The sequence below is a fragment of the Papio anubis genome, chromosome X, assembly GCF_008728515.1.
Source record: "Papio anubis isolate 15944 chromosome X, Panubis1.0, whole genome shotgun sequence".
Lineage (NCBI taxonomy): Eukaryota > Metazoa > Chordata > Mammalia > Primates > Cercopithecidae > Papio > Papio anubis.
The window spans coordinates 77,357,958-77,646,315 of NC_044996.1; the positions used below are offsets into that span (position 1 = coordinate 77,357,958).

Genomic DNA, 288,358 nt, shown 5'->3' on the forward strand with positions numbered 1-288,358 from the left:
GTTGTAGATGTATGGTATTATTTCTGAGGGCTCTGTTCTGTTCCATTGGTCTATATCTCTGTTTTGGTACCAGTACCATGCTGTTTTGCTACTGTAGCCTTGTGGTATAGTTTTGAAGTCAGGTAGCGTGGATGCCTCCAGCTTTGTTCTTTTGGTTTAGGACTGTTCTAAGTAATGTGGGCTCTTTTGTGGTTCCATATGAATTTTAAAATAGTTTTTTCCACTCCTGTGAACAAAGTCATTGGTGTACTTAATGGGGATGGCATTGAATCTATAAATTACCTTGGACAGTATGGCCATTTTCATGATATTGATTCTTCCTATCCATGAACCAACCCAAATGTCCATCAATGGCAGACTGGATTAAGAAAATGTGGCACATATACACTATGGAATACCATGCAGCCAGAAAGGATGAGTTCATGTCCTTTGTAGGGACATGGGATGCAGCTGGAAACCATCATTCTCAGCAAACTATCTAAAGAACAGAAAACCAAACACCACATGTTCTCACTCATGTAGAACTGGAACAATGAGAACAACTGGACACAGGAACATCACACACTGGGGTCTGCTAGGGGTGGGGGAGGGGAGGGATAGCATTAGGAGATATACCTAATGTAAATGATGAGTTAATGGGTGCAGCACACCAACATGGCATACGTATACATATGTAACAAACCTGAACATTGCGCACATGTACCCTAGAACTTAAAGTATAATAAAAAAGAAAAAAAGAAAAGAAAAGGGTAAAAAAAAGAATTTTATCCTTGTTCTCCCATACCCCAGGCTAGCATAGCTCAGTACAAAGAGTAATCACCTCAACCATAAGGTCTCCCAGAGGGGAAATGAGAGCAGGAGAACCTCAGCAGCCCTTGCCACCTGCAAGGACCTCTGCAGCATTCACTGCAAAGGACTCCTACAGTCTTTGCCAATGCAGACCCCACCATTCAGAGTTGCTTGGACTCCACACCCTGCACACTCCTAGAGCTGGAGCTGATGTGCACTCTTCTAGAGCCAGCAACACGACACCTGTCCCCAAGCCTTGGTTCCACTACATGCACCCACACCCACACCTCCGACCTGTTGCCTCTATACACTCCTGCACCTGGTACTCCTGCACACCCCCATAATTGATGTCCCCATGCAAACCCAGACCTGGTTCTGAATCTGGCACTGATATGCACCCTACCCAGCCAGTACCCTCATACCCACTTGCAGGAGAAAATCTTTCCCTATAGAATCTAGTCTGTAATGTCATGAAGAAGTGACTTCTTCAAATGTACAGATCACAATGCAAGGCTACAAGGAATATGAAAAATCAGAAAAACATGATCCTCCGCCACCAAAGGAACATAATACATTTCCAGTAAACAACTCAAAAGAAATGGAGATCTATGAAATGGCCAAAAATAATTCATAAAATACTCACTACAAATTCACAAAAGTCATAGAGTGGCTGAATGAATTTTAAAACTTAAGACCCAGTGACACGCTATATATGAGATTCACTTTAGTCTTAAGGACACATATAATGAAAGTAAAGGGATAGGAAAATATATTCCATGTAAATACTAACTAAAAGAAAGTAGGGGTAGCTACACTTAATCAGATAAAATAGGCTTTAATTCAAAAAACTTTCTGTCTAGAGTCAAAAAGGTCACTATAAAATGATGAGGATCAACTTGACATGAAGATATGGCAATTATAACTACAGCTGGACCTCTCTATCTATTAATCAAAAATATTCTTAAAAATAAAAGAATAACAGCAACAAAAATGATAGAAATTAAAAATACATTATAACTATTTACATTGTATTCGATATTGTAAGTACACTTACATTGTATTAGATATTATAAGTAATGTAGAGATGATTTAAAGTATACAGGACATGTGCATAGATTATATACAAATCCTATGCCATTTTATTTAAGAGATTTGAGCATCTGTGGATTTTGGTATCTGCAGGGGTCCTGGAACCAATGCCTTATAGATAATGAGAGATGACTGTATATACACACCCAACATCAGGACAACTAAATATATAAAGCAAATATTGACAGATTTGAAGGGAGAAATAGCAATATAATAATAGTAGGATATTTTTATACCTCACTTTCTTTTTTATTAATGTCATTTTTAATTGAAAAATCATAATTATATGCATTTATAGGGCAAAATGTGTTTGATATATGTATAAAATATGGAATGAGTATATTAAGCTAAGTAACATATCCATAACTTGCTTACTTATCCTTTTTGTGGTGAGACATTTCAAATTTACTCTCCTTACTTTAGTAATATTAAAATATACAATATTATTGACTATAGGCACCCTCCTATGCAATAGATCTCAAAACGTATTCCTTCTATCTGAAACTTTGTACCCTTTGACCAACAACTCCTCATTCTCCCCCCTTACTCCATTCTCCATCCCTGGAAGACTCTGGTAACCATCATTCTACTCTTTACTTCTATAATTCCAACTTTTTTAGATTACACATGTAAGTGAGGTCCTGTGGTATATGTCTTTCTGTGCCTGGCTTCTTTCACTTAGCTTAATGTCCTTCAGGTTTATCCACATTGTCACAAATGACAGAATTTCCTTCTTTTTAAAGGCTGAATAGTATTCCATTACATATATATATACCACATTTTCTTTAGCCATTCATTCACTGATGGACATCTAGGTTTATTCCTTATCATAGTTATTGTGCATAATGCTGCAATAAACATGGAAGTTCAAATATCCTCTCAAAATACTGATTAAAATTCCTTTAGATATATACTCAGAAGTGAAATACTCAACTTTCAATAATGGTTAGAATATCCAGACAGAAAATTGATAAAGACACAGCTGAGTTGAACAAAACGGTAGACCAGATGGACCTAACAGACATGTACAGAACTTTTCACCTAATAGCAAACAAACATTCTTCTCAAGTACACACAAAACCTTCTCCAGGATAGATCATGTTAGGCCAAAATACAAATCTTAACAAATTTAAGAAAAATAAAATCATTCCAAGTATCTTTTCTGACCACAATGAAATAAAACTAGAAATCAGTAACAGCAAGAAAATAGATAAATTCACAAATACGTGAAAACCAAACAACACACTCTTGAACAACCACTGGGTCAAGGAAGAAATTCAAAGAAAATTATTAAAATATCTCAAGGCAAAAGTGAAAACACAACATATCAAAACATGAGATGAAGCAAAAAATGTACTAAGAAGTAATAGCAACAAGTGGCCATATTAAAAAGTAAAATCTCAAACAATCTAACTTTACATATCAAAGAACCAAAAAAAGAACAGACTAAGCCCAAAGTTAGCAGAAGGAAGGAAACAATAAAGACTAGAGCAAAAATAAGTCAAATCAAAAATAGCTCCTCTTTCATTTATAATTTTATTTATTTTCATTTTTTCTTTTCACAAAAAAATAAGGATCATAAGAAAAAATTATATTCCAACAACTGGAAAACCTTCAAGAAATTAATAAATTTCAAGAAACACACAACCTACCACACCAAATTACAAAGAAATTTAAAAATCTCAACAGGCCAATAACAAGTAAGTAGATAAAATCAGTAATCAAAAATATCCCAACAAAAAATAACCCAGAACCACATGGCATCAATGGTGAATTCGACGAAACATTCAAAGAGAATTAGTGTCAATCCTTATCAAACTCTTCCATAAATTGAAGAGAAAGGAACATTTATAAACTCATTTCACAAAGCCAGTATTACCCTGATACCAAAACCAGATAAAGACATTATGAGAAAAGAAAATTACAGGGTAATATCCCTGAAGAACACAGATGAAATGATGCTCAACAATTCAACACCACATTAAAAAATTATACAACATGATTAAGTGAGATTTATCCCTGGAATGCAAGAATGGTTCATCATACATAAATCAATATGTGTGGTACACCACATGAATAGTTTAAGAATAAACACCATATAATCATCTCAATAGATGTAGGAAAACATTAGAAAAAAATTGACATCCATTCATGATAAAAACCCGTAACAAATTAGGTATAGAAGGAATGTACTTCAACATAATAAAGGCTATACATAAAAAACCTACAGCCAACATCATACTCAAGGGTGAAAAGCTGAAAGCTCTTTCTTTAATAGCAGGAACAAGACAAATATCCCACTCCTGCCACTTCTATTCAACACAGTATTAAAAGTTCTAATCAGAACAACTAGGGAAAAAAACAATAAATTACATCCAACTCAGAAAGGAAGAAGTAAAATTGTCTATTTGCAGACTACATGATCTTATATGTAGAAACCCCTGAAGACTGCAGTAAAACACTATTGAAAGTAACAAATGAATTCAGTAATGTTGCGGGACACAAAATCAACATCCAAAAATCAGTCACATGCCTATGCACTAAAAATGAACTATGATAAAAGAAATTAATAAAGGAATCCCATTTACAATAGCATCAAAAAAATAAATACTTAGGAAAAACCTAACCAAGGAGGGGAAAAATCATAAAATGAAAACTACAAAACAATGAAGAAATTAAAGCAGACACAAATAAATCACAAGATATTCCATATCCATGAAATGGAAGAATTAATACTGTTAAACTGTCCATACCACCTTAAGATATTTACAGATTCAATGTGATCCCTATTAAAATTTCAATGGCATTTTTCACAGAAAGAGAAAAACCAATCTTAGACTTCATATGAAACTACAAAAGACTCTGAATAGCCAAAATGATCTTGAAAAAGAATATCAAATCTGGCTTCACACTTGTTGAGTTCGAATTTCAAATTATATTACAAATCTATAGTAATAAAAACAGTATGATACTGCCATAAAAACAGACACAAAGAACAATGGGAAAACATAGGGAGCACAGAAATAAACCCATAAATACACAACCAACTGGTCTTCCACAAGATTGCCAAGAATACAAAATGTTCAAAGGATAGTCTCAATACACTGTGTTAGAAAAACTGAATATATTGCTTCTCAGTCTTTTGGCTAAGATCAAGTACAGGAAAACTACATTATCTACATGCAAAATAATTAGATTGAACACTTATCTTACACCATTCACCAAAACCAATTCAAGATGGATTAAAGACTTAAACATAACAAATGAAACCATAAAATTCTGGGGAAAGCTCCATGACATTGGTCTTCACAATAATTTCTTGGATAGGACACCAAAAGCAGTGAGAATAAAAAGTAAAATAAACAAGTGGGATTACATCAACCTAAAAAGCTTCTGCACTACAAAGGAAATAATACAATGAAAAGGCAACTTACAGAATGGGAGAAATTATTTGGAAACTATACATCTGGTAAAGGGTTAATATCCAAAATATATAGGGAACTCACACAACTCAAAAACAAATAAGGAAAACCAGATTAAAAATGGGCAAAGAACTTGAATAGACATTTTTCCAAAGAAGACACACAAATGGGCAACAGGTATATGAAAAGGTGGTCAACATCATCAGTCATAACATAAATGCAAATCAAATATTCATGAGATATCACCTCATACCTGTTACAATAAATATCACCAAAAAGTCAAAATATAATAAGTGTTGGTGAGGATATGGAAAAAATGAAACATTTATACATTGTTGATAAAAATGTAAATTGGTATAGCCATTACGGAAAACAGCATAGAGGCTCCTCAAATAAATAAAAATAGAACTATCATTTGACCCAGCAATCCCTCTTCTGGGTATATACTCAAAGGAAGTTAAATCAGCACCTCGAAGAGATATCTGCAATCCTATGCTCACTGCAACATTATTCACAACAGTCAAGATATGAAAACAATATACATGCCCATAACAGATGAATGGATTTAAAAAATGTAGGGTGTGTATGTGTGTTTGTGTGTGTGTGTATACATATATATGTATTGTGTGTGTGAGTATATGTGTGTATAGTAGAAATATGCTCAGCCTTATAAAGAAGAAAATCCTGCCATTTCCAACAACATGGATGAACCCGTACAACATGCTAAGTGAAATAAGCCAGGGTCAAAACAACAAATATTGCATAATCACTTATATGTTGAATCTAAAAATAGTCAAACTCATAGAAGCAAAAAGTAGAATGGTGATTTCCAGGGGACTTGGTGGGGTTGGGGCGGGGGTGGGGAGTAGCAGGCGTGCAGTGGGAAATGGGGAAATGGTCAAAGTGTACAAAGTTTTATTTATCTGAGATGAATAAGTTTTGGAGATCTAACGTACAGCATTGTTAACAATACTATACTGTATACTATTTTTTCATTCAAATTGAACTTTATTAAAATACATGCCAGTTTTCCTCTCTCCTAGTTCCACTGATGAGCTAGCCTAGAACTATATAACTTTGAGCCAAGTTTCCAAAGATAGTAAAGCTAAGAACAGCAAACTAATAAGGACAAATAGGCCACTTTTGGTAATGACTCACAAATTAAACTTTCAAAACATGTGCATAGCTTTATTTATCTACTTAGATCTAACCTTTTCATGGAGCTTCGGCAAAATTAGAGTGTGCAAAATGCATTTCTAAAACATAATGCAAGCAAAGCTTTCACATTTACACTAGCAGGAAATACACAGAGAAACTAACAAGTCACATTAGGGAGAATTCAGATCTTTTTTTAATGACAAGAATTGCACAGTTTATTATTTTGAGAAAATTGTTGTAGACATAAATATTTAAAATATTCTAAGCAAGGTGCTTTTAATAACAAAATTTTTAAAGTTAGACAGAGCTGATAACTTGTATCATAGCTCACAAAGAATTCCAAATTAAAGTGGACTCCATTTTCTCCCTACATTCTGCAAACAATGCTTTGTATAACACTTCTTTAAAACACTAAAGGAGGCAACAAACTGAAACTTTTTCCAAAGCACACAAGAAATGGTGTCATCACATTACTTGAAGAAGGTGCTGGGGGAAAAAGAAAAGGGAGTGAAGAATCCTTTTACTATTTCCCACTACAGAACAGCCACTAACAGACTAAGAACAAAAAATATACAACAAAAACAGTAAATCACTTCCCCAGCTTATAAAATAGTTCCAGTGTGACAAGATCTATAAATAGAGAACATCAGTTGGACAATGGAATGAGCATTTCATACTGCATAAAAATTAGTGAGGTGGTAAGAACCATCAACTATCTCAGGCATTACTACATGGCCTTTCAAAATTTTTTTTAATGTACGTGCAAGGCACATTGATACAAAAATAGCTCTCTGGCCAACAAATACATTAAATAAGAAAATTAAAATTTTGACTTTGCAATATTGGCAACATCAAAATATAACCAGATAGCTTGGACCCACACATCTTTCTCATATTCCTTCACTTCATTTAGTGTTTCCCATCCATTATTTTGGGTTCAATTACCTTCAAGTTTCGGTATGTGCTTGAGAAATGATTTTTCTTCTTATCATGTAGCATTCTTACTAAAGTTTTCCTTTGCTATATAAAAATATATAAGAGAAACAGAATAGTTGGAGTTATTTTTTCAATAATTTAATTTTTAAAATATTTTTATTATACTGTTAAGTTTGGGGATACATGTGCAGAATGTGCAGGTTTGTTACATAGGTATACATGCCATGGCGGTTTGTTGCACCCATCCAACCCATCATCTACATTAGATATTTCTCTAATGCTATCCCTCCTAGCCCCACCCCTTGACAGGCACTGGTGTGTGATGTTCCCCTCCCTGTGTCCATGTGTTCTCATTGTTCAACTCCCACTTATGAGTGAGAACATGCAGTGTTTGGTTTTCTGTTCTTGTGTTAGTTTGCTGAGAATGATGGTTTCCAGCTGCATCCATGTCCCTGCAAAAGAGATGAACTCATCTTTTTTATGGCTGCATAGTATTCCATGGTGTGTATGTGCCACATTTTTCTTTATCCAGTCTATCATTGTTGATGGACATTTGGGTTGTTCAAGTCTTTGCTACTGTGAGATAGTGCCACAATAAACATCGTGTGCATGTGTCTTTATAGTAGCATGATTGCATCAAGCACTTTGGGTATATACCCAGTAATGGGATTGCTGGGTCAAATGGTATTTCTGGTTCTAGATCCTTGAGGAATTGCCACACTGTCTTCCACAATGATTGAACTAATTTAAACTCCCACCAACGGTGTAAAAGTGTTCCTATTTCTCCACATTCTCTCAAGCATCTGATGTTTCCTGGCTTTTTAATAATCACCATTCTAACTGGCGTGAGATAGTATCTCATTGTGGTTTTGATTTGCATTTCTCTAATGACCAGTGATGATGAGCTTTTTTTCATATGTTTCTTGGCTGCATAAATGTCTTCTTTTGAGAAGTGTCTATTCTTTGTAGATCCTGAATATCAGCCTTTTGTCACATGGACAGATTACAAAATTTTCTTCCATTCTATAGGTTGCCTGTGCGCTCTGATGACAGTTTCTTTCACTGTGCAGAAGCTCTTTAATCAGATCCCATTTGTCAGCTTTGGCTTTAGTCATTGCTTTTGGTGTTTTAGTCATGAAGTCTTCGCCCATGGCTATGTCCTGAATGGTATTGCCTAGGTTTTCTTCTAGGGTTCTTATGGTTGTAGGTCATACATTTTAGTCTTTAATCCATCTTGAGTTAATTTTTGTAAAAGGTGTAAGGAAGAGGTCCAGTTTCAGTTTTCTGCATATGGCTAGCCAGTTTTCCCAAGACCATAGGGAATCATTTCCCCATTGCTTGTTTTTGTCAAGTCTGTCAAAGATCAGATGGTTGTAGATGTGTGGCATTATTTCTGAGGCCTCTCTTCTGTTCCATTGGTCTATATATCTGTTTTGGTAGCAGTACCATGATGTTTTGGTTACTGTAGCCTTGTAGTATAGTTTGAAGTCAGGTAGCGTGATGCCTCCAGCTTTGTTCTTCTTGCTTAGGATTGTCTTCGCTATACGGGCTCTTTTTTGGTTCCATATGAAATTTAAAGTAGTTGTGGTTTTTTTGGTTTTTTTTTGTTGTTGTTGTAATTCTGTGAAGAAAGTCAATGGTAGCTTGATGGGGATAGCACTGAACCTATAAATTACTTTGGACAGTATGGCCATTTTCATGATATTGATTCTTCCTATTCATGAGCATGGAATGTTTTTCCATTTGTTTGTGTCCTTTCTTGTTTATTTCCTTGATCAGTGGTTTGTAGTTCTCCTTGAGGAGGTCTTTCACATCCCTTGTAAGTTGTATTCCTAGGTATTTTATTGTCTTTGTAGCAATTGTGAATGGGAGCTCACTCATGATTTGGCTCTCCATTTGTCTGTTATTTGTGTATAGGAATGCTTGTGATTTTTGCACATTGATTTTGTATCCTGAGACTTTGCTGAAGTTGCTTATCAGTTTAAGGAGATTTGCAGTGAGACGATGGGGTTTTATAAATATATAGTCATGTCATCTTCAAACAGAGACTATCTGACTTCCTCTCTTCCTATTTGAATACCCTTCATTTCTTTGTCTTGTCTAATTGCCCTGGCCAGAACTTCTAATACTACGTTGAATAGGAGTGGTGAGAGAGGGCATTCTTGTCTTGTGCTGGTTTTCAAAGGGAATGCTTCCAGCTTTTGCCCATTCATTATGATATTGGCTGTGTGTTTGTCATAAATAGCTCTTTTTATTTTGAGACACATTCCATCAATATCGAATTTATTGAGAGTTTTTAGCATGAAGGGGTATTGAATGTTATGGAAGGCCTTTTCTGCATCTACTGAGATAATCTTGTGGTTTTTGTCATTGGTTCTGTTTACGTGATGGATTACATTTATGGATTTGCATATGTTGAACCAGCCTTGCATCCCAGACATGAAGCTGACTTGATTGTGGTGGATAAGCTTTTTGATGTGCTGCTGGATTCGGTTTGCCAGTATTTTATTGAAGAGTTTCACATTGATGTTCATCAAGGATACTGGCCTGAAATTTTCATTTTTGTTGTGTCTCTGCCAGGTTTTGATTGACGTGATTTATACTAAATGTGATTGGTTCAGGGCAGCATTATTTCTCCTCTATATACAAACAAAATATAAGTCCCCAGCATACATAGATTAATGTTTTCTAAAAGTTCAGCAACAAATCAATGACACTATGTCCTTTACGCCATTCTTCCCAACTCCCCTTGCTGAGGCAGAGAGAGGGAGTAATAGAAACAAAGCTAAGATTTAAACTATTTTCAGTAGTAGAAGACATTTAAGGCCAAAAAGTGTACTATTAACAGAATTCTTGTGTTTCTAAGTTATTGTCCTTCATAGGCCAATATCAGCTAATAATTAGTTAGTTGCACTGATTCCTTCCCAAAGAGAATTTATAATTCACTCACTCTTGTTAGTGGCTGTGCTACAGGAAAGGCATCAAAGCAAGCTATGGTATATGTATGGTATATAGTAATGTAAAAAGTGCATCACATTCTTGATTTTCAGTTTCTCATAGCAGCAGCAGGATTAATCTAAGACAGAAAACAGCTGTATTTTCATTCTTAAAATGCAACAATATCTAGTGAAATGTATTCCAGATCATGAAAGGATCCACCTCTATGAAGCATAAATGAAAACAGACTAATAATAATAGACAAACGGGTAAACTAAAGGCATTCATTCATATTTACATATTAAAACCCTTTTGTTAACATCAAATCTTTACATCTAGTAATAGAAGCACTTTAAGAATAAAGCAGACATTACTACAGCAGTATCCATTTTCAGAGCCTTTGATTAGCACCTGAGGAAAAAAGGGTATATGGAAAGCTATGTAATTTGCCTCAAGTTAGCTTGTTGGTCTGAAGAGTACAACTTTGATATGCACAGAAAGGAAAACTAAATCGGAAAATAAATGTTTGTACCTGTTTTAATACGGCTGTAGAAAAGGGATACTGGCCAGGTGCAGTGGCTTACATCTGTAATCCCAGCACTTTGGGAGGCTGAGGTATGTAGATTGCCAGAGGTCAGGAGTTCAGTAACAGTCTGGCCAACATGGTGAAACCCCATTTCTACTAAAAATACAAAAACATTAGCCCAGCGTGATGGTGTGTGCCTATAATCCCAGCTACTCAGGAGGCTGAGGCAGGAGAACTGCTTGAACCAGGGAGGTGGAGGTTGCAGTGAGCTGAGATTGTGCCACTGCACTCCAGCCTAGGTGACAGAGCAAGACTCCACCTCAAAAGAAAAAAAAGAAAAGGAAAACATGTTCACACAAAAGACGTACACACAATGTACATAGCCAAAAAGTAGAAACAACCCACATGTCTACCAACTACAACAAAATGTAGTATATCCATACAATTAAATATTATTCAGCCATGAAAAAGAATGAACTACATGGATAACCCTCACAAAACCCTGTCAGCCCCCACTTGGCTTTGCCCTTCCACCTGCCCTGGTAGTTTAACACAAAACACAGAACTTTTGGGAGCTCTATGGCCCTGCTCATTGCCTGAGACACCAGATTACCTTCCCTGAGTAATATAAGGCAGGCACAATTCCCACCGCTACCACTGCAGCTGGTGCTCTCTTACAAGCACCACATCCTGGCTGGAGGCCAACCAACATGGTTATGTAGCAACAAGCTGTGAACTTTTTTTTCCAAGAAGCAACACAGGAACTTAACAGGAAAACAGAAAGAAACCACAGATCCTTTGAAAGAAGCAGCGGGCTGCAGCCTACACCGTGAGCCAGGCAAAAAGCTGTTAAGTCCTCAGAGTGCAATAAGGGGAGGGGCTGCCTCCAGGATATACTCTCCACTAGGGAACCTGGCAAGCAGCCCACAGTGGAAGGCCTTAACCCTATCCAGTGCTGGAGCTGTGAGCGGTGAGAGTACATGAAGAGGAGCAGCAACAGCATGTACTTTGCATGTACTGCCAGACTCCAGCAAGAATGGAGGGAAGCCATTCCTGATCCTACCTCATAGGGGATCTTGTAGAAGTCAGCTGGATAACTCAGGTGGCAGTTCCAGGTTGATAGAAGCTCCCAATTGAGATTCATAATATAATCTCAAGTGGGGACAATCCTGCTTCACCAGAACCGAGGGGTAAGGAGGAAGAGTGCTGTAGCCACATGTGCAAGTGTGGAGTGGGTGGGCCCTAGCCTGAAAGCCATGGTTTCTGTCTTGAGGGAGAAGACTTATGGCCTGGGAGCAGTTTTGAGTTCTGAGTGTAGACTGCCTAGAATCTATCTTGCCGCTTCTAGTGGAACAGTGTGGTGTGTGAGACATGCCTTGCCAATTGTGTCGGAGCTGGGTGGGGCTTACTGCTGCCTGCTACTCCCTTCCCTAAATGCAGATTCTTCCATGCAGTGGAGGCAGCTGTACTCCTCCATGGAACATTACATCAGTGACCAGATAACTGTCATCTGATCCCCACTGGGGCTGCTGCTTACACCTGCACATGGGGAGTCAGAGTGCAGACTTGCCTGACTCACCCCCATGTGGCTTTGCCCTTCCATCTGCCCTGGTAGCTTAACACAAAACACAGAAACTTTTGGGAGCTCTATGACCCTGCTCATTGCCTGAGACACCAGATTACCTTCCGTGGGTAATATAAGGCAGGCACAATTCCCACCGCCACCACTGCAGCTGGTGCTCTCTTACAAGCACCACCTCCTGGCCAGAGGCCAATCAATATGGTCCAATACAGAATACTTAAGCAAAGTAACACGGTGCCCAGGAACAAGAAAACTTGTGCAAGACCTCAGCTATCACCATTGCCTGCAGCACCCTGGTTAACCAGGATGTCTTGAGTCTGTCCACATGACTAGTTCATTACTACTACAACTGACACTTGAGAAAGCCAACACACTAAGGCTATTTATAACCAAGGAAATCTAACTGATGGTGGTGGCAGGAGAGTGAGAGTTGGTGCTGATACCTGCTGCTAGGAGACTTGAGGAAATGTCACATCACTGGATCCCTTACAGACATGCCCCAGCACCATCCTGGAGTGTGGCAGTTCCACGAGGTGGCTGGGCCCAGAAGAGCAGCATGATTCACAGTAGGTTGTCCCTCAGGGACTCTTACTCCTAGGGGAGGGGAGAGTGTACCACATCAAGAAAGTACCCTGTGGGACAAAAGAATCCAGAGAGCAGGCTTTGAGTTCCAGAACTTTCTGCTTGTGAAAAGTTTCTTTTGTAGACATTCCTCAGCATCAGCCAAAAGTCAGGCAGCCCCGCTGGGTGTTTAGACCCAGGAGGGCAATCACAATTACTGCAGTCTGGCTCTCAGGAAGTCCTTTCCCAGGTGAAGGGGGAGAGTACCACATCAAAGATCACCCCATGGGACAAAAAAATCTGAACAGCATCCCTTGAGTTCCAGATTTTTCAACCAAAACAGTCTACCCAAATGAGAAGAGACCAGAAAAGTAATTCTGGTAATATGACAAAACCAGTTTCTATAACAACACCAAGAGATCACACTAGCTCTCCAGCAATGGATCCCAACCAAGGGAAAATAAAATCTGAATTGCCAAAGAATTCAGAAGGATGATTATTAAGCTACTCAAGAAGGCACTAGAGAAAAGTGAAAAACAACTTAAAGAAATTTTTTAAAAATACAGGATATGGATAAAAAAGCCTCCAGAGAAACGGCTATCATAAAGACAAGATAATCACAACTTCTGGAAATGAAAGACACACTTAGAGAAATGCAAAATACACTGAAAATGTTAAAAAATAGAATTAAACAAATAGAAGAAAGAACTTCACAGCTCAAATAAAAGGTGTCTGAATTAATCCAACCTATCAAAGACAAAGAAAAAAATTAAAAATGAATAAAACCTCCAAGAAATTTGGAATTATGTTAAATGATCAAACATAAGAACCACTGTTCTTCCTGAGAAAGAAAAGAAATCTAAAAGTTTGGAAAACTTATTTCAGGGAATAATCAAGGAAAACTTCCCTCGTTGTGCTAGAGATCTAGACATCCAAATATAAGAAGCCCAAAGAACACCTGGAAAATTTATTGCAAAAATATTATCACCTAGGAACATAGTCATCAGGTTATCTAAAGTCAAGATGAAGGAAAGCATATTAAGAGCAGTGAGACAAACGCATCAGGTAACCTATAAAAGAAAATCTGTCAGATTAACTACAGATTTGTCAGCAGAAACCCTAGAAGCCAGAAAGGATTGGGTCCTATCTCTAGCTTTCTTAAACAAAGTAATTATCAGCCAAGAATTCTGTATCCAGCAAAACTAAGTTTCATAAGTGAAGGTGGTATGGTTGGGCTCTGTGTCTCCACTCAAATCTCATGTTGAATTTTAATCCCCATATGTCAGGGGAGGGACCAGGTGGGAGGTTATTAAATCATGAAGGTAGATTTCCCCCATGCTGTTCTTGTGATAGTGGGTGAGTTCTCACAAGATCTGATGGTTTAAAAGTGTGGCACATCCCCGCCTCGTGCTCTCTCTCATTCTGTCACGTAATATACACGTTGCTTACCCCTTTACCTTATGCCATGATTGTTAACATTTCTGAGGCCTCCCCAGGCATGCAGAACTGTGAATCAATTAACAGTATTTTCTTTATAAATTACCCAGTCTCAGGTAGTTCATTATAGCAGTGTGAAAATTGACTGATACAGGAATTCTGTACCAGAAGAGTGGAGCACTGCTATAAAGATACATGAAAATGCGGAGGTGACTTGGTAACTGGGTAACAGGCAGAGGTTGAAACAGTTTGAAAAGTTCAGATGAATACAGGAAGATGTGGGAAAGTTTGGAACTTCCTAGAGACGTGTTGAATGGTTGTGACCAAAATACTGATAGTGATATAAACAATGAAATCCAGGCTGAGGTGGTCTCAGATAAAGATAAAAACTCACTGGAAATTTAAGCAAAGGTCGCTCTTGTTATGAAAAAAGACTGGTGGCATTGTGCCCCTTCCCCAAATATCTGTGGAACTTTGAACTTGAAAGAGGTTATTTAGAGTATCTGGAGTAAAAAATTTCTAAGCAACAAAGCATTCAAAATATTGCCCTGCTGCTCCTAACAGTGTACAGTCATATGCATTTACAAAGAGATGGTCTGAAATAGGAACTTACGTTTAAAAGGAAAGTAGAATGTAAAAGTTTAAAAATTTTCCAGCCTGACCTTGTGGTAGAAAAGAAAAACCCATTTTCTAGAAAGAAATTCCAGCCAGCTGCAGAAATTTGCATAAGTAAAGAGAAGCTGAATGTTAATAGCCAAGACAATGGGGAAAATGTCTCCAGGGTCAGTCGTTCAAGGCAGACCCTCCCATCACAGGCCACAGACCTGGAGATCTAGGAGGAAGAAATGGGTTAGTGGGCCAGGCCTAGTGTCCAGCTTCTATGGGCAGCCTTGGGACATGGTACCCTGCATCCTAGCAGCTCCAGCTCCAACTGTGACTAAAAGAGGCCAAAATACAGCTAGGGCCATCGCTTCAGGGGGTGCAAGATCATGGGAATGAATTTCCCCCATGCTGTTCTTTTGATAGTGAGTTCTCACACCGTCTGATGGTTTTAAAGTGTGGCACTTTCCCCATTTCCTTCTCTCTCCTGCCACCATGTAAGACATGCCTTGCTTCTGCTTCATCTTCTGCTGTAGTTGTAAGTTTCATAAGGATCCCATAGGCATGTGAAATTGTGAGTCAATTAAACCACTTTTCTTTATAAATTACCCCATCTCCAGTAGTCCTTTATAGCAGTGTGTAAACATACTAATACAGAAGAGAAAAAGTCTTTCTCAGACAAACAAATGTTTAGAGAATTTGCCACTACCAAGCCAGCACTACAAGAAATGCTAAACAGAGTTCTAAATCTTGAAACAAAACCTTGAAATACACCAAAACAGAACCTCCTTAAAGCATAAATCTCACAGGGCCTATAAACCACTACACAAGGAAAAAAAGATATTCAGGCAACAAGTAGCACGATAAATAGAATGGTACCTCACATCTCAATACTAATGTTAAATGTAAGTTGCCTGAATGCTTCGCTTAGAAGATAAAGAATGGCATAATGCATAAAATTTCACCAACTAAGTATCTGCTATCTTCAAGAATCTCACCTAACACATATGGCCTCACATAAACATAAGGTAAAGGGGTGGAAAGAGATATTCAATGCAAATGAAAACCAAAAGCAAGCAGGAGTAGCTATTCTTATAACAGACCAAGCCTCAACAGTTTAAAAAGACAAAGAGAGACATTATATAATGACAAAAGAATTAGCCAACAGGAAAATATCACAATATATATGCACCTAACACTGGAGCTCCCAAATTTATAAAATAATTTTAAAAAACAATAAAACAATTACTACTAGGCCTAAGAAATGAGACAGATGGCAACACAGTAATAGTGGGAAACATACTCCACTGACAGCACTAGACAGGTCATCAAGACAGAAAGTCAAATAAGAAACAATTGACTTAAACTATACCCTTAGAACAAATCAACTTAACAGATATTTACAGAACATTCTACCCAACAACTGCAGAATATATAATCTGTTTATCAGAACATGGAACATTTTCCAAGATAGACCATAGGATAGGCAACAAAAGGGAGGCTGAGGCAGGAGAATGCCGTAAACCCGGGAGGCGGAGCTTGCAGTGAGCTGAGATCCGGCCACTGCACTCCAGCCCGGGCGACAGAGCGAGACTCCGTCTCAAAAAAAAAAAAAAAAAAGTTTCAATAAATTTAAGAGTATCAAAATTATACCAGTACTCTTGCTGACCACAGTGGAAAAAAATTGGAAGCCAATACAAAAAGGAATACTCAAAACTATACAAATATGTGGAAATTAAATAATCTACTCCTGAATAATCTTTGGGTCAACAATAAAATCAAGATAGAAATTTAAAAATCCTTTGAATGGAATAATAGTGACACAACCTATCAAAATATCTGAGATACAGCAAAAGTGGTGCTAAGGGGAAACTTCATAGCATTAAACGCCTACATCAAAAACTCTGAAAGAGCCTGGCTTGGCTGCAGGGTAGGCCATAGCAGGGAAAATGGCAGATAGGAAGGTGGGAGAGGAGAAGGCTGAAAAGTTGCAGTGAGCTGGAGCCATTGGAAGACCTGAAGAAGAAGTGAAAAAACCTGTGAAAACTAAGGCTGTTTATTCCAGTAATGGAGGGAAAAGTTCTGGTCACAGCACTGAGAATCCGTCAGCTGAAAAAGAAGCTGCAGTCCTCCCAACAAAGCCTACAAAGATCAAGTTTAGATCTGCCACAGGTAGTCAGATGACAAAGAAAGCATCAGCCATATCCATCAAACTTGGACTAAGTAAGCCTAAAGAACCTGTTCCAACTCTTGCTTCAAAAATTCTTTTGGTAGCAGCAGGTTTTAATGAAAATGAAGGTAGTCAACCTGAGGCAATGCCTCCAGAAGCAAAGATGAGGATAAAATATATTGGAAGAAATACATTAACATCAGCTGGACCAAACTCCTTCAATAAAAGAAGCATGTGTTTTCTGTTAACCAGAAGCTATGGGAGCAAAATAGAAAACCTCATCTTGGTGTAATGCTCATGACCATGACTATTAAATATTCTGTTTTGAAACTGCAGTGTGGGGTGGGTATAAAGTTAAATGAAACAGTTTCCTTTTTAAAGAATGGTATAAGACTATCTTTGGAGCTGCTTTTCTTTTTCTTTTTCATTTTTTAAAAGATTCAGTGACACACTAATAAATCAGAGTTTGAAATTAGTGATAATTTATGTTTTCTATACGGATTTCAATAAATTTGCTAATATTGTAGTTTCATGTGATTAGTTTCCACAGGTTACAGATGACAACAAAATCAGAAATGATACCTTTTTAAGAATTGCATTTTTTAGACACAACTATCAGCACATTAAGAGAAAAGCAGAAAGTTACTGTCGATTTATAACTACAAGCAGTTACCCTCTTGACTACCTTATTACCTAAACTGTCTGGCTCCCAAGAACAGCCTTATAGAGACAGGGAGTATAGTACTGGGAGGAATAATGCTACTTAACTATTGACTGAAAGTAAATTTAGATAAAATAAAGCTTTTTTTCCTTATGGGTATTTGTTTTAAGTCATCATAAACTAGGTATTGCATTGCTGTCAGTGGATACAGATGCTTAGCTCTTAAAAACCTTTTTAAATATTTTTGTAAACTAGGGTTGGGCGTGGTGGGTCACACCTGTAATCCCAACACTTTGGGAGGCCAAGGTGGGCAGATCACTTGAGGTCAGGAGTTCCAGACCAGCCTGGCCAACGTGGAAACCTAGTCTACTAAAAATGTAAAAATTATCTGCGCATAGTGGTGCACACCTGTGGTCCAGCTACTCAGGAGGCTGAGCTGGAGAATCACTTGAACCCAGGAGGCAAAGGCTGCAGTAAGCTGAGATTGGGCCACTGCACTCCAGTGTGTGTGTGTTTATGTGTATGTGTGTCTGTGTGTATATATATTTATATATAATAAATATTTATATAAACTGTTGAATATTTGAAATAGCCCACTTCACCTTAATGGGTCTTGTCTATCTTCATTAGTATTCAAAGAACAACCATTTGCTATCAAAGTAAATCAGTATTTTGAATGTGCTTTTCTTAGTTTTAATTAGCTAGTTCCTGTAAGCATTTCTACCAGAAACTGAGGCAAATCCTAAGAAAACTATTTCTTTTAAAATACAAACCACCACCAAAAATTTAAATGTACATATTGCTTAAGTATTAGGATGTTTTTATTTTTTAAATGGTATAAACACCAAAAAAATTTAACATTGCATGAAGATGGAAAACAAGAAGATGCACTTTCTGTAACTTTGTCTAAGGATTTAAATTATTAACTTGTGAAATTCAGTTTCAATTAAACTTAACTACAGGCTTTCTTACTAGTAAAATTGTATGGTTTATTTTAAATGTACACATTTTGATGACTTCTAGAAGATAACTTCGGAAAAATTCTTCTAGACATTGGCCTATGCAGAGTTCATAACCAAGAACACAAAAGCAAGTGCAACAAAAACAAAAATAAATAGGTTGGACTTAAACTAAAAAGCTTCTTCACAGAAGAAATAATCAGTAGAGTAAACAGAAAACCCACAAAGTGGGAAAAAATACTTGTAAACTATGTATCTGACAAGGAACTAATATCCAGAATCTACAAGGAACTCAAACAAATAAGCAAGAAAAAACAAATAATCCCATCAAAAAGTGGGCTAAGGACATGAATAGATAATTCTCAAAAGAAGATATACAAATGGCCAACAAACATAAGAAAAAAAATGTTCAAAATCACTAATTATCAGAGAAATGCAAATCAAAAACACAATGAGATACCACCTCACTCTTGCAAGAATGACCATAATTTAAAAATTAAAAAAAAAAGATGCTGGCATGAATATGGTGAAAAGGGAAAACTTTTACGCTGCTGGTGGGAATGTAAACTACTACAACCACTATGGAAAACAATATGGAGATTTCTTAAAGAACAGAAAGTAGATCTACCATTTGATCCAGCAATCCCACTACTGGAGTATCTACCCAGAGAACAAGGAGTCATATGAAAAAAACACTTGCACACACATATTTATAGTAGCACAACTCACAGTTGCAAAATTATGAATCCAGCCTAAATGCCCATCAACCCACAAGTGGATAAAGAAAATGTGATAATATGTATATATATACACATATATACACCATAGAATACTTCTCAGCCCTAAGAAAATGAAATAATTGCATTCACAGCAACCTGGATAGAGTTAGAGACCATTATTCTGCATGAAGTAACTCAAGAATGGAAACCCAAACATTTTAAATTCTCACTTATAAGTGGGAGCTAAGCTATGAGGATACAAAAAGATAAGAATAATATATTGGACTCTGGGTACTCAAGGGGAAGGCTGGGAGGTGGGTGAAGAATAAAAGACTACACAATGGGTGCAGTGTACACTGCTTGGTGATGGGTACACCAAAATCTCAGAAATCACCACTAAAGAATATATGCATGTAAACAAACACCACCTGTTCCCCAAAAACTATTGAAATAAAAAATACTCTAAATAATCTTTAAAAAGTATAATATATAATTAAATGTTTCATTATATGCATTATCAAAACTAGGCTGGTCTATTTATAGAGAAATTGAGTATCTCACTAACTTACTATTTTGACTTGAAGATAGATGTTGGCAAACAACGAATTATTATTGTTATTGCCATTATTGTATAAATAATATAATGGCTCTATCATATGCTGAATGATCACTAAAATGGAAATAAAGAGCCAAATAAAGAAAAAAGAAAAAAGAAAGAAAAAGAAATACTGGCCAGGTGTGGTGGGTCACACCTATAATCCCAGCACTTTGGGAGGCCAAGGCAGGTGGGTCACCTGAGGTCAGAAGTTCAAGACCAGCCTGGCCAATATGACAAAACCCCATCTCTATTAAAAATACAAAAATTAGCTGGGCATGGTGGTGGGCACCTGTAATCCCAGCTACTCAGGAGGCTGAGGCAGGAGAATCGCTTGAACCCAGGAGGTGGAGGTTGCAGTGAGCCGAGATCATACCACTGCACTCCAGCCTGGCGACAGAGTGAGACTCCATCTTAAAAGAAAAAAAAAAAAGAAATCATAAACTGATGCTGTCTTCAAGACACACACCTAACATGTAAGGATTTTTATAGACTCAAGGTAAAGGGGTGGAAAATGATATTTCATGCAAAAGACAACCAAAAGTGAGCAGTAATTCCTATTATTATATCAGATAAAGCACATTTTAAAGCAGCAACAGTAATAATAATAATAAAAGAATCAATCCAACAAGAAAATATTACAATCCTAAATATGTATGCACCTACCTCTGGAGCTCCCAGATTCATAAAACTATTACTACTAGACTTGGGGAAATCAGTAGACAGCAACACAATAACAGCGAGTGACTTTAAGACTCCATTGACAGCACTAGACAGATCATCATGGCAGAAATTCAACAAAGAAACACTAAATTTAAACTGTACTCTAGAACAAACAAACTACACAGATATCTACAGAACATTCTATCAATAACTGCAGAATATACCTTCTTCTCATCAGCTCACAGAACATTCTCCAAGACTGAGCATACAACAGGACACAAAATAAGTCTCAACAAATTTTTAAAAATCAAAATCATTTAGAGTATCTTCTCAAACCACAGTGGAATAAAACTAGAAATCAATTACCAAGGGAACCCTGAAAACTATACAAATACATGAAAATTGAACAATCTGCTCCTGAATAATTTTGGGGGTAATAAAATCAAGATGTAAATTTTAAAATTCTTTGAAATTACTGATAACAGTGATGCAACTTATCACAACTCCTGAAATAAAGCAGAAGCCATGCTAAGAAAAAAGTTTACAGCACTAAATGCCTACATCGAAATGTCTGAAATCTCACAAATAGACAAACTAACAACACATCTCAAGGAACTAGAGAAAGAAGAACAAACCAAACCCAAAGCTAGCAGAAGAAAAAAAAAAATGACAAAGATCAGAGCAGAACTAAATGAATTAAAACTAAAAAATAAAAAACACAATACCAAAGATCAATGAAACAGAAAACTGTTTTTTCAAAAGACAACATCAATAGACTATTAGGTACATTAACCCAGAAACAAAGAGAACAGATTCAAATAAGCTTAATTGAAAATGAAAGTGAAGACTTACAACCAATAGCACAGAAGTATAAAAATCCATTTGAGATTACTATGAACACCTCTATGTACTCAAACTAGAATATCTAGAGAAAATCAATAGATTCCTGGAAACATACAACCCTCCTAGCTTGAATCAGAAATAGAAATCCTGAACACACCAATAGCAAGCAGTGGTGATATTGAATCAGTAATACAAAATTTGCCAAAAATAAGCCCAAAGCCAGATGGATTCACATGCAAATTCTACCCAACATTTGAAGAACTGGGTGTTACTGAAACTGTTTCAAAAGACTGAGAAAGAGCAAATATTCCCTAATTCATTCTATGAAGCCTGTATATCCCCAATACCAAAGCCAAGAAGGGACATGATAAGAAGAAGAAAACAACAAAACCCATATCCCTGACAAACACAGATGCAAAAATACTCAACAAAATACTAGCTAACCAAATTCCACATTAAAAAGTTAATTAACCGTGATCAAGTGAGTTTTGTCCCAGGGATGCAGGGATGGTTCAACACATGCAAGTCAATAGATTCAGAAAAAGCATTTGATAAATTCTATCATCCCTTTATGATAAAAACCCTCAACAAACTAGGCATAGAAGAGATGTACCTCAAGATAATAAAAGCCATATATAAAAATCCCACAGCCAGCACTATACTGAATGAGGAAAAATTGAAATAATTCCCTGACAACAGGAATGCGACAAGGATGCCCACATTCAACACTTTTATTCAACATAGTACTGGAAATACTAGCCAGAACAATCAGATAAGAGAAAGAAATAAAGGGCACCCAAATTGGAAAACAGGAAGTCAAACTATCTCTGTTTGCTGATACGATTGTGTACCAAGAAAATGATTGTATACCAAGAAAACCCCAAAGACTCCTCCAAAAAATCTCCTAGGTTTGATAAATGAATTCAGTAAAGTCTCAGGTTATAAAGTCAATATACATAAATCAGTAGCACTGCTATACACCAACGACGACTAAGCACAGAATCAAATCAATAACTCACTTCATTTTGCAACAGCTGGAAAAAAATAAAATGAAACACCTAGGAGTATTAACCAAGGAGGCGAAAAAAATAATAGATGACACAAACAAATGGAAATATATCCCATGCTTGTGTGGTGAAGAAGAAACAGTTACACACTGCTGGTAAGAATGTAAATTAGTAAAACTTTTCATGGAAAGGAGTATGTAGATTTTTGAAATAACTAAAAGTAGATCTACCATTTCATCCAGCAATTCCACTACTAGATATCTACCCAAAGGAAAAGAAGCCGTTATATCAAAAAGAAATCTGCACATGTATGTTTATTGCAGCAGAATTCATAATTGTGAAGACATGAAACCAACCTAAGTGCCCATCAACTGATGAGTGAATAATTAAAATGTTTTATATATATATATATATACACATACACACACATATATACACACACACACACACACACACACCAAGGAATACTACTCAACCATAAAAAAGAATGAAATAATGTAATCTTCAGCAACTTGGATGAAACTGGAGGTCATTATTCTAAGTGAAGTAACTCAGGAATGAAAAACCAAACACTGTATGTTCTCACTTATAAGTGGGAACTAAGCTATGGGTATGCAAGGACATACAGAATGGTTTAATGGACACTGGAAACCCAGAAGAGGGGAGAGTTGGAGGAGGATTAAGGACAAAAAATTACATATTGGGTACAATGCACAGTATTTGGGTGACAGGTGCACTAAAATCTCAGACTTCCTCACTATATAATTCGTCCATGTAACCCAAAATCACTTGTACCCCTATTGCTATTGAAAATTTTAAAAAGAACCAAAAAATAAAATTAAAAATTAAGAAAAATAAATAAACAATCTGAATAGGCCTATATCTATTAATGATATTGAATCAATAACTAATAACCTTCCAAAACAGACATCACCAGGCCCTGATGGGTTCGCTGGTGAATTCCACAAAACATTTAAGGAAGGAATTTTATCAATCCTGTATAATTTCTTTCAAATTATAGAAGCAGAGGAAATACTTCCTACCAAATTCTATCAGGCCAGCATCACCCTAATACCAAAAATCAGGCAAAGACACTAGAAGAGAAGAAAACTACAGATCAATATCTCTAATGAACATAGATGCAAAAATTCTCAACAAAATACTAGCAAATCAAACCCAATGTATAAAAATAAGTATACACCTCAATCAAGTGAGATTTATTCCAAGTATGCAAGGCCGGTACAACATTAGAATATCAATTAATGTAATCCATACCATCAACAGGTTACAGAAGAAAAATCACATGATCATATCATTAGATGCAAATAAAACATCTGACAAAATCCAACATCTATTCATAATTTTTTTTAAATCTTAGAAAACTAGGAAATGAGGGGAACTTCCTTAACTTAATAAGAATATCTATTTTAAAATCCCTGTAACTAACATCATGTTTAATGGTAAGAAAAGAGAATCTTTCCCATTAAAATCAGGAACAGGGCAAGGATGTCCGTGAGCAAGGATGACCCTCTTGGCATCCTTTTCAATATCATACTGGACATCCTAGCTAATGCAATGAGACAAGAAAATGAAACAAAAGGAATACTAATTGGGAAGGATGAAACAACATTGTTTTTGTTCATCGATTACATGATTGTTTATGCAGAAAATCTGAAAGAATCAATGAAAAAGCTGTAACTAATAAGCAATTATAGCAAAGTTGAAGGACACAAGGTTAATATACAAAAGTCAATCACTTTTCTATAAAGCAGCAATGAACAAGAGGAATTTGAAATTATTAACACAATCCCATTTACATTGGCATGAAATACTTAAGTAGAAATTCCATTTACATTAGCATGAAATACTTAAGTGGAAATCTAACAAAATATGTACAAGATTTATATGACGAAAACTACAAAATTCTGATGAAATCAACGAAGAACTACATAAATGGAAAGGTGTTCCATATTTATGGATAGGAAGACCCAATATTATCACGATGTCAGTTCTTCCCAATCTATAGATTCAATGCAATCCCAATCAAAATCCCAGCAAATTACTTTGTGGATATCAATAAACTCATTCTATAGTTTTTATGGAGAGGCAAAATATCCAGAACACCACAATATTAAAAAAGAACAATGTTGGAGGACTGACACTACCCAATTTCAAGACTTACTATAAAGCAACAATAATCAAGACACCGTGATATTGATGAAATAACAGACAAACAGATCAGTGGAAAAAATAGAAAACCCGGAAATAGGAACAGACCTACATAAATAAAATCTCCTGATCTTTGACAAAGGGGTAAATGCAATACAATGGAGAAAATATCTTGTTTTATTCCTTTTTTTTTTTTTAAAGACAGAGTCTTGCTCTATGGCCCAGGCTGGAATGCAGTGATGCAATATCGGCTCACTGCAACCTCCACCTCCTGGGTTCAAGTGATTCTCCTGCCTCAGCCTCCTGAGTAGCTGGCATTACAGGCGCATGCCATCATGCCCAGCTAATTTTTGTATTTTTAGTAGAGAGAGGGTTTCACCATGTTGGCCAGGCTTGTCTCAAACTCCTGACCTCAGGTGATCCAACGGCCTTGGCCTCCTAAAGTGCTAGGAAGGATCATCATTTTTACAAATGGTTCTGGAACAACTGGACATCCACACGCAAAAAAATAAATCTAGACACAGACCTTAAACTCTTCATAAAAATTAACTCAAAATGGATCACAGACCTAAATACAAAACACAAAACTCTATAACTCCCAGAATGTAACATATGTGAAAATTCAGATAAACTTGGGTTTGGTGATGGCTGATGGAACACCAAAGACACAATCCATGAAAGAAAGAATTAATAAGCTGGACTTCATTAAAATAAAAAATTGCTCTGCTAAAGACACTATCAAGAGAATAAACAGGCCACACACTGAAAGAAAATATTTGCAAAAGACACATGATAAAGAGCTGTAATCTAAAATACACAAAAATTCTTTAAAATTAAATAATAAGAAAGCAAGCGTCTCAAAAAAAGGGCTAAAGACCTGAATAGACACCTCACCAAAGAAGATATATAGATGGCAAATAAACATATGAAAAGATGCTCCACACTATATGTCATCAGGGATGTGCAAATTAAAACAATGAAATACCACTACAGACTTTTCCAATGGCCAAAATCCAGAACACTAACCTCACCAAATTCTAGCAAGGATATAGAGCAACAGCAACTCTCAGTCATTTCTGCTGGAAACACAAAATGGTACAGCTACTATTGAAGACACTTTGGCAGTTTCTTACAAAACTAAATATACTCTTACCACATGATCCAACAATTTCAGTCCTTGGTATTTACCCAAATGAGGTGAAAACCCATGTCCACACAAAAACTTGCACATGGATGTTTATAGCAGCTTTATTCATAACGACCAAAACTTGGAAGCAACCAAGATGTCTTTCAGTCGGTGAGTGTATAAATAAACTGTGGTACATCTAGAAAATGGAATATTATTCAACACTAATAAGAAATGAGTTATCAAGCCATGAAAAGACATGGAGGAATCTTAAATGCATATTACTAAGTGACAGAACCCAATCTGCAAAGGTTACATACTGTATCATTCCAACTATATGACATTCTGGAAGAGGCAAACTATGGAAACAGTAAAAAAAAATCAACAGTTTCCAAGAGTTGTGCAGAGGGAGAGATGAACAGGTAGAACACAGAGGAGTTTTAGGGCAGCAAAAATATTCTATATGATACTGTAATGGTGGATACAAGATATTATATGTTTGTCCAAACCCACAGACTATACAACACCAAGGGTGAATGCTAATAGAATCTATGGACTTTGGATGAAAAATATGTGTTGATGCTGATTCATAGATTGTAACAAATGTACCACTCTGGCGGGGGATGTTGATAATGGGGGCTATGCATGTGGTGGTAGGGGTTATATGGGAAATCTTTGAACCTTCCTTTCAATTTTGCTGTTAATCTAACATTGGTCTAACAAATAAAGTCTTTAAAAATAAATTTAAATAAATGTAGGCTTTGCATGCTATATGATCTATGTCACAACTACTCCAACTCAGCATTGTACAAAACAGCCATAGACTCTGGGTAAACAAATTGACATGAATGTGTTCCAATAAAACTTTATTCTGACTTTTAAAAAGCCAGTGGGCCATATTTGCCCCATAAGCATAATTTGCCAATCCTTGATATATACACTTGAACATGGTTTGTCTCTCTGGTTCTTGACCCTCCATGCTCCTTTGGGTATGAGCTATCCCTGTCATAAGCCCCCCACCCCAGACTATTTGATTAGTGATCAGGCTTAGAAGAGGAAGATTTAGGTAAAACTAATCATGTCAAAACATGAAAGTTATCAACTTCCCCCACAAAATCTGCTTTTCTCATAATAGACCCTATCATGGTGATTGGCAACATTGTTCATTCAGGCATTGAAGTTAGAAATCTGGTTGTTAGCTTTAACTTATCTCACTCTTCACCTGCCAACTGGTTGATAAATTCTGTTGATTTCCCCCAACACTATTACATCTTTCCCCTCCTTTCCTCCCCTCATAGCCTGGCTTAGGCCTAGGCTCTTACCATCTCTTGGTTAGACTACTGTAATATCTTCCAGCAAAAGCGCAGTCCCCCAAGTACGTTGTGCTGTTTCACATACGTTTGCCCTACATATTTCCTTTTGCTTGGAATCCCCTCCTCCTTTAAATCCTACTCCCATCTCTTATCTTCTTGGTGAACTCCTAGTCATTATTCAAAACCCAACTGGGACTTTCCCTTTCACACTTAATGATTGCCTCCTCAAGGCTACTTGGTTCAAACAGTATACCCTTGACAATCCCAAGATACATGTTCCACGAGCCCCAAATTAATGAATATTGGAAAATTTAAGTATACATGTCAGAACCTTAGGGCTCAAATAATTAACTGGGCTACTAAATATTGTAACTAAAATGAACTCTGCATTCCATTGCATCATGAATTTAGTAACATCAACCATAAAATCAGCTTAATCTGAAAAGAAACAATAAAGCTTTTATCACTTCAGGTAATTTACTGCATATACAACCATAAATAAAGAACAGAGAGAAACCTTGTAGAGACACTTGCTCCCACACAGTAGTCACACAGAATGTGAATCACACATGCATCTCACCAAAATCACAAATGTCTTCATGTAAAAGACCTTTGGAAAAAAACAGTGAGGGTCAAATCCATACATGCCAAGAGCCTGCTGTACTTCTATTATTGTACTTGTGTCAATGAACAACTACGGCCCCAAAGAGAACATGAGCTTCTTGGGGTCAGGCCACTATTTTGTCATTCTTTTTGTACCAAAGTTGATCTAACAGGAAGCAACCACTCCAAAAACATTTGTTGAATTAAATTATCTTCTAGTTGAGCTTCCTACTTCCAGGCCATCTTCCTTTCCAAAATCCTGCCAGTTATTTCACAAAAACATATTCCTGATGTCACTCCATTTTCCCCAAAACTTTGATGGCTCTTCATAATCTGCTTTACATGATTATGTCCCCAAGCCATGCTAGGACATATAAGAGCCTTCACACCACGGCCTCATATTCCCAGTCTCATTCGTAGCCTCTCTTCTTCACACACACTCTTCAAGCCACACTAGCTGCTCCTGGAACATTTTTGGACTTTCATTACTCTATGACTTTTAAATGCTGTTTTCTCTGTCTAAAAGGTCCTCCTCCTCTCATCTGCCTGGAAAACCTGAATTTATTAATATAGCTCAGCTTAAATATCACTACCTTTGTAGCTTTCCATGACCCCTCTCAGAATCACTGTCTCCCATGATCCCTCTCAGAATCACTATCTCCTTCATTTGTTTTTTCATACCAATGTGTTTGTTCTAAAAACATACTAAGCTGATTCTGCGGGTAGGGCAAAGGGAAGGAGGGAGCGCCCTGTCAAAGGACTTACCCAAGCAGCGACTGCGGCACTACGTGTTAAGCATATCGTTCAAGCAGCAGTGGGAGGATGGAGCTGGATGGCCTTCATGTTATGAGATGCTATGGCTCGCATCTTTCACACTGCGTGTGTGTGTGTGTGTGTGTGTGTGTAACTGTGTGGGGGGCAGCAGGAGGAGAGAAAGAAAACGAAGCGGGAGAGAGAGACAGAGACAGAAACAAAGAGGGCGGACGCAGTGCAGTAAGAGCAGATGGGCGGACCCAAATTTCTTCTGCTTCACGATTTTGCGGAGGTCCAGCCCTGCATCCAGCCTTGAAAAACGGGGTGGGGAGGAGGCGGAAAGGGGAGGGACTGCACTCCCTCTGAGCGTGCTAGCCCCGACTGCCTGACGGATCACCCTTCCGCTCCAACATCGCTAGTTCCTCAACGCCGTGACTCAAGCCTATTGTGCCAGGCGGGGCGCACTCAGCAGCGCAGCCCCACAGGTGGCGACGGCTCGGCGAGAGGGTTCCCGCCAGGCTAGGCAGTGGAGTGCCGCACAGCGCGCCTTCCCGCCTCGCAACCGCCACCCTAGCGGTTCCGACCCGGCGCCAGCAGGCCTGCTTGGTCGATCTTCGAGCCAAAGATGCGGCGAGGCTGGAAGATGGCTCTGTCTGGGGGGCTGCGGTGCTGCCGCCGGGTACTGTCCTGGGTGCCAGTGCTCGTTATTGTCCTCGTCGTGCTCTGGTCCTACTATGCCTACGTCTTTGAACTCTGCCTGGGTAAGTGGGGCTGGGCACCTAAGGTGGGGAAATTATGCTCCAGTATAATCGTTTGCCCTACGTTCACTCTGGTGTCCCTTGTGTTCTCAAGCCCTCTCTCTGCGGTTTTCCTTTCTCTCCCTGGAGAGCTCCTTGTCCCCAGCCTCTGGCTTCCCACAATATTTCCTGCGCGCTCCCACCAGGGTCGCACCGTGTCTCCATCGTCTCCCACCTAGGGTTTCTTATTTCTTTGCCCTACCCACAATAATGTCCTGGCTCTTCCCACGAGGGCCCCCTTTTCTCATACAGGGCAACCACCTGCACCTATACTCTCCTTCTGGGAGCCCCTACTCTACCAAGTTGAGGAAATAACATACCCCGTGTCTTCAAACTGTTTACTCACACTAGGAATCCCACCAATGCATCCAACTAGGAGCCCCACCATTTTCCCTCCTACTAGAATCCTACTAGGATTTCCTACTAGGGATTTCCTACTGAGAATCCCAGAATATTTCCTCTCTTACTAGCTCTCCTTTTTCACACACTGGAATCTGTCGTTTTCCCATGATCCTCTCACACTGGCTGAAGTGCTTCATATCTTTGTCCACTTGTGACCCCACAGTGCACCCTATTCTACTCCATTGAGATCTTCCCTTTTCACACAGTGGTAAGCCCACCGTTCTCTTTCCCTGTGGGCTCCCCCCATTTAATAATTTTCTGTAATGGGATTGGTATTCTATAATACATCCTCTCCTCTCACACTAGAGGCCCTGATTATATTATACTGGAGTTCCCTGCAGTCTCCTACCTTCTTGCTTTGAGGAGCATTCAACTCCTTCCCATTAGGAGCCCCACATTATTTTCTGACAGCTTACACTGGTGACCCTGCTATTGTCACATGATGATAGTGCCTTCTTCCGTGTCTTTTCCCACTAGAGTCACCTCTTTTACCCTCCCACAAGGGTTTCCGTAATTTATCTCCTATTCCGTCAAAGGGCCGCTACTTTTCTAACCATTATTCCTCCTTATCTTTTTTGGGAAACCCACTCCCCACCTCCCGCAGTGTTCTTTCACTTTTAGCCCCACATTCTGCCATCCTCTTCCTTTGGGGTTTCTTATTATTATTTCTTCTTACTTCTCATTGGATTCCATTTGTCCTATCTTCTCAAACTGGGGAAACCCCATTCTTTCTTACTGAGGTCTCTAATATTTTCGACTCCTCCCAATGGGCATATCATTTCTCATTCCCTCTCATTAGACTACCCCTTTTTAAATTCTATGATCTTTTTTTTACCCTGTCCTGTCACACTAAGGGGCACTCTATACCCTCCTTATTTGCAGAATGGTTCTCACACTATAGCTTGTGCATTCAAACTCAGAATTCTACAATATTTCCCGACACAAACCCCAAGTCTCTCCCCTGTATTATTCTCACTTTCCACTTTAATTCCCCCCGTTCCCCATTCTTATTATTATTGGCCTTGCAATGCTCTCATCAACTCACAGTGGCATTTTCATATTATATCCTGTGTTGTTACAATAGGGTCCCTGCTTTTCTCACAGTAAAATCTCCCCTTGTCCCTGTCTTCTCATGTTGAAGAATCCCTGTCTCCTCTCAAAAGAGATTCCACTAATACTTGTCACTCTTATCACTTTGACACTATAATTCCATCGCCAGCACCCTTAAACTTGTGGCCTACAATGTTCCCTATTCATCTAGTTTGGGGCTCCAATATGTTTATACTCCTCTCACAGTAGGACTCCTGCCCCATTGGACATCCCCTCACTCCCAAGTCCTTCTGAGACTTCTATATTTTTTCATACCAAACTCTTCTGTCACCTTAAAAATGATGGTAAGGATGCTGCTTTTTTGAACTCCGGGACCTGACTCCATTTGTAATTTTCTTCTATTACATATTTACAAAGCGATAGTCTACCCCAGGTAGACTGGGACAAACTAGGGAGGCAGGAGATGATCCTCTTTTGCAATATAGAACTTTCTATATTCTAATTCTATAACTTTCTATATTCTAATTCTAATTGCCTCTCTGAATCACAATTTGAATTTTTCTTACCTCTTTCTTAGAGATATTATGGAAAATGCAGAAAGAGCTCTTAAAAATAAATTTCTTTAGTTGCCTTCATAGATACAAGTTAGCCTAGTTTTCTTTTGTATCTCAATCCAGTATTGGGATGCATTAAGTAGACTATGCAATGACTGGGAAGCTTTTCTATTCTCAGACCTTACTACTTTGGCTTTTTGTATGATTGATTGAAGGGTCAAGAGTTCAGCAGCCTTTAACGAGTTGATGGGTGCAGCACACCAACATGGCACAAGTATGTATATGTAACAAACCTGCACGTTATGCACATGTACCCTAGAACTTAAAGTATAAAAAAAAAAAAAAAGAGTTCAGCACCCTTATTATGGTACGGACAATGCTCCTAGGATCAATGCCATATTGTAAGCAACTTATTTTGGAGATTTTCAGTATTGACTCATATGAGCTTCACCAAGATATATTTTAAAAATTCATGATGCTAATGACTAAGACTTATATAGTGCATACTCTGTGCCAGAAAATGTTCTAAGTTCTGTAGATAAACTATATATTAATTCATTTAATCATCACAATAACTATATGAGGCAGGTACCATTACTGTTTCCATTGTATAGATGTGTAAACTGAGGCACAGATGAGCAAACCAAAGTAAAGACCAAGTTACTGCAAATAATTGGCCTTCTATAAATTCTTCTTTAGTCATGTAATATTAACAGCTGAAAGGCAGTGTAGGACTTATTTGGTTTGTTTTAGTTAACATACTTGCACCACACTGCTACATGCCAAGTACTATTTCTAGGTGACTACACACACAGACACATAATCTTTGTAACAACTTTCCAATGTATATACTATCATTACTTATTTGTAAACTGGGGAACAGACAGAATAAATAGCTTACCTAAGGTCACAGAGCTAGTAAATGGCCTAACTTAAAACCCAGGCAATATGTTGCCACAGTCTCCTCTACTAATACAGAGGTAAAAACTTGTGACATACAAGCCAGATGTAGCCTTCAGATATATTTTGCCTGACCTGCACGGTGTTTTCTTAACATTTTGCATCAGTTCCCATTATTTAAAAGTCAGGAGAATAAGGCGGCTTTGAGTTTGAACTCTGGCTGAACCAGTCCACCCTGCCATCATCAATTTAACAATCTTGTAACAAATTAGCAACCTGGGTTTCAGAAAGGTTAAATCAAATTTTCCTAAGGCCACACATTTAGTAATAGTGGAGAGTTGGAAATCCAGGCTGCCTGATACCTAGGCCATACCTTTTCCAATACAAGCAAATTAACAAGTATGCATTTCAGTAAGACTCAAAAAGTAACATTAAGGACCTAACTTCTTTCCAGGGATAAAACCTGATGTCTTTCTCCCTAACATTACATTAGAGCTGAAACCAAAAGTGATATTTTTGTCCTATAATTCTTAGAGTTTGAATTCTGCCATTTACTAGCCAGGAGACCTGGGGCAAGTACCTTCACTCTCTCAACCTCAGTTGTCTCACGTGTACCTTGCTTCTACAGTTGTTCATCCATATGACAAATGGTTGCTTTGCACTCAATATATGCCAGGTATTACTGCTGTGAGGCTTAAATAACATGGTGCCTGAAAAGCATGCATCACAGTTCACAACACGTTATAAGAGCTCATTAGATAGTAACTTGTGATTACTAAAGATATAAAGGATTCTTCCTGACCCAGGAAAATAAGAAGCTTAGCTTTTTAGAGAGGAAGGAAAGTAACAGTATCCGTTTTATTGGGGTGAAATTTATATAACATAGAATTAACCATTTTTAAGTGTTCACCTCAGTGCCACTTAGCACTCACAATGTTGTGCAGCCATCACCTCTATGTAGTTCCAAATGTTTCTGTTATCCCATAAAGAAACCTCCTAGGCATTAAGCAGTCACTCCCTGTTCCCTCTTCTCCCAAGTCCTAGCCAATTATTAATCTGCATTCTGTCTCTATGGATTTACCTCTTATGGATATTCCATATAAATAGAATCATAAAATATGTGTTCTTTTGTGTCTGACTTCTTCCAATTAACAAAATGTTTTTGAAATTGATCCACATTGTATTATGTGACAGTAATTTATCCCTTTTAATGGCCGAATAATAGTCTATTGTGTGTATATATGTATATATATACCAGTTTGTTATCCATTCATTCATTAATGGACATGTGGGCTATTTCCACCTTTTTGTCTCTTCTGAATAGTGCTGTTACAAACATTCATGTACAAGTATTTGTTTGAATATCTGTCTTCAGTTCTTTTGAATGTATATACCAGGGAGATGGATGGGGATAATTGGACTGTATGGTAATTCTATGTTTAACTTTCTGAGGAACCTCCAAATTGTCTTCCACAGTGGCTGCACCATTTTACATTCCCATCACAGAATGATAGCACAGAAGGGTTCCAATTTGTCCACATTCTCACCAAGACTTGTTATTTTCAGTTTTATTTTTATTATAGCCATCTTACTGGGTATGAAGGGGTATCTCATTGTGGATTTGATTTGTATTTCCGTAATGACTAAAAGTATTGAGAATCTTTTCATGTACTTGTTTGCCATCCATATATCTTCTTTGGGAAAATGTCTATTCAAGCCATTGTCCATTTTTTATTGGGATTTTTAAATTGAGTTGTCTTTTTGTTGTTGAATTTTAATATTTTTTGCATGTTCTGAATACTTGATCCTTATTGGATAAATTATTTGCAAACATTTTCTCCCATACCTGATAGTATCATTTTATACACAAAGATTTTAATTCTAATAAAATTCAATTTATCTATTTTTTCTTTCGTTACCTATGCTTTTGATGTCATATTTAAGAATCCATTACCAAATGCAAGACCATAAAGATTTACCCCTGTGGGTTATTTTTTGTTTGTTTGTTTTCGTTTTTTGTTTGTTTGTTTGTTTGTTTGTTTTTCTTTTTATACGGGACCTCACTATGTTGCCTGGGCTGATCTCAAACTCCTGGGCTCAAGTGATCCTCCCACCTTAGCCTTTCAAATAGCTGGGACTATAGGCATGTGCTCTGTGTTTTCTTATAAGAATTTTATGGAACTAGAAGTACCATATGACCCAGCCATCCCATTACTGGGTATATACCCAAAGGATTATAAATCATACATGCACATGTATGTTCATTGTGGCACTGTTCACAGTAGCAAAGACTTGGAATCAACCCGAATGTCCATCAGTGACAGACTGGATTAAGAAAATGTGGCACATATACACCATGGAATACTATGCAGCCATAAAACAGGATGAGTTTGTGTCCTTTGTAGGGACATGGATGCAGCTGGAAACCATCATTCTCAGCAAACTGTCGCAAGAACAGAAAACCAAACACCGCATGTTCTCACTCATAGGTGGGAACTGAACAATGAGATCACTTGGACTCAGGAAGGGGAACATCACACACCGGGGCCTATCACGGGGAGCGGGGAGTGGGGAGGGATTGCACTGGGAGTTATACCTGATGTAAATGACGAGTTGATGGGTGCTGACGAGTTGATGGGTGCAGCACACCAACATGGCACAAGTATATATATGTAACAAACCTGCACGTTATGCACATGTACCCTAGAACTTAAAGTATAATAATAATAAATTTAAAAAAAGAAAAACTTAGATGTCATTAGGTAAAATACACTTACAGTTTTAAATAGCATGATGTGTCACATACTAATACCCTATAGAACTTGAACCTTCATTATGAGTAGTATTTAAAATAAATATAGAAATGATATGACAAGATTTTTCTCTCCAAAATAGGTGAATGTGTTGTGTGTGCATGTGTGTGTGTATGCCTACTATAAGTTATAACAAGTTCATTCAGGTTTTATAAATAAAGCAATAATGTGCATTAAAAAAAAAGAATTGTATGCTTTTAGCTCTCACTTTTAGGTATTTTAGCCATTCTGAGTCAAGTTTTTGTATCTGGTGTAAGATAGGAGTCCAGCTTTTTGTTGTTGTTGTTGAATGTGGATAACTAGTTATCCTAGCACTGCTTGTAGAAGAGGCTATTCTTTCCTCCACTGGTTATGATCATAAAAAAATCAATTGACTGTAGATTTATGCATCTAATTCTGGACTCTCAATTCTGTTTCATTGATTTATTTGTCTGGCCTTCTGCCAGCACCATATACTGTACCTTTGTAATAAATTTTGAAATCAAGAAGTGAGTTCTCCAGTTTTTTCTTTTTTTAATTATTTGTTAGCTGGGTGTGGTGGCTCAAGGCTGTAATCCCATAATTTTGGGAGGCCAAGGCAGGAGGATTACTTGAGCCCAGAAGTTTGAGACCAGCCTGGCCAACACAGTGACACTCCATCTCTACAAAAAATAAAAAATGTAGCCGTGCATGGTGCCATGTGCCTGTGGTCCCAGCTCCTCAAGAGGCTGAGGTGGGACGATTGCTTGAGCCCAGGAAGTCAAGGCTACAGTGAGCTGCAGTTGTGCCACTGCACTCCAGCCTCAGTGACCAAGCAAGACTCTATCTCAACAAATAAAATTGTTTTTTCTATTGAGGCTCCCTTGCAATTTTGTATGAATTTTTGGTTCAGCTTTTCCACTTAGGCAAGAATAGAAGTTGTTTTTTATTTTTATATAGGAATTGCACTGAATCTGTATATTGTTTTGGAGAGAATTGCCACCTTAACAATATCAAGTCTTCCAATCTATAAACATGGGATGCTTTTCCATTTATTTCAGTCTTTAATTACTTTTCAGTAGTGTTTTATGATTTTAAGTGTATTCGTCTTGAGACTCCTTTCTAAAATTTATTCTTAATTTTTTATTTCTTTTTTATGTTATTATAGATGGAATCGTTTTCTTAATTTCATCTTCTGATTGTTCATTGCTAGTGTTTAGAAATAAAACTGATTCGATGTGTTGATCTTGTATTTTGCAACTTTGCTGAATTTGTTCATTAGCACTAAGATTTTTTTGTGAATTCTTTAGAAGTATCTATACATAAGATTATGTAAACTACCAATAAAGATAATTTCATTTCTTCTTTCCATCTTGAATGCCTTGTATTTATTTTTCTTGCCTAACTGCACTGGTTTGAACTTCCAGTTCAATGTTGAGTGAAAGTGGTAAAATAGGAATCCTGGTCTTCTTCCTGATCTTAGGAGGGAAATTTTCAGTCTTTCACCATTGAGTATACTGTTAGCTATGGGTATTCCATAAATGCCTTTTATCAAGTTGAGGAAGTTCCCTTCTATTACTAATTTCTTGAGCATTTTTTAAATTCCAGTATGCAGAATATTGTCAAATGCTTTTCCAGCATCGATTGAGATAATCATATGGGTTTTTCCCCTCATTCTGTTAATATAACATGTCACATGATTGATTTTTGTATGGTGAACTGCCCTTACATTTCTTGGATAAATCCCACTTGATAGTGATGTATAATCCTGTAACATGTTGCCAAATTCCATTTTCTAGTATTTGCTTAGGACTTTTGCATTTATATTTATAAGCGATATTTGTATTTTCTTTTCTTTACTTTTGATGTCTTTATCCAGCTTGGCTATCAAAATAATGCTGGCCTCATAAAATGTGAGTTAGAAAGTGTTACCTTCTCTTAAATGTTTTGCAAGAGTTTGAGAAGGAGTAATGGTAATTATTTTTTTAATGTTTTATAGAGCTTACCAGTGAAGCTACCCGGTTTTGGCTTTTCTTTGTTGGGAGGTTGTTTTGTTTTGTTTTGTTTTGTTTTTTAACTGATTCAGTCTTTTTACTTGTTAAAGGTCTGTTCCAATTTATGTTTCAATTTATGTTACTTTCTTGAATACTATTATGATAAGAACACAATATAATATCTACCTTTTTTTTTTTTTTCTGAGATGGAATCTCCCTCTGTTGCCCAGACTGGAGTGCAGTGGCGTGATCTTGGCTCACTGCAACCTCTGCCTCTGAGGTTCAAGCGATTCTCCTGCCTCAGCCTCCTGAATAGCTGGGACTACAGACGCGTGCCACCATGCCCTGCTAATTTTTTTTTTTTTTTTTTTTTTTTGGTATTTTTTATAGAGATGGGGTTTCACTGTGTCAGCCAGGATAGTCTCCATCTCCTGACGTTGTGATCTGTCCACTTCGGCCTCCCAAAGTGCTGGGATTACAGGCATAAGCCATTGTGCCTGGCCTAATGTTTGGTAGAATTTACCAGTGAAACTACCCGATTTTGGCTTTTCTTTGCTGGGAGGTTTTTTATTACTGATTCAATCTTTTTACTTGTTAAAGGTCTGTTCCAATTTATGTTTCATTTTATTTTACTTTCTTGAATATTATTATGATAAGAACACAATATAATATCTACCTTAATGAAATTTTAAGTGCACGTTATTGTTAACTATAGATATAATGTTATACAGCAGACTGTTAGAGTTTGACCATCTTGCTTAACTGAAACTTTATGCCTATTGATTAGTAATGCCTCATTGCCCTCTCCCCCAAGCCTTTGGAAGCTTCTTGAGTCAGTTTGGATACTTTGTATATTTTTAGAAATTTGTCCATATCATCCAGGTTATCTAATTTTTGGCAGACAATTGTTCCTAGTATTCTATTATATTCCTTTCTATTTTAACAATTGTCCCTAGTATTCTATTATATTTCTTTCTATTTCAGCAAGTTCTGCCGTAATGTCTCTCCTTTAATTTCTGGTTTTGGTAATTTGAGTCCTCTCTCTCTCTCTCTCTTTTTTTTTTTTTTTTTTTTGTTTAGTCTAGTTAAAGATGTGTCAATTTTGTCGAACTTTTAAAACTTCTCCAACTCTTGGTTTCATTGATTCTATTGTTTTTGTGTTTACCATGTTCAGTTTTCTCCATTATAATCGTTATCATATCCTTTATTTTGCTAGTTTTGAATTTAGTTCTTCTGTTTTAGTTCATTAAGGTACAAAGTTAGGTCATTAATTTGCGATTATTGTTCTTTTTAAATGTAGGCATTTACAGCCATAAATATCACTCTTTCACTACATTCTATAAGACTTGGTGTGTTGTGTTTTTGTTTTCATTTATCTCAAAGTATTTTCTAATTAATTTCACTTGTAATTTATTCTTTGACCCATTGATTATTTAAGAGTGTATTGCTTTGTTCTCACTAAAGTAGGGGAAGGTGAATGAAGAGGTTAAATACAAAAATCAGTACAAAAATACAGTTGGATAGAAGAAATAAGACCTAGTGTTTGACAGATCAGTAGAATGATTCCAGTAGAGCATAATCTATCATATATTTCAAAATAGCCAATAAAGAATAATTTCAATGTTTCCTGCATGAAGCAAGATAGATGTTAAAATGATGAATATCCTCATTACCCTAATTTGAGTATTACATATTTTATGAATATATCAAAATATTACCGGTACACTGAGAATATGTACATCTATAATATGCCAGTTAAAAAGTATATATTGCTTAATTTTCCTATACATTTGAATTTTATAGTTTTCATTGTGCTACTGATTTCTAGTTTCATTCCACTGTGGTCAGAAAAATACTTTGTATGATTCCATTATTTTATGTTTATCAAAACTAGTTTTGTGGCCTAGCATATGATCTATACTGGATAATGTTCCGTGTGTACTTGAGAAGAATGTGTATTCTGCTGTTGTTGGGTTAAGTGTTCCACATATGTCTGTTAGGTCTAGTTGGTTTATAGTATTGCTTGAGTCCTCTCTTCACATTGATCTGTGTCTAGTTTTCCTATCCATAGTTGAGAGTGGGTATTGAAGTCTCCAACTATTAATGTAATACTGTCTACATCTCCTTTCAATTCTGTCAATGTTTACTTCCTATGTTTTGGGGTTCTGTTGTTAAGTGTATATATGTTTATAATTGTTACATCTTCCTGATAGATTAACCCCTTATCAATACATAATATTCTTTATTTCCTCTTTATTATCAATTTTTGTCTTAAAGTCTATTTTGTGTAAAAGTGGAGTAGCAACCCTAGCTCTCTTTTAGTTATTATTTGCATGGATGTATTTTTCTATCCATTCACTTTCAATCTATATATGTGTTTGCATCTAAGGTGATTCCATGGTAAATAGCATATAGTTTGGTCATTTTTTAAATCCATTCTGACAATTTCTCCCTTTTCCTGGAGAATTTAGCCCATTTACATTTAAAGTAATTAATGATAAAGGACTTCTGCCATGTTGGCAATTTTTTTTCTGTATGTCTTATACCTTATTTTATGTTTCTGTTCCTTCCTTACTGCCTTAAAATTTTTAATAGACTTTATATATAGAGCAATTTTAAGTTCACATCAACATTGAGCAGAAAGTAGAGTTTCCATAGAAATTTCCCCACCTCCTCTAACACCCCCCCACAGCCTCCCTGACTATCTATATTCTACATCAGAATGGTACACTTGTTATAATCTAGGAACCTCCATTGACACATCATTTTCACCCCAAATCCATAGTTTACATTAACATTCACTTTCGGTGTTCTACATTCTACAGGTTTTGACAAGCATATAATTATATATATCTACCATTATGGTATCATATAAAGTATTTTCATTACCTAAAAATCCTCCATGCTCTACCCATTCATTTCTTCCTTTCACCTAACTCCTGGAAACCATTGACATTTTTACTATCTCCATAGTTTTACCTTGTCCAGAATGTCATATATTTGGAAGCATATAGTATGTAGCCTTTGCAAATTGGCTTCTTTTACTTCATAATATGCATTTAAGATTCTTCCATTTCTTTTCATGGCTTGATAGCTCATTTCTTTTTAGTGCTAAATAATATTCCATTATGTGGATATATCATAGGTTATTTCTCCATTCACCTACTGAAGGACATCTTAGTTGTGTCCAAGTTTTGGAAATTATGAATAAAGCTGCTTTAAACATCTCTGTGTAAGTTTCTGTGTGAACATAAGTTTTCAGCTCCTTTGACTAAATACCAAGGAGTGTGATTGCTGAATTGTAGGGTAAGGGTATGTTTAATTTTATAAGAAACCACTAAAGTATCTTCCAAAGTAGCTGAACCATTTTACATTTCTGCCAGCAATGAACGAGAGTTCCTGTTGCTCTACATCCACGCCAGCATTTGGTGTGATTAGCATTCTGGAGTTTCACCATTCTAATAGGTGTGTGGTGGTATCTGATTGTTGTTTTACTGCCTTATATTTTAATTAATTTTTTATAGTGTACCCATTTTGATTTTCTCTCGTTTATTTTTCAGTATATTTTTTAGTTTTTTCCTAGTGGTTACCCTAGGTATTACAATTAACACATTAACTTTTGAATAATGAAGTCTGAATTAATACCAACTTAGGTTTCTTTTAACTTTTATTTTAGGTTTTGTGAAACATATGTAGGTTTATTATATAGGTAAACTCGTGTCATGGGGGTTGTTATATGGATTATTTTGTCACCCAGGTATTATGCCTAGTACCCAATAATTATTTTCTCTGCTCCTCTCCCTTTTCCTACCCTTCACCTTCAAATAGACCCCAGTGTCTGTTGTTTCCTTCTTTGTGTTGAAGAGTTCTCATCATTTGTAAGTGAGAACATGTAATATTTGGTTTTCTGTTCCTACATTAGTTTGCTAGAATAATGGCCTCCAGCTCCATCTATGTTCCCACAAAAGACAGAATCCCATTCTTTTCTATGGCTGCATAATATTCCGTGGTGTATATGTACCACATTTTCTTTAATGCATCAGCCACTGATGGGCATTTAGGTTGATTCCATGTCTTTGCTATTCTGAATACTGCTGCAGTGAACATTTGCCTGCATGTGTCTTTATGGTAAAATGATTTATATGCCTTTGGGTATATGCCCAATAATGGGATTGCTGGGTCAAATGGTATTTCCGTTTTTATGTCTTTGTGGAATCACCACACTGTCTTCCACAATTGTTGAACTAATTTACACTCCTACCAGCAGTGTACAAGTGTACCCTTTTCTCTACAACCTCACAAGCATCTGTTATTTTTTAACTTTCTAATAGCCATTTTGAGATAGTATCTTATTACGGTTTTGATTTGCATTTCTATAATGATCAGGGATATAGAGCTTTTATTCATATGCATGTTGGCCACATGTATGGCTTCTTTTGAAAAGTGTTCATGTCCTTTGCCCACATTTTAATGGGGTTGTTTGATGTTGTCTTATAAATTTGTTTAAGTTCCTTATAGCTGCTGGATATTAGACTTTTTTCAGGTGCATAGTTTGCAAAAATTTTCTTCCATTCTGTAGGTTGTCTCCCATTGTGTAGGTTGATAGTTTCTTTTGCTGTACAGAAGCTCTTAGGTTTAATTAGATACCATTCGTCAATTTTTGCTTTTGTTGTGATTGCTTTTGACATCTTTGTCATGAACTCTTTCGCCTGTTCCTTTGTGCAGCATGGTATTGCCTATGTTGTGTTCCATGGTTTTTATAGTTTTGGGTTTTACATTTAAGTCTTTAATCAATCTCGAGTTGATTTTTGTATATGGTGTAATGAAGGGGTCCAGTTTCAATCTTCTGCATATGGCTAGTCAGTTATCCCAGCAACATTTATTGACTAGAGAGTCCTTTCCCCATGGCTTGCTTTTGTCAGCTTTGTCAAAGATCAGATGGGCATAGGTGTGCAGCCTTATTTCTGGGTTCTCTATTCTGTTCCTTTGGTTTATATGTCTGTTTTTGTACCAATACCATGCTTTTTTGGTTACTGTAGCCCTGTAGTATAGTTTGAAGTCAGGTAACGTGATGCATCCAGCTTTGCCCTTTTTGCTTAGGATTGCCCTGGCTATTCAGGCTCTTTTTTGCTTCCATATGAATTTTAAAATAGTTTTTGTTTTGTAGTTCTATAAAGAATGTCATTGATAGTTTGACAGGAAGAGAATTGAATTTCTAAGTTGCTTTGGGAAATGTGGTCATTTTAATGATATTGATTCTTCCTGTCCATGAGTATGGGATGTTTTTCCATTTGTTTATGTGATCTCTGATTTCTCTGAGCAGTGTTTTGTAATTCTCTTTGTAGAGACCTTTCACTTCTTTGTTTAGCTGTATTCTTACGTATTTTATTCTTTATGTGGCAATTGTGAAGGGAATTACTTTCCTGATTTGGCTTTTGGCTTGTCTATTATTGAATACCAACTTTTTTAAAATTATACTTTAACTTTTAGGGTACATGTGCACAACGTGCAGGTTTGTTATGTATGTATACATGTGCCATGTTGGTGTGCTGCACCCATTTTTTTTTGAGACGGAGTCTGGCTCTGTTGCCCAGGCGGGAGTGCAGTGGCCGGATCTCAGCTCACTGCAAGCCCCGCCTCCCGGGTTCACGCCATTCTCCTGCCTCAGCCTCCTGAGTAGCTGGGACTACAGGCGCCCGCCACCTCGCCCGGCTAATTTTTTTTGTATTTTAGTAGAGACGGGGTTTCACCGTGTTAGCCAGGATGGTCTCGATCTCCTGAACTCGTGATCCGCCCGTCTCGGCCTCCCAAAGTGCTGGGATTACAGGCTTGAGCCACCGCGCCCGGCCATGCTGCACCCATTAACTCTTCATTTACCTTACGTATTTCTCCTAATGCTATCCCTCCCCCTCCCTCCACCCCATGACAGGCCCCAGTGTGTGATGTTCCCCACCCTGTGTCCAAGTGTTCTCATTGTTCAATTCCCACCAATGAGTGAGAACATGCAGTGTTAGGTTTTCTGTCCTTGTGATAGTTTGCTCAGAATGATGGTTTCCAGCTTCACCCATGTCCCTACAAAGGACATGAACGCATCCCTTTTTTTTTATGGCTGCATAGTATTCCATGGTGTATATGTGCCACATGTTCTTAATCCAGTCTGTCGTTGATGGACATTTGGGTTGGTTCCAAGTTTTTGCTATTGTGAATACTGCCACGATAAACATACATGTGCATGTGTCTTTATATTAACATGATTTATAATCCTTTGGGTATATACTCAGTAATGGGATTGCTGGATCAAATGGTATTTCTGGTTCTAGATCCTTGAGGAATCACCACACTATCTTCCACAATGGTTGAGCTAGTTTACACTCCCACCAACAGTTCCTATTTCTCCACATCCTTTCAGCATGGTTTTTCCTGACTTTTTAATGATCGCCATTCTAAATGGTGTGACATGGTATCTCATTGTGGTTTTGATTTGCATTTCTCTGATGGCCAGTGATGATGAGAATTTTTTCATGTGTCTGTTGGTTGCATAAATGTCTTCTTTGAGAAGTGTCTGTTCATATCCTTTGCTCACTTTTTGATGGGGTTGTTTGATTTTTTCCTGTAAATTTGTTTAAGTTATTTGTAGATTCTGGATATCAGCCCTTTGTCAGATTGGTAGATTGCAAACATTTTCTCCCATTCTGTAGGTTGCCTGTTCACTCTGATGGTAGTTTCTTTTGCTGCGCAGAAACTCTTTGGTTTAATTAGATCCTATTTGTCTGTTTTGGCTTTTGTTGCCATTGCTTTTGGTGTTTTAATCATGAACTCCTTGTCCATGACTATGTCCTGAATGGTATTGCCTAGGTTTTCTTCTAGGGTTTTTATGGTTTTAGGTCTAACATTTAAGTCTTTAATCCATCTTGAATTAATTTTTGTACAAGGTGTAAGGAAAGGATCCAGTTTCAGCTTTCTACATATGGCTAGCCAGTTTTCCCAGCACCATTTATTAAATAGGGAATCCTTTCCCCATTTCTTGTTTTTATCAGGTTTGCCAAAGATCAGATGGTTATAGATGTGTGGCCTCTGAGGCCTCTGTTCTGTTCCATTGGTCTATATCTCTGTTTTGGTACCAGTACCATGCTGTTTTGGTTACTGTAGCCTTGCAGTATAGTTTGAAGTCAGGTAGCATGATGCCTCCAGCTTTGTTCTTTTGTCTTAGGATTGTCTTGGCAATGTGGACTTTTTTTTTTGTTTCATATGAACTTTAAAGAAGTTTTTTTCCAATTATGTGAAGAAAGTCATTGGTAGCTTGATGGGGATGGCATTGAATCTATAAATTACCTTGGGCAGTATGGCCGTTTTCACAATATTGATTCTTCCTATCCATGAGCATGGGATGTTCTTCCATTGTTTTGTGTCCTCTTTTATTTGTTGAGCAGTGGTTTGTAATTGTCCTTGAAGAGGTCCTTCACATCCCTTGTAAGTTGGATTCCTAGGTATTTTATTCTCTTTGAAGCAATTGTGAATGGGAGTTCACTCATGATTTGGCTCTCTGTTTGTCTATTATTGGTGTATAGGAATGCTTGTGATTTTTGCACATTGATTTTGTATCCTGAGACTTTGCTGAAGTTGCTTATCAGCTTGAGGAGATTTTGGTCTGAGACGATGGGGTTTTCTAAATATACAATCATGTCATCTGCAAACAGGGATGATTTGACTTCTTCTTTTCCTAATTGAATACACTTTATTTCTTTCCCCTGCCTGATTGCCCTGGCCAGAACTTCCAACACTATGTCGAATAGGAGTGGTGAGAGAGGGCATCCCTGTCTTGTGCCAGTTTTCAAAGGGAATGCTTCCAGTTTTTGCCCATTCAGTAGGATATTGGCTGTGGGTTTGTTATAAATAGCTCTTATTATTTTGAGATGCTTTCCATCAATACCTAGTTTATTGAGAGTTTTTAGCATGAAGGGCTACTGAATTTTGTCAAAGGCCTTTTCTGCATCTATTGAGATAATCATGTGGTTTTTGTCTTTGGATCTGTTTATATGCTGGATTACATTTATTGTTTTGCATTTGTTGAACCATCCTTGCATCCGAGGGATGAAGCTAAGTCGATCTTGGTGGATAAGCTTTTTGATGTGCTGCTGGATTCGGTTTGCCAGTATTTTATTGAGGATTTTTGCATCGATGTTCATCAGGGATATTGGTCTAAAATTCTCTTTTTTTGTTGTGTCTCTGCCAGGCTTTGGTATCAGGATGATGCTGGCCTCATAAAATGAGTTAGGGACGATTCCCTCTTTTTCTATTGATTGGAATAGTTTCAGAAGGGATGGTACCAGCTCCTCTTTGTACCTTTGGTAGAATTCAGCTGTGAATCCATCTGGTCCTGGAGTTTTTTTAGTTGGTAGGCTATTAATTATTGCCTCAATTTCAGAGCCTGTTATTGGTCTATTCACGGATTCAACTTCTTCCTGGTTTAGTCTTGGGAGGGTGTATGTGTCCAGGAATTTATCCATTTCTTCTAGATTTTCTAGTTCATTTGCGTACAAGTGTTTATAGTATTCTCTGATGGTAATTCGTATTTCTGTGGGATCAGTGGTGATATCCCCTTTATCATTTTTTCATTGTGTCTATTTGATTCTTCTCTCTTTTCTTATTTGTTAGTGTTGCTGCCGCCTTGCAGTTAGATCTCGGACTGCTGTGCTAGTAGTGAGCAAGGCTCCATGGGCGTGGGACCCACTGAGCCAGGCACGGGATATAATCTCCTGGTGTTCCGTTTGTTAAGACCATTGGAAAAGCGCAGTATTACGGTGGGAGTGTCCCGATTTTCCAGATACCATCTGTCATGACTTTCTTTGGCTAGGAAAGGGAATTCCCGGACCCCTTGTGCTTCCTGGGTGAGGCAATGCCCTGCCCTGCTTTGGCTCACATTCCGTGGGCCGCACCCACTGTCCAACCAGTCCCAATGAGATGAACCCAGTACCTCAGTTGGAAGTGCAGAAGTCACCCGTCTTCTGCATTGCTCACGCTGAGATCTGTAGACTAGAGCTGTTTCTATTTGGCCATCTTGGAACAATCCTGTTGAATACCAACTTAATTTAATAGTATACAATACCCATCCCTTTACAGCTCTATTGCCCCCTTTATGCTGTTATTATCACAAATTACATCTTTATACATTGTATACTCCTTAACATAGATTGATCATTGTTGTTTTATGCATTTTTTCTGTTAAATTGGATAGTAAAAAGAGTTTAAAAAAAAACCTAAAACACATTTTTACTTGCTTTTGTAGCTACCTATGTAGTTACCTTTGCCAGTGTTCCCATTTTTTTGTATAGCTTGGGTTATAATGAGTGCCCTTTCAGTTTTTCTAGAGAATGCCCTTTGGTATTTCTTGAAGGGCAGTTCTACTAGTGATCAGCTCCCTCAGTTTTTGTTTATCTGGCAACGTCTTGTTTTTGCTTTCATTCTTTGGAGTAAAGTGTTGCTGGACATATAATTCTGGATATATGTTGACAGATGTTTTTCTTTTTCTTTCAGCAATTTAAATATGACATTTCACTGCCTTCTAGCCTCTGTGGGTTCTTAAGAGAAATCAGCTGTTCGTCTTATTGTTTTTTTGTATGTAAAAAGTCACTTTCCCTGCTTTCAAGGTTTCTCTTTGTTTTTTGGCAATTTGACTATAATATGTCTGATTGTGGATATCTTTTAGTTTATTCTATGTGGAGTTCATTGCACTTCTTGGATGTTTAGATTCATATTTTTTACCAAATGTATGAAGTTTTTTAGCCATCATTTTTTCAAATACTCTTTCTGTTTTTCCTCTCTTTCCTCTCACTTTGGAAGCCCCGTTATGTGTATATTAGTATGTTAGGATATAGGCTGTATATTAGAGTGTAGGCTCTATTATTGTGTATAGTAGAGTGTAGGCAGCTGTCCTCACAGCCTCTGCTGATCTGGGATGTGGAGGGTGGTAGGCAGCCAATTTAAAATGTCACAGTATCCTCTTACTATAAAGCATTGGTTCTTTTCTTCACCAAGTCTTCCTCTCTGGTTATTGTAACAATTTTACTAGATTCCAGAGTTCTGCAAAAGTTTATTCTAACAGTTTTTGCCAGCTCATTAGTTGCTTTTGAGGAGGGACATTAGTTGCTTTTGAGGAGAGTACTCCATAAGTCTGGAGTACTCTCAGTTTTGGTGCCCAACAGTATCCATTCTGAGATTAAAAAATGAAATATCTATAATAAAATTCTACTCAAAAGGTAGAAATTCTTCAAAGAGAGAAGAAATAGAAACTGATTAGGCAGAAAAAAAAACAGAAGAAACCATTTTCTAGAAACCAAGTTTCTATAGAAGTAAAAGTATCCATTCAAGCCTATAGGAATCATGAGTTTAGCACATCTAAAATAGTTTTATGTCATTCATATGACAAACAGTTAAATGTATCACACCTGACTAGTAACTTGTTGTAACAAACTCCTAATGTAACTCCAATGCTTTTAAAACCTAACTCAGGTTTTAAACCTGCTGAGGTTTTCAAATACAAATTTCTGCACCTCCACCCAAAGACTTGCTATGCTATGTGAAGAGAGCCCATCTATATTTTTATTATGCTTCCTAAGTAAGTATTACAATCATCCAGGTTTGAGAAGGACTGCCTTAAAAGTGAATGAGTGGCTGGTGTGAGTAACTTTTTCAAAGCAGTAAATAAAGACTAACTGATTAGCTTACTTTCAACAGAAAACACTCAGAAATGTGTCTCAGTTCCCTATTTCAAATTCTTCCCTCTCCTAACGTAGAATCTAAGAAACATCTAAGAGAAAAAGTGGGGGGAATCAAAGTTATTCATTTTGACACTGAATAAATTATTTTAAAACCATCATATATAACTCTGGGAACCATAACATTTTTAAAAAGTCAGACTTGTTTTGTCCTAAACTTATTGTAAAATGTAACTTGACTAAACAATTTATTTTTGTAGAAAAATGATAATAAATTGCTAACAATAATTAAGTACTTGTGTGCAAAGCACCCAAGTGCTTTACACGTATTTTATTACTTAATCCTTGTAACAATCTGATAACATAAACAATTTTATCTTTGTTTTACAGATGAGGAAACTGAGGCACACGTGATTAATTAACTTGACCAAGGTCACAGAATAAGTGTCAAGAGCCAAAATATGAATACATGCCAAAGTATATGCTGTACATCATTATAATAAACTCCCTTCCCAAACATGTCATTCATTAAAAAAGAACTTCATGTTTTAAGTGAGCACTCATCTCACTGGATATTTCCAAACTTCATACTCTCCTTTCACAAGTCCCTTTTGAACTCCACTAATTCTGTAGCCACTAGCCACATGCAGCTATTAAACACTTGAAATGTGTCATCTGGGTTCGGATGTTCTGGAAGCATAGAATATACACCAGCATTCCCAAACTTAGTGAAAAAAAGAATATAAACTATCACAATAATTTTTATGTGGATAACATGTTGAAATGAAAATATTTTGATATATCAGTAAAATACATTTTTTTAAATTAAGTTCACTTGGCATTCTTTAACTTTTTTAAAAAAATGTTCCTACTAGAAAATTTAAACTACCTGGCTCACATCATTTCTATTGGATGGCACTGCTATAGAGTTTCTTCAGTGTCCTTTCTACGAGTGTTGACCATTTCCATCTAGCCCCAAATTAGGCTTTTTCTACTTGTGTACTTTTGTGAACCCTACAATATGCATCTATTTAAAGGAAATTATAAACTATGCTTTGGTTTTAACACCAGTTGTCTGTGATGAAAAACTATTCCATATACACCCCTCTTCCTTAACTTTTTTCCATACCTACTTGCAAAGAATTAGTAAATAATGAAAGAAAAAAGGAGAGACAGTGCAAAAAGCTATTTGATGATAACTCCAATCATTTAACCCTTAGTAGTGAATGAAACTTAAAGAAACAGAGCAGGTGTGTAATTACATGTATCACCACATCACTCTAAAATCTGCATGCCTAGTTGCCCATAGAATGACTAAATGTACACTTACCCATGAGATTTGTGATAAAAGATTCATTTTGTAAAAGTTTGTTGTGACTCTTGTAACATTTTCATTTTAAATATGACTGAAATATTCTAGCCTTTTTCTTTAATAGTGCAAAAGGCATTATTAGAAAAATACAGGAAAGGCAGAAGTACCAAGATAAGTGCCACATCTTTTAGAATAGATGTCCTTTTGTCCTCAAAAGTTTGTAATTTCCGAAAGGGAAGTTAGCAAAACAATATATTTTTCCCTTAGACTTACTTCCTACACAATTTCAGAGGTAATAAAGACTTTACAAGTCAATTCCACTGCCAAACTAGTGTCTGAATGTCCTCTACAACATTTCCGAGTGTATGTAATGGGAAACACTTTTTCCCAAGGCTGCTAGCCATTGTCATTGTCATTATCGTTGTCATTATTTTTTCTAATACTGAGCTAAAATGTGTTAACCTGCAGCTTTAAACTATTGGTTCTATTTCTGCCCTCTGCTCTTGGATCATATAAACCAATCCCATTTGTACTTAAAAGTTCTGCAGTTATTTACAGAGAGCTGTTCCCCATCTGGAGAATTCACCATTGCCACTCCTTCTGTATACACATGTCTCATCTCACTATCTACAAGTACTAAGTAATCTTCCCTCACCCGCAGTACTTTAGTAAGTAGCCAACAAATGGGAGTTAGGACCTCCACTTCTTGTTTAGTGTTCAGCCAGGGATAGGAAACATACCAAACAGCAATTTATCAGCTACTCCTTATTAATATTGGTCTCCAAGCAACTCTGCTTTCTCTCTCACTTCATTTTAAAGTTTTTTAAAAAGAAATGTTACTAGCCTGATTCAGGGCCTAGTGGAACCAATGCAGTCATGCAGCATGTATGTACAAAATCATGAAGTCCCAGGTTGACTGATCAATGCTTCTTTTCCACTTCAGTTTGTATTGGGAAAGTAGAGTATGTGCCTCTTTAAAGCACTCTTAACCAGTATTGATTGTTTAACTGGAAAACAACAACAACAAGGAGTTGATATCAATCTTCAGGCGGACTCATTAGAAAAAAGAAAAACATTGTCTGGTCAGATTTTTAACACAGATTAAATGTAACCGTAGTAACAAATCCATTCAAATAATCATTAAAAGGAGATTTTTTAAGACTCAATAAAATAGACCTATATGTGAAGAAAAAAAGAAAGTATGACTAATGAAAGGCCTGAAGAAATAGCTCCTAGAATGTAGTCTCATTCTCTGTTTGGACTTTTTCCCTATTTTTCTGATCCTTAACTGTTGATCATTTTGTATGAAAACCATCTTTTGTTTGTTTAAAGAAATCATGTTTACATAGGCCTTTTATTGGTAGATCTCTACTTGGCTTATTAGAGCCCAATTGAGAAAGAAACGTTGAAAATCATCTTGATTAAACAGCTTCTCATGATTGAAAGCCTTGCTGAAGGTTTAAGACAAAGGAAGATAGCAAAGGATGGAATGTAATCACCCTTGCCTTCCCTCATCTTTAGCTAGTGGTTTCCTAAAGTACTATTATATAAATTACTCAAATGATGCTGTGGAAAATGAGTTAGACAAGACTTTTTAAATATAACTAATTTATCTCTCTCTCTCTCTGTCTCTCTCTCTCACCCATCTCTCTCTCTCTCTGTCTCTCTCTCTCTCTCTCTTTCTCTCTCTCTCCTCTGTCTTCACAGTGACTGTTTTGAGCCCAGCAGAAAAAGGTAAGAGGATGTTGTAAATTGTATTGATCAGGACCTGTGTCCTTATTTTCATCTGAAAGTAAATAACATAAAAGCCTATACACTGAGCAATTTTCCCAGGAATACACTTAGGTGAGGAGAAAGTTTAGAATGATGATTTTTCAGGAAGCTTACCCAGAGATAGAGAAGAACATTTTCGGTGTCCCTTTTGGCTGTAGGACAAAAATTGGAAATTATCAGGATTTATGACAGAGAAGGACACAGGTAAGCACTCTGACATAGTGACCCTAGGCTGTCTCTGTTCAACACTGTTGTCCTAGGTATGTTGCCTTTCTGCCCAATCCATCTCCTCTTTAAGGCATGGAGTAAAGGCCCCAGAAGAGACTTTAAAGGGTAACTCCTTCACCATCACAGTTCCAGTATATTTATTGTGCTCCTCTCTGCTCCTCACCACCATCTTGGCTTGACCTGCAAAATATACTACCTTTCTAAAGAGATTGTGGCATTTTCCATTTTAAAAGGTGTAAGCTAATCATTAGTCTTAATAAACCTTTAGCTTTACATTATTTTATCAGTAATAACTGTGAGTGTTTATGTAGCTACTTTATATAGCCAGTTTTAATTCTCACTTCAGGGGAATTAATTGTTATAATTCGTTAACCTACCTAGCATTCATATTATGCTGTTTTAAAGCTCCAATTTGCTGTTGTTCATCCAACAAAGGCATTGGCTACAGAGGCAAGAGAGCAGAGTGTTTGGAAGACAGTAGACCATAGTACACAAAAGTGTGAGTTCTGTAGCTAGACTGTCTGAATTCAAATCCTGGCTCTGCTATTTCCTAGTAAATTATTTTACCTCTTTGTGCTCATTTTATTCAATATAGAATAAAAATAATACTACCTATTACACAGAATTGTGAAAATATAATGAGTAAATGTATGTAGAGCACTTAGAACAGTGGTAAACAGAACATACTGGTGATTCAGTACATGTTTCCTACTATTATTACAACATTAGAGCAAGTCTTGAGTTGCCTCTTATTCTTATGCATGGCCCTTAAGGTCAGAGATCATCTTCTGAATAAAATATTTAATAATTATATACAAATATTTTCCACAATACATTTTCAAGACAAATTGAGTAGAGGCTTAGATGATACTGTACCATAATAGGAATAATGGCATAAGCCAGTGAGACTTGACCAGAAACAGATTCATAGTCTAATGACTATCTGGGGTCCCTTCTAACCCTGTGGATCTGTGACAGATCTGGGATGATCTGGAGCTTAGAGTCTAGGGATGGGGTGATGATTAAGAGATGAATTTAGGAATGAAATGAACATTAGGCATGATCCATCAGACGATTCACATATAATCAAGAATAATGCATTGCCCACAGTTGCTCATCTTGAAATTATATTTTCACAATTCTGTGTAATAGGTTTCAAATTATACTGCACTATTAAAGTAAAATACAATGCAGTATATGACTACTGGTAGCAACATTATTTGGCATTGGCAAAGAAAACAAAAAGCAGTGAAATTAAAGCCTCAAATAACATAACCTTTCAGTCTCCAAAGCTTGAGAAAACCATAGTCAAACATACTGCAAAAGTTTTCCCATTTCTTATCTACTTAATAATTCCTGTACTGGGTTGTAGAGTGTCTCACTAAAATTCACATCCACCTGGAACTTGTAAATGTGACCTTATTTGGAAAGAGGGTCTTTTCAGATGTAATCAAGTTAAGATAAGGCCATACTGGATTCAAGTGAGCCCTAATACAGTAATTGGTATCCTTATATGAAGAGGGAAATTTGCATATACAGACACATACAGAGAGAGGACAGCCATATGAAGATGGAGACAGAGGCTGGAGTTATAAATAACTATGGATTGCCAGCAACCTCCAGAAACTAGGAAGAGGCAAAGAAGGATACTCCCCTGGGCATTTCAGCAAGCGTATGGCCCTGCCTACACCTTGATTTCAGACTTCTAGCTTCCAGAACTCTGAGAGAATAAATTTCTGTTATTTTAAGCCACCCAGCTTGTGGTCATTTATTACCACAGCCCTAGGAAACTAATACAATTCCTGATAAATTTCACTCTCTAATGCACTGTTAAAAAGCATCGTATCAGTAGCAAATAACCAGACTTTGGTGTTAGATCTACCTCGGCTCAAGTATTGACTTTGCCACTTACTGTATATGTGATCTTGGGGAACTTCCCTAAATTTCACTTTCTTCCTCTGTGACCTTTCATGGTTATTTTGAGGTTATTTTGAGGACTAATGAGATTATGTGTGTAAATCTCTTGGTATAGTGCCTGACACATGATAAATACAAAATAATAGTTAATAGTATTATGATGATGATTATTATTGTTATTAACATTGGAGAGGATCTGGAAGATCTTCCTTCTAAGAAGCATAACATATTTCAGGATTATAATTCCTTATGACTACTTTTGTGAATAGATTGTCAAAATCCATACATTTGTATTTTATAGGGAGAACAATTGAGAACCAAAGAAGTAAAATATATTGACCTAGTTATGCTGATTCTCCTGCACAGAAAGAACTAAACTTCAGGTCATCTGAATCACAGTCCTGAATATTATTTTCGTGTGTGTGTGTGTACACACACATCTATATATATAATCTGCCTTGGTTTCGCAGGATTCAGATATTCTTTTTTCTTTTTTAATTTTTGTGGATAGATAGTAGGTGTATATATTTAGGGGGTACATGAGATTTTTTGATATGGGCATACAATGTGTAATAATCACACCAGGGTAAATGGGATATCCATCACTTCAAAGATTTATTATTTCTTTGTATTATAAATATTCCAGTTATACCATTTATTTTTAAATATATAATAAAATATTGTTGACTGTTGTCACCCTGTTGTGCCATCAAATACTAGATCTTTTTAAAATATGTGAGTTCATATGTTTTCCCATAGATCATACTTTTAAAAACATAATAATGTATTTATTTTGCTTTCATAAGTATATTGCATAGATGATTTCATTCAGCATCATACTATCCATATTTTGAAGATCATGACTGGGAAATCTTCCCTCCTCTACCCTTGAAGTAAAAATCTGGGATGATCTGGAGCTTAGGGATTTAGTAGAGTCCAGGGATGAGGTGATGATTAAGAGATAAATTTAGGAATGAGATGAACTTTAGGCATGATCCATCAGATGATGCACATACAATCAAGAGTAATGCATTGCCCACAGTTGCTCTTCTGTAAAAAGGTCCATTAATCATTTTAAACAAAAGTTCAACTCATCTAATAATTAATTTGCATTTTAAATGTTTTGCATACTAAATTTTCTGATTTCATTCATAAAATGGTTGTCATTATTTACCTTTTCAGAAATAGATGTAATTTCTAAATAACAGAACTGTTATGGGTCAACTTGTGTCCCCTCAAAATTCATCTGTTTAAGCCCTTACTTTTAGTACTTCAGAATGTGACTATTTGTATAAGGCCTTTAAAGAGGTAGTTAAGTTAAAATGAGGTCAACTAGGGTGGGCCATAATCCAGTCTGATGTCCTTATAGGGAAAGGAATTCTGGATACACATAGGTACAGAAGGAAGACCACGTGAAGACACAGGGAGAAGATGACTATCTATATGCCAAGAAGAGAGGCCTTCAAAGTGGCCAGTCCTGCTGACACTTTTATCTTGAACTTCTAGCCTCCAGAATTGTGAGACAATAAATTTCTGCCGTTTAGAGACCCAGTCTGTGTCCCTTTATTATGGCAGCCCTAGCAAACTGATATAAGAATATTAGGTTTCCATTTGAAAATCCAAAGTGTAGAAATATCGCTTCTAACAAAAGTAAAAATTGACAAATGAGATCTAATTAAACTGAAGAGCTTCTGCACAGCAAAAGAAACTATCGACAGAGTAAACAACCTACAGAATGGGAGACAACCTACAGAATGGAAGAAAATTTTTGCAAACTATTCACTTGAAAAAAGTCTAATATCCACCAGCTATAAAGAACTTAAATTTACAAGAGAACATCAAATAATCCCATTAAAAAGTGGGCAAAGGGCATGAACAGACAATTTCAAAAGAAGACATACATGTGGCCAACAAATGTGAATAAAAGCTCAATATCACTGATCATTACAGAAATACAAATCAAAACCACCATGAGATACCATCTCAGAATGGCTACTATTAAAAAGTCAAAAAATAATAGATGCTGGTGAGATGGTGGAGAAAAGGGAACACTTACACACTGTTGGTGGGAGTGTAAATTAGTTCAACAACTGTGGAAGACAGCGTGGTGATTCCTCAAAGACCTAAAAACAGAAATACCATTCAACCCAGCAATCCCATTACTGGGTGTATATTCCCCGAGTAATATAAATCATTTTACCATAAAGACACATGCAGGCAAGTGATCATTGCAGCATTATTCACAATAGCAAAGATGTGGAATCAGCCTAAATGCCCATCAGTGACAGATTGGATAAATAAAATCTGGTACATACACACCATGAAGTACTGTGCAGCCATAGAAAAGAGTGAGATCACGTCTTTCATGGCAGCATGGATGGGGCTGGAGGCTATTATCTTTACCAAACTAACACAGGAACAGAAAACCAAATACTGCATGTTCTGACTTATAACTGGGAGCTAAACGATGAGAGCTCATGAACCATGAAGAAGAGAACAACAGACACTGGGGTCTACTTGAGGATGGAGGGTGGCAGGAGGCAGAGGAACAGAAAAAAATAACTATTGGGTACTAAGATTAATAATACCTGGGTGACAAAATAATCTATACAACAAACCCCAGTGACACAAGTTTACCTATATAAGAAACCTTCACACGTGCCCCCGAACCTAAAATAAAAGTTTAAAAATAAAAGAAAGATCTGCTTTGTGTCAGATTCTCAATTATGCTAACCTTAATTTATTGGTAATATATTAAACATCAGGAAGGTGAGAGGGCACTGAGAGTAAAATGTCTGGGCTACAGTATGATCTTTTAGACTCACCTTCAGAATGTATAGGAAATCTTCAGGTTGGTTTTTATTACGTATCTCAGTGCTCTCAATAATATTTTATATTTATTATTGTAAAATTACTTTATAATTAAAGTTTAGAGGTCAGATAAAAGCCTCCCTTAGATGCTAATCCACTTCTAAAAGACGTTTAAATATTGATATTTTTGTTACAAAAATATTTATTGAAAAGTCAAACAATATAGAAATCTAGAAAATGAAAATTTCCAATTATCTTTACACTGCCTCCTCTATCACTATTCATAGACAACTGCTATATTTAATTTTATTTGTATTTGAGATCTTTTTCTTTGCATTCACATAGAAACATATAAGTATAAATGTGTATATTTATATAGACTTGGTTGTTTATTTTAATTGAGTGATACTGTGCCTATTTTTCCAAAACTATATTTTTTACTTAAGAATATATCATAAATGTATTTCCATGTTACTATATACAAATATATTTCATTTTTAAATGATCTCAGAGTATTTCATAGTATGGGTATACTAGATTTATTTAATCATATATTATTATTATTATTCCAGTAGTTTTGGGGGAACAGGTGGTGTTTGGTTACATAGATAAGTACTTTAGCTGTGATTTTTGAGATTTTGGTGCACCCATCACCCAAACTGTACACTGAACCCAGTGCGTAGCCTTTTATCCCTCACCCCACTCCCATCCTTCCCCTAAATCCCCAGAGTCCATTCTTAATGCATTTGCATCTTCATAACTTAGCTCCCACTTATAACTGAAAACATATGATGTTTGGTTTTCTATTTCTGAGACACTTCACTTAGAATAATGGTCTCCAACTCCATCCAGATTGCTCAAAATGCCATTCTTTTATTTTAATGGCTAAGTATTATTCCATGGTATGTATACACCACATTTTCTTTATCCACTCATTGGCTGATGAGCATTTAGGCTGGTTTCATATTTTTGCAATTGTGAATTGTGCTGCTGTAAACATACATGTGCAAGTGTCTTTCATATGACTTATTTTATTCTTTTATTTTAAACCAAAGATACATAGTAGTGGGATTGCTGAGTCAAATGGTAGATCTTTCAGTTCTTTAGGGAATCTCCGTAATGTTTTCCATAGTGGTTGTAATAGTTTACCTTCCCATTAGCAGTGTAAAAGTGTTCCCTTTTTACCACATTCATGCCAACATTTATTGTTTTTTGATTTTTGAATTATGGCCATTCTTGCAGGAATAAGGTGGTATCTCATTGTGTTTTGACTTCCATTTCCCTGATCATTAGTAATGTTGAGCATTTTTTCATGTTGGTTGGTCATTTGTATATCTTCCTTTTAAAATTGTCTATTCATGTCTTTAGCTCACTTTTTTTTTTTTTGAGACGGAGTCTCGCTCTGTTGCCCACACTGGAGTGCAGTGGCGCGATCTCGGCTCACTGCAAGCTCCGCCTCCCGGTTTCACGCCATTCTCCTGCCTCAGCCTCCCGAGTAGCTGGGACTACAGGCGCCCACCGCCTCCCCCGCTAGTTTTTTTGTATTTTTTAGTAGAGACGGGGTTTCACCGTGTTAGCCAGGATGGTCTTGATCTCCTGACCTCGTGATCCGCCCCTCTGGGCCTCCCAAAGTGCTGGGATTACAGGCTTGAGCCACCGCGCCCGGTCTTTAGCTCACTTTTTAATGGGATTATTTGTTTTTTCTTGCTGATTTGTTTGAGTTCCTTGTAGATTCTGGATATTAGTCCGTCATCAGATGCATAGTTTAAAAACGTTTTTCCCATTCTTTGGATTTTCTGTTTACTTCGCTGAATATTTATTTTGCTGTGCAAAAGATTTTTAGTTTAAGTCCAATCTATTTATCTTTATTTTTGTTGAGTTTGCTTTTGGGTTCTGGGTCATGAGCTCTTTGCCTAAATCAAAGTCTAGAAGAGTTTTTCCCATGTTGTTTTCTGGAATTTTTATGATTTCAGGTCTTAGTTTAAGTCTTTGATCCATCTTGAATTGATTTTTGTATACAGTGAGAGATGAGGCTTCACTTTCATTCTTCTACATGTGGCTTGCTAACTATCCCAGCACCATTTGTTTAATCGGGTGTCCTTTCCCCATTTTGTGTTTTGTTTTCTTGTCAAAGATCAGTTGGCTGTCAGTATTTGGCTTTATTTCTGGGTTCTCTATTCTGTTCCATTGGTTTGTGTGCCTGTTTTTATACAAGTGCCATGCTGTTTTGTTGACTGTAGCCTGGTAGTATACTTTGAAGTTGGGTAATGTGATACCTCCAGATTTCTTTTTTGCTTAGTCTTTCTTTGGCTATGCGGGCTCTTTTTTGGTTTCATACGAATTTCAGGATTTTTTTTCTAGCTCTGTGAAGAATAATGATGAGATTTTGATGGGAATTGCATTGAATCTGTAGATTGCTTTTGTCAGTATGGTCATTTTCACAATATTGATTCTACCCATCCGTGAGCATGGGATGTGTTTCTACTTGTTTGTGTCATCTATGACTTCTTTTTTATATGACTTCTTTCAGCAGTGTTATGTAGTTTTCCTTGTAGAGGTCTTTCACCTCCTTGGTTAGGTATATTCCTAACTTCTTGTTTTTTTCAGCTGTTGTAAAAGGAGTTGAGTTCTTGACTTGATTCTCAGCTTGGGCTTTGTTGGTGTATAGCAGTGCTACTGATTTATATAAATTGATTTTGTATGCAGACACTACTGCATTCATTGATCAGATCTGGAGCTTTTAGGATGAGTCTTTAGGGTTTTCTAGGTATACGATCATATCATCGGTGAACAGCAACAGTTTGAATTTCTCTATCGATTTGGATTTTTTATTTTCTCTTTACCTATTTCTTTCTCTTGTCTGATCGCTCTAGCTAGGACTTCCTATCCTATGTTGATTATAAGTGGTAAAAGTGGGCGGCCGGGCATGGTGGCTCACACCTGTAATCCCAACACTTTGGCAGGCCGAGGCTGCCAGATTACCTGAGGTCAGGAGTTTGAGACCAGCCTGACCAACATGGAGAAACCCTGTCTCTACAAAAAACACAAAATTATCCTGGCATGGTGGTGCATGCCTGTATTCGCAGCTACCTGGGAGGCTGAGGCAGGAGAATCACTTGAACCTGGGAGGCAGAGGTTGCAGTGAGCTGAGACCATGCCATTCTACTCCAGCCTGGGCAACAAGAGCAAAACACTGTCTCAAAAAAAAAAAAAAAAAAAGGTGGGCATCCTTGTCTTGTTCTAGTTCTCAGGAGGAATGCCTTCAGTTTTTCCCCATTCAGTATAATATTGGCTGTGGGTTTGTCATAGATGGCTTTCATTGCCATAATGTATGTCCCTTCTATACTGATTTTGCTGAGGGTTTTAATCATAAAGGGATGCTGGATTTCATCAAATGCTTTTTCTGTGTCTGTTGAGATAATCATATGATTCTTGTTTTTAATTCTATTTATATGGTGTATCACATTTATTGATTTGTGTATGTTAAACCAACCCTTCATCCCTGGTAGGAAACCACTTGATCATGGTGAATTATCTTTTTGATATGCTGTTGGATTCTGTTAGTATTTTGTTGAGGATTTTTGCATCTCTATTCATCAGGGATATTGGTTTGTAGTTTTCTTTTTTTGTTATATCCTTTCCTGGTTTTGGTATTAGGACAATACTGGCTTTATAGAATGATTTAGGGAGGATTCCCTCTGTCTCTGTCTTTTTGAATAGTTTCAGTAGGAGTGGTACCAATTCTTCTTTGAATGTCTGATAGAATTCAGCTGTGAATTTATCTGGTCCTGGATTTCTTTTTGTTAGCATTTTTTGTATTACTCTTTCTATCTTGCTACTTGTTATTGGTATGTTCAGAGATTCTATTTCTTCCTGGTTTAATCTAGGAAGCTTGAATATTTCTAGGAATTTATCCATCTTCTCTAGGTTTTCTAGTTTGTGGTCATGAAGGTATTCATAGTAGCCTTCAATGATCTTTTGTATTTCTGTGCTATCATTTGTGATATTTCCTATTTTGTTTCTAATTGAGCTTATTTGTACTTCTCTCTTTTTATATTGGTTAATCTCGCTAATGGTCTATTGATTTTATCTTTCAGATATCCAGCTTTTTGTTTCATTTCTCTTTTGTATTTTTTGTTTCAATTTTATTTAGTTCTGCTCTGATCTTTGTTACTTTTTTTTCTTCCACTTGGTTTGGTTTGGTTTGGTTTGTTCTTGTTTCTCTAGTTTCTTGAGGTGTGAGCTTAGATTGTTTGTTTGCACTCTTCGGACTTTTTGGTGTAGGTGCTTAATGTTACAAACTTTCCTCTTAGCACTGCTTTTGCTGTATCCCAGAAATTTCGATATGTTGTGTCACTATTATTATTCAGTCCAAAGAATTATTTCCTTTCCATCTTGATTTTATTGTTGATCCAAAGATCACTCAGGAGCAGATTATTTAATTTCCATGTATTTGTATAGTTTTGAAGGTTCCTTTTGGAGTTAAGTTCCAATTTGATTCCACTATTGTCTGTGAGAGTACTTGATATAATTTCAATTTTCTTAAATTTATTGAGACTTTTTTGTGTCCTATCATATGATCTATCTTGCAAAATGTTCCATGTGCTGATGAAAAGAATGTATATTCTGCAGTAGTTCAGTAGAATATTCTGTAAATATCTGTTAATTCCATTTGTTGTAGGGTATATAGTTTAAATCCATTGTTTCTTTGTTGACTTTCTGTCTTGGTGACCAGTCTAGTGCTGTCAGTTGAGTATTGAAGTCCCCCACTATTGCTGTGTTGCCATCTATCTTGTTTCTTAGGTCTAATAGTTATTGTTTCATAAATTTGGGAGCACAAGTGTTAGGTGCATATATATTTAGGATTGCTATATTTTCCTGTTGCCCTAAATATTTCACCATTATACAGTGTCTCTCTTTGTCTTTTTTAAACTGTTGCTCCTTTAAAGTCTGTTTTGTCTGATACAAGAATAGCTACTCTGGTTCACTTTTAGTTTCCATTTGCATTGAATGTCTTTTTCCATGCCTTTACCTGAAGTTTATGTGGGTCCCTATGTCTTAGGTGAGTCTCTTGAAAACAGGAGATACTTGGTTGGTAGATTTTTATCCATTCTGCCATTCTGTGTCTTCTAAATAGATTATTTAGGCCATTTACATTCAACTTTAGTATTGAGATGTGAAGTAATGTTCTATTCATTATACTAGTTGTTACCTGAATACCTTGTTTTTCTTTTTCATTACGTTTTTTTTTTTTTTAATATGTCCTGTAGGATTTATACTTTAAGGAAATTGTATTTTGGTGTATTTTGAGGTTTTGTTTCAAGATATAGAGCTCCTTTTAACATTTCTTGTAGAGCTGGCTTGGTAATGGCAAATTCTCTCAGCATTTGTTTTTGTGAAAAAGCCTTTATTTCTCCTTCATTTATGAAGCTTAGTTTTGCCAGATACAAAATTCTTGACAGACAATTATTTTGTTTAAGATGGCCAAGGATAGGACCCCAATCCCTTCTGGCTTGCAGGGTTTCTGCTGAGAAATCTGCTGTTAATCTGCTAGGTTTTTCTTTATAGGTTACCTGGTGCTCCTGCCTCACAGCTCTTAAGATTCTTTCCTTCATCTTGACTTTAGGTAACCTGATGACTGTATGCCTAGGTGATGATCTTTTTGCAATGAATTGCCCATGTGTTCTTGGCTTCTTGTATTCGGATGTCTAGATCAGTAGAAAGACCAGGGAAGTTTTTCTCGATTATTCTCTCAAATAAGTTGTCCAAACTTTTAGATTTTCTTTCCTCAGGAACAAAGTTATTCTTATGTTTGGACATTTGACATAACTCAAACTTTTTGAAGGCTTTATTCATTTTTTAATTTTTTTCTATGTCTTTGTCAGATTGGTTTAATTTGAAAACCTTCTCTTCGAGCTCTGAAGTTTTTTCTTCTCTTTGTTCAATTCTATTGTTGAAACTTTCCAGTGTATTTTGTAATTCTTTAAGTGTGTCCTTCATTTCGAGAAGTTGTGTTTGTCTTTTATGATCTCTATTTCACCCTGGACTTTTTCATCTATATTTTGTATTGTTTTTTAATTTCTTTAAGCTGGTTTTCACCTTTCTCTGGTGCCTCCTTGAGTAGCTTAATAATCAACCTTCTGAATTCTTTATGTGCAGTTCAGAGAGTTCTTCTTGGTTTGGATCAATTGCTGGAGAGCTAGTGTGATCTTTTGGTGATATTATAGAACCTAGTTTTGTCATATTACCAGAATTGTTTTTCTGGTTCCTTCTTATTTGGGTAGACTGTTTCAGTGGAAAGATTTGGAACTCAATGGCTGATCTTCAGATTCTTTTGTCCCACAGAGTGTTCCCTTGATGTGGTGCTCTCCTTCTTTCTCTGGGGATACAGCTTCCTGAGAATCAGACTGCAGTGATTCTTATTGTTCTTCCGAGTCTAGCCTCCCATTGGAGCTACCAGGCTCCAGGCTGTTTCTGGGGAATGTCTGCAAAGAGTCCTGTGACTTGATCCATCTTCAGGTCTCCCAGTCATGGATTCCAGCACCTGTTCCACTGGAGGTGGCAGGGGAGTGAAGTGGACTCTGTAGAAGTCCTTGCTTATAGTTTTGTTTAGTGTGCTGTTTTTTTCAAATGCTGGTTATGCTAGCAGTGAAGTTGTCACGTGGACAGACTCAGGACCTCTAGTTAGCCAGGGTGTTGTAGGACATGGAATTAGCTCTTGTTTTTTCCTCTTTGGAGCAGGGTTGTTCTGTTATAAGTTGCTGTAATGGTTTGAGTTGGCTGGCCTCCAGCAGGTGGTGCTTTGAAGAGAGTGCCTTCTGCTGTCGTAGAAGGGTATATAATCTTGCCCTACATTGACTAGGATGGGTACTCATGTTTTTCAGGTGATGGGTAGTGCCATTGGTTTCCCAGGAGTTTGTCTTTTGTCTTTGATGACCAGGGCAGTTAAAGAAAAACCATCATGTGAGGGCAAGGTTAAGTGAGTCTGAGCTCAAACTCTCCTTGGGTGGGGCTTGCTGCAGCCACTATGGGAGATGGTGGAGGGACGGTGATTCTCACCAATGGAGTTATGTTCCCAGGGGAATTATGGCTGTCTGCTGCATCAAACAAGTTGCCAGGGAAGTGGGGGAAAGCCGGCAGGGACAGGCCTCACCCAGCTTCCATGCAGCCAGCAAGGCCAATCTCATTCCTGCTTTGCCCCACCTCCCAACTGCACATCTATATCCAGGCAGCTGGTGAGCAGGGCTGAGATCTTGCCCCAGGCTACAAGCCAGCCTCCCCAGTGAGAAAACATGCAGGGCTCAGGTCTTACCCCTCCTTGCCTGCCTGCCCACCTGGTCAGCTATGGCTTCTGTGCTCATATCTGAGCTTCCTGATCACTCCCCCCTGCCAGGTTTCTGCTCAAGAAAATTCATGCTCAGTTGAAATTATTACAGAGTTCAGCTAGAAGTTTTTTCATTCTGTGGCCTCTCTACAATTCTTGCTGGTTGCCTTCCCTTCCCCAGGGACCTCTGTGAGATAAAGCCAGGAATGGCTTCCCTGGGCTGGAGCTGCGGACCATGAGTGCCTATAGGGCCCTTCCCACTGCTTCTTCTACTTTTATATTTTGCTTGGCTCCCTAAATCCATTTCAGCTCTAGGTAAGGTTAAATCCTTCTTTGGTGGTCTGGATTTTCAGGTTTCCCAGTGGGGATGTATGTTTGGAGGTTGACTTTTCTCTCTGTCATACTTTGGGAACTCAGTTTTTCAGCTGTCTCATGGCATTTGCAGCAGCAAACTGCTTCTTTCAAATGGTCTGTGATTTTTTTTTGTTTTCCTGGTATGTTCTTACTGTGGTTCTTGGAGCAAAAGTTTACAATGTGAGTCTCCAGATGCTGTTTTGTCTGTCCAAGTAGGAGCTGCACATTAGTTTTGTCTCCTATCTGCCAATTTTCTATTTAACCATTAATGATCAACTTAAAACTGAAGCTTATATTTTTTCTTGATTATGAAAGTACTTGAACTTCTTAAAATGCAAATAATACAGAAATTGATAACTTAGGGTAAGTTCTTAGTAGTCACTACAGAGTTACAGAAGGAGTGAGGTTTGGTAGCATCTATTGTATACATCACATTTTAATTTTTTAAGTGAATTTTCCCCTTTACTTTTTGACAAGTCACTTTTGATATAGCTACATCTAAATGTACCATTTCAAAGCTCTGCCTGTCCTATGCTTCAACAAGTCTCTCTCCAGTGGGCTGGGCTGGACCTCCCATCCTCCTTTGCCTTTCCCAACATGCCTTGCAGTCTCCATTTGTATCAGGTTACTGATGGGTGGAGCATATATTGAGCCAAAATGATTATATATATGTGTGTGTGTGTGTGTGTGTGTGTGTGTAAACATCAGCCACAGTGCAGCCAATGGTAGGTTTTAGAGTCATGATTTTGCTTCCCACCATAGCTGTGTACCTATCAACACGGCTTTCAATCCTATAGCCTGTAAGTCCTAACACATTTGAGTATGACTATTGAGGAAAATAAAAATATTAGACTGGGAAGTCAACTTAGATAAATATGTATCATCTTTTTTGCCAAATGTCAAAAAATCTAGGATGAAAAGACACCAAAGTTAAAGACCTATTTTTAGATCTTTGTTTTTGTCAGATTTATTGAGATATAATTTATATGCAGTATCACCCTTTTTGAGTATACAGGTTGATAAGTTTTGACAGTAGTAAACAGGAGTGTAAAAACCACCACTATGGCCGGGCACGGTGGCTCACGCCTGTAATCCCAGCACTTTGGGAGGTCAAGGCGGGAGGGGCCCGGGATCACGCGAGATCAGAGGTCCGAGACCATCCTGGCTAACGAGGTGAAACCCGTCTCTACTAAAAGACAAAAAACAATTAGCCAGGCGTGGTGGCGAGCCTGTAGTCCCAGCTACTCCAGGAGGCTGAGGCAGGAGAATAGTGAACCGAGGAGGCAGAGCTTGCATTGAGCTGAAGTTAGCCACTGCACTCCAGAAAGGCGTGGGCAACAGAATGAGACTCTGTCTCAAAAAAAAAAAAAAAAAAAAAAACCCCACTATACAGTTATAGATTATTTATATTACCCCAAATGATTCCCTTTACCCCATTTGCAAGAAATCCTCTCACTCTCCACCCCTGGCAACTGCTGGTGTTTTCTGTCCCTTTAGTTTTACCTTTTCCATAGTTATATAAATTGAATCATACAGTATGGAGCCTTTTGTATTAGGCTTTCTTCACTTAGCATCCTATATTTTTAAGATTCATCTGTCAGTGTATGTATGAAGTACCTTATTTTTATTGCTGAGTAGTATTTCATATTCATATAAGAATATATATGTACAAGCCTTTGTGGAGATACATGTTTTTGTTTCTCTTGAGTAAATACCTAGCTGTGAGATTCTTGGGTCATATGGTAAGTGGATGATTAACCTTATAAGAAACTGCCAAAGTATTTTCCAAAGCAGTTCTACCATTTTGCTTTCCTATAATTGATATATGAGAGTTCTCGTTATTCTACATCCTCGTTATCATTTAGTGTTGTAAGTTTGTTTTTGTTGGTGGTGGTGATAGTTTCTTATATTCTATTCCATAAGGTATGAAATGGAGTCTCCTTATCATTTTTAATTTGCACTTCTGTAATGACTAATCTTTTTATATGCTTGTTTGCCATCTGTATATCTTCTAATGTGAAGTGTCTGTTTAGTCTTTTGCCCTCTTTTATTGAGCTGTTTGTCTTATTATTGAGCTATAACAGATCTTTAAATGCCTGAGTATAAGTCTCTTTGTTTTTAAGCAAATCTGATTCCTCCCCGTGGAGCAAAATTACAATCAATAGGAGGGAGTTGTGAGGAGATATATTGATACTTGATATGAGGAAAATGTGTCTAACAATTGGAGTTTTCCAACAATAGAATAGGCCGTTCCAGGAGCTAAGTTCCTCCATTACTGCAGGTGTTCACAAAAGCTGAGTAAACAATTATTAGGGATAATGTAGAGCAGATTGATGCATCTTCTTAATACATTAGATCAAATAGTATCTAAGTTTTCTTCCAACTCTGAAAATGTATGAAATTAACATAAATTAAGTCAACATCATATTAATGAGATAGAGGAATTATTGGTTACATCAACAAAAGGTAATACATTCTGAGGGAACCACATTGTGATTGGTAGAATCCCTTCCACTTCCTTAGCCAGCAGAGAACTAGTTTACAATCCCTACCCACCATATAGGCAATAGAGAGTCTACTTTGTGTGTGTGTGTGTGTGTGTGTGTGTGTAGTCTTCTATGAATATCCCTGACAATTTCAATGCATTGGGCAGTACTTAATCCAAATTATACAGGCAGAATAATGATATTTCAACTACCCATTTTAAACCAGGAAAGAAGCCAAAGATTATTCCCCAAGACATATTGGCCTGTGTACTTTCTTATCCCCAAGATCAGTGAATCAATGGAACTTGTGGGTAGGCATTTTCAACAAGAGGACTAGAAATAAACTATTCTATTTTTTTAATTTAGTTTTTATTTTTTTAGAGACAGGGTCTCACTATATCACCCAGGCTGGAGTGCAGTGGTGCCATCATAGCTCACTGCAGCCTCAAATTTCTGGGCTCAAGTGATCTTCCCACCTCTCCCTCCCAAGTAACTGGAACTGCAAGCATGTGCCACCATGCCCAGGTTATTTTTTTGTAGTGATAAGGTCTTACTTTTCTGCCTGGGCCAATCCTCCCACGTCAGCCTTCCAAAGGGCTGGGATTACATGCATGAACCACCATGCCTGGCCCATTTTTTCTCTTGTTTAACAAAACCATGGTTCATCTGCCCCCAAAATCTGTGTAATTTTTATCACCATGTCTCAGAAAACAAATCACTAAGATTGAAGAGAAAGCGAGAGGAAGAAAACAGGTTTATTAAGTCCTTAGAGTATGTCAGATACTTTCACACATTTAAGCCAATTAATTACCACAACTTTGACAAGCAGGTATTTTATTCATATATATATATACACACACACACGTATACATACATGTGATCATATAGATACACATATGATTATTAGCAAGGTTAACCAGCTTCTCAAGGACATATAGTTACTAAGGGCAAATCCAGAGTTCAAAACCTAGTCATCTGATTCCAAACCTACTGGATTTTGCACAACACCTCAATGCCCAAAACAGACCCAAAAGGAGAGACCTCATCGCATGGAACAAACAAAATCTGAAAGGGACTATCATTAAAGTTTATAAACATAAGTTTGTGTATGTTGTTAGCTTGATGTCATTCACCAGATTCCAATACATGAGTGCTAGAAAGCTCTTTGAAACTTAACAATGCTGTTTAAGACAACTAATATGAAGCCCTGCTTTGCATAGTGGCTGGCAAACTTCTGAGACTCATTACTCCCAAAGAATTGGTATAGACTGATAATCTAACCAGCTTCATAGAAGGTTTATGTAAATTGATGAGTGGTAGATGCCTAATGGATAATTAGAAGAAATTAGGATGCCTGGAAGACAACCCTAACTTTTGAAGTGGATATCAATGAGGAAAACTAAGACCTTTCAAAACATAATATCATGTATTAGCACCAGAATTTGATCCCAGCATTAGAGATATTCCCAGTGGGCAGCCAACTAAACATTGGACACAACTCTTGAGAAAATCTTGAAATCTAGAGGGTAGCTAAATCATGGAAACAACTCTTTTTAAGAAATAATTTCACTTTTTTTTGTAGATTCAGGGGGTACATGTGCAGGTTTGTTAGCTGGGTATTTTGCATGATGGTGAAGTTTGGAGTACAATTGATCCCATCACCCAAATAGTAAGCATAGTACACAATAGGTAGTTTTTCAACCCTTGCTCCCCACCCCCAACACAGTAGTCTCCATCGTCTGTTGGGAACCAACTCTTGAGCAATTCTTGTACTGTCATGAAGAATGAGATCCTTGGGCACACCTTATGGGCCTCTTACACCATTATCTTCATTCCTTCAAATAGCTGAAAAACAAGGTCTAGCTTTTTGTTAAGAGTTTGTAAAGCAGAGAATGTAAAGTAAAGCAATGAACTCAAATATTAGAATTAACATTTTATTGCTAAGTGTTATGCTCAGAGAGAGATGTCACCGTCTGGCTGACAAACTTCCCCCTGATCTGCAGCATCTTAATAACCTTTATGGGTGGCTCTGATGCAAACTGAAATTTGAGAATCACTGCTCTAGGGAAAAGCACTCTGGACTGGGACTGAAGAAACTTGGATTCTGGTTCCATTGCTTCCATAACTTTGCTGGGTAATTCTGATTAAATCACTTGCACCTCTGGGCCTCAGTTACTTCTCTGCAAAATCAGTGTTGAACCAAATGATCTCTCTCTTACTCTAAAATATTGATATAGTTCCTATTTTACCAGTTTATACAATAACCTCAACTTAGTCATTTAACCTCAAAATCCTTCATTTTCTACCCATTTATTTAAAAGTACCCATAATTTCTGTGAAACCTTGTAATGTAGGAATGGGAGCGAGCTGTTTCCAAGTCCATGATTGAACTAGTTGGTGTGTAGTAGTACCTGGAACAAGTTAAAGTCCCATGCTTTCCATCTCAACCATTGGAATTAAAAATATAGTTAATGTGTTAAGATACTGCCAAGTGTAAGAATTTAGTTCTCAGTCACTCAGGTGATCCAAATTCGTTAACCACATTACCCTTGAAGTGTATCATGAGCGGGTAAACATGAAATTGTTTTCTCCTGATCTCTTTAAAAATCGAATATTTCACACTCCCATACTGAAGGAACATGAGTTGACATAACTTAGTCATGTAATTTTCCCCGTACAAACCTCATAAAATCCAAGAAACAAAACAGTTGCAAAAGATAACACATTTAAAAAAAAAAGAAAAAAACATTTAAAGGCATTGCCTAAGAGAAAAAAGTATGATAGCACTTCACAAAGGCTCGATTAGAGACACTCTCAGGGGTAGCCAGCTAAACACTGGACACAACTCTTGAAAAAATCTTAAAATCTAGAGGTCAATGAAAGAGGCACTCTCACTTATTGATGATGAGAATATAAATTAAATACAAATATTCTTAATGGCAATTAGGCAGTATCTACCAACAGACATCCCTTTTGACCTTGCAGTTTCACTTCATATAATTGATCCTATAGATATTTTTTGTGCCTGTGCTGATGACATATATAAAAATTATTCATTGAAGCATTATTTGTATTAGCAAGAGAAGGGGAAAAATAAATTTTCCTCAGAGACAGCCTGGTTAAATAAATTACGGTAATTTATAGTAAGTGAAAAATGAGTAAGGTACAAAACAGTGTGTATAGAATACTGCTACTTGTGGAAAAACACACTACTTGGGTGATTTTATATGTATAAAATCATAAAGGATACACAACAAAGTCATGGCTTTGTGATGTTGGTTGCTTCCAGCGAGGAGAACTGGGTGGCTGGGGGACAGGTATAGGAAGACTTTTCACTGTATACTCTTCTATACTTTCAGATTTTAAACCTTGTAAATATATTACCTTTAAAAAAAGATACAATTTACAATGTTAAAATATTACAAATCTTTCATGTTTCTGGTGTACATATATTTGTATAAACATATACAAATAAGAGGATCTGGAATGATACATACCAAACACCAAAGAGGTGTTGTGCCTTGGAATGGGGAGGTGAGAAGTTAGATGTGTATGTGGGGTGGACATTTACCTTTTACTTTATATTGCTTGAATTTTAAAATGAGATTTCATAATTACAAAAATCAAGCACATATAAAAGGTCCTGCCCTGTATGGCTGGGAGCACTGGGCCAGGAGAATAGGGTCTCTCTTTTTTGTTTTTTTTTTCAATTCAGTTATAAATGTATGAGAGGCTCAGTTCTATTAAGTTAGTCTTGAGTCACATTATTCCCTTGAATTTATCTGATGGGTTGAAGTATATACACATCTCCTAAGACCATACCATTTAAGGACTCAGAGTCTTGAAGTTTTTTGTTTTTTTTTTCTTTTCTAATGTCACTAAAGAATGTCTTCTTTTTATTTTTTATTTTTATTTTTATTTTTTATTATACTTTAAGTTCTAGGGTACATGTGCACAACGTGCAGGTTTGTTACATATGTATACTTGTGCCATGTTGGTGTGCTGCACCCATCAACTCGTCAGCACCCATCAACTCCTCATTTACACCAGGTATAACTCTCAATGCCATCCCTTCCCCCTCCCCACTCCCCATAATAGGCCCCTGTGTGTGAGTGTTCCCTTCCCCTGTCAAGTGATCTCGTTGTTCAATTCCCACCTATGGGTAGGGAACATGCGGTGTTTGGTTTTCTTTTCTTTTTTTTGTTTCTTAGTATCTTTGTTTTTTTTTTTTTTTTTTTTTTTTTGATTATTATACTTTAAGTTCTAGGATACATGTTGCACAATGTGCAGGTTTGATGCATTATGTATGCTTGTGCCATGCTGGTGTGCTGCACTCATCAGCTTCGTCACCACCATCAGCACAAGAGTCATTTTACATCAGGTATAACTCCCAATGCCATCCCACCCCCACCCCCACTCCCCATATGGGCCCGATTGTGTCATGTTCCCTTCGAGTCCAGGTGATCTGTTGTTCGAATTCCCACCAATGAGTGAGGGAACATCGCGGTGTTTGGTTTTCTGTTCTTGTGATAGTTTGCTAGAGCGATGGTTTCCCAGCTGCATCCATGTCCTACAAAGGACCTATGACTCATCGCTTTTTATGAAACATAGTATTCCATGGTGTATATGTGCCACATTTCCTTAATCCAATCTGTCACTGATGGACATTTGGGTTGATTCCAAGTCTTTGCTATTGTGAATAGTGCTGCAATAAACATACGTGTGCATGTGTCTTTATAGCAGCATGATTTATAATCCTTTGGGTATATACCCAGTAAACGGATGGCTGGGTCATATGGTATTTCTAGTTCTAGATCCTCGAGGAATCATCATACTGTATTCCACAATAGTTCAACTAGTTTACAATCCAACCAACAGTGTAAAAGTGTTCCTATTTCTCCACATCCTCTCCAGCACCTGTTTTTTCCTGCTTTTTTAATGATCGCCATTCTAACTGGTGTGAGATGGTATCTTATTGTGGTTTTGATTTGCATTTCTCTGATGGCCAGTGATGACGAGCATTTTTTCATGTGTCTGTTGGCTGTATGTATGTCTTCTTCAGAGAAATATCTGTTCATACTCTTTGCCCATTTTTTGATGGGGTTGTTTGTTTTTTTCTTGTAAATTTGTTTGAGTTCTTTCTAGGTTCTGGATATTAGCCCTGTGTCAGATAAGCAGACTGCAAAAATTTTCTCCCATTCTATAGGTTGCCTGTTCACTCTCATGGTAGTTTCTTTTGCTGTGCAGAAGCTCTTTAGTTTAATTAGATCCCATTTGTCAATTTTGGCTTTTGTTGCTGTTGCTTTTGGTGTTTTAGATATCAAGTCCTTGCTCACGCCTATGTCCTGAATGGTATTACCTAGATTTTCTTCTAGGATTTTTATGATATTAGGTCTAACGTTTAAGTCTCTAATCCATCTTGAATTAATTTTCGTATAAGGAGTAAGGAAAGGATCCAGTTTCAGCTTTCTATTTATGGCTAGCCAATTTTCCCATACCATTTATTAAATAGGGAATCCTTTCCCCATTTCTTGTTTTTCTCAGGTTTGTCAAAGATCAGATGGCTGTAGATGTGTGGTATTATTTCTAAGGACTCTGTTCTGTTCCATTGGTCTATATCTCTGTTTTGGTAAGTGGGCTTCATCCCTGGGATGCAAAGCTGGTTCAACATACACAAATCAATAAACGTAATCCAGCATATAAACAGAACCAAAGACAAAAACCACATGATTATCTCAATAGATGCAGAAAAGGCCTTTGACAAAATGCAACAGCCCTTCCTGCTAAAAACGCTCAATAAATTCGGTATTGATGGAACGTATCTCAAAATAATAAGAGCTATTTATGACAAACCCACAGCCAGTATCATAGTGAATAGGCAAAAACTTGAAGCATTCCCCTTGAAAACTGGCAGAAGACAGCGATGCCCTCTCTCACCACTCCTATTCAACATAGTGTTGGAAGTTCTGGCTAGGGCAATCAGGCAAGAGAAAGAAATAAAGGGTATTCAATTAGGAAAAGAAGAAGTCAAATTGTCCCTATTTGCAGATGATATGATTGTATATTTAGAAAACCCCATCATCTCAGACCAAAATCTCCTTAAGCTGTTAAGAAACCTCAGCAAAGTCTCAGGATACAAAATTAATGTGCAAAATCACAAGCATTCTTATACACCAGTGACAGTCAAACAGAGAGCCAATTCATGAATGAACTTCCATTCACAATTGCTTCAAAGAGAATAAAATACCTAGGAATCGAACTTACAAAGGATGTAAAGGACCTCTTCAAGGAGAACTACAAACCACTGCTCAGTGAAATAAAAGAGGACGCAAACAAATGGAAGAACATACCATGTTCATGGATAGGAAGAATCAATATCGTGAAAATGGCCATATTGCCCAAGGTAATTTATAGATTCAATGCCATCCCCATCAAGCTACCAATGACTTTCTTCACAGAATTGTAAAAAACTTCTTTAAAGTTCATATGGAACCAAAAGGAGACCGCGTTGCCAATAAAATCCTAAATCAAAATAACAAAGCTGGAGGCATCACGCTATCTGACTTCAAACTATACTACAAGGCTACAGTAACCAAAACAGCATGGTACCGGTGTTTGGTTTTCTGTTCTTGCGAGAGTTTGCTGAGAATGATGGTTTCCAGCTGCATCCATGTCCCTACAAAGGACACAAACTCATCCTTTTTTATGGCTGCATAGTATTCCATGGTGTATATGTGCCACATTTTCTTAATCCAGTCTGTCACTGATGGACATTTGGGTTGATTCCAAGTCTTTGCTATTGTGAATAGTGCCGCCATATACAACGTGCGCATGTGTCTTTATAGAAGCATGATTTATAATCCTCTGGGTATATACCCAGTAATGGGATAGCTGGGTCATATGGTATTTCTAGTTCTAGATCCTTGAGGAATCGTCATACTGTTTTCCACAATGGTTGAACTAGTTTACAATCCCACCAACAGTGTAAAAGTGTTCCTATTTCTCCACATCCTCTCCAGCACCTGTTGTTTCCTGACTTTTTAATGATTGCCATTCTAACTGGTGTGAGATGATATCTCATTGTGGTTTTGATTTGCATTTCTCTGATGGCCAGTGATGATGAGCATTTTTTCATGTGTCTGTTGGCTGTATGAATGTCTTCTTTTGAGAAATGTCTGTTCATATCCTTTGCCCACTTTTTGTTGGGGTAGTTTGCTTTTTTCTCATAAATTTCTTTGAATTATTTGTCGGTTCTGGATATTAGCCCTTTGTCAGATGAGTAGATTCCAAAACTTTTCTCCCATTCTGTAGGTTGCCTGTTCACTCTGATGGTAGTTTCTTTTGCTGTGCAGAAGCTCTTTAGTTTAATTAGATCCCATTTGTCAATTTTGGCTTTTGTTGCTGTTGCTTTTGGTGTGTTAGACATGAAGTCCTTGCCCATGCCTATGTCCTGAATGGTATTCCCTACGTTTTCTTCTAGGGTTTTTATGGTTTTAGGTCTAACATTTAAGTCTCTAGTCCATCTTGAATTAATTTTCATATAAGGAGTAAGGAAAGGATCCAGTTTCAGCTTTCTACTTATGGCTAGCCAATTTTCCCAGCACCATTTATTAAATAGGGAATCCTTTCCCCATTTCTTGTTTTTGTCAGGTTTGTCAGAGATCAGATGGCTGTAGATGTGTGGTATTATTTCTGAGGGCTCTGTTCTGTTCCATTGGCCTATATCTCTGTTTTGGTACCAGTACCATGCTGTTTTGGTTACTGTAGCCTTGTAGTATAGTTTGAAGTCAGGTCGCGTGATGCCTCCAGCTTTGTTATTTTGATTTAGGATTTTAATGGCAATGCGGTCTCTTTTTTGGTTCCATATGAACTTTAAAGAAGTTTTTTGCCAATTCTGTGAAGAAAGTCATTGGTAGCTTGATGGGGATGGCATTGAATCTATAAATTTCCTTGGGCAGTATGGCCATTTTTACAATATTGAGTCTTCCTATCCATGAGCATGGTATGTTCTTCCATTTGTTTGTGTCCTCTTTTATTTCACTGAGCAGTGGTTTGTAGTTCTCCTTGAAGAGGTCCTTTACATCCCTTGTCAGTTGGATTCCTAGGTATTTTATTCTCTTTGAAGCAATTGTGAATGGAAGTTCATTCATGAATTGGCTCTCTCTTTGTCTGTCACTGGTGTATAAGAATGCTTGTGATTTTTGCACATTAATTTTGTATCCTGAGACTTTGCTGAAGTTGCTTATCAGCTTAAGGAGATTTTGGTCTGAGATGATGGGGTTTTCTAAATATACAATCATGTCATGCAAACAGGGACAATTTGACTTCTTTTTTTCCTAATTGAATACCCTTTATTTCTTTCTCTTGCCTGATTGCCCTAGCCAAAACTTCCAACACTATGTAGAAAGTAGTGGTGAGAGAGGGCATCCCTGTCTTGTGCCAGTTTTCAAAGGGAATGCTTCCAGTTTTTGTCCATTCAGTATGATATTGGCTGTGGGTTTGTCATAAATAGCTCTTATTATTTTGAGATACATTGCATCAATACCGAATTTATTGAGAGTTTTTAGCAGGAAGGGCTGTTGCATTTGTCAAAGGCCTTTTTTGCATCTATTGAGATAATCCTGTGGTTTTTGTCTTTGGTTCTGTTTATATGCTGGATTGCATTTATTGATTTGTGTATGTTGAACCAGCCTTGCATCCCAGGGATGCAGCCCACTTGATCATGGTGGATAAGCTTTTGGATGTGCTGCTGGTTTCGGTTTGCCAGTATTTTATTGAGGATTTTGGCATCGATGTTCATCAGGGATATTGGTCTAAAATTCTCTTTTTTGTTGTGTCTCTGCCAGGCTTTGGTATCAGGATGATGTTGGCCTCATGAAATGAGTGAGGGAGGATTCCCTCTTTTTCTATTGATTGGAATAGTTTCAGAAGGAATGGTACCAGCTCCTCCTTTGACCTCTGATAGAACTCGGCTGTGAATCCATGTGGTCCTGGACTTCTTTTGTTTGGTAGACTATTAATTTTTGCCTCAATTTCAGAGCCTGCTATTGGTCTATTCAGGGATTCAATTTCTTCCTAGTTTAGTCTTGAGAGAGTTTAAGTGTCCAAGAAATCATCCATTTCTTCTAGGTTTTTTAGTTTATTTGTGTAGAAGTATTTATGGTATTCTCTAATGGTAGTTTGTATTTCTGTGGGGTCGGTGGTGATATCCCCTTTGTCGTTTTTTATTGCGTCAGTTTGATTCTTCTCTTTTTTCTTCTTTATTAGTCTTGCTAGCGGTCTATCAATTTTGTTGATCTTTTCAAAAAACCAGCTCCTGGATTGATTGATTTTTTGGAGGGTTTTTTGTGTCTCTATTTCCTTCAGTTCTGCTCTGATCTTAGTTATTTCTTGCCTTCTGCTAGCTTTTGAATGTGTTTGCTCTTACTTCTCTAGTTCTTTTAATTGTGATGTTAGGGTGTCAATTTTAGATCTTTCCAGCTTTCTCTTATGGGCATTTAGTGCTATAAATTTCCCTCTACACACTGCTTTAAATATGTCCCAGAGATTCTGGTATATTGTATCTTTGTTCTCATTGGTTTCAAAGAACATCTTTATTTCTGCCTTCATTACGTTATGTACCCAGTAGTCATTCAGGAGCAGGTTGTTCAGTTTCCATGTAGTTGAGCAGTTTTGATTGAGTTTCTTAGTCCTGAGTTCTAGTTTGATTGCACTGTGGTGTGAGAGACAGTTTGTTATAATTTCTGTTCTTTTCCATTTGCTGAGGAGTGCTTTACTTCCAACTATGTGGTCAATTTTGGAATAAGTGTGATGTGGTGCTGAGAAGAATATATATTATCTTGCTTTGGAGTGGAGAGTTCTGTAGATATCTATTAGGTCCACTTGGTGCAGAGTTGAGTTCAATTCCTGGATATCCTTGTTAACTTTCTGTCTCCTTGATCTGTCTAATGTTGACAGTGGGGTGTTGAAGCATCCCATTATTATTGTATGGGAGTCTAAGTCTCTTTGTAAGTCTCTAAGGATTTGCTTTATGAATCTGGGTGCTCCTGTATTGGGTGCATATATATTTAGGATAGTTAGCTCTTCCTGTTGAATTGATCCCTTTACCGTTATGTAATACCTTCTTTGTCTCTTTTGATCTTTGATGGTTTAAAGTCTGTTTTATCAGAGACTAGGATTGCAACCCCTGCTTTTTTTTGTTCTCCATTTGCTTGGTAAATCTTCCTCCATCCCTTTATTTTGAGCCTAGGTGTGTCTCTGCAGGTTAGATGGGTCTCCTGAATACAGCGAACTGATGTTTGTTGACTCTTTATCCAATTTGTCAGTCTGTGTCTTTTAATTGCACCATTTAGTGCATTTGCATTTAAGGTTAATATTGTTATGTGTGATCTTGATCCTGTCATTGTGATATTAACTGGTTATTTTGCTCGTTAGTTGATGCAATTTCTTCCCAGCATGGATGGTCTTTACATTTTGGCATGTTTTTGCAATGACTGGTACCGGTTGTTCCTTTCCATGTTTAGTGCTTCCTTCAGAATCTCTTGTAGGGCAGGCGGTGGTGACAAAATCTCTAAGCATTTGCTTGTCTGTAAAGGATTTTATTTCTCCTTCACTGATGAAACTTAGTTTGGCTTGATATGAAATTCTGGGTTAAAAATTCTTTTCTTTACGAATGTTTAATATAGGCCCTCACTCTCTTTCGGCTTGTAGAGTTTCTGCCGAGAGAGCTGCTGTGAGTCTGATGGGCTTCCCTTTGTGGGTAACCCGACCTTTCTCTCTGGCTGCCCTTAACATTTTTTCCTTCATTTCAACTTTGGTGAATCTGACAATTATGTGTCTTGAGTTGCTCTTCTCGAGGAGTATCTTTGTGGCATTCTTTGTATTTCCTGAATTTGAATGTTGGCCTGCCTTACTAGGCTGGGGAAGTTCTCCTGGATGATATCCTGAAGAGTGTTTTCCAACTTAGTTCCATTTTCCCCCTCACTTTCAGGCATACCAATCAGACGTAGATTTGGTCTTTTCACATAATCCCATATTTCTTGGAGGCTTTGTTCCTTTCTTTTTCCTTTTTTTTCTCTAGACTTCTCTTCTCACTTCATTTCATTCATTTGATCTTCAATCATTGATACTCTTTCTTCCAGTTGATCAAGTCGGTTATGGAAGCCTGTGTGTTTGTCACATATCTCTCATGTCATGGTTTTTATCTCTGTCTGTTCGTTTATGGCCTTCTCTGCGTTGATTATTCTAGTTATCCATTCTTCCATTATTTTTTCAAGATTTTTAGTTTTTTGCTCTCGGTACGTAGTTCCTCCTTTAGCTCTGAGAAGTTTGATGGACTGAAGCCTTCTCCTCTGAACTCGTCAAAGTCATTCTCCGTCCAGCTTTGATCCATTGCTGGCGATGAGCTGCGTTCCTTTGGAGGGGGAGTTGCGCTCTGATTTTTTGAATTTCCAGCTTTTCCGCCCTGCTTTTTCCCCATCTTTGTGGTTTTATCTGCCTTTGGTCTTTGATGCTGGTGACGTACTGATGGGGTTTTGGTGTGGGTGTCCTGTCTGTTTGTTAGTTTTCCTTCTAACAGTCAGGACCCTCAGCTGTAGGTCTGTTGGAGATTGCTTGAGGTCCACTCCAGACCCTGTTTGCCTGGGTATCAGCAGCAGAGGCTGCAGAAGATAGAATATTGCTGAACAGCGAGTGCTGCTGTCTGATTCTTGCTCTGGAAGCTTCGTCTCAGGGGTGTACCCTGCCATGTGAGGTGTGAGGTGTCGGTCTGCACCTAGTAGGGGATGTCTCGCAGTTAGGCTACTCAAGGGTCAGCGACTCGCTTGAGCAGGCAGTCTGTTCATTCTCAGATCTCAACCTCAGTGCTGGGAGATCCACTGTTCTCTTCAAAGCTGTCAGACTCCACCCAGAGGTGGAGTCTTCAGAGACAGGCAGGCCTCTTTGTGCTGTGGTGAGCTCCACCCAGTTCGAGCTTCCTGGAGGCTTTGTTTACCTACTTAAGCCTCAGCAATGGCGGGCACCCCTCCCCCAGCCACGCTGCTGCCTTGCCCTTAGATCTCAGACTGCTGTGCTAGTAATGAGGGAGGCTCCGTGGGTGTGGGACCCTCCAGGCCAGGTGTAGGATATAATCTCCTGGTGTGCCGTTTGCTAAGACCCTTGGTAAAGCACAATATTTGGGTGGGAGTTACCCGATTTTCCAGGTGTTGTGTGTCTCAGTTTCCCTTGACTAGGAAAAGGGATTCCCTTCCCCCTTGCGCTTCCCAGGTGTGGCAATGCCTTGCCCTGCTTCAGCTCTTGCTGGTCAGGCTGCACCAGCTGACCAGCACTGATTGTCCGGCACTCCCCAGTGAGATGAACCCAGTAACTTAGTTGAAAATGCAGAAATCACCCGTCTTCTGTGTCGCTCACGCTGAGAGCTGGAGGCTGGAGCTGTTCGTATTTGGCCATCTTGCTCCCGACCGTCTGTCTTGTAGTCTTATAACCACCTCTGTGGAGAATACCAGAATATCCCATATGAGAAGAGCTATCTAAAAGGCAAAGAGTGTGAAAAGAAAGGTAATAGAAAGCCACTTTTATAACTGTCTCAAAAGTACAACCCACACTTCAAAAGTATATAATCTTCAATGGAATACTATTCAGCCGTAAGAAAGAATGAAATCCTGTCTTTTGCAGCAAGATGGATGTAACTGGAGGCCATTATCTTAAGTGAAACAACTCAGAAACAGAAAGACAAATACCTCATGTTCTCACTCATAAGTGGAAGCTAAATAATGTGTACATATGGAAATAGGATGTGGAATGATAGAAAATAGAGACTGGTATGGGTGAGGGGGTGGGAGATGGGTGGATGATGAGAAACTACTTAGTAGGTACTATGTACATTATTCAGGTGATAGATACTCTTGAAAGCCCTAACTACACCACTGTGCAACCTATATCCATGTAACGAAATTTTACTTGTACTGTGTGAATTTATACAAAAATTTTTACAAGAAAAAAAGTGTTTAGTCTTTAACACCTGGCTACATTATAGACTACCTGTGTGACTTTGGTTAATCAACTGCCTCTGGTAGTTAATCGACTATCCCGATCTTATTACCTATCTTACAAATTTATTGAGAAAATAAAATGAAATAATATACGTGAAAGCATGTTGTAAACTCTAAAATGCTGTGTAAATTGTGTCATTATCACCTTTCAGTACTCAAAGTAGCAAAGATAATGACAATTGGCTGAAGTAGTTTTCCCTACATTGTCATAAAGGACATTCCCCCTTTACTTCAAGAATCACATGGCAACTTTTAAGGTATTCAACTTGCAGAAAGTCTTTGTTTCAAGTTTTTCATTATGGCTTGTTTCTGTCACTGTATGGGAAAATAGAATTAACCCATCATAATAATACCAGAGAATACATGTTAATAGGAAAACAAAATAAAAATTTGTGATGGAGCTTTGTGTTTTTGAACCTTTAGAAATGGATAAAAAGATAGTATAAACACTGATTTTTTTTATTTCAGTTATTTACCTCATATTCTACCATGCCATCTTTGTGTTCTTTACCTGGACCTACTGGAAGTCTATCTTTACACTCCCACAGCAGCCAAACCAGAAGGTAAGAATATTGGTTACTTCTTAAAGGATAAGAACAGAGAAAAGTAGAAATGACAATAAAGCAAGAAGAGACAAAAATCTTAAAGAACTCCTAGTGATAAAGGTGAATTGAGGGTAGGATAGGCTATTGAAGGAGTTTGTGAAATCACCTGCTCTGGATATCTTTAATACTAGGAAGCCAACTGGGTGCTGTGGCTCACACCTGTATTCCCAACATTTTGGGAGGCTGAGGCAGGAGAATCACTTAAAGCCAGGAGTTTGAGACCTCAGCAAAAAAGTGAGACCTTGTCAATACACAGAATTTTTTAATTAGCTGGGCATGGTGGAGCACACCTGTGTTCCCAGTTACTCAGGAGGCTGAGGCAGAGGATTACTTAAACCCAGGAGTTTGAGGCTGCAGTGACCTGTGATGGTGCCACTAGACTCCAGTCTGAGTGAGAGTAAGACCCTGTCTCAAATTTTAAAAAGAGTAGGAAACCACTACCTGCATTGGTGAGATAATTAGAAAACAAGGACCCACTTGGACTCTGAGGCCTCATCTAATTCAATTCTATGAAACTATTATTTTAGTGATTGTTTTATTTATTTAGTGCTGTTATTTCATTCCAGTGAGACTCTGAAATACAAATGAGAAAAAAGCACAATAGTTAAATCAATCATTTTCAGACTGTGTTACCTTAAATACAAGTGTTTCATGCAATATTTGTAAGTGTTCATGAAATAATTTGTGATTATGTTAGGTATTTGTAATGTGTAACTATTCTAAATTAAGGTAGGTTCCAAAGTAGAAAAAGAACAATAGGGGAAACTTTCCAGCCTCCAAACATTAGGAAAAATACTGTCTCCTTAATGAAACCAAAATGATGCACAAGAAAAATAAAGTTAACTACAGAGAAAAGCAATAATGTAGGAATTGAGGAATGTAAGAGATATGAGATATGAAGAAAATAAAGAGGAAAATGATAGAAGTTATTCATAATAAGTAACTGCTTGAAACATAAATGGATTAAACTATTCAATTAAAAGGTTGAGATTGACAGAATGGATAAAAAATTGTGATTTACCTTTATACTGTTTACAAAATCTAACTTTAGAACCAGAGACATAAATAGGTTGAAAATGTAAAGCTAGAAAAAGATATTCCTAGTAAATAGTAATCAAAACAGAGCAAGGGTGGTTATATTAATATCATACAACAAAGACTTTTTTAGTAAAAAAAAGGTTACAAGAGACAAAGAAGGACATTATATATTTACAAAAGAGTCAATTTATCAAGAATATGTGACAGTTATAAAATATATGCATGTAATAAGAGAGCCCCAAATTATAAGACGAAAAAACCAACAGAAGTAAAGAAAAAAAATACACAATAACAGTTACATAGTAATAGTTGGAGACTTCAGTACTCCACTTGCATTAATGGACAGAATAACTAAACAGAAGGTCAATAAGGAAATGGAGAATTTGAACACCACCACACGAGCTATGTATAACACACCTGTATAGATCACTCCACCCAAAAAGAGCAAAATGTACTTTCTTCCTAAGTGTACATGGAACATTTTCCAGTATAGACTATTTTAGGCCATAATACAAGACTCAATAAATATAAAAGACTGAAATCATACAAAATATCTTTCTCTGACTGTGATGGAATGAAACCAGAAATCAATAACACAAAGAAAGCTACAGTTTCATAAATATGTGGAAATTAAACACATGCTTAACAAATGAATCAAATAAGAAAGCATAAGGGAAATTAGAAAATATTTTGAGATGAATGAAAACAAGAAAAAAACTTACCAGAAATTAGGGGATGCAATAAAGCAGTACTCAGAGAAAAATTTATGGCTGTAAACACCTACATTTAAAAAGGATAAAACTTTCAAAATGGTCTGACTTTGCAACTTAAAAAAAATAAATAAATAGCAATCTAAAACCAAAGTAATCAGAAGGAAATAATAAAGATTAGAACAGAAGTAAACAAAATATGGAATAGAAAATAATATAGAGACCCAACAAAACCAGAAGTGAGACTCTAAAAAGGTTAACAAAATTGTCAAACCTTTATTTAGCTAGACTGAAAAGGAAAGGAGGGAAGAGAAGGGAAAAGAGGAGAGAAGGGAAGGAAGGGGAGGAAGAGGAGGAGAGGAGAAGAGAGGGAAGGGAGGAGAAAGGAAGATAAAAAGAGTACAGGCACAAATTACTTATATTAGACAGGAAGGGAGGGAGGGAAGAAAGGAAAGAAGGAACAAAGGAAGGGAAGGAGGGAGGAAAAAAAGAAGACATAAGTTACTAATATCAAAAGTGAAAGTGGAGGTGTTACTACCAACTTTAAATAAATTGAATTATAAGAAAATAATATGAAGAATTATGTGCCCCAAAATTTGATAACCTAGATGAAATGGAAAAACTTTTAGAAAGACACAAACTGCCAAAACTGACTCAAGAAGAAATAAAAAATCTGAATAGATTTTTAACAAGTAAAGATATAGAATTAATAATCAAAAACCTGCCACCAAAGAAAACCCAAGGACCAGAAGGCTTCACAGATGAATTCTATCAAATATTTGAGGAATAGTTAACATCAATCCTTCCCAAATTTCTTTAAAAAAAATAAGAAATGCTTCCTCTGGCCAGTGCAAGTAGGCAAGAAAATCAAATAAAAGGCATTGAAATTGAACAGGAAGAAGTAAAATTATCTCTGTTTGTAGGTGTGATCTTACATATAGAAAACTGTAAATATTCTACATGTAAAAAACTATTATAAATAATAAATGAATTCAGCAAAGTTGCAGGATACAAAATCACCACATCACACAAAACCAATTATGTTTTGATATGCTAACAATGAACAATCTGAAAGGAAACTAAAAAATCAATTTTATTTATAACAGCACCAAAAATAATAAAATACTTAGGAATAAACATAATCAAAAAGGTGAAAGACTTCTAAAGTGAAAACTAAAAAATGTCACTGAAGGAAATTAGACGTGAATAAAGGGAAAGGCATCCTGTATTCATGAATTGGAAGAGTTAATATTGTTAAAATGTAAACACTACCCAAATCATTCTATAGATTTAATGCAATTTATATCAAAATCCCAATTATTTTTTTGCAGAAATAAAATAATCATTTTCTAAAATTTATATGGAATATCAAGAGATCCCACATACTCAAAACAGTCTTGAAGAAGAACAAAGTTGTAGCTTCACACTTACTTATTTCAGAATTTACTACAAAAACTACAGTAATAAAAACTATGTGGTACAGGCATAAGGCCAGATATGTAGACCAGTGAAATAGGATAAAGAGCCCAACAACAAACACTCGCATATTTGGTCAGAAATCTTCAACAACCATGCTGAAAGCATTCTAATGGAGAATGCACAGTCTTCAACAAGTGGTGTTGGGATAACTGGATGTCCATATCCAAAAGAATTATATAGAACCCTTACCTCACACCATATACAAAAATTAACTCAAAATAGATCCAAGATCTAAACTTAAGAGCTAGGATTATAAAACTTAGAAAAAAAACCACAGAGGAATATTTTTATAACATTGGTTTGGCAATTTCTTGGATATGACACCAACACTGTAAAAAAGTAAACATACATAAATTGGACTACATCATAATTAAACATTTTCATATGTCAAAGGATACATTTAAAAGAGTGAAAAGGCAGCCTACAGAATAGCAGAAAATATGTCATATTTTAGATTAAGAGTTAATATACAGAATATTTAAAAACTACAACTAAACAAAAAACTCATTTTTTAAAATAAATTCAATGTTTATTTTAGTTTCAAGGGTTATATGTGCAGATCAGTTTTAAAATGGGTAAAGAACTTGACAGTTCTCCAAAGAAGATATCTCAATGATCAGGAATATTTTAGTCAGGGTTCTCTAGATGGACAGAACTAATAATATATAATATTATATATATAATACATATATAATATACATATATAAAGGGGATTATATATACACACACATATATGGGAGTATATAAAAGTATAATAGAAGTACATATATAAAGGGGAGTTTATTAAGTATTAATTCACACAATCACAAGATCCCACAATAAGCCATCAGCAAGCTGAGGAGCAAGGAAAGCCAGTCTGAGTCCCAAAACTGAAGAACTTGGAGTCCGATATTCGAGGGTATGAAATTCCAGCACAGGAGAAAGATGTAGGCTTGGAGGGTAGGCCAGTCTAGTCTTCACATTTTTCTGCCTGCTTTGTGTTTACTGGCAGCTGATTTGATGGTGCCCACCCAGATTAAGGGTGGGTCTGCCTTCCCAAGCCTGCTGACTCAAATGTTAATCTCCTATGGCAGCACCCTTACAGACACACCCAGGATCAATACTTTACATCCTTCAATCCAATCAAGTTGACACTCAGTATTAACCATTACAAGTCCACCCCTTGTCAAGTTGAAACCATACACATCTCCTGAGATCATACATAATCTTCAAATAAAGACAATAATAAGGTCACAATTATGCCTGACATGATACAACTATCCTTCATGCAACCCGAAATGCACCAATACCCAAACCAAATGCTATTACATAAAGCTAACAGTACTTAAATGCTGATATGAAGTCAATAAATCTTATGTCACATGGTAAAGGAAAAAGGAAATAGAAGGAAGATATTTTCTTAGTACAAGTGTATACATGCACAAATATGTTATTAAGAAAAGAAGGAGGAAATATGACAATTATAGTTCTTGTTTCTGCAACTGGTCATGTGGTTGTAGCTGGAATTGGTGACCATCTTCTTCTACTCCTGTATTACATGCACACTCTTTCTTACCTCTGTTGTGGAGTAGTAAACTGATTTCATCTTGATAGTCTGGGTCAGTCACCCCAGGGAACACTATAGCTCCATTCTTAGCTTGTTGATTTAAAAGTAAGAGGAGCCCAAAGTGTCCAGGCAATCTTAACTTCCAGTTTAATGGAGTCATTGTTGTGTCTCCTGGTGGCAGTGTTCCTCCATCTGGAGCAAAGACCTCTTGGCAAGCAGAACGTAATGTTGTGGGAACAGGAAGCAAAAATTTTGCTAGTGGATCACTAGGGGTGATAGTGAGTGGTGCCACTTCCACTTCCACCACTTGATTTCTGGACACATGAATCCTGCCTATGCAAGATAGAGTACCATATATTGGACGTTGATTCAAAGCATACATGGCCTTCTGGAGAACTGTGCCCCAGCTCTGCAAAGTATTGTCACCTAGTCGACGTTGTAATTGTGATTTCAAAAGGCCATTCCACCGTTCTATCAATCCGACTACTTCAGAATGATAGGGAACATGGGAATTCCATGAGCATGAGCCCACTGCCTCTTTAGCCGTAAAGTGAGTGTGTTGGTCAGAGACAGTGCTGTGTGGATTACCATGATGGTGGATAAGGAATTCCATGAGTCCATGGATTATAGTATTGACAGAAGCATTGTGTGCAGGATAGGCAAACCTATATTCAGAGTAAATATCTATTCCAGTGAGGAAAAACCTCTGCCTGTTCCTGACAAATGAAGTCCAATATAATCAACCTGCCACCAGGTAGCTGACTGATCACCCCGTGGAATGGTGCCAGTTTGAATGCTGAGTATTGGTCTCTGCTGCTGGCAAAATTGGGCACTCAGCAGTGGCCATAGCCAAGTCGACCTTGGTGAGTGGAGGTCCATGTCACTGAGCCCATGCATAACCTCCATCGTTGCCACCACAGCCACTTTTTTCATGGGCCCATTGGGCGATGACAGGGGTGGCTGGGGAAAGAGTCTGAGTGATGTCCACAGAACAGGTCACCCTATCCACTTGATTATTAAAATCCTCCTCTGCTGAAGTCACCCGTTGGTGACCACTCACATGGGATACAAATAGCTTCACAGTTTATGACCACTCAGAGAAATCCATCCACATACCTCTTCCTCAAATTTCTTTGTCACCAATTTTCCAATCATGCTTCTTCCAAATCCCTGACCATCCAGCCAAACCATTGGCTAGAGCCCATGAATCAGTATATAATTGCACATGTGGCCATTTCTTCCTCCATGCAAAGTACACAACCAGCTGTGCTGCTCAAAGTTCTGCCCCTTGGGAAGATTTCTTTACACTGCTGTCCTTCTGGGATGTCCTAGGAAGGGGCTGTAGTGCTGCAGCTGTCCACTTTTGGGAGGTGCCTGCATTTCATATAGAACCATCTGTGAACCAGGCCCTAGTAATCTCTTCCTCTGTCAACTGATCATAGTGAACCCCCCCCATGAGGCCATCAGTGCAGGCTGGGGGAGAGAAGGTAAGATGACAGGAGTGGAGACCATGGGCATTTGAGCTACCTTCTCATGTAACTTGTGCCTTCAGGACCTGCTCGAGCATGATCACATATATACCACTTCATTTGATGATAGAATACTGATGTGCACAACCCACTTTATGGCTAGATGGGTCACAGAGTGCCCAGTTCATGATAGACAGTTCGGGTCACATGGTGACTTTATCACCCATAGTCAATCGTTCAGTTTCCACCAAGGCCCAGTAACAGGCCAAGAGCTGTCTCTCAAAAGGAGAGTAGTTATTTGCAGAAGATGGCAGAGCCTTGCTCCAAAATCCTAGAGGCCTCTGCTGTGATTCACCTGTGGGAGCCCGCTAAAGGTTCCAAACAGCATCCCTGTCTGCCACTGACACTTCAAGCACCATTGGATCTGCTGGGTCATATAACCCAAGTGGCAGAGCAGCTTGCACAGCAGCCTGGACCTGTTGCAGAGCCTTTTCCTGTTCTGGACCCAACTCAAAACTGGCAGCCTTTTGGGTCACTGAATAAATGGGCCAAAGAAACACGCTCAAATGAGGAATGTGTTGCATCCAAAATCCAAATAGGCCCACTAGGCATTGTGCTGATTTCTTGGTTGTAGGAGGGGCGAAATGCAGCAACTTATCCTTCACCTCAGAAGGAATATTTTGACGGCCTCACACCACTGGACCTGTAGAAATTTTACTGAGGTAGAAGGTCCCTGAATTTTAGTCGGATTTATTTCCCATCCTCTGGCATGCAAATGTCTCAGCAATGAGTCCAGTGTATTTGCTACTTCTTGCGCACTGGATCCAATCAGCATAATATCATCAATGTAATGGACCAGTGTGATATCTTGCAGAAGCAAAAAATGATCAAGGTCTCTCTGAATAAGATAATGACACAAAGACAGAGTTGATATACTCCTAAGGTAGGACAATAAAGGTATGTTACTGACCTTGCCAGCTGAAGGCAAATTGCGTCTGGTGGGCCTTATGGACAGGAATGGAGAAAAAGGCATTTACCAAGTCAATGGCTACATACCAGGTACCAGGAGATGTGTTAATTTGCTCAAGCAATGAAACCACATCTGTTACAGCAGCTGCAATTGGAGTCACCACTCGGTGAAGCTTACGATAATCCACTGTAATTCTCCAAAATCCATCTGTCTTCTGTGCAGGCCAAATTGGAGAGTTGAACGAGGATGTAGTGGGAATCACTACCACTGCATCTTTCAAGTCCTTGATGGTGACACTAATCACAGTCCCTCCAGGGATGCAATATTGTTTTTGATTTACTATTTTTCTAGGTAGAGGCAACTCTAATGGCTTCCATTTGGCCTTCCCCACCATAATAACCCTCACCCTACCAATCAGGGAGCCATTGTGGGGGTTCTGCCAGCTGCTAAGTATGTCTATGTCAATTATGCATTCTGGCACTGGGGAAATGACCACAAGATGAGTCCAGGGACCCACTGGACACTGGACACTGTAAATCGGACCTGAGCTAAAACTCCATTAATTACCTGACCTCTATAAGCCCCTACTTTAACTGGAGGACCATAATGACATTTTTGCTTGCCTGGAATCATCAGCTCAGAGCCAGTGTCCAGTAGTCCCCAAAATGTCTGATCATTTCCCTTTCCCCAATGCAGCTACCCTGGTAAAAGGCCACATGTTTCTTTGGGGAAGGATGGGAGAAAGATTATGTGTTCCTTGGTTCTCCACATATGGTCAAAGGTATTATGTATAGTGTCACTAAACTCCTCGCCTCTCACAAGCCGTGAAACTTCAGGAGTTTGTTAAGTATTAACTCACACAATCACAAGGGCCCACAATAGGCCATCTGCAAGCTGAGGAGCAAGGAAAGCCAGTCCGAGTCCCAAAACTGAAGAACTTGGAGTCCGATGTTCGAGGGCAGGAAGGGTCCAGCATGGTAGAAAGATGTAGCCTTGGAGGCTAGGCAGTCTAGTCTTTTCACGTTTTTCTGCCTGCTTTATATTCGCTGGTAGCTGATTAGATGGTGCCCACTCAGATTAAGGGTGGGTCTGCCTTCCCCATCCCACTGAGTGAAATGTTAATCTCCTTTGGCAGCACCTTTGCAGACACACCCAGGATCCTTTGCATCCTTCAATCCAATCACATTGACACTCAGTATTAACCATCACAGGGAAGCACATGAAAAGATGCTGAATATCATTAATCATTAGATTAATGCAAATCAAAACAATGAGATACCACCTCACACCCTTTATTAAAACCTTTATTAAAACCTTTATTAAAAGGCTTACTATAAAAAAAAAAACACTGGAAAACAGCAAGTGTTGGTGAAGATGTAAAGAAATTGGAACATTTGAGGGCTGTTGGTGGGAATGGTAAAATGGTGTAACTACTATGGAAAACAGTATAATGGTTCCTCAAATAGTTAAAAATAGCACCACCACAGGGTCTAGCAATTCCACTTTTGGGTTTATACCCAAAAGAGTTGACAGCAAGGTCTCAAATAGATGGCTGTATACCTATGTTTATAGCACTATTCACAATAGCCAAAAGGTGGAAGCAACCCAAATGAATTGGTAAGTAAAGTCATGTATATACATACAATGGAATATTATTCAGCTTTTGAAAGAGAAGGGAATTCTGACACATACTGTTACATGGATGAAACTTCAGGACATCATGCTAAGTGAAATAAACCAGTAACAAAAGGCAAATATGTATGATTCTACTTGTATGAGGTACCTAAAGTAGTTGAATTCACAGAGAAAAAGTAGAATGGTCTTTGCTAGGACTGGGAGGAGAGGGAAATGTGGAGTTGTTTAATGAGTATAGAATTTCAGTTTGGGAAGATGAATAAAGTTCTGGAGATGGATGGTAGTGATGGTTGAACAATAATGTGAATGTACTTAATGCTACTGAACTATATACTTTAAAATGGTTAAATTTTTTGTTACGCATATGTATCACATTATTTTTAAAAGGACCAAATAATTAAATGTAAGACCTAAACTTACAAAACTCTTTGAATAAAACTTAGGGGAAACTCTTTATTATCTTGGATTTGGCAATGAATTATTTGATACCAAAAGCACAAGCAATAAAAGAAAAAATGGATAAATTTGACTTCATCAAAGTTAAAAAAAATCCTTTTGTACATCAAACAACACTATCAAGAAAGTGAGATGATCATCCAAAGAATGGGAGAAAATATTTGCAAGTCATGTATCTGATGTGTCAAGTGTTTAGAATATATCAAGAATTTCTACAAATAAACAACAAGAAAACAAACAACCCAATTTAAAACTGGTGAAAGGATTTGAATAGACATGTCTCCAAAGAATATATACAAATAGCCAAAAAGCACACGAAAAGATGCTTGACATCATTAGTTATTAGAGAAATGCAAACAAGACCGTGATAGATACCCACTAGGATAGCCAAATTAAATAAATGAATGAATGAAAAATAATAACTCTTGGTGAAGATGTGAAGAAATCAGAATCTTCATACATTGCTTCTAGGAATGTAAAATGGTATGACTGATGTGAAAACAGCTGTGCAAATTTTCATGAAGTTAAATATATAATTACCATGTGACCTAGAAATCCCACTCCTAGATATATACCCGAAATAATTGAAAACAAGTGTTCAAATAAGTACTTATACATGACTGTTCGTAGCAGCACTATTCACTATAGCCAAAAGGTAGAAACAGTCCAAATTTTCATCAGTGAATAAATGGATAATGAAGGTGTTGTGTGTCCATACACTGGCTGGAATTTTATTCAGCCATGAAAAGGAATGTAGTACTGATACTTGGTACAACACGGATGAACCTTGAAAACATTATGCCAGGGTTGAGCATGTGGCTCATCCTGTAATCCCAGCACTTTGGGAGGCCAAGGCAGGCAGATCACCTGAGGTAGGGAGTTCAAGACTAGCCTGACCAACATGGAGAAACCCCATCTCTACTAAAAGTACAAAATTAGCTGGGCATGGTGGTGCATGCCTGTCATCCCAGTTACTTGGGAGTCTGAGGCAGGAGAGTCGCTTGAACCCAGGAGGCAGAGGTTGCTCTGGCTGCCTGAATATTTTCTTTATTTCAACCTTGGAGAGTCTGATGATTATGTGCCTTGGAATTGATCTTCTCATGGAGTATCTTACTGGGGTTCTCTGCATTTCCTGAATTTGAATGTTGGCCTGTCTTGCTAGACTGGGGAAGTTTTCCTGGATGATATCCTGAAATATATTTTCCAACTTGGTTCCATTCACGCCATCTCTTTCAGGTACCCCAATCAGTTGTAGGTTTGCTCTCTTTACATGATTCCATATTTCTCAGATTTTATTCATTCATTTTACTCTTTATTCTCTATTCTTGTCTGTCTTGTTTCAGAAAGATAGTCTTCAAGCTCTGAGATTCCTTCCTCTGCTTTATTTATTCTGCTCTTCATACTTATGATTGCATTGTAAAGTTGTCATATTGTGTTTTCTAGCTCCATCAGGTCCGTTATATTCCTCCCTAAACTGGCTATTCTGGCTATCAGCTCCTGTATTGTTTTCTCATGATTCTTAGCCTCTTTGCATTGGGTTACAACATGCTGCTTCTAGTTCAGTGAAGTTTGTTATTACCCACCTTCTGAAGCCTACTTCTGTCAATTCAGCCATCTTAACCGCAACCCAGTTCTGTGCCCTTGCTCTAGAGGTGTTGCCTTCATTTGAGAGGGGTAGAGACACTCTGGCGTTTTGTTTTCAGCATTTTTGTGTTGATTATTTCTCATATTTGTGAGCTTATCTACCTTTGATCTTTGAGGTTGATGACCTTTGAATGAGTTTTTTGTGGGGTCTTTTCTGTTGATGTTGTTGTTTTCTGTTTGTTTTTCTTTTAACAGTCAGGCCACTCTCCTATAGGGCTGCTGTGGTTTGCTGCAGGTCTGCTCCAGACCCTACTTGCCTCATTTTTATTTTTATTTTTTTCATACCTGGATGTATCACCAGTGAAGACTGTGAAACAGCAAAGATGGCAGCCTTCTCCTTTCTCTGGAAGCTCCATCCCAGGCGGGTACTGACCTGTTTCTGGCCCAAATGCACCTATAGGAGGTATCTCGAGACCCCTGTTGGGAAGTTTCACCCAATCAGGAAGAATGAAATCAGGAACCCACTTAAAGAAGCAGTCTGGCTGCTTTTTGGCAGAGCAGGGTTGCTCTACTGGAGGGAATCCACTCTTGTCCAGAAAATTTGAAGTCTGCAAAGCCAGCAGACTGGAATGGCTGAATCAACTGCACCACAGAGATGACAGCCACCCCTCCCCATGGGAGCTCTATCCCAGGGAAAGTTCAGAACCCTGTCCCTATAACCCTAGGTGGAGTGGCTGAAGACCCCACAGGGAGGTCCTGCCCAGTGAGGAGAAATGGGTCGGAGTCCCACTTAAAGAAGCAGTGTGGCCAGGCACGGTGGCTCATGCCTGTAATCCCATCACTTTGTGAGGTCGAGGCGGGTGGATCACCTTAGGTCGGGAGTTCGAGACCAGCCTGACCAACATGGAGAAACTCCGTCTCTACTAAAAATACAAAATTAGCCAGGCATCGTGGCCCATGCCTGTAATCCCAGCTACTTGGAAGGCTGAGGCAGGAAAATCACTTGAACCTGGGAGGCAGAGGTTGCAGTGAGCCGAGATTGTGCCATTGCACTCCAGCCTGGGCAACAAGAGTGAAACTTCATCTCAAAAAAAAAAAAAAAAAAAAGAAAGAAAAACAAAACAAAACAACACAAAAAAAGAAGCAGTCTGGCCACAATCTGCCAAAGCAGCTGTCCTGCATTGTGTTGTATATATTTAGCATGAATAGATAAGTCCAAAATTTTCCAAACTGACCCTTCCTCATCAGGACAATTTTCACTCTCTAAAACCAGCAGGCTGAAATGGCTGAGTTCACTGAACTGCAGAGATGGTGGCTCCTCCACCTCCCAAGAGCTCTGTCCCAGGGAGAAATCAGAGCTCTCTCTGTATAACCTTGGCTGGAGTGGCTGAAGTCCCCACAGAGAGGCTTCACTCAGTGAGGAGGAATGGATTGGGATCCTGCGTAAGAAGCAGCCTGGCCACAACCTGGCAAAGTAGGTATGCTTCATTGTGGGGGGTCCTTACTCCTCCGGACCATTTGCACTCTCCAAAGCTGGCAGGCTGGAATGGCTGAGCCGACTGAACCACAGAGATGGCAGCCACCCCTCCCCATAGGAACTTTATCCCATCTCAGGCAGACTTCAGCCTGTTGCAGTTGGCTGGCTAGAATTACAAGCCAGTGTGTCTTAGATTGTATAGTGCCATGGAAGTGGGGCCTGCAGAACGACACTGCTTGGCTGCCTGGATTTAGCCCTCTTCTTAGGTATATGTACAAATGGATCTCCCACCTTGCTGGGGATACTGGGGCTGGAGTATGTAAAACTCCCGGGTCTCTGTGTGTGGCTGAGCAGCTGCTCTGCCATGACTCCACACAGCTTTGAGTATCGGACCCAAGGCCCTGGTGGCATGGGATCACCAGAGGATCTCCTTATCGGCGGGTTGCAGTGATCTGTGGGAGAAGCATGATTTCCTGAGCAGGGTGGCACAATCATTCACCAATTCCCTTGTCTCGGGGTGGGGCTTTTTGTTTGTTTGTTTGTTTGTTTTTTGGCTCTGTACCACTCCTGGGAGGGCTGTTTCCCCATCCTGCTTTTCTTCATTCTCTATGAGTCTAGTTGTTTGCCTAATCAGTCCCAATGCCCAAACCTGTATATTTTAGTTGAAGGTGCTGAACTCACTCACTACTTTCATTCCTCTCCGCGAGTGCCATGGACTGCTGCTTCTAATCAGCCATCTAGGCCCCTCCCATACTACCTACTGACCTTTGAATGGGAAAAATAGTTGTGTGAATTTGTTCAGTTCATTGGAGAATCTTTAGCACCCTAGGCTAAGGATTAATTGCCTATAATGCACCACATTCATTGTAATTGCCAAAAATGCCCCTACATATTTCCACATACCCCACGCAGGGTACTTAATTCTCACTCTACCTGAGAATGACAGTACCATAAAAATGCACCACTAGGTGTGGTTCTGAAAACAGAGTGTTTGATTTTATATGTTTCCAATTTTTTAAGTTAGATATATTTAAGTTATCTCAAATATTTTATTATTTGTTCTGCTATTTTATAGAAGTATAACATACAGACTCTACTACCAGAATTAAGTTTTAAAGAGAATAATTTGATGAATGTGTCCCCATATATTATACCTATGTAATCACTATCCAGGTTAAAATTTTAAACATTTCTAGTACCTCATAAATCTTCATGCCTCTTTTCAAATCAGCCTCCTCTCGGAGGTAACTACTACTCTAACTTCTATCACCGTAGATTGGTTTTGTCTGTTTTCGAAGTCCATAAAAATGGAATCATAGTTGGTACTATTCTATGTATACCTTTCACTCAACACAGTGTTTTTCAAATTTATCCATGTTGATGCAGTTTTTAGTAGATTCCTTTGATTGCTGTTAGTTATTCCCTTTTATCACACTTGATTTAACCATTCAGCCATTGAAGTATGCTTGTTTCCATTTTTGTGTGTTATGAATAAAGCTCCAGTGAACATTCTTCTACATGTCTTTTGGCCTATAAATATAGTTGTTCCTCAGTATCCACAGGGGATTGGTTTCAGGACCTCCCATAGATACAAAAATTGCAGATGCTCAGATTCCTTATATAAAATGCCATAGTATTTGCATATAACCCATTCACAGCCTCCTACATACTTTAAATCATCTCTAGATTACTTATACCTGAATGGTATTATCTAGGTTTTCTTCTAGGGTTTTTATAGTTTTCAGTATAACATTTAAGTCTCTAATCCATCTTGAATTAATTTTTGTATAAAGTGTAAGGAAGGGATCCAGTTTCAACTTTCTACATATGGCTAGCCAGTTTTCCCAGCACCATTTATTAAATAGGAAATACTTTTCCCATTTCTTGTTTTTGTCAGGTTTGTCAAAGATCAGATGGTTATAGATGTGTGGTGTTATTTCGGAGGCCCCTGTTCTGTTCCATTGGTCTATATCTCTGTTTTGGTACCAGTACCATGCTGTTTTGGTTACTGTAGCCTTATAGTATAGTTTGAAGTCAGGTAGCATGATGCCTCCAGCTTTGTTCTTCTGGTTTAGGATTGTCTTGGCAATGTGGGCTCTTTCTTGGTTCCATATGAACTTTAAGGTAGCTTTTTCCAATTCTGAGAAAGTCATTGGTAGCTTGTTGGGGGTGGCATTGAATCTATAAATTACTTGGGCAGTATGGCCGTTTTCATGATATTGATTCTTCCTATCCCTGAACATGGAATGTTCTTCCATTGGTTTGTGTCCTATTTTATTTTGTTGAGCAGTGATTTGCAGTTCTCCTTGAAGAGGTCCTTCACGTCCCATGTAAGTTATATTCCTAGGTATTTTTTGATTTTTATTTTTGTATTATTATACTTTAAGTTCTATGGTACATCTGCACAACGTGTAGATTTGTTATATTTATATATACATGTACCTTGTTGGTGTGCTGCACCCATTAACTCATCCCAAATCAAAACCACAAAGAGATACCATCTCACACCAGTTAGAATGGCAATCATAAAAAGTCAGGAAACAACAGGTACTGGAGAGGATGTGGAGAAATAGGAATACTTTTACACTGTTGGTGGGACTGTAAACTAGTTCAACCATTGTGGAAGACAGTGTGGCAATTCCTCAAGGATCTAGAACTAGAAATACCATTTGACCCAGCCATCCCATTACTGGGCATATACCTAAAAGATTATAAATCATGCTACTGTAAAGACATATGCACATGTATGTTTATTGCAGCACCATTCACAATAGCAAAGACTTGGAACCAACCCAAATGTCCATCAATGGTAGACTGGATTAAGATTCCTAGGTATTTTATTCTCTTTGTAGCAATTGTGAATGGGAGTTCACTCATGATTTGGCTCTCTGTTTGTCTGTTATTGGTGTATAAGGATGCTTGTGATTTGCACATTGATTTTGTATCCTGAGACTTTGCTGAAGTTGCTTATCAGCTTGAGGAGATTTTGGTCTGAGACGATGGGGTTTTCTAAATATACAATCATATCATCTGCAAACAGGGACAATTTGACTTCCTCTTTTCCTAATTGAATACCCTTTATTTCTTTCTCTTGCCTGATTGCCTTAGCCCGAACTTCCAATACGATGTTGAATAGCATTGGTGAGAGAGGGCATCCCTGTCTTGTGCCAGTTTTCAAAGGGATTGCTTCTAGTTTTTGCCCATTGAGTATGATACTGGCTGTGGGTTTGTCATAAATAGCTCTTATTATTTTGAGATATGTTCCATCAATACCTAGTTTATTGAGTGTTTTTAGCATGAAGGACTGTTGAATTTTGTCAAAGGCCTTTTCTGCATCTATTGAGATAATCATGTGGTTTTTGTCTTTGGTTCTGTTTATATGATGGATTATGTTTATTCATTTGCATTTGTTGAACCAGCCCTGCATCCCAGGAATGTAGCCAACTTGATCTTGGTGGATAAGCTTTTTGATGTGCTGCTGGATTCGGTTTGCCAGTATTTTATTGAGGATTTTTACATCGATGTTCATCAGGGATATTGGTCTAAAATTCTCTTTTTTTATTGTGTCACTGCCAGCCTTTGGTATCACAATGATGCTGGCCTCATAGAATGAGTTAGGGAGGATTCCCTCTTTTTCTATTGATTGGAATAGTTTCAGAAGGAATGGTATCAGCTCCCCTTTATACCTCTGGTAGAATTTGGCTGTGAATCTGTCTGGTCCTGGACTTTTTTTGGTTGGTAGGTTATTAATTATTGCCTCAATTTCAGAGCCTGTTATTGGTCTATTCAGAGATTCAGCTTCTTCCTGGTTTGGTCTTGGGAGGATGGATATGTCCAGGAATTTATCCATTTCTTCTAGATTTTCTAGTTTATTTTTGTAGAGGTGTTTATAGTATATTCTGATGGTAGTTTGTATTTCTGTGGGATCGGTGGTGATATCCCCTTTATCATTTTTTATTGTGTCTCTTTTCTTCTTTATTAGTCTTGCTAGCATTCTAGCAGTCTATCACTTTTGTTGATCTTTTCAAAAAAACCGTCTCCTGGATTCATTGATTTTTTGGAAGGGTTTTTTGTGTCTCTGTCTCCTTCAGTTCTGCTCTTATCTTAGTTATTTCTTGACTTCTGCTAGCTTTTGAATTTGTTTGCTCTTGTTTCTCTAGTTCTTTCAATTGTGATGTCAGGGTGTCGATTTTAGATCTTTCCTTCTTTCTCTTGTGGGCATTTAAGTGCTCTAAATTTCCCTATACACACTGCTTTAAATGTGTCCCAGAGATTCTGGTATGTTGTGTCTTTGTTCTCATTGGCTTCAAATAACATCTTTATTTCTGCCTTCATTTCGTTATTTACCCAGTAGTCATTCAGGAGTAGGTTGTTTAATTTCCATGCAGTTGTGCGGTTTTGAGTGAGTTTCTTAATCCTGAGTTCTAATATGATTGCACTGTGGTCGGAGAGACAGTTTGTTATGATTTCTGTTCTTTTACGTTTGAGGAGTGCTTTACTTCCAACCATGTGGTCAATTTTGGAATAAGTGCGATGTGGTGCTGAGAAGAGTGTATATTCTGTTGATTTGGGGTGGAGAGTTCTGTAGATGTCTATTAGGTCTGCTAGGTGCAGAGCTCAGTTCAAGTCCTGGATATCCTTGTTAACCTTCTGTCTCGTTGATCTTTCCAATGTTGACAGTGGGGTATTAAAGTCTCCCATTATTATTGTGTGGAGTCTTAGTCTCTTTTTAGGTCTCTCAGGACTTGCTTTATGAATCTGGGTGCTCCTGTATTGGGTGTATATATATATTTAGGATAGTTAGCTCTTTTTATTGAATTGATCCCTTTACCATTATGTAATGGGCTTCGTTGTCTCTTTTGATCTTTGTTGGTTAAAAAAAAAAAACAGATAAAGTCTGTTTTATCAGAGACTAGGATTGCAACCCCTCCTTTTATTGTTTTTGTTTTTGTTTTTGTTTTTTTTGGTTTTTTTTTTGTTGTTGTTGTTGTTTTTTGCTTTCCATGTGCTTGGTAGATCTTCCTCCATCCCTTTATTTTGAGCCTATATGTGTCTCTGCACGTGAGATGGGTCTCCTGAATACAGCACACTGATGGGTCTTGCCTTTTTATCCAGTTTGCCAGTCTTTGTCTTTTAATTGGGGCATTTAGCCCATTTATATTTAAGGTTAATATTGTTATGTGTGAATTTGATCCTGTCATTATGATGTTACTTGGTTATTTTGCCTATTAGTTGATGGAGTTTATAATTTGGCATGTTTTTGCAGTGGCTGGTACCAGTTGTTCCTTTCCATGTTTAGTGCTTCCTTCAGGAGCTCTTGTAAGGCAGGCCTAGTGGTGACAAAATCTCCAGCAGCAACCTCAAATATTTTTAAACAATTCAAAAATTAGACTTCTAAAGGAGATTTTTATTTACCTATTCTTATCCGGCACTTCTGCACCAATATTATGAAGTAGATATTATTTCTTCTATTTTACAGACGAAGAAACAGATTGAGAATGTCTGATTTTGCAAAGTGATTTTCTATTAAGTGATAGACATGAGACTTAAACCCAGAAATTTTGACCCCATATCCTTTTTTTCAACTCAGTCTACCCTTTGGCACAGATAGAATAAATGCTTTCAGGTTCGTATTACTTTTGAAGATCATTGGTATATATTTTGCAAGATTAGCAAAATATGGCACTATTGCAGCAACAAGCTCCATACCAGACTAAAAAAGTATTCAATAGTGAGAATATCTAAATTTCCACCTATTTACATGATTAGAATATGCAGACAATGTTACAAGCAGTCTCATCCAGCTTCTCCAAGGGTGTTATCAGTGTCATCTATGAAAACTCTTGCAACTTGATAAGCATGGTTAATTATCAACAGGGCCCTGGCAAAAATATGTTACACATCTGTATGCAACATCATATTATGAATCAATGGAAAGGGACAAGTATTGAAATCAGATGAATTGAGTTTGAAGTCCAACATTGCCACTTGTTAGTTGATTGAGTGCAACTTTAGGCAAGTTACTTAATCTCTCTGTTTTATTTTCTTTATAAAACAATACACATATCTCATGCTTTTGATGATTGAGATAAAAGCCAGATTATTGAAATAATTATCCAGAGAACATTTTAAGACAAAGTGGTACCTGAGCTTCAAGGGTAGGTAACAAATAATTTCATTAAAGTAGTTATTGTTGTTGGTTTTAATCTTTTCTATTAACCTTAGATAATAAAGTCTTACCTTTCACTCCTGCTTCCAGTTCCACTTGTCCTACACAGACAAGGAGCGCTATGAAAATGAAGAGAGACCTGAGGTCCAGAAGCAGATGCTTGTTGATATGGCCAAAAAGCTACCGGTTTACACAAGAACTGGAAGTGGAGGTCAGTTCATTCAAAGGCAGCTAGAGAGGCAGCTCAGCAAGTATCTCAGAAAGGCTAAGTCATATATGTTCTCAAACTAGCCCCTTTTTTATCCTCCCATCTTCTGAAAACCACTATGGAGATTTTTCTCTACATTTTATTTTTTTAAAATTTTAAACACATATCAAAGCTGGAAGAATTGTATAGTAAACACCTGTGTACCCCAAAGTGGATTCTACTGCTAACATTTTTCTGTGTTGCTTTATCACATATCTGTCCACATATGCATATCTCTATCTTTCGTCAAGCCATCTTATTTTTCTGATGCATTTCAAAGTAAATAGCTGACATCAGTAAGATATCTACCTAAATATTTTATTCTGTTTTGGTAAAATGTACATACAAACACATGCATAATCTTAAGTGTACAATTCCATGTGTTTTGAAAACTGTACACATCTGTGTAACTAAACCCCCAATAAAATTGCCATCACCTCAGAAATTTCCGTCATGCCTCATTTCCAGTCAATCCCACCCCACCCTACTCCCCACAGACAACCACTATTCTGATAGCTTTTCACTATAAATTAGTTTTGTCTGCTCTCAAATTTTATTTAATTGGAATCACAGAGTATATACTCTTGCATCTGGCTTCTTGTTATTCAACATAATGTTTGTAAGATTCATCCATCTTTTTTGTGTATTTTTTTATTGCTGAGTAGCGTTACATTGTATGAATGTATCAAAGTTTACCCATTCACTAGTTGATACATATTTGGGTTGTTTCTAGTGTTTAGTTATTATGAGTCAATCTGCTATGAATTTTACTGTATAAGGATCTGTGCAAAGACATATCTTCTTTTTTCTTTAGTAAATATCCAGTACAGAATTTTACTCTTAGGTTTCATCTGCATGACTAAAACAGTACTTGCTGAACTAATTCTCCACCTTTTAAATTTTGAAAACCTACAGAGTTATGGGGAATATGTTAAAAAGTTTGAAAACCATAGTTCTTCTGATATGTCATCCTAATGTTTCTAATAAGGATAATTTTATTTCACATTTCAAGGCTTTAGAAAGTTTACTCTCAGACACATATTCATTTGTTCATCATTTATTCAGCAAATATTTATTAAGATATATGGCAATTGGGGAAATTTTACTATGTTCTTGGTATTATATGATGATATTAAGGACTTGCTGTTAATTTTGTTAGACCAATAATATAGTGGTTATGATTTTTAAAAATCTTCATGCATATGGAAATATTTATGGTTTGAAGTGACACAGTGTTTGGGATTTGTTTAAAATGATCAAGTAAAAAGCCAGTTGAAGAGATAGGTGAAACAAAAATGACACAGTGTTGATAATTGTTGAATTTGGGTAATGGTACTTACCATGGTACCTTTGCTACTGACTATTCGCTGGAACCTTGAGGTATTTGCAGCTCCCGGGATAGGCAATAATAGGAAAGGCTTCTCTGAGGAAATACCATTTGAAGACTTAAATGATAAGGATTTAGCCATGTGTATTAGTCAGCGTTCTCCAGATAAATAGAGCCAATAGAATTATGTGTGTGTGTGTGTGTGTGTGTGTGTTGTGTGTGTGTGTCTATACATATATACAGAGAGAGAGAGAGAGAGATTATGAGGAATCAGCAAATGATTATGGAACCTGAGAAGTCCCATGGTTTGCCATCTGCAAGCTGGAGAATCAGGGAAGCTGGTAATGTAATTATAGTCTGAATTAAATGGTTTGAGAACCAGTAGTGCTGATGGTGTAAGCCCCAATCTCATGGCAGAAAACTGATGTCCCAGCTCATGCAGTCAGGCAAGAAGAGTAAATTCTCTTATCCTCTACATTTTTGTTCTGTTCAGGTCCTCAAAGGATTGGATGAGGCCCACCTGCATTGGAGAAGACAGTCTGCTTTGCACAGTCTAGATTTGAATGCTAATCTCACCCAGAAACACCTTCACAGAGACACCTAGAAATAATATTTAACCAAATATCTAGGTACCCCATGACCCAGTAAAGTTGACACACAAAATTAACTATCACAAGTCCAGCCCTTGTCAACTTGGCACCCATACACATCTCCTTAAACCATACTCTCCACTTAAAGACAATAACAAGGTTACAGTTTTACTTAACATGATACAAGTATCATGCATTCAACTGAAAACACACTAACCCCTTCCACAGAAGAATAGGTATTCTTAAGTGAGTTTACTTTTCTCCTTGCTATTTTGTTAAAAACGATTTAAATACTATGATATAAAATTAACAATACTTAAATACTATGATGTAAAGTCAATACACCTTATATTACATGATAAGGGAATAAGAGAAGGAAGAAAACAAAGATATTTGAGATACACACATACAATTGTATTCATAACAAAATAAGAAGGAAACACCCATAACATTAACAGACCTTGTTTCTGTAACTGGTCATATGGTCATAGCTGGTATTTATAGCTACTTTCTCCCACCATCCATTCTGTACTCCCTTTGCCTTTAGCAAACATCTCAGCTGGTACTGGCTTTTTACCTGATGTGGTGACCCAAATCTTCAGTTCTGAAGAGTCTGGGTCATTAATAGTCCTGCCTGAATTGGATTGTTGTGGTTTTCCATTGACCTAATCACTAGGCATGGTAACACTAAGAGATGCCCTAAGGCACTTCCTGTATTCTTAACATACTCTTTATTTCCTCCATTGCAGAGTAGTAATAGTCCAATTTACACTTAATAGTCTAAAAGTCTATTATACCAGTTTACACTCCCATTTCCACCCCTTGATTTCCACCCAGGACTCAAGGGGTGGAAATGGAAGTGGCAGCACTCACCATTACCCTTAGTTACCCACTAACAAAATTGCACTATGAAATCTAATATACACTTCGTAATCTGGATCAGTTATCCCAGCCAACATTGCACCTGCCTCTTGTCCTACTGATTCAGAGATATGAGGATTCCAAAGTGACTAGATGGCAGTCTTAACTTCCAGTTCAGTGGAATCATTGTTGTGTCTCCTGGTGGAAGCATTCCTCTCTCTGGGACTAACACCTCTAGGCTAGCAAAGCACAAGGTTGCAGGAACAGGAAGAAAACATTTTGTTAGTGGGTCACTTAGGGTAATGGTGAGTGGTACCACTCCCATTTCCACCCCTTCATTTCTGGACCTGTGAATCCTAACAGAGAATCAGCATCATCTATTGGACACTGATTCAGAGCATATACAGCTTTGGGGAAAACCTTGCCCCAGCCCTGAAAGGTATTGACACTTAACTGGCACTGTAACTGACACTTCAAAAGACCATGTCACCACTCTGTCACGCCAGCTGCTTCAGGATGATGGGGAACATGGTAACACCAGTAAATTCCACAAGCATGGGCCTATTGTAGCACTTCTCTTGCTGTGAAACGAGTTCCTTGATCAGGTGTAATGCTGTATGGAATATCATGATGGTGGATAAGGCATTTTGTAAGTCCATGGATGGTACTTTTGGTGGAAGCGTAGCATGCAGGGAAGACAAATCTGTATCCAAAGTGTCTATTCCAGTAAGGACAAAACACTGCCTCTTCCATCATAGAAGCACTCCAATGTAATCAACCTGATACCAGGTTGATGGCTCATCACCCCAGAGAAGGTGCTATATCAGGTGCTGAGTGTTGGTCTCTGCTGTTAGCAGATTGGGTAGTCAGGAATGGCAGTAGGCAGGTCAGCCTTGGTGAGTGAAAGTCCATATTGCTGAGCCAAGTAACCTCCATCCCTGCCACCATGGCCACTTTGTTCATGAGCCCATTGGGCAGTAACTGGAGTGGGTGGGAAAAGAGGCTGACTGGTAATCAAAAACAGGTCATTCTGTCTGTTTGATTATTAAAATCCTTCTCTTCTATAGTGCTATTTTCTGAATGTTTGTGTGCCCTTGTCCCCAAGGGGATGATATTAGGAGGTGAGATCTTTGGGGAGGTGGTTAAGCGGTAGAACCCTCATGAATGGGATTAGTGTCCTTACAATAAGGTTCCAGAGAGCTGCTTTGCCCCTTTCACCGTGAGAGGGCACAGCAAGAAAGCACTGTCTATAAAAGAGGCCCACACCAGCACTAAAGCTCTTGGTACCTTGATCTTGGAACTCCAAGCCTCGAGAGCCATGAGAATAAATTTGTTGTTTAGAAGCTACCCAGTCCATGGTATTTTGTTAGGGCAGCCCCAAATGGAGTAAGACACGTGATCAAACATGAGTGAGCATTCACACAAGACACAAATACCTTCACACTTTTTTTTCCATTCAGAGAGGTCTTTCCACACACTTCTTTTCCAAATTTTCTTGTCACGAGGGCTCTCTTTACAAATGTATTTCTCACAGTGTTAGTGAAAGGTACATTTTCTATTCCTTCCCAGTGTGAGTGAGCAGAACTATTCTAACCTTCCATTCTCCTTAAACCTTTGAATCCTCCTCTCAACATTAAACTAAGGCAGGTCCAGCATTTCCAATTTACTCACTGTGGGCCACCTTTTCATCATGTTTTAGCAAACCAACCAACCAAATTGTTAGAATGTTTTCCAACTCCCTGAGCTGCAACATTAAAATCAGAATCTCTGCTTAGTAGGCCCCTATCAATAAATTTGACCAGATTCAACTTTATGTTTTTTCCAACATTAGTATTTGTTTCCACATGTGTTCCCTAGATTTCTAGCTGTATAAATTGGAAAATTTGAGTAGTTCTTTTGGAGTGTAGTACATGTCTTTGTGGGTCACACTTTGTACCTTACCTTTAGGGATCTGTTAGGGCTTGATTCCTATTATAGGTCTTAGAAGCAAAGACGGTGGGTCCAGAGGAGAATTAACATTGTCCTGTATAGTGGCCTGAGTTTCCTCAAGCAATGCAGTGTTGATCCCTTCAGACAGGATTGGAGAGGCCAATACCACGGGCAGTTGTAAGCTGCTTCCATTGGTTGCAGGGAGGCCTCCTCTCCTGGCAAAGAAGATGCATTGGAATTTAGGCACTCAGTATCCCTGGCTTCATAAGGGTCTTCCCACACATCCCCATCCTAACTTACAGGATCCAATTCTTTCCAAATCAGTGCCCTCATTTTAACAGTAGATACCCTGCAAGACTGGGAGTTCAACTATCATTGTAATTCAGCTATTTACAGATGAAATTCTGTGGTTTTCAGCAATCTCAGTCCTGTGGCTACATGCAAGAAGCATCTCCTTTAGGAGATACATAGAAGCTTTCAGGTCATTTATCCAGCACTTTGGCTGGGAATTCCTAAACTGATCTTTTTCTTTTCGCACTTTTTTCAATCATGTTAGAAGCTACAAGCCAACCTCATTTTATTCATTAGTTTTTCAAAAATGTTAAAAATTATCATATATAGTCACCCAGCTACTTGCTTCTCATAAATAGTTGATTAAGAGCATCTATTGAAGATACTTTGCATATTTCCATTGCCAGATCATGCCACAGATTACCAGTGCTCTCTTTATTACTTGATACAGTGTCACTCTTTATTACTTGATACAGTGTCATTAGCATCATCAAAACTAATAAGATTGAAGAGCCAATTCCAGAAACTTCAGAACCAATTCAGAAAACTCATTCCTAAAATTCTGTTTCTTTGGAATCACTATCAGTAGGGTTCTCTATAGAAAAATAACAATAAGATATATGTATATAAATTATTATTATTTACACTGAGGAATTAGCTCACATAATTATGGAGGCTAAGAAGTCCCACTGTCTGCCATCAGCAAGCTGGAGACCCAGGAAAGGTGGTGGTGTAGTTCTACTTTGAGCCCAAAGTGTAAGCACTAGGAGAAACAATGGTATAAGTTCTACTCCAAGTCCAAAAGGCCTCCTGAGAACCTGAGAGCCAAAAGTGTAAGTTTCATTTTGAGTCCAAAGTTCTGAGAACCAGGAAACCTGATCACATAAGTCCCAGTCTAAGGACAGACTGATGTCTTATCTCATGCAGTCAGGCAGAGAGAACAAATTCTCCCTTCCTCTGAATTTTTATCCTATTCAGGTCCTCAAAGGATTGGATGAAGCCTACCCACATTGGGGAAGACAATCTGCTTTACTCAGTCTACTGATTCAAATGCTAATCTCACCCAGAAACACTCTCACAAAGACACTTAGAAATAATGTTTAACCAAATATCTGGGCACCCTATGACTCAGTCAAGTTGACACATAAAATTAACCATCATAATTAAAACTAGACAAAAAAAATCGCAGATAGGAGGCAGGACCAACTTGCAGCTCTCACTTGGATGGACAAAACAACATGTGGAGACTCACACCGTGAACTTTTGCTCTAAGAACTACCACAGGAACATACCAGGAAAGCAGAAAGAATTCACAGATTCTTTGAAAGAAGCATCTTGCCACTGCAAACTCCATGAGACAGCCAAAACCTGTGAGTGCCCAAAGTATGAGAGGGGGAAAGTCCACCTCTGAACACGCATCCTCACTGGGGAATCTGAAAATTCTGATCATGGGAAAAGGATTTAACCTTAGAGCTGAAACAAATTTGGAGAGCCAAGAGAAATATAAAAGTAGAGGAAGCAGTGGGAAGAACCCTGTAGGCACTCAGTCTTCAGGGAAGCCCAGGCTAGCCTTTTCCTTGTCACTAGGGCTCTCTTTATTTCAAGGGTTCCTTGGGGAAGGGCCACAGGGAGAAGGAAACTGCTGAACTTTGTTATAATTTCAACTGAGCATGAATTTTCTTGGACATAATCCAGGGAGGTGAACGGGAAGTACAGATATGAGCACAGAAGCTGTGGCAGGCAGGCAGGGCCAAGGCCTGAAAGCCCTGCTTGCTTTCTCCGTGGGGACGCTTGTAGCAAGGCAAGATGTCAGCCCTGCAAACCGGCTTCCTGGATATAGACTAGGTGCTGTTGGTGGGGCTCAGTGAGAGTGACTGGCCTTGCTGGCTGCATGGGAGTTGGGGGAGGTCTGTCACTGCTGGCTTTTCTCCACTTCCCTGGTGACCTATATGATGTAGCAGAGGCAGCTATAATCCTCCTGGGAACATAACTCCATTAGCCTAAGAACCACAGCCCCATTTCCCACAGCAACCACAGCAAGCCCCACACAAGGAGAGTCTGAGCTCAGACATGCCTAACCTGCCCTGATGGCCTTTCTCTACATGCCATGGTAGCTGAAGATAAAATCTCCTGGGAGCTCTATGTCCCTGCCCATTACCTGAGAAACCAGAATACTTATCCAGGTGACCCTAGGGAAAGATTGAATCCCCACTATACTACCACAGCTGATGCTCTCTTGAAAGCCCCACCTCCTGGCTGGAGGCCAACCAACTCAAGCTGTTACAACAACACATAAAAGAACAACCCTGCTCCAAGAAAGGAGAAAACAACAGCTAATTCCACTGCCTGGGACATCCTGGCTAACCAGAGGTCCTGAGTTTGTCCACGTAATAGCTTCACTGTTAGCACAAATGGCATTTGAGAAAACCAGGGCCATAAAAAAAACTACAATCAAGGATCCTCACAGAATCCACTTCAGCTCCCCTCCTGCCTCCACTGGAGCAGGTGCTGGTATCCATGAGTGAGAGAACTGAAGACGGATCATATCACAGGACTCTTTGCAGACACTCCCCAGTACCAGCACAGAGTCTGGTAGCTCTGCTGGGTGGCTAGACCCAGAAGAGCAAATAACAATCACTGCAGTCTGGTGCTCAGGAAACCCCATTCCTGATGGGGAGAACACCACATCAAGGGATCACCCAGTGGAAGAAAAGAATCTGAACAGCAGCCCTTGAGCCACAGAATGTTCCTCTGACATAGTCTACCCAAATGAGAAGGAACGAGAAAAACAATTCTGATAATATGATAAAGCAAGGTTCTTTAACATCCCCCAAAGACCACACTAGGTCACAAGCAATGCATCTAAACCAAGAAGAACCCTGTGAATTGCCCAGAAAAGAATTTAGAAGGTCAATTATTAAGCTGTTCAAGGAGGGACCAGAGAAAGATGAAAAATAACTTAAAGACATTTAAAAAATATTACAGGATATGGATGAAAATATCTCCAGAGAAATAGACAGCATAAATAAAAAACATCCACAGTTTCTGGAAATGAAACACACTTAGAGAAATGCAAAAGAAACTGGAGAGTTACAACAATATAATTGAAGAAGTAGAAGAAAGAACATCAGAGCTCAAAGAAAAGGCTTTTGAATTAACGCAATCTGACAAAGACAAAGAAAAAAGATTCAAAAAACAATGAACAAAGCATCCAAGAAGTTGTGTGATTATGTTAAATAATTATGTTATTCTGAAACCTAAGAGTAATTCGTGTTCCTGAGGAAGAAGAGAGATCTAAGTGTTTGGAAAACTTATTTGGGGGAAAAACCGAGGAAAATGTCCCTGGTCTTGCTAGAGATATAGACATCCAAATACAAGAAGCTCAAAGAACACCCAGGAAATTCATAGCAAAAAGATCATCATATAGGCAGACAGTCATTAGGTTGTCTAAAGTCAAGACAAAGGAGAGAATCTTAAGAGCTGTGAGGCAAAAGCATCAGGTAACCTATGAAGGAAAAACTATCAGGCTAACATCAGATTTGTCAGCAGAAACCCTACAAGCTAGAAGGGATTGGGTCCTGTCTTTTGCCTCTTTGAAGAAAATAATTACCAGCCAAGAATTTTGTATCCAGCGAAACAAAGCTTCATAAATGAGGGAAAGATAAAGTCTTTTTTAGACAAACAAATGCTCAGAGAATTTGCCACTACCAAGGCAGAGCTACAAGAAATGTTAAAAGGAGTTCAATATCATGAAACAAAACCTTAAACTACAGCAAAATAGAACTTTCTTAAAGCATAAATCTCACAGGGCTTATAAAACAAAAACACAATGAAAAAAAGGCATTCATGCAACAGCTAGCATGAAGAATAGAATGATACCTCACATCTCAATGTTGAATGTGAATGGCCTAAATCCTCCACTTAAAATATACAGAATGGCAGAATGAATAAAAATCTACCAACCAAGTATCTGCTGTCTCAACTCACCTAACACATAAGGACTGACATAAACTTAAGGTAAAGGGGTGAAAAAAGATATCCAATGCAAATGGACACCAAAAATATTCAGGGTTAGCTATTCTTATAACAGAAACAAACAGACTTTAAAGCAACAACAGTTTGAAAAGACAAAGAGGGAAATTATATAATGATAAAAGGACAGTTAAACAGGAAAATATCACAATCCTAAATATATATGCCTAATATATATATATGCCTAAATATATATGCCTAATACTGGAGCCCGCAAATGTATAAAACAATTACTATTAGACTTGATAAATGAAATAGAGGGCAACACAATAATAGTGGGGGACATCACTGCTCCACTGACAACACTAGACAGGCCATCAGGACAGAAAGTCAACAAAGAAATAGCAAAGAATCAATAGACTTAAACTATACAATAGAACAAATAGACTTAACAGATATTTACAGAACATTCTACCCAACTACTGCAGAATATACATTCTATTCATAAGCACATGGAACATTATGCAAGATAGACCATATGATAGGCCACAAAACAAGTCTCAGAAAATTTAAGAAAATCAAAATTATATCAAGTACTTTCTCAGACTACAGTGGAATACAATTGGAAATCAACTTTAATAGGAACCTTCAAAACCATGCAAATACATAGAATTTAAATAATCTACTCATGAATGATTGTTGAGTCAACAATGAAATCAAGATGGAAATTTTAAAAATTCTTTGAACTGAATGATAATAGTAACACACCTTATCAAAGCCTCTGGGATACAGCAAAAGCAGTGCTGAGAGGAAAGTTCATAGCATTAAGTGCCTACATCAAAAAGTCTGAAAGAGCACAAATGGACAATCTAAGCTTACACCTCAAGGAACTAGAGGAACAAGAACAGACCAAACCTAAACCCAGCAGAAGAAAAGAAATAACAAAAATCAGAGCAGAACTAAATGAAATTGAAACAAAAAATAAGAATACAAAAGATAAGTGAAACGAAAAGCTTGTTCTTTGAAAGATACAATTGATAGACAATTAGTGAGATAAACCAAGAAAAGAAGAGAAGATCCAAATAAGCTCAATTTGAAACAAAAAGGGAGATATTACAACCCATAACAGAAATACAAAAGATCATTCAAGGCTACTAAGGATACCTTCATGGGCACAAACTTGAAAACTTAGAGGAGATTGATAAATTCCTGGAAATATACAACTCTCCTAGATTAAACCAGAAAGAAATGGGAACTCTGAAGAGACCAGTAACAAGCACCAACAAAAAAGTCCAGGGCCAGATGGATTCACAGCTGAATTCTATCAGATATTCAAAGAAGAAATGGTACCACTCCTACTGAAACTATTCCAAAAGGCAGAGAAAGAGGGAATCCTCCCTAAATTATTCTATGAAGCCAATATTACCCTAATACCAAAAATGAGGAAAGAACATAGTTAAAAAAGAAAACTACAGACCAATATCCCTGATGAATATAGATGCAAAAATCCTCAACAAAATATTAGCTAACCGAATTCAACAGCACATCAAAAACATAATCCATCATGATCAAGTGGGTTTCATACCATGGATTCAGGGTTGATTTAACATAGGCAAGTCAATAAATGTGATACACCACATAAACATAAGTAAAAACAAAAATCACATGATCATCTCAGTAGACGCAGAAAAAGCATTTGACAAAATCCTGCATCGCTTTATGATTAAAATCCTCAGCGAAATCAGCATAGAAGGGAAATAAGGTAATAAAAGCCATCTATTACAAACCCACAGCCAAATTATACTGAATGGGGAAAAGTTGAAAGCATTGCTCCTGAGAACTGGAACAAGACGAAGATGCCCATTTTCACCACTTCTATTCAACATAGTACTGGAAGTCCTAGTCAGAGTGATCAGACAAGAGAAAGAAATAAAGGACATCCAAATGAATAAAGAGGAAGTCAAACTGTTGCTGTTTGCTGATAATGTGATCATATACTTAGAAAACCCTAAAGACTCTTCCAAAAAGCTCCTGGATCTGATCAGTGAATTCAGTAAAGTTTCAGGTTAGAAAATTAATGTATACAAATCAGTAACAGTGCTATACACCAACAGCAACCAAGCTGAGAATTAAATCAAGAACTCCACTACTTTTACTACAGTGGAAAACAAACAAACAAACAAACAAAACTTAGAAATATACCTAACCAAGGACGTGAAAGACCTCTACAAGGAAAACTACAAAACACTGCTGAAAGAAATCATAGACAACAGAAATAAATGGAAACATATCCCATGCCCATGAATGGGTATAATCAATATTGTGAAAATGACCATGCTGCCAAAAGCAATAGACAAATTCAATGCAATTCCCATCAAAATACCATCATCATTCTTCACAGCACTGGAAAAAAACAATTCTAAAATTCATGTAAAACCATAAAAGCCCGCATTAGCCAAAGCAAGAGTAAGCAAAAAGAACAAATCTGGAGGCATCACATTACCTGACTTCAAACTATACTACAAGGCTATAGTCACCAAAGCAGCATGGTACTGGTATGAAAATAGGCACACAGACCAATGGAACAGAATAGAGAACCCAGAAATAAGCCCAAATACTTACAGCTAACTGATTTTTGATAAAGCAAACAAAAACAAAGTGTGGAAAGACACCCTATTCAACAAATGGTGCTGGGATAATTGGCAAGCCACATGTAGAAGAATGAAACCGGATCCTCATTTATCACTGCATACAAAAATCAACTGAACTCAAGTTGGATCAAAGACTTAAATCTAAGACCTGAAACCATAAACATTCTAGAAGATAACATTGGAAAAACTTTGCTAGATATTGGCCTATGCAAATAGTTCATGACCAAGAACCCAAAGGCAAATGCAACACAAGCAAAGATAAATTGATGGGACGTAATTAAACTAAAAAGCTTCTGCACAGGAAAAGAAATAATCAGCAGAGTAAACAGACAACACAAGGGCTGGGAAAAAATATCCACAAACTATGCATGTGACAAGGGACAAATATCCAGAATCTACAAGGAACTGAAATCAGCAAGAAAAAAACAATCCCATCAAAAAGTGGGCTAAGGACCTGAATAAACCTAAATTCTCAAAAGAAGATATACAAATGGCCAATAAACATGTGAAAAAATTCTCAACATCACTAATTTTCAGGGAAATGCAATTCAAAACCACCATGCAATACCACCTTATTCCTTCAAGAATGGCCATAATTTAAAAATCAAAGCATAATAAACATTGGCTTTGGTGTGGTGAAAAGGGAACACTTTTACACTCCTGGTGGGAATATAAACTACTACAACCACTATGGAAAACAGTATGGAGATTCCTTAAAGAACTAAAAGTAGATCTATCATTTGGTCCTGCAATCCCACTCCTGGATATTTACCCAGAGCAAAAGAAGTCATTATATGAAAAAGACACTTGCATAGGCATGTTCATTGCAACACAGTTTGCAATCACAAATTATACAAATACTGTATATAATATACAGTATATTATATATAATAATTATATCTTTTATATATATACACTACTCGGCCATAAAAAGGGAACAAAATAATGGCATTCTCAGCAACCTGGATGGAGTTGGAGACCATTATTCTACGTAAAGTAACTCAGGAGTGGAAAACATAATATCATATGTTTTCACTTATGAGTGAGAGCTAAGCTATGAGGATGCAGAAGCCTAAGAATGATATAATTGACTCTGGGGACTCAGGGGAAAAGGTAGTGGGTGGCAAGGGATAACAGACTACATATTGGGTACAGTGTATACTGCTCAGAAATCACCACTAAACAACTTATCCATGTAACCAAACACCACCTGTTCCCCGAAAACCTATTGAAGTTTTAAAAAATAAAATTAAATTAACCATCACACCAGCAGAGGGATGATTATCCCAGGCAAAAGGAACTGCAAGCACAAAAAGCCCTGAAGCAGGAGCAAGCTTGATTACAAGAGCAGATAGGCAGCCAGTTTCACTGGAACATAGTGTGAGGAGAGTTTTGCAAGATACATTTGAAGAGATAGGCAGAGGTTAGATGATACAGGACATGGTAAGGAGTTTGGATTTTATTCTGAAGGTGTTGGAAATCCATTGAGAGTTTTAAGTGGAGAGTGATATGATCTGATTTACATTTTGTTTTTTTGTGTGTGTTTTTTTTTTTTTTTTTTTTTTTTTTTTTTTTTTTTTTTTTTTTAGAAACAGTATCTTGCTCTATCACCCAGGCTGGAGTACAGTGATTGACTGTACTCCATGGATTACTGCAGCCTCGAACTCCTGGACTCTAGTAATCCTACTGCCTCGACCTCTCAAGTAGCTGAGGCCACAAGTGCGTACCACTATGCCTGGCTAATTTATTTTATTTTATTTTTTGTAGAGACAGGATCTTACTATGTTGCCCAGGCTGTTCTGGAACTCCTGATCTCAAGCAATAGTTGTGCCTCAGTCTCTCAAAGTGCTGGGATTATAGACATGAGCCACTACACCAGATCTGATGTAGATTTTGACAGATCACCCAGCTACTCTGTATAGTAGGTCTTGTGAGGGGCGAGTATGAAAGCAGAGTGATAAATTACACAGCTATTGCAGTCAACTAGCTAAGAGACAATGTGGCTTAAATGAGGATGGGGCATTGACAGTATATTTTAAAATATGCAAAAAGACCCAGATATGCATGTTCTTCTCCCTCCCTCTTTGACTCAATTACGCCCACAACTTTAGTCACTCACATACTCTGCCATGTAGCTATGTAAGTGAACGGACAAATCTCTGCTGAGATTAACTTGTCTATTGATGGTTACCTAGACATCAGTAATGACTGATCGTATACATGTACACCATACTTAGATGAAATTATTATATTAGTTCAAATTATTCATCATTTTAGTTTTTATACTTAATAATCACATTAAACACAGTCATACTCTATCAATGAACATCTAGAAAATGAGTAGGGAGAAGTAAGAATACCTTTTAAAAATAAACATTTTATTTGTGGACAATTTTAGACTTACAGATTTTTTGTGAAGATAGTTCTTATATGTCTCACACCCAGTTTCCCTTGTTAACATCTTATATTTGTATGGTACATTTGTTACAATTAATGAACTAACACTGATACATTATTTTTAACTGAAGTCTACATTTAGATTTCCTCAATTTTTCCATAATGTCCTTTATCTCTTTCAGGATCCCATCCAGGATACCACATTACATTTAATAGTAATGTCTCATCTCCTTAACTTCTCTTAGCTGTGGCAGTTTCCCAGACTTGTTTTTGATAACCTTGACAGTTTTTAGGATTAATGGTCAAGTAGTTGTAGAGTGTCCCTTGATTCAGATTTATTTGATGCTTTCCTCATCATTGTTAGACTCGGGTAATATGATTTGGGGAGGAAGATCATAGAGTAAGGTGCCATTCTCATTACATCATATTAAGGGTACCTATAAACATGACTTATCACTGAAATGTTAATTTTAATCATCTGGCTGAGGTAGTTTGTCAGGTTTCACCACTGTAAAGTTGTTCTTCCTTTCTGTGCTTTACTCTTTGAAAGGAAGTCACTATGCACAGCCAACACTAAAGGAATGGGAAGTTATGCCCTCCATCCTTGAACACAAATTATTTCAAGTTATTTTGCTTGGGACATTTATCTCTTCTCTTCATTTATTTATCTATTCAATCACTTATTTATATCAGTATGAAAGCATAAATATTCATTTTATATTCTGCTTATAACCCAATACTACTTTTTTGTTGCCCAAATTGTTCCAGCTTCATAAACCCCATTTTTATGTTGATACATGTAATCTTCGTGCCTTTTCTCTTAAGTACTTATTCCACCCATATTTTTCTTACCCTTGATTCAGATAGAGGCTATAGCCATATATTTTCTTCTGTATTTTTATTAAACTAAGTATTAAATAAAATGATAGGAGACATAGTGGACCTGTATTAATAATCTGGAGCTTCCAATCCCTTTGAAAGGTTGGACTTATAAGCTTGCTTAAGCAAGGTTGTAACTTGCTGCTGGCATGATCCCATAAAGTGTTGTTGTGATTACCTCATCCTAGGAATAACTGAGGGCCACAGTTTTAGAGTCACTATAGTGGAAATCTGAGAATGGGTGTATTGGAACCATGTAAAAATACTGGTGAAACCTTGAGTTTAATTATGAGGTGTTGCTTCATTTCTATAGCCTCACTTATCACACTGTATTTTGTCCCCTTCGTAGGTGTGTGTTAAAAATGGATCATCACTGCCCTTGGTATGTCTGTTTGGTTCATTTCTTTTCTCTAAAAGGGTCAAAGTTGCTCAATTATATGCACTTTTCTAAGCACAGTTGTCACATGCCTGTTTCTGCTGCCATAATTCACTGGGTTTTATATTTCTGTAGGGGACAGGGGATGGGTAACATTTAAAATGAAGAAAAAATATAACACCAAAGGTATGGTGGTGAATTCCTGGAGTTACAAAGCTAATGGTCTCCTATTCATTACTTTAGCAATTGAGCATAGTAATGAAATACAGCACAAACATTTCTCCTTTTAACACTACACAAGTCAGTTCTGTTTCTAGCTGGCTTGATGTTTGAAATATTCTAGAATGTTAAATTCAGCAATTTCCCAAGTTTTGTATATCAGACCCAGCAGGCCAGTCTGAAATCACCTAACTACAAAAAGAACATGCCACAACTGTACCAAACATAGCTGCTAAAACCATAATACATTTTTAGCAACCAGGATCCAGGTTTGCTTGGATGTGCCAGGAACTAGTCCAGAGGTATTAGGTAGGCCAGGTGTTGCTGTGCCTGTAAATGAAAGAAGAAACAAGTGAGACATGAACTTGTTTTTTCCAGTTTGTTCTTATTAAGGGACTTCTATCTCTATTGGGTTTTTACACTACACATAATGAAGCAGCAGAACTAGCATGATTCCATTGCCTAGTTCACTTATGTATCACTGTGCTCTCAATCAAGAGGTCCTGATTTCAAATTAGTTTTTCTTTTTTTTAGGGTTAATAACTGCATTGGATTTTCCAACTACAAATTCTTCCTTCAATTCTTAGCTTACTCTGTTCTCTACTGCCTGTACATTGCTACAACAGTCTTCAGCTATTTCATCAAATACTGGAGAGTAAGTTAAAAAATATCCTGAAGGGTCCCCCTAGAACAAATGCACACCCACTCCAACTTGTGACATTGTTCACCCTCTATCTTTTTACATTTTAAAATAGCTAATACTGTTGAAGTAAATGGAAGAGAAGGCACTAAAAACAGGTTTTCCATATTGAATACTCTGAGATTTAGGAAGCTGTTATTTAAAGATTCTAGCAAAACAAGTTTCTACCATACATGAGAATCTTGCTAAGGCCTTCAGGAACCTAATCTCTTGACTCCTACTGATTCTTTACAATGTATTTCTCCAGCTGAGTTTTAAAAATCCACTTCTTACCAGTTATAGATTTGAAAAATGTTGAAACTAATTTTAAATCCCTAGTTTCCTAAGAAAAAGGCTAACAAATCACTCCCCTGTTGTTAGAAAATACTTCCTAATTCCCTATTCAAAGGAGAGTTGCAGAATTCCTACTGTACAGAAAGATATACTGACTAATCTTCACATAACGGGGAGGGGATTTTTTGTTTTGTTTTTTAACTTTGTTTGACAAACACTAGGTTAGCAATTAGGAGAATGGAGATCGAATACTGGATGTCTTACCTGCTTCACTGGCTCATTGCCAAGATAAATGAAACAGATGTTGAAAGTGCTTTACCTTTCAAAATGTGATTCAAATAATTATACTGAAATATCAAAAAAGTTATTTCATCCACTTGAAGATATAAATTATATCCAACTACTTCCAAAACAGAAAAACAGACTTAAGGCAGATTTTTTTTATTTACAAATGTGTACAAGGTCTAGCAGAAGTATAGTGAAATATGTTCTTTTTAAATGTCTTACTAGTGGACCCCAGGAGATATCCCTTCCCCACAACTCTAGTACAATTACTAAGACATCCATGATGAAGACTGTCCAAACTGAACCTGAATATCAAAAGGCAGATGTGGACAGAGCTACTAGTTATTAGGGATTGCACAAGAGACTATATAACATGAATATCTCACCTCAAATGGAGACATAAAGCCATAGAGAAAGAACATGAATTCAGTGACCAGAATATAGATTATAATAAACTGAAGAAAAAAAGGAGAAGGATAAGGCAATAGGAACCTAAATAGCCAAGAATATTTAAATTATTAATCAGTGCATTGATCCCTAGTAATATAGAAAAGATAGTGTAGAAAATTATAGTGATGTATGTTTTCCATTTCCCTTTCAACTTGCTGAATCAGTTCAGATATTTAATAACTTTAGGAATAAGGAATTATATAATAGATGTCATAATCATCAACTCAGGGATACAAACAAAACTTTATGCAGAAGTAAAACTTTTTCATACATTTTCTATAAATATAAAATGCTTCATCATCTCTTCCTTTGTCCATTTCCACAGCACAGGATTGTTGTAAAGTTACAATAATTTTAAAATATATTATAAAATCCACATACTGAGCTACTACCCTGAATGTAAAGAAAATCTGCTATGTCCCATCAGCAGGGAAAGTGTTGGCCTTGGTCTTCACTACAGACCTTTCTTGGTGCTTAACACAGTAGGCTACTGTTTAGGAACCACTTTTTACCCTCGTAACAAAATAAACAATATTGCATTTCACACATTTTGCCTTTAGCCCACCTAGTCAACCAATAATCAAATATCACAATGCCAGCCAGGTGTCATGTGCTTTTTTCATTCTTGAATTAATCATCAGAAATGTGCCAGTATTCACAAGTAATACCAAGAGTGAACATAACCTTGTTCTCTTTATATTCCCTCATGTTTTTTTCTCCACAGTAGGCTAGCTCATGCCTCATAGATCAGAGGCAAGGAAATGTGTCCTGGCTTGCCCTAAAATGAAAAGGGCATTGACAGTTCAGAGAAATGCTTCTTTGCAGTCTCTTTAGCCAGATAACACTTTAATGTAGTTTAGGGATGGCTTTCTCAGTTTAAATTGAATATCCCCTTAAAATAAAAAGTAAACACTGCCATGTATTTTGAAAGCCATGTATCAAGGAGACAAGCTGTGCTCCTATCAATAGCAACCTTCGTTTGTATGGCATTTTACAGTTTTCGAAGCACTTTTATACCCCTTATCTCATCTGATCCTTACCACAACCCTGTGAAGTAGGCAGAGCATGAATTATCAGTCTTATTCAAAGATGATAAAAACTGAGGCTCATAGTAGTTTAGTGACTTGTCTATGATCACCCAGCTTGTAAATTTCAAAGTTAGGACTTTCACCTAAGTCTGACCCTAAGCCCCATGAACTTACACACTGTACCATGTCCTACTGCCCATTATGGCTCTGCTGTGGAGAGCTCTAGCTCCATGGGAATAAGAATTCAGAAGACCAATAGATTATTTATCTCCTCTGTATATTGAACAATAGCTACTTTGATAAGAGATTGATCTTTTCCTTATGCAAAAAATAGTAATACATTCCTCACATATTGGGCCATGGATCTCCTCACAGAACTATGAATTATTTTAGAATCAGGCATTATTCTGCCAGTATTCATCTGATCTCTCTCTGATGGCTATTACTTTGAGTGATTTAGCTTGGTTATCTCCTGAGAAGGTATTTTTGAACATAGGGCTATCACCCTCTTCTAACAAAAAAAAAGTTTAAGAACTCTATCAAGGGACAACACAGTAGATATGCTTTGGCAGACAGAAAAATGTTCTTCAAGAGTAATTGGGCGGGGTGAGGGAAGAGACTTCAGCTCAGCCAGACAGACTGTGGACTGACTTTGTATCAGTCCCTCTTGTCTAGCCATTTTCTACTATCCATTTATATGTGAAAAAATAAGAAGTAAAATAAATGTGAGCTTTAAAATATTTTTAAAACATTCTTTAAAAACTAAAGATTGTGAAAGCAAAAACACAGTCAAGGCAAAACCCACTGCAAAGCAATATATGGAGTTTTTTCTGTAAGTTCAAAATAAAACAAAAACCAATCTAATTCAGTTTAGGTGCTTAGGCCAAGAATTTGTAGAGGGATCATTTCAAAAAAGAGAGTTTCAGGTAAATATTCTTGAAGGTTGAAGTTCTTGAGGTAGCTCTTTGCTGGGCTGCTCTGTCCCTATGCAATTTTCACTTGGACCCCCACTCAGCTGGCAGCATCTGACTGGCTGAAGATAACGGGAAGCATCCTTATCTTCATCCTTCAGTATACAACCTGGAAGATTCCCAATATTTCCACACATAAAAATGAATAAAAATATTATCTCAGAGAAGAAAAAAATCTGTACTATCTGAACTTGCCAAGTGTTGCCAAGCCTTAACTTTCTCCTTCCAAATTGGAGTAGAACTAGATCACTCAGAAGTTAAGGTCCACTTAAGAATCACATTTAATTTTATTACTAGAGAGAAATTGGAAATATTTCAAAGTGATTCATCACACTGAAACAATAATTATCACAGGAAAGGAGGAAATAAATAATAGTCATTCCCCCAACTGTTCACACCAAAATTGAAAATGTTTTCTAAGATTCTCTGCAGAAAATAAATGTTACATGCTGCGCATGTTACAGAACTTTATAACATTCATTCTGGTCTAGGCTGCATGTCGGAAAAAAAGGCTGGTGCCACATGGAAAATAAGATGTCCTAGATAACTATAAAAATCTTTAGCCACCTAGTTTTACAGTTGCCTGTAAAAATTCTGCTTGATTTTTACTGTCTAAACAGCTGTTTCACAGGAGGTAATATATCAGCACATTCTACCTCAGCTATAAAAAAACAACCACACGAAATCTATAACAACTTTAAAATCAGGTTATGACTTATGGGTAGGACATTTTAAAATTCTACCTATATGTTTTAACTTCTTACATACGTCACCATGACATTTTCAACATACACATGCCCAAGGAAACATGATATATAAAGAATTCCAGAATAACTTACCCTGAGACAAGAGGATAAGGCATATGAGTTCAAGATCTGAAACTAAATTGACTACAAGCTCTGAGAGGTTGCATACTAATTATGGCCCGAGAATAACCTTTTCACATTACCCTTTTATAATTGGTATCTAATATACTCTATTTTACACTGAACCGCACTTAAGCAAGGATCCATTTTAGGCTTTGTAGGCTGAGAGCACACTCACAGTTATCATCATTAACAGAAAGAACCATATTATAAAAATTTTACAGAATCTATTTTTTAAATTATAGCTAGACACTTTATACATGTGAAAAACTACTAACCTATATATTTTTAAATACTAGCCATCCCCTTTTCCACTTTAATCTTTTGCTTGTTTATTATTTCTTTTCTAGGGGGAATTACCCAGTGTTCGCTCTAAGTTCCATGTCCTTTTTCTTCTCTTTGTGGCCTGCATGTTTTTTGTCAGCCTTGTGATTCTCTTTGGTTACCATTGTTGGCTTGTCAGCAGAAACAAAACCACCTTAGGTAAGACTTAATATTAAGATTAGGAAAAAACATATTAATGTGTATCAGAGGGACCTGTGGATTGTTCCCAAGTAAAACTTCCAGTGAAGCATTTTAGCTGCATGACATCCCTCTACCCCCAAACTGAGACAGATGAAAATATATTTTACCAAAATAGAAAGGCATAGTGAATGAAGCTTATAGGCTAATTATGAGAATATTTTTTAATGAAACCCCACACAGAAACAAAAATAGCCATTGTTCTTTATAGTGCATACTGGGTAATAGCTCCCAAGGTTAATAGCTCAGAAGATTTCTAAAAGGTGTTCACACGAGGAAATTAAAGAAAGAATCAGTACAGAAGGGGATGTCAGAAGGGAGAAGTAAAGGTTGATAAAGACAGTAGGATCTAATTTATTATGCACATCTAAAACCAGAGCCCTGAGAAAAAATCCAAACCAACCACAACAAGATTCCAAAAGTCTTGAGAAACAAAAAAAAAATCAGTAAATATCTGTAATCATCAAGGGGCTGTTTAGGTACTGTGGGAATGAGATAAACACATTGAACAAATGATTCTCTAGAAAATAAGTAAAATAAATGAACATATTTTCTGTCAGTTACTCTATAGGCTGTTATTTGGAAAACTATATTTCTGATGGATTCCAGTACATTTTATTTCATCTATGATGAAATAAGTATTTACATTCTGTACAAATCAGTACATGAGGAGTGAGGACAAAGTGTTCAAGTTTTGAATGTTGAATGTTTAGCTAGGATAGATTTGAGAAAAGTTTAGTGCAAAAGCTACTACACATTGGGAATTTATTTGCTAATAATGCTAACAGCTAAGAAAGTATTTGCAATCTATTGGCCGTGCATGATGGCTCACTCCTGTAATCCCAGTACTTTGGGAGGCCAAGGCAGGAGAATCACTTGAGCTGAGGAGTTTGAGACCAGCCTGGGCAACAAAACGAAACCCCATCTCTACAAATAAAAATAAAAATAATTAGCTGGGCGACTATTCACAATAGCAAAGCCATGGAATCAGCCTAAAGGTCCATCAATGGCAAACTAGATGAAGAAAATGTGGTACATATACACCATGGAATGCTACACAGCCATAACAAAGAATGAGATCCTGTCCTTTGCAGCAACACAAATGAAGCTTGAAGCCATTATCCTAAGTGAACTAACTCAGGAACAGAAAATCAAATACTTCATGTTCTCACTTACAAGTGGGAGCTAAAGACTGAGTACACATAAACACAAAGAATGGAACAACAGACACTGGGGCCTATTTGAGGGAGGAGTATGGGAGGAGGGAAGGGTTCAGAAAAATAAAAATTCACTCGGGTACTATGCTTAGTACCTGGGTGACAAACACCAAACCCTCAAGTCACAAATTTACCTATATAACAAACTTGTACATTTACCCTGAACCTAAAATAATAGTTACAATATTTTTAAAATAATAATCATTAGCTGGGTGTGGTGGCATGTGCCTGTGGCTGCAGCTTCTCCGTAAGCTGAGATGGGAAGATTGATTGACCCTGGCCAGGAGTTTAAAGCTGCAGTGAGCTAAGATTGTGCCACTGCACTCTAGCCTGGGTGACAGAGCAAGATCCTGTATCTATTAAAAAAAAATAAAGTATTTGCACCCATTTTCTTAACCAAATATATATGTAGCCCCTAGTTGCTAGGATGGTAGATTAGCACGTTTGGCTTAGAGACCAGCTACAAAGTGGAAAACCACTAAAAGCTTCATGATAACAGAGTCTGAAAACAAAGAACAAATGAGAAACAGTCAGATGCAGCCGGAGTCCAACAGTGAAATCATTTACTTAATGGGATAAATGTGTGTCTAAAAATAATGTTCTCTAACATGGTCCCATTCCTTACAGTCTTTGTAGTGATTATGGCTCACCAATTGACATTTTATCTGAAGTAAAACTCAGTTTCTTACATTGCAGGCTTCAGCATGAACACTTTCATTTTTGAAATGTTTCAAAACCAAATCAATGTTATTACCATCTCTTTATGTCATTATTTTCTTCCCAGCTCTAAAGACGGTAGCCATTCGGTTGTTGTTGCCACTTAGATTCAAATAAAGTGCTGTTAAATCTGTTCCTATACTCTAAATTCAGCAGTACAAAATACATACTACCCCCATGGCTGCTTAATTATTTTTACCACCATGTGTTTCCCCTGTCTTTTAAAAAGAGAATTCTAATTATTTATATGCAGTAACAAGCTTAGTTTGTGTTAAGTGATTAAACTGGTTTTTACTAAGTAATTTAGCAATATCTAAAAATTGCTAATCAATATTAGCAATTAAAAATTGCTAAGCAATATCTGTGCTACCATAGCAAAAAGATATGATAGAGCCAAGTCACATACATGGAGAAATGTAAATCATGACTATGCTGAAATATGTTTCTTTATTGTTTTCTTCCTCTTTTCTTCAACTCTCCTGCCCTGCCTTAGAGGCCTTCTGCACTCCAGTGTTTACAAGTGGCCCAGAGAAAAATGGATTCAACCTTGGCTTCATCAAGAATATCCAGCAGGTGTTTGGAGATAAGAAGAAGTTCTGGTTAATACCTATTGGTTCCAGGTGAGTAAATATTACCACTGGAAGAAGTTAGTACTGGACCATCCCTTAAACCAGCAAATTCAATTTTGATTGTAGTATGCAGCAGGTATCAGTCCAATGTGAAACTCTATTCCCCAAGTTCTTCATTTCTAGGTTAGTAAAGACAAATAAAGAAGTGAGGGTCTGATAAAATAGATATTCTCATGCTTTCTTTGTGGCAATGTGCAGTGGCACTACCAATCTTTTATAACCGAATTTGGTAATATCTATCAAAAAACATAAGAATCTACATGTCCAACATCCCAGTAATTCTATTTCTGGGAATTGAATCTACCCTAAAGACAGAGACAAACAATGCACAAAAATGTCCATCACAGCATTATTTGTAGCCAATAATTAGGAAACAACCTAAATATCCAAACATATGGGAATGGATAAGTGTGTGTGTGTGTGTATATATATATATATATATATCTCTACTGGATGGAATACTACACAATCAAAAGTAATGGTTATAAAGACTATGTCACAAAAGGGAAAGTGCTTACTATATTTTAAGTGGAAAATGAAAAATCCAGTACACTGTGATTAAAAACATAAGTATATATGGAAGAAAAACAGCAGAAGAGAAATATACCAAAAAATGTTTTAAAAGGTACTATATTTTAAGTGAAAAATGAAAAATTCGATACACTGTGATTAAAAACATAAATATTTATAGAAGAAAAACAGCAGAAGAGAAATATACCAAAAAATGTTAAAAATGGTAAGGGCAATAGTCTTAGAAATTATTTATCTTTTCTCCATTTTACATATTTTGTGGTTAATACTAATTTTATGAATAAAACATATAAAAAGCAAGAACAAATATTAATTTGAGGTTATAGATAATTCTTTTTTTATTATACTTTAAGTTCTGGGGTACATGTGCAGAACATGCAGGTTTGTTACATAGGTATGCACGTGCCATGGTGGTATGCTGCACCCATTAACCCATCATCTACGTTAAGTATTTCTCCTAATGCTATCCCTCCCCTAGCCCCCCAACCCCCGACAGGCCCCGGTGTGTGATGTTCCCCTATCTATGTCCAAGTGTTCTCATTGATCAACTCCCACTTATGAGTGAGAACATGCTGTGTTTGGTTTTCTGCCTTGTGTTAGTTTGCTGAGAATGATGGTTTCCAGCTTCATCCATGTCCCTGCAAAGGACATGAACTCATTTTTTTGTGGTTACATAGTATTCCATAGTGTATATGTGCCACATTTTCTTTATCCAGTCTATCATTGATGGGCATTTGGGTTGCTTCCAAGTCTTTGCTATTGTGAACAGTGCCGTAATAAACATATGTGTGCATGTGTCTTTATAGTAGAATGATTTCTAATCCTTTGGGTATATACCCAGTAATGCGATTGCTGGGTCAAATGGTATTCTCATTCTAGATCCTTGAGGAATTGCCACACTGTCTTCCACAATGGTTGAACTAATTTACACTCCCACCAACAGTGTAAAAGTGTTCCCATTTCTCCACATCCTCACCAGCATCTGTTGTTTCCTGACTTTTTAATGATCGCCATTCTAACTGGCATGAGATTGTATCTCACTGTGGTTTTGATTTGCATTTCTCTAATGACCAGTGATAATGAGCTTTTTGGTTTTTGTTTTTTTTTTTTGAGATGGAGTTCTGCCACGCCCAGGCGTGCAGTGGCTTGATCTCAGCTCACTGCAAGTCTGGCCTGGTTTAAGCTTATTCTCCTGCCTCAGCCTCCCGGGAGTAGCTGACTACAGGCTACCGCCCCACCTCACCTGGCTGCTTTTTTTAGTAGAGACGGGTTTCACCGTGTTAGCCAGGATGGTCTCGACCTCCTGACCTCGTGATCCGCCTGTCTCGGCCTCCCAAAGTGCTGGGATTACAGGCTTGAGCCACCGCGCCCGGCCTGATAATGAGCTTTTTATAATATGTTTGTTGGCCACATAAATGTCTTCTCTTGAGAAGTGTCTGTTCATATCCTTCGCCCACTTTTTGATGGGGTTGTTTGGTTTTTTCTTGTAAATATGTTTAAGTTATTTATAGATTCTGGATATTAGCCCTTTGTCAGATGGATAGATTGCAAAAATTTTCTCCCATTCTATGGGTTGCCTGTTCACTCTGATGATAGTTTCCTTTGCTGTGCAGAAACTCTTTAGTATAATCAGATCCCATTTGCCAATTTTGGCTTTTGTTGCCATTGTTTTTGATGTTTTGTTCATGAAGTCTCTGCCCATGTCTATGTCCTGAATGGTATTGCCTAGGTTTTCTTCTAAGATTTTTATGGTTTTATGTCTTATATTTAAGTCTTTAATCCATCTTGAGTTAATTTTTGTATAAGGTGTAATGAAGGGATCCAGTTTCAGCTTTCCACATATGGCTAGCCAGTTTTCCCAACACCATTTGTTAAATAGGAAATCCTTTCCCCATTGCTTGTTTTTGTCAGGTTTGTCAAAGATAAGATGGTTGTAGATGTGTGACATTATTTCTGAGGGCTCTGTTCTGTTCCATTGGTCTATATATCTGTCTTGGTATCAGCATCATGCTATTTTTGTTACTGTCGCCTTGTAGTACAGTTTAATTTGAGGTTATAGGTAATTCTTAGAACTGCAACCATTATGCAGGGAAAGTAGTGGATGAGAAATAAACAGTCAAGCTTGTGTTCTGTGAATGACTTTGTGAACCAGATTGAACCACCATCAACTAAACTAATTCTGGAGCAGAGCTTGCTTTTAGCCTTCTTGTAGCCCCCTTTCGGTCCCCTCCTTAGACAGGGATACATTCATGTTCACTTAGTTGAGGAAACTTTGTTGGGGGTAGGGTGGTAATTATGGAAAAATTTCTGCTTGATTGATTGCCTTGATACTTCCTGTGTAGCAGTTAGTATTTTACAGACTCATTTATTTCAGAGATGTGGTGTATCCAACTAACCTGTCTATAAATCACAAGGCAAAACTATGTCAGTGGGTAATATTGATTAATAACTGTTACCAGGTATTACCTACACCCTATTCACATACTCACATACACAAATATACACACATCATCACCACATCAAACGGAGGTGTAAAATGAGTCTTCTCTGGAATAAAGAACAAAACCAAAAATCAAGGCCCATTCATTTATAATCAGTACACTTACATTCTCTTTAGAGTGCTATCGATAAAATCTGTCAACTTTCAATTTACCATATACGTGAACAGGAGAAAAGGCATAGATAACATCAAAAGTCATTCAGACTCAAAGGTGGAATGCATTCAGATACCTAAACTGAAATGTTCAAACTGTAACCTCTTCTAACTGGGGCCAGCTCAGTTCCTTCCAATGCATCCCATCTGTTAGTGGACAGAAATTAACCAGGGAGTTGACCCTAGCTTACCACAGGTAGCCACAAAGCGAGACCCCACATGTGGATAATTGCCCCCAAAATCTGCAGTCTAGAGATGGCTCACTCTGGCTCTTTCCCCTAGTTCCTAATAACCTTTCTGCCATGCAAACCAAATAAATAACAGTGCATTCAGGCATTATCTTTCACCAATTCACACCAGCTTATCTCCACTGTATTCAATGTTTCAGAGACTGGTCATCTTTCTTGAAAACTTAGAATCAAAGCAGTAAGATAATGGGATATAAATTTGTATCGTCATCATTAAGTGATATGTATGAAGCTTGCTGTGTGTGCATATTGCCATACTGGGCATTTTGGGAACCAAACTACAGAGTTGCTTACAAACAAGAAGTTAACACTGATGCAGACACACAAATAAGATATGGAAATCGAGAGCAATATAGCAACTAAATGATGCTATTGTAAGAGTCCATTCCGCCACGGCTTTAGACAATAAGACTAAATATGCCTAACAACCTCCCTCTTGTTTTTAAGAGGATTATAACCTTCACAAAAGTCTATGTCAGCTGCAATAACTCACTGCCTTTCTTTTCCCACCAGCCCTGGTGATGGACACTCCTTCCCTATGAGGTCTATGAATGAGTCACAGAACCCACTGCTAGCAAATGAAGAACCCTGGGAAGACAATGAGGATGACAACCAAGGTAAGTTGGGTCAAAGACTATGAAGTCCACGTTAATACAACCAATGTAATGTGGTGAGTAAATAGTGTCCAGAAAGATTTTATAAGCATGTCAACCTCATAAGTGTCCTCTGGATGGAGGAGAGCAAGTATGGCCAGATTTGTTTAGTAACCATGGGAAATTTAGATAAGATTAGATTGCAGCTTGGGAGATTCCTTACCAGCTTTGTGATTCCGTGATTTATATCACCAGTCAGATATACATCTGGATATATATGGATTTCTAAACAATCCTGCTGGGTAGTCACTTGTAGTGCTTTGCTTGAATGTGGAGTTCAATTTAATCGATGGGCAACAATTGACCTTTCTCCATCCTCCTTCATTCACATTGGTTAACTTTTCTTTAAAATCCTATGCTCAGTCTCTTTTTAGAATGGTTTAAATACACTAAAAACTAAAAGATAGTAATGGGAGAAGCCTACACATGCATGTAGTCTACTTTTCTAAAAGGAAGAGGGGCAAAGGAAAATAAGTTCCAACTTTCTACTACCAGGTCACTGGGTCATCCTAAGGCATTTTGTAAAGAATTAAAAGTTGAGTTCTCATGTAATGTATCCCCATTGCCAGCCCTATTCCTTGTCTCCACCTGTTGCTGTGCCTACTTTTGTGCCTCCAACATTTACTTATGTTGCTAATACCAACCATTAGAGAGTCGTTTTGGCTACTGTTCCCAATAATGCAGTAGCTGGCAGCAATTTTGAGTAGAAACTTGTAGTAGCTATCACAAACCGTACCTGGGGTGAAGGAGGCTAAATGAGGACATGGAAAAGCATTGAAGTGGGAGCAGCAGTGGAGAGCAAGTCTTTCAAATTTTTTACTCAGTTGGATTATCCAGGCCCTGATTACCAGGAAATCTAGTTTTAAAGAAAAGCATGTTAGTAGGTCCAAGGAATATAAAATAGCCACAAATCCATAGATTAAAAAAAAAACAAAAAACAAAAAAAAAAACAGTTATTGCCCATCCCAAAGAACTTACAACAAGGGCAACTCTCTTACTTCCTCCTGCTGACTGTTGGAAAATTGACTATATTTTGACCTATCTTCCTTCAGTCTTCAGTCTTTCTGAACTGACTTTTACTTACAGCAGTCACAAGTTATAACAACTCTTATTTTGGTATTAAACCCAAACTCTAATAGAAGCCAAATACTTATCAGGTCTTTACCTGGTTTGAAATAATTCACAATGGAAAAAGGTATTCATATCTGACCTTTGTGTTGGCAAGTGGAATACTTTAAATGTAGATATAGCACCACATCATAAAGAGGTTATGTTTTGAAGCAGTCTCCAATTCCAGACCTTTTCAAAAATATCCAACCATTTAAAAATTAGTATGTTATTTTATAGTTTACAAAGTGCTTTCCTATACTTTTTCTTCATATCCTGTGACCTGCACAACTTTCAGGTTAGATAGGCAGTGTTATTAATAGCATCCCCATTTTATAATTAAGAAACTAAAATTGAGAGATGTTAATCTCACATGTCAAGGTATCTTGATTCCAAATCCTAGGTTTTTTCCACTACAATGCTATATCTCTCTTTTGGACAAGTACATATGAGACACAGTGCTGTAATTGCATGCCATTTAGTTATCTGAAGTGTTCAGCTGCTTCTTACATAATCATAAAATCATAAACTGTAAGGTGCCTTTAGCTTTAGCAAGACCACTATGCCATCTTAGATAGCTGAGGGTTTTTTTTAAGTTCATTGAAGGAGACACCACAATCCTCCTTTGTAACCCATTCTAGTATCTAATGCAAGTTCTCATGCTGTATTCTTTGTTAAGTTGGTTCTATGTTATCTTCAGTTGTTCCCATTTTCTGTGCATAACTGTCAGATACAAACAGTTCTTACACTTTTAACAACTTAGATTCCTAGGAAAGATGCTGTAAGTTGAAATTACATGTGTGTATTGAACTTAATTTCTTTTAGGAATCAAGTGGAATTTTTATTCCTAGCCCAAAATACAACATTTCATTTAGCATAAATGTACTCGTACAGCCGGGTGCTGTAGCTCATGCTTGTAATCCCAGCACTTTGGGAGGCTGAGGCGGGCGGATCACCTGAGGTCAGAAGTTCAAGACCAGCCTGGCCAACATGGCAAAACCCCATCACTACTAAAAAAGTACAAAAAAAATTAGCCAGGTGTGATGACACACACCTTTCATCCTAGCTACTTGGGAGGCTGACACAGGAGAATCACTTGAACCCGGGAGACGGAGGTTATAGTGAGCTGAGATCGTGCCACTACACTCCAGCCTGGGCAACAGAGGGAGACTCCATCTCAAAAGAAAAAAAAAACATGTACTTGTACATTGCATAATGTAAAACAAACATTTGGCCAGGCACAGTGGCTCACGCCTGTAATCCCAGCACTTTGGGAGGCCGAGGCAGGCAGATCACGAGGTCAGGAGATCAAGACCATCCTGGCTAACATGGTGAAACCCCATCTCTACTAAAAATACAAAAAAAAAAAAAAAAAAAGCCGGATGTGGTGGCGGACACCTGTAGTCCCAGCTACTCGGGAGGCTGAGGCAAGAGAATGGCATGAACCCAGGAGGCAGAACTTGGCAGTGAGCCGAGATCGCACCACTGCACTCCAGCCTGTGTGACAGAGCAAGACTGTGTGACAGAGCGAGACTGTGTCTCAAAAAAAAAAAAAAAAGATAAAATATGCTAACAATAACCTGTTAGGTACAAATGTAATATCACAGTCAGGAACTACATAAAGCCTTTGTGATCTTTGAAATCCCGGCCTTATATTAGCACAGCAAATTATAAGGTAAAGAAGCACCTTTATGAAATCAAGGGATTTAAATAGGCTTCTCTGATGTCATTTTTGAAAATAAAAGGTTTAATTAATGCACAAATATATAGAAAATGCTTAAATACCCAGTGTATAGATCCATGTAGTCTTCTGAGGAGATTTAACAGGCATCTTTTTAAAGACTTTTGAGTCTTGGGGCTATATTTTAGCTTCTTGAGGAAATGATCCAAAGATATCTGTTATATTACTGCTTTTGCTCATTATAAATTTTCCTGTAGCTTACATAATAAAAATTAAAGATTACAGTATAATTCTTTCTGCTGTATTCAAATTGGGATCCATTTTCTTAAAATTGGATAGGTGGCATCTATGGCTCTACCTAAGTATCATGAAAAATAAGTTGGGTATGATTGTCAGGGTGATTCTTAAATGAAAACTGCTGTGGGTCAGAGCTTGCCTATATGTGAAACCCATAAAGAACTTCTTCAGCTTTCTTGGGGTCAGGGGCTGGGAGTAATCCTAGTTCCTTAATATTTCTTGTACAGCTCATTTCTCAATTTTTTACATCTTTATGGCTCTGGTGCCTTTTTGAATGTTCTGTGTTTCTTTTTTTTTTTTCCCCCTTGAGATAGAGTCTCACTCTGTCATCCAGGCTGAAGTGCAGTGGTGCAATCTCGGCTCACTGCAACCTCTGCCTCCCGAGTTCTCCTCGTGATTCTCCTGCCTCAGCCTCCCAAGTATCTGAGACAACAGGTGCGCGCCACCAAGCCTGGCTAATTTTTGTATTTTTAGTAGAGTTGGGGTTTTGCCGTGCTGGCCAGGCTGGTCTTGAACTCGTATGTTTCTTTATTGTTTCAGTAGTAACAAAGGCTCTGCCATTTTCCAAGTGTCACTCCTTTCAAATTAGTTGCTGAACTCTTTGATTGTGGTCATTTATTTGAGATGCAGTATCCCTGGAAATCTGCAGGAGATAGCCACAGTTAATATTCTCTATGCAGTAAAGTTAACAGAGATGTCGACAAAGACTCCAGCAGCAGAGCAATGTTTTTTTCTATTTGCAAAGGAATAACTCTAGTTTTTAAATATGTATACTTTTATTTGTTTTCTTTCATTGTAAAAATTTAAGATGTATGACATGATGTTTTGAAATACAAATACATAGTGAAATGATTACAGGTAAGCAATTTAACAAGTACATCATCTAACATAGTTACCTTTTTTATGTGATAAGAGTACTTATAATCTATGCTCTTAGAAAATTTCCAGTATACAATACAATATTATTAACTATAGCCCCCATGCTATACTTTAAATTTCTAGATTTGTTCATCCTGTGTAACTACTTAATTTGTACACTTTGGCCTACATTTCCCCCAACCCTGCCTGCTTCTGGTAACCACTGTTGTATTCTCTGGCTCTCTCTTTGTCTGAGAATCCACATATAAGAGAGATCATGCAGGATTTTTCTTTCTGTGTCTGGCTTATACCACTTAACATTATCCTCCAGGTTCATCCATGTTGTTGTAAATGGAAGAATGGCCTTCTTTTTAAAAACCGAATAATAGCCGGGCATGGTGGCTTACGCCTATAATCCCAGCACTTGGGAGGCCAAGGTAGGTGGATCATGAGGTCAGGAGATCGAGACCATCCTGGCTAACATGATGAAACCCCGTCTCTACTAAAAATACAAAAAATTAGCCAGGCATGATGGCATGCGCCTGTAATCCCAGCTACTCAGAAGGTTGAGGCAGGAGAATCGCTTGAACCTGAGAAGTGGAGGTTGCAGTAAGCCAAGATCTCACCACTGCACTCCAGGCAGGGCAACAGAGCGATACTGTGTCTCAAAAAAAAAAAAAAAAAAAAAAAAATCAAGTGTATATCTATCCCGCAATTTTCTTTATACATTCATCCATCCACAGAGACATCCGTTGTTTCCATAGCTTAGTTACAGTGAATAATGCTGCAGTAAACATGGGAGTGCAGATATCTCTATGAGGTACTGATTTTATTTTATTAGATATATACACAGAAGGGGGATTGCCAGATCATATAGTAGTTCTATTTTTCAATTTTTGAAGAACCTCCATACTGTTTTCTGTAATGGCAATACCAGTTCATATCCCCTCAACAATGGATAAGGATTCCCTTTTCTCCACATCCTCACCAACATTAGTTATCTTCTGACTTTTTGAGAATGACCATCCTAACTGGTGGAAGGTAATATCTCATGGTGGTTTTGATCTGCATTTCCATGAAGATTAGTGATGTTGAGCATCCTTTCACACACCTGTTGGCCATTTGAATGTCTTCTTTTGAGAAATGTCTATTCAGGTCCTTCACCCGTTGTTTAATCTGTGTATTTGGGGTTTTTTTAATTTTATTATTTATTTATTTATTTTTTGCTATTGAGTTGGATGAGTTCTTCATATATTTTGGATATGAACCCCTTATCAGATATATAGTTTGCAAATATTTTGTCTCATTCTGTAAACTGCATTTTCATTTTTTTAAGATTTCAAAATTCCAGTTTCTTGTTTCTTTTTTTAAAATTTTGGATGTATCACTATGAGGAAACCATACTTATTTTACTTAAAATTATTATCACAAATAATCTAGGAACTCAAAATTGCACTGTGGTTTTAAAAATATTTTTATAATAGAGGTACTTATTTGAGGGGTACATGTGATATTTTTGTACATTCATAATGTGTAAAGATTAAATCAGGGTAATTGGAATATCTATCACTTCAAATATTTATCTTTTATTTAGACTAGGAACATTCAAATTATTCTCTTCTAGCTATATTGAAATGTACAGGCTGGGCGCAGTGGCTCGCACCTGTAATCCCAGCACTTTGGGAGGCCAAGGCAGGCAGATCACGAGGTCAGGAGATCGAGACCATCCTGGTTAACACGGAGAAAACCCGTCTCTACTAAAAATACAAAAAATTAGCCGGGCATGGCGGTAGGCGCCTGTAGTCCCAGCTACTCGGGAGATTGAGGCAGGAGAATGGCATGAACCCGGAGGCGGAGCTTGCAGTGAGCCTAGATCGTGCCACTGCACTCCAGCCCGGGCAGCAGAGCCAGACTCCGTCTCAATAAAAAAGCAAAGAAAGAAAAGAAATGTACAATAGATTATTGTTAACTATAGGCAACCTACTGATCTATCAAACACAAGGTCTTATTTCTCCTATCGAATTGTATACTTAACACCCATTAATCAACTTCTCTTTATTCTCCTCTCCTCCCTAATCTTCCTGGCCTCTGGTAACAACCAATCTACTCTCTGTCTGTGAGATCCACTTTTGTAGCTCCTACATGTGAGTAAGAATATGAATATTTGTCTTTGTGTGCTTGGCTTATTTCCTTAATGTAATGACCTCCAGTTCCATCCATGGTGCTGCAAATGACAGGATTTTAATGTTTTTATGGATGAATAATATTCCATTGTGTACATATACCACATTTTCTTTATTCATTTGTCCACTGAAGAACATTTAAGTTGATTCTAGTATTTTGGCTCTTATAAATAGTGCTACAGTAAACATAGGAGTGCACATACGTCTTTGACACACTGATTTCCCTTCTTTTGGATATATACCCAGTACTGGAATTGATGGATCCTGTGGTAGTTCTATTTTTAGTTTCTATTGGAACCTCCGCACTGTTTTCCATAGTGACTGTACTAATTTACATTTCCACCAACAGTATGCAAGGGTTCCCCTTTCATGTGCTTGGTAGCATCCATTATTCACTGTCTTATTTTAACAAGGATTACATGGTATCTCACAATGGTTTGATTTTCATTTCCCTGAAGATTGGTGATGTTGAGCATTTTTCATATACCTGTTGGCCATTTGTATGTCTTCTTGTGAGAAACATCTATTCAGATATTTTGCCCATTCTAGAATCAGAGTACTTGGCTTTTTTTTTTTTTTTTTTGCTATTAAGTTATTTGAGCTCCTTATATATTCTGGTTATAAATCCTTTGTCAGATGGATAGTTTGCAAATACTTTCTCCATTCTATGTGTTGTCTCTTCACTTTGTTGGTGTTTTCTTTGCTGTGCAGAAGCTTTTTACTTTTATGTAATCCCATTTGTCTATTTTTGCTTTGGTTGCCTGTGCTTTTAACGTCTTGTCCTAGAGCATTTTCCCCAAGTTTTCTTCTAGTCCTTTCATAATTTCAGGCTTTAGGTTTAAGTCTTCAATCCATTTTGATTTGACTTTTGTATATGGAGAGAGATATGGATCTAGTTTCATTCTTCTGTATATGGTTGTCCAGTTTTCACAGCACCATTAGCTGAAGAGACTGTTCTTTCTACATTGTATGTTCTTGGCACCTTTGTCAAAAATGAGTTGGCTGTAAATGTGTAAACTTAGACCTGGTTTCTCTATTCTCTTCATTGGTCTATGTCTGTTTTTATCCCAATACCATGCACCATGCTGACTTACTTAACATTGCTTTGTAGTTTTTTTTAATTTTTATTTTATTTATTTATTTATTTTTTTGAGGCAAGGGCTTCCTTGGTTGCCTGGGCTGGAGTGCAGTGGCACAATCTCAGCTCACTGCAATCTCCACCTCACAGGTTCAAGCAATTCTCCTGCCTCAGCCTCCTGAGTAGCTGAGATTACAGTCGTACACAACGCCTGTCTAATTTTTGTTTTTTAGTAGAGACAGGGTCTTGCCATGTTGGCCAGGCTGGTCTCAAACTCCTGGCCTCAACTGATCTGCCAACCTCAGCCTCCCAAAATGCTGGGATTACAGGCCACAGTGCCTGACCACTTTGTAGTATATTTTGAAACCAGGTAGTGTGGTGCCTCCAGTTTTGTTCTTTTTGTTCAGGATTGCTTTGGCTATTTGGGGTCTTTTTTTTGTTGTTCCACATACATTTTAGGATTATCTTTTCCATTTCAGTAAAGGATGCCATTGGTATTTTGATAGGGATTGCATTGAATCTGTAGATTGCTTTGGGTAGAATGGACATTTTAACTATATTGATTTTTCTAGTCAATGTACATGAAATATTTTTCCATTTTTCCTTTATATCCTCTTTAATTTTTTTCATCAATGTTTTATAGTTTTCCTTCTATAGATCTTTCACTTCTTAAATTAATTCCTAGGTATTTTATATACTTTGTAGCTATTTGAAATGGAATTGCTTTCTTGATTTCTTTCTTAAGATTTTTGCTGTTGGTGTGCATAAATTCTACTGATTTTCGTAGTTTGATTTTGTATCTTGCAACTTTACTAAATTCATTTATTAGTTCTAACAGTTTTTTGGTAGAGTTGTTAGGGTTTCCTAAATATAATATCAGGTCATCTGCAACCAAGGATGACTTGGCTTCTTCCTTTCCAATTTGGATCCCCTTTATTTATTTTTCTTATCTGATTGCTTTGGCAAGGATTTCTAGTATTATGTTGCATAAAAGTGGTGAAAGTGGGCCTCCTCATCTTGTTCCGGATCTTAGAGGATCAGCTTTCAATTTTTCCCATTCAGTATTATGTTAGCTGTGGGTTTGTCATATATAGCCTGTGTTAATTTGAGACATGTTCCTTTTATACCCAGTTCGTTATGGGTTTTTATCATAAAGAGAAGTTGTATTCTATCAAATGCTTCTTCAGCAGCTATTGAAATAATCTTGTGCTTTTTTTTCTTGGTTCTGTTAATGTGATGCATCAGATTTATTGATTTGTGTTTGTTGAACCATCCTTGCATCCCTAGGATGAATCTCATTTGACTGTAGTGATTAATCTTTTAAATTTGTGATTGAGTTCAGTTTGCTTGTATTTTGTTGAGGATCTTAACATTTTGTGTTCATCAGTGATATTGGCCTGAGTTTTCTTTTATCATTGTGTCCTTGTCTGGTTTGGGTATCAGGGTAATGCTGGCCTTGTAGAGTTTAGGAGTATTCCCACCTCTTCAATTTTTGTGATAGGTTAAGTAGAATTGTTATTAGTTCTTCCTTAAACGTTTGGTAGAATTCAGCAGTGACGCCATCAGGTCCCAGACTTTTTTTTTTTTTCTGATGGGAGACTTTTTTTTAGACTCTCAATCTCATTACTCCTTATTGGTTTATTCAGCATTCTGTTTCTTCATGGTTCAACCTTGGTAGGTTGTATGTGTCAAGGAATTTATCCATTTCTTCAAGGTTTTCCTATTTGTTGGTGTATAGTTTTTCATTATAATGTCTAATGATTCTTTATATTTCTGTGGCATCAGTTGTAATATCCCATTTTTCACTTCTGATTCTATTTATTTGGGTCTTCTCTCTTTTTTCTTTGGTTAATCTTGCTAACATTTTGTCAATTTTATCTTCAAAAATCCAACTTTTTGTTTCATTGATCTTCTATATTGCTTTGGAAAATATTGATTTTATTTTGTTTCTGATCTGGTATTTATTATTTCTTTCATTCTACTAATTTGGTGTTTGGTTCATTCTTGCTTTTCTAGTTCCTTAAGGTGCATGGTTAGGTTCTTTTTTCAAGTCTTTCTCCTTTTTTGATGTAGGCATTTATATAAACTTCCCTTTTAGTACTGCTTTGGTGTATCCTATAGATTTTAGTATGTTGTACTACCATTTTCATTTGTTTCAAGAATTTTTTAAATTTCTTTCTTAATTTTCTTCATTGACTCATTGGCCCAGGAGCATGTTTTTTAATTTCTATGTGTTTGTGCAGGTTCTAGGGTTCATCTTATTTATTTCTAGTTTTATCCATTGTGGTCAGAAAAAATACTTTTTAAAAATCAGGACAGAAAATGAATCTCGAGAAAACATAGTTGACATGATTTCTACTTTTTAGAATTTGGTGATGCTAGTTTTGTGGCCGAAGATCTGGCCTATTCTAGAGAATGTTCTATGTGCTGAAGAAAAGAATGTATATTCTGTAGCAATTTTATGAAATGTTCTATAAATATTACTTGGGCCTATTAGGTCTAGTGTGTAGTTTAACTCTGATATCTTTGTTGATTTTCTGTCTGGATGATATTCCCTTTACTGAAAATGGGGTGTTAAACTGCCCTACTGTTATTTTATTGCAGTCTATCTCTTCCTTTAGATTTATTGATGTTTGTTCTATATACTTCAGTACTTCTGTGTTGAGTGCACTGATATTTACAATTGTTGTATCATCTTGCTGAATTGACCCTTTATCATTATATAGTGACCTTCTGTGTCTCTTTTTATATCTTTTATTTGTAATTCATTTTATCAGATATAAATAAGTTACTCCTGATCTTTTTTGGTTTCCAGTTGCATGGAATATCATTTTCCATTTATGTACTTATGTGTGCCTTTATAGGTGAAATAGGTTTCTTGTAGGCAACATAGTTAGGTCTTGTTTCTTATTTTTATTTTTTATTTTAGGTTTGGTGGTACACGTGGAGGTTTCTTATATAGGTAAACTCATGTCATGGGGATTTATTGTATGTATTAGTACATCGCCCAGGTATTAGGCTTAGTACCTAATAGTTATCTTTTCTGCTCCTCTCCCTCCTCTCACCCTCTGCCCTCAAGTAGACACCAGTGTCTGCTTTTTCCTTCTTTTTGTTCATAAATTCTCATCATTTAGCTCCCACTTATAAGTGAGAACATGCAATATTTGGTTTTCTGTTCCTCAGTTAGTTTGCTAAGCATGATAACCTCCAGCTCAATCCATGTTCCCACAAAAGACATGATCTTATTCTTTTCTATGACTTAATAATATTCCATGGTATATGGGTGCCACATTCTCTTTTTCCAGTCTGTCATTTATGGGCATTTAGGTTAATTCCACATCTTTGCTATTGTGAACAGTCCTGTAGTGAACATTTGTGTACATGTGGCTTTATAGTAGAATGTTTTATATTCCTCTGGGTATATACCCAGTAATGGGATTGCTGTGTCAAATGGCAGTTCTGCTTTTAGATCTTTGAGGAATTGCTATAGTGCTTTCCACAATGGTTGAACTAATTTACACCCCCACCAGCAGTGTATAAGGGTTCCCTTTTCTCCGTAACCTCACCAGCATCTGTTATTTTTTGACTTTATTATAATACCCATTCTGACTGGTATGAGATGGTATCTCATTGTGGTTTTCATTTGCATTTCTCTAATGATGAGTGATATTGAGCTTTTTTATATGTTAGTTTGCTGCATGTATGTCTTCTTTTGAGAAGTGTCTGCTCATATCCTTTGCCTACTTTTTAATTGGGTTGTTTGTTTCTGTCTTGTAAATTTACTTAAGTTCCTTATAGATGATGGATATTAGACCTTTGTCAGATGCACAGTTTGCAAATATTTTCCTCCATTTTGTAGGTTGTCTGTTTACTCTGTTGATATTCTCCTTTGCTGGGCAGAAGGTCTTAGATTTAATTAGATCCCATTTGTCAATTTTTGCTATTGTGATTGCTTTCAGTGTCTTTGTCATGAACTCTTTATCCATTCCTGTGTCCAGGATAACATTGCTTAGGTTGTCTTCCTGGGTTTTAATAGTTTTGGGTTTTATACTTAAGTCTTTAATCCATCTTGAATTGATTTTCATATATGGTATAAGGAAGGGGTCCAGCTTTTATCGTCTGAATATGGTGAGCCAGTTATCCCAGCACCATGTATTGAATAGGGAGTCCTTTCCCCATTGTTTATTTTTGTCAGCTTTGTCAAAGATCACATGGTCATAGATGTGTAGCCTTATTTCTGGGCTCTCTATTGTGTTCCATTGGTCTATGTACCTATTTTTGATTATGCTGTTTTGGTCACTGTATCCTTGTAGTATAGTTTCAAGTTGGCTAACATGATTCCTCCAGCTTTGTTCTTTTGGCTTTGGATTGCCTTGGCTATTCAGGCTCTTTTTTGCTTCCATACGAATTTTAAAATATTTTTCTAGTTATATGAAAAATGACATTGGTAATTTGATGGTAATAGAATGGAATCTGTATATTGCTTCAGGCAGTGTAGCCATTTTAATGATATTGATTCTACCTGTCCATCAGCATGGTATATTTTTCCATTTGTTTGTGTCTTCTCTAATTTCTTTGAGCAGTAGTTTATAATTCTCATTGTAGAGATCTTTCACCTCCCTGTTTAGGTGTATTTCTAAATATTTTACTTTTTAAAAAATTTTTTTTTGACAAGCACGTTATGCACATGTACCCTAGAACTTAAAGTATAATAGTAAAAAAAAAAAAGAAAGTAATATTTTACTTTTTTGTGGCAATCGTGAATGGGAATTCATTCCTGATTTGGCTCTTAGTTTGACTGTTGTTGGCATATAGGAATCCTAGTGATTTTTGTACATTGATTTTATGTCCTACAACTTTGCTAAAGTTGTTTATCACCTGAAGGAGCTTTTGGGCCAAGACTGTGGGGTTTTTTAGATAGAGAATCATATCGTCTGCAAACAGATATAGTTTGACTTCCTCTCTTCCTATTTGGAGGCCACTTATTTATCTCTCTTTCCTGGTTGCTCTGGCTAGGACTTCCCATACTATGTTGAATAGAAGGGGTGAGAGAGGACAAACTTGTCTTGTGCCGGTTTTCAAGGAGAATGCTTCCTGCTTTTGTCCATTCAGTATAATATTGGCTGTGGGTTTGTCATAGATGGCTCTTATTCTTTTGAGGTATGTTACTTCAATACCTAGTTTATTGAGAGGTTTTAACATGAAGGGATGTTGAATTTTATCAAAAGCTTTTCTTGAATCTATTGAGATAATCCCATGATTTTTGTCTTTAGTTCTATTTATGTGATTAATCACATTTATTCATTTTCATATGTTGAAACAACTTTGCATTCCGGGAATGAAATCTACCTAATCATGGTGGATTGGCTTGGTGATATGCTGCTGGATTCAGTTTGCAAATATTTTACTGAGGATTTTTGCAACGATGTTCATCAAGGATATAGACCTGAACGTGATTTGTTGTTGTGGCTGTTGTTGTGTCTCTGCCATGTTTTCGTATCAAGATAATGCTGGTCTCTGAGTTGCAGAGGAGTCCTTCCTCCTCAATTTTCTGGAATAGTCTCGGTAGGAATGGTGCCAGCTCTTCTTTGTAATCTCGTAGAATTTGGCTTTGAATCTATCAGGTCATAGGCATTTTCAGTTAGTAGGCTGTTTATTACTGATTCAATTTTGGAGCTCATTCTTGGTCTTTTCAAGGAGTCCATTTCTTCTTTGTTCTGCCTCAGGAGGGTGTGTGTGTCCAGGAATTTATCTCTTTTAGGTTCTCTAGTTTGTGTGCATACAGGTGTTCATAGTAGTTTCTGATGGTTTTTACTTCTGTGGGGACAGTAGTAACATTCTCTTTGTCATTTCTAATTGTGTTTATTGGATCTTCTCCCTTTTCTTCTTAATTAGTCTAGCTAGTGGCCTATCCATTTTTTTAATTTAAAAAAAAAAAAAAAAAAAAAAACAACTCCTGGATTTGTTGATCTTTTGAATGGTTTTTCATGTCTCGATTTCCTTCAGTTCAGCTCTGATTTTTGTTATCTAGTATTTGGGGTTTATTTGTTCCTGCTTCTCTAATTCTTTCAGTTGTTATGTTAGGTTGTTAATTTGAGATCTTTCTAACTTTTTGATGTGGGCATTTAGTGCTATGAATTTCCCTCTTAATATCACCCTAGCTGTGTCCCAGAGATTCTGGTATGTTGTATCTTTGATCTCATTATTTTCAGAGAACTACTTAATTTCTGCCTTAATTTCATTATTTTCCTAAAAGTCATTCAGGAGTATGTTGTTTAATTTCTATGTAATTTTATAGTTTTGAGCAATTTTTATTGTGTTTACTTCTATTTTTGTGGCACTGTGGTTCCAGAGTGTGTTTTGTAAGATTTTCATTCTTTTACTTTTGTTGAGGATTGCTTTGTGTCCAACTATGTGCCTGATTTTAGAGTACGTGTCATGTGGCAATGAGAAGTATTTACATTCTGTTGTTTTGGGGTGGAGACTTCTGTAAAGCTCTCTCAGATCCATTTGGTGCAATGCTGAGTTTAGGTCTTGAATATTTTTGTTAATTTTCTGCCTCAGTTATCTGTCTAATACTGTCCGTGGCATGTGGAAGTCTCCCACTATTATTGTGCAGGACTCTGTGTCTCATTGTACATCTCTAAGAACTTGCTTTATGAATCTGGGTACTTCTGTGTTGGGTGCATATATATTTAGGATACTTAGGTCTTCTTGTTGAATCGAAACCTTTACCATTATGTAATGCCCTTCCTTGTCTTATTTTTTTTTTATATTTGTTGGTTTGCAGTCTGCTATCTGAAATTAGGATTGCAACCCCTGCTTTTTTCTGTTTTCCATTAGCTTGGTAGATTTTTCTCCATCCCTTTATTTTGAGCCTATAAGTATAATTACATGTGTGATGGGTCTCTTGAAGACAGCATACCATTGGATCTTGCTTTTTCATTCAGCTTGCCACTCTGTGCCTTTTAAGTGGGGCATTTAGCTCATTTACATTCAAAGTTAGTATTGATATGTGTGAATTTGATCCTATCATTGTACTATTAGCTGGTTATTATGTTGGTTTATTTGTGTGCTTGCTTTACAGTGATACTGGTCAGTGTGTTTAAATGTGTTTTTCTGTTAGCTGGTAGCAGTCTTTCCTTTCTATATTTAGTGCTCCTTTCAAGATCTCTTCTGAGACAGGTCTGGTGGTGGTGAAGTTCTTCAACATTTGCTTATCTGAAAAGGATCCTATTTCTCCTTCACTTAGGAAGCTTAGTTTGGCTGGATATGAAATTCTTGGTTGAAATTTTTTTCTTTAAAAATGTTTAATATAGGCCCCCAGTCTTTTCTGGCTCATAGGGTTTCAGCTGAGAGTTCCATTGTTAGCCTGATGGGGATCCCTTTGAAGGTGACCTGCCCTTTCTCTCTAGCTACCTGTAACATTCTTTCTTTCATTTCTACCTTGGAAAATCTGATGATTATGTGCCTTAGAAAGCATCTTCTTGTGTAGAATCTTGCAGGGGTCCTCTGTATTTCTTGCTTTTGACTATTGACCTCTCTAGCAAGTTTGGGGAAGTTTTCATGGACAATATCCTGAAATATATTTTTCAAGTTATTTGCTTTCTCCCCCTTCCTTTCAGGGATGCCAATGATTTGTAGCTTTGGCCACTTTACATAATCTCATACTTCTTAGAGGTTTTGTCCATTCCCCTTTATTCTTTTTTCTTTATTTTTCTCTGATTGTCTTATTTCAGAGAACCAGTCTTCAAGTTCTAAGATTATTTCCTCAGCTTGGTTTATTCTGCTGTTAGTACTTATGATTGCATTGTGAAATTCTTATATTGTGTTATTCCATTCTGTCAGACACGTTAGGTTCTTTTTTATACTGGCTATTTTATCCTTCAGCTCCTGTATCACTTTATTGTGATTCTTATTTTCCTTGGATTGGGTTTTACCATCCTCCTGGATCTTGATGATTTTTGTTCCTATCCGTATTCCGAATTCTACGTCTGTCATCGCAGCCAGTTCAGCCTGGTTAAACACTCTTTTGGGAGAAGTTGTACAGTCATTTGGAGAACATATGACACCTGGGCCATTTGAGTTACCAGAGTTCTTGCGTTGGTTCTTTCTCATCTCTGTGTGTGGGTGTTTCTTTAACTGCAGCGTAGCTTGAGTACAGTCAATATACTTCTTTTCTGGATGTTTTCACTGAGCTGAGGCTTTGTGTAGTGTCTTTATTTGAAGCTGATTTACTGTCTCTAGTTTCAGAGGGGGGTATTTTAGTGATGAATTTTTGGTGTTTAAGTTTTGGGGTATGAACCAACAGGTGACACTCAGGCTTACTGGTCATTTGGTAGAGTCTTGCTCAGTTGTGTGGCTCTCCTATTTTTTCTCACAGTTGCAGCCATATTTCCTCTCAGTGCTCTGAAAGTGAAGGTTCCTCTTCCCCTTGAGTGCTGGCTGTAGTTCATGACTTGACATAGTTGGGCTGCCCACTGGAACTCGGGTGATCTTAGTGCTTATGTTCCTTCCCCATTGTAGAGGCAGCAGAGGAAGAGATCTTAGGAGTGGTTGTGGCCAAGGGTCGTTTACTTGACTCCTGGGGGCTTTACCCCAGAGAGATACAGGTCAGCAATTGCTCAGTGCAGTCAGCCCAAGGTGGAGGGTTTATGCCCGAACCAGGGGTTCCCTGTCTGGTAATGAGTCATGGGTGGTGTTTAGGACCTGTGGGAGATGGACTGGCCTCCTCTCCTTGGGTCAACTACAGCTTGTTGGAGGTATGGATAAGACACTTAGGGTCTTTGCTCCTTTGTTACTCCAAAGGTAGCAAGAGTAGTTCCACTGCAGAGGCAGTGGCCAAGAGGCTTTGCTTTCAGTTGCCCTTAAGAGGCTTTGTCCAGGGAGTTGCTGAGTTGGTACTAGCTTAGTAGTTCTGGTGGGGGGTGGCTGGAGGGCCAGGCCTGGAGGACCTACCCATTGAGGAGATATGAAAATGAGCATCCACATAACAGGCTGGCCACTTTTTCATAGGGCTCCTGTGGTATGCTTGGGGCCTACTCCAGACCCTAGTCACCTCAGATTTTCCAGAACCTGGAGGTGTCACTGGTGAAGGCTGTGAAACATCAAACATGGCAACTTGTCCCTATTTCAGAGAACTTTGTCCCAGGGAGTTACAGACCTGTTGCTGGCCCAAAGGCACCTGTAGGAAGTGGTTGGAGACCACAGTTGGGAGGTCCCGCCCAGTCAAGACAAACAGGATTGGGAACTGCTTTAAAAAGCAGTCTGATCCTGTTTTGGTAGAGCAGCTGTGTTGTGCTGGGGGTCCACTTCAGCCCTTGGTCACCTCACACTCTGAAGCCCAAAGGCTGAAATGGGTAAGATGCCCAAAGAGCAATTATGGCAGCCCACCCCTTCCTGTGGGAGTGCTGTCCCAGGGGGAGTTCAGATCTCTGTTGACTGGAGAGCGTGGGTGGGGATAGCTGGAGGCCCCAGTTGGGAGGTCCCGCCCAGTTAGGAGGAATAAGATCAGGACCCACTTATAAAAGCTGTTCGGCCATATTTTGGTAAAGCAGCTGTGCTTTGCTGGTGGGTCCACTTCAGACCCTGGTCACCTGAGACACCCGAAAGCCCAAAGGCTGGAATGGCTAAGTCATCCAAAGAGAAAAAAAAAAAAGGGTATACCCCCCGCTGGGAATACCTTTCGTGGGGGAATTCAGATCTCTGTCAGTTGGAGATATTGGGTGGTGGTGGCTGGAGGCCCTGGTTGGAAGGACCTGACCAGCAAGGAAGAACAGGATCAGGCACCGACTTAAAGCAGCAGTCTGGATTTGTTTTGGTAGAGGAGCTAGGCTATGCTGGGGTATCCCTTTTGCCCGAGGTCATCTAGACTCTCAAAGCCTGAAGACTGGAACGGCTAAGGCACCTGAAAAGCAAAGATGGTGGCTCGCCCCTCCCGCCAGGAGCTCCTTTTTAGGGAGGTTCAATGCTGCTACTGCTAGCTGACTGGAATTCCAAGCCAGTGGGTCTTATCTTGTGAGGTGCCATGGAAGTGAGGCCTGTGGGCTGTTATTGCTCAGCCCCCTGGATTCAGCTTCTTTCTAGGGGTATGTACAGGAGTCTAACCTCCCACTTTGTGAGAGTTGCAGCTACTTTTGCCAAAAAGTCCAAGTTTCTAAGGCTCTAGTGTCTCCACACATGCCTGAGCGGCTGCTCTGCCAAGACTCCATGTTACTCTTTTTGTCAGACTGAAGACTGAAGGCCCTGGTGTGGTGGGTTCACAAGGAAATCTCCTTACCTGATGGTTGCAAAGATCTGTGGGAGAAGCATGGCTTCCCTGGGTGGAGGAGGATTCACCTGCCTCCGTGTTGCTCCCAGATGGGCTGTTGTCCTCTTGCTTTTCTTTGTTCTCTGTGGGTCAAGTTGTTTCCTAGATTAATCCCAATGTGAGTACCTGAATATTTCGGTTGAAGGTCTTGTATTTATTTGCCCCTTCTGTTCCTCTTTGTGAAAGCCACACAGCCTAGCTGCTTCTAGCTGAGCATCTTGGCCACTACGCCCCAGGTTGTGTCTTTATTCATTCAGCCTCTATATGCCTTTTAAAACAAGTTTTTTATTTTTTATTTTTCTGGGTACATAGTAGGTGTACATATTTATGGGGTATGTGAGATATCTTAATACAGGTATACAATGTGTAATAATCAAATGAGGATAAATTGAATATCCATAACTTCAAGCATTTATCCTTTATTTCTGTGGTAAACAGTCCAGTTATACTTTTAGTTATTTTAAAATACTAAATCTTGTTTATTCTAACAATTTTTTTTTTGAGACGAGTCTTGCTCTGTTGCCCAGGCTATAGTGCAGTGGTGTGATCTCAGCTCACTGCAACCTCCGCCTCCTGGATTCAAGTGATTCTCATGCCTCAGCCTTCTGAGTAGCTGGGATTACATGCACCACCATGCCTGACTAATTTTTGTATTTTTAGTAGTGATGGGGTTTCACCATGTTGGCCAGGCTGGTCTCGAGCTCCTGACCTCAGGTGATCCACCCACCTTGGCCTCCCATAAGCTGGGATTGCAGGTGTGAGCCACTGCACCCAGACAATATTTTTATAAGCATTAACCATCCCAACTCTCTCCCACCCCCAAACACCATTCCCAGCCTCTGGTAACTATCATTATACCCTCTATCTCCATCAATTCAATTGTTTTAATTTTTAGCTCCCCAAAATAATTGGGAACATGTGACTTTTATCTTTCTGTGCCTGGCTTATTTCACTTAACATAATTACCTCCAGTTCCATCCATGTTGTTGTAAATAAAAGGATTTCATTCTTTTTTATGGCTCAGTAGTACTCCATTGTATATATGTACTACTTTTTTATCTATTCGTCTGCTGATGGACACTTAGGTTGCTTTTAAATCTTGGCTATTGTGAGTTGTGCTCCAATAAACATAGGAATGCAGATATCTCTTCAATATACTGATTTTCTTTCTCTTGGGTATATAACTAGGAGTAGAATTGCTGGATCATATGTTAGCTCTATTTTTACTTTTCTGAGGAACCTCCAAACTGTACTCCATAGTGGTTTTACTAAAACATACATTTGCACCAATACTGTTCAAGGGTTTCCTTTTCTCCGCATCCTCACCAGCATTTGTTATTGCCTGACTTTTGGATAAAAGCCACTTTAACTGGGGTGAGATTTTGTCTCATTATAGTTTCAATTTTCATTCATCTGATGATCAATGATGTTGAGCACCTTTCCATGTACCCGTTTCCCATTTGCATGTCTTCATTTCAGAAATGTCTATTCACATCTTTTGCCCGTTTTTAATCAGATTATTAGATTTTTTCCTATGGAGTTGTTTGAACTCTTTATATATTCTGGTTATTAATCCCTTCTCAGATGGGTAGTTTGCAAATATTTTCTCCCATTCTGTGGTTTGTCTTTTCACTTTGTTTATTGTCTTCTTTGCTGTACAGGTTTTTAACTTGATGTGATCCCATTTGTCTATTTTTGCTTTGGTTGCCTGTGCGTTAGGAGGTATCACTCAACACATTGTTGCCAATTCCAATGTCCAAAGAATTTCCCCAAAAGTTTTATTTCATAGTTTCATATTTTGAGGTCTCAGAGTTAGGTCTTTAATCTATTCTGATTTGACTTTTATATATGGAAAGAGGTAAGGGTGTAGTTTCATTCTTCTGCATATGGATATCCAGTTTTCCCAGCACCATTTATTGAAGAGAGTGTTCTTTTCCCAGTGAATATTCTTGGCATTTTTGTTGACAATAAGTTCACTCTTTATTCTCTATTCTGTTCCATTGGTCTATATGTCTCTTTTTATGCTAGTCTCATTCTGCTTTGCAGTCAGGTAATGTGATTCCTACAGTTTTGTTTATTTTGCTCAGAATAGCTTTGGCTATTCTTGGTCTTTTGTGGTTCCATATAAATTTTAGGATTATTTTTCCTATTTCTATGAAGGATGTCATGGGTATATTAAGAGGAATTGCATTTAATGTGTAGATTGCTTTGGGTAGTATGGACATTTTAACAATATTAATTCTTCCAAATCATGAACATGGAATATCTTTCTTTTTTTTTTTTTTTTTCTGCTTCCTATTCAATTTCTTTCAATGTTTCACAGCTTTTCTTGTAGATATTTTTCACTTCTTTGGTTAAGCTAATTTATGGGTATTTATTTTATTTTAACTTATTGTGAAGGGGATTGTTTTCTTGATTTCATTTTATGTTGTTCACTGTTAGCATACAGAAATGCTACTAATTTTTGTATGTTGATTTTGTATTCTGCAACTTGACCGAATTTGTTCATCAGATCTAATGGTTTTTTGTGGAATCTTTATGTTTTTCCAAATATAAGATTTTATCATCTGAAAACAAGGATAATTTCACTTTTTCCATTCCAATTGGGATGTGTTTATTTCCTTCTCTTGTCTGACTGCTACAGCTAGGACTTCTAGTACTGTGTTGAATCACAGTGGTGAAAGTGGGCAGAAATTTTTCACTTCCCTTCTTAATTTCTTTATTGATCTGCTGGTAATTCAGGAGCATATTATTTAATTTCCATGGGTCTGTATACTTTCCAAACTTCCTCATTAGTTGATTTCTAATTTTATTCCACTGTGGTCATAGAAGGGATTTGATATTATTTCACTTGTTAAATTTTTTTAACGTCATCTAACATATGGTCTGTTCTTCAGAATGATCCATGTGCCAAAGAGAAGAATATGTATTCTGCAGCTGTTGGATGAAATGTTCTGTAAATATTTTTAGGTTCATTTCATCTGTGGTGCATATTGTCTGATGTTACTTTGTTGATTTTCTGTCTGGGTGATCTGTTCAATGTTGAAGGTGGGATACTGAAGTCTCCAGCTATTATTGTATTGGAGTCTGTCTCTGTTAAGCTCTAATAATATTTGCTTTATACCTCTAGGTGTTCCAGTGTTGAGTGAATGTATATTTAGAATTGTTATATTCTCCTGCTGAATTGACCCCTTTATCATGATATAATCACCTTCCTTGTGTCTTCTTATAGTTTTTGTCTTGAAATGTATTTTCTATATTTTTGTAGCTACACATGCTCTGTTTTTGTTTTCACTTGCATGGAATATCTTTTTCCATCCCTTTATTTTCAGTCTATTTTTGTCTTTATAGATGAAAGGTGTTTCTTGTAGGTAACAGATCATCGGGTCTTGTTTTTTTGGTGGTTGTTGTTGTTGTTGTTTTCATCCATTCAGCCACTTTTTCTCTTTTGATTAGAGTTTACTCCATTTACATTCAATTTTATTATTGAAAATATCTTGCTCCTACCATTCTCTTACTTGTTTTCTGGTTGTTTCATGGTTTTTTGTTTTTGTTTTGTTTTTGTTTTTTGTCCTTCCTGTCTTCTTTTAAGTAAAGGTGATTTTCTCTTTTGGTATGTTTTAATTTCTCGCTTTTTATTTTTTCTGTATCTGTAATATGTTTTTTGATTTGCAGCAACCATATGATGGTTAATACAGAGTGTCAACTTGATTGCTTGAGTGGGTTGAAGGATACAAAGTATTGATCCTTGGTGTGTCTGTGATGGTGTTGCCATAGGAAGTTGACATTTGAGAATCAGTGAGTTGGGAACAGCAGACCCATTCTTACTTTGGGTGGGCACAATCTAATCAGCTGCCAGCATGGCTAGAATATAGGTAGGCAAAAAAATGTGAAAAGATAGACTGTCCTAGCCTCCCAGCCTACATCTTTCTCCCATGCTGGATGCTTTGTGCCCTCAAACATCAGACTCCAAGTTGTTCGGTTTTGGAACTCGGACTGGCTCTCCTTGCCCCTCAGCCTGCAGACAGCCTATTATGGGACCTTGTGGTGATATGAGTTAATACTTAATAAACTTATATATACACTTAATAAACTAAGAGTTAATACTCTTACACTTACTCTAAACTAATTGAGTTAATACTTAATAAACTAATACATATATATATATATATATATATATATATATATATATATATATATATATCCCATTAGTTCTACAGATTTTGGTACCAGGAGTGGTTCTAGAAGAACAGAATATTAAGGATGGAGTTCTTTTGTTGGTTTGGGGGTTTCTGGAATTGGCTGCTTAGTATGATTAGACACAAAAATGTTAAGGACTCTACTTGTAATAGTATGGAGAACACTGATGGTCCTTGGCATGAACTGTTTAGAGAGTTAGCAAAATAAATACGCTTGACACTACTGATTTATTCCTTGTGAGAGGCAAGGAGTTTAGCGACTCTATACGTAATACCTTTGACCTTATGTGGAGAACCAAGGAATATAATGAAGTTGGTTGGCTGCTCCTAAGTTCAGTGGAAAAACTGGTGAAAGAAAATGATGAACTCAAGGATTCTGTCTCCTGGCATCAGAAGCAGATACTGAGTCTCAAATCTGCTAGGAGTGCCCTGAGTGAGAGTCTTATTTCAGAGGGAGGAACGCTGCCACCAGGAGACACAACAAGGATTCCATTAAATGGGAAGTTACGATTACCACCTGGACATTTTGGGCTCCTCCTACCTTTAAGTCAACAGGCCAAGAACGGAGTTACAGTGTTGGCTGGGGTGATTGACCCAGACTACCAAGATGAAATCAGTCTGCTACTGCACAATGGATGTAAGGAGGAGTATGCATGGAATACAGGAGATCCATTAGGGCGTCTGTTACCATGCCCTGTGATTATGGTCAATGGGAAACTACAACACAATCCAGGCAGGACTACAAATGACCCAGACCCTTCAGGAATGAAGGTTTGGGTCACTCTATCAGGAAAAAAAAAAAAAAACACAACCTGTTGAAGTGCTTGCTGAAGGCAAAGGGAATACAGAATGGGTAGTAAAAGAAGGTAGTCATCAATACCAGCTACAACCACGTTACCAGCTGCAGAAACAAAGACTATAATTGTCATCAGTATTTCCTCCTTCTTTTGTTTAAAAAAAAAATGTTTGTGCATATATACACTTGTACTAAGAAAATATCTTCATTTTATTTCCTTTCTCCTTTATCATGTGACATAAGATTTATTGACTTCACATCAACATTTAAGTATTGTTAACTTTATGTAATAGCATTTGGGTTGGGGATTGGTACAGTTCCAGTTGTACAAAGGATAGTTGTATTATGTTAGGTGTAACTATGACCTTATTATCATCTGTATTTTAATATTATGTATGATCTCAGGAGATGTGTATGGGTTCAAGTTGACAAAAGGTGGACTTGTGATGGTTAATACTGGTCAACTTGATTGGATTGAAGAATACAAAGTATTGATCCTGGGTGTGTCTGTGAGGGTGTTGCCAAAGGAGATTAACATTTGAGTCAGTGGGCTGGGAAAGGCAGACCCACCCTTAATTTGGGTGGGCACAATCTAATCAGCTGCCAGTGTGGCTAGAATATAAGCAGACAGAAAAATGTGAAAAGAGAGACTGGCCTAGCCTCCCAGCCTACATCTTTCTCGCATGCTGGATGCTTTCTGTCCTTGAACATCGGACTCCAGATTCTTCAGTTTTGGAACTCGGACTGGCTCTCCTTGATCCTCAGCCTGCAGACAGCCTATTTTGAGACCTTGTGATCATGCGAGTTAATTCTTAATAAATTCCCCTATAGATATATTCCATTAGTTCTGTCCCTCTAGAGAAGCCTGACTAATACAAACTGTTAGGCTTGCAATAATATAACCCATTATTTTAAACTGATGACAACACTAATTGCATAAACAAACAAAGATAAAACTAATAAAAACTACAACTGAACTTCATCCTCATGCTTTTAATTTTTGTTACGTCTATTTGTATCTTATTGTACTGTCTATGCCTTCCAAAGTTGTTATACTTATTTTTGATCAGTTCATCTTTTAGTCTCTCTACTCAAGATATGAGTAGTTTACATGTTACACCTATAGTGTTACAATATTCTGTGTTTTCTGTGTGCTATTACCAGTGAGTTTTGTACCTTCAAATTATTTATTTTTGCTCATTAACATTCTTTCATATCAAAGAACTCCTTTTAGCATTTCTTATAGGACACTTCTGCTGTTGATGTAATTCTTCAGTTTTTGTTTTTCTGGGAAAGTGTTTATTTCTCCTACATGTTTGAAGAATATTTTTTGCTATATATACTATTCTAGGGTAAAAAGGGATTTTCTTCCTTCAACACTTTAAATATGTCATGCCAGTCTCTCCTGACCTGTGAGGTTTCCACTGAAAACTCTGCTGCCAGATATATTGGAGTGTCATTGTATGTTATTTGTTTCTTGCTGCTTTTAGGATCCTTTCTTTATTTTTCACCTTTGGAAGTTTTATTATCAAATGTCTCGATGTAGTCTTATTTGGCTTAAATCTGTTTGGTCTTCTATCACCTTCTCATAATTGAATATTAATGTCATTCTCTAGGTTTGGGAAGTTCTGTCATTATTCATTGGAATAAACTTTCTACCCCTATCTCTCTCTCTACCTCCTCTTTAAGGCCAATAACTCTTAGATTTGCCAGTTTTAGGCTATTTTCTAGATCTTGTGAGTGTGCTTCTTTTTTCTTTACTCTTTTCTTTTGTCTCTTCTCTGTGTGTATTTTCAAGTAGCCTGTCCTCAAGCTCACTAATTCTTTCTTCTGTTTAGTCAGTTCTGCTGTTAAGAAACCCTTTTTCATTCATCAGTATTCAATTTAATTTTTCAGCTCAAGAATTTCTGCTTGATTCTTTTTAATTATTTCCATCCCATTTTAAAATTTATCTGGTAAGATTCTGAATTCCTTCTCTGTGTTATCTTGATTTTCATTGAGCTTCCTCAAAACAGCTATTTTGAGTTCTCCTGTCTGAAAGGTCTACTATCTCGGTCTCTCTGAGATTGGTCATTATGCTTAATTTACTTTGTTTGGTGAGGGCATCTTTTCCTGGATGGTCTTGATACTGTGGCTGTTCATCAGTGTCTAGGCATTGAAGAGTTAGATATTTATTGTCATCTTCACAGTCTGTGCCTGTTTATGCTTGTCCTCCCTGGGAAGGCTTTCCAAATATTCACAGAGACTTGGGTGTTGTGATCTAAGTCTTTGATCATTGCATTATATGTACATTTGGTGGCTCCTCAAGCCCAATAATGCTGTGGCTCTTGCATACTCATATAAATACCATCTTGGTGGTCTTGGATAAGATCCTGAAGAATTCCATGGACAGAGGCTCTCGTTCTCTTCCCTTACTTTCCCCCAAACAAATAATGTCTCTCTCTGTGCTGAGCTGCCTGGAGCTAGGAGAGGGTAACACAAGTGCCCCTGTGGCCACCACCACTAGGGCTGTGCTAGGTAAGCCCTGAAGCCTGTACAGCACTGATTCTCACCCAAGGCCCATCGTAACTACTGCCTATATTCTCTCAAGGCCCTAGGGCTCTACAATCAGCCGGTTGCAAAGCCAGCCAGATTTCTGTTCTTCCTTCCTGGGTGGTGAATTCCCCCAGGTTCCAGCCAGTTCCAGAGATGCCATCTGGGAGTCAGCACTTGGATTCAGAAATCTTAGGTATCAACCTGGTGCTCTGTTCCAATGTGGCTGAGCAGGCACCAAAGCCAGAAGACAAAGTCCTTTTCACTCTTCGCTCCCCTTTCCACAAATACACAGTTATCTCCCTGTGGCCACTACTGCCCCAGGCCCACAGCACCTACTGCCTGGCTACTGGAAATGTTCACTCAAGGCCCAAGGGCTCTTCAGTAAGGGTATGGTGAATCCTGCCCGATCTGGTACTCACCCTTCAGGACAGTGGGCTCCACTCTGGCCCTGGGTAGGTACAGAAATGCCATCCAAGAGTCAAGGCCTAGAATTGGGGAACCCCCACTTGGTGCTTTTCCTCACTGTGGCCAAGCCGGTACCTAACCTGCAAGGCAAAGTCTCCTTTATCTTCCCTTTGCTTTTATCAAGCAGAATGAGTCTCTGCTCATAGTCACCATAGCTGTGCATATGTTGGGTGACACCTGAAGGTAGCATATCTCTGAATCTCACCCAAAGCCCATGGTAAGTACTGCCTGATTACCACTAGTGACTATTCGAGGCCCAAGGGCTCTTTAGTTAGCAGGTGATAAATCCTGCAGGACTGGCTCTTTCACTTCAAGAGAGCATGTTCCCTTCTGGCACAGGGTGTGTCTAGTAATGTCACCCATGAGCTAGGACCTAAAATTGAGGCCTCAGGACTCTTCCTGGTAACCTAACCTACTGTGGCTAAGTTGGTATCCAAGTTACAAGACAAAGTCCTCTATTCTCCCTTCTCCTCTCCCCAAGCAGAAGGAAGGAGTCTCACTTAGAGCTGCAAGCTGCACTACCTGACGTTGTGGGAGGGGTTACACACACACTCCCTTGACCACCCTGGCTGGTATCTCACTAGGTCATGTGTACCCCACATTCACTGGCTCTGAGCCCAACAAAACTCCAGGATTTGCCCAGGAATTGCAGTCCTTTTGCCCTAGACTGCCTTTCAAGTTTATTTAAGACCCCAGAGACTTAGCTTGCAGTAGCAGTGCTTTCTACAACTCAGGTTCTGACCACTGGGATTGGCATTTCTTACCTGATTAGGGCTTGTCTAAATGCTTCCTCTGTGGGCACCAGCTGAGTTCTGCCCAGTGTTGCTTTCTGCTGTGATAGGGCAGCACTGAGTTCCAACACAAACTGCCACAGTCACTGCACTCTCCCTCTCCCAAGTTCACAGAGTCTCTCTCCATACCATGCAACCACTGCTAGGAGATGGGAGAGGGGTGGTGTAGGCAATTCAAGACTGTCTTCCCTACCGTCTTCAGTGCCTCTTTGCTTAAAATGATGTTGAAACCAGGTACTGTGATCTCTCATATGATTTTTGGTTCTTATGACGGTGCTTTTTGTGTAAGTAGTTGCTCAATTTGGTGTTGCTATGGGGAGGATGATTGGTGGAGGCATCTATTCAGCCATCTCGCTCCACCCAGTCTCTTCTATGCCTTTTAATTGGAGAATTGAACCCATTTACATTCAATGTTGTTATTGGCAAGTAAGGACTTTCTACTGCCCTTTTTTGCTTGTTTTCTGGTTGTTTTGCAGCTCCTCTCTTCCCTTCTTTCTTTCTTCCTTGGTAGCTATGTTATTTTCTCTGGCATTAAGTTTTAATTGCTTTTTATTTTTAGTGAATCTGTTATAGGTTTTTGCATTCTGGCTGCCATGAGGCTTACCAAAAAATATGTCATAGATGTAACAAGTTATTTTAAAGAGAGGACAGCTTATCTTAAATCACAAAGAAAATAATAGAAACAAAGAAAAAAATTCTACAATTTAACTTCATCTCCTCTACGTTTTGATTTTAATCATCTCTACTTATGTATTTTTATACTACCTATCTTTTAACGGGTTTCTTCAGTGATTATTGTTTTTGATAGATTTGTATTCTGGGTTGGATACTAGAGTTTTGAGTTTATTACACAATTACAGTAGTAGAATACTCTGGGTTTGTCCATGTACTTAATTTTACAAGTGGATTGTATACCTTCAAATGTTTTCTTTTCACATGCTTTCAAATTGAAGAGCTCCTTTACCATTTCTTGTAAGATTGGTCTGGTGATGGTTAATTCTCTCAACTTTTGTTTGTCTGGGAAAGACTTTTATCTCTGCTTTATTTTTGAAGGATAACTTTGCTGGATACAGTATTCTTGGATGACAGCTTCCTGCTTCCTGCTCCCTGCCCCCCAGTAGTTTGAAAATGTCATCCTACTCCCTCCTGACCTGTATGGTTTCCATTGAGAAGTCTGTTGCCAAATAAATTGAAGCTCCTTTATATGTCATTCACATCTTTTCTCTTGCTATATTTAGGATCTTCTCTTTAACCTTGACCTTTGAGAGTTTGACTATTATATGCCTTGGGGTAGTTTGAGTATTATGTGCCTTTGGGGTAGACGATTTTGGTTGAATCTGTTTGGTGTGCTCTGACCTTACTATACCTGGATATTTATCTTTCTCAAGTTTTGGAAAGTTTTTGTTATTATTTCTTGAATTATGCTTTTGATTCCCTTGCTCTTGCTCAACTCCCTCTTGTACACAAATAATTCTTACATTTGATGTTTTGAGGCAGTTTTCTGTATCTTGTAGGTGATCTCTTTTCCTTTTCATTCTTTTTCTCTCCTTTATTTTCAAAAAACTTTTCTTTGAGCTCACTGATTCTTTCTTCTGCTCCATTTTGTTATTGAGAGCCTCTAATGATTTTTTTCAGATTAGCAAATGTATTTCTCAGTTTCATGATTTCTATCTGATTTTCTTCTATTTAAATTTTTATTAACTTTTTCTGATAAATTTCTGAATTGCTTCTCTGTGTTATCTTGGAAATCACTGAGTTTCTATAACGTTGCCATTTTGAATTGCTGATCAGAGGGCTCAAATATTGCTGCTCATTAGGGTCAGTCACTGGTTCCTTGCTTTGTGCATTTCGGAAGGTTATGGTTCCCTGTTCAGTATTACTTCTTGTGGATGCACGTCTGTGTTTTTGCATTGAAGAATTATTTATTCCAGTCTTCTCTGTCTGACTTGTTTTGGTTTTTATTCATTATGTTTGCTTAGAGATTCTTTGTAATTTACCTGTTGGATTTCAGTTTTTTTTCCCCATTAGGTCACTGTCTTCTTTTCAGTAGTAGATGGTGCCTTAAGCTCTGTTTTTCCTAGGCTTTAGTAAACAGTGGGAGCTCTGCCCATCCCAAATGTGGAAACTTCCAAAGCGGAACTGTCAAATTTAATTATATCATCTCTATCCATTAGGCGTAGTTCATTTCCTAGTAAAGAAGGTAAAGTCAGTTTCTCTCCTCACTGAGCTCTTCTGTCAGCCTGGTTGAAAATCCAGTAGAGAGCTCCAGGTCATAGTCAAGCCCCGGGTACATGATAATTATGCATAGCTTATTCCAGTTACTCTCTATCAGTATACTAACCATGACAAGAAAAAATAATTTTAAAAGAATCCAGCTGGCCAGGTGCAGTGGCTTATGCCTGTAATCCTAGCACTGTGGGAAACTGAGGCTGGCAGACTGCTTGAGCCCAGGAGTTTGAGACCAGCCTGAGCAACATGGTGAAACCTCTTCTCTATGAAAAAAATACAAAATTAACTGGGTGTCATGGTGTGCATCTGTAGTCCCAACTACTCAGGAGGCTGAGAGGTGGGAGGATCGTTTGAGCCCAGGAGGTCAAGGCTGGAGTAAACTGACCACATAACTGCACTCCAGCCTGGGCAACAGAGTGAGACCCTGTCTCAAAAAAAAAAAATCGAGCAATAAAAGAACTGAACTTTTCTTAACTAAATAGCGGCTTTTACCTTGAGCTAATGTGACTATAAATTGCCTCTTTATTTTGATAATTTTTATAGAATATATCCTAGAAGGGATATTTTTATCAAGTAAAGGTATAATACAAAAACAAACATTTTCTTGAGTGTGCTAATACAACCTTCCAGGGTTAATGATAATCAGGACTCAGGGGAATTAATCCCCTTCCTGTGAAATGCTGGACACTTGTCCTGAAAAAATACTGACATCAGACTCAAGTGTATTAAATGTTTTATATATTATAGCCTATTTCCTCTTTCTTTCTTTCTTTATTTGGATAAAACTTTCTTTGTACGACACCCATTAATGCTGCTCACAGTAGAAGAAATTTCTGATTTATTTTCAATCTGATACTTTCTGCTGCCATGACAAATAACCTGTTAGAAAGAATAACAGAAGAAATAAACTAATATTTATTGAGAGAATATTAAGGTTATGAGATTGGACCCAGAAGGGGTGTTCAGGCAATACAATATATTGTCTCAGCTCAAGGGTCTTTTATTTATTTGGGGAGATAAGATACATACATAAAAAGTTCCCTAACAGAACACAATACAGGATACATTATTTGCCAAATGATTAAAACCATAAAATTTGTGCTATAAGAATTCAAAGGAAAGGTGATTTGCTAAGGGCCAGGGTGGTCAGAAAAGGCTTTACATAGGTAGAATTTGGACCTTGAAGATCAGATAGGATCTAGATTGGTGGCAAGGAATGAAGAGGTCAAAGGTAAAAGGAAAGTCACAGGTTGTAATGCACAACACCCCAGGCTAAGTGAGGGGGACATGAAGAAAGTAGCCTGACTCCAGTAGAAATTTTGGGCAGTAAGGGAATAGATGAGAACTCATTAAAATAAGAGAACTCATCATCTTTATTTCAGTATTCTCTGCACCTCTTTCAAAACAGGGTTACATATAGAAAATGATTATTAGATTAATTCAGCAGGTAAATTGACATCAGGTTGGGTGGGACTTTAGACACAAGAGACTAATAAATTTATTCTGTGAGTGATGGGGAACTACTGAAGGTTTTTGAGCTGGGGCATGATGTGAAGAAAATGTTTCAGGAAGATGAGGAAGTGATTCTCCTATCAAAACACACTTTCATCCTATGCCAGAGATTGCTGTAATCCCCGGACCTTCTGAGAGGATTGGTGAGAGCCCTTCTCTTCATCAGAATTCAGACTCTCCAAGTACATCCTGTATACAAGAGCTCTGGTTCAGAGATGAGAGGCCTTTCACATCAAGAATTTTGTTGTTTAGAAGCATCTGTGGGTGACATTCTGTGCAATCACCTCCCAGTCAGAGACAATGATTAAATCTTGCTTGAAGAAAAAAAATTACTTTATCACTTATTTCTTCAGACCTAACCAGATCTGTACGATTATTCCTAGGAATTTCAAAACTGCCACAGGACTTTGAGACAGAGTCATAAGTTAAATTAATGCCTTCTGTCTCAAAGAATGTACTTCTTCAAGGGTACCAAATTGCCCTTATGTATTTCCATGCATATTGGCGATAGGTAGTGCCAATGATGGAAGAGTCTTTAGTCTTAGTCAATTATTTACCAGCTTTCTATATAGGAATTCAAGATACCTTGGCCTATACTAACATCTTAACAATATAGTCTTCACATGAGTTGTATACTTTTGATTACATATTTGGGATGATTAGATAAGTGGATGTTTTCCAAAAGATTTTTTCTCTTTTATTCCCTCATATGAGGAATGAAGAGGCATTACCATTCTGGGGTAGGATGGCTGTCTGGTTGACCAAGAATATCATAGGAAAAAGGAGAGAGAATAGGGAAAAACTAACATTTCTGGCCGGACACGGTGGCTCATGCCTGTAATCCCAACACTTTGGGAGGCCGAGGCAGGCAGATCACGAGGTCAGGAGATCAAGACCATCCTAGCTAACACGATGAAACCCCATCTCTACTAAAAATACAAAAAAAAAAAAAAATTAGCTGGGTATGGTGGCAGATGCCTGTAGTCCCAGCTACTCGGGAGGCTGAGTCAGGAGAATGGTGTGAACTCGGGAGGTGGAGCTTGCAGTGATCTGCGATCGCAACATTGTACTCCAGCCTGGGTGACAGAGTGAGACTTCGTCAAAAATAAATAAATAAATAAACTAACATTTCTGAAATTTGGGGTAGTGGGGGTGATAAAATACATACATGAAAAGCTGCCTAACAAAACACAATACAGGATATGTTGTTGGTCAAATGAATAGAACTATAAAGTGTGTGCTATCAAAATTCAAAGGATACGATGATTTCCTGTGGGTTGGTTTGGTCAGAAAAGGCTTCACAGAGAAGGTAGAATTTGGGCCTTGAAGACTAGCTAAGATCTGGATTGTCAGTGAGGAGTGCAGAAGCAGAAGGTATAAGGAAAGTCACAGGTTGTAGTGGACAAGACCCCAAGATAAGTGAAGAGGACATGAAGAAAGTAGCCTGGCTCCAGTAAAGAGTTTGGGGACTATATGGGAACTCACTGGAGTCAGAGACATCATCGTCTTTATTTCAGTACTCTCTGCAACTCTTGGAAAATAAGATTGCATGTAGAAAATGATTGTTAGATTATTTCAAAGTGTGCAAGTAACATTTGTTGAATACCAATTATGTGCCAGGTGATCTACAGGGTTTGTAACATTTAATAGGTATAACCACTTTGTGAGTTATAAACATTAAATAACCCCATTTTATAGATGACAAAACTTAAGCTCAAAGAAACCCAAAGTCACACAGCTAGCAAGCAACAGATCCTGGCTCAAAAGTCTAAACTCTTAACAACTATACCACCCAGTATCTCTCCTTTGTTCCTATTTACCTTTCAGTTTATAGATCTTTTATGGACCACTTGAAAGACAATTATTTTAGTTCCTGTACCTCTCACCAGAAAGAGAAGGTGGAAAAATATGGATAGAGCTTTAGCATGGGAAGCATCTCCCACCTCTGCCACTAAGTTCAATGCATGACTTTTGGAATGCCTCTTCTCTTTGGACCTGTTTAAATTCCATGATCTTTAAGCTATCTTCAGCTATAATATCACATTTTGATACCACCTTACATTGATGGGACAGATGTCAAGCTGACTAACCTCAACTTGATATCTTTCACCAAATGGCTTCAACCTCAACCTGATATCTTTCACCAAATGGCGCCTTTCCTTTTTCAGAAGGAATGCTATTATAAACTAGAGGCCACTGTAAACATGCATAATTTATATATCTTCCACATTCTGGAACCAAATTTCTTTCTTCATGTATTCTCTCCATATACACTTACTTGTTCCCTCTTAACACATCTACCCTAGCATTTTGGCCACATGCCTATAAACAACCTGTTCATACACTTGTCATTTGCCTTTGCATGAGAGTAGGAAGCCTAGGCCTCATTTCTGAAAACATCAAATGCAATACACTGGGTTATAGAAGGGTACTCCTTTGGGTAGCGAGGCATTTTCCAAATGACTTTTTCCCTATGTTTCTAGATAAGAATGTATCCATACTCTCAGCTCTTGGAAAATTTACTTCATGCAGTAATATCATGGATGTTCATTTTACTCCTTTACCTTTGTTGTCAAACCCTAAGCTCTAAATTGGTGTGTGTTCCTGAAATAAGGCAAGTCTCTAATCAATTAGTTCAATTCATAAAGCATTTCCTGAGGGTACACATCAAACAAGGTCCTGTGGAGGGACATAAAGATAAATAAAGGGTGGCCTCTGTCCTCAAGGAGTTTGCAATTGCAGGGAAAGATAATCTAACACAAGACTTGGTGTGCTCATTGCCATAAAAATGATGCTACTAATTACATACCTAATATAGGCTTAGCTTTGCATTAAGCAATGTGTGATACGTGTGGAAATTGTGTAATTGTTAGTGATGCTTAAACCTGAGTATATCAGTAAAGGAGGGAAGTGGGCTATTCTGGTGAGAGTTTCAAGGATGAGTCAGGACTTAAGCTAGATGTTATTGGAATGAGAAACATCAGGATAGATGCTGGGAAGAAGGAATTAACATTCCAGGAAAGTGGGCTGTTCTGGTGAGAGTTCTGAGGATGAGGCAGGACTTAAGCTAGGTGTTGTTGGGATGGGAAACATCAGGATAGATGCTAGGAAGAAGGAATTAGCATTCCAGGTAAGAGTTACAACATGAATGTGGTAAGAACACTGAAGCATAGGGTGGACATTGTGGTTGTGGGCTATAGTCTTAGAGAGGTAAGATACGGCCAGATGATAGAGAGTTTTGTAGACTTGATACATTAGAAAATAGCTTTTAAGTTTATGATCTTGAGTGACATATTGATATAAGGAAGGATTAATTTTAGAAAGATTACTTGGGTGCTAGTATGCAGGACGGATTGGAATTTGGAGAGACAAGAACTGGAAAGAACAGCAAAAAACTGTGCATGTGTTGCAATGGATTCATGAGTGGTAGTAACACTACAAATTGAGAGGAATGATCAAAGCCAAGAGACATTTTAAGTATCTGGAAATAGTCCCACTGACTAGAGAGATCTGGGAGTCATTTTTATAGAAATGGCAGTTAAATCCATGGAGGTAAAGAGGAAACAGCAAAGACAGAATAAAACTAAGGAAAGAAGATAAAATGTAAAACTAGTAATCACCTAAGCAGTGTTGACATGCATCCACATGGACGAGGAAATAAATGGGGATGAGAAAGCCAGAGGGTCAAGAATAGAACATTAGACAATGCTCATGGTTTGGGGTAGAGTATCCCAAAAATACTATGAATGAAAGAGTATTGCCCCTGTTTTATAGATGAAAAAGCTGAGGCTGGGGAGGTAATGTGACTTATATAAAGTCATAAAGCAGTGGTGACTCAACCTAAGTTTTCCCAGACTCCATTCTGTCATTATCTCTGCTTTTCCCAATCTCTGAGAACCAATGGCTAGAAAGAAGTGTACATATACTGCCAAAGTCACTTCACACAGTATCAAGGGTTTATTTGAGAACCTAGAGTTTTAAATTAAAGGAGGTCTAGGAAAAGATAGGAAGAGAGCCAGAGCTTAACCAGCACACACTAAGACTAAAATAACATCATTCTTGGTTCAAGTAGACATATATTGAGTAAGTGAAATCACTACTACATAGGCAGCAAGGGCAGGTGTAGTTGGGGGAAGCAGTATAGGTGCAGATGGTAGGAGGTGAAGGTGAATTGACTCCCTAAATTCTGTGTTTGTCTTCTATTACCCAGAGCCTGATTATTTTAGGTATCTTCCTTTTTTAATTTAGTCCTCACCCGGTGAGCTACCTTTGCAGCCTTAGCTTAATGTTACCCTAGGAGTAAAACCACAAAGTTGATAATTGGGTTTTCAGCTCAAGCCTCAGTGTCTACAAGAGCAGGATTTTAATTCAAATAATTGCTTAGAGGAAAAATTTTCTATGCCAAATAAGAGTGTAAGTTGCAGTAGGAAAAGGTAAAATCATCCTAAAAGCAGAATCCAAACAGCCAACTTTTGGAAAAGTTCATCACCAAACCACACCTAAAAATTCTGAAATAGCCAACCATCAGCAAGGAGTGAACATTGAAAGAATTAGCATCACTTCATTAGAACAGCAAGGCAAGGAAATTTATTGCACTTTCGGAATTGTCTTTCACTGTTTTTCAGTTGCCTTCTTAGTAGAAATGTTGGGTAGGCGAGATGAGATATATTCTTAAGCACTTGCAACTTATTTTTGTCTTTATTTAATAAACATAAAGTTATTTTCTGTATATCTTTCACTGACGACCTAGGCCAATACATTTGCTTTCTGCCCAGACTTAAGGGGAAGAATACCCTAAGGCTAGGATTCCAGACAAGACAGAATGTTGGGCCTACCATGAGGTCATGATTCCAAAGAGACATTCTCAGAGCCACTTTCATTTTTCCAATTTTCCTGGAAGAAAGCAACCTGGTATCTGGAATCTGCCTGTTTAACTCAGTGGCATGAGAGCTTGCAGCCTTCTGTGGCAAGGCCACACTGACTGGCTGGCCTCTATCTTTGGGAATCTAGATTTCACACTTAAGAAAGCACTCTGAATGGCACATAAAAGACACTGTACTGTGCAGAAACTGTAGGGGATGGCTACTGTCAACTTTTTTATTCTCAAAATGCCAAGTATATTATTACGCTGTGAGTATGAGAAAAGTGATTACCTATACATTCAGCAAGCTGATTCAGAGTGTGCTCTCCCAAAAGGTTGGAGGTCAGAAACAAAAACATTTGTACCATAAATGATGTTGCTTGTTAATCTCAAAGCCTCTTATTTTCTAGATACTCATTCCTTTTTTAGAAACACACCATCACCTGAAGTACTGTAATAGCTATCTCAATTATGTCCAGTGGAATAACAGCAAAACAGGGTAATTTTGTGGTTATCAAGATGCAAAACATTCCATTAAAGTCAGATTATGTTGAGCTGTCATCATGGCTATTTAAGTCAAATACCAGCCAGTATTATAGATCAGATAATGCTGATAAATAATCTTAGTTAATAGTATAGCAGGCTGACTATTCTTAGAACGTGAATGTCTGGTTACAAATACTTCTTTGTTACACATCAGTCTTTAGAGGTTTGCAGATATCTGTTGCCTGCAGAGACTGGACAAGAAGGAAAACTGCCAGTGAATGAATACCCACCCATATAAGGCACGGGGACATTTGATCATCTTCACGTTTCAACCTTGCAGATTATCCAGAAGGCTCATCATCTCTTGCTGTGGAAACGGAAACGTAGCAGTTTTCACATTTCCTGCATCTCTCAGACAGGTCAGTATTCTGAGGGAGACACATACAGTGGCACCTGGACTGCTAAGAAGAAGGCTTGGGAGAAAAACTAGAAAAGAAATAAGTTCTTATCCTGGGTGAAAAAGATTTTAAATTCTTCACTCTTGTAATGCATGCATAAGCAGAAGTTCTGTACATAATTTCCCTTGGCAGTGTACTGAAAAAAAAAAGATGCCCTTATTCCCTGCAAACTCACACTTATGTCACTTGTGCTAAAAAAAACCTCCAGGGATCCAGACACCCAAACATTCCATTAAGGTTATTTACTCTTATACTGTGAATTATAAGCCTCCTCCTGTTTCATTCCAGGTCTCTGAAATGGTGCAGATTACAAATAGCTTTCTTTTGCCTGACTGCATTATGTCAGTTAATAACCTACTCGTACCCACTAAGGGCAAAAAAGCATCCTTCCTACACTCTAACCCTCCTAAAATGCTATGAGTTTGTTAAGCAGTGCAGACAGCTTTACACATGGGATTCTCTTTGGCCTGCTGAAAAGCTCAACGACCTTCTTTTTGCAACACTCGCAGGTATAAACCCAGTGTAATTAAATATTAAAAGAATGTTAGTAATAGAAATAACATGGAGCTTATAGCTCTGATCTGATGAAACTTGTAATCCTATTCTCATGAAAAAAGCTAGCAATTATTCAGAAGCTTATCAATCTGTTCATGGGTTCTCAGGTCTTCAGTTCTTTCCCTTACAGAAATTCTACTGTGTACAAGTGTAGATATTGTATAAAACTTTGTATATGCCAGACACTTTGGTGTGTACTTGATATACATGATCTTATTTAATCCTCACATCAACTGTAAGATGAATGTTACTATTCTCATTTTACTTATGAGAAAACTGATGTGCAGAGAGGTTAAATCACTTATCCAACCTAAGTGGCCAACCTAGGGTTGTAACTCAGGTCTATCTGACATCAAAGCATGCTGTTTCCACCATGGCACTACATTTCAAAATCTGAGTTATTTGTGATGTGTCTTTATTTATTATCAAAGATTAAAAGAGGAGAGAACTAAGTCTGTTTCCTTTTCCAAAGCCCTGATGAAATGTTTGATGTTTAGGTAAGACAACTTGTATGATAGGAATATCTAGATTTGGATTATCTGTGGTGCTAATCTGTCTATTTTATTTTAGTATTTTCCTAGGGAAAACACTACTACTTTGGCATGGTAACAGATGTTAAAGGGAAGAAAAAATATCTGGTGAATAAATTTATAAAATCCTATGTAAGTAAAATTAGAAAATTGGCTTTAGTGTAGGAATTCTCAGGGGTTTTACTACACTATTGAATTTTATGACTCACCAAAAGGAGGTTGTAGTGGTCCCTTAAATTTTATTTAACTGTTGGATCCTTTCTTTTTTGTGCATATCGTGGAACCTAGTATTTTTCCCTAGATAAGCAAAATTGCCTTCAAGCAATGCCTTATGCCTTTTACAGGGCACTCTATCCAAATATATTAATAAAGTGATTCACTTTGTGGAAATAGCAAACTCATATATATATATATATATATATATATATATATATATATATATGTAGTAGTAGTAGTTGTTGTTGTTGTTGTTTGAGATGGAGTCTCACTCTGTTGCCCAGGTTGGAGTGCAGTGGCGTGATCTCGGCTCACTGCAACCTCCGCCTCCCAGGTTCAAGTGATTCTTCTTCCTCAGCAACGCAAGTAGCTGGGATTCTAGGTGTGTGCCACCATGCCTGGCTACTTTTTGTATTTTTGGTAGAGATGGGGTTTCTCCCTGTTGGCCAGGCTGGTGTCTAACTCCTGACCTCAAGTGATCTGCCCACCTCGGCCTCCCAAAGTGTTGGGATTAGCCACCACACCAGGCCTCATATTCTGATAATAATAGAAAACAACTTGAATGTCTATCAGTAGAAGAATGCATTAATTATTTGGACATATATAATGTATTAATGCATTCTTCTACTGATAGACATTCAGGTTGTTTTCAGTTTGGATCTTAATTTTCTTTTGAAGTTTTTTTAAATAAAAAAGGATGAAAGATAAAATGAATCCCATGTGTTTAAAACTTAGAATATGGCACAAGTATACATATGTAACAAACCTGCATGTTATGCACATGTACCCTACAACTTAAAGTATAATAATAATAAATAAATTAAAAAAAAAGAAAAAGTCACAGAACAACTTCCCCCATTGCCCACCTATCCCTGTAGAACCCAGTACTGTGCTTGCTAAAATTGTCCCCAAAATTTGCAAAGGGAAGAGTAGACAATAAAAAAAAAAAAAAACTTAGAATAAATGCTGTTTTTTTCATTTTGCCTCAAAATTTTATATATAAAAAATTGCCATAATTTTACCCCAAAAATGCACTTATTCTAGATTATATTTTCTTCAAAATGAAAAGACAAACTTGAAAAATATTTGCAACCTATACAACACACAAAATCTAGTATGCTTAATTTACAAAGCTCTTGCAAATCAGTAAACAAAAGAAAAACACAACAGTTAGAAAATGGACAAAACAACAAAAGCAATCAATGAGGATAGAACTCTCTATTCAATTAATGATGCTGGGATAACTGGCTAGCCATATGCAGAAGACTGAAACTGGACCCTTACTTTTCTCCATATGCAAACATTAACTCAAGATGGATTAAAGACTTAAATGTAAGACTTCAAACTATAAAAATCCTAGAAGCAACCCTAGGAAATACCCTTCTCAACATTGGCCTTGGCAAAGAATTTTTGGCCAAGTCTCCGGAGGCAATTGCAACAGAAACAAAAAATTAACAAGTGGGACCTAATTAAACTAAAGAGCTTCTGCATAGCAAAAGAAATTATCAGTAGCAAAAACAATCTACAGAATGGGAGAAAATATTTGCAAAGATGTATCTGATAAAAGTTTAATATCCAGAATCTATAGGGAACTTAACAAGCAAACAAGCAAAAAAAAAAAAAAAAAAAACCATTAATAATGGGCAAAGGACATGATGAACAGATGCTCATCATCACTAATCGTCAGAGAACTGCAAATCCAAACCACAATGAGGTACTATCTCACATCAGTCAGAATGGCTATTATTAAAAAGTCAAAAAATAACAGATGCTGGTGAAGCTCCAGAGAAAAGGGTATGCTTATAAACTGTTGATGGGGATGTAAATTAGTCCAGCCACTGTGGAAAGCAGTTTCAAGATTTCTCAAAAACACTTAAAACAGAACTGTCATGCCACCCAGCAATCCCACTACTGGGTATATATTGAAGGAAAACAAATCCTTCTAACAAAAAGACTTATGTACATATATGTTCATCACAGCACTATTCACAGCAGCAAAGATATGCAATCAACCTAAGTGTCCATCAACAGAGGAATGGACAAAGAAAATGTAGTACATATACACTATGGATACTACACAGCAATAAAAAATAATGAAATCTTATCCTTTTCAGCAACATGGATGCAGCTGGAGGCCATAATCCTAAGAAAATTAACACAGAAACAGGAAACCAAATAATGCCTGTTCTCACTCATAAGTGGGAGCTAAACATTGAGTACACATGGAAACAAAGATGGCAACAATAGACACTGAGGACTACTAGTTGGGGGAGGACAGAAGGGGGTGGGTTGAAAAACTACCTATTGGGTACTATGCTCACTACCTAGGTGATGGGATCTATACCCCAAACCTCAGCATCACACAATATACCCATCTAACGAACCTGCACATGTACCCCCTGAATCTAAAATAAAAGATGAAATTATTTTAAAATTTTGGAAAAAGAAAATGGGCAAAGGATGCAATTAACGAAATAGAAATTAAAATGAAAAATAAACATTAAACTTGTTCAACTTCACTGTAAAGAAATGCAAATTAAAATAACCTAAAATACTATTTTTTGTCTATTAAGTCAGCCAATTTTTACAAATTACACTACCTATTGTAGGCAAGGACATGCTGAAACAGATGTTCTTATACATTGCTGATGTAAGTTAAAATTCATAGATCATTTTTTGAGTGCAACTTGGAAACATCTATAAAAACATTAAAATCTCATACTTTTTAATTCAAAGAAACATACTTTAATTTTATTGTTCTGCATTTTTTGTGCCTTTATACTACAAAAAAACTATATACTTTTATAATATACAATCTGGTGCATTTCGAAATACGTTTACATCTGTGAAACCATCGCTACAATCAAAATTATGAACATATCCATCTCTCCCAAAAGTTTTCTTCTGAGCTTTCATAAATAACCCCTGCCCCATCACCAGGCAACCACTGATTTATTTCGTTACTATCAGTTTTCATTTTCTAGAATTTTAAACAAGTAGAATTGTACAAATGTATTTTTTTTTGTTTTATCTGGCTTCTTCCAGTCAGCATAATTGAGATTCACCTTTGTTGCTGTGTGTAAGAATAATTCATTTCTTTTTATTGATGAGTAGTATTCCACTGGAGAGAGATACACACACACACACACACACTAAAATTTACTTTTCCATCTATTAATGGATATCAGAGGTGTTTCTAGTTTTTTGCTCATACACATAAAGCTGCTATAAACATTTGTGACCAAGACTTTGTGTAAACCTGTGCTTGGGTAAATACCAAGGAGTGGGATGGCCAAGTCATATGGCAAGCATAGAATTTTTTTTTTTAATGAACCATTTTTCTGTCCTGTACCTGTGTGTGGTAGATGCTCACTCTCTCATACTTTCTAGATGGCTTTATCAGATTAAGGAAGTTCCATGTTTTTTAAACTATACTTTAAGTTCTGGGATACATGTGCAGAACGTGCAGGTTTGATACATAGGTATACATGTGCCATGGTGGTTTGCTGAACCCATCAACCTGTGATCTATCTACATTAGGTATTTCTCCTAAGACTATCCCTCCCCTAGCCCCCCAACCCCTGACAGGCCCCGGTGTGTGATGTTCCCCTCCCTGTGTCCATGTGTTCTCATTGTTCAGCTCCCACTTATGAATGAGAACATGTGGTGGTTGGTTTTCTGTTCCTGTGTTAGTTTGCTGAGAATGATGGTTTCCAGCTTCATCCATGTCCCTGCAAAGGACATGAACACATCCTTTTTTATGGTTGCATAGTATTCTATGGTGTATATGTGCCACATTTTCTTTATCCAGTCTGTCATTGATGGGCATTTGGGTTGGTTCCAAGTCTTTGTTATTGTGAACAGTGCTGCAATAAACATATGTGTGCATGTGTCTTTATAGCAGAATGATTTATAATCCTTTGGATATATATCCAGTAATGGGATTGCTGGGTCAAATGGTATTTCTGGTTCTAGATCCTTTAGGAATCACCTAAAATAGTTTCCAAAGTGGTTGTGTATTTTACATTTCCACTAGCATGGAATGAGAGTTCTAGTTGGCCCACATCCTTGAAAACACTTGATATTATCAAACTTTTAAATTTTAGCCCTTCTATTGGGCTTATAATTATATCTCATTGAGATTTTGATTTGTATTTTCCTAAAAATTAATGATGTTTGGCACCTTTTTCTGTCATAGTTTGCCATCTGTATATCTTATTTAATAAAGTGCCTGTTAATGTGGCACATATACACCATGGAATACTATGCAGCCATCAAAAAGGATGAGTTGTGTCCTTTGTAGGGACATGGATGCAGCTGGAATCCATCATTCTTAGCAAACTATCACAGAACAGAAACCAAACACGCATGTTCTCACTCATAGGTGGGAACTGAACAATGAATCACTTAGTTCGGGGAAGGGAACATCACACACGGGGCTATCATGCGGGGGGAGGAGGGAGAGGGATTGCATTGGGAGTTATACCTGATGACGAGTTGATGGGTGCAGCACACCAACAAGGCACCGTATATATGTAACAAGCCTGCCGCGTTATGCACATGTACCTACAACACAGTATAATAATAATAAATAAATTTAAAAAAAAAAAAAAAATTGGGTTGTTTTATATTATTAAATTGTAAGAGTTCTCTTATTTATTTTTTATTTTTTTCGTTAAAGTAAGATTTTTATTTCGTAAGATTTTTCGCTGGGTGCAGTGGCTCACGTCTGTAATCCCAACACTTTGGGAGGCCGAGGCGGCCGGATCACCTGAGGTTGGGAGTTCAAGACCAGCCTGACCAACATGGAGAAACCTCATCTCTACTAAAAATTCAAAATTAGCCAGGTGTGGTGGCATATACCTGTAATCCCAGCTACCCAGGAGGCTGAGGCAGGAGAATTGCTTGAACCCAGGAGGCAGGGGTTGTGGTGAGCCGAGATCACGCCATTGCACTCCAGCCTGGGCAACAAGAGCGAAACTCCATCTCTAAATAAATAAATAAATAAATAAATAAATAATTTTTAAAAGATATTTCTCAGGATTCTTTTTCAAATATAACTTTTTTTTTTTTAATTTCGGTAGGTTTTTGGGGAACAGGTGGTGTTTGGTTACATGAATAAGTTCTTTAGTGGTGATTTCTGAGATTTTGGTGCACCCATCACCTGAGTAGTGTACACCATACCCAATATGTAGTCTTTTGTCTCTTGCTGCCCCTATCCTTTCCCCCAAGTCCCAAAACTTCAACGTTATCAGTCTTATGCCTTTGCATCCTCATAGTTTAGGTCCCACATATGAGAACACACAATGCTTGGGTTTCCGTTCCTGAGTTACTTCGCTTAGAATAATAGTCTCCAATTCCATCCAGGTTGTTGTGAATACCATTATTTCATTCCTTTTTATGGCTGAGTAGTATTCCACATATTTCATATATATACACACACACACACACACACCACATTTTCTTTTCATTCACACATTCTCTTACATTTTTTCTTTTTTTTTGAGACGGAGTCTCGCTCTGTCGCCCAGGCTGGAGTGCAGTGGCCGGATCTCAGCTCACTGCAAGCTCCGCCTCCCGGGTTTACGCCATTCTCCTGCCTCAGCCTCCCGAGTAGCTGGGACCACAGGCGCTCGCCACTTCGCCCAGCTAGTTTTTTTGTATTTTTTTAGTAGAGATGGGGTTTCACCGTGTTAGCCAGGATGGTCTCGATCTCCTGACCTCGTGATCCGCCCGTCTCGGCCTCCCAAAGTGCTGGGATTACAGGCTTGAGCCACCGCGCCCGGCCTGCACATTTTCTTTATCCACTCGTTCATTAATGGGCATTTGGGCTGGTTCCATATTTTTGCAATTGCAAATTCTGCTGCTATAAACATGTGTGCAAGTATCTTTTTTGTATAATGACTTCTTTTTGTCTGCGTAGATACCTAATAATGGGATTGCTGGATCAAACAGTAGATCTACTTTTAGTTCTTTAAGGAATTTCCACACTGTTTTCCATAGTGGTTGTACTAGTGTACATTCCCATCAACAACATAAAAAGTGTTCCCATTTCACCACATCCATGTCAAGATCTTTTTTTATTTTTAATTTCGTGATTATGACAATTCTTCCAGGAGTGAGGTGGTATCGCTTTGTGGTTTGATTTGCATTTCCCTGATAATTAGTGATGTTGAGAATTTTTCCATATGCTTGTTGGCCATTTGTATATCTTCTTTTGAGAATTGTCTATTAATGTTCTTAGCCCATTTTTTGATGGGATTGTTTGTTTTATTCTCGATGATTTGTTCTTTGTAGATTCTGGACATTAGTCCTTTGTTGGATGTATAGATTGTGAAGATTTTCTACCACTCTGTGGATTGTCTGTTAACTCTGCTGCTGTTTTTTTAATAATAATAATAATTATTATTATTATTGCTATGCAAGAGCTTTTTAGTTTAATTAAATCCCATCTACTTATCTGTGGTTTTGTTGCATTTGCTTTTGGGTTATTGGTCATGAAGTCTTTGCTTAAACCACTATCTATAAGGGGTCTTCTGATGTTGTCTTCTATAATATTTATGATCTAAGGTCTTACATTTAAGTCTTTAATTCATCTTCAGTTGATTTTTATATAAAGTGAGAGATGAGGATCAAGTTTCATTCTTCTACATGTGGCTTGCCAAGTATCCCAGGACCATTTGTTAAATAGGGTGTCCTTTTCCCACTTTATGTTTTTGTTAGCTTTATTGAAGATCAGTTGGCTGTTAAGTGTTTGGCTTTATTTCTGGGTTCTCTATTCTGTTCCATTGGCCTATGTACCTGTTTTTATACCAGTACCATGCTGTTTGGTGACTATGGCCTTATAGTGTAGTTTGAAGTTGGGTAATGTGATGCCTCCAGATTTGTTCTTTTTTGCTTAGTCTTGCTTTGACTATGCAGGCTCTTTTTCTGGTTCCATATTAATTTTAGGATTCTTTTTGTAGTGCTGTGAAGAATGATACTGGTATTTTTATGGGAATTACATTAAATTTGTAGATTGCTTTTGGCAGTATGGTCATTTTCACAAGATTGATTCTATCCATCCATGAGAATGGGATGTGTTTCCATTAGGTTTTGTCATCTATGATATCTTTCAGCAGTGTTTTGTAGTTTTCCTTGTAGAGGTCTTTCACCTCCTTGGTTAGATATATTCCTAAGTTTGTTTGGTTTTTTGTTTGTTTGTTTCATTTGGGTTTTTTCTGCAGCTATTGTGAAAGGGCTTGAGTTTTTTATTTGATTCTCAGCTTAGTTGCTATTGGTGTATAGCAGAGATAGTGATCATGTACATTAATTTTGTATCCTGAAACTTTGCTGAATTTATTTTTTGTTGTTGTTGTTGTTTTGTTTTTGTTTTTGTTTTGTTGTTGTTGTTGCAGTGGCAAGATTTATTAAAGCGAAAGTAAAGTGAAAGCAAAGGTAAAGCTTCCACGCGTTGGAAGGGAACCTGGAAGTGATGCTGTTTCTGGCTTGGGTGTCTTATGCTTATATCCCCTTATGACTCCTCCCCTTTTCTTTTTTCTACTTTATAGGATTAGCTTATTTTCTATCCATTTGTGGGTTGGTGAGCCTGACTGGTTAAAAACATCAAGTTGCAGCTAGAGTTTAAACTCCCTATATGATTGGTTGATGCTTCAATCCCTAACTTGCAGCTGTGACTCATTTTAGCTTAGGGGAAAATCCCCTTTGATTGGTTGAAGTTTTAATCCCTTACTTTGCTGAATTTATTTACCAGTTCTAGGAGCTTTTTGGATGAGTATTTAAGGTTGTCTAGGTATATGGTCATATCATCAGCAAACAGTGACAGTTTGACTTCCTCTTTACCAATTTGGATGCCCCTTCTTTCTTTCTCTTGTCTGATTGCTCTAGCTAGGACTTCCAGCACTATGTTGAATAAAAGCTCATACATTTTTATCTGGTAACTACTCCATTTTAGGAATGCATTTTAATGAAGTCTGCACATCTGTTTATCATCAATATATTATAAGAATAGAAAATTTTAAAAGTACATATCGAGTAATAGAGAAATGGTGAAATAAATTGCTACTTCATCATGATAAAATATTATGCGACTATTATAAATAATTATTTTGGCTGGGTACAGTAGCTCATATCTGTAATCCCAGCACTTTGCAAGGCCATGACAGGAGGATCATTTGAGCCTAAAAGTTTGAGACCAGCCTAGTCAACATAGTAAGACCCTGTCTCTACAAAAATTAGAAAAAAATAGCTGCACATGTTGGCACAGACGTGTGGTCTCTGCAACTCAAGAGGCTGAGGCAAGAAGATTACTTCAACCTGGGAGGTAGAGGCTGCAGTGAGCTGTGATTGCACCAATGCACTCCAGCCTAGGCAACAGAGTGAGACCCTGTCTCAAAATAATAATAATAATAATGGCTATTATGATGATGATGATGATGAAGAAAAATTACTAGGGTTATTTGAAAAACCTGTATGAGTGCAGTTTAAATTTAAAAGTTTATTTATTATGTTTATTGAGATACAATTCACATACCATATAATTCGACCACTTGAACTGTACAATTCAGTGGTTTTTAGCATATTCACAGAGTTTTACAACCATCACCATACCACAATCAATTTTAGAATATTTTCATTACCCCAAAAAGAAACCCCATACACATTAGCAGTCACTCCCCATTTCTTTCACTCCCATTCCTAGGCAATTGCTAATCTACTTTCTGTCTCTATAGATTTGTCTATTCTGGAATTTCATATAAATTGAATCATACAATATATGGTCTGACGAGAAAATACTTGCAAATCAAATATCTGATAAGATATTTGTGTGGAGAATATATAAAGAATTCTTACAATTCGATAATAAAAAGAAAAACAATGCATGTTTGTATATTGGCAAAGGATCTGAATAGACATTTTTCCAAAGAAGATACACAAATGATTAATAAACACATGAAAAGATGCTCAACATCATTAGCCATTAGGAAAATACAAATCAAAGCCACAATGAGATACCATTAACATCCACTAGGATGGCTATAATCCAAAAGACAGATAACATGTGTTGGCAAGGATGTGGAGAAATAAGAACCCTGATACATTGCTGTTGGGAATGTGAAAGGTGCAATCACTTTGGAAAACAGTTTGGCAGTCCCTCAAAATGTTAACATAATTACCATATGACACAGCAATTCTACTCCTATGTATGTAACCAAGGAAAATGAAAACATATATCCACCCAAAAATTTGTACTTAAATGTTCATACCATTATTCATAATAGCCAAAAGTGGAAGCAACCCAAATGTCCATGTATTGATGAATAGATAAAGAAAATGTAGTATATCCATATAATGAAATACTATTTGGCAACAAAAAAGATGCATGTTACAACATGGATGAACCTTGAAAACATTAAAATTGAACTCATGGAGATAGAAAGTAGAAAGATGGTTACCAGAGGCTGGGAAAGGTAGTAGGGGGCTGGGAGGGAGGTGGGGATGGTTAATGGGTACAAACAAAAGTTAGAAAGAATGAATAAGGCCTACTATCTGATAGCACAACAGAGTGACTAAAGTCAGTAATAACTTCATTATACATTTTTAAATAACTCAAAGGAGTTATAATTGGATTATTTGTAACTCAAAGGATAAATGTTTGAGGAGATGGCTACTCCATTTTCTATGATGCATTTATTTCACATTGTATGCCTGTATCAAAACATTCTCATGTACCCCATATATACACCTACTATGTACCCAAAAAACTAAAAATTAAAAAAACACTAAAAATAAAACCAGAAAACTAAAAATAAATAAATAAATCATTCCGTAAAGCTATAGTAGTCAAGACAGTGTGGCGTTCACTGTTATTCACCACAGTACTAGAAGGCTTAGCTGGAAGAGTCAGACAAGAAAAAGAAATAAAGGGCATCCAAACTAGAAAGGAAGAAGTCAAATTATCATTGCTTGCAGATGATACGATCTTACATTTGGAAAAACCTAAAGACTCCAGCAAAAAACAATTACATAAACACATTCAGTAAAGTTGCAGGATAAAAATCAACATATAAAAACCAGTAGCATTTTTATATGGCAACAATGAACAATCTGAAAAAGAAAATAAGAAAGTAATTCTATTTACAATAACTACAAATAAAATTAATACCTAGGAATTAACCAAAGAAGTGATAGATCTCTACAATGAAAACTATAAAACACTGATGCAAGAAAATGAAAAGTAAACACAAACTATGGAAAGATATTCCATGTTCATGGATTGGAAGAATCAATATTGTTAAAACGTCCATATTACCCAAAGCAACCTGCATATTTAATGCAATCCCTATCAAAATACAAATGACCTTCTTCACAGAAATAGAAAAAGAATCTTAATATATATATATAACCACAAAAAGAAACAGAATAGCCAAAGCTATTTTGAGCAAAGAGAACAAAACTGGAGGAATCACATTACCTGACTTCAGATTACACTACAGAGCTGTAGTAACCAAAATAGTATGGTACTGTAATGGAACAGAATAGAGAACCTAGAAAAAAATCCATACATCTACAGTGAACTGATTTTTGACAAATATTTCACAAACATGCATTGAGAAAACTGGGTATCCATGTGCAGAAGAATGAAACTAGACCCCTATTTTCACCATATGCAAATATCAGATAAAAATCGATTAAAGACAAGTCTAAGACCTCAAACTATGACACTACTACAAGAAAACACTGGGGAAACTCCAGGACATTGGACTGGGCAAAAATTTGTTAAGTAATATCCTACAAGCACAGGCAACCAAAGCAAAAATAGACAAATGGGATTATATCAAGCTACAAAACTTCTGCACAGCAAAGAAAACAATCAAGAAAGTGAAGAGACATCCCACAGAATGGGAGAAAATATTTGCAAACTACCCATCCAACAACATATTAATAAGCAGAATATATAAGGAGCTCAAACAATTAAATAGGAAAAAATCTCATAATCCAATTAAAAATGAGCAAAAGATCTGAATAGGCATTTCTAAAAAGAGGACATATGAATGGCAAACAGATATAGGAAAAGGTGCTCAACACCATTGATAATCAGAGAAATACAAATCAACACTACGAGGAGATATCTCACCCCAGTTAACGTGGCTTTTATCTAAAAGTCAGGCAATGACAAATGCTGGCAAGGATAAAAAAGAAAAAAAGGAGGAAAGGACATAAACAGACACTTCTCCAAAGAAGACATACAAACGGCTAACAAACATATGAAAAAATGCTTAACATTTTTAATCATCAGAGAAATGCAAATCAAAACCACAGTGAGATGCCATCACACACCAGTCAGAATAGCTACTATTAAAAAGTCAAAAAATAACAGATATTGGCGAGGCTGCAGAGAAAAGCAAACCTTCCTGCACTGTTGATGGGAATGTAAATAATACAACCACTATAGAGTACAGTTTGGAGGTTCCTCAGAAAACTAAAAATAGAGCTACCATATGATCCAGCAATTCTACTCCTAGGTATATACCCAAAGGAAAGGAAATCAATATATTGAAGAGATACCTGCATTCCCATGTTTATTGCAGCATGATTCACAATAGCCAAGATTTGAAAGCAACCTAAGTGTCCATCAACAGATGAGTGGATAAAGAAAATGTGGTAGATATATACAAAGGAGTACTACTGAGCCATAAAACAGAATGAGATCCTGTCATTTGCAACATGGGTGGAACTGAAGGTCATGTTAAGTGAAATAAGCCAGGCATAGAAAGACAAAAGTCACATGTTCCCACTTATTTGTGGGAGCTAAAAATTAAAACAATTGAACTCATGGAGTTAGAGAGTAGAATGATGATTACCAGAGGCTGGGAAGGGTAGTGGAGGGGTGAGTGCTGGAGGGGAATTGGGGATTGTTAATGGCTACAAAAAAAAAAAAAAAAAAAAAAAAAAACAGAAAGAATGAATAAGACCTAATATTTGCTAGGGCAATAGGGTAACTATAGTCAAAAATAATTTAATTGTACATTTTAAAATAACTATAAAAGTATAACTGGATTGTTGGTAACACAAAGGATAAATGCTTGAGATGATGGATACCTCATATACCAAAATGTGATGATTATGCATTGCATGCATGTATCAAAGCATCTCATGTAATACATAAATATGCATACCTACTATGTACCCATAAAATTAAAAATAAATTTAATAAGATACATTATCCAATTTTCCATAATTATAAGGTTGTGAATAATATCACTAAACATAAATCTTTCTCCTCATTTATAATCATTTCCATAGGATAGAATCCTGGAAGCAAAATTACTGGTATGAATTTTTTAAAGGGCCAATGGATAAGGCCAAATCATTTTCCAGAAAGCTTAAACAAATAGCTACTTGAGGGCCTACTATATGCCAGATATTGTTTCAGGCAGATTATACCATTTTACAGATGAGCAAACTAAGATCCATTGACATTATTTTTCTAGAGTTATGGAGATAAGAGGCAAAGCTAGAATTCAGATTCATAATTGCCCAGTTTCAATGCTCTTGTTATTTCCATGTGGATTTCAAAAATAGTATTTTTGAAATATCAAATTATATATTTACTAAAGAAAATGTGGAAAATGCAAGTAGAAAGTAGAGAAATGAAAATAAATTACCCATGAATCCACCACTTTCAATAGTTCAGTGTATTTCCTCAGTCTCTTATTACAAATATAATTTTGGGGTTTAAAAATATAGCATTGTAGGCCAGGCGTGGTGGCTCACGCCTGTAATCCCAACACTTTGGGAGGCTGAGGCGGGTGGATCACGAGGTCAGGAGATCCAGACCATCCTGACTCAGACGGTGAAACCCCGTCTCTACTAAAAATACAAAAAATTAGCCAGGCATGGTGGCAGGCGCCTGTCGTCCTAGCTACTCAGGAGGCTGAGGCAGGAGAATGGTGTGAACCTGGGAGGCGGAGCTTGCAGTGAGCCGAGATCACACCACTGCACTCCAGCCTGGGCGACAGAGCAAGACTCCGTCTCAAAATAAATAAATAAATAAATATATAGCATTGTATATATAATTTTATATACTGCCTTTTTCACTTAACATTTTTCAGTGCTGATCTATACTCTTCATAAATGTAATTTTAATGGCTGCATATTATTGTCAAGTGGGTGTTACCACATGAATATTTACAGTTGTTCAGCTCATCTGTGAATTTCTTCTCTTCATTCCCAGGACTCACCATCTCTGCCTCCCATGAGGCTTACAGAGTTCAATGTTGGAAATCATTGTAATCTTCAAAATAAGTCACCGTGTTGGATTCAAAGCTTCAAAATTTGAAAGAATTCCATGAAATACTTGCTGTGTAAATGTTTCTGGACTTCATATTATTTAATTTACTGACTGAAATCCAATTTGGAATTTGGCAGCAGTTAATTCAAGCCAATTTTTTTGTTTCTTCATTTCCCCTCCCCCAATCCATGAAAGCCTAAATGTAAAATATATCTTTTCATTCATCTTATCAGGTAAAAGGAAATTCAGAAAATTTCCTTGGGGTCTTTAATTCCCCCACAAAGATTATTAATCACATATATAGGGCCTTTTTGGTGTTGAACCGAATCGGACTACATTTGCTGTTTGTGTGCATGTGCATTTGTGAACATGTACAGCATATCTATACAAAATTCTGCTATGGTGTGAAAATCAAGGCTAAAAACCTGAAGCCTTTGTTTAATTATGCTTTTCCTCTAAATAGCAACTTAAATATTTGCTGGACTTTGAACCATCGCTATATCAAGTATCTAAAATTTGGGAGGGTGATTCAGTACACTGTGACCAACGTCCTCAAATTGGAATTTGAACAGCAATGTAAAACCTGTTCTGTCACAAATGTTCCTGAAAGCACCACAGCTACTCAAGAAGATCAAAATCAGGACATAAACTTTATTAAACATAATAATCAGTGTTTTAAAGACTTTTTTGTCAGGGTGCGGTAAAATTCTCCAATTACTTTTATTCATTTATCTGCTACCTAGTTTTATTTTAGCCTTTATGAATTATTTTTATGATGAAAGAAAATCTATAAGCCTAAGTTATGGCCCATAGGTTTTGTTAAGGATTTTCAGAGTGACTTTTCAAGTTTAATTTCACTGCCTTTCATAAGGGTAAAGTTTCACAGCTGACATTAGCCTGAGGATTAGCACTAAAGAGCTGTGTTTTCATAGCAGGGGCTATTGTACAGACAGTGATAACCAAATAGTAATATGCCAATTCTTTCTTCTTTTTTTAGCTTCAGTAGTAGCTAAACCATTAATACAGTTTGCATCAATTTACTCATTTATTTATAATCAGCCTTTCTTTTAGTCCTAGTGCCTGAATCAATGAGTGAGAATACTAGTACTGCTTCTTTGCAATAATAATATCTTAAGAGTATTGATGTCTTTCATTTTTTTCATTCAGCAGTCTAGTGCCCAGCTGCTGACAATAAAAGCTCCAACTCTTATAGAGATCAGTGGAAGTTAGAAGCATCTTACAGGTATCAAGGAATTGAGCTTCTAGAGGGATGGTTTGGCTTACTAATTAATCATCCCTGAAATATTTTCGAGTAAAAAAGAGTTGCCTGCCACAATTTAGTGTTGGGGTTGCAGTGGAGCTGAGAAAGTGAACAATCCAGCTACTTAAAGCAACAACAAAAACCTGTTCATCTGGACCCCTAGGTAATTTTGAACAAGGTGAGACTTTTGTCATAAATTAAATAGATTGTGGTCAGCATTACATTTGAGAGAATACTAGACATGATTACACTTATTAGGACTGTTTCTTAAACTCAGAAGCTAAAAAGCAGCCTAGATGACTGTGCACACACTGGGTTTCAAGATGAAGTCTTCTTATATATTCAGATGGAAAAAAAATTTCCCCTTACACTCTTTCTCAAAATACTCTCTTGTTTGAGTTTTTCTTGAAAGCTTATTTGGCCATCCCCATGGTTTTATGACAGACAAGCCTTGTCTTCTATTCATATAGATATGCACCTTTTCTACATGTATGGCCTTTACTTACTACACAGTGAGTAGGCCTCAAAGTAATCTTCCTCTTTCCCATCAATCATCTGCCAAGCATTCAGGCAGAGCAGCTGTTAACTATGATTCAAAGTCAGAAAAACATCAAGAACTTCTTTGATGCATAGGGTGTATCAGCACTCAGCTCCCACAGAAGTCAACTCACAAAATCTAGTATCAGTTAACTATAAGGAAGTTCTGGAGAGGTAAAGCTCAGGAAAGCTATAATGCAAAGCTGATTGTTTAATGTCTTACAGATTTACACTGTCTTTAAAAGGCCAAATAAGGCTGGGCGCGGTGGCTTACGCCTGTAATCCCAACACTTTGGGAGGCCGAGGTGGCCAGATCACCTGAGGTCGGGAGTTCAAGACCAGCCTGACCAACATGGAGAAACCCCGTCTCTACTAAAAATACAATAATTAGCCAGGAATGGTTTTGCATGATTGTAATCCCAGCTACTCGTGAGGCTGAGGCAGGAGAATTACTTGAACCTGGGAGGCGGAGGTTGTGGTGAGCTGAGATTGTGCCATTGTACTCCAGCCTGGGCAATAAGAGTGAAATTCTGTCTTTAAAAAAAAAAAAAAAAAAGCGAAATAAATCAGCGTTTTATCAGGGGGCTCAGACATAAAAAGAAACCCTATTCCTATTGTAGCATTTTGGTCTCATTGGTTTATAGACTCTGATAATATCTCCATCCATGGATAATTTGAGTGTTGACTAATGTACATAGGTACCCAACTGGTTGATTATTAATCAAGAATACAGAGTTCTGTTTAATAATTAGCACACCCTGATTGGCTTCTTTGCTTGGTTTTCCTTGGATCCCTGTCCAGTAACCTCTGTGGAATCTCATTCCCTAATCGTTGATACTCATTTTCTCCGTTTGCAAAATGAAGATACTCATTGCTAGGATCCTACTGCTGAAGGGTGCTATGTAACTTTCTAGTGCTCTTACATGTCTTTAATTATAGGACTGGAATGAAAAGTTTAACCATACAGTATTTCTAAGCAAAATAGTGTACTCCATTCTTTTATCCGTGCTCTCATTGCTGATTTGTTCTTGCAGAACTTAGAACACTTTGTTAATGTTCTTCCATTCACTCCAATAGGGTCCTCAGAAAGAGACAGAATAAAAAAAATGTTCCCCATGGTATAGCTGGAAATATTAAGGAGAAAAGAGTTTAAGTGATCCCCAATGGAACACAGCTGTCTTATGCAGGGCTCACAGTTACCATGTACAGTACACTGTTAAAGTAACTTGGCTTCCCAGGACTGGAATTATCATGGAGCAGTTAGAATTTTGAGAGTATTTACAACAGGATTGCATTCTGAAAGAGTCACATTTTGTCAAAAATCTGAAAAGTATGCAATTTGTACAACTTTTACTTTCTATGTGATAAGAATGTAATATGTGCCTCTTTCCCCTATTGGACCCATGTGACACATATTTTTCACACTATGTGGCATCAACCAGTGCCATTACCTCCTGTGGCAACATAGAGCCCAATCTCAAGGCAGACATTGCCAAGGTAAAGAATGCGCTCCATGTTTATGCCAAATTGCACAAAGTATAGACATTGAGGTTAATGGAGATTTAAGCACAATCCTAGCAAGTAAGTTTTAAGAATATTGAATATTATACATTATTGTAACATGAACCTAAAATTTAGCAGGGCCCAAATTCATAGGAATGTAACAGTCATTGAAAGCCTATTCTTTTCACCTCTTATCACACATATCTACATACATGTATGCACATGTACACACACACACACACACACACACACACACACACACACACATTTTCTCCAAAGCAGGCTGCCTGGTCAGCAGGAGCAAATACTTTAATTTAAAGGAATGATTCTCTGTTTTCTCCTTTTAGAAAAAGAGTCTAAGAATCACAGCATATGAAGAACATTCAATTTATACATTCCAGAATCTCTGCTCTCAGAGTAGCTAAGAGAATCGGTACAAAAGATGTTCTATGCAGAAGCACAGAGGGCATCTAACAAGATAGTCAGGCCCTTGGAAAAGATCCATATTCTTAGAAAATTAATGAATTCCATCTCATTAGGAATTGGTTGATGAGGTATCATACATCTGCATTTCTTTAACCATAGCTGTAATGTACCATATTAAATTGTAGCCTTTTGCATATGGGATTGTATAATATAATAATGAATGGGTGGCTCCTAGTAGCATGCAACCCATGACTGTTTACGTCCCCAGAAGGGCTAGGTCTGTGTCCTGCACAGTATTCAAAACCATTAAATGTGTTATTTGTAGGAGGATGGTATACAGCCATCAGCAGAATGAGTTAAAACCAACAATGAATTCAATATATCAGGAAATAGATTCTTAGTAGGGACTGGCATTAAAGAGAAAAAAAAAACAATTAGATAAGATGCATTCAATGAATAATTACTTTCACTCTGCTGGCTTAATCAGTGAAGGAACAGAGAAGGAAAGCTGGCAGTGGGTCTTGGTAATATATGAACTATATTGGAGTGCCAGAAAAGGAGACCTCAGTAGTTAAGCCCAAGTTGCCAATTTGCTACAATTATTTTTCCCACCAATCTGCTCAAAATGACTGTATATAGTATTCTTAAAACCATGTGTCTTGGTGCAGAAATATTGACAAACGCTGGCCAGCTTTATCTCCCTATATCCTTTATTAAAAGTATATGCATATAATTGTTGGGTTTTTTCCTAAATTGTGGCTTTGTTAAACAATGTTGGCAAACCCTAAAGTTTCAGACTACTCTAAGGAAGTTTCTATACATCTAATTTCATAGGGGTATAGTGCCGTTTATTCACTCAGGTTGATTGGTATGTGTGGTATGTTGACTCCTCTGTAACATCTCACCTTCTGAGCAGCCCCTTCCATGCGTTCAGTTTTTCTGTCTTTTTTTTTTTTTTTTAGACAGAGTCTCCCTCTGTCACCCAGGCTGGAGTGCAGTGGCGCAATCTCGGCTCACTGCAAGCTCCGCCTCCCAGGTTCACGCCATTCTCCTGCCTCAGCCCCCCAAGTAGCTGGTACTACAAGCACCCGCCACCACGCCTGGCTAATTTTTGTATTTTTAGTAGAGACAGGGTTTCACCATGTTAGCCAGGATAGTCTCAATCTCCTGACTTCGTGATCCGCCCACCTCAACCTCCCAAAGTGCTGGGATTACAGGCGTGAGCCACCATGCCTAGCCAGTATTTCTGTCTTATGTTCCTACATGAATATGAATTGGGAAATTAGCTGCAATGGCTTTTAGATAGAAAGTTGACCAGTCGGCCGGGCACGGTGGCTCAAGCCTGTAATCCCAGCACTTTGGGAGGCCGAGACGGGCGGATCATGAGGTCAGGAGATCGAGACCATCCTGGTTAATATGGTGAAACCCCGTCTCTACTAAAAAGTACAAAAAACTAGCCGGGCAAGGTGGCGGGCGCCTGTAGTCCCAGCTACTTGGGAGGCTGAGGCAGGAGAATGGCGTGAACCTGGGAGGCGGAGCTTGTAGTGAGCTGAGATCTGGCCACTGCACTCCAGCCTGGGCGACAGAGCGAGACTCCGTCTCAAAAAAAAAAAAAAAAAAAGTTGACCAGTCTAGTGACAATCACATTCAGTCGTCTCTATTCAGCCTCTCACATCTTTTGCCTTTCACTCTACCATTGCGATGAAAGGAAAAAGAAAGAACTTTTCTTATGTGCCTAAGGGTGAAGTGAACTCTGGATTGCTTTTTCTTACACTGAAGTCTATGTGTACTATTCTCCAGATGCATGTCACCTGAAAAAAGACACATAGAGGGTAGCAACAGACACTGGGACCTATCAGAGGGTGAAGGGTGGGAGGAGGGAGAGGACCAGAAAAAGTAACTAATGGGTACTAGGCTTAATACCTGGGTGATGAAATAATCTGTACAACGAACTCCCATGACACAAGTTTACCTATATAACAAACCTGCACATGTACCTCTGAACTTAAAATAAAAGTTAAAATAAGCATAAACAAAACACACTAAAAAAGAAACACAGTAGCCCACTTACTCCTAAATCATACATTACCCTCAGAGAAATATTTGAGGAGACCCTCATTAAGGTAAACCCCAAATAAGGTTTCCCTCAATTGATGCACCATTTGCAGGAAAAGTCCTTTTTCAGACAGAATGGAGAACGCCCCCAATTAGCCAACCAGGAAGGCAGAAGTCATTGAAAATGCAGGGCATTGGAAGCTGAAGTTTGGAACAGTCATTGCTGACTTTCTGACTAATTAATAATGGAGAACTTGAATCACTGAAAAGAGGCCCAACCCATAGAGGTCAGGCTTAACACAAAACCAGAAAAAAACTTTTATTCCAGCTAAACTTATTTTTTTTTAAAGTAATTACTTTGTCCTAGGTAAAGACCTCAAATATCTCTGTAGAAAATCCCATGTCATCTATTCCAGTGAATCAGTTACAAACAGCTCATATTACAAACAGTGTTACTGGAAAGGGGTCCGGAACCAGACCCCAAAAGAGGGTTCTTGGATCTCATGCAAGAAAGAATTTGAGGTGAATCCATAAAGTGAAAGCAAGTTTATTAGAGAAGTAAAGAAACAAAAGAATGACTACTCCATATCCAGACCAGCCCTGAGGGCTGCTGGCTGGCCACTTTTATGGTCATTTCCTGATTATATGTTACAGGAGGGGTGGATTATCCATGAGTTTTCCAGAAAAGGGGTGGGCAATTCCAGGAACTGAGGATTCCTCCCATTTTTAGGCCATATACTGTAACTTCCTCACATTGCCATGGTATTTGTAAACTGTAATGATGCTGGTGGGAGTGTCTTTTATAGTGCTAAGGCATTATAATTAGCATTTAGTGAGCAGTGAGGATAACCAGGTCATTTTCATTACCATCTTGGTTTTGGTGGGATTTGCCTGGCTTCCTTACCACATGCTATTTTATCAGCCAGGTCTTTGTGACCTATATCTTGTGCTGACCTCCTCCTACTCATCCTGTGACTTAGAATTTCTAACCACCTGGGAATGCAGCCCAGTAGGTTTCAGACTCATTTTACCCAGCCCTTATTCAAGATGGAGTCACTCTGATTCAAATGCCTCTGACATATTTTTCCCCTCCTTTTTATAAGAGAACATTTAATCCTAAGGTTTGTAGAGGGATGAAGATCCATCTTCTGTAACTTTTTCTGGCTGAATAGGGGTGATGATATTCCTGCCTATTAGGGTCTCCTGTAGTTGGGGTAGAGAGGAGCTCAGTCAGAAAGTGTCAGTATGGTGAGGGCCATTTATAACTCTGACAAAAGGTGATATCTGGAATATTAAAAAGTGTTCCATTTAAATGAAACATTTAGTAAGCTTATCCTGTATTCCTACAAAAGGGTACAACAGCAATATATTCCATAACAGTAAAGCAAAATAAGTAATACTATCTCAAGTAAACTAAATAAGAAGGTTTTCCATGAACTGGGCAACTGTTGGAACCAAGCTGATATGGGGTTGCCAACTGATTCCAGTGTGCCCAGAATTAGAATATAGATCCTGATTTTTGACTACCCATCCCTCTTGTTTCTTCTGTGCAGCAGTCAGAGATTATGGATTGGTTCACAGGAATAAGCAGGGTTAGTCTAAATTGCAGGAAAAAAAAAAAACCTCAAAAACAACCAATGAGACTAGAATCTAATAACAGGTGTACCATAGTTCTTGAAACATAATTGTTCTCTCTCCAGTTTCCCATTTTTACTAAAGACAAATTATAATAGGACCAATTCATTTATAAAAATAAGCCTTAGTCTTATAATTGGCCTGAATATTTGTATAAAGTGCAGCAAGAATAATTTTTTTTTCCATATAGGCATTTTAAATTGGCTTTGTTGAAACTCTGTTTCATAAGGAATCTCAGATACGAATTTTTTTAAGCTGAACCCAGCCATGGGTTTGTACCCTCAAATACCAATGAGTTGAGTAAATTCCTCTCCTCTTGAGGTCCCAAGATAATTTGAACCTGCTAAGCCTATCAGAAAGGGACATTCTTTACTTACCACAGGTTAGAAACCCTCAACAGGGACTTTGCAGAAAAGGCATGAGGCCAATTTTCCCAAGGGGCTTTTATTGGATCTACAAGTTAAGTCTGATTCCTTAAAAAGAAGCATGCCATTCCAGTCAAAGCCTTGGTAAAACCAGATTCTCCAATTGTGTCCTGCTGCAAAAGAAAACATTCCTATTGCACTTATGCAAATAACTATATTTCCATAAATTAAGAATACTCACAAATAGTTTCCAAATTCTAGAGAAATTAAGTAGAGAGAAACAAATATGCTCCAAATTTTGTTCACCGGAGTATATTTTATTCAATTGTTAAAAGCTATAAAGAGCTCAGAAAAACTTTCCTTGACTCTGAAAAACAAAACAAACGATCAGCAACATTTTAAGCAAAAAGTTTAAAAATATTGCTTCAGACTTTTAGTTTAGTCCATGCAGTTAGCTCCTGTTCTACTTGATATTCATGAACATTTCAGCTCTCCATGAGAGCCTTGAAAGTTTTTCCAGGATTACCATAACTTATGATAACCTGGGATTCTATTTTGTTATTTAGCCAAATTGATAACTTAAAAATTTTTTAAAGGCAAAAACCTTTACTTGTGAAGATGGAAGACTTAGCTTTCCAAACGACCTCTCTCTTTTTTTTCCCTTCTTTTTCCTGCAGTTTATTCAAAAGGCAAACAAAAATTTTTATTATCCTTAAATATTATATAAAAATGTTGTTCAAGAGAGAAATCCAAATTTCACCTTTTGCATTAGTGTACTATTAATGCAAACCCCAATTTTCAATAATATCTGATAGACAAATCTACACAATTTTAATGTTTGACCATAAGGTTAAGATTTTCATTAACCTTTTATAATGCTTTACAAATTTTTGTTAAAAAAAAGATCAGTCCTCTAAGCAAAAGGTGTTATGCTTTTATTCCAATGTTCAATTTATGGAAGACCTAAACAATTCCCTTTTAATTTTAGCCAGTATGTTCACACACAATTTCTTTCACAAAATTAATTTTTCACAAACCTTCCACAACTTGCTCAAACCTTCAGCTTTATCCTATCTAACTTAAAATAATCCTTTAACCCTTTAGGCAGAAAAATCCACATTCCCATGCCTTTTTATAATCTTTTACCAAAAACGTATTTCACTATCCTTACACACCATGCATGTAAAATGTTTTATTTCCCAACAATTACTAAAGTCATGTAAACTGAAGGCATAACGATTTTTATTTTTCTGATAAAATATTTAAGCTCTTTTTAAAAAAACCAACTAGTCAATGCTCTTTCATATTACACACACATCACATATAAATATACAAACACACAGAAGGTTCAATAGTTGTAAGGGTTTTCATTCTCCCATTTCTTAATTAGATTACTAGCTTCTGGGTGGAGCCCTTGGAGGAGCAGGGCCAGGAAAGCATTACAGTTTCTACAGCCTAATAAGCAGGCACAGCTGGAAGGCAAAAACAAATTCCAAAAATTAAGGCTCCCATTTTTATACTGGATACTGGATCCCCAAAAGAGAAGTGCTACAGAAAAAGACAGTGCAATGATTTTACCATGTATTTTTTTGCAAAGCAATCCAAAGCCAATTAGCCTATTCTTTGATTAGCCCATCCCCTATGGGAGGCTTATCTCTCAGTGGGCAGGGGAACATCTCCATACCTTCTGGGTGGCCAAGAGCATACTACTTTGATCCAAAAGTGCAAGGAGCTGAGTATCCCCCTATAACTTTCATTAGTTATCTCCAAAACTATATTTCCTACCTAGTTATTACACACCAAAGTTCTGTCATAATGTAAAGTAACTTCTGATACCCCCAAAAGTAAAAAATGTCAGATAATGCAATGCAAAATAGAACAGAGCCTTAGATTTTGAGAGGGATCTATTTGCTTTTAATTCCTGAGGTTGCATGATGAAAACAGAGGGTTTTCCCAAAATGGGGACTGTGGCACCTCCTCTGTTTTTCCCAAGGAGTCCCAGGCTATTAGAACTTGAATAAGGAGACTTTTAGATATAGCACTTTTAAAAAAAAGTTTTAAAAATTTCTTATTACCCAACTTTTGCCATGCCAAACAGCCAATATTTCCGGCTTTTGAACTATACCAAAGGTAACCTCCCAGGTGCTCAGAGAAAGGAAAATTCAAAATGGCCCGTGAAGGGGAAGAGAATCAACAAATGGTAAAGGTTACAGAGATATCAAATGAGAAAGGACTCATTCCCTAAGCCAGGATTGAACCCTGAACCCAGGCCACCATTGTGAAAAGACAAAGCCTTAGCTACTAAGCTACAAAGCTACAGGATTGGGCAGTTTCCATTGCCCTTCCCAGAAGGAGCCTAGAGCAGCCAATTTTGAGCTTGCAATGGTTGTTAACTGCTCAAGATAATTTTTAGAGCTAGCTATGACATGCACCCCAAAATTTCTGTCTGCTGGATGGCAGAGACCAAGAGAAAGTACCACCATGTGGCTACAAGGTCAAGCTCCCAAAGACATAAAACAAGACTAAAGGGAAACTTCATCCAGGTTTTCCCCAACAGGGACCTGCAGCAAAGTTAGTAACTGACCAGTTTGCTGGGCTGTCTTGAACAGCAGGCTTATGGAGGCCTAAACCCGTGTTCTATCCTAAGGTATTCCTCTTTATGACAGAGTGATACAGAAAGACAAATTTATAGCACAAAGTACACAAGATTTGCTACAGCAGCCACTCCACTTAGTATCCAGTGTCAAACTGGCAAAGCTCAAACTTGCCTCTGGATTGGCCCTGTCATCTTTAATCCAACAAACAACCAGGAGTTAACATACGGTCTTTGGGCAAGATGGTCACCCTGATTAACAGAAAATATAGGAAAGGGAAAGGCGAGAAAGACAGAGAAAAAAGCATTGCCTGTGGCAGAGTGGGAAAGGTGAAGAGCTCAGGGAGGCCAGAGAAAGACCCACCCACTGCAGTGACATGGAATCAAAAGTTCAGGTGGCCACTTGTCAGTGGCAAAGGGATCTTTTCCAGCAGTCCCATCAGCTCTCAAGTTTCCCCTTTTGGGAAAATAAAAGCTTCCCATGTCCCAAGATCCTGTACATGCCTAACCCTGTCACCCATAGCCATTAGCAAAGAGTGCAAGACAGATTAATCCAAAGAGAATAGTGGTTAACATTCCATAACGCCAAATCCATTTTTAGTTGAGAGGGACTTTCCTGAGCAGGATCTCTAACCCCCTAAATCTTAGGAAGGACTCTAAACTTTGTAAGTTTGGCCTCGAACACAAGTTAGTTTAAGCATGCTTGCCTTTTTCATAAGAGGATCCTTTAACCCATTCCATCTTAGGAGAGAGTATAACTCCCCTAGGTTGGGCCTCTAACCCAATCACACCCTTTACCCAGGTAAAATGCACACCACTTACCCAAAGTCACCAATTGGTGTTGCAGTTTATTTCCTTTGGGTCGGGGGTCTCCTCAGTATCATCCTTTCATGGTTACGAGGAAGATGTTACTGAAAAGGGGCCCCAATCCAGACCCCAAGAGAGGGGTCTTGGATCTCACACAAATAAAAATTCAAGGCGAATCCATAAAGTGAAAGCAAGTTTATTAGAGAAGTAAAGAAACAAAAGAATGGCTACTTCACAGGCAGAAAAGACCCAAGAGCTGCTGACTGGCCACTTTTGTGGTCATTTCCTGATTATGTGCTAAACAAGGGGTGAATTATTCATCAGCTTTCCAGGAAAGGAGTAGGCAATTCCCAGGACTGAGGGTTCCTCCCCTTTTTAAACCATATAACGTAACTTCCTTGTGTTGCCATGGCATTTGTAACCTGTCAAGACACTGGTGGGAGTGTCTTTTAGCATGCTAATCATTATAATTAGCATATAATGAGAATGACCAGGTCCCTTTCATTGCCATCTCAGTTTTGGTGGAATTTGGCCAGCTTCTTTACCACATGTTGTTTTGTCAGTAAGGTCTCTGTGACCTGTATCTTGTGCTGACGTCCTCCTCATCCTGTGACATGCCTGACCACCTGGGAATGCAATCCAGTAGGTCTCAGTCTCAATTTTACCCAGCCCCTATTCAAGATGGAGTCGCTCTGGTTCAAATGCCTCTGACAAAAGGACAACTGATATCTTTCTAGATTTAAAAAAGGCATAAAAGAGGAAACTTCTGTACAAGAATCTTATTTAAGTAAAGGTTACTGAGGAAATTTAAGGCATAAATGTCTAAAAGGAAACTTTATAGATATAAATAAAACTATATGTATAATATTTTATACAGGAATGTGCAAATATATTCACATGCATTTTCTTTATGTTATAAGCAACATTTTTCAAATCTAATGTTCTCACTATGTCCAGTGATATTGAACAATTTGTCAGTTTGTCTTTTAATATTACAATATTCATTTTTGCACAGTAGCAAACTATGTCAGTGTTTAGACTTCCAAATCTAGAGGAGTAAAACAATTGTGACAACAAAAAGTACATTTTAAGCAAACATTTTTAAAAGAAAGAATCTGAATGTTTATGGTTTTGAAAAAAATATTCTCATAAACTTTAACTGAAGTACTCATATCAATTTTGCACATTAGCACAGTCTCAGACCCAGATCCTGACAGTGTTGGCAAGCTCTAAAATAAATCTGGATATAGCATATAAGAAGTTCAATGAAAACAAAACACAAATCACTACACAGGCAAAGCAAAAGTTTTGTTATTGGAACATTAAAGAATGTAGTAATAATTAGTCAAAAATTATGATTAGGTTATACTTACCAATCCACTGTCATGCTATACATAAATTACCCTGGACAATTAGAAAGCACTTATTAGAATAATGTGGTTCAGACAGACCCAATACAAATGCAAATCTGAAGTTAACTCTGAATCACAAAAAGTCTGTGTGTGTGTGGCTGGCTACCACATTCTGCATATTGAAGGTCCTGTAAAATATAAAAGATCAAAGGGGAATACTGGGGAAATGAGGCAAGATGAGATAGGAAACACTAACATTTTTAACCCACTTTCCACTTGATTTTCATTTCCCCTAAACTTTGAGGACTTCTATTTTCTACTTATATATTTTCAATCTATAAAAATTATAGTTTTGTTGAGAGCGAAATTAATTTACCTCTTCTATGTCTCCCTTATTAGCTGAATAATAACCAAGAGAACTTCAGACATGCATTTCTACCATTGCCTCACTGATTATCTTAACAGAACCACCTGGAGCACCTATTACTGAACATTATTTTTAAATACTTTCATTTGTCATGAACATATAAGGTTTCTACTCTTTATTCACTTGTAAGTTTTGGACAACCTCAGTTCAGCCAAAGTAATCAGAAACAAGTTTGCATCTATGTGGCTATTTATAAGGGGTGTAGACACTACAGTCCCAGTTTCTAAATTGAAAACTATATAATATGGAGTCTCTCTCATGTTGCACAATCTAGATTTTAAGTCTACTTCTTCATAGTAATTGTCACTGCCATAAGCTATCATCTTTGTTAACACTGTTAACAAGAAAGAAAGGGAAGACAGTAGAAAGGGAGAGAAAGGGAGAGTGCCTGAACTCATTTGAGGTTGCCTAAAACATTATTTTGGTCATGCACCCCTTTCAGAATCTGAAAAAAGCTATGGACACTCTCCACATAAAAATACAAGCATACGCAGGCACACATACACACACGCACATGTGCACACACAATTTTACAGTTTCAGAGTGTTTTAAATGACTCTGAAATTACATAAGTTAGTTGAGAATTCCTACCTTAAATTGTGTCCCATCTTTATACAATCATCAAATCAAATAAGTGCACTCGAATGTGACCCTGGGCTACACGGTGAAACTGGGCTACAAGTTGCCAATTAATACAAAGTCTATTACTGAGTTTATTTTATTTTCATAATTTGTTATTTCCACAATCTTCCACTCCATTACTTGAGGCTTTGGAGCAGTTAGATGTGAGCAGCAGTATGGTCATTGCTAAGGATATCAGAGATGGGCTATGTATACAACAGGTACTATATAAAATCCTCTCTTCAGACAACAAGGGGCCAAATGTTTTTCATCACATTAAAGGAGCCTTAAGATGATAGATGTTAGCATATTTAGCTCATGTCAGTGTTATTTTTAGTAACACTGACATTGTTTTTTTTTTAAATGTCAGAAATGGGTTTTCAAAGAAAATTTTATATTATAAGCATTATATTCATTTTTACTCTGAAACCCTCTGTTATTTATTGGATCTTGGAAGGTGCATGCTGAAAGTTTTAATAGCTCTTTTAATTGTGTGTTAATTAATACTACATGGCAGTGGCTCTCCAAAGTGGGGAACCTAAAGAACCACCGAAAAGCAGTATGGGAAACAACCTCTGGACCTCATACAGTGCCAGAAAGAGTTCATTTTACCCTCCACCAGAGGGTGAAAACCTGGTAATACATGGTCAATGGGCTAGAAAATTCACAAGGGTTTTATGTAGTGAGTAGTAGGGAAATTTTATGCCTAAGCTAAAGAGTGTTCTGGACCTGCCCAGAAAAGCTTAGAAGCAAACCTTATAAGGATCAAATTGTTCACAAGTAACTTCACTACATCTCAGAATGAAACTCAATATTAATGATAACAAACATATCTAGCACCCAACATGACAAATTTCACACTATCTGGCATACAATGAAAAATTGCCAGGCATTCGAAGGAGCAGTAAAATACAACCGATGAACAAGAAAAAAGTAAATCAGTAAAACCAGACCCAGAAGTAATAGGGACAATGGAATTTGTAGAAAAAGTATTAAAACAGTTATTATATCAATTTTCGATACGTTCAAAAAGGTAGAAGAAAATATAAATATGTTAAGGAGAAAGATGAAGGATTTTAAAAAATGACAGAGGTGAAAAAACATGCCAGATGGTATTAACAGATGATTAGACACTTCAGGAAAATAATTTAGTGCTTCATCACATAGCAAGTTTAGATAGTTTAGAAACTACCTAAAATGAAACAGAAAAAAAGACAAATAGAACCGATAATCAGTGAACTCTGGCACATCCTCAAGCTGTTTAATATAAGTGTAATTGTAGTCCTCAAGAAAAGGGGGCAGAAAAATATTTTGAAGAAATAATGGCCAAAGGAGATTAGTTCTAGAATGGTGGTGTAAGGAATTCCACAGACACTCCCCTCAGCAAAAGCATCATAACTGGTAAAACAATATTTTTAAATAAATATTTTAAGTCTCTGAAAATTGTCTTAAGAGCACATAGCAAATGAAACAATGATTCAAGAAAACCTATCAAATCTCACTATGAACAGTAAGACTCTAGCACTTGAAACACAGCCTGCTCCCTCCATTTTCCCTCCACTCCACCAGCTCAGCCTGATCCAAGCTCTACTCCAAGTGGGTGCAGCCAAAAACACAGACTACTCCCTACTTCTTACCAGTGAAGACTTCAGTATCTGCCCTGGAGTGGCAGGCCACCAACATTTTTAACCCCTCTCTAGTTCCACATGACAGAAGCTCTATCCTAGGCAGGAGCGACTTAGAACTTTGAGATTCTTCATTCACCAGCCCACAACCATAGGGGAGAGTTCTACCCAAGGCAAGACAGGCTAAGAATACCAGTGCCCCAACAACTTTCATGACAACACTCAAAATATTTGGAATAGAAGGAGACTTCCTAAACATAAAGTACATTTATAAAAAACTCACAACTAACCTCATATAAGACTGACAGTTTTTCCCGCAAGATTAGGCACAGGATTCCTGATTTCGCCACTGCTTTTCAACACTATACTGGAAATTCTAGCCATAGAAATTAGACAAAAAAGAAATAAAAGTCATCCAAATTACGAAGCAAGAAGTGATAGTATCACAGATAGTGCAGTGAAACTATTCACAGATGATGTGTTCCTATATAAAGAAAATCCAAAGGAATCCACAAGAAAGCACCTAGAGCCAGAAGTGTGGGCTAAGGCCTGTAATCCCAGCACTTTGGGAGGCCAATGCAGAAAGATCACTTGAGGCTAGTTCAAGACCAGCTTGGGAAACATAGCAAGACCTCATCTCCACAAAAAAAAAAAAAAAAAAAAAAAAAAAAATTTAATTAGCTGGGCATGCTGGTGTGTGGCTAAAGTCCCAGCTACTTGGGAGGCTTAGGCAGGAGCATCACATAAACACCCAGGAGTTCAAGGCTATGATCATACCACTGCACTCCAGCCTGGGTGACAGAGTAAGACTGTATCTCAAAAAATAAAAATAAAAAAGAAGGAAATAATAGCTAATAAATAAATTTAGCAAAGCTATAGAGTATAAGATAAATACACAGGAAATTAAGAAAGCAATTTTATTTACAATAAAGAATACCTAGAAATAAATTTAACTAATGAAGTAAAAGACTTACACACTGAAAACTACAAAACCTTCTTGAAAGAAATTAAAGAAAACTAAATAAACAGAGATATCTGGTGCTCATGGATGGAAATATTTAATAGTGTTAGGATGTCAATATTACCCAAAGTGATTTACAGATTCAACAAGATTTCAATATTCCAATAGCATTTTTGCATTTATGAAAAAAGCTGATCTTCAAATTCATATGAAACTGCAAGGGGTCCTAAATAGCCAAAATAATCTTGAAGAAGCAGAACAAATTAAGATTCACATTTCTCAATATGAAACCCTACTACTAAACTACAGTGATTAAAACAGTGTGCTATTAGCATAAGGACAGACACATAGACAATGCAACAGAAATAAGGAGCCTGAAATAAACACATATATCTATGGCCAAATAATTTTTTACTAGGGTGCCATGTTCAACCAATGGGAAAAAAGTCTCTTCAATAGATAGTGCTGGTACAACTGGATCTCCACATACAAAAGAATGAACTTGAACCCCTACTTTACACCATATAATAGGGAACTTCAAATAGTTCATGGAAAATGCATATTATAATAAAACTATCCACAGCATTCAAAATTCTTTTACATCAAAATAAACCCATGCTGTTATGTCTGAACAGGATTTAGCTTGAGGCACTCAGAATGATAAGTCCCTATCACAGCAACATGAAGTCTGCTAAATTAGAAGCAAGAACAAATATCAATATTATAGTGAAGCTTGAGTGAAAGAATAGTGAAATCACTGATGCTTTATGAAAAGATTACGAGAACAACGCCACCAAAAAAAATGGATATTTGAAAATGAATAACTCATTTTAAGAAGGGACAATACAACATTGAAGATGAAGCCCATGGCAGCAGACCATCCACATCAATTTGTGAAGAAAAAATTCATCTTGTTCATGCTCTAGTTGGAGAGGAGCAGAAACATAGCCAACACAACAGACATCTCAATTGTTTCAGCATACACAATTCTGACTAAAAATTAAAGTTTAGCAAACTTTACACTTGATGAGTGCCATAACCATTGCACCCAGATCAGCTGCAGACAAGAGCAGAGTTTTCAATGGAAATTTTAAACAAGTGGGATCAACATCCTAAAGCATTGCTTCAAAGACTTGTAACAGGAGACAAAATGAGGCTTTACCAGAACTATCTTGAAGACAAACACAATCAAAACAATGGCAAAAAAGAGGCCGAAGGGGCCCAGTCAAAGCAAAAGTGGACCAGTCAAGAGCAAAGGTCATGGACACAGTTTTTTGGGTTGCTCAAGGCATTTTGCTTCTTGACTTTCTGGAGAATCAAAGCACAATAATACCTGTTTATTATTAGAGTATTTAGGGTTAGCCAAAGCTTTAGCATAAAAATGCCCAGGAAATCATCACGAAAAAAATCCTTTTTCACCACAACAATGCTCCCACTCATTCTTACCAAACAAGGGGAATGTTGGGAGAGTTTCAGTGGGAAATCATTAGGCATCCACCTTACAGTCCTGACTTGGCTCTTTCTGACTTCTTTTATTTCAGAATCTTAAAGAATCTGTAAGGGAATTTTTCTTCAGTTAATAATGAAATAAAAGACTGCATTGACATGCTTAAACCCCCAGGACCCTCAGTTCTTTAGGAATAGACTAAATTATATCACAATTCCCGAGTCCTTTCAACTATCTGGAAAGCCTTCTGAAGAGGGACGGGTACAAATAAAGCCAGACTGCAAAGACTAAAATAAATATCTAACTCTTCACTACCAAGACACAGGCAAACACCTACAACTATTAAGACAATCGAGGAAAACATGACTACACTGAGTGAACTAAATAACCAGGGAGCAATGCTGAAAAAATAGAGATATATGACCTTTCAGACAGAGAATTCAAAATACCTGTTTTGAGGAAACTCAAAGATATTCAAGAGAACACAAAGAAAGAAATCAGACTTTTATCAAATAAATTTAACAAAGAGATTGAAATAATTAAAATGAATCAAGTAGAAATCATGGATGTGAAAAATGCAATTGGAATACTGAAGAATGCATCAGAGTCTTTCAGTAGCAAAACTGATAAAGCAGCAGAAAGAATTAATGAGCTTGAAGACAGGCTATCTGAAAATACAGTCAGGGCCAGGCATGGTGGCTCACATCTGTAATCCCAGCACTTTGGGAGGCCGAGGTGAGAGGATCACTTGAAGTCAGAAGTTTAAGACCAGCCTGGCTAACGTGGTGAAGCCCCATCTCTACTAAAAAAAAAAAAAAAAAATTAGCCAGGCATGGTGACAGGCACCTGTAATCCCAGCTACTCAGGAGGCTGAGGCAGGAGAATCACTTGAACGCGGGAAGTGAAGGTTGCAGGGAGCCAAGATCACACCACTGCACTCCAGCCTGGGTGACAGAGTGAGACAGAAAGAAAGAAAGAGAGAAAGAGAGAGAGAGAGAGAGAGAGAGAGAGAGAGAGAGAGACAGAAAGAAAAGAAAGAAAAGAAAGAAAGAAAGAAAGAAAGAAAGAAAGAAAGAAAGAAAGAAAGAAAGAAAGAAAGAAAGAAAAGGAAGGAAGGAAGGAAGAAAGAAAGGGAAAAAAGAAAACACAGTCAGAAATGACAAAAAAAAAAAAGGATAAAAAACAAGCTCACCTATGGGATGTAGAAAATAGTTTTAAAAGGCCAAATCTAAGAGTTATTGGCCTTAAAGAGGAAGTTGGGGGGGGGGTTGAAAGTTTATTCAAAGAAATAATAAAAGAGAACTTTCCTAACCTAGAGAAATATATCAATATTTAAGTATAAGAAGGTTATAGAAGACCAAACAGATTTACCTCAAAGGAGACTACCTCAAGGCATTTAATAAACTCTCAAAGATCAGGGATAAAGAAAGGATACTAAAAGCAGCATGAAAAAAGAAACAAATAACATACAAATGAGGAGCAGACCTTACAGTGGAAACCTTACAGGCCAGAAGAGAGTGGCATGACATATTTAAAGTGCTAAAGCATCAAAAAGCTTTTACCCAAGGACATATATCTGATGAAAATATCCTTTAAACATGACTGAGAAAAAAAGAGTTTCCCAGATAAACAAAAGCTTAGGAATTTCTTTTTATATTTATTTTTATTTATTTTAATTATTCTATTTTTTCATAATTCTAAGTACATTCAGAAGGCAAAGGGATTTCATTATTACCAGATGTGTCCTACAAAAAAATGCTGAAGGGAGTACTTCAATAAGAAAATAGAACATTTATGAGCAATAAGTAATTACCTGAAGGTGCAAAACTCACTGGTAATAGTAAGTACACAGAAAAACACAAAAATATTATAACACTGTAACTGTCATGTGTAAACTATTATCCTAAGAAGTAAGAATAAATTATGAACCAATCAAAAATAATACCTACAACAACTTTTCAAGACATATGCAGTAAAATAAAATAGAAATAGAAACAACAAAAGCTTAAAAATTAGGAGGACAAAGTTAAGGCATAGAGATTTTATTAGACTTCTTTTTGCTTCTTTGTTTATTTATGCACAGTGTTAAATTGCTATCCACTTAAAATAATCCCTTGTAAGATGCCATTTGCAAGCCTCCTAATGACTTCAAACAAACAAAAACAACAGATACAATAAAAAATTAAAAGTAAGAAAATAAATCATATCACCAGAGAAGATCAGCATCACTAAATAAAAGACAAGACAAGAAAAGAAAACAACAAAAGAACCAGAAAACAAACAACAAAATGGCAGGAGAAAATACTTATCAAAAATAACATTGAATGTAAATGGACTGAACTCTCCAATCAAAAGACAGAGATAGGGCTGGGCGTGGTGGCTCACACCTGTAATCCTAACACTGGGAGGCTGAGGCAGGTGGATCACCTGCACTCAGGAGTTTGAGACCAGTCTAGCCAAAACAGTGAAACTCTGTCACCCCTAAAAATACAAAAATTAGCCAAATGTGGTGATGCATCTCTGTAGTCCCAACTACTCAGGAGGCTGATGCAGGAGAATCACTAGAACCAGGGAGGCAGAGGTTGCAGTGAGCCAAGATTTCACCACTGCACTCCAGACTGAGTGACAGAGCACGACACAGTCTCAAAAAACAAAAAAGACAGAGAGAGGCTGAATGGATTAAAAAGACAGACACATTGATCTGTGATCTGTTGCCTGCAAGGAACATGCTTCACCTATAAAGACACACATAGACTGAAAATAAAGGGAGGGAAAAGGATATTTTATGCCTATGGTAACAAAAAAAAGAGCAAGAGTCACTATGCTTTTATCAAACCAACTAGATTTTAGATAAAAACTATAAGAGACAAAGAAGGTCAATATATAATAATAAAGGGGCCAATTCAGCAAAAGAATATAACAATTATAAATATATATGCCCAACACTGGAGCACTCAGATATATCAAGAAAACATTATTAGAGCTAAGGAGAGAGATGGACCCCAATAAAAAGAAAATAGCTGGATATTTCAACACATCACTTTCAGCATTGAACAGGTCTTCCAGAAAGAAAATCAACAAAGAAAGATCAGACTTCATCTGCACTATAGACCAAATGGTTCTAATAGATATTTACAAAACATTTCATCCAATGGCTACAAAATACACATTCTTTTCCTCAGCACATGAATCACTCTCAAGAATACATCATATATTAAGTCACAAAACAAGTCTTAAAATATTCAAAAACATTGGCATAATATCATCTTCTCTGAAGACACTAGGAGAAAATTAGAAATCAATAAAAACGAATTTCGGAAACTACACAAATAGATGGGAATTACACAATATGCTCCTGAAGGACAAGTGGGTCAATAAAAGCTACAGAAATGTGGTCAAACTGTTAAAAGAAAAACCAATCCAAAGGTCAGCAGCCTCAAGACTGAAGGTAGATAAGCCCACAAAGATGAGAAAAAAAAAAAATAAGAAGTGTAAGAACACCGAAAACAGAAACCCAGAGTGCCTTCTTTCCTCCAAATTGCCACATCACCTCTCCAGCAAGTGTTTGCAATGGGGCTGAGGCCGAGATGGCTTTAATGACAGACGCAGATTTCAGACGACGGATAGGAATGAAGTTCATTGGCAAAAGGAGCATGTTGTAACCCAATGAAACAAAACTAAAAATCATGATAAACATTGCAGGAGCTGACAGACAAAATAGGCAGTATAGAGAACAAAAAAACCATCCTGGTATAGTTGAAAAACACTACAAGAATTTCATAATGTGCTCACACTATTAATTGCATAATAGAGCAATAGAAGGAAACAGTCTTAGAGCTTGAAGACTGCCTTTCTGAAGTAAATACTCCTCAGCAAATACAAAAGAACAGAACTCATAACAGTCTGTCAGACCACAGTGCAATCAAATTAGAACTCAGGATTAAGAAACTCACTCAAAGCAGCACAACTACAAGGAAACTGACCAAACTGCTCCGGAATGACTACTGGGTACATAACAAAATTAAGGCAGAAATAAATAAGTTATTTGAAACCAATGAGAACAAAGACACAATGTACCAGAATCTCTGGGACACAGCTAAAGCAGTGTTTAGAGGGAAACATATAGCACTAAATGCCCACAGCAGAAAGCAAAAAAGATCTAAAATCGACACCCTAACATCACAATTAAAAGAACTAGAGAGGGAAGAGAAAACAAATTAAAAAGCTAGCAGAAGACAAGAAATAACTAAGATCAGAGCAGAACTGAAGGAGATAGAGACATGAAAAACCCTTCAAAATCAATTAATTCAGGAGCTGGATTTTTGAAAAGATTAACAAAATAGATAGACTGCTAGGCAGACTAATACAGAAGAAAAGAGAGAAGAATAAAATAGACAAAAAAAGGATAAACAGGATATAAGCACTGATCCCACAGAAATACAAACTACCAACACAGAATACTATAAGCCCCTCTACACAAATAAACTAGAAAATCTAGAAGAAATGGAAAAATTCCTGGACACATACACCCTCACAAGACTAAACCAGGAAGAAGTCGAATCCCTGAATAGACCAATAACAGGTTCTGAAATTGAGGCAGTAATTAAGAACCTACCAACCAAAAAAAGCCCAGGACCAGATGAATTAACAGCCAAATTCTACCAAAGGTATAAAGAGGAGCTGGTACTATTCCTTCTGAAACTATTCCAAACAATAGAAAAAGACGGACTCCTCCCTAACTCATTTTATGAGGCTAACATCATCCTGATACAAAAGCCTGGCAGAGACATAAAAAAAAAAAAAGAAAAGAAAATTTCAGGCCAATATCTGTGAAGGACATCAGTGCAACAATCCTCACTCAATAAAATACTGGCAAACCGAATCCAGCAGCACATCAAAAAGCTTATCCACCATGATCAAGTTGGCATCATCCCTGGGATGCAAGCCTGGTTCAACATATGCAAATCAATAAATGTATTCCATCACATAAACAGAACCAATGACAAAAACCACATGATTATCTCAATAGATGGAGAAAAGGCCTTCAGTAAAATTCAACACCTTTTCATGCTAAAAACTCTCAATAAAGTAGCTACTGATGGAACGTATCTCAAAATAATAAGAGCTATTTATGACAAAGCTATGGCCAGTATCATAGTGAATGGGCAAAAGCTGGAAGCATTCATTTTGAAAAGTGGTACCAGCCAAAGATGCCCTCTCTCGCCACTCCTATACAACATAGTATTGGAAGTTCTGGCCAGGGCAGTCAGGCAAGAGAAAGAAATAAAGGTATTCAAACAGGAAAAGAGAAAGTCAAATTTTCTCTGTTTGCAGATGACAGGATTGTATATTTAGAAAGCCCCATCATCTCAACCCAAAATCTCCTTAAGCAGATAAGCAACTTCAAGAAAGTCTCAGAACACAAATCAGTGTGCAAAAATCACAAGCATTTCTATACACCAATAACAGACAGCCAAATCAGAGTGAACACCCACTCACAATTGCTACAAAGAGAATACCTAGAAATACAACTTACAAGGGATGTGAAGGATCTCTTCAAGGAGAACTACAAACCACTGCTTAAGGAAATAAGAGAGGACACAAACAAATGGAAAAACATTCCATGCTCATGGAAAGGAAGAATCAATATTGTGAAAATGGTCATATTACCCAAAGTAATTTATAGATTCAATGTTATCCCCATCAAGCTACCATTGACTTTCTTCACAGAATTAGAAATAACTACTTTACATTTCATATGGAACCAAAAAAGAGCCCATATAGCCAAGACAGTCCTATGAAAAAGAACAAAGCTGGAGGCATCATGCTACCTGACTTCAAACTATACTACAAGGCTACAGTAACCAAAACAGCATGGTACTGGTACCAAAATAGATATATACATCAATGGAACAGAACAGGGACTTCAGAAATGACACCACACATCTACAACCGTCGGATTATTTACAAACCTGACAAAAACAAGCAAAGGGGAAAGGATTCCCTATTTAACAAATGGTGTTGGGGATAGTGGCTAGCCATATGCAGAAAACTGAAACTGAACCCCTTCTTTACACCTTATACAAAAGTTAAGATGGATTAAAGACTTAAACATAAGACCTAAAACCATAAAAACCCTAGAAAAAACCTAGGCAATACCATTCAGGACATAGGCATTGGCAAGGACTTCATTTCTAAAACACCAAAAGCAATGGCAACAAAAGCCAAAATTGACAAATGGGATCTAATTAAACTAAAGCGCTTCTGCACACCTAAAGAAACTATCATCAGAGTGAACAGGCAACCTACAGAATGGGAGAAAATTTTTGCAATCTATCCATCTGACAAAGGGCTAATATCCAGAATCTACAAAGAACTAAACCAGACTTACAAGAAAAAACAACCCCATCAAAAAGTGGGCAAAGGATATGAACAGACACTTCTCAAAAGAAGACATTTATGGCACCACCAAACACATGAAAAGAAGCTCATCATCACTGGTCATTACAGAAATGCAAATCAAAACCACAATGAGATACCATCCCACACCAGTTAGAATGGCAATCATTAAAAAGTCAGGAAACAACAGATGCTGGAGAGGATGTGGAGAAATAGGAACGCTTTTACACTGTTGGTGGGAGTGTGAATTAGTTCAACCATTGTGGAACACAGTGTGGTGATTCCTCAAAGATCTAGAACCAGAAATACCATTTGACCCAGCAATCCCATTACTGGGTATACATCTAAAGGATTATAAATCTTTCTACTATAAAGACACATACACACATATGTTTATTGCAGCACTGTTCACAATAGCAAAGACTTGGAACCAACCCAAATACCCCTTAATCATACACTGGATGAAGAAAATGTGGCATATATACACCATGGAATACTATGTAGCCATCAAAAAGGATGAGTTCATATCCTTTGCAGGGACACAGATGAAACTGGAAACCATCATTCTCAGCAAACTAACACAGGAACCAAAAACCAAACACCACATGTTCTCACTCATAATTGGGAGTTGAACAATGAGAACACATTAACACAGGGAGGGGAACATCACACACCAGGGTCTGTTGGGGGGTGGGAGGCTAGGGGAGGGATAGCATTAGGAGAAATACTTAATGTAGATGATGGGTTGATGGGTGCAGCAAACCACCATGGCACATATATACCTATGTAACAAACCTGCATGTTCTGTACATGTATCCCAGAACTTAAAGTATAATAAAAAATTTAAAAAGAGAGAGAGAGAATTATGGGAGCTACAAGATAAGATTTGGGTGGGGACACAGAGCCAAACTGTATCATTCTGCCCCTGGCCCCTCCCAAATCTCATATCTTCACATTCCAAAACCAATCTCACCTTCCTGACAGTCCCCCAAAGTCTTCAGTCATTTCAACATTAACACATATGTCCACAAAGTCTCATCTGAGAAAAGGTATGTCCCTTCTGGCCATGAGCCTGTAAAGTCAAAAGCAAGTTAGTTACCCCATAGATACAATAGAGGTACAGCCATTGGGTAAATACAGCCACTCCAAATTGGAGAAATTAGCCAAAACAAAGGGGCTACAAGCCCCATGCAAAGTCCAAAATCCAGCAGGGCAGTCAAATCTTAAAGCTCCAAAATTATATCCTTTGACTCAGTGTCTTGCATCTGGGTCACACTGATGCAAGAGGTGGGTTGCCATGGTCTTGGGCAGTTCTGCCCCTGTGGCTTTGAGAGTATAGCTGCCCTCCTGGCTGCTTTCATGGGCCAGCATTGAGTGTCTGTGGCTTTTCCAGGTTCAAGGATGCAAGCTGTTGGTGAATCTGCCATTCTGGGGTCTGGAGGACGGTGCCCTCTTCTCACAGCTCCACTATGTGGTGCCCCAGCAGGGACTCTGCATGGGGGCTCCAACCCCACGTTTCCCTTCTGAACTGCCCTAGCAGAGATTCTCCATGAGGGCCCCACCCCTGCAGCAAACTTTTATCTGGGCATCCAGGCATTTTCATACATCCTCTGAAATATAGGCAAAGGTTTCCAAACCTCAATTCTTGACTTCTGTGTATCTGCAGGCTCAACACCACGTGGAAGCTGCCAAGGCTTAGGGCTTCCACCCTCTGAAGCAACAGCCCAAACTGTACCTTGGCCCCTTTTAGTCACAGCTGGAGTGGCTGGGATTCAGGGTACCAAGTCCCTATACTGCACACAGCAGAGGGACCCTCAGCCTGGCCCATGAAACCATTTTTTCCTCCTAAACCTCCAGGCCTGTGATGGGAGGGGCTACTGCAAAGATCTCTGACATGCCCTGGATACATTTTCCCCATTGTCTTGGAGATTAACATTTGGCTCCTTGTTACTTATGTAAATTTCTGAAGCCAGCTTGAATTTCTTCTCAGAAACTGGGAATTTTCTTTTCTATCACATTGTTAGGCTGCAAATTTTCTGAACTGTTATGCTCTGTTTCCTATTTAAAAGTGAATGCCTATAACGGCACCCAGGTTACCTCTTGAATGCTTTGCTGCTTAGAAATTTCTTCCACCAGATACCCTAAATCATCTCTTTCAAGTTCAAAGCTCCATAAATCTCTAGGGCAGGGACAAAATGCTGCCAGTCTCTTTGCTAAAACATAACAAGGGTCACCTTTGCTCCAGTTCCCAACAAGTTTTTCATCTCCATCTGAGACCATCTCAGCCTGGATTTCATTGTCCATATCATTATCAGCATTTTGTCAAAGCCATTCAACTAGTCTCTAGTGAGTTCAAAACTTTCCCACATTTTCCTGTCTTCTTCTGAGCCCTCCAAACTGTTATAACCTCTGTGTCTTACCCCCTCTAAAGTCACTTCCACATTTTTGGGTATCTTCAGCAATGCCCCACTCTACTAGTACCAATTTACTGTATCAGTCTGTTTTTATGCTGCTGATAAAGGCATACCTGAGACTGGGAAGAAAAAGAGGTTTAATAGACTTACAGTTCCACATGGCTGGAGAGGCCTCACAATCATAGTGGAAGGCAAGGAGGAGCAAGTCATGTCTTACACGAATGAGGGCAGGTAAAAAAAGAACTTGTGCAGGGAAACTTCCGTTTATAAAACCATCAGATCTCATGAGACTTATTCACTACCATGAGAACAGCATGAGAAAGACCCATGTGGTTCAATTATCTCCCACTGGGTCCCTCCCACAACATGTGGGAATTATGGGAACTACAAGATAAGATTTGTGTGGGGACACAGCGCCAAACCATACAAAACTCCCACACAGTAATAATGAGAGAATTTAACCCACTGAAAATATTAGACATATCATTAAGAGAGAAAATTAACAAAGATATTCAGGACCTGAACTCAGCACTGCATCACTGCATCAAATGGACCTGGGGTGTGTGTGTGTGTGTGTGTGTGTGTGTGTGTGTGTATACACACATACAGAATGCTCCAGCCAAAAACAACAGAATATACATTTGAGTCAATGCCACATGTCACTTACTGTAAAACTGATCACATTATCAGAAGCAAAACACTCCCCAGCAAATGCAAAAGATGTGAAATGTGTGTGGTATCTCAAACCACAGAGCAATCAAATTTTATATTGAGACTAAGAAATTCACCCAAAACCATACAATTACATGGAAATTAAATAGCCTGCTCCTGAGTGACTTTTAGGTAAATAACGAAATTAAGGCAAAAATCAAGAAGTTCTCTGAAACTAATAAGAACAAAGATACTACACACCCGAAACTTTGGGACACAGATAAGGGAGTGTTAAGAGGGAAATTTACAGCACTAAATGTCTATATCAAAAATCTAGAAAGATGTCAAATTAACAACCTAACTTCACAACTGAACTAGAGAAGCAAGAACAAATTGACCCTGAAGCTAGCAGAAGACAAAAATTAACCAAAATCAGAGCCGAACTGAAGGAGATAGCGACATGAAAAAAACATTCAAAAGATCAGCAATGCCAGGAATTGGTATTCTGAAAAAAATAATAAAATAGATAGACACTGAGCTAGACTAATAAAAAAGAAAAGAGAAGATTCAAATAAACACAATCAGAAATGAAAAGGGGAATATTACCACTGACCCCACAGAAATACAAACAACCATCAGAAAATATTATTAATACCTCTATGCACACAAACTAGCAAACCTAGAAGAGACAAATAAATTTCTGGACACATACACCCTCTCAAGATTGAACCAACAAAAAATTAAATCCCTGATCAAACCAATACCAAATTCTAAAACTGAGGCAGTAATAGCATACCAACTGCAAAAAAAAAAAAAAAAAAGCCCAGAACCAGATACATTCACAGCTGAATTATACCAGATGTACAAAGAAGAGCTGGTACCATTCCTACCGAAACTATACCAAAGAATTGAGGAGGACGGACTCCTCCCTAACTCATTCTATAAGGTCAGCATCATTCTGAAAACAAAACCTGGCAAAACAAAAAAAAAAAAAAAAAAAATTCAGGCCAACATACTAGAACATCAAAGCAAAAATCGTCAATAAAATATTGGCAAACCAAATCCAGCAGCACATCAAAAAGCTTATCCACCACAATCAAGTAGGCTTCATCCCTGGGATGCAAGTTTTGTTCAACATACACAAATCAATAAATGTAATTCATCTCATAAACAGCACTAATGACAAAAACCACATTATTATCTTAATAGATGTAGAAAAAGCCTTCAATAAAATTCAACATCCCTTCATGTTAAAAACTCAATAAACTAGGTATTGATGGAACATATCTCAAAATAATAAGAGCCATATATGACAAACCCAGAGCCAATATCATACTAAACGAGTAAAAGCTGGAAGCATTCACCTTGAAAACAGGCAAAAGACAACAATGCCCTTTCTCTGCTTTTACACCATTGGTGGGAGTGTAAATTAATTCAACCATTGTGGAAGACAGTGTGGTGATTACTCAAGAATCTAGAACCAGAAATACCATTTGACCCAGCAATCTCATTACTGTGTATATACCCAAAGGATTATAAATCATTCTACTACAAAGACACATGCACATGTATGTTTACTGCAGCACAATTTACAATAGCAAAGACTTGGAACCAAAACAAATGCCCATCAATGATAGACTGGATAAAGAAAACGTGGAACATATACACCATGGAATACTATGCAGCCATTGAAAAGGAATGAGCTTATGTCCTTTGCAGGGACATGGATGAAGCTGGAAGCCATCACTCTCAGCTAACTAACACAGGAACAAAAAACCAAACACCACATGTTCTCACTCATAGGTGGAAGTTGAACAATGAGAACACACAGACACAGGGAGTGAAACATCACACACCGGGGCCTGTCAGGGGTTGGGGGACAAGTGGAGGGAGAGCATTAGCACAAATACCTAATGCATGTGGGGCTTAAAACCTAGATGATGGGTTGATAGGTACAGCAAACCACCATGGCACATGTATACCTATGTATCAAACCTGCACGTTCTGCACATGTATCCTAGAACTTAAAGTAGAATTTTTACAAAATACCCTTTCTCATCACTCCCATTTAACATACTATTAGAACACAGAAGCAGAGCATAGAAAGTTCTGGCCAGGACAATCAAGCAACAGAAAGAAGTAAAAGGCATGCAAATACAAATAGAGGAAGTCAAACTATCTCTGTTTGGAGATGATGTGATCCTATATCTAGAAAACCCCATAGCCTCAGCCCAAAAGCTTCTCGAGCTGATAAACAACTTCAGCAAAGTCTTAGGATACAAAATCAATGTCACTAGCATACCAACAACAGTAAAGCCAAGAGCCAAATCAGGAACAAACTGTCATTCACAATTGCCACAAAAAGAATAAAATACCTAGGAATACAGCTTATGAGGGAGGTAAAATATCTCTACAAGGAGAACTACAGACCACTGCTCCAAGAAATCAGAGATAACACAAACAAATGGAAAATCATTTCATGTTCATGGACAGGAAGAATCAATACCATTAAAATGGCCATGCTGCCCAAAGCAATTTACAGACTCAATGTTATTAAACTACCTATTAAACTACCATTGACATTCTAAACAGAACCAGAGGAATCTATTTTAAAATTCATATCAAACCAACAGGGAGCCAGAATAGCAAAGGCAATCCAAAGCAAAAAAGAACAAAGCTGGAGGCATCATGCTACTCAAACCTAAACTCTACTACAGGGCTACAATAACCAAAATAGCACGGTATTGGTACAAAAACAGACACATAGACCAAAGAAACAGAATACAGAAGCTAGAAATAAGACTGTACACCCAAAACTATCTGACCTTTGAGAAACCTGACAAAAGCAAGCAATGGGGGAAGAATTCCTTATTCAATAAATGGTGCTGGGGTAACAGACTAGACATAGGCAGAAGATTGAAACTAGACCCCTTCCTTACACCGTATACAAAATTAGCTTAAGATGGATTAAAGACTTAAATGTAAAACCCAAAACTATAAAAACCGGGAAGACAACCTAGGCAATACAATTCAGGACATACACCCAGGCAAAGATTTCATGATGAAAATATCAAAAGCAATTGCAACAAAAGCAAAGATAGAAAAATGAAATCTAATCAAACTAAAGAGCTTCTGCACAGCAAAAGAAACTATCAGCAGAGTAAACAGAAAACCTACAGAATGGGAGAAAATTTTTTGAAACTATGCATTTAACAAAAGCCTAATATCCAGTGTCTATAAGAACTTAAACAAATTTACAAGGAAAAAAACAACCCCATTAAAAAGTGGGCAAAGGACATGAACAGACACTTTTCAAAAGAAGACATACATCCAACCAACAATTATATGAAAAAAAGCTCAACATCACTGATCATTAGAGAAATGCAAAGCAAAACCACAATGAGATACCATCTCACACCAGTCAGAATGGCTGTTATTAAAATATCAGAATATAACAAATGCTGGGGAGGTTGTGGAATAAAAGGAATGCTTACACACCGTTGGTGGGAATGTAAATTATTTCAGCAATTGTGGAAGACCATGTGGTGATTCTTCAAAGACCTAAAGACAAAAATACCATTCAACCTAGCAATCCCATTACTGGGTATATACCCAAAGGAATATAAATCATTCTATTATAAAGACACATGCACATGTATATTCACTGCAGCACTATTCACAATAGCAAAGAAATGGAATCAACCTAACTGCCCATCAATAACAGAATAAATAAAGAAAATGTGGTACATATGCACCATGGAATACTATGTAGCCATAAGAAATAATGAGATCATATCCTTTGCAGAGATGTGGATGGAACTAAAGGCCATTATCCTTAGCAAACTAACACAGGAGTAGAAAACCAAATAACTCATATTCTCACTTTTAAGTGGGAGCTAAATGATGAGAATACATGGACACGTAGAGGAGAACAACAAACACTGGGGCCTTTCAGAAGGTGGAGGGTGGGAAGAAGGAGAGGATTAGGATAAATAACTAATGGGTACTAGGCTTAATACGTGGGTGATGAAATAATCTGTACAACAAACTCCTATGACATAAGTTTACCTATGTAACAAACCTACACTTGTACCCCGAACTTAAAATAAAAGTTAAAAAAAGTACATATATACAATGTACTACTATTAAGCCATGAAAATCAATGAGATCTAGTCATTTGCAACAACATGGATGGAACTGGAGGTCATTATGTCAAATTAAATGAGCCAGGCACAGAAAGACAAACTTTGTATGTTCTCACTTATTTGTGGGATCTAAAATCAATAGAGTTGTACCATGGAGATAGGGAGTAAAAGGTCAGTTACTAGAGGCTGGGAAAGGCAGTGGGGCTGGTGAGGGGATTTGATGATGTTTAATGGGTGTAAAATTGTAGTCAGAAAGAATGAAAAGACCTACTATTTGATAGCACGACAAGGTGACTACAGTCAATAATTACTTTAGTGTACATTTTTAAATATCTAAAAGAGTATAATTGGATTGTTTGTAACACAAAAGATAAATGGTTAAGGGGGTGGATACCCCATTCTCCATGATGTGATTATTATGCATCACACACCTATATCAAAACACCTCATGTACCCCATAAACGTATATACCTACTATGTACCCACAAAAATTACAAATTAAAATTTTGTATAAAAGAGGACATTCATACAGCCAACAGACATATGAAAAAATGCTCATCATCACTGGCCATCAGAGAAATGCAAATCAAAACCACAATGAGATACCATCTCACACCAGTTAGAATGGCGATCATTAAAAAGTCAGGAAACAGCAGGTGCTGGAGAGGATGTGGAGAAATAGGAACACTTTTACACTGTTGGTGGGATTGTAAACTAGTTCAACCATTATGGAAAACAGTATGGCGATTCCTCAAGGATCTAGAACTAGATGTACCATATGACCCAGCCATCCCATTACTGGGTATATACCCAAAGGATTATAAATTATGCTGCTATAAAGACACATGCACACGTATGTTTATTGCAGCACTATTCACAATAGCAAAGACTTGGAATCAACCCAAATGTCCATCAGTGACAGATTGGATTAAGAAAATGTGGCACATATACACCATGGAATACTATGCAGCCATAAAAAAGGATGAGTTTGCGTCCTTTGTAGGGACATGGATGCAGCTGGAAACCATCATTCTTAGCAAACTATCACAAGAACAGAAAACCAAACACCGCATGTTCTCACTCATAGGTGGGAACTGAACAACGAGATCACTTGGACTCAGGAAGGGGAACATCACACACCGGGGCCTATCATGGGGAGGGGGGAGGGGGGAGGGATTGCATTGGGAGTTATACCTGATGTAAATGACGAGTTGATGGGTGCAGCAGACTAACATGGCACAAGTATACATATGTAACAAACCTGCATGTTATGCACATGTACCCTACAACTTAAAGTATAATAATAATAAATAAATTTAAAAAAAAAAAAATATGATATAGCTGGTCGGTCATAAACACAGGTAAAACCACTTGGGTATGCCACTGGCATGTGAAGTAAGAGGCAGTCTTGTGAGACTGAGCACTTAACCTGTGAGATCTGACATTATCTCCAGGTTGATAGTGTTAGAATTGAATTGAACTGATGTGTGTGCTGGTATATGCTGGATAACTGATTGCTTGGTGTGTGGAGAGAAATTTCTACACATCTGGTATCATAAATGTTGTGTTAAGTGTGTGAGAGTAGAAAAAATGCTGGCTTTTCCTATCTCTAATAGAATATTTAGCAGATTCTGGTAAGTTGAGATGTACACGGAGAGTCTAAAGTAACCCATAAGAAACTAATAAAAATGTAGAAAAATAGAATAATTAAATTGTAACATTATAAAATATTCACTTAATGCAAAAGAAAGTAGAAAAAAGGGAACAGAGGAACAAGAAAGGCGCAACATATGCAGAAAAGAAAAAGCAAAATTGCAGACACAAATCCAACTATATTAATAATATTAAATGTAAATGGATTAAGCAATCCAATCAGAAGTCAGAGATTGCACGAATGGATGAAATAATATCCAACTGTATCTTATTTAAGGAGAGATACTTTACGTTCAAAGATAAAAGTGGATAGAAAGTATAACGATGGAAAAAGGTATATCATACAAAGATAAACCATAAGAAAACTGGAGAGACTATACTATTATAAGCCAAAGTAGACTTTAAACAAAACGTGTTAATAGAGATAAAGAGGTATATTGGCCCGAGAGGGAGACCCTGGCGGCGGCGGCGGCGCCTGACACTCGGCGCCTCCTGCCGTGCTCCGGGGCGGCATGTCCGAGGCTGGCGGGGCCGGGCCGGGCGGCTGCGGGGCAGGAGCCGGGGCAGGGGCCGGGCCCGGGGCGCTGCCCCCGCAGCCCGTGGTGCTGCCGCCCGCGCCCCCGCAGGGCTCCCCCTGCGCCGCTGCTGCCGGGGGCTCGGGCGCCTGCGGTCCGGCAACGGCAGTGGCTGCAGCGGGCACGGCCGAAGGACCGGGAGGCGGTGGCTCGGCCCGAATCGCCGTGAAGAAGGCGCAACTACGCTCCGCTCCGCGGGCCAAGAAACTGGAGAAACTCGGAGTGTACTCCGCCTGCAAGGCCGAGGAGTCTTGCAAATGTAATGGCTGGAAAAACCCTAACCCGTCACCCACTCCCCCCAGAGCCGATCTGCAGCAAATAATTGTCAGTTTGACGGAATCCTGTCGGAGTTGTAGCCATGCCCTAGCTGCTCATGTTTCCCACCTGGAGAATGTGTCAGAGGAAGAAATGAACAGACTCCTGGGAATAGTATTGGATGTGGAATATCTCTTTACCTGTGTCCACAAGGAAGAAGATGCAGATACCAAACAAGTTTATTTCTACCTATTTAAGCTCTTGAGAAAGTCTATTTTACAAAGAGGAAAACCTGTGGTTGAAGGCTCTTTGGAAAAGAAACCCCCATTTGAAAAACCTAGCATTGAACAGGGTGTGAATAACTTTGTACAGTACAAATTTAGTCACCTGCCAGCAAAAGAAAGGCAAACAATAGTTGAGTTGGCAAAAATGTTCCTAAACCGCATCAACTATTGGCATCTGGAGGCACCATCTCAACGAAGACTGCGATCTCCCAATGATGATATCTCTGGATACAAAGAGAACTACACAAGATTTCTGTCCATGCTAGAAGAAGAAGTTTATAGTCAAAACTCTCCCATTTGGGATCAGGATTTTCTCTCAGCCTCGTCCAGAACCAGCCAGCTAGGCATCCAAACAGTTATCAGTCCACCTCCTGTGGCTGGGACAATTTCATACAATTCAACCTCATCTTCCCTTGAGCAGTCAAATGCAGGGAGCAGCAGTCCTGCCTGCAAAGCCTCTTCTGGACTTGAGGCAAACCCAGGAGAAAAGAGGAAAATGACTGATTCTCATGTTCTGGAGGAGGCCAAGAGACCCCGAGTTATGGGGGATATTCCGATGGAATTAATCAACGAGGTTATGTCTACCATCACGGACCCTGCAGCAATGCTTGGACCAGAGACCAATTTTCTGTCGGCACACTCGGCCAGGGATGAGGCGGCAAGGTTGGAAGAGCGCAGGGGTGTAATTGAATTTCACGTCGTTGGCAATTCCCTCAACCAGAAACCAAACAAGAAGATCCTCATGTGGCTGGTTGGCCTACAGAACGTTTTCTCCCACCAGCTGCCCCGAATGCCAAAAGAGTACATCACACGGCTCGTCTTTGACCCGAAACACAAAACCCTTGCTTTAATTAAAGATGGCCGTGTTATTGGTGGTATCTGTTTCCGTATGTTCCCATCTCAAGGATTCACAGAGATTGTCTTCTGTGCTGTAACCTCCAACGAGCAAGTCAAGGGCTATGGAACACACCTAATGAATCATTTGAAAGAATATCACATAAAGCATGACATCCTGAACTTCCTCACATATGCAGATGAATATGCAATTGGATACTTTAAGAAACAGGGCTTCTCCAAAGAAATTAAAATACCTAAAACCAAATATGTTGGCTACATCAAGGATTATGAAGGAGCCACTTTAATGGGGTGTGAGCTAAATCCACGGATCCCATACACAGAATTTTCTGTCATCATTAAAAAGCAGAAGGAGATAATTAAAAAGCTGATTGAAAGAAAACAGGCACAGATTCGAAAAGTTTACCCTGGACTTTCATGTTTTAAAGATGGAGTTCGACAGATTCCTATAGAAAGCATTCCTGGAATTAGAGAGACAGGCTGGAAACCGAGTGGAAAAGAGAAAAGTAAAGAGCCCAGAGACCCTGACCAGCTTTACAGCACGCTCAAGAGCATCCTCCAGCAGGTGAAGAGCCATCAAAGCGCTTGGCCCTTCATGGAACCTGTGAAGAGAACAGAAGCTCCGGGATATTATGAAGTTATAAGGTTCCCCATGGATCTGAAAACCATGAGTGAACGCCTCAAGAATAGGTACTACGTGTCTAAGAAATTATTCATGGCAGACTTACAGCGAGTCTTTACCAATTGCAAAGAGTACAACCCCCCTGAGAGTGAATACTACAAATGTGCCAATATCCTGGAGAAATTCTTCTTCAGTAAAATTAAGGAAGCTGGATTAATTGACAAGTGATTTTTTTCCCCTCTGCTTCTTAGAAACTCATCAAGCAGTGTGCCTAAAGCAAGGTGGTTTAGTTTTTTACAAAGAATTGGACATGATGTATTGAAGAGACTTGTAAATGTAATAATTAGCACTTTTGAAAAACAAAAAACCTCCTTTTAGCTTTTCAGATATGTATTTGAATTGAAGTCATAGGACATTTTTATTTTATGGAATAGATTTTAATCTATTTACTACTATTAAGGTAAATTTTCTATGGCATGTCCATTAGCTGACTATTCCATGATAGATGATTAGGGGTTTCCTCAAAACCTGTGTGTGAGGAAATTGCACATAGTAGCAAAATTTGGGGAAATTCATAAAATTTTCAGACCGTGAATGTTTCCATTTTTTTCTAATGGAATGTGAGAGTTTATTTTTATTTTATTCTGAAGGACTTTAAGGAAGGGATACATGATTTTAAAAAAGCCTGTAAGAGGTGAAATATGTGATGTTTGAAGTCTCATTATAGACTTTTTATATATATTTTTTAAAACACTCATCTAGATGAGGTGCTTTGAGCAGTTCTGAAAAATGCAGTTCCAGGAAAGCAACTGCTTTGATTCCTAAGGAAGAAATTCTAAATAATGCAAACTTTTTAAATAAGCATCTAGGTTTTTGATAATTCTGTGTACCTGCAACAAACTTGTTAGTACATAACCACTATTTTAATAATTATTTTCTCTACACAAATGTGTGATATCATATTTGACTTTGCTTATGCAGGCCATAAGTTCCAAAAGATAATTTCCCTGGCCACAAAGGCATAAACTTGAAAACACATGAGATTGAGTCAACATGCTTTAATCGGAAAAGATGTGTGGTCTATAAATGTATCCATCTGGTGAATCCTTGTTCTAATAAATATTTTTTTTTCTTTTCTATGATACACACAGCCACACTGATAATATGTAAATGAACATTTTCCTTTTTATATCTCCAGATTATGTTTATTGTCTGAGGTAAATTAAATTCCCACCAGGGTTTGCTGTCAGTATTTTAACACCCACATTAGTATATGGGTCCAGGGTCATAACCCCCTAAAATCCATCATGCAACCTTATTAATCTATCTTGGGATTCCAGTTTAGTGCTTGGATTTATTTCCTGATTACACTACATAGAAAAGTGAGACATCTGCCATCCCAGCTCTGGGAAAACCAACTAATATACAACCATATAAATGAAGGCCATCTTGATGGTCTCAACACTAATTTTTTATGATGCAAATTTATAAACTGATTTTTGTAAAGGACAAACTTTTAAAAGTGTATTTAACTTGATGTTTTCTATCAGCATAAATAAAATGGTCATGAATAGTCATTAAAAACAGTTGCCAGTGATAGTCTGCATGAAGGAAAAAGACCCCCGCAAATGGCTGAGTTGGAAGTATTGTTTTTGATATGTAACAGATATTCAGAATGCTCACACTGAAAATGCCTCAACTTTTTAAAGTATAAGAAACCACCATGAGTGGTGTCTAGATTTCTAATGAAGAATGATGATACAGTTTGGATTAAGTATCTTGGACTGGTTTTAAACAGTGCTTTGTACCGGATCTGCCGAAGCATCTGTCCAACCTGGTATCCTGTGAAAGTTTGTTATTTTCTGAGTAGACATTCTTATAGAGTATTGTCTTTAAAATCAGATTGTCTCTTCTATATTGAAAGCATTTTTATGTTTTCTAATTTAAAAATTAATATTTTCTTATAGATATTGTGCAATAAAGCTGAAGTAGAATGTGTGGTTTTTGCAAATGCTTTAACAGCTGATAAAATTTTACATTTGTAAAATTAATATATTGTACTGGTACAAAATAGTTTTAAATTATATTTTAAAAAGCTTCCAAAAAAAAAAAAAATAAAAAATAAAGAGGTATATTTTATAATGATACTCAATGGTGAGAGTCTGAATTGTTTTCCCTAAGACCTGTACAAGGCTGTTTGCTTTCACCAATTTTATTAAACATTGTAATGGATGTTCTAGCTACAGCAATTAGAAAAGAAATAGAAAGCATCCAAATTGGAAAGGAAGAAGTGAAACTATCTCTATATGCTAATGACATGATCTTATATGTGGAAAATCCTAAAGAATACACACATCTAAAAAAAATAGTTAAAGCTAATAAATGAATTCAGCAAAGTTGCAGGATACACAATCAACACACAAAACCTCTGTACATCTATACTAGCAATAAGCAGTACAAAATGAAATGAAGAAAATAATTCCATTTACAATAGCATCAAAAAGAAGAAAATATTTAGGAATAAATTTAACAAAGGAGGTGCAAGGCTTGTACACTGAAAACTACAAAACATTATTGAAATAAGTTAAAGAAGACCTAAATAAAAAGGCATTCCATGTTTATAGACTGAAAGACTTACTATTAAGATGTCAATACTACCCAAAATGACTTACAGATTCAATGCAATCCCTATCAAATTCCAAATGACCCATTTTGTAGAAATTGAAACGTTAATCCTAAAATTAATAACGAATTTCAAGGCCCAAATAGCCAAAACAATCCTGATAAAGAAAAACAAAGTAGGAGGACTCATAGCCCCTGATTTAAAAACTTACTACAAAACTACAGCAATCAAAACTGGCATAACAATAGAGACATAGAGCAATAAAATAGAATTGAGAATCCAGCAATAAACCCTTACATTTGTGGACAACTGATTCTTGTCAAGGATGCCAAGACAATTTAATGGAGAATGAATGGTCTTTTCAACAACTGGTGCTGGGACAACCAAATAACCACAGGCAAAAGAGTAAAGTCACCTTCTTTCCTTATATCATACATGAAAATTAACTGAAATTGATGAAATATTACATAATTCCATTTATACCAAATGTTCAGAATAGCCAAATCCATAAAGATAGCAGATTAGTAGGTTAAGAGTAATTTACATTGGTATACTCTGCCTGCCCTCACTCCAAGAATGGTTCAAAATAAGTTGTACCCTGTAGTACAGTTCACAGAAATAGGAATCATTGTGAATTACACTCATACCTGCCATGAGAAAGAGATGGTACATAACAGTAAACAATTGAACATTTCAGTAAAATCATGACAATATGAATAGTTTTGTCCTCATATGTTATGGGCTGAATTGTGTCCCTGCCCAAAATTCCTATGTTGAAGCCCTAACTCCCAGTACCTCAGAATGTTACTATATTTGGAGATAGGGCCTTTAAAGAGTCAATTTAGTAAAAATGAGGCTTTTAGGATGGGCCCTAATCCAATCTGACTGGTGTCCTTATATGAAGAGAACGTTTGGATACACAAAGAGAAACCAGAGTCACATACACAGAGGAAAGATCCTGTAAGGACAAGCAAGAAGGTGGGTACCTGAAGCCAAAGAGAGATGTCAGAAGACACTAAGCCTGTCAACACCTTAATATTGGACTTCTAGCCTCCAGAACTGTGAGAAAATAAATTTCTGCTGTTAAAGCCACCCAGTCTGTGTTAAAGCCATCAGTTACCATCTTACTTGGAACCTGGAAATAAAGGAATCCTGGTCCCTTGTGATGACACCTGTCCCTAAGAACATCTGCTAAGTGGCCAAGAGCCAATTATGTTGGGTAAGGTATAATAACTCTTACTGACTTGTGGAATGAAACAGAACTGTATTACTACCATTGCATGATATGGTATAACATTAGCATTGTTGGTAAGATTACATTACCTTATGTTAATAGGTCATATAATACAAATAATGGTAATTTTATGTATTGTGAAATTTAATTAAAGCCTCCTCAGGATGTAATATCAGTGAAAAATTATTGGCTTGAGGAGGAACTAGATCTAGTTAACCACCAGCTAATTAATATGCTAAATAACTCTAGGTAAGTTTATCATAAAGTAAATATCTTTAGACCAAGGGAAGAAGCAATCAAATTACTACAAAAATATGAAGAAAATATGAAGACGTATACAATGGCTTTATGGGTGGATTAATTGCTTCTTCAGGTCTGTATCTTGCACCAGCTCCTCCAAATGTTGGACATTCTCATGCTAACATTATTAATATATCTATTATAAAATACAATAGTTTTCCTTTAAGAGAGTCTGAGCCTAGGGCCAGGAAGGTAGACTGTACAGGAAACAGTTGACTCAGCAGGTCTGAGTTGCTCAAACTTGTACATTTTCAGAAGGGTCTATTGTCATGAATGGTCCTTGTCCAGCTACTGGGAATTGAGATCTTGGAATGTTCTAACTAATAAGGTTGTTTTGCATACTTGGAACTTTTACCCACAGCGTACGAATTTGTCTATATATCTGTGAGGGCCACTGCTTGCGCAGCATGTGGAAGACAGAGTATAGACCAGCCTGACATAGCCCACACCTGCCTTTACCCCTCCACCCTCACTGGTAGCTTGACACAAAACACAGAAACTTTTGGGAGCTCTATGGTCCCACCATTGCCTGAGACACCAAAGTACCTCCCCTGGGTAATATAAAGCAAGCACAAATCCCACCTCTACCACCACATCTGGTGCTCTCTTGCAAGCACCATCTCTTGGCTGGAGGCCAACCAATACAGTCCACTACAACATCTCCACATAGAATAACCATGTCTAGAAAGGAAAAAACTTGTGTGTGACCTCAGCTATCACCACTGCCTGCAGCACCCCGGCTAACCAGGAGGTCCTGAGTCTGTCTACATGACCAGATCATTACTACTGCAACTGGCATTACAGAAAGCCATCATACTAAGGCTATTTATAACCGAGGAATCTCAAAGAGTCGACATCACTCCCCTGCCACCCCCATCAGTGCTGGTGTTGATACCCACTGTTGGGAGACTTGAAGACAGGCCATATCACCGGATCCCTTGCAGACATTCCCCAGCACCAGCCTGGAATGTGCCACCTCCAATGGGCAGCTAAACCCAGAGAAGCAGCAGCATTCAGAATAGTCTGGCTCTCAGGGACTCCTACTCCTAGGGGAAGTGGCAGTGTACCACATCAAGGGAGCTTGCTTGTAGAACAAAAAAAAAAAAAAAAAAAAAATCCAGATGGAAGGCCTTGCATTCCAGAAATTTCTACTTATGGGAAGTTTCCTTCAGCAGAGGCACAGGTATGGTGCCGGGCTCAGCAGGGAAAGTCTGTGGCTCTACCTTAACAGTCAGGCAGCCCTGGTGCTTGTGAAGGGTCTTGGAGAAGGGGACTTCTTTTCCCACTCATCCACCATTGAAGACAAAGCTTGGGCTTCCACCATGGGAGCTCAGCATGGGTGCATCTGTAGCCAGCTTTTCTGGAACACTTCAAGGTGACTGTATCCCCACAGAAATAGTGCCCTCCAGGTTCGGGCTTACATGAGAAGTAGAGTCACAATACTTCTCTACTTGGAATATCAATATTCTTGCAGATAAAAACAGGTACCTTTCTGATCTGAATAGCTGAAACACTGAGTCAGGAGTGTGACTGGCAATGGGATTGCTTTCTGGCTGGCCTGGCAGGGGAGCTGACATGGCTCCCACCCTTCCCCCATAAGACCTTAGTGCATTACACTGAGAGCTCCTCCAGCCACTGTTTTCAAGGCTGGGACCTCTTCCTACCATGAGGTATTCTATTTATCCACCTGTTTTAGCCACAGCCAGTTTCTATCTGAGGACGCCCCCTCTACTGACCTAAAGCATAAACTATTCAACCCAATAAATAAAATACAGAAGAAAAATAAATACATAAAAAAGTACAGGCTACAGGGGAAAGAGACAAGTTTCAAAAGATACCTCTGCCACTCCAACCCCACAGGAAACAGTGAACTTACTCATATAACAAGCACATTGCTACTAAAACAAGCATCTGGGAAAGTTAACATACAAAGACTCTATATAACCAAGGAACTCATACAGTCTTCAGCCTTGAAAGCACCAAGAACTGAATAGGCTACAATAAACTGTAATCATTAAACTCAAATCCTTAAGGAAGGAAAGAAATTTTTAAAACACAGCTGAATAAAAAATCAATTCAAGAATAATCAGAAAAAATAGTCTAGCCAAATGAGAAGAAACCAAAAAAGTAATTTTGGCAATGTGACAAAATAGGGTTCTATAACACCCTCAAAAATTCACACTAACTCTCCAAGAATGGATACAAACCAAGAAGAAATCGTTGAAAAAACAGATAAAAAATCCAAAAGGTTGATTGTTAAGCTACTCAAGGAGATACAAAAGAAATGTAAAAACCAATATGAAGAAATGTTAAAAAAAATTCAGAATATGAATGAAAAATTTTCTAAAAGACGGATATTTTAAAGAAAAAACAATCAGAACTTTTGCAAATGAATGACACATTTAGGGAATTACAAAATGTAGTGGAAAGTTTTAAGAATACATCAGACCTGGTAGAAGAATGAATTTGAGAGTTCAAAGACAAGGCTTTTGAATTAACTCAATCAGACAGTTTTTTTAAATATCAAAATAAATGAACAAAGTCTCCAAAAAACATGGGATTGTGTAAAAGGGCCAAACCTAAAAAGGAATGGTGTTCCTGAGGGAGAAGAGAAAGCAAAAAGTTTGGAAAACTTATTTTAGGGAATAACTGAGGAAAAGCTCTTTGATAGAGATTTAGATATCCAAACACAAGAAGCCTGAGAGAAATCCTGAGAGATTCATTGCAAAAAGGATATCACCAAGGCCAATAGTCATTAGGCTTTCTAAACTCAAAGAGAAGTGAGATAAAAGCATCAGGTAACCTAAGAAGGAAAACCATCAGACTAACAGCAGGCTTCTAAGCAGAAACTTTATAAGCCAGAAGGGATTGGGGTCCTATCTTTAGCCTCCTTAAACAGAATGACTATCAGCCAAGAATTTTGTATCCAGCAAAACTAAGTTTCATAAATGGAAGATAAACAGTCTTTTTCTGACAAACAAATGCTGAGAGAATTTATCACTAGCAGACCAGCTCTACAAGAAATGCTAAAATTAACTCTAAATCTTGAAACAAAAGGTCAATATGCAACAAAATAAAACCTCTTGAAAGCATAAAACTCACAGGGCCTATGAAACAATAACACAATGAAGAAAACAAAATATAGGTATCAACTAATATGATTAATAGAACAGCACCTCACACTCCAACATTAACCTTGAATATAAATGGCCTAAATGCTCCACTTAAAAGATACAGTTTGGCAGAATAGAGTTTAAAAACCACAAACCAAATGTATGCTATCTTCAAGAGACTTGCCTAATATGTAAGGACTTATGTAGACTCAAGGTACAAGGGATAGAATATATACTCAATGCAAATGGAAACCAAAAGAAAGCAGGAGTACCTATTTTTATATCAGAAAAAACAAATTTTAAAGCAACAACAATAAAAAAATACAAAGAAAGTCATCATAAAATGATAAAGGGATTGATCCCACCAAAAAAAAAATTACAATCCTAAATATACATGCACCTAACTCTGGAGCTCCCGGATTCATAAAACAATTACTACTAGTCCTAAGAAAAGACATAGACAGCAACACAATAATAGTGGGGAACTTCAGCACTCCACTGACAGCACTGGACAGATCATCAAGGCAGAAAGTCAACAAAGAAACACTGAATTTAAGCTGCACTCCAGAACAAACGGACCTAACAGATATTTACAGAACTTCTACCCAAGAACAAAAGAATATACTTTCTCTTCATCAGCACATAAAACATTGTCCAAATAGAGCATATAATAGGCCACAAGTCTCAAAAAAATTTTAATAAATTGAAATCATACCCAGTAACTTTTCAGGCCACAGTGGAATAAAACTAGCAATCAACTCTGAAAGGAACCCTCAAAACTATACAAATACATGAAAATTAATCTGCTCCTGACTGACTTTTGGGTTAATGATGAAATCAAGATGGAAATTTAAACATTATTCAAAATGATTAATAATAATGACACAACTTATTAAAATCCCTGAGTTACAGCAAAAGCAGTGCTAAGAGGAAAGTCTATAGCACTAAATGCCTACATTAAAAAGTCTGAAACATCACAAATTGACAACCTAAGGTCACACCTCAAGGAACTAGAAAAACAAAAACAAACCAAACTAAAAGCTAGCAGAAGAAAAGAAATAACATAGATCAGAACACAACTAAATGACACTGAAACAAAAATAAAATGATCTCAAAAAGATCAACGAAACAAAGACATGATTCTTTGGAAAGATTTTAAAAAATTGATAGAGCATTAGGTAAATTAACCAAGAAAACAAGAGAGAAGATACAAATAAGCTCAATTAGAAATGAAAATGGAGACATCAAAACTGACACCACAGAAATACAAAAGATCATCTGAAACTACTGTGAACACCTGTATGCATACAACTAGAAAATCTAGAGGAAATGAATAAATTCCTTGAAACATATGGCCTTCCTAAATTAAATCAGGAAGAAATATATACCCTGAACAGACCAATAACAAGCAGCGAGACTGAATCAGTAAGTTAAAAATTGCCAAAAATAAAGCCCAGTTCCAGATGATTCACAGCTGAATTATACCAGACATTGAAAGAAGAATTGGTACCAATCCTACTAAAACTATTACAAAAGATTAACAGGGAAACTTCCCTAACTCATTTGCTGAAACCAGTATCACCCTGATATGAAAAACATTAAAGGACATAAAAACAACAAGAAAAAAATGACAGACCAATATCCCTGATGAACACAGATGCAAACAACCTCACAAAAATACTAGCAAACCAAATCTAACAGCACCCCAAAAAAGATAATAAACCATGATAAAGTGGGTTTCATCCTAGGGATGCAGGAATGGTTTAACACAAGTCAGTCAATAAATGTGATACATCACATAAACAGAATTAAAACAAAAACCATATGATCATCTCAACAGGTTCAGAGAAAGCATTCAATAAAATCCAGCATACCTTTATGATAAAAATCCTTAACTAAGCATAGAAGGGACATACCTCAAAATAATAAAAGCCATATATGACAAACCCACAGACCTTATCGTAGTGAATCAGGAAAAGTTGAAAGCATTCCCGCTGAGACTGGAAGAATTCAAGGATGGCAACTTTTACTACCTCTATTCAACATAATACTGGAATTCATAGCCAGAGCAATCAGGCAAGAGAAAGAAATAAAGGGTATTCAAATTGGAAAAGAAGGAGTCAAAATATTGCTGTTTGCCAATGATAGGATTTTATACCTAGAAATCCCTAAAGACTCCACCAAAATACAACTATATTTGATAAACAAACTCAGTAAAGTCTCAAGTTACAAAATCAGTGTACACAAATCAGTAGCCCTGCTATAACCAATGACCAAGTTGAGAAGGAAATCAGGAACTCAATCCCTGTTACAATAGCTAAATAAATAAATTAATAAATAATAAATAAATAAACTAGGAATATACTTAACCAATGAGGTAAAAGATCTCTACAATGACAACTACAAAATCGTAGATGACACAAATGAAAACACATCCCATGCTCATCGATTGAAAGAATTAATATAGTGAAAATGAGAATACAGCCCAAAGCAATCTACAGATTCAATGTAATTCCTATCAAAATCCCAACATTATTTTTTAAAGATTTAAAAAGTTAATCCTAAAATTCATAGGGAACCACAAAAGAGTACAAATAGCCAAAGCAATTCTAAGCAAAAATAGCCAATCTGCAGTCATCACATTACCTAACTTCAAATTATACTACAAGACTATAGTTACTAAAACATCATAGTACTGGCATAAAAGTAGATACAGAAATGAAGCAGAATAGAGAACCCAGAAATAAAGCCAAACACCTACAACCTACAGATCTCCAACAAAGCATACAAAAACATAAATTGAGAAAAAGACACTATTTAATAAATGGTGCTGGGTTAACTGGATATCCACATGTAGAAGAATGACACTGGATCCCTATATCTCACCTTATATAAAAATCAACTCAAGATGGATCAAATACTTAAATCTAAGATGTGAAAACATTAAAATTCCAGGAGAAAACCTATGAAAAACTCTTCTGGACATTGGCCCAGGCAAAGAATTTATGAATATGTGCCGAGACTAGCTTGGTCGGGGAGACCCTAACCCAGTGGCACTAGAGGAATTAAAGATACACACAGAGAAATATAGAGTGTGGAGTGGGAAATCAGGGGTCCTTATGGGAAATAAAGAATGGGCCGAGGTAAAGGGATGGGCTCTGGCTAGTTATCTGCAGCATGAACATGTCCTTAAGGCATAAATTACTCATGCTTTTGTTTGTGGTTTAAGAATGCCTTAAGTAGTTTTCTGCCATGGGTGGGCCAGGTGTTCCTTGCCCTCATTCCGGTAAACCGACAACCTTCCAGCGTGGGTGTCAAGGCCATCAAGAGCATGTCACAGTGCTGCAGAGATTTTGTTTATGGCTAGTTTTGGGACCAGTTTATGGGCAGATTTTGCGGCCTGTTCCCAACATGTCCCCTTTCTTTGTTTTGCAAAGCGATAAAAGCAAAGGCAGCTTTGTCATGGTGAGCTACTTCTCCCAGGAGTCAGGATCTGCATCTGCAGACTATATAAAAACAAACAACACAGATTAAAAGCACAATTATCATTGAAATCACAGAGCTTCTAAGTGTTGTTATCCATTTTAATGGGTTAGTAGCTGCCAATCTGTCTGCAGCTACTTCAAGCACTCCAGTTCCTGGCATTAAGGTCAGGTGTGCCTGGGATGCTTTAAATATTTGTTGTTTGTTGTTGGGTTTTTTGTTTTTGTTTGTTTTTTTTTTTTTTTTTTTTGCAATATCCAAAGACAAGTTTGCAGAGTGTCCTTCTAGATGCTTTTTTATTCTTTCCCAAATTTTGATTTTATTAAAAGCTATTAATAGTTTCCACAGATTCTTATGTTTAGCTCTTACAATGGGCTATATCATTTGAGGTTGAGGTGCCACTATACCGCCATGGTTCTAGATAATAGGAACTCTTGCTGTACTTTGTACCATTTGTACCATCTGACCATTTTGTTCAGACCAGCTGAACACAGTGTGGCTGTGACACACAGACTGAGAAATGCAATTCAAGCTAAACACCCCCTTAGGGGACCGATCAATAATGATTCCATAGGAATCATTGTGCAGCATCTCTGCCTGTTCTGCAATGCAATCTTCCTAAACAAGTATGTTCATTTTTTCTGGCCAAGTTCAAATTTGTTTACAAATAGGTTTTTGAGGGCAGTATGCCTCAATTATAGGAGCAGATTTATTACGGTAAATATTGAGACCAGAAAGCATTTGTAACTGTGTCATAGAGTAATCACATCCAGGCATTATTGCCAGCCAAGATTGATAAATATGCCCAATATGTATAATTGATCTCTGTGTCAGCCCTTGTTGAAGGAATACTCATGGCAGTGGTGATATGATATGCTATCATAGCTACCATTAAATTACTCATTGTGACTGGTTGTCCCACTTTCCTCAGGTTTTCTTCCACCATCTGTGACAGCTTCTTGATCTGTCCCAAGGTGGATGGCTGTGTTCGACGGGTGTTGTTCATGACAGTTGGGGTCCTCATCAGCTTCAGTCTTGACATGACTGCAACCGGGGGGTTCTCGGGATCCTCTTGGAATCTCTTCCTTGGCATCTGGCTCATGATAAGCTTTCAGGTTTCTTGATGGTATCCAAATCGGCTGTTGATTTTGGCCTGGAGAAACACAAGCATAACCTCTACCCCAAGTTATTATTTTACCTATTTCCCAACTTTTCGTTATTGGATCTCTCTACTAAACCAGTTGTTCTGCTTTTGTCTTTGCCGCTTGTTTCTGTAGATGCTGTTCAGCTGCTGATAACATCTGGCCTTTAGGGAGGCTCAAAAAATTTAAAGCTAACAATGTTAGATTCAATTATATATGGGCTGTCCTGTAATCCCTGTTTCTCCCCCTTGTTTGTTTTTGTCATCAGTTGTTCATCTGTATGAAATCGTAACTGAGCATTGTAATAAATCTCTTCCCCATAAATCTATAGGTACAGAAGTTATAATTGGCTGAATAGTCCCAGGTTGTTCATCGGGCCCTTCACAAGGCAAAATATAACTACTTGGATATACTTCAGGGGCTTTATCAACTCCAACTATGTTAAATTGAGTGGGTTGATGAACTGGCCATGTGGACGGCCAGTGCTGTAGAGAAATAATTGAAATGTCTGCTCCTGTATTTACCAACCCTTTAAATTTCTTTCCCTGAATAGTTATTTCACAGGTAGGACATTTATCAGTAATTTGATTCACCCAATAAGCTGCTCTGCCTTGTTTATTTGTGCTTCCAAATCCTCCTGTTCATTTAATTTCACTTCTCCCCATTTCCACATACGGCACAATCAGGAGCTGTGCTATATGCTCCCCTGGCTCTGCTTTCCAGGGAACAGAAGTAGATATAACAATCTGAATTTCCCCATTGTAATCTGAATCAATGACTCCTGTTTGTATTTGTACCCCTTTTAAATTTAAACTAGACCTTCCTAGAAGTAATCCCATCATCCCTGCTAGCAAAGATCCACAGACCCCTGTTGGAACTTTTTGTGGGAGTTCCCAGGAAGAACGCTCACAGCTTTTTTGCAGCATAAATCTACTGTGGCACTACTGGCTGTGGCAGGGGACAGACATTGTACAGGGGTGAGGGAATGGCCTGAGCCAGAAATGTCCCAGTTTGGAATGGGGTCTGGGATGGGCCCCTCATGGCGTTTCCCAGTTTTAAAAGGAAAAGGCTCAAATGTAGCTATAATATTTCCCTGTTGATCTGGGTGGTATATTCTAACAGGGAACTGCCAAGCCTCTAAATCACCCCCTCATCTAGTTTGCTGAATTCCTGCCTGAATAGAACTGAGAGTGGTTGCTCAAGGCGCTGCTTGAACAGTCACTGGGGAAACTATTTTCACCCAGTATCCTCCAGAAAAGAAAGGTCTGCAGGGCCAGACCACTCTTTTTCTTCAAAATAAGGAGGGGGTGGAGAAGGGTAAGGATGAACCTCTCCCTCCTTTGCCGCTTTAGCTGGCAAACAAACCTGCTCTGTCACCTCTTCTGTTACTCGTTATACTTTCCTTCCTCCTCATCATTAGTGTGAAAAGGTTCCAAGGTGGAACGAACCAGAGTCCACACTTGTCCCATTGTTACCCTGATGCTTCCAAGCTCCCCTATTTCTATAGATTATAGATTAACTAAAAGTATTCCTTATGGGAAATAAAAGGATGGGCCGAGGTAAAGGGATGGGCTCTGGCTAGTTATCTGCAGCATGAACATGTCCTTAATTAAGGTACAGATCGCTCATGCTATTGTTTGTGGTTTAAGAATGCCTTAAGTGGTTTTCTGCCCTGGGTGGGCCAGGTGTTCCTTGCCCTCATTCCAGTAAACTGACAACCTTCCAGCGTGGGTGTCAAGGCCATCACGAGCATGTCACAGTGCTGCAGAGATTTTGCTTATGGCCAGTTTTGGGGCCAGTTTATGGCCAGATTTTGCAGCCTGTTCCCAACAAATATGACCTCAAAAGAAAATGCAACAAAAACAAAAATAAATAAATGGGACCTAATTAAACTAAAGTTTCTGCACAACAAAAGAAATAGAGTACACAGACAATGAACAAAATGAAAGAAAATATTTGCAGACTATGCATCCAACAAAGGTCCAATATCCAGAATATACAAGGAACTCAAACAAATCAGCAAAAAAAAAGTCCCATCAAAAAGTAGGCATATGACATGAATAGACATTTTTCAAAAGAAGATATACAAATGGCGAACAAACAAGAAAAAATACTCAACATCACTAATCATTAGGAAAAAGCAAATTAAAACCACAATCTGATACCACCTTACCCCTACAGGAAAGGCCATTATTAAAACGTCAAAAAAAATAACAGATGTGGATGTGGATGTGGTGAAGAGGGAATGCTTAAACACTGCTGGTCACAATGTAAATTAGTACAACCTCTATGGAAAATAGTATGGAGATTTCTTTTTTTTTTTTTTTTCAGGTCTCCATTTCTGTTTATTTTTTAAAGTAATTTCTGTTCTTTACAATGTGTTATTATACACACATACATACACATATGTGCACTTGTGCACACGTGCACACACAGGACTTGAGATGGATAAATAAGAATAGCCTCCACACATAATTTTTACAAAGTTCAAAGTAGATTACATTTATGTGCTTTTCATTCATTACACAATGTACAGACATGATCCGTTTAATGACTTAGGCTCCTCACATGGTTAAACAGTGAGGATTTCCTATGGAAGACTAGACATAGAAGTTTTTAGAAGCAGAGACTATTTTCTGCAAAAACCAACCTCAGGCATACATTTGTGTTTGTAGCAGTGCATAAATTCATTCTGTAAAAAGATCTGAAAGATGATTTTCAAGAGACTCTTAATGCATTGTGCTTTCAGGTAAAAATCGTTAGACAAAAGATCAGTTACTATGACAGTAACAGTTAAAACTGCATATATGTGTTAGAGATCAGAAGAGGCTATAAAGAAATGTAAATAGTTGTGCTTAGGGGATTTTTTTTGGCAGTTGTCTTAATAATAAATAAAAACTTAAAAAAAAAGTCTCAGTGACTGATATAAAATCGACACAGCTATGAAGAGTTTCCTACACTTGGCTTAGAGTTTAAAGGTGAAAAATCATCTCCACATAAATCACCTGGTCTCTGGTAATCCCAGTCTGGGCAAGTCAGGTGGGGAAGGGGCTTAGAAGAAAAGATAAAGTGATTTTTCCTTCCTGTTAACACAAAGCATTAACCAGAGGTAAAGCCAGGGTGAACCAACTAATTAAACAGATGCCTACCTTCCTTTAGAACTCTTAGACCAAAGAGAGAGGTCACCCTACTTCCATTAGGTTTCTTTAAAAAACCCCTATGATTCTTGGTGCCTGGACCACAACCCATTCTGTAATTCACAAAATTAATATGTCCTGTCTTCTGTGAGACCCTAGGATAAGCATGATCCCTTAGTACTTTATGCTTTGTTCCCCTCTACACATAAATGGTAAAACACTTACTTTTAGAAACACCATGGCAACCGCTTATAATGATAGAGGGTAAGGTATGATTAACATAATAACGCTGATGTTTGTAGCTAGGGAATAAATGTCATTTTAGTTTTAGGCCGGTCACTTTGCTCTTTTAGTCCTGTAACTTTGAAGCATACATGACCCCTAGCAATCAAAGTGAACTGGAAAAAAAAGGAGCAAATAACAAATGTTTTAAAGTCTCTTGCACAACAGGTATAGGTATAAAAAGAATTTCTTCAAATAATTTCCTAGGTGTCACTCAGAAGCATCCTTGCTGTCTGTAAAATAATGTTCTGCAGTCCTTCAAATTAAATTATAATTTAAAATATATATTATACATCTGCAATTACTTGAAATCATTCAATAGTTTGTAGCATGTTAATGGAGTGAAATAGAGATAAAAGGCAGTCCACATTCATATTTTCAAGATAGATTTACTTCAGAAGTCAACTGAAATCCTTGCTCATGTTCTAAGTATGGCCATTGTGATAAGACCTAAGATATAAGCAGCCACTAATTTTTGATTCACACTTAAGTGGAGGTAGAGAGGCACCAGCGATTCCACATCCCCCATTGTAGGCAGCATCAGGGCTGCAATGCACACCACTCCCAGGAAGACAGTTAGTAAACTGGGTCCTGAGGAGACAGCTCTGTTTTCTAGTTGAAACGACTGCTCAAAAAATAAACTTTCAGTTAAATGTTCCTTTATTCTTTTTTCCTCTTCTTCCTTTTGTTGTTCTTTTGCTGATGGGAGAAGAGTAGCAACAACCTCTTTTCTTCCCAAAGCCTTCCTCTGGCTTTGCTCAGAAACTTGAAGACGGAATTTGTCTATTACACCATAGTGACAGGATCGAACATCTCTATGACGAATCACAATATCCACACAACACTGAGGCTTTACTGCACCTGCAGCATCAACGACAACATACTTATTTGGAGTAGTACACAAAACTTTGAACTTTAAGGCAAACTCATAGGGATTGTACAGTGTCAACACTTGCTTATGTGTTGACTGATCATCTGCATAAAATATGAGCTCCGTGGGGAACACGAAAACAGAAAGATTTCCTTCCACTAACTCTGGCTGTCTTTTTTGTTGATGCATTGGCACTGAATCCCCCTTGCTGCAGTTTCTGTTTTTACAGTCTCAAATCTATTTTGGACTTTTCTTAGATTCAGTTAAAAACTCCAAAGCATTTTGGCAATCTCGGCAACACCAGCTTCCTCGGAAAAAAGCCGAGATTTCTTAAAGAACTAAAAGTAGTAGATCTACCATTCAGTGAAGCCATCCCACTACTGCGTATCTACCCAAAGAAAAAGAATTAATTATATCAAAAATACACTTGTATGCATATGTTTATTGTAGCAAAATTCACAACTGCAAAACTATGGAACCAACCTGAATGTCCATCCACCAATGAGTGGATCAAGAAAATGTAGTAGGCTAGGTGCAGTGGCTCATATCTGTAATCCCAGAACTTTTGAAGGGCAGGGTGGGAGGATCACTTGAGTCCAGGAGTTCAAGACTAGCCTAGGCAACATAGTGAGACCTCATTTCTACTAAAATTCCAAAAAAAAAAAAAATTAGCCAGGTGTGAGGCGCATGCTACTCTGGGGGCTGAGGCAGGATGATCACTTTATGGGGGATAGTGGCTGCAGTGAGGCCTGATCATGCCACAGCACTCCAGCCTGGGTAAGAGTGAGACCCTGTCTCAAAAAAAAAATGTGTTACATATACAACACCATGGAATACTACCCAGCCATAAAAAAGAATGAAATAATGTCTGTTGCAGCAACTTGAATGGAGCCAGAGGCCATTATTCTAAGTGAAATAACTCAGGAATAGAAAACCCAAAACTGTATGTTCTCAGTTATAAGTGGGAGCTAAGCTATGGGTATGCAAAGGCATACACAGTGGAATAATGGACTTTGGAGACTCAGAAGGGGAAAGGTGGAAGGGGAGTAAGGGATTTTTAAAAACTACATATTCAGTACAATGTACACTACTCGAATGATGGGTTTACTAAAATCTCAGACTTCAACACTATACAATTTATCCATGTAACCAGCAATGACTTGTACACCAAAATATATTCAAACTAAAAAAAAAAAAAAATTTTTTTAAAAACATAGTCTGTAAAATAATGTGACTTATGGGGAACACCTGTTTTCTTTCTGGTGGTCTGTTTTGGTAACTGGAGTCAACCATGCAGGCACTGTGTGCCTATGTGACCAAACCCCACTAAAAAACTTGAATATTAGGCTAAAATGAGCTCTCAGGTAAACCACACTTCACACGTGTTCCTACAAATTGTAGATAGAGGAATTAAATGAATCCTATACAATTCCACTGGAAAAGTACTCTTGGAAGTTTGCACCTGCCTGGTTTCCTCCAGACTGTGCCACATTTGCCTATTCCCTGTGCTGATATTGCCTTGCATCTTTTTGCTGTAATAAGCTATAACCATGAATATAATGACTTCTGGGTACTATGAGTCCTAGAGTTGGTCTTGGGGATCTCCAAAACAGGTACAACAGAAAATAATCTAAATAACATAAAACAAGGTAGTAATGGAAATAAAAGACATATAGAAAACAAATAGCAAAATGGCAGATGTAAATCCTACGTAGTCAGTAATTATATTAAGTACAAATGGAAGAATAACAGCAAATTTCTCATCAAAGAAATCCAATAAAGACAGTGAAGAAACATTTTTAAAGTACTGAAAGAAAAAATGCTGCCAACCTAGGATTCTGTAACAGTGAAATGTCTTTCAAAAGTATAGGTGAACTTTTGCAACTTTTCAGACACACAAAAGCTGAAATAATTCATTACTGGGAGATGTGCACTACAAGAAATAGGAAGTCCTTCAGGTATAAGAAAAATAATACCTAATGGAAATCTAAATCTACACAAACAGAAAACACCAAAAGTGGTAAATATGTAGGTAAATAAAAAAGAGCTTTTGAGATCTAGCAAGATGACTCAATAGGAACAGCTCTGGTCTGCAGCTCCCAGTGAGTACAACACAGAAGGTGGGTGATTTCTGCATTTCCAACTGAGGTATCTGGTTCATCTCATTGGGACTGGTTAGACAGTGGGTACAGCCCACGGAGGGCAAGCAGAGGCAGGGTGGAGCATTGCCTCACCTGGGAAGTGCAAGGGGCCACGAACCTTCCCTTAAGGGAAGCCGTGAGAAATTGTGCTATCTGGTCCAGATACTACACTTTTCTCACGGTTTTTGCAACCCGCAAACAAGGAGATTCCCTCGTGTGCCCACACCACCGGGGCCCTGAGTTGTAACCACAAAACTGGACAGCTGTTTGGGAAGACACCGAGCTAGCTGCAGGAGTTTTATTTTATACCCCAGTGGCACTTGGAAGCCCAGGGAGACAGAACCATTCACTCCCCTGGAGGGTTGAAGTCAGGGAGCCACGTGGTCTTGCTTAGCAGGTCCCACCTCCATGAAGCCCAGCAAGCTAAGACCCACAGACTTGAAATTCTCGCTGCCAGCAGGGCAGTCTGAACTCAACCTGGAGCGCTTGAGCTTGGTGAGGAGAAAGGAGTTAATCATTACTGAGGCTTGAATAGGCTGCTTTCCCTCATAGTGTAAACGAAGCTGCCAGGAAGTTCGGAATGGGTGGAAGCTACCACAGCGCGGCAAACTCACTGTGGCCAAACTGCCTCTCTAGATTCCTCCTCACTGGGCAGAGCATGTCTAAAAGAAAGGCAGCAGCCCCAGTCAGGGACTTATAGATAAAATTCCCATCTCCCTGGGACAGAGCACCTAGGGGAAGGGGCGGCTGTTGGCACAGCTTCAACAGACTAAATGCTCCTGCCTGCCAGCTCTGAACAGAATAGCAGATCTCCCAGCACAGTGCTCGAGCTCTGCAAAGGGACAGACTGCCCCTCAAGTGGGCCCCTGACCTTCATGTCTCCTGATTGGGAGATACCTCCCAGCAGGGGTCTACAGACACCTCACACAGGAACCCTCTGACTGGCATCTGGCAGGTGCCCCACTGGGATGAAGCTTCCAGAAAAAAAAAAAGCAGGCAACAATCTTTGCTGTTCTGCAGCCTCTGCTGGTGATACCCAGGCAAACAGGGTCTGGAATGGACCTCCAGCAAACTCCAGCAGACCTGCAGAAGAGGGGTGTGACAGTTAGAAGGAAAAATAGCAAACAGTAAGCAATAACATAAACATCAAAAAAAGGACACCCATGCAAAAACCTCATCCAAAGGTCATCAGTATCCAAGATCAAAGGTACATACATCCAACAAGATGAGAAAAAAACAGCACAAAACTGCTGAAAATTCCAAAAACTGGAATGCCTCTTCTCCTCCAAAGGATCACAACTCCATGCGCAAGGGCACAAAACTGGATGGAGAATGAGTTTGATGAATTGACAGAAGTAGACTTGAGAAGGTTGATAATAACAAACTATTGCAGCTAAAGGAGGATGTTCTAACCCAAGGCAAGGAAGCTAAGAACCTTGATAAAAAGTTACAGGAACTGCTACTAGAATAACCAGTATAGAGAAAAACATAAATGATCTGATGGAGCTGAAAAACACAGTACAAGAACTTCGTGAAGCATACACAAGTATCAATAGCCAAATCGATCAAGCGAAAGAAAGGATATCAAAGATTGAAGATCAACTTAATGAAATAAAGCGTGAAGACAAGATTAGAGAAAAAAAATAATGAAAAGGAACAAACAAAGCCTCAAAGAAATATGGGACTATGTGAAAAGACCAAACCTATGATTGACTGGTGTACCTGAAAATGAGGGGGAGAATGGAACCAAGTTGGAAAACACACTTCATGATAATATCCAGGAGAATGATCCAAATCTAGCAAGACAGGCCAACATTCAAATTCAGGAAATACAGATAACACAACTAAGACACTCTTCGAGAAGTGCAACCCCAAAACATAATCGTCAGATGCACCAAGGTAGAAATGAAGAAAAAAATGTTAAGGGCAACCAGTTAGAAAGGTCAGATTACCTACAAAGGGAAGGCCATCAGACTTATAATGGATGTCTCTGCAGAAACCCTACAAGCCAGAAGAGGGTGGGGGCCAATATTCAACATTCTTAAAGAAAAGAATTTCAACCCAGAATTTCATATCCAGCCAAACTAAGCTTCACAAGCAAAAGAGAAATAATATCCTTTCCAGACAAGCAAATGCTGAGGGATTTTGTCACCACCAGGCCTGCTTTACAAGAGATCCCAAAGGAAATACTAAATATAGAAAGGAAAAACTGGTACCAGCCACTGCAAAAACATACCAAAATACAAAGAAAAACGACACTATGAAGAAACTGCATCAAGTAATGTGCAAAATAACCAGCTAGCATCATGATGACGGGATCAAATTCACATATAACAATATTGACCTTATGTAAATGGGTTAAATGCCCCAAATGAAAGACACAGACAGGCAAATTGGATAAACAGTCAAGACTCATTGGTGTGCTGTATTCAGGACACCCATCTCACATGCAGAGACACACATAGATTCAAAATAAAGGGATACAGGAATATTTATGAAGCAAATGGAAAGCAAAAAAAATTAAAAAGCAGGGGGGGTTACAAACCTAGTCTCTAATAAAACAGACTTTAAACCAACACAGATCAAAAAAGACAAAGAAGGACATTACCTAATGGTAAAGAGATCAATGCAACAAGAAGAGTTAACTATTCTAAATGTATATGCTCCCAATACAGGAGCACCCAGATTCATAAAGCAAGTTCTTTGAGACCTACAAAGAGACCTAGACTCCCACACAATAATAGTGGGAGACTTTAACACACCACTGTCAATATTAGACAGATCACGAGACAGAAAATTAACAAGGATATTCAGGACTTGAACTCAGCTGGGCACCAAGCAGACCTAATAGACATCTACAGAACTCTCCACCCCCAAATCAACAGAATAAACATTCTTCTCAGCACCACATGGCACTTATTCTAAAATTGACCACATAATTGGAAGTAAAACACTCCTCAGCAAATGCAAAAGAACAAAAATCATAAAAACTAGCCTCTCCAGACCACAGTGCAATCAAATAAGAATTCAGGATTAAGAAGATCACTCAACAGCACTTTAGGAGGCCGAGGCGGGCGGATCATGAGGTCAGGAGATCGTGTCCATCCTGGCTAACAAGGTGAAACCCCGTCCCTACCAAACATACAAAAAAATTAACCGGTCATGGTGGCAGGCACCTGTAGTCCCAACTACTCTACTCGGGAGGCTGAGGCACAAGAATGGCATGAACTGGGAGGCGGAGCTTGCAGTGAGCCAAGATCACACCACTGTACTCTAGTCTGGGCAACAGAGCGAGACTCCATCTCAAAAAAAAAAAAAAAAATCACTCAAAACCACACAAGTACATAGAAATGGAATGACCTGATCCTAAATGGCTACTGGGAAAATAACGAAATTAAGGCAGAAATAAATAAGTTCCTTGACACCAATGAGAACAAAGACACAACGTACCAGAATCTCTGGGATACAGCTAAAGCAGTGTTTAGAGGGAAATATATCGCAGTAAATGCCCACAGGAGAAAGCAGAAAAGACCTACAATCGACACCCTAACATCACAATAAAAAGACCTAGAGAAGCAAGAGCAAACTAATTCAAAACCTAGCAAAAGAAAAGAAATAACTAAGATCAGAGCAGAACTGAAGAAAATGGACACAAAAAAAACTGTTCAAAAAAATCAATGTATCCAGGAGCTGGTTTTTAAAAGAACTAGAGGAGCAAGAGCAAACACATTCAAAACCTAGCAGAAGGCAAGAAATAACCAAGATCAGAGAAAAACTGAAGGAGATAGAGACACCAAAAACTCTTCAAAAACTCAACGCATCCAGGAGCTGGGTTTTGAAAAGATCAACACAATTGATAGACTGCTAGTAAGACTAATAAAGGAGAAAAGAGAGAAGAATCAAATAGACACAATAAAAAATGATAAAGGGGATATCACCACCAATCCCACAGAAATACAAACTACCATCAGAGAATACTATAAACACCTCTACGCAAATAAACTAGAAAATCTACAAGAAATGGATAACTTCCCAGACATATACACCCTCCCAAGACTAAACCAGGAAGAAGTGGAATCCCTGAATAGACCAATAATAGGCTCTGAAATTGAGGCAACAATTAATAGCCTACCAACCAAAAAAAGTCCAGGACTAGACGGATTAATAGCCGAATTCTACCAGAGGTACAAGGAAAAGCTGGTACCATTTCTTCTGAAACTATTCCAATCAATAGAAAAAGAGGGAATCCTCCCTAACTCATTTTATGAGGCCAACATCATCCTGATACCAAAGCCTGGCAGAGACACAACAAAAAAAGAGAATTTTAGACCAATATCCCTGATGAACATCGATGCAAAAATCCTCAATAAAATACTGGCAAACTGAATCCAGCAGCACATGAAAAAGTTTATCCACCATGATCAAGTGGGCTTCATCCCTCGGATGCAAGGCTGGTTCAACACACACAAATCAATAAACGTAATCCAGCATATTAACAGAACCAAAGACAAAAACCACATGATTATCTCAATAGATGCAGAAAAGGCCTTTGACAAAATTCAAGAGCCCTTCATGCTAAAAACTCTCAATAAATTCGGTATTGATGGAACGTATCTCAAAATAATAAGAGCCATTTATGACAAACCCACAGCCAATATCATACTGAATGGGCAAAAACTGGAAGCATTCCCTTTGAAAACTGGCACAAGACAGGGATGCCCTCTCTCACCACTCCTATTCGACATCGTATTGGAAGTTCTGGCCAGGGCAATCAGGCAGGAGAAAGAAATAAAGGGTATTCAATTAGGAAAAGAGGAAGTCAAATTGTACCTGTTTGCAGATGACATGATTGTATATTTAGAAAACCCCATCATCTCAGCCCCAAATCTCCTTAAGCCAATAAGCAACTTCAGCAAATTTTAAGGATACAAAATCAATGTGCAAAAATCACAAGCATTCCTATACACCAATAACAAACAGAGAGCCAAATCATGAGTGAACTCCCATTCACTATTGCTTCAAAGAGAATAAAATACCTAGGAATCCAACTTGCAAGGGATGTGAAGGACCTCTTCAAGGAGAACCTCAAACCACTGCTCAGTGAAATAAAAGAGGACACAAACAAATGGAAGAAAATTCCATGCTCATGGATAGGAAGAATCAATATCGTGAAAATGGCCATACTGCCCAAGGTAATTTATAGAATCAATGCCATCCCCATCAAGCTACCAATGACTTTCTTCACAGAATTGGAAAAAACTACTTTAAAGTTCATATGGAACCAAAAAAAGAGCCCACATTGTCAAGACAATACTTAGCCAAAAGAACAAAGCTAGAGGCATGACGCTACCTGACTTCAAACTATACTGCAAGGCTACAGTAACCAAAACAGCATGGCACTGGTACCAAAACAGAGATATAGACCAATGGAACAGAACAGAGGCCTGAGAAATAATACCACACATCTACAACCATCAAATCTTTGACAAACCTGACAAAAACAAGAAATGGGGAAAAGATTCCCTATTTAATAAATGGTGCTGGGAAAATTGGCTAGCCATATGTAGAAAGCTGAAACTGGATCCCTTCCTTACACCTTATACAAAAATTACTTCAAGATGGATTAGAGACTTAAATGTTAGACCTAAAACCATAAAAACCCTAGAAGAAAACTTAGGCAATACCATTCAGGACATAGGCATGGGCAAGGACTTTATGTCTAAAACACCAAAAGCAATGGCAACAACAGCCAAAATTGACAAATGGAATCTAATTAAACTAAAGAGCTTCTGCACAGCAAAAGAAACTACCATCAGAGTGAACAGGCAACCTACAGAATGGGAGAAAATTTTTGCAATCTACTCATCTGACAAAGGGCTAATATCCAAAATCTACAAAGATCTCAAACAAACTTACAAGAAAAAAACAACCCCATCAAAAAGTGGGCAAAGGATATGAACAGACGCTTCTCAAAAGAAGACATTTATGCAGCCAACAGACACACGAAAAAATGCTCATCATCACTGGCCATCAGAGAAATGCAAATCAAAACCACAATGAGATACCATCTCACACCAGTTAGAATGGTGATCTTTAAAAAGTCAGGAAACAACAGGTACTGGAGAGAATGTGGAGAAACAGGAAAACTTTTACACATTGGTGGGACTGTAAACTAGTTCAAGCATTGTGGAAGATAGTGTGGCGATTCCTCAAGGATCTAGAACTAGAAATACCATTTGACCCAGCCATCCCATTACTGGGTATATACCCAAAGGATTATAAATCATGCTGCTATAAAGACACATGCACACGTATGTTTATTGTGGCACTATTCACAATAGCAAAGACTTGGAACCAACCCAAATATCCATCAATGATAGACTGGATTAAGAAAATGTGGCACATATACACCATGGAATACTCTGCAGCCATAAAAAAGGATGAGTTCATGTCCTTTGTAGGGACATGGATGCAGCTGGAAACCATCATTCTCAGCAAACTATCGTAAGGACAAAAAACCAAACACCACATGTTCTCACTCATAGGTGGGAATTGAACAATGAGAACACTTACACACAGGAAGGGGAACATCACACACCGGGGCCTGTCATGGGGTGGTGGGGAGTGTGGAGAGATAGCATTAGGAGATATACCTAATGTAAATAACGAGTTAATGTGTGCAGCACACCAACACGGCACATGTATACATATGTAACAAACCTGCACATTGTGCATATGTACCCTAGAACTTAAAGTATAATAAATTAAAAAAAATCTGCTAGCCAGACTAATAAAGAAGAAAAGAGAGAAGAATCAAATAGACGCAATAAAAAAATGACAAAGGGGATATCACCAGTGACACCACAGAAACACACACTACCATCAGAGAACACTATAAACATCTCTACACAAATAAAGTAGAAAAATCTAGAAAAAATGGAAAAATTCCTGGACATATACACACTCCAAAGACTAAACCAGGAAGAAGCCTAATCCCTGAATATACCAATAACAAGTTCTGAAATTGAGTCAGTAATTAATAGCCTACCAACGAAAAAAAAAGCCCAGGACCAGATGGATTCACAGCCGAATTCTACCAGAAGTACAAAGAAGAGCTGCTACCATTCCTTCTGAAACTATTCCAAACAATAGAAAAAGAGGGACTCCTCCCTAACTCATTTTATGAGGCCAGCATCATCCTGATAGCAAAGCCTGGCAGAGACACAACAAAAAAAGAAAATTTCAGGTGAATATCCCTGAAAAACATCGATGCAAAAATCCTCAATAAAATACTGGCAAACCAAACCCAGTAGCACATCGAGAAGCTTATATACACCACGATCAAGTTGGCATAATCCCTGGGATGCAAGGCTGGTTCAACATATGCAAATCAATAAACGTAATACATCAGACAAAACCAAGGACAAAAACCACATGATTATTTCAATAGATGCAGAAAAGGACTTCGATAAAATTCAACACCCTTTCATGTTAAAAACACTCAATAAACTAGGTATTGATAGAACATATCTCAAAATAATAAGAGCTATTTATGACAAACCCACAGCCAGTATCATATTAAATGGGCAAAAGCTGGAAGCATTCTCTTTGAAAACTGGCGCAGGACAAGGATGCCCTATCTCACCACTCCTATTCAACATCGTGTTGGAAGTTCTGGCCAGGGCAATCAGGCAAGAAAAAGAAATAAAGGGTATTCAAATAGGAACACAGGAAGTCAAATTGTTTCTGTTTGCAGATGACGTGATTGTGTATTTAGAAAATCCCATCGTCTCAGCCCAAAAACTCCTTAACCTGATAAGCAACTTCAGCAAAGTCTCAGGATACAAAATCAATGTACAAAAATCACAAGCATTCCTGTACACCAATAACAGACAAACAGACAGCCAAATCATGAGTGAACTCCCATTCACTATTGCTACAAAGAGAATAAAATACCTAGGAATATAACTTAATGGGACGTAGAGGACTTCCTCAAGGAGAACTACAAACCACTGCTCATGGAAATAAGAGAGGACACAAACAAATGGAAGAACATTCCATGCTCATGGATAGGAAGAATCAATATCGTGAAAATGGCCATACTACCCAAAGTAATTTATAGATTCAATGCTCTCCCCATCGAGCTACCATTGACTTTCTTCACAGAATTAGAAAAAACTAAATTTCATGTGAACCAAAAAAGAGCCTGTATAGCCAAGACAATCCTAACCAAAAAGAACAAAGCTGGAAGCATCACCCTACCTGACTTCAAACTATTCTACAAGGCTACAGTAACCAAAACAGCACGGTACTGGTAGCAAAACAGACATATAGACCAATGGAACAGAACAGAGACTTCAGAAATAATACCACACATCTACAACCATCAGATCTTTGACAAACCTGACAAAAATAAGCAACGGGGAATGGATTCCCTATTTAATAAATGGTGTTAGGAAAACTGGCTAGCCATATGCAGAAAACTGAAACTGGACCCGTTCCTTACACCTTATATAAAAATTAACTCAAGATGGATTACAAACTTAAATGTTAGACCTAAAACCATAAAAACCCTAGAAGAAAACCTAGGTAATACCATTCAGGACATAGGCATGGGCAAGGACTTCATGACTAAAACGCCAAAAGCAATGGCAACAAAAGCCAAAATTGGCAAATGGGATCTAATTCAACTAAAGAGCTTCTGCACAGCAAAAGAAAAAAAAAAAAAAAAACTGTCATTAGAGTGAACAGGCTATCTTTCGAATGGGCAAAAATTTTTGCAATCTATCTATCTGTCAAATGTCTAATATCCAGAATCTACAAGGAACTTAAACAAATTTACAAGAAAAAAAAAAATAGCCCCATGAAAAAGTGGGCAAAGGATATTAACAGACACTTCTCAAAAGAAGACATTTATGCAGCCAGCAAACATTGGAAAAAAAGCTCATCATCACTGGTCATTACAGAAATGCAAATCAAAACCACAATGTGATACTATCTCACACCAATTAGAATGGCAATCATTAAAAAGTCAGGAAACAACAAATGCTGGAGAGGATGTGGAGAAATAGGAACACTTTTACACTGTTGGTGGGAGTATAAATTAGTTCAACCATTGTGAAAGACAGTGTGGTGATTCCTCAAGGATCTAGAACCAGAAATACCATTTGACCCAGCAATCCCATTACTGGGTATATACCCAAAGGATTATAAATCATTCTACTATAAAGACACATGCACATGTATGTTTATTACAGCACTATTTACAATAGCAAAGACTTGGAACCAACCCAAATGCCCATCAATGATAGACTGGATAAAGAAAATGTGGCACATATATACCATGGAATACTCTGCAGCCATAAAAAAGAATGAGTTCGTGTCCTTTGCAGGGACATAGATGAAGCTAGAAGCCATCATTCTCAGCAAACTGACACAGGAATAGAAAACCAGACACCACACGTTATCACTCATAAGTGGGAGTTAAAAGATGAGAACACATGGACATAGGGAGGGTATCATCACACACTGGGCCTGTTGGGGCATGGGGAGCAAGGGAAAGGATAGTTTTAGGACAAATGCCTAATACATGTGGGGCTTAAAACCTAGATGACAGGTTGATGGGTGCAGCAATCCACCATGGCACATGTATACCTATGTAATAAACCTGCACGTTCTGCACATGTATCCTAGAACTTAAAGTATATTTTAAAAAATATAAAATGAAAAGACCTTTTTTATTATTTCTTTTTATTATATCACTTTAAAAGTATTGAAAACAAACAAAATCCCACAATGTATTATAAGGTTTAACACGTGTAGAAGTAAAACATATGAGAATAATAGGAAAAAGACTTGAGTGGAGGAATAGAAGTACATTAAGTTCTTATCTTACACTTGAAGTGGGCTGTGATAAATTAAAGTTATATACTATAAACCCTAAAGGAACCACTAAAAGAACAAAGCATTGTATCTAATATAATCCAAAGAGATAAAATGGAATAATAAATAATAATGCAAAAGAAGGTAGAAAAAGAGGAAAAAGTGAATAAAGAACAAATAGAACGCAAATAGCAAGATGGTAGATTTTAAACCAATCATATCAATAATCAAATTAAATAAAAACGGTCTAAACATCCTGATTAGAAGGCAGAGACCATCAAATTGGAAAAAAAAAAACAAAAAACAAAAAACAAAAAAAAAAGACCCAACTCTAGGTTACCTATAAGAAACCCAGATTAAATATAAAAACAATTCAGGTGTGGTGACACATGCTTGTCATCCCAGGCTACTCAGGAAATAGGAGTTGAAGTCCAACATGGGCAATATTGCAAGACTCTATCTGTAGAAATAAAATTTTGAAATGTTTAATTTGAAAAATCTATAAAAACACAAATAGGGCTGGGTGTGATGGCTCAAACATGTAATCTCATGGCTTTGGGAGGCTAAGGTGGGAGGATCCCTTGATGCCAGGAGTTCAAGAACAGCCTGGGCAACATAGAAAGACCCCATCTCTACAAAAAAAATTAAAAATTAGCCAGGTGTAGTGATGCATGCCTGTAGTCCTGGCTACTTGGGAGGCTGGGGCAGGAGGATCACTTTAGCCTAGGAGTTCAAGGTTACAGTGAGCTATGATCATGACATTGCATTCTGGCCGGGGTGATGGAATGAGACCATGTCTCAAAAAGCCCCACACATAAGTTAAAAGTAAAAGGATGAGGCCAGGCATGGTGGCTCACACCTGTAATGCCAGCACTTTGAAAAGTTGAGGTGGACAGATCACTTGAGGTCAGGAGTTCGAGTCCAGCCTGGCCAACATGGTGAAACCTCATCTCTACTAAGAATACACAAAGTAGCCAGGCATGGTGGTACATGTCTGTAGTCCCAACTACTTGGGAGGCTGAGGCAGGAGCATCACTTGAACCCAGGAGGCAGAGGTTGCAGTGAGCCAAGATCACACCATTGCACTCCAACGTGGGTGACAGAGTGAATGAGACTCCATCTCAAAAAAAAAAAAAAAAAGAAAAGTAAAAGGATGAAAAAAGATATGCCATGTTAATATTATTCAAAAGAAAGCCAGAATATTTATATTAACATCAGCCAAAGCAGATTTCGGAAGAATAATAACAGGGATAAAAGGGAATATTTCATGATAAAGAGTCAACTTATCAAGGGAACATAACAATCCTAAAAGTTTACACTCTTAACAACAAAGCTTCAAAATACATAAAGCAAAAACTGATAGAACTGAAAGGAGAAACAAACAAATATAAATTTTAGTCAGAGATTTCATCAATCCTCTCCCAACAATTGATAGAATAAGTAGACAGAAAATAGTAAAGTTGCCTCAGAAGGAGCAGACAAATAAAACAGAAAATCAATAAAGTAGAAGACTTGAACAACACTATCAACCAACTTAACCTAATTGACATAGAACACTCTATCCAAAAATGGCAGGATAAAACATAGTTTTCAACCACACATGGAAGATTTACCAAAAGAGACTATATTCTGGGCCATAAAACAAGTCTCCATAAATTTAAAAGGATTCAAATAATAAGAAGTATATTCTGTCACCACAATGGGATTAAATTAGGAAGCAGTAACAGAAAGAAATCTGGAAAATCCCATATTTGGAAATTAAATGACATGTTTCTAAATAACCCTGGGTCAAAGAAGAAATGAAAAGAAAAATGAGCAATTATTTTTATATAAATGAAAATGAAACATACTACATCAAAATTTGTGAGGTACAGCTAAATCAATATTTATAGGAAAACTTGTAACATTAAATGCTTCTATTATGAAAGAAATATCTTAAATCAAAATGTGGTCTCCAAAACAATATTAGCATCTCATGGGAACTTGTTAGAAATGCAAATCCTTGGACCCTAACTGAGACCTACTGAATCAGAAACTCTAAGGGTGGAGCCCAGCAATCTGTGGCCCTCTAGGTGATTCTGATGTACATTCAAGTTTTGAGAACCACTGCATATACTATTGGAGTGTTGTTTTTATTGTGCTAGGGTGTGTTCTTCAGTAAGGAATATACACAGTTTATACTGCTCTGAAGTTCATATCACTTAAAAACAATCTTGTTTTGAATAGTCTGTTAATCTTGTGTTAAATTTAGAATACTTAAAAATGTCCCATGCTCAAAGAGTCCTGCAAGTGATTAACCCTACAAATAATGCCTCATTTGCTTAAAAGACACAAACTTCAAAAGCCATAGGTATAATTTTCTTGAAATCTAGAAAGGGATAGAAGACAAACATCGGGGGGACTATGACCTCATTGAATACTTCCTACTATTCATTCTAGGCTCTTCATGTGGGAACCAAATGTAGTCAACTAAATATCAATCAAGGAACAAAGACATGTTAAATCTAAATGGCTGGTAATACAAAAATAATTTGCTTAAAATATGGTTTTATATCTACACTTGAATGTAAATTTGTCTGCTGTTTTGGAAAGTCACCTCAAATGAAATACTGAAGCCCTAAAATAAGTACTAATTTAGAAGCATTAACTCCTATAGTGGTAGGTGTCATCTTTTCAACTAGTTTGATGCACCAATCTCAAGCATATCTGTTCTCCATCTAAATTTGCTGGTTCACATCTGTGCTGGGAGAGGGAGATAGAAATTCTGGCTTTAATGGGCTTTAGTTATAACTTCTGTTAGTCAGGAGTAAACAAAATCCACACTGTATCAAGACAGTTAACTGACGAGTATAGATGAGAATTTCAATAACAACTTGAAAGCAACATTTGCCATGGAAGAACTATAATATGAGTAATCTATTAATCTCAATTTATTACATGACAGTCTTCAAAAATAAAGGGAAAAACATACTGAAGTTCTTCTCGTATTCTAGTCTCCAAAGGAAAAATATAATCCAGTCTACACTAGGCTTCCTTCCTCTCCCCAATCTTTGCTGATTTCATCAGCTTTGGTTCTTTCTAAGACATTTCCTTCTGCTCTTTTCTGTGCTCTTGAACAGAGGCCCACAACAGCTGCCTATGGGGCCATGGGAGTATAATTAATCAAGTAATCAGCTAGCCAACACTGTTAAAATGTTTTAATATCAATATAAAATGAGATCAGAGTTTTACAAGCAGATTTCAGAACACCAACATTGATTTCCAAAATGGTTTCTCTCCTTTCAGAAGCCTAAAGATGAACATATACAAAACTTAGGCGTTTTTATAAAAAGCATGGTTTTTTTTTTCTATTTTAATACATCTACAGTTGACAAACATGCAAAATAACTAATTTCCAAATCAAAGGTCTCTAGCAGAAACATCCAAATTAAAAATGAAGCATTTAAATTTACTTACTGGCCATGAAATCCAGCAAGAAACCACCCTTTCTCCCACACTTCAGAAAAACCACCAATTCCTTCCTAGAGGATTGATGGCATTAACAGTACTTGGCTCTCTCTTGTCAGCTTCCAGACATCCCCGATTCAATCTTGTAAATTAATATTACAGTTCCAATTACTGAAAATGCCCCACCATCTTCTTCACTGCATTACAGCTTAGCAAGGCACCTACCAACAATGCAGTTTGGGAAATGAGCCATGAAGAACATAATGGCCTGAGAGTTAACCATACATCCTAGGTCTGCCAGTTGAATGAGGACATTAATGGGAATGTAAAATTCCAGGAGACATTCTTTTATTCTCCTCTCCAAGTTACTAGCATGTCCAGTATCAGAAAGAAAACAGTACAGGAATGTAGCAATAGCCACATATATGAAGCCTTACTAGAGCTAAAACCAAACTAAACAAAATGCAAACTACAGTGGGACAAAGAACTGACTCTCATTTGAGTTTTATTTGTGGCTTCAAGCAACCTCCAAACTAAGAGGCTCATAAATTACGAAATAATTTTAATGCACTGAGGATTCGGTAATTTGCATTAGAATATTATTAAAATTTATGTTTTGTAAGAGTTGCATGTACTTCATTGTTGAATTTGGTACCAACAGTAAACAAATAACTAAATGAGATATAACCTCAAATATACGTACTTCCAAAACTAAAAAGCATTTTAACACATTCTTCTCTGCCTCTCAATTGAATCAGTAAAACAAATAGAAAATCAAAACATGATTGTACTATTACACAAGATGATTATTTTACTTAAATAACTTAGTCTGTTCCAAAATATTTCTGTCCAAAATGTGTAGGTGCAACAGGATGAACTTCAGTAGTTAAAATTGTGATCTCTGGAAACTCCTGAATGATTGATTTGGCACCTTCAAAAAAAAAAAAAAAAAGTTATTATGGTAGGATGTTTTGGTAACACCAATTGTAATTCAGGAATTTTGTAGTTATTGCCACTAGGTCTAAAATTGACAGAAGACAGAGAGCAATGATCTTTGAATACCTAATCAGACTTGGTTAATCTCTTCCTTTTTATAAAGTCTGAAAAGCTTTGACAGTAGTCAAGACTATGCCTCCTCCATCTCACTAATACATTCTTAGAATTATTATTTTACACTCAAGTTGAAAAATATAGTTATTCAGTTACAGAAATTTCCCCCTGAAGAGTATTTTTTATTTTGTTTTATTTTAAAGGTGACTGTAATATAGTGAATACAGTCCTTTTTAAAACGAAGATCACAGGCCAGGCACAGTGGCTCAAACCTGTAATCCCAGAGCTTTAGGAGGCTGAGGCAGAAGTATCACTCAAGGCTAGGAGTTTGAGACCAGCCTGGGCCACACGGCAACACCCCATCTCTATTAAAAAAAAAAAAAAATTAAATGGATCACATATAAGATAATGGTTTCCCAACTGAAACACTATGAAACAAGTGCAGTGTTTCATAGCATGCTTGTTTTTCACAGAAAAAGCTGATGTGTCAGAGCACACCAGCTTTTTAGAAGTTAGGACTCTAGCTTATCGAGGGAGGAACAGGTAGGGAAAAAAAACAAGGACTAGGATGTTCAGTGTAGAGTGATTTGGCATAAGAAAAAATGTGAAAGTATGTAAATAACTCACAATAAGGAAATGGTTAAATAAATAACATATATTCAAAAGATATAACTGTTAAACCATGTTTTTGGAAAATATTGAATGGCATCAAAAAATGTACATGGTAAATGTAAAAATGTAAAAAATGTATAAATAACAGCATTAGAATCACATAAAATGTTATCAGCAAGCTTAGAGATGACCAATACAAATTATGACTATTTTAATTACCCTGTCAAACTAAAAATCCATAGCAAATCCTGCCACAGAATATAATTTTTCAGCTATAAATGTCAAAGAATAGTACATCATTCTCATGTATACTATTAGAACTAAAACGAGTGCTTTTCCATTCCCAAAGGCAAAAATTTTAATAATTATTGGATTCTCTCAATTTTTTCAATGCCACCTGTGTTATATATATAAATGATAATTAAGCAAATCACCTTTTGTTACCACCAACATTTGAACTACAAGTAATACTTGGTTATGAAACAGCAAAGTAATCAAACAGGCCATAATTCCTATCAATAACCTACTGAAACCAGCTTTCCCAACTAGATATACTGTAGCCTCTTCAGAACTGGCTAAGACTTAGAAATTTTGGAAATGAGAAAACACCTGACTAGAGAAACCATACATTGCCCTTTTTAAAAATTATGAAACAAATACAAATTCACTGTAGAATACTTGAAAAATACCAATTTAAAGCTTAAAAATAAAATGAAAAGCACTTAGAATCCCACCAACCTAAGATAACCACTATTAACATTGTGTATGCATTTTGAAACCAAAATTGAAACAACATTGTCTGTCTAGCCTCTCATGCTAAGGAAAGATTTATTGGGTTCCATATTAAATCCAACTCTGATTTTTGTAATTAAAATAGTCATAATTTGTACTAGTCATCTCCAAGCTTGGTGATAACACTTTATCCTATTCTAATGTTGTTATTTTTATACTGCTTTTTTACATTTACCATGTACATTTTTGGATGCCATTCAATATTTTCCAAAAACATGATCTAACAGTTACATAATAGTATATCCTTTGAATATATATTATTTATTTAACCATTTCCTTATTGTGAGTCATTTTTATACTTTCACATTTTTTCTTATACCAAATAACTCTACAATAAACATCCTAGAAGCTAAATTTCTACATGCACCTATAATTATTTTCTTAAAATATATTCTCAATTGTTCTATAATGTATGGCAAAAAAACACTAGGATCTTAAGTTAGGTATACCACCTTCAGGAAATGGAGAACACACAGTTCTCTCTGCCCTTTGAGCAGAAGTCTAACTTTAAAAACTTCCGCTCTTCACTTCACACTGCAAAGATTACTTCAGTAAGACTACAGGGCTAGCTAGAACCTTATATTTCTTGCTCTTTGTGAGCAGTTCTCAGGCCTCAGGGAAACAGGAACCTTTCAGTCATTTGCAGGCCAAACCAGGAAAACAACAGCAATTCTTTTAAATGGCGTTAGTTCATACTTCTCCATTTGCATTTGAACATTAGAATGGTATAAAATGTTATCAGTCAGCTTAGAAATGACAAACACAAGTTATAATTACCAAAATTAGATTCAGATTTAATGTGAAAGCAGATAAACTTTTCCTCCGGATTAGAAGCTAGAAAACGCATACTTACCCACCTCAGGTCTATCTGGAGCCCTAGTTACTGCCTCATGCTGAACTCACCATGAGGAGTGGAGAACAGACTGAGTAGGATGATAACACTGGGTTGAACTCCATGTTCTATAAGAACCTTTACAGCTTCAATTACAGTATTTCCAGTGCCTGAAATCAAAAGATAACCAAATGCATTAGCAACTTGAACATTAATTTTAAAAAGTCTTTTTTTTTTTTTTTTTTTTTTGAGACTGGGATTCACTCTGTCACTCAGGCTGGAGTGCAGTGGCATGATCTTGGCCCATTGCAGCCTTGACCTCCCAGGTTCAAGCCATCCTCCCACCTCAGCCTCCCAAGTAGCTGGGACTATAGGCACATGCCACCACACCCAGCTACTTTTCTATTTATTGCAGAAATGGGGTCTGCATATGTTGCCCAGGCTGGTCCTAAACTCCCGGGCTCAAGCGATCCTTCCACCTCGACCTCCCAAAGTGCTGGGATTACAGGTGTGAGCCACAGCACCCGGCCACAAAATGTCTTTGAAGCAAGGGCAATATAGCAATCTAACATAAGAAACCACTTCATTTGAAGGTACTTGTTCTTTATCCGTGCTATTTTCAATAATGAACATGACACATACACTTTTGAGTTATCAAATACCAAGCCCTAAATTCATTTAGCATATGAGCTATCAAATTTAACATATTCCCTCTCACCTCCCTTAAAGACCATGCCAAGTGTGGTCTGAGTAAGCTTAAGAAAGAGAACAGAAGAGCAGGAAAAAATATTACCTCCAGAGAGAATAAATTATTGAGGAAAATCACTGCTGTACTCATTAGGCTAAAGAGGAGATATGTTTCGATATATTTTCTGAATTCCATATATTTTGCCTCATTAAATCATTTGTTTCAACGTATTCAAGATAGAAGCTTGTTGGGGCTAATAAGGTCTGACTACTGTATATTCTCTTATTATGCAATAAAACCTCTCCAGTGAACTGCCCGGGGCAGTTTTCCCAACTGAGAAGAACACATTTAGAAACTATTTTTGCCTTTTATATAAGGGTACCTAGGAGGCAGGCACTAAGTTGAATTTAAACCCTAACCAAAGGTTACAAATAAACGGAAGCCACTCACTGAGAATTGGATACATCAGAAGGACTTTTCTCCGGTAAATGTCTGGGGGGAATTTGGCATAATATACTTTAGCTCTTTGTGTCTCCTCATCACTCTGAATCAGGATCTTTCCAATTCGTATGGATCGACAGCAGTCTCGTAAACCTTGTTCCATTGCCTCACCTTGAAGAAGAAAAAAGAAAGAAAAAATATTAGGGGAAACAGAGAGAAAGTCCAAGAAAAGGCCAAAGTATAGTTTGTCACTGTTATTAATACAAAAAGGAAGGAAGAGGAAAATAATTATTCTGAAGCTGGCAGCTTTTATTTCTGATATGCTCATATTTCATACTTAGTGGAGGTTAATGAAACCAGGTTAAGGGCTGGTTAATGAAACTAGAATAAGCTAATTTTATTGCTGGTTTACAAGTTTTAGAGCTGTCATGCTTCCGTGATTACAGGAAATAAAGCATTTTGTTGAGCAGCTCCCTGAGCTTTTTTAATATCAGGAATATTTTTATCTCTATTATTTTAAAGAGGCCTTTAAACCACCTAAATTTGTGACTTTTGTCTGAGAAAATGCAAAAGATTTCTGGAAGAATAAAGGCTGTAGATCAAAAAGTCTCCTTTTAGGTCAAGGTAGCACCAGGGGACATCACTTAGCTCAACAATGACTTCTCAACAGCAAAGATATTGCTGCAAGCAGTGAAAAAGTTGTATATCGTTCCCCCTCTCCCAGGTAACAATAACTAGCACTACCACCATTGGTTTCTGAACACAGAGCTATTTTTGACTCTGAATTCCTTTAAGGGGGTGTTTGCCAAAAGGCAGTCATTCTCGTGCCATCTTCAAGATTTTAGGCCATATCAGAATTCTACCAATACTAGCATTTACTTAACATTTTTCTTAAATTTATTGTTTTCATTTAAATTTATTTTAAGAGGAAACTATATCACTAGGGTAAATATAAAACAAGTATCTTTCTAATATATATGAAAATCAACAAATGGCTATTAAGGTTATAAACAATGCTGTACATCACCACAAGTCATCTGGTATATACTAAGGGTGCAAGGACCATGCTTGTGTCTTTAGGGAAGAAGCTGAACTGAAACAGAAGAAACTGCACCTTAAAAGTCCATTGTCTTTACCAGTTTTTAAAAGTTGAACATCATTGTCCTGAAATGTCCTGAAATGCTATCAATGCTTAAGAGCTACCTCCTAGAAAAAAGGAGTTCCTAGTTTACTTGAGGCATTTAATTGTTCACAAACAGAACTTCATAACCAAAAGAGAAAAGTGAATGTTTATATGTTAAAAATTAAACTATATGTATTCAGTGCAAACAAGTGGAGCTTCTACCACTTATGCAAAAAAATATAAATCTTATGCAAAACAAGTTTGCTGAATGGAAAAAACCCCACATAACAGGTATAGGTTCTAATCACAGGCAAGTGATTTTGCTATACAAAGGTTGGTTTAGAAGGGTAATCAGTTGAACTCAAATACAAATATAACATTCATAAGACCAGCAAATGGAAATACCTAGAATTAATGACAGTCAAGCACTTTTGCCTATGCGGTCACATAGTCATCACATATAAAGTTTAAAAGGATTAGGCCGGGTGTGGTGGCTCATGCCCATAATCCCAGCACTTTGGGAGGCTGAGGCAGGAGCATCACTGGAGGCCAGGAATTTTAGACCAGCCTGGGCAACATAGCAAGACCTCATCTCTACAAAAAAAAAAAAAAAAATTGCTTTTCAATTTGCTAGGTATAGTGGCACGTGCCTGTAGTCCTAGCTGCTCAGGAGGCTGAGGTGGGAGGATTACTTGAACTCAGGAATTTGAGGTTACAGTGAACTATGATCACGCCACCATACTCCAGCCTGGACAACAGAATGAGACCCTGTCTCTAAAAAAAAAAAAAAAAAAAAAAAAAATTAAAAAAATTAAAAATATCAAACAAATCATTTAGCCCAACAACAGAAATAAAAACAAAAGAAATATTTTCTCGTCAGGTACTCAAAGTTCTCCAGGCCCGAATTTATACCATATTCCCTCAGTCTTCAAACTGTCCTATTCTCCCCAAGATAGCATCATCACATCCTCCTATCCTCCCATCCTCCCCTGAATCTCTTTGAAAGGTGACTTGCCCATGGGAGCACTCTGTTAGGGAATACGCTCTAGTTAAAATTAGCCAAACCTAGCCTCACACAGGCCATGACTCCACAGCACCATGAGGATAGATAACACAGGGGGTGAGATTTAACTAAAGGCAGGCTGCAATTATGACAGACAAGCCTGCCTCTCTTCTGAAAAACAGCAACCATTTCTATGCATACAAAGAGACAAAAATCACACACATGTGAACCTACCGCTTCTCATTATGCTGACCCCACAATTTCCCTTCTCAAATTTCACTCCTTCATACTTGTACCCTGTTAGGAAATAAAACCAAATAATTTATCTTTCATCACTGGAGTAACCTACTTATTCTATAAAGCGTCTGTGGTTTAAAGTAGATGGGCACAAAGCAACCCTTGTTCAGACACACTGTATAATGCCTGAGATTCCCTGTGGAAGTAATGAGATGAGTCGTGACTTTTCAGTTACTTCTTAATTCTTCATAAGAAACCTGTGGGGATAATTGGGAGAGGCAGACTTCATTGAATGGGAATAGGACTTATTATAACATGATATTCACATACACATTCCTCAAACTGAATTCAAAGGAGAATCACTGCACTCCGAGAATGCTATATACCCCATCAATTCAAACTGGGACCCCACTGTGAGCCACAGCAGAAAGCCTCCTCATTCTATTCTTCTTTATGAGCCTCCATTCTTCCTTAAAAGCAGAAGAAAGTGGCTGAAGTAGTTATTAAGACATGCTCAACTCTTGGTCTCATCCTGAATTTGTGTCAATTATGATGCAACAAGCTCAGTCCCCAATTTTCATAAAGTCAACCCTTTGAATAGAACAGTTTTACATTATTTACTAAAGAACCAAATCATAATTTCAAATCCCTGAAACAGGGATCTTTGGCTACTTTCTATTAAAGGATAGAACAAAGCATCTTCTCCAATTCTTATCATTTTTAGTTTTCTTTTTTACTTTCTATCCTTTTTTACCATGTAATTTCAGTGCGAAAACAGACTTGCCCATTTGTGCTCACCAGCAGCTTTCCCATAGAGATGAAGATAAGCTGCCAGCAATTCTTAACTATGGTCCCAGTGGGCTGTCATCAGAGGCAACACCTGCATGCTGAAGAGTATTTGTTAACCTTTAACTTGAATTGACAAGCAAGCCATTAACAAAAAGTCATCTACACAGATTTCTTTCCTCAATGCCTGAGAATTTTTTTTAAAGATTTTAAAAGAATAGCTCCACCTAGGCTCCTCATTTTGCATATTTATTTTACTTAGACTGCTTTACTTCCATCTTTCCCCATTCTAGCTCAGAATTTTTATGAGGAAAATTTGAGAATAACAGCCCTAGTTACCTGTTGGAGTGGTCACCATGCATTCCGTATATGGCAGCTGATTCAATCCCTCTTCCACAACAAGTCTGATCTAGAGAGTCAAAGGAAAAAGAAGTTGAGAACCTGCTGGGAATCTCCTGTTAGCTGTTAGCTTCAGGAGCTGAACAGTAGGCAGAGTCATGAACACACTAGGCAAAGGTTTCACTTATGGAGGCAGGAAGGGGCCCCCTATCATGTGTTAGATACAGGGATAGATCCAAATGCCATGCTACTTGCTGCTAGGTATCCAGCCTCAAATAGGCACATGATTGCCACCAAAAGGCTCCAATATGCCTTCTGATTCTCACTCTGTCAGTCCAGACTGTGAAGGACACAAAACTCCAGCAAGTGACAACAGTCATGGCAGGCACTCTTAAAAGTAATATACTTCTTATTATTCTGGAAATAGTGCCCACTCGGAATTTCTCTGCTTTATTCAGTACCTTGGAAATCGTTAAGTCAGATGATTTTTAACAAAGGCCCACCATAATGTAAATAAAGCCTGAAACTTCTTTAGAGGAAATAAATGAGTGCATTGGCTGAACCAATTTACTGAGCTTGAAGGAGGATCTAGTAAAATGCACTGGGGCTTCTCAGCTAAAGAAAAGGCTCATATCAATCGTAATGTGTGGTACAAAGGAAAGCATCACTCAGAACTACTAGAAGAGCCTCCAAAAACAAGATATGGTAATCCCATGAACAACCAGCGCCAACTACAATAAAGGTAATGCTGAGTCTGCAATGCACATTTTATTCAATCAATATTACATTACTGATTGAGAATCTGCAACAGCAGGGAGAAGCACCAGGCCCCCATGCTCTGTTATCACAACATATAATAACACCCTGCTGCCATTAAAACAATCAATTCTAAATAAGCCAGGATTTTGTCAGCCTGTAGCATGAGACAGAGGGCCCAGGCACCTCATGAATACTGCATATGTGTGCATACTCACCTCCAGTCACCATCTTCTGTGGATATTTTTTTTTATGAGCAAATTACAAGGGTAAAAGAGGATTCTTTTCTTTGAAGAGCCTAGATCTTTTCCTCCTAGTAACAGCCCTCTAATGAGTCTTACCTCCTATCCCCATCCCCTCCAACACTGGGACAGAAATTAGTGTGCCCAACTCTTACAGGAGAGCATAAAATCAGAAGAGCAACTAAAATATAAAGAACCCAAGGATCTGAGGGCCAAGGAAGCGAACCTTGACAAATTCAGGATAAAATTAATATATATAAAATAATATATATTAATGACATGTGCTGCAGGAGATAGTGTACTAGAAATCCTCAAGAAGATAAACTTAAATAGCTCCAGTCTCTACCACAACCACAACAGACCCTTTCTCACCCCATATCAGGACCTTCAAAGCCACCTGTAGAGAACAGAGAGAGGTTCAACTCATCATCCCCTCAGGCGAATTATGCCATAGGTCCTTACTATCTCATTGGGCTAAGATTATGCTTGTCCTTTCAGGGAAGCATCTTACAATAACCATGAACTTAACTCCTCCTTTCTATAGAAAAAGAACATAAGAACAGCAAAAGAAAGAGGAACCATTTTCTACCAGTAAACACCAAAACAGCAGCCATTAAGATACAAGTTATTCGAGCCAGTTCTTTTGGTTTGATAAAAGCATAAAAAACAGAATGACCTAACTATTGCTCCAGGAATGTCATCCACATTTATCTTGTTACTATCCAAGGGTTTTTACTGCCACTGAAAACTCAAATAATTTTAAATAAAATTGGTCTCTGAACCAAGAATATTTATGACCAAAAGCAGAACAGGAGTTGTCTATGCTCTTTTGGAATAAATTCCTCAGGCAAGGCAAAACCTAAATGAAAAGTTTCATGCCTTTTTTTCACATTCCTTTTAATCATCTACCTTAATCTGATTATAACTTTGGGGCTAAGAAGCCATGTTCATTCCTTTCTTTCCCAAACTAAATTTGTACTTAGTTTGTAAATCTAGTATTTAGATCATAAACACCATGAGATTAGGGACCATGCCTACCTTCTTCACTATTGTATCTCATCTATCTGGACACAGTCTAGCACAATGCCTGATTCACACAAGTTTAGTGAAATACATTCATGAAATATACACTAAACTTCATGAATATACACTAAATATAAATATACATTAGACTATATATAAATATAAATATACACTAAACTTTCCTGAATGTAATGTATTTTCTACTGTGGATTAAAACTAATATCCACAGCAGAAAACATGTCAACCTCACTCCAAGCACTGAGCATGCTTAGATATTAACACAAGAAGAAAACACAGTGCTTACCCTGAAGACAAACCACTCTGGACTAAGATCCTCTCAGATCACACTAGATAAACAGAATTGGGCTTGGTCAATCCTTAATAGGAAGTGCCTGAGGAAAGCATAGACAGTCAAATGTACTATTCACATGTGAAGGCTAGTACAGGAAAGAAGAGGCAAAATAAGCCTCCTCCCGCTGCTGCCGTAAACTACAAGAAATATATTTTTGTACATTCGCTGGATACCACAAGTGTAACTATTAGGTCTCCTTACATTTTTGGTTTTCTTTTAATGTACTTCACTGCCCTAAGAGGAGGCACTTAAGAATTGCTGAGACTCAAGTTACCAAGATCCATTTGAGAGGTAGTGATATCTCAGAAATACAGGGAATTAGTTCATGGGCAATGCTTTGTGGTGAAGAGTATTGAAGTAGACCTTTAATGCAACAGTGAAACAATACTTCATTAGCCTAGCAAGATGATGGTTACTTAGTACAATCTCTTTCAGCCCCAGAATGCTCTAGAACAAAAATACCCCTTAGTCTACCATGATTATATCACTAGGCAAAATAATGAAATGAAAATGAAAAGCCCGCACCTACCAAACGATCCGCAGAAAACATGAAGTCCCCTCTACTGGCTGTCCTAAAAAAAAGATAATACAAGTTTTAGTCTAAATTAGAGCTTTAAGGCAAAATGTTATTTAATACATACAGTAACACTGATATTAAGACCTATAACATACTAAAAGCTTAAATGTTTACATGTACAGACTATTACCGAGGCTAGATACTTTTTACTAGGATACAGGCATCTAAATGAGATGACTTGATCAATAATGAAAATGCTTATTTGATATCAACATTAGAGACTGGAACTGAAAAGATCATGCAGTCCCCCGCTGAGCTGCCCAAGTACATATTAGTCAACCAGGAGATGAACAAGTTACCCCTGGAGGGTGAGAACAAGCCCAGAGCTAAAGTTGAGAGGAAACTTTGCAGTAAGAAAAGCACTTTCTCCCCATTTTCCCCCTCAATTCACCTTGATCTAAAACCCATATTACCAAGATAAGTAACCCATCTACTTTGTAATCTTTTTTGGAACTAGAATGGTATGAATAAATAAATCCTCTACTTTTGCCACTGCTTTCAAAAACATATAACCTAATTTCTGAGAACTCATTCTCAAATAATTGATAATTTGTTCCTTTTGACTGTTTTTTCAAATGAGTACTTCATTCCCTAGATCTTTCTGCCATTTTCCTGTCCATTTCCTCTGGTCAGTATCCTAAGGTAACCAAGTAATAATAATCCAGGGCTACCTCTACCCACAAGCTGTTAACGAGCCAAAAAGGGAATGTTAAACAACTTATGTTATTTCTGTACATAAAAATGTAGTATTGTTCCTCATCCTTCTTCCATATAAGTTAAATGATCTGACTGAATGGATTGATTTACAGCTTATGTACTTAAAAATCCCCATCTGCCTATCTATGGACTACCTAAAGTATTCTCCAAAACAGCATCAAAATGATATATGCAAACACATATTATCTCAGTATATCATTAATTTCCACTCTTTTTCCTCAAGCTGCATTTGATTTCTCTGAGATGGAAAAAGCAATGAAATAGCCCTGACACAAATGGCATTAGGTTTCTTAGAGTAACCATAGTTCTATCATACTACAGATACTAGCTCTCTAAAATATAAACCACAATTGAGCAACAGCAAGAATATAGGTCTGTGTTGTTTATGTACAAAAATTCCTTAAACTCAGAAAACTCTATCCACACATACCTACACACACACAGAGCCCCTTTAAAACAGGCTCAATTTCATGAACTGTGGTTTTCAAATAAGATTATCCAATTACACCAGCACCTTTCATTTATATAATTAAACTTCACTACAGTGAACTACAAAAATTACTGAAACCTACTGCTCTGTTTGCTAGGTCTATGCAAACTTACCTAGGCAGCCAGAACATAGTTTTTCAATAAGAAGTCTGGATTTGACTTAAAGACATATGCAGTGTTATATATTATGGGAGACACCGGAAATGTCAGTTTTAATTTCTGAACAGTTAGATATCACTTTAATACAGAGAAACAGTATATTAGGTTAAGTGATCAGAGTTGCCCAAATCTGTTATTTTACTTTGGAATCAAACATTTTACTACCTTTCACACCCTCCCCCACAAAAAAATCAGCCTCAGCTAACTTTTGCATAAAAAGCACCTACTTTCTCTACATTCCAAAAAAGGTACACACTATGAGAACTTAATATGAGCTGTTATCTCTTGACATCTATTTGACCTCCAGTAAAATCATTTACCACTCCAAGTAACTCTACAAGCTGTAATTACTTACCTATTTCCTGCTGTATAGACAGACTTCAGATCCATACTATTCATTTTAAATCCATTTAGAAATTAAAGTATATCTAGAATACAATAAGTTGACCTCCTTTTTTAAAAAAAATCCACAATGGCCTTCAATATCATATTTAAATCTTTAACATTGTTAAGACTAGAGTTTCATAAAGCAGGTATTTACTTGTTGTATCAATGAAGCTGCATGTATTCTCTGAGGCTCTATTTTAGACACAACGCTAGGCTGAAATATTTGTTAATAGGGATGTTTTAATATGAACCAGACTCCAGACCTTCTTCATTCCACACACTTCATTTTAAATCATAAATGTAATCTCTCCTACTGGAAATAAAGCTTTGAAAGACACATTAATCATCTTCTATCTGATAATAGTCCCAAATAAAGTCTAATGTAAAATTACCACAATGTAAAAAACACACAGACGCATATCCCTGGAATATTTTTAAATATATCTAAATAACCAAATATCAAATATTTAAACAGATAATGATATTCAGGCACTTGTAATCCAAAGTATAGATATCTAATTAATGTTAGGCTGAGCATATTTTAAATTGTACAAACCCCAACCAGGTTTAACAATGCAGATTTAATCATATCTGAGAACCCACTTTTCTTGACACCTCCTCACACAAACAAATGTGTCACACACCTGTAGCAACAAGACAAATGCCAAAGGCAGTCATTTTAAAAAGTGATCTTCACACTGAAACAACAAAAGAATGAGATTCATACTGGAAGCTAAATCCTTATTTTTTAATTTACTTTTTTTCAACTTTTATTTTACATTCAGGGGGTACATGTGTAGGTTTTTTACCTGGGTGTATTGCATGATGCTGAGGTTTGGGTACAAATGATCCTATCACCCAGGTACTTAGCATAGTACACAACAGTTAGTTTCCCAATTCTTGTTCCCCTCCATCCTTCCCCCTAAAATTTAGTAGTCCCCAGTGTCTACTGTTGCCATCTTCATGTCCATGAGTACCCAGTGTTTAGCTCCCATTTATAAGTAAGAACATGCAGTATTTGATTATCCGTTCCTGCATTCATTTGCTTAGGATAATGGCCTCCAGCTGCATCCATGTCACTGCAAAGGACATGATTTCATTCTTTTCTATGGCTGCATAGGATTCCATCATATATATTTACCACACTTTTTCTATCCAATCCACTGTTGATGGCCACCTACATTGATTCCATGTCTTTGCTATTGTAAATACTGTTGTGATGAACATAACAAGTGCATGTGTTTTTTTGGTAGAACAATTTGTTTTCATTTGAATATATACCCAGTAATGGGATTCTTGGGTCGAATGGTTTCTAATAATTTCAGAAATCTTGAAACAGCTTTCCACACTGGCTGAACTAATTTACATTCTCACCAACAATGTATAAGCATCTCCTTTTCTCCACATCCTTGCAAAGATCTGTTGTTTTTTGACTTTTTAATAATCACCATTCTAACGGGTGTGAGATGGTATTTCATTGTGGTTTTGATTTGCATTTATCTGATTAGTGATGATGCGCATTTTTTCATATGTTTGTTGGCTGCTTGTATATCTTCTTTAGAAAAGTGTTTGTTTATGTCTTTTGCACCTTTTTAAGGGGGTTCTTTGTTTTTTGCTTGTTCAATGTGTTTAAGTTCCTTATAGATTTCTGGATATTACACCTTTGTCAGATGCACAGTTTGTGAATATTTTCTTCCATTCTGTAGGTTGTCTGTTTACTCTGTTGATAGTTTCTTTTGCTGTGCAGAAGCTCTTTAGTTTAATTAGGTCTCACTTGTGAATTTTTGTTTTTGCTGCAATTGCTTTTGAGGACTTTGTCATAAATTCCCAAGGCCAATGGTAAGAAGGGTAATTCCTAGGTTTTCTTCTATGATTCTTGTAGTTTGAGGTCTTACATGTAAATATTTAATCCATCTTAAGTTTTCTACACAGTGAAAAGTGGGGGTCCAGTTTCATTCTTCCACATATGGATAGCCAGCCATCCCCAAACCATTTATTGAATAGGTAGTCCTTTCCCTATTCCTTATTTTTGTTGGTTTTGTCGAAGATTAAATAGCTGTAAGTCTGTGGCTTTATTTCTGGGTTCTCTATTCTGTTCCATCAGTCTGTGTGTCTGTTTTTTCACCAGTACCATGCTGTTTTGGTTACTGTGGCCTTATAGTATAGTTTGAAGTCAGATAATGAAGTCAGATAGTGTGATGTTCTCTTTGCTTAGGATTGCTTTGGCTATTCTGGCTCTTTTGGGGCTCCATATGAATTTTAGAATAGTTTTTTTTTTCCAATTCTGAGAAAAATAATGTTGGTAGTTTGAGAGGAATAGTATTGAATCTATAGATTGCTTTGGGCAGTGTGTCCATTTTACCAAAACTGATTCTTCCAATCCATGCTCATGAAATGTTTTTCCACCTGTTTGTGTCATCTATGATTTATTTTAGCTGTATTTTGTAGATCTCCTTGTAGATATCTTTCACCCCCTTGGTTAGATGTATTCCTAGGTATTTTTTTGCAGCTATTGTAAATGGAACTTTTTTTCATTTATTTACTTTATAGATATGGGGTCTCACTATATTGCCCAGGCTGCTCTTGAACTCCTCAGCTCAAGTGATCCTCCTGCTTTGGCCTCCCAGTGTGCTTGAATTACTGGCATGAGCCATCATGCCCAGCCCTGTAAATATGATGTGTTCTTGATTTGGCTCTCAGCTTGAATATCATTGGTGTATATAAATGCTACTGATTTTGGTACGTTGATTTTGTGTTCTGAAATATTACTGAAGTCATTTATCAGTTCCAGGAGCCTTTTAGTGGAATCTACATGGTTTTCTATGTATAGAATCATATTTTCCATGAAGAGATAGTTTGATGACTTCTTTTCCTATTTGGTTGCCTTTTATTTATTTCTCTTGCCTGATTGCTCTTGGTAGCACTTCCAGTACCATGTTGAATAGGAGTGGTGAGAGTGAGTATCCTTGTCTTGTTCCAGTTTTCAAGGGAAATGCTTCCAGTTTTTGCCCATTCAGTACAGTGTTGACTATGGGTTTGTCATAGATATATGGCTCTTATTACTTTCAGATATTTTCCTTTGATAACTAAGAAATGATTTTTTGAGGGGTTTTATGATAAATGGAGGGTACACTTTATCAAAAGCTTTTTCTGCAGCTGTTGAGATGATCATATATTTTTAAATTCTTTTTATGTGTTGAATCACATTTAGTGATTTGTATATGTTGAATTATCCTTGCATCCTAGTAATGGCACCTACTTGATCATGGCAAATTAACTTTTTGATATGCTGTTGAATTTGTTTTGCTAGTATTTTGTTGAGGACTTTTGCATCTATGTTCATCGTTAGTGGCTTGTAGTTTTCTTTTTTCATTGAGTCTTTGCCAGGTTTTGTTATCAGGGTGATGCTGGATTCGTCGGATTCACAGAATGAGTTAGGGAGGAGTCCTTCCTCCTTGATTTTTTGGAATCGTTTCAGTAGAACTGGTATAAACTCTTCTTGCATGTCTGGTAGAATTCAATTGTGAATCTATGTGGTCCAGGTCTTCTTTAGGTTGGTAGGTTTTTTATCACTTATTCAATTTTGGAACTTAATGTTGGTCTGTTCAGGGTTTCAATTTCTTCCTAATTCAATTTTGGGAGAATGTTTGTTTCCAGGAACGTATCCATTTCCTCTAGATCTTCTAGTTTTTGCATCTAGAGTTGTTCATCATAGTCTCTGAGGATCTTTTGTATTTACATGGGATTATTTGTAATGTCACCTTTGCCTTTTCAGATTGTGATTATTTGGATCTTCTCTCTTTTTATCCTTTATCAATCTAGCTAATGGTCTATTGATTTTGTTTATCCTTTCAAAGAAGTAACTTTTGATTTTGTTGATCCTCTTTATGTTTTTGGGTATCAATTTCATTCACCTCCACTCTGACTTTAATTATTTATTTTCTTCTTATAGCTTTAGGGTTAGTTTTTTCTTGTTTTTCTAGTTGCTCTAGGTGTGACATTACATTGTTAATGAGATCTTTTTAACTTTTTGAGGTGTTTAGCACTATAAACTCCTCTTAATCCTGCTTTTGCTGCATCCCAGAGATTTTAGTATGTTGTGTCTCTGTTTTATTTCAAAGAATTTTGTGCAAATCCTCAATTTAATGTGGACTTGTTAAACCCGACTCTTTCCTAAATGTTAAGTGAGACTGTCTATAAAGCACTTTAAAATTTCCTGGGACTCTAGCAATTGTGTATATTTAAAAATATGTACATCTCATAGTAGACCCAAACCAACATGAAACCTTTTCCCCTCTTCTTACTAGGCTTCACTACTACTAGTACTATTACTATTACTACAACTTCTAAATGGAGGGATTCTCTAGCATGTTGGAGGACATTCTCCCCTGGGATAATTACAACTTCAATTCTCACAGCAGATATTGACATTTTATCACTCATTCTGTTTCTTCTCTCTATTCAGAATACACTTAACAATCCTCATCTTTTTTTTTACAAAATCAATTTAACAACTACATATACATACGTGTGTGTGTGTGTATGTGTATATATAGGTATATATCCTAAATCACAATGACTTAAGTATATAACTCTTCTAAAAAAAGGTCCATAAACTACAGGAGGTACCTAATGTTATACACATGTTACTACTTTATTTTCCAGAGGCCACCATTTATTAAAAGCTTCCTTGGTGCCCAGTAGTAACCACTTTTGGTGTATTATCTCATCTAATCCTCATGCAATTTAAGAAGTAGATTTTATTATCACCACCACTTTAGCAATGAGAACAGTGAGGCTTCCAAAAGTAAAGTCAGGTTCTTTACAGCCTGGAGCTCTCCAATTCCAAGTCTCTGAGAAAAGCAATGACTTATATTTTGCCCTAATAAGGAAATGCTTACTACCAAAAGGTTGCCAATTTTTTAGATATCCTTTTAGGATACTTCTCTCCCTGTGAATCAGATTGACGTGTATATACAATGCAAACAACAAAACAATGAGTCTGGGAGGCAAATAAAATATCATTAAAATATTCCTTCTGAAGAGGGAAAAGTTTTTATAACATGGCTTGTAAAATATGTACTAAGGTTACCACATACAAGAATACATCCTTTCCAAAAATGACTAAAGCAAAATCTTGTGACTTATCACCTAAAAACAACTTAATTTAAATAAAATGCTAGTAGCACTGAATTAGTTGTCATTTCAAAAGTTTAAATGTATCACTCTCTCTGGGAGGATTATATACAAAGTTTGTTTGTAGTGTATGGGGCAAGGGGCAGGTTGGGTGTTGTAGCTGGGCATAGGTTTGCCAGATTAAGCAAATCAAAATCAGTACCCACCCCTACAAGTAAATTTGTATTTCAGAAATCTCATGAAATATTTAGGACATACTTAACATTAAAAAATCATGCATTATTTATTTGAATTCAGATTTAACTAAGCATCCTGTACTTTGACAGGCAATCTAAGTTGAGGAGGAAGAATTAAATGGACTCAAACTCAGCTCTAATGTGCTTTTTTTGGTTTTGAGCAACAAGTCAAAGGAAAGTACAACAAAAAAGCTTTTCTGGCAGGTTTTAACCAAAGGAATGTTTCATTTAAAGTTAATGTTTAGTGAAAACATGACCTTTACATCCATAACTACTTTATTATTATGAGATCACTAAAATATAGTCCCAAAGTTTGTCATAATATACAGATGATTTATGAATGTTTTTCCTTCTCCTTCCTTTACCTTCACAAAAACAAACCCCCAGTGAAGAATTTGGAGCAAACCTAACCAAAAGCAAAATGTTTTTTAAAAAAATAGTATAATGTTACTTTTTTTTTTTTTTTTTTTTTTTTTTTTTGCCAGGTGCAAGTCACCAAGGCCACAGCACTTTAGCACCTTCCTAATAAACTCATAAAATAGAGTGTCAATAACTATTTACCTGCACCTCAAAGCTGTGTTCAATGTGAACATTCAAAATAGGACAGAGGAGAGGACCCACAGGCCCTCTTAAGGAAGCAGATTGCTCCTGCAGGACCCGGGAGACACCCCAAATACTGTGAGTGCCCCAACTATGGAAGAGAGAAAGGGAGACCCTCCTCTCCCAAACACACAGCCCCACTGAAGAATCTGAAGGTCTGTTTGCGGGAGAAATTTATGACCTTACCTGGAGCTGAGTCAATTTAGATTGCCAAGTGAAATACAGGGGTAGAGGAAGCAGCAGAAAGGCCCTGGAAGCTTGCTGGGTCCCCAAGCAGCCCATTCCTGCCTGACAAAACAGGAATCCATCAGGAGTGAGGTCAGAGGAGCAGGGGGTAAATCTCCACAGGGAGAAGGAAATCTCTAGCTGAACTTTGTAACAATTTCAATGGGGTGAGAAGCCTCCTGGCCAGAACTCAGGGAGGGCACAAATCCAGTGAGCTGACTCCACAGGCAAGGGAAGAAGTTTTTCTTTCTCAACTTAGAGGCAGGTAGCCTGGGCAATTTTTCAAGCCAGTCGTGCCCACCGCCTGAAAACAGACTTGGGGCTGTTGGAGGGGGCACGGTGGGAGTGAGACCGGCACTTTAGTTTACATGGGAGCTGGGTGAGGCCTGTGACTCCTGGCTTTCCCCCGCTTCCCTGACAACCTGCAGGACTCAGCAGAGGTAGCCATAATCCTCCTAGGTACACAACTCCAGTGACCTGGGCATCTCAACCCCATCCCCAACAGCAGCCACAGCAAGACCAGCCCGAGGAGAGTCTGAGCTCAGACACACCTAGACCTGCCCCCACCTGATGTTCCTTCCCTACCCACCGTGATAGAAGAAGACAAAGGGCATATAATCTTAGGATTTCTAGGGCCCCACCCACCACCAGTCCCTCTCCACACTACTACAGGTGCTGCTCCCTGGAAAGTGCCACCTCCTGGTAAGAGGCCAACCAGCAAAAAAATAGAACATGAAACCACCAAAGCTAAAAACCATAATGGAGTGCATTGCACCCCCCTGCCACCTCCACTGGAACAGGCACTGGTATCCATGGCTGACAGACCCATAGATGGTTCACATCACAGAACTCCCATGCAGACAACACCCAGTACTAGTCCAGAGCTGGGTAGACTCTCTGGGTGGCTGGGCCCAGAAGAGAGACAACAATCACAGCAGTTTGGCTCACAGGAAGCCACATTCATAGGAAAAGGAGGAGAGTACTAATCAAGGGAACACCTCATGGGACAAAAGAATCTGAACAACAGCCTTTGGCCCTAAACCTTCCCTCTGACAGAGCATACCCAAATGAGAAGGAATCAGAAAACAAACCCTGGCAATATGACATAAGAAGGCTGTTTAACAGCCCCCAAAAATCACACTAGTTCACCAGCAATGGATGCAAACCAAGAAGAAATCCCTGATTTGCCTGAAGAAGAATTCAGGAGGTTAGTTATTAAGCTAATCAGGGAGGCACCAGAGAAAGGCAAAGCCCAATGCAAGGAAATCCAAAAACAATACAACAAGTGAATGGAGAAATATTCAAGGAAACAGCGCAAAGAAAAAACAATCAAAACTTCAGGAAACTTTAGACACACTTTTAGATATGGGAAATGCTCTGGAAAGTCTCAGCAACTGAATTGAACAAGTAGAAGACAGAAATTGACAGCTTGAAGACAAAGTCTTTGAATTAATCCAACAAAGACAAAGAAAAAAGAGTAAGAAAATATGAACGAAGCCTCCAAGAATTCTAGGATTATGTTAAACAACTAAACCTAAGAATCATCAGTGTTCCTGAGGGAGAAGAGAATTCTAAAAGCTTGGAAAACACATTTGGGGGAATAATTGACAAAAATTTCCCCAGCCTTGCTAGAGACATAGACATCCAAATACAAGAAGCACAAAGAACGCCTGGAAAATTCATCACAAAAAGGTCATTGCCTAGGCACATTGTCATCAGGCTATCCAAAGTTAAGATGAAGGAAAAAATCTTAAGAGCTGTGAGACAAAAACACCAAGTAACCTATGAAAACCTATCAGATTAACAGCAGATTTGTCAGCAGAAACCCTACAAGCTGGAAGCTTTCTATCTTCAGCCTCCTCAAACAAACAAACAAAGAAACAAACAAATCAGCCAAGAATTTTGTGTGCAGCGAAACTAAGCATCAAACATGAAGGAAAGATACAGACTTTTTCAGGCAAACGCTGAGAGAATTCACCATTATCAAGCCACCACTACAAAAACTGCTAAAAGGAGCCCTAAATCTTGAAACAAATCCTGGAGACACATCGAAACAGAACCTCTTTAAAGCATAAATCACTCAGGACCTATACAACAAAAATACAAGTAAAAGACAAAAACTAAAAACACAACAAAACAAACAAACAAAAAAAAAAGTACAAAGACAGCAAAGAGCATGATCAATGCAACAGAACCTCACATTTCAATACTAACATTGAATGTAAATCACCTAAACGCTCCACTTAAAAGATACAAAATTGAAGAATGGATAGGAACTAACCAACCAATTATCTGCTGCCTTCAGGAGACTCACCTAACACATGAGGACTCACACACACATAAGGTAAAGAAGTGGAAAGAGACATTTCATGCAAATGGACACCAAAAGCGAGCTGGAGTAGCTGTTCTTATATCAGACAAAACAAACTTGAAAGCAACAGCACTTAACAAAGACAAAGAGGGACATTATATAACGGTAAAAAGCCTTGTCCAGTGAAAAACTATCACAATCCTAAACATATGTACACCTAACACTGGACCTCCCAAATTTATAAAATAATTACTAACAGACCTAAGAAATGAGTTAGACAGCAACATAATAATAGTGGGGGACTTCAATACTCCACTGACAGCACTAGACAGGTCATCAAGACAGAAGGTCAACAGAGAAACAATGGATTTAAACTATACCTTAGAACAAATTGACTTAACAAATATATACAGAACATTTCATCCAACAACTGCAGAATATATATTCTATTCAACAGTGCATGGAACTTTCTCCAAGATAGACCATATGATAGGCCATAAAACAAGCCTGAATACATTTAAGAAAACTGAAATTATATCAAGTACTCTCTCAGACCACAGTGGAATAAAACTGGAAATTAACTCCAAAAGCAACCTTCAAAATCATGCAAATACATAAAATTAAATAACCTGTTCCTGAATGATCATTGGGTCAAAAACAAAATCAAGATGGAAATTTAAAAGTTCTTCAAACTGAATGACACATACCTCCCAAATAACGACACAACCTCCCAAAACCTCTGGGATACAGCAAAGGCAGTGCTAAGAGGAATTTCACAGCCCTAAACACCTACATCAAAAAGACTGAAAGAACACAAACTGACATTCTAAGATCACACCTCAAGGAACTAGAGAAACAAGAACAAACCAAACCCAAATCCAGCAGAAGAAAGGAAGTAACCAAGATCAGAGCAGAACTAAGTGAAATTGAAGCAATAGATATATATATATATATGATAAATGAAACAAAAAGCTGGTTCTTTGAAAAGATAAATTAAATTAATAGACCATTAGCAAGATTAACAAAGAAGAGAGAAAATCCAAATGACCTCACTAAGAAATGAAACATGATATATTACAGTTGACACCAGAGAAATACAAATGATCATTCAAGGCTACTATGAACACCCTTACACACATAAATTAGAAAACCCAGAAGAGATGGATAAATTCCTGAAAAAAAAATACAACCCTCCTAGCTTAAATCAGGAAGAATTTGATACCCTGAACAGACCAATAACAACCAGCAAGACTGAAATGGTAATTTAAAAATTACCAACCAAAAAAAGGTCCAGGATCAGACAGATTAACAGCAGACTTCTACAAGACATTCAAAGAAGAATCGATAACATTCCTTTTGACACTATTCCACAAGACAAAGAAAGAGGGAACACTCCCTAATTCATTCTATGAAGCCAGCATCACCCTAATACCAAAACCAGGGAAGGATATGACCAAAAAAGAAAACTACAGACCAATATCCTTGATGAACGTAGATGCTAAAATCCTTAACAAAATACTAGCTAACCAATACCAACACCACATCAAAAAGATAATCCACCATGATCAAGTGGGTTTCATACCAGGAATGCAGGGATGGTTTAACGTACACAAGTCAATAAATGTAACACACGACATAAACAGAATTAAAAGCAAACATCACACAATCATCTCAATAGATGCAGAAAAAGCATTCAACAAAATGCAGCATCCCTCCATGATTAAAACTCTCAGCAAAATCAGCATACAAAGGACACAACTTAATGTAATAAAAGCCATCTATGACAAACCCACAGACAACATAATACTGGATGGGGAAAAGTTCAAAGCATTCCCTCTAAGAACTAGAACAAGACAAGGATGCTCACCCTCACCATTCCTCTTCAACATAGTACTGGAGGTCCTAGCCAGAGAAGTAAGACAAGAGAAAGAAATAAGGGGCATCCAAATCAATAAAGTGGAAGTCAAACTCTCACTGTTTGCTGATGTGATCTTTTACCTTGAAAACCCTAAAGACTCCTCCAGAAAGCTCCTAGAACTGATAAAAGAATTCAGCAGTTTCCAGCACTATTCACAATAGCAAAGACTTGGAATCAACCCAAATGTCCATCAGTGACAGATTGGATTAAGAAAATGTGGCACATATACACCATGGAATACTATGCAGCCATAAAAAAGGATGAGTTTGCGTCCTTTGTAGGGACATGGATGCAGCTGGAAACCATCATTCTTAGCAAACTATCACAGAACAGAAAACCAAACACGCATGTTCTCCTCTTTGGGTGGGGCAGACAATGAGATCACTTGGACTCAGGAAGGGGAACATCACACACCGGGGCCTATCATGGGGGAGGAGGGAGGGGGAGGGATTGCATTGGGAGTTAGTGCCAAGCTGACGAGTTGATGAGTGCAGCACACCAACATGGCACAAGTATGCATATGTAACAAACCTGCGTTATTATTATGCCCTACAACTTAAAAATTATAATAATAATAAAATAAATTAAAAAAAGAAATTAGGAGAGAGACACCACAGCCAAGTCCCAACAGGCCAGTCCTAGCTTCAGCATGATAAGAGAAATCCCCTCTGCTTTAACCCTTACAAAGAGAAAAGTAGCTGCAATGATCAATCGCTGTTTTCTGTTTTCCTTTCCTGGTCAGCACTGTCTCTCAAAGCTCCAACCTCCCTCAGAACACCCATTCCATGTTATGAGAATGGGAATTACTGCCTGATTCTAAATTGCGACCAGGCAGTGAATACCGGTGCTGTGCAGTGGTTGACAGGCGGAAATATCATGGCATTTCAGGCAAGACAGAGGAAGGCGTGCACGCTGGGCATTGGTAGAGAGTTGTTTTAAAGGCAGAAAGCATTTGAGTCCCTGACAAATTGCAGCAATGGGAAACTCTTTGCTTGGTTAGTGCAAAGCAGTGAAGGCAGGTTTGGGGCAGGAACTGATTACATGCTGCAGCTTGTGCGTGAGTTGCTCCAGTGGTAGAGCCAGAACGGGACTTCTCTCGGCTGTGGTCAAAGGGACATTTGGGAGCTGGTCCCATTTTGCATCACTGTCTGATTACCTGTTGCTGAGGCTAAATCCTGAGTGAGTGCAGTCAATAGATGATAGGAACCCATGCCACTCCCAGATCCCTCATGGGTTGGGAAGTCTGAGTTTGGTGTAGTGTGCTGAGAATCTCAGACCCCTGATCACTTGACCCTGCTAGTAGTGGTCGTTTATGAAAGAGAGGCAAGCTAAGAAGACCTAAGGTTCATCTCTCCTCACCTAGCACTTTCATCCTAGACAGGATGACACTCAGGAAGAAGTATGCCATTTGTCCCACTCCCAGCTCAGCTCTTGATAGGGTACCCTTGCAGGGGGTGAGGGCTCATAAATGATAGTTCCTCATGCTTTTCCAGAGGCATGGCTTCATTGCTTAACAGAGTGTAGAAATTCAGCCTAAGGATGCTCTCAGAAGCAACAGTGGAGGTTTTGTCAGGCAGCTGGGAGAAGACATAGTGTGTGAATGCCAACATGCCTAAACTGTAGGCCAGCTACTTTGCCTGGAAGGTGGGAAAAAAAATGGCCTGGGGTCACCTAAGTTTCAGTGCCAGAGCTATTTCTTTAAATGGAATTCAGTGATTGGTTTATTGTGTGGAATTATGCTCAGGGACTGGTGATGCAGCAGAACGTGTGAAAATGATATCTTGAGACTTATAAAAAGAATTTTGGTAGCCACCAAAGGCAGGTAGTAATATAAAAAAAAAAAAAAAAAAGAATTCAGCAGTTTCTTGATATAAGATTAATGTACATAAAACAGTAGCTCTTCTATACACAAACAGTACCCAAGCTGGGAATCAAATCAAGAACTCAACCCTCTACAAGAGCTGCCAAAATAAATAAATAAAAATAAAATCTTTAGGAATTGACCTAACTAAGGAGTTGAAAGACCTCTACAAGTAAAACTTCAAAACACTGCTGAAAGAAATAATAGATGACACAAATGAATGGAAATACATCCCATGCTCATGGATGGGTAGAATCAATATTGTGAAAATTATCATATTGCCAAAAGCAATCTACAAATTCAATGCAATCCCCATCAAAATACCACCATCATTCTTCACAGAACTAGAAAAAAAAATTCTAAAATTCATATGGAACCAAAATAGACCCCACATAGCCAAAGCAAGACTAAGCAGAAAGAACAAACCTGGAAGTGTCACACTACCTGATTTCAAACTATACTATAAGGCAACAGTCATGAATACAGCATGGTACTGCTATTAAAACAGGCACAAAGACCAATGGAACAGAATAGAGAACCCAGAAATAAACCCAAATACTTATAGCCAACTGATCTTCAACAAAGCAAGCAAAAATATAAAGTGGGGAAAGGACACCCTTTTAAACTAATGGTGCTGAGATAATTGGCTAACCACATGTAGGAGAATGAAACTGGATCCTCATCTCTCACCTTATACAAAAATCAACTCAGGATGGATTAGGGACTGAAATCTAAGACCTGAAACTATAAAAATTCTAGAAGATAACATTGGAAAAACCCTTATAGAAATTGGCTTAGCCAAAGATTTCATGACCAGGAACACAAAAGCAAATGCAATAAAAACAAAGATAAATAGCTGGGACTTAATTAAAGAGCTTTTGCATAGCAAAAGGAACAGTCAGCAGAGTAAACAGACAACCCATACAGTGGGAGAAAATCTTCACACTATACATCTGACAAAGGACTAATATCCAGAATCTACAAGGAACTCAAACAAATCAGCAAGAAAAAAAAAATCCCATCAAAAAGTGGGCTAAAGACATGAATAGACAATTCTTAAAAGAAGATATACAAATGGCCAACAAACATATTAAAAAATGCTCAACATTACTAATTATCAGAGAGATGCAAATTAAAACCACAATGCAATACCACCTTACTCCTGCAAGAATGGCCATAATCTAATGTAAATGATGAGTTAATGGGTGCAGCACACCAACATGGCACATGTATACATATGTAACAAACCTGCACGTTGTGCACATGTACCCTAGAACTTAAAGTATAAAAAAAAATAATAATAATTTTTAAAAAAGAATGGCCATAATCAAAAAATAGTAGATGTTGGCATGGATGTGGTGAGCAGGGAACACTTCTACACAGATGATGGGAATGTCAACTAATGGAAACAGTGTGGAGATTCCTTAAAGAACTAAAAGTAAAACTACCATTTGATCAGCAGTCCTACTACTGGGTATCTACCCAGAGGAAAAGAAGTCATTATACGAAAAAGATAGTTGCACACATGTTTATAGCAGCACAGTTTGCAATTGCAAAAACGTGGAATCAACCCAAATGCCCATCAGTCAATGAGTGGATAAAGAAACTGTAGTATATATATACGATGGAATACTAGTCAGTCATTAAAAAAATGAATTAACATCATTTGCAGTGACCTGGATGAGATTAGAGACAATTATTCTAAGTGATGTAACTCATGAATGGAAAACGAAACATCATATGTTCTCACTAGTATGTGGCAGCTAAGCTATGAGGATGCAAAGGCATAAGAATAATACAGTGGACTTTAGGAACTTGGGAGGAAAGGGTGGGAGGGGTTCAAGGGATAAAATATTACAAATATGATGCAGTGTATACTGCTTGGGTGATGGGTGCACCAAAATCTCACAAATCACCACTAAAGAACTTACTCATGTAACCAAATACCACCTGTACCCCAATAACTTATGGAAAAAAATAAATAAGTGAAACCTGAAAGCTTTAAAAAAAATGTTGAAATTATTGCAAAAAAATGAGACAGAAAAATGAGAGAAACTATTTGATCTGATTACAACTGCTACATTAATTATCCTTTGTGTCAGGGACTGTGCCAGGTCAGACCCCCTTTCTGCCTCCTTGGAGTCCAGTCTAGTTAGGTATACCAGGATATGCCCAGTAAATATTATAACAGAGATCCGTATAGCTTAGTAGTGACTTCCTCCTTCCTGCTCCAAAAGTCAGAGGAGTCATATGGGAAACAAATAAAAACCGAAAATATGTCCATGTTTTAAACAATTTGCATGTCACAGTATTTTTCTGTGGTGGGCATTTTGGTTTTGTGCAAGTTGGAAGGAAATGTTGGGAGATTCCTCCAGTGTTGATGTAATGCTAGGCCAGCCTCTCTAGGCTAGCTCTGTTTAGTGTGTAGAATTCCTGGATCACCCTATCTATAGCCCAAATCAGCAGGCTAGCAAATCAGCACACAAGGGAGACTGGCCATTCTCCCAGGGGCAACGCCCCCGTCTAAACACAGCACAATTACCTGTGGTCAGGTTTCACTCAAGACTATACAAACAACTGCTAAGGATGGGAGTCAGGAACTTGTATTTAAAGAGAGAGAGAGAGAGAGAGAGAGAGAGAAAGAGACTCTACAGGCAATTCTGATGCACACAGCTTTGGTTAAGGACAACACATTACTTAGTCACATAACTCAAATCACATCAGATTGCACTCACATTAGGGTTACACAGGATGTTCATTCACCCTAAGGATAATTTTCTCCTCTCCAGGTGACTAAAGAGAGTTACAAGGCTGAATGTGCTCCTTTCTTTGTCCTATGTCACATACTGACATACTCTAACATTGCTAAACTTTTATCCAAGCAGCTTGCTGAGGCCATGCCAAAGCCCCACCTAGGACAAATATACAGGAAGCATTCAAGAGCTCACACAACATCTTTAATGTTTCAGGAAACAAAAATAAAAAATAAAAAACTGGACAGGGAGGATGATCTTTTAAATACACTGCATTGCTGGGCGCGGTGGCTGCACGCCTGTAATCCCAGCTACTTTGGGAGGCCGAGGCAGGAGAATGGCGTGATCACGGAAGGTCAGGAGCATGCAGAGACCACGGTGAAACGCGCCGTCTGCTACTCCAGCCTGGGCGACAGAGCGAGACTCCGTCTCAAAAAAAAATAAAAATAAAAAAAAAATAAAAAAATAAAAAAATAAATACACTGCATTGCCTTAAATATGAGGTCATGAACTATATTCACAGGAAAAGCGCATTACTCAGATTTTGCTGGGTTTAGTATATAAAGGAGGCAAAAGACAAGGATGTGTGGTTTAATCCATTGCAACAACAACAACAAAACGACATAAATGAAGGAATATTTTCTTATCCCAAGTTCACCAGCAACCCACATATGTATGGCTGAGCAAATAATCTACTCACTCAGTGTTTACTGCACTTTGAAAGAGAGAAATTTATTTCCTTGAAATTCAATAATACAACCAACATGTTATGTTTCAAATATTGCACATTTCAAAACTTAAAAAGACATTTTAAATCAATACAGACAATGTTCTCAATCTTGCCTGTTTCACATATATATACAACAACATGCAGTCCTGCTGGGTCAATCCCGATTTCCCCATCCAAAGTCAATTCACAAAGCAATCCCTTCACTAGATAGATGCTAAGGACCAGAAACAATAAAAGAAAAAATATGTACTCCAGTGGATTCTATTATCAGACAGCTCCACAGTACACATTTATGCTGTCACATCAAAATAGAGAAGAGAATAAGCCCGAAAGAGAACAGGTTATAATGACTGAAGGCACCTTCCATAACTAGACCTATGTAAATATAGCTCCTCTTACCATAGGCACCTTAAACCAGCATCCTAGAGGGGCTAAAACAGGTCTTGTGTGAGAGGATGACAATTTTTTAAAGATAAAGAAAGGGAATATAAAGCCTCTAATTTGGTTAACAAAAACAAAACTAAAAACAATGTCCCCAGCCTAAATAAGCATCAATACATTACCAAACATTGTCGTGGGTCTTTCCATACTATATCAAAACAAGATAAAAATTATCTATGATATCCCAATATTGATTTTCAAAATAAAAACATGAATTCCACAGAGTTAAATTCCTTTTACTGTCTTCTGACAAATCAAGAAGACAGCACTCATGAATGCAATTAGAAGCATACACAAATCCAAACATGAGGCTTGAAATTCCTTAAATGTGAACAGCTCTTCACAGTTGATAATGAATGTTCATGAACAGTATCTTGCCTTAACCTCCCAGGGACTCCATGTGATATTTACCAACATCTTCATTTTACAGATGATAAAGGTGAAGCACAGAGATGCTAAACATATTACCTAAATCACTCCTCTGGATCCTGCCATCTCCTTCCAAACTCAGAGGAAAAAAAAAAAGGATTCCACTTACACCCAGGTTTACTACATAACCCAGGTTTTTCTGACTAATGAAGTATAATAGGGTATTTATTTTGTCATATGTGAATGCTAAATGCCATTCCCTCTCCAAGCTCTATACAATGGAACTTAACCTTTACATTATCGTGACACTTTATGAAATCTAATAAAAGCTAAGGAATCCTCACCCTCTAAAAAAAGGCACACATGTGAATGTTCGTAGCAGCATTATTCGTAATAGCCAAAGAGTGGTAAACCACCCAAATGTTCATCAACTGATGGATAAACAAATTGTGGTACATTCACACAATGGAGTATCATTTAACCATAAAAAGGAATGATCCCACACGGATGAACTTTGAAAACATGCTAAATGAAATGAGTCACAAAATGACCACATATTGTATGATATGAAATGTCCAGAATAGACATTCTTTTATATGTAATGTGCAGAATGGGCAAACCATTAGAAATAGAAAGTAGATTAATGATTGTCTAGGGCTTTGGGTGGGTTGGGTGAAAATGGGGAGTGATTGTTTAATGGGCATGGGCTTTCTTGCTGGGGTGATGACAAATGTTCTAAAACTGTGGTGATGAATGCACAGCTGTGAACATACTTAAAACCACTGAATTACACACTTTAAATTCTTGAACTGTATGGTCTGTGAATTATGTCTCAATAAAGATGTTATTTAAAAACAACTATTACAAATCCTCATATGAGTAAAATTTTCCAGATAATTTATGAGGGTTTGTTAAAGCCCTGAACCCCATCTACAGGTATGAGGGAGTCCAAGACCCAAGCTTAGTAACTCCTGCTCTACACAGACAAGAATCATCATCTATTTTTCTTTGTTGTACATGTAAGATTTATTTTGGCTGCCCCTACCCTACCACAACTACACCAAACCTATGCCTCCTATTTTTTAAGATCACTATTTTGTCTATTAGATAACATAACCACAGTAGTTTTCCGTATTGATTCATTAAAAAGAGTAAAATCATATAGTTTCATAAATATAATTTTAAAAGCTACAAAAAAAAACCTCTAGCCATTGAGCATCTATTATTTGCAAGACATGGCTGGCATTCAAAAATTTAAAAGATTTCTGCCCTCAAGTCTAAGATGTCATAGGCAGGATAAGATCTATACAAAAATAACAATATATGAAATAGAAGGTGAATCTTGCATTAAAAAGACAAGGGAAGATAAGACAGGAATAATGATTAAAGGGAAGCTTCTTGGCAGAGGTGGACATTTATTTAATGCTATGTTTCACCTTGAAGAATAAGTATCCTGAACGTGCATAAAGGAGACACAGGGAATTCCAGATGAGAGCAGAAACAGATATGCTTCAGAATTGTTCCTGGGAATTATGAAGAAGGGCCTTATTCCCAAGGTAAGGGGGCCAGGCATGGTGGCTCACACCTGTAATCCCAGCACTTTAGGAGGCCCAGGCAGGAGGATCACTTGAGGCCAGGAGTTCAAGACCATCATGGACAATATAGCAAGACCTACATCTCTACAAAAAAATAAAAAATTAGCCGGGGGCAGTGACATGGCCTATAGTCCCAGCTACTCAGGAGGCTGAGGCAGGAGGATCACTTGAGCCCAGAAGTATGAGGGTACAGTGACCTCTGATCTCACCACTGCACTCCAGCCTGGGTGAACGGAGAGAGATCCTGTCTCAAAAATATCAATCAAGCTAAGGATCCTGACTTTATTTGGTAGGCTCTGAGAAACCAAAGAAGGTTGCTGAGTAGGGCAATTACTGAATCAAAGATGTATGCTATGAAGATTGATTGTATAGTAATGTATGGGTGCATGTGGAAGAGAGGAAAAACTGCAAGCAGAGAAACAGTATTATTACAATAATGTAAGAAAACGTTTCTAGAGTCTGGTTTTGGGAGTGGCATCTGTCATTCAGTAGCCATTTTTAAAAGATCAAGGCATGCCCTCCCCACCCCTGCCACTGAAAAAGGCGTGTTTTGACATGCTGCTGATTTACAGTGCTGCCAATAAAGAAAATGGCTGTAGTTCATCATGGTACATATTTCCCTGGGGAAAACCCATTTACAATGTAGGTTTAGCAATTTCAAAATAACATTTTAACATAAAGTTCTGGTTACATTGGTTTGTGGGATTAGGAGGGGCCAAAGGCTCCTTTAGGCTCCCTTTGATCCATTAACTATGTTCTGTGAGTTTACAGTGAAAAATCTTGATAACAGTTGGACGATAAGCTTTCATGTGACCAAGTAAACCTGAACTCCAAGACTAAAAGACCTTGTTTGCAGTAGCAAATACTAAAGGGTCAGGGCCTGAATAGAATTTCTTTGAAATTGCTTTATTTCTATTTATGAGCCTGAGGTGATTGGTGGTAGTGCATAACCTATAGTAACCCTTTCTGGGTTAGATGTTTACCATGTGGACAAGCACTGGGCACATGGTATAGGGGAGTTTCCCTGCCTGGAATGGCCAAGGAGTTGTCTTCCCTGGGAGAGGAAGAGCCCAGAGGCTACCTAAAGTCTTCCTCCCCACCCAAAGTGATGTTAAACACCGGAACTTGGAAAGAGAAGGTTGGCGTTCGAGTCACACCACACACACACACACACACACACACACCCCAAATAAAAGGTCTTACCCAATCTCCAAAGTTTGCCAAGGCCAAGAACACTATCTCTTAGCCCTTTTACTTCCAATCCCCGCCCACAGCCTGCAAGACCCTCCACTTCCCTTTCCCCTTCCGCTCTCAGCTTACTTGTCCCGGATGATGGTCTGCAGCTCCCGGATCTGATCATTCATAGGCAGCAGCTTAAGCTGCGCCCCGATCTGCCGGGAGAGTTCGCAGTCCCCTGGGAAGGAGTTGCCAGCTGGTGCGTCATAGCTGCTACTGTCACCACTACCACTGTTGCTCTCTGAGTTGAGGCTGGAGCCGACGCAGGCCCCAGCGTCCAGCTCGGCAGGCAGGCTACAATGGGTGTGCCCCGTGAGGAGAGTCACCTTGGCCCTGGAGGCTCTGTTTCCCCCTGCATGGTCCAGGATCGGATCGCCAGGTCGCAGCTGCTCGGGACTTGGGGTTGAGGCAGAGTTTACTTGCTGGTTGTGACAGGGCATTGAGTCCGGACACTGTAACTCCGTGGCCATACACCGGGCCCTGGGCTATCCCCGCTGCTACCGAACACTGAAGATAAAGAGGAACAGGTAGAAAGGACAGATGCTCACGTGCTCTCTCGGTTGCTCCCGCCTCTTCAGAACATCTAACCCTGGCTGTCCTTTCACCCCTAGGCCGCTGTTGGTTTCCTTTAGCACACTTTGGCTCACTCCCGCCCACATCAGACGTACTGCCTGCCTAAACACCCTATTGGCTTCACTCCCCGCCACTCTGAGGCGCCACTGCTTGTTAACCCTTTGAGTCACCCTTGCTACGTGGGTTTCCACAGGTAGCTAAGCCCCCGCAGCGAGGCCAGGGATGCCAGCTTGAAGTGTCTTCCGGGAGCCCCTGAGGCCTCTGCATTCAGAACTTTGGGTGATTGGTAGAGCCAGGAAAAACAGGGGGTGGCAAGTGATGCTACACAGTTACACACATAAAGCCCATGTTTTCAGACTTTGTGACCCAGCAGAGAAATTAAACCTCAGTAACCGCATCTTCAGTTAGCTTGTCTGCGTAACTGAAGGAAGAAGTAAAAAATGCTTAGCAGACTGCTGAAGAGCCTGTCCTCTACTAGACAGTTCTAGAAACTGCAGCTTCCCAAGTGTGCTTGACCGCCAAAGCTTTTCTTATCTTTATTGGTTGGGCCCTACAGTGTACACGTTGCCATGGGGATTCAGGCTGCATTTCAGATCCACTATCACTTTGAATCTTTTAAGTACTTGGAAAGACGCTTATTTTTAAGTGTGCGGACTCACTATAACGGCCTGAGGTCAGAGTGTCTAGGGCAGTACTTTTCAAACATCGGTATGTACCACAGTAATTGTAGAGCTTGTTAAAATGCAGGTTATGGCTCATTTTTGAGATTCTGATTCTGTAGATCCGAGATGGGACACAAGAATCTTTTTTTTTTTTTTAACTTTTATTTTAAGTTCAGGGACATATGTGCAGGTTTGTTACATAGGTAAACTCATGTCATGGGGGTCTCTTATAAAGATTATTTCATCGCCCAGGTATTAAGCCTAGTACCCACTACTTATCTTTCCCAATCCTCTCCCTCCTCACACCATGCACTCTGCAGTAGGCTCCAGTGTGTGTTGTTCCCCACTATGTGTCCACGTGTTCTCATCATTTAGCTCCCACTTACAAGTGAAAACATGCAGCATTTGGTTTTCTCTTCCTGTGTTAGTTTGCTAAGGATAATAGGCTCCAGCTCCATCCATGTCCCTGCAAAGGACATGATCTCATCCTTTTTTATGGTTGCATAGTATTCCGTGGTGTATATGTACCACATTTTCTTTATCCATTCTATCATTGATGGGTAGTTAGGTTGATTCCATGTCTTTGTTATTGTAAATAGTGCTGGAGTTAACATATGCATACATTTGTCTTTAATAATACAATAATTTATGTTCCTTTGGGTATATACCCAGTAATGGGATTGCTGAGATGAATGGTATTTCTGTCTTTCCTTTTCTTAACATGCCTATACAGATTTTTTATAAATTTTTTTATTTCCATAGGTTATTGGGGAACAGGTGCTGTTTGGTTAGATAAGTAAGTTCTTTAATGGTGATTTGAGAGATTTTGGTGCATCCATCACTTGAGCAGTATACACTGCACCCTATTTGTAGTCTTTTATCTCTCAAACCCTTCCCACCCTTTTCCTCCAAGACCCCAAAGTTCATTGTATCATTCATATGCCTTTGTATCCATCATAACTAAGCTCCCACTTAGGAGAACATACAATGCTTGGTTTTCCATTCCTGAGTTACTTAACTTAGAATAACAGTCTCCAATCTCATCTGGATTGCTGCAAAAGTCATTAATTCATTCCTTTTTATGGCTGAGTAGTATTCCATCTGATATATATATATATAAATCACAGATATTATATATCACAGATATATTTATATATCATAGATAGATAGATAGATAGATAGATAGATAGATAGATCACAGATATTTATATATCACAGCTGCTTTATCCACTCGTTGATTGATGGGCATTTGGGTTGGTTCCATGTTTTTGCAATTGTAAATTGTGCTACTATAAACATGCATGTGCAACTATCTTTTTCATATAATGACCTCTTTTCCTCTGGGTAGATACCCAATAGTGGGATTGCTGATCAAATGGTAGTTTTACTTTTAGTTCTTTAAGGAATCTCCACAATGTTTCCATTAGTTGACATTCCCACCAGCAGAGTAGCAGTGTTCCCTGTTCAACACATCCATGCCAACATCTACAATTTTTTTAATTTTTTGATTATGGCCATTCTTGCAAGAGTAAGGTGGTATTATGGTTTTAATTTGCATCTCTCTGATAATTAGTGATGTTGAGCATTTTTAAAATATGTTTGTTGACCGTTTGTATATCTTCTTTTAAGAACTGTCTATTCATGTCCTTAGCCCACTTTTTGATGGGATTGTTTGTTTTTGTCTTTCTGATTTGAGTTCCTCGTACATTCTGGATATTCATCCTTTGTCAGATGTATAGATTGTGAAGATTTTCTCCCACCGTATGGGTTATCTGTTTACTCTGCTGACAGTTCCTTTTGCTGTGCAAAAGTTCTTTAGTTTAATTAAGTCCCAGCTATTTATCTTTGTTTTTATTGCATTTGCTTTTGTGTTCCTGGTCATGAAATCTTTGGCTAAGCCAATTTCTATAAGAGTTTTTCCAATGTTATCTTCTAGAATTTTTATAGTTTCAGGTCTTAGATTTCAGTCCTTCATCCATCCATCCTGAGTTGATTTTTGTATAAGGTGAGAGATGAGGATCCAGTTTCATTCTCCTACATGTGGTTAGCCAATTTTTCCAGCACCATTAGTTTAAAAGGGTGTCCTTTCCCCACTTTATATTTTTGCTTACTTTGTTGAAGATCAGTTGGCTGTATTTGGATTTCTGATTTTGTGTTTTGTTCCATTGGTCTATGGGTGTATTTTAATAGCAGTACCATGCTGTATTCGTGACTATTGCCTTATAGTATAGTTTGAAACCAGGTAATGTGATGCCTCCAGATTTATTCTTTTTGGCTATATTGGCTGTTTTGCTTCAATATGACTTTTAGAATTGTTTTTTCTAATTCTGTGAAGAATGATATTAGTATTTTCATGGGAATTGCATTGAATGTGTAGATTGCTTTCCTTGTAGAGGTCTTTCACCTTCTGGGTTAGGTATATTCCTAAGGAATTTTTTTTTCACATAAAGTGTTTATTTTTTCCTTATTATACTTTAAGTTCTGGGGTATTTGTGAAAAACGTCCAGATTTGTTACATTGGTATACACGTGCCATGGAGGTTTGCTGCACCCATCAACCTGTCACCTACATTAGGTATTTTTCCTCTCCAGCCCCCTAACCCCGACCGGCCGCAGTGTGTGATGTTACCCTCCGTGTATCCATGTGTTCTCATTGTTCAACTCCCACTTATGAGTGAGAATATGCAGTGTTTGGTTTTCAGTTCTTGTGTTAGTTTGCTGAAAATGATGGTTCCCAGCTTCATCCATGTCCCTGCAAAGGACATACACTCATCCTTTTTTTATAGCTGCATGGTATTCCATGGTATCTATGTGCCACATTTTCTTTATCCAGTCTAAAATTGATGGGCACTTGGGTTGGTTCCAAGTCTTTGCTATTGTGAATAGTGATGCAATAAACATATGTGTGCATGTGGCTTTATAGTAGAATAATTTATAATCATTAGGTTATATACCCAGTAATGGGATTGCGGGGTCAAATGGTATTTCTGGTTCTAGATCCTTGAATCACCACACTGTCTTCCACAATGATTGAACTAATTTACACTCCCACCAACAGCGTAAAAGTGTTGCTATTTCTCCACATCCTCTCCCGCATCTGTTGTTTCCTGACTTTTTAATGATCACCATTCTAATTGGCATGGGATGGTTATCTTATTGTGGTTTCGATTTGAATTTCTCTAATGACCAGTGATGATGCCTTTTCTTCATGTGTTTGTTGGCTGCGTAAATGTTTTCTTTTGAGAAGTGTCTGTTCATATCCTTCACCCACTTTTTTTTTTTTTAATGTTCCATGTTTATTTTTGTAATATTCTGTCTCCCTCTAACTTCACCACCACTAGCATGTAATAGCCACCTGAGTGGGGCATTTAGTTTGTTTAAAGTATGTACCCGGTACACGGAAGAGGGTCAGGCAATATAGAAGATGCCTGTCAAATACCTAGGAATGCAGACATAGTCAGATGTTTTTCTATAGACATACTGATTGAATTTCACTTTAAAACAAATAAAAATCACAACCAAAAACAACTGCCTAGTAAACCAAGTCTCCGTGGTTTCAGGAATCACATACTGAATTTAGTTGCATTTTGCTTATGGTAGTCAGTTGATTCGGGATTGTCCACAATCTTAGATAATCATCATGTTATCTGATATCTAGATTATCAAAAAATGCCTTCACCCACTTTTTGATGGGGCTGTTTGTTTCTTTCTTGTAAATTTATTTAAGTTTTTATAGATTCTGGATATTAGCCCTTTGTCAGATGGATAGATTGCAAAAATTTTCTACCATTCTGTAGGTTGCCTGTTCACCCTTATGATAGTTTCTTTTGCTGTGCAGAAGCTCTATTTTATAATTAGATCCCATTTGTCAATTTTGGCTTTTGCTGCCATTGCTTTTGGTGTTTTAGTCATGAAGCACTTGCCCATGCCTATGTCCTGAATGGTATTGCCTAGGTTTTCTTTTAGGGTTTTTATGGTTTTAGGTCTTATGTTTAAGTCTTTAATCCATCTTGAGTTGCTTTTTGTATAAAGTGTTAGGAAGAGGTCCAGTTTCAGTTTTCTGCATATGGCTAGCCTGTTTTCCCAACACCATTTAATAAATAGGAAATCACTTTCCCATTGCTTGTTTTTGTCAGATTTGTCAAAGATCAGATGGTTGTAGATGTGTGGTGTTATTTCTGAGGCCTCTGTTCTGTTCCATTGGACCGTATATCTGTTTTGGTACCAATACCATGCTGGTTTAGCTACTGTAGCCTTCTAGTAGAGTTTGAAGTCAGGTAGTGTGATGTCTCCAGCATTGTTTTTTTTGCTTAGGATTGTCTTGACTATGTGTACTATTTTTGGTTCCATATGAAATGTAAAGTAGATTTTCCAATTCTGTGAAGAAAGTCAATGGTAGCTTGATGGGGATAGCATTGAATCTATAAATTGATTTGGGCCGTATGGCCATTTTCACAATATTGATTCTTCCTATCCATAAGCATGGAATGTTTTTCCATTTGTTTGTGTTCTCTCTTATTTCCTTGAGCAGGGGTTTGTAGTTCTCCTTGAAGAGGTCCTTTACACTGCTTGTAAGTTTCATTCCTAGGTATTTTATTCTCTTTCTAGCAATTGTGAATAGGAGTTCACTCATGATTTGGTTCTCTGTTTGTTATTGGTGTATAGGAATTCTAGTGATTGTTGCACACTGATTTTGTAACCTGAGACTTTGCTGAAGTTGCTTCTCAGCTTAAGGAGATTTTGGGCTGAGATGATGGGGTTTTCTAAGTGTACAATCATGTCATCTTTAAAAAGAGACAATTTGACTTCCCCTGTTCCTATTTGAATATCCTATATTTCTGTCTCTTGCCTGATTGCCCTGGCCAGAACTTCCAATATTATGTTGAATAGGAGTGGTGAGTGAGGGCATGCTTGCCTTATGCTGCTTTTCAAAGGGAATGATTCCAGCATTTGCCCATTCAGTATGATATTGGTTGTGGGTTTGTCATAACTAGCTCTTATTATATTGAGATACATTCCATCAATACCTAGTTTATTGAGAGTTTTTAGCATGAAGGGCTGTTGAATTTTGTCAAAGGCCTTCCCTGCATCTGTTGAGATAATCATGTGGTTTTTGTCATTGGTTCTGTTTATGTGATGGATTACATTTATTGATTTGCATATGTTGAACCAGCCTTGCATCCTAGGGATGAAGCCAACTTGATTGTGATGGATAAGCTTTTTGATGTGCTGCAGGATTTGGCTTGCTAGTATTTTCTTGAGGATTTTCACATTGATTTTAATCAGGGGTATTGGCCTGAAATTTTCTGTGTGTGTTGTGTCTCTGCCAAGTTTTGGTATCAGGAGGATGCTGGCATCATACAATGAATTAGGGAGGAGTCCCTCTTTTTCTGTTGTTTGGAATAGTTTCAGAAGGAATGGTATCAGCTCCTCCTTGTACCTCTGGTAGATATTGGCTGTGAATTCGTCTGTCCTGGACATTTTTGGTTGGTAGGCTATTAATTACAGCCTCAATGTCAGAATTTGTTGTTGGTCTATTCAGGGATTCGACTTCTTCCTGGGTTAGACTTGGGAAGGTGTATGTGTCCAGGAATTTATTCATTTCTTCTAGATTTTCTAGTTTATTTGGGTAGAGGTGTTTATAGTTTTCACTTATGGTTGTTTGTATTTCTGTGGGATCAGTTGTGATATCCCCTTTATCATTTTTTATTGTGTCTATTTTATTCATCTCTCTTTTCTTCTTTATTAGTCTGGCTAGTGGTCTGTTTTGTTGATCTTTTCAAAAAACCAGCTCCTGGATTATTGATTTTTTGAAGGGTTTTTTGTGCCTCTATCTCCTTCAGTTCTGCTCTGATCTTAGTTATTTCTTGTCTTCTGCTAGCTTTTGAATTTGTTTGCTCTTGCTTCTCTAGTTCTTTTAATTGTGATGTTAGGGTGTCGATTTTGGATCTTTCCTGCTTTCTCCTGTGGGCATTTACTGCTACAAATTGCTCTCTAAACCCTGCTTTAAATGTGTCCTACAGATTCAGCTATGTTGTGTCTTTGTACTCATTGGTTACAAAGACCATCTTTATTCCTGCCTTAATTTCGTTATTTAGGAGCAGGTTGTTCAATTTCCATGTAGTTGTGTGGTTTTGAGTGAGCTTCTTAGTCCTGAGTTCTAATTTGATTGCACTGTAGTCTGAGAGGCTGTTCGTTCTGATTTCTGTTCTTATACATTTGCTGAGGAGTATTTTACTTCCAATTATGTGGTCAATTTCAGAATAAGTGTGATGAGGTGCAGAGAAGAATGTATATTCTGTTGATTTCGGGTGGGGAGTTCTGTAGATGTATATTAGGTTTGCTTCATCCAGAGCTGAGTTCAAGTCCTGAATATCCCTGTTAATTTTCTGTCTTGTTGATCTGTCAAATATTGACAGTGGCATGTTAAAGTCTCCCACTATTATTGTGTGGGAATCTAAGTCTCTTTGTAGGTCTTTTGGAACTTGCTTTATGAATCTGGTGCTCCTGTATTGGGTGCATATATATTTAGGATAGTTAGCTCTTCTTGTTGCCTTGATTCCTTTACCATTATGTAATGCCCTTCTCTGTCTCTTTTGAACTTTGTTAAAGTCTGTTTTATCAGAGACTAAGATTGCAACCCCTGCAGTTTTGTTTGTTTGTTTGTTTTGCTTTCCATTTGCTTAGTAAATAGTCCTCTATTTCTTTATTTTGAGCCTATGTGCGTCTTAGCACATGAGATGGGTCTCCTGAATACAGTACACTGATGGGTCTTGAATCTTCATCCAATTTGTCAGTCTGTGTCTTTTAATTGGGTATTTAGCCCATTTACATTTAAGTTTAATATTGTTATGTATAAATTTGGTCCTGTCATTATGATGCTAGCTGGTTATTTTGCCCATTAGTTGATGTAGTTTTTTCATAGTGTTGATGGTCTTTACAATTTGCTATGTTTTTGCAGTGGCTGGCACTGGTTGTTCTTTCCATGCTTAGTACTTCCTTCAGGAGCTTTTGTAAGGCAGGTCTGGTGGTGACAAACTCCATCAGCATTTGCTTGTCTGTAAAGGATTTTATTTCTCCTTCTCTTATGAGGCTTAGTTTGGCTGGATATGAAATTCTGAGTTGAAAATTCTTTTCTTTAAGAATGTTGAATATTGGCCCCTAGTCTCTTCTGGCTTGTAGTGTTTCTGCTGAGAGATCAGCTGTTAGTCTGATGGGTTTCTTTTTGAGGATAACCTGACCTTTCTCTCTGGCTGTCCTTAACATTTTTCCTTCATTTCAACTTTGGTGAATCTGAATATTATGTGTCTTAGGGTTGCTCTTCTTGAGGAGTATCTTTCTGGTGTTCTCTATATTTCCTGAATTTGAATGGTTCTGTTTATGTGATGGATTATGTTTATTGATTTGCATAGGTTGAACCAGCCTTGCATCCCAGGGATAAAGCCCACCTGATCGTGGTGGGTAAGCTTTTTGATGTGCTGCTGGATTCAGTTTACCAGTATTTTACTGAGGATTTTCGCATCAATGTTCATCAGGGATATTGGTCTAAAATTCTCTTTGTTGTTGTTTTTGTTGTTGTTGTTGTTGTGTCTTTGCCAGGCTTTGGTATCAGGATGAGGTTGGCCTCATAAAATGAGTTAGGGAGAATTCCCTCTTTTTCTATTGATTGGAATAATTTCAGAAGGATTGGTACCAGCTCCTCTTTGTATCTCTGGTAGAATTCGGCTGTGATCGTTCTGGTCCTGGACGTTTTTTTGGTTTGCAGGCTATTAATTATCGCCTCAATTTCAGAGCCTGTTATTGGTCTATTCAGACATTCAACTTCTTCCTGGTTTAGTTTGGGAGGGTGTATGTGTCCAGGAATTTACCCATTTCTTCTAGACTTTCTAGTTTATTTGGGTAGAAGTGTTTATAGTATTCTCTAATGGTAGTTTGTATTTCTGTGGGATCTTTGGTGATATCCCCTTTATCATTTTTTATTGTGTCTATTTTAATCATCTCTCTTTTCTACTTTGTTAGCCTTGCTAGCAGTCAGTCAATTTTGTTGATCTTTTCAAAAAACAGCTCCTGGATTCATTGATTTTTTGAGGGGTTTTTTGTGTCTCTATCTCTTTCAGTTCTGCTCTGATCTTAGTTATTTCTTGCCTTCTGCTAGCTTTTGAATTTGTTTGCTCTTGTTTCTCTAGTTCTTTTAATTGTGATGTTAGGGTGTTGATTTCAGATCTTTCCTGCTTTCTCTTGTGGGCATTTAGTGCTATAAATTTCCCTCTACACACTGCTTTAAATGTGTTCCCGAGATTCTGGTACGTTGTGTCTTTGTTCTCATTGGTTTCAAAGAACATCTCTATTTCTGCCTTCATTTCGTTATGTACCCAGTAGTCATTCAGGAGCAAGTTGTTTAGTTTCCATGTAGTTGTGCGGTTTTGAGTGAGTCTCTTAATCCTGAGCTCTAATTTGATTGCGCTGTGGTCTGAGAGACAGTTTGTTGTGATTTCTGTTCTTATACATTTGCTGAGGAGTGCTTTACTTCCAACTATTTGGTCAATTTTAGAATAAGTGTGATGTGATGCTGGGAAGAATGTATATTCTATTATTTGGGATGGAGAGTTCTGTAGGTGTCTATTAGGTCTGCTTGGTGCAGAGTTGAGTTCAATTCCTGCATATCCTTGTTGACCTTCTGTCTCGTTGATTTGTCTGATATTGACAGTGGGGTGTTAAAGTCGCCCACTATTATTGTGTGGGAGTCTAAGTCTCTTTGTAGGTCTCTAAGGACTTGCTTTATGAATCTGGGTGCTCCTGTATTGGGTGCATATATATTTAAAATAGTAAACTCTTCTTGTTGAATTGATCCCCTTACCATTATGTAATGGCCTTGTCTCTTTTGATCTTTGTTGGTTTAAAGTCTGTTTTATCAGAGACTGGGATTGCAACCCCTGCCTTTTTTTTCTTTCCATTTGCTTGGTAGATCTTCCTCCATCCCTTTATTTTGAGCCTATGTGTGTCTTTGCACGAGAGATGGGTCTCCTGAATACAGCACAGTGATGAGTCTTGACTCTTTTATCCAATTTGCCAGTCTGTGTCTTTTAGTTGGGGCATTTAGTCCATTTACATTTCAGGTTAATATTGCTTTGTGTGAATCTGATCCTGTCATTATGATGTTAGCTTGTTATTTTGCCCATTAATTGATGCAGTTTCTTCCTAGCATCGATTGTCTTTGCAATTTGGCATGTTTTTGCAGTGGCTGGTACCAGTTGTTTCTTTTCATGTATAGTGCTTCCTTCAGGAGCTCTTGTGAGGCAGGTCTGGTAGTGACAAAAATCTCTCAGCATTTGCTTGTCTGTAAAGGATTTTATTTCTCCTTCACTTATGAAGCTTAGTTTGGCTGGATATGAAATTCTGGGTTGAAAATTCTTTTCTTTAAGAATGTTGAATACTGGCCCCCACTCTCTTCTAGCTTGTAGGGTTTCTGCAGAGAGATCCACTGTTAGTCTGATGGGCTTCCCTTTGTGGATAACACGACCTTTCTCTCTGGCTGTCCTTAACATTTTTTCTGTCATTTCAACCTTGGTGAATCTGACTCTTATGTGTTTGGGGGTTGCTCTTCTGGAGGAGTATCTTTGTGGTGTTGTCTGTATTTCCTGAATTTGAATTTTGGCCTGTCTTGCTATGTTGGGGAAGTTCTCCTGGATAACATCCCGAAGAGTGTTTTCCAACTTGGTTCCATTCTCCCCATCACTTTCAGGTACACCAATTAAACGTAGATTTGGTCTTTTCACATAGTGCCATATTTCTCAGAGGCTTTGTTTGTTCCTTTTCATTCTTTTTCCTCTGATCTTCTTTTCTCACTTTATTTCATTAAGTTGATCTTCAATCTCTGATATCCTTTCTTCTGCTTGATCGATTCAGCTATTGATACTTGTATATGCTTCACAAAGTTCTCATTCTGCGTTTTTCAGCTCCATCTGGTCATTTCTGTTCCTCTCTAAACTGGTTATTCTAGTTAGCAATTCTTCTAACCATTAGCTTCCTTGCATTGGGTTAGAACATGCTCCTTTAGCTTGCAGGAGTTTGTTATTACCCACCTTCTGATGCCTACTTCTGTCAATTCAGCAAACTCATTCTCCATCCAGTTTTGTTCCCTTGCTGGCGAGAAGTTGTGATCCTTTGGAGGAGAAAAGGCATTCTGGTTTTTGGAATTTTCAGGTTTTTTGCGCTGGTTTCTCCCCATCTTCATGGATTTATCTCTTTTTGGTCTTTGATGTTGGTGACCTTCAGATGGGGTCTCTGAGTGGACGTCCTCTTTTTTGATGTTGATGCTATCCCTTTCTGTCAGTTAGTTTTCCTTCTAACAGTCAGGTCCCTCGGCTGCAGGTCTGCTGGAATTTGCTGGAAGTCCACTCCAGACCCTGATTGCCTGGGTATCACCAGCAGAGGCTGCAGAACAGCAAATATTGCTTCCTGTTCCTTCTTCTGGAAGCTTCATCCCAGTGGAGCACCTGCCAGATGCCAGCCAGAGCTCTCCTGTATGAGGTGTCTGTTGGCCCCTACTGGGATGTGTCTCCCAGTCAGGATACATGGGTGTCAGGGACCCATTTGAGGAGGCACTCTGTCCCTTAGCAGAGCTCAAATGCTGTGCCATAAGATACGCTGCTCTCTTCAGAATCGTCAGGCAGGGACATTTATTTCGCTGAAGTTATGCCCACAGTTGCCCCTTCCCCCAGGTGCTCTGTCCCAGGAAGATGGGGGTTTTATCTATAAGCCCCTGACTCGGGTTCCTGCCTTTCTTTCAGAGATACCCTGCCCAGAGAGGAGGAATCTAGAGAGGCAGTCTGGCCACAGTGGCCTTGCTGAGCTGCAGTTGGCTCCACCCAGTTCAAACTTCCCAGTGACTTTGTTTACACTGTGAGAGTAAAACTGCCTACTCATGCCTCGGCAATGGCAGATGCCCCTCCCCAAACCAAGCTCAAGCATCCCAGGTAAACCTCAGACTGCTGTACTGGCAGCAAGAATTTCAAGCCAGTGGATCTTAGCTTGCTGGGCTCCATGGGGGTGGGACCCGCCAAGCCAGAGCAGTTGGCTCCCTGGCTTCAGCCCTCTTTCCAGGGGAGTGAATGGTCCTATATTGCTAGTGTTCCATGCACCACTGGGGTATGGGAAAAAAAAAAAAAAAAAAAAAAAACACCTGCAGCTAGCTCGGTGTCTGCCCAAATTGCCACCCCGTTTTGTGCTTGAAACCCAGGGCCCTGGTGGCATAGGCTCCATAGGGAATCTCCAGATCTGCGGGTTGTGAAGACTGTGGGACAGAGTGCACCATTCTTCAAGGCACAGTTCCTCATGTCCTTGGGTAGGGGAGATAATTCTCTGACCCATTTTGCTTCCCGGGTGAGGTGACGCCTCACCCTGCTTCAGCAGCTCCTCTGTGGGCCACACCCACTGTCCAACCAGTCCCAGTGAGAGGAACCGGGTACCTCAGTTGGAAATGCAGAAATCACCCTTCTTCTGCATCAATCTCGTTGGGAGCTGCAGACTGGAGCTGCTCCTATTTGACCATCATGCCAGCAAATCCCTCAGATTTTTTTTAAGGGATTGTAAAAGGGTTGAGTTCTTGATTTGATTCTCAGCTTAGTCACTGTTGGTGTATGTAAGAGCTACTGATTTGTGTACATTAATCTTGTATCAAGAAACTTTGTTGAATTCTTTTTTTTTCATTTTCTTTTTTTATTTTTTATTATACTTTAAGTTCTAGGGTACAAGTGCATAACGTGCAGGTTTGTTACCTGTGTATACTTGTGCCATGTTGGTGTGCTGCACCCATCAACTCGTCAGCACCCATCAACTCGTGATTTACATCAGGTATAACTCCCAATGCA

The 288,358-nt window shown here is 37.8% G+C and overlaps 2 protein-coding genes and 3 pseudogenes across 6 annotated transcripts; 3 read left to right on the top strand and 2 right to left on the bottom strand.

Moving 5' to 3' along the window:
- The first annotated feature begins 16,986 nt into the window (after nucleotides 1–16,986).
- Nucleotides 16,987–17,642, top strand: LOC101009094 (annotated as a pseudogene).
- An 11,022-nt stretch (nucleotides 17,643–28,664) lies between these two features.
- On the top strand, nucleotides 28,665–180,575 carry ZDHHC15 (zinc finger DHHC-type palmitoyltransferase 15). The gene is made up of 12 exons (XM_031660822.1): nucleotides 28,665–29,379; nucleotides 50,821–50,847; nucleotides 79,524–79,618; nucleotides 98,284–98,423; nucleotides 102,610–102,627; nucleotides 113,651–113,719; nucleotides 114,467–114,587; nucleotides 118,856–118,988; nucleotides 121,455–121,581; nucleotides 125,536–125,639; nucleotides 161,277–161,481; nucleotides 176,059–180,575. The coding sequence occupies exons 1-11, from the start codon at nucleotides 29,244–29,246 to the stop codon at nucleotides 161,342–161,344; spliced, it is 1,038 nt and encodes a 345-aa protein (XP_031516682.1). The 5' UTR covers nucleotides 28,665–29,243; the 3' UTR covers nucleotides 161,345–161,481; nucleotides 176,059–180,575.
- A 28,870-nt stretch (nucleotides 180,576–209,445) lies between these two features.
- Nucleotides 209,446–213,698, top strand: LOC101008753 (annotated as a pseudogene). The gene has a single exon (XR_004180790.1). The product of XR_004180790.1 is annotated as a histone acetyltransferase KAT2B pseudogene (transcript).
- Nucleotides 213,699–227,270: 13,572 nt separating this feature from the next.
- On the bottom strand, nucleotides 227,271–228,188 carry LOC101007560 (annotated as a pseudogene). The gene has a single exon (XR_642002.4). The product of XR_642002.4 is annotated as a motile sperm domain-containing protein 1 pseudogene (transcript).
- Nucleotides 228,189–242,973: 14,785 nt separating this feature from the next.
- Nucleotides 242,974–275,917, bottom strand: UPRT (uracil phosphoribosyltransferase homolog). 3 transcript variants are annotated; one of them, XM_003917900.4, is made up of 7 exons: nucleotides 275,339–275,915; nucleotides 254,044–254,086; nucleotides 251,142–251,211; nucleotides 250,014–250,076; nucleotides 247,663–247,824; nucleotides 246,596–246,694; nucleotides 242,974–244,169 (listed from the first exon to the last, which is right to left on the bottom strand). In XM_003917900.4, the coding sequence occupies exons 1-7, from the start codon at nucleotides 275,722–275,724 to the stop codon at nucleotides 244,063–244,065; spliced, it is 930 nt and encodes a 309-aa protein (XP_003917949.1). In that variant the 5' UTR covers nucleotides 275,725–275,915; the 3' UTR covers nucleotides 242,974–244,062. The 3 variants fall into 3 exon arrangements, with proteins under 3 accessions (XP_003917949.1, XP_031516721.1, XP_009196087.1); XM_031660861.1 differs by lacking the exon at nucleotides 275,339–275,915 and adding an exon at nucleotides 275,222–275,289; XM_009197823.4 differs by having other exon boundaries at nucleotides 244,060–244,169; nucleotides 246,550–246,694; nucleotides 275,339–275,917.
- Between the last annotated feature and the right edge of the window lie 12,441 nt (nucleotides 275,918–288,358).

Excerpts from the sequence above, each read along its gene's own strand:
- UPRT (XM_003917900.4), bottom strand. The coding sequence starts at position 275,724 with ATGGCCACGGAGTTACAGTGTCCGGACTCAATGCCCTGTCACAACCAG. Across the intron at positions 251,212-254,043 it reads TGTTTTCTGCGGATCGTTTG|ATCAGACTTGTTGTGGAAGA; the intron begins GTAGGTGCGGGC and ends TTGACTCTCTAG. Across the intron at positions 244,170-246,595 it reads TCTGTTCTCCACTCCTCATG|GTGCCAAATCAATCATTCAG; the intron begins GTGAGTTCAGCA and ends TTTTTTTTGAAG.
- ZDHHC15 (XM_031660822.1), top strand. The coding sequence starts at position 29,244 with ATGCGGCGAGGCTGGAAGATGGCTCTGTCTGGGGGGCTGCGGTGCTGC. Across the intron at positions 79,619-98,283 it reads CACAGCAGCCAAACCAGAAG|TTCCACTTGTCCTACACAGA; the intron begins GTAAGAATATTG and ends TCCTGCTTCCAG. Across the intron at positions 118,989-121,454 it reads CAGAAACAAAACCACCTTAG|AGGCCTTCTGCACTCCAGTG; the intron begins GTAAGACTTAAT and ends GCCCTGCCTTAG.